Source organism: Bos indicus x Bos taurus, chromosome 2 (genome assembly GCF_003369695.1).
Source record: "Bos indicus x Bos taurus breed Angus x Brahman F1 hybrid chromosome 2, Bos_hybrid_MaternalHap_v2.0, whole genome shotgun sequence".
Classification (NCBI taxonomy): Eukaryota; Metazoa; Chordata; class Mammalia; order Artiodactyla; family Bovidae; genus Bos; species Bos indicus x Bos taurus.
This window is the reverse complement of record NC_040077.1, coordinates 112,360,928-112,604,720: the sequence shown is the minus strand read 5'-3', so window position 1 is coordinate 112,604,720 and position 243,793 is coordinate 112,360,928. Positions and strand designations below refer to the sequence as shown.

Genomic DNA, 243,793 nt, shown 5'->3' with positions numbered 1-243,793 from the left:
ATAATCCTTCCCCATTCCTACGAATGGTCACTTGTTACATTAGTTCAAATGGTAGATGTGTAAATGCACCAAAAATTGATGGTGAATAAGTTGATCAAACGAGAGTCTTGTGGACCATTTCTATTACTTCTAAAAGTCTGGACACAATTATGGAAAGAACTGCCTACTTATCAATAGATATAAAAATACTTTAGATTTTAATATAGCATCATGCTGCTGCTGCTGCTGCTAAGTTGCTTCAGTCGTGTCCGACCCTGTGCGACCCCATAGACGGCAGCCCACCAGGCTCCCCCGTCCCTGGGATTCTCCAGGCAAGAACACTGGAGTGGGTTGCCATTTCCTTCTCCAATGCATGAAAGTGAAAAGTGAAAGTGAAGTCGCTCAGCCATGCCCGACTCCTAGCGACCCCATGGACTGCAGCCCACCAGCCCCCTCCGTCCATGGGATTTTCCAGGCAAGAGTACTGGAGTGGGGTGCCATTGTCTTCTCCGATATAGCATCATACTTTCAATCAAAACCTTAAGGACGAAGTTGTTACCTGAGATTAAATCAATGCAAGAGTGTCAAGGGGAGTTTTCTATCCACTCCTTTTAAACTGAGGTTTCCCAGGTGGCTCGGTAGTAGAGAATCCTCCTGCCAATGCAGGAGATGTGGGTTTGAGCCCTGTGCTGGGAAGATCCCCTGGAGAAGGAAATAGCAACCCACTCTAGTATTCTTACCTGGGAAATCCCACGGATAGAGGAGCCTGTCAGGCTACAGTACACACAGTCACAGAGTTGGACACGACTGAGCGACTAAGCATGCACGCCTTTTAAATTTGCATTCTGTTAATATTATTGGCAAGTATTAGGATTAAATGAAATTTTAAAAACATGTGCTGAAATATAATAAAGGTGAAAAGTGATGAGAACACAAAAAGCTTAAGGATTAATTTAATTTGTCATGTACTTAACACTGACATGAGACATAATTTTTCAGTTGTCAGGATGTCGGTTCGAGCCTTGCTGCTCTCTTGTGCACAGCAAAAGTGACATGGCAGTGGAGAGAGAAAAGCAGAAGTGCAAATGATGATGAATTGCACCACGTGTAATGTATATGCCCAAGGTTTGTGCTTTGTATGCTTTGGAAGGTAAGAACACAGCATAAGACAGACCATGACAAGGGACAGTAGGGTTATATTGCTTTGTGTGTTTATTTTTCCAAGTCAATTTTCAGCCCTTAAAATAAGCATAGTAGATTTACAGTTTTAATCCTAGAATTGTGGTAAAGTCAAATCTTAAACTACAGAAAGGATATCCTAATAGTATAAAAGTTAGTGAAGATTTTGACATGACTGGAAAGTCAAAGCAAAATTCCCATCATTGTTTCTCCTTTTCAGTCGTTTTAGAAGACTTGCTGCTCCTGGGTCTCCCTGGGAAGACAGATACCGCGGGAGCAATGTTCATAGGTAAGAGACAGCTAGGAAATAGGCCTAGAGAAGCGAAAGTTGCAGGGAAAATGAAAGCTGATTGGAAAGTGATATGATTGACAGGATGATGGTAGTATAGGTAACCAGATACAGATGACAGAAAGGCTACTGTGTAAGTGCTGATGGTACTGGTGCCACCAAGGAAAGGATCAAGCAAACCGGATACTGGTGGCTGCAGGAATGAAAGTCAAAACACAGGGTTAGAAATTAACCATGGAACAATTCTTGTCGGTGTTGTGTCAAATACTTTACCTCCATTGTTTGTCTTAATCCTCATGTTAGCCTTGTCAAGCTGGTATTATTATTAACCTGATTTCACTGATGAAAATAAATGGTACATTTACAACAGACATGAACTTGGGCACACTTCAGGAGATGGTGAGGGACAAAGAAGCCTGGCACGCGGCAGTCCATGGGGTCTCGAAGAGTCAGACACAACTAGGTGACTGAACAACAACGAAAATTGATACACTGCAGAATTTGGTTTAGAATCCAGGTGCTCTGATTCCAGCATGGGCATGCTTAAGCACGGTGCTATTTTCTTTCATAGTTTAAAACTTTAGTGTATAGGTAATGCAATCACTGTTTGTCTACATGATAGGTTTTCAAAATAATTTTATTTCGTTGTGCTGCGTGGGCTTCTCGCTGTGGTGGCTCCTCTTGTTTCAGAGCACAGGCTCTGGGACTCACCGAGTTGTGGCTCCCGGGCTCTAGAGCACAAGCTCAAGAGTTGTGGCACGTGGACTTAGTTCCTCTGTGGCACGTGGGATCTTCCCGGACCAGGAATCAAATCTGCATCTCCTGCATTGGCAGGTGGATTCTTTACCACCGAGGCACCAGGAAACCCTATATGATAGTTTTAATACAAATTAGAAAAGACCAAAGGGTCCTGCCCACCACCGAGGGAAACACAGACTCACAGCTGCATAGTTTTGAGGGCAATTGGCACTTCTGATCAAGGAAATAGGTTTCCTTCCTTCAAGTAATGACAGCCCTTGCAAGCACACCTGCTTTGGATATCACTTCTATTGACCTCCTCAGCGAGGCATCTCCTTATTGTGCACAGACTTTACAACTACATGAAGGGGTTTAAAAAAATGTGTATTTTATTTTTATCAGTTAAGTCTTATTCACAAGAACTCTACACAGATATTCCCTGTTCCCTTCTCCATTCTGCTCTGTGTTCAGGAAGGCTAACCTTTATGGGATCCATTAATGAGCTTCCTTGCCTTCTGGCTTCCAGTTAGCTTCATCCAATGGAGGTTACCAGCCAGAAATCTGGAGGAAGGAGAAGAGTAAGGCTCGGGTATTTTCTCCCATCTGCCTCCCTACTGAGCCAGCAGCTTGGGTCCTCTCCTAAGGTCTCAGCTTCTCAGACAGCCCTGTTCCAAGGCTTCAGAGAGAATTCTGCCTCCAGGTTCTGGTTGCCATTTCTCATAGCCCTTCTAGTCTGGAAGGGATGCAAACCTCCCTTCTGTTGTTAGTCTTGAGATGCTTCATCATCCTGTGGTCACTCCCTAAATCTGCCCACACTTCTGTAAATAGTCGCCTGAATTAAACTTCTGAATTAAACTCGCCTCAATTTCCCTGTATGAGTGAGCCATCTGTTTCTTGCCAGGACCCTGACTGATACACAGTGGAAACAAACTTTAACTATTTTAAGTGAAAATGGAAATTGGGGAAAGCATGTTAGGAGTCACAGAAAGGCCAGGGAGGTGGGAAGATCAGGGTTGGAGAATAAGCAGGAACCCAGGGATCTCTGGAAAGCTGAAGAGCAGAAATGACACTGAAGTCATTCAGTGGGAGGCACCTAGGCCACCCACTGCCACTGCCCGTATGCCCACCAAATGTCCCTGTGTCCTTCAGCCACCAACTCAAGGAGAAGGCCCACTCGCCTGAGTCTACATAATACATCCCCATGTTGAGCTGGGCAGTGGAAAGTGGGCATCAGGCCCCCTTGGCTATTGCGATAGGAAATGGACACCACTACCCACCAAGACCACACTCAACAGTTGAATCCTTTAAAACAAGAAATCAGGAGATGCTAATAGGAAGTACCACCCCCCAAACAAGCACAAACATAACTATAAAAATTAATAAAATAGCGTGAAACTGCCTTAACAATATGAGCATCTAAAGCAACTTTCCCCAAAAAATGAAGGTTCATGCAGAGATAAGCACTTCTCAACAAAGTCCCTTAGCAGAGAAGGACAATATCTAAAGTTCTTACACATGAAAAATTTTTACAAGGTTTTAACCTGGGTGAGATATAAAGTTGCCTGTTTCATCTTAACAGGGTGTCCACATTGTCCGTTTCTTAGAACCATCCATTCAGTGGATTGTCTGCCCCAAAACTAGCCATTCAAGAACCAGGAGGTTCAGATACCAGTAACTAACTTCAAATCAACTTATTGGTGGGAATTAATTGATTATATCAACTTGGGGCTAGAAATCGGCCCCAACAATTTAAAACAATAATCTGTAAGTTTCTTAACGGTAATTCTTCATCTCTACCAGCACTATTGAAAATGTAACAATAAAGAATATAGGTTTACTGTGAACTCAAAACAGTTTATTGAAGAAATTGAAAGATAATACTATTTTATTTGTTGACTGTTGTATTTATAGTTCACACAATTACTAAATGTAGCATAAAATTTAGACTATTTACATTTATAGTCCTTTGGAACTGCATTTTATCTCATCTTCAAAATTAACTTACTTCACAAAGACAGAGCTGAAGAGTTATAAATTTCAACATGCGTTTTACTCATCACGAAAGAAAGAGCAATACATATCCATAATTGTCCCCCAGAGGATTCTTGATATAGTTACTGTTATCAGTAAGAGGAAATTATTTGTCTTCAAAATAAAATTACATTGACACGATGCCTATAATTTTTAATTGAGAATATGTATTCTGTTAAATTAGGTTTGTCGGTTGTATATATAGACATTTTTATTTTCAAAATATTAATTTACTGGATAAATGTGGAGTAAACAGAACACTGTCCAGGCTAACTAGAAGATTTCCAGAGCTTCCAGTGAGATGATTTTGTTTAGCATGACATGTGATAAAAAATTGAGATGGGTTTTTATGATACAACGGGCATTTAAGATTTTAATTCAAGATGTAACTTGTTTCCTATGCTCATAGGTCTTACATGCTCTTGTATAGATGATATACATATAAAAAAACAGTAAAAAGTAGAAAAGATCTACAGTTTTTATGTCTGTGATTATGTTGTCAATCCAATACTCCTATGACATGTCATCTTATAAAGCAAACATGAATGCTACTGCTCTAAACATGTACAAATTTAATGGCCTACAATACTTACTAGTTGCCTGGTGGAGACAAGGAAGAAAGTAGGTTGAGCCCTTCTTTTCAAGGACGTGATAATATCTACAGATCTTTCCCTTCCAATTTGAAGAATGTGCATCTTCCCCTAACACAGCCTTTGCTGTTTAAAGCCAATGAGCAGATCTTTCCAAATAAATTGGTAGGCTGTCAGCTGTTTTAATAAGCAATATCTGCAGAATCAAATCACTAGGTATGATGCAGTGATTAATGTGGCTTGGTATCCTGGATACCTGGAAATTCATGGCCAAGAAGAAGCTATTGCCTTTCACTGGCTTCTCACAGTCTGTACTGCCCATCTCTAGACTGGGATGTAGAAAAGAGGCTGGTCCACTCAGCCTCCTGGCTTCTCTGACTGCACGTGCTCCCTGCAAATAAATGGAAATGGGGCCACAATTCTCCTGTGTCAGGACACGGTCAGCATAAGTGGGAATACCAACTGGCAGGCATGTAACATCTAGTTGGTTCCTAGTCCCGCGCTCCTTTCTTTGCTGGATCAGGTGGCAGTTGACAGAAAAAGGAATATCCTGAAAGTTCATTTGCTATTTGCAGGGCAGGGAACACGACTGGACTAGGGGCCTACTGCTGCTTTAGAGGGTATTTCATAGGCATTTTGAGGATGTTTATTTTCTAGGAAGGAAAAGCTCTGATTTCTGGACTACAGTGTATAAAAAAGTTATTGCCAAATCCAGCGTGGACCTGTCGTTTCCAAGTTTTGGGGATGGCGGAGGGAGGAAGGACTATATATTATGTGATGGTAGGTCTCATCTGTCTTATTTACCTTACCGCCCGATATATGGCAGCCATTAAATAAATATTTCTTAAATAAATGAGCAGTAGAATTTTCTATGGCAGTGGCAGACAAATTCATTTTTAAGAATTTTTCTGGGTCTTTGTGGTTAACAACCTAAAGGGAGACAGTAGAGAGTGATTCTTTTAAATGCAGCTAAATTTTGCTTAAGTAAAACCATAATATGAAAATCTGAGTTCACAAAACAAAAGGACATTATACGATTCACAATTACATGGATATATGCTTTAATGCAGGGGGGTTTCCTAAATGCTGGCTTTTAGTGTGGTGTTAATGCTGGTGTTTTCTCAGGTTCACACTGAAAGAAGAAAAATCACCTCAATGTATTGTTCTAAAGAACTGTTCTTCATTCACAAACTGATCTTCCTCCATTTCTGTGGTTAAAATACATAAAAAAGCAAAATAAAATAATGAAGCTAGTCTATACTTCCGGTTACTTATTTTCTTTTAATGCTCTTTGTTGTTGCTGTTTTACTGGCTAAGTTGCGCTCAACTCTTTTGCCACACGATGGATTGTAGCCTGCCAGGCTCCTCTGTCCTTGGGATTTCCTGGGCAAGAATACTGAAGTGGATTGCCACGTCCTTCTCTGGGGGATTTTCCCAGCCCAAGGATCAAACTGGCATCTCCTGTGACTCCTGCGTTGGCAGGGGGATTCTTCACCACTGAGCCACCTGGGAAGCCCTTTAATACTCTTACTTGCCAAATAACACTGGTTCTCTAATGTTTGAAAAAACTACTTTATTGGTTTCTGAAATCCAAGTAAGATTCATTTTGTAAAAGCATACAGCATTCTTAAAGAAACCTACATATTGAATAAAGGAAGACAGTATAAGCTGGGCCTTAATTACCAAAGATAATAGCAGCCAACAGGTTTTGAGTGACTACTCTGTGCTGAACACTGCTTTCAGGGTTTTAAAAAATGTATTTATCATCTAAATTTGAGTAGCCCAAGGAAGAAACATTCTTTTTATCTCCATTTCACAGATAAGGAACTCTAGACAAACAGCCTAGCCCTTGCCCCTAAAGACACAGAATACATCCAGTGAAAGAGTAGAAGGGCTTCCCAGGTGGTTCAGTGAAAAAAGAATCCTCCTGCAATGCAGAAGTGGGTTTGATCCCTGGGTCAGGAAGATCCCCTGGAGGAGGGCATGGCAACCTACTCCAGGATTTTCGCCTGGATGATCCCTTGGTCAGAGCAGTCTTCTTACATTAGAAAGAAACTGAGCCACCTGACCCTGCAACCAATACAAAAACATTGGTTGTTAGTATCATCTAATGATTATGGAAATGAAGTTTCAATCAGCACATAGATTATAAACTTCTATCCAAGACTCATGTGAAGTGAAGTGAAAGTGGCTCAGTCGTGTCCGACTCTTTGCGACCCCATGGACTTTCCATGGAATTCTCTAGGCCAGAATACTGGAGTGGGTAGCCTTTCCCTTCTCCAGGGGATCTTCCTGACCCAGGAATCGAACCGGGGTCTCCTGCACTGCAGGCAGATTCTCTACCAACTGAGCTTTAGTACGGTGAAGTCACTCAGTCTTGTCCGACTCTTTGCGACCCCATGGACTGTAGCCTACCAGGCTCTTCCATCCATGGGATTTTCCAGACAAGAGTACTGGAGTGGGTTGCCATTATTTAAATCAGAGTCCCTCCCATTGTTAGCTTATCAACAAAATTCTTGACATATTTTTAGCTTCAGTATTTACATAGATATTGCTTCAAGCAATATCCTTGTTTCTTAAGCTCTGTTTTATTAGCAAATACCAGAAAACAAAACAAGAAAATGTTTTCAATGGGGCATTTCAACCAAGTAAGGGGTGAAAGCACAACACTGGTGAATCTAGTTATCAGGATTAAGTTAATTTAGGGAAAATCCAACCTTACAGTGAACAAATCAAAAAGGTATATTCCAGTTCATTTATTAAAAAAAATAATATAAAAACCCCCAGAGTCCAAATGCTTAAAAAGATTTAAACTTCATCTTAAAAAAGGCATTAAAAATAAAATTTAAAAGTATTAATATTCTATTAATATTCATTCCAACAACAGGTTCTTACTTAAAATGATATCGTAAACTTTAGTGGGAACTCACATATTCCTCTGCAGTCAGAAATCCAAATATAACAATACAAAGAAGTAAATTAGGATGTAAAATTCATAATGAAAAGCAAAACTGATGAATCAAACTAGACTTTTTGAACGCAATGCCAAACTTTTATTCCCCCAAATTATCAGCAAACTGAAATGAAAGACAAAAATTTTGGCTTTCAAAATGTATCATACTCTTGAAATGGTAAAAATGATTTGGCAGGTTAAGGTTAGGTTTCTATCATTCTATTTTATATTTAACACCATTTACCAAAATATTGCACTGCGTTAAGGGAGCTGTTATTTCAATGGCAAAGAAATACAAATTTTAATACTAGTAAGTTCTAGGTCTCTCAGACAATAGTGAATCAAGAGCTTGTGCAGTTTAAGGAAATTTTATGGATTTCCACCCCTCAATCCTGACAGCTGGAGTGTGCACATCCAATCCGAATACCTTGTTAGGCATAGAGGACTCTACTTTCTGACACTGCATATATTAATAACTCCTGCACAAACTCTTCTTTCAACTTTCTGGCTTCTGGTCAAGTATCCATCCCTAGTCCACATGCCCTAGAAAAACACAGGAACCAGTTTCAGGACGTGGTTATCCACCTAGCACCCTACGCTCCACCCCGAGACTACCCTCCTCCCGCTCTAGCCCAGCCCATCCAGGTCGGCCCAGCTAAGCAGAGCCGAACACTGCCTACTACAGTCCGGCTCCGGCTCTCGGAACTTCCCCCGCCCACTCGGTCCACGTGAACAGGACCCCGCCCCCTCGCCGGCGCTCCACCAATCAGCAGCCCCTTCACCCAGGATCCGGTCTCCAACGCTCCCCTTTCAAAAAGTAAGCTCACTCCTCCCTCCTCAGTCCCGCCCCTTTCCTACCTCTCCTCCCCGCTGGCCCCTCCCACCTCCCCAAATCCCCGTTCCCTTCCTCCTCTCCCGTTGCCCCCTCCCACTCGCAGGCTTCGCCCCGCCCCGCCCGGGAAAGCGCGCTCGCCCTCTTCTCGCGAGACTTGAGTGTCCCCCTCCTCCTGCCGCGGCCGCCCGCCTCCCCCTCCTGTCCTCCCACCCCCCCTCCCCCCAATCTCTCCACTCTCCGGCTCTCCTCCCTCCCTCCTCCCCTCTCCACCCTCTGGGCCGGATCTCGTCTCGCTGAGGCGGAGGAGGAGAAGGAGGAGGAGGAGGACGTTCGGCCTGCGCAGTGAGATGTTTGTCCGTCGCCGCCGCCGCCGCCATCGCGGAGGAGCGCGATAAAGGGAGCCGAGCCGGGCGTGAGGGGGACCCCGTGGAGCCGCCGCGCCAGCGCAGTCCCCCAGCCGAGCCCGAGCCGCCGGATACCGAGCCGCCGCTGCCCCCGCCGCGGCCGCCCAGGGGCCGGCCAGCTCCCCAGCCCAGCCCGGGGGTCGCGCCGCCGCCGCCGCCCCCAGCGTCGCCCCTCGCCTGCCCGCCCGCCTTAAATGTGACACCGGCGCCTCGGAGTGCGACCCGAAGCCGCCGCCGGGGAGGGGACGAGCACCATGTCGAATCTGAGCAAAGGCACGGGCAGCCGGAAGGACACCAAGATGCGGATCCGGGCCTTTCCGGTGAGTCTCTTCTCGGCGCTTGGGACCCGGGGTCTGGGGGCCCGGCCGACAGCCGCACGCGAGGCCCGGGCTGAACTCCCCCCAACAGGCCGCAGGCCCGGCCTCCCATCCCCCACGCCGCCGGCCGCGGGGCGCGAGCCTTCCCGGCAACGGGGCGGCGCGGGGCCCCGGCACGGCCGCCTTCCCGGGCCGTTCCCCGCGCCCCCGGCGTCCGAGGCCGGCGCCGCGCTCCCGCCCCAGAGCTGCGCCTCCGGTCGCCCCGCGGGCGTCGGCTGCGGCCGGGGCCCCTCTGCCGGTCCCGGCACCTCGCCGCGCTCTTGGGGTGTAGGCCCAACCCCTAGCACCCCGCTCCTGCTCGGTCCCCGGGGCTCTCAGCCCTGCAGGGACGGGGACCGTCTACGTCCTCCCGGTGTGGGGCGTGTGTGTAACTTTTCACGTGAGGTTTCGCAGCAGTTGAAAAAAAATCACCATGCCTAAAGGATGGCCTGCTAAAAGATGCCGAGGTCGGACCTCTCCCGCTCTTCCCCTCCCCAGGAAGGGCTCTGCCGTTCACCTACCCTCGACGCGTTGACAGACGTTCCGCGTAATGCTCTGTAGTAATACACTAACAACGTCGGTGTGTTTACAGAATCTTTCATCCGCAACCTTCCAATGCACTTTACAAACTCTCCTGTGCAGGAATGGCCTAGCCACTCAAGGGGAAGTAAGAGAAAACAAATGGGACGATTGGTTCTTCATTTCTTAGCCATGGAAGCCCAAAAGAATAAGTAGTCACCACCGTGAGTTGCTTTACTCTAGGTTTTAGTGACAGCAAAAGTGTTTTTGTTTAGAAACTTTTTTGGCCTTAAATTAAGTCATACCCCTGCGGTGTTTAGTATTACAGGGTATAACTTTGGATGTCATATCTGAATCAGATAGCCAATGGCAAGCAATTAGAGTGTACTCTTGGGACAGAGAAACTGGACATACTTGCTCATGGCCGCTTCTGTAACAAGTAGACGTCAAGGTGGACAAACTAGCAATTGAATAGAAGATTTTAAACCAGGAAAACTAGAGAAGAAGCTGTGGTTTCCTGTCTTAGAATCACAAGCACATTATATTGTGTGGTGGGGGGCATTGAAGAGAGGGTTTGTATTCACTTCTTAAAGCATGCTTTTTCTAAAGTGTAGTTCGCACTTTAGTGGAGAGATTAATATAATTGTCCTAGTTGAGTAAGAAACTGACTTAGAAAACTTGAGGACCTCCCTGAATTCTTTCGAAAAAATACACCTGATGCAGAATTCCCAGATGGTAATAAGAAAAATGTTAATGCCTATGTGAAAACTCTTGGGACTTTACGTAAATAAAGGTAGGATATAATCAGGAGAATTAGATGTTTTAATGCACATTAAAGGGATTTTTAATTTCTGAAGTTTTTTTCCTTAAGTAATCGTGAGAAAGTACAAAGAAAGTAAGAAATGTTGACAGAAGAGCACTAATGAAGTTCACTTGCACGTTTTCCTTTATAATGATAAACAATGAACTGGGTTTATGAATTCGTGAGTAGGGATAGTTTTCCTACTGAATCAGTTCCTACTAAGTGAGCAGAATCTAGAATTATTCAGAATTTAAAATAATTTTATACATTTTTAAGAAAAGTTTGCTATTCTTGAAGTCTGACTTCTAATACAGATTATTGTTAAAAGGTGAAATAGCTCACACTTGACATCAACTCACTGTTGTGGATATTCTGATTAATCAGCTCTGTCTTTATCTATGTGTAATCAACTCTTTGATCTCTTGGTTTGCCTGTCCCTACCTGTTCTTCCACTCCATTCATTTAGGAAATACTGAGGACTGTGTGCCAGGTACTGTTCTGGGGTCTTGGGATGTATCAGTATAGCTTCAGAAAACAATATCCCTCTTTTCTGGATCTTGTACTGTTGGGAAGAAGCTGTGGGAGAGAATTTTGTTCTTCTTTTAGCTAAAGAGTATCAGAGTATGTGACAGGTTACCATACAGCACTGAAACTGACTTTTTTTTCAGGAGCATTATGGTCATGAGCTAATGTAGGCCTTTTCTTATCTGTAATTTGTTGCCCTCTTAAGTTTGTCTAAAATCCTTAAATGAAGTTTGCAAGTAGCTAGTGTTTGATATTCAGTACTTAGTATCTGCTAATTTTTAAAAGTGTCTAAGAGTTTTAAATTTTCTCATGGGTATTAACATTACTCATAAGTAGTTCCTACAATGAGAACCATTGCATTTCTTTAATACATAAATTTAAAAATCATAGTTCTTTCAACTTTCATTAAGAATGGCTACATAAAACCTCAGTGGTGTGATATTTCACTGATTATTTGGTAAATGAATACTTACAGACTTTCAGAATTTTTTTTTCCTTCCAGGTTAGCAGTCATTTACCTAACTGTAGTCTGCATGGATTGCAAGTCAGAAGTAATAAATGCATGTTATTCCATAAAGAAAATATGGAATTGTGTATTCATGTGTGCAAAACTACTATATTTTACCATTTGAGATAAACAGCTACTCTAAGGGAAATTGTAGTGTAAGCAGAGGCCTCAAATACTCCTTTCAAAGTGTTTTATAAAACTGATCGGTGAAACAGTGTAAAAATATGTTTGAAGATTGTTTTGTTATCTTTACAAAATAGTAAGTGATGGTACAGGATATTTTGTAAATGTGTAAACCTACCCCAGCTGTAGTCTCATCAATAAAATCAGGTTCTGAGAAGTTGGTTCTTTTTAAGATGGAAAACAATGCAGAACTTTCTGTATGTAACAGATTGACGATGGAGGAAATATTTTATTCCAGTTTGTAAACTTTGCTGCAGTGGACAAAATATATAGCATCTCATATCTTTCGGAGTTTTTTGGTACCCAAAATGACAGCAAGTGACACAACACTTTTTTAAGAAAGGAAGCTGTAGTTGTGAAACTCCTGGAAACTCTGTGGCTTTGGACCAAAGAATGCTGTCCCAAGAAGTTCCTGCCCTTATTTCCTTGCTGTTGCCATGTGTTTCACTCTGTAGGATTAGTTGCTGTCAGGTGAACTTTTTGTTCTTATCTTTATAATAGTCATTCCTCACCGTCTGTACTGTAGTTGGGTTGTTTGTCCACATGGGCTTGAAAAGCTTGATTGTATTGGAGGGGATATGGTTGAATGGGAATACTGGTCTCCTCTGATTTGCCTTTTTTGACTTAGACTTCAGAGTTTAGGAGACAAATTGTGAAAGTGATTTTCATTAGAATGTGATCTGAAAATGGTTTCACTTACTGGTTTATAGAAGCATCGTCAATCATGATAAGGAATCTCTGTCTGTGATGTGCATGCAGTAATTCTAGATGAGCACCACCTGTGTGGCATGGACAATAAGAGAAGTTATTGTTAAATGGAACCCACAGAATGACTGATACTCATTTGTTATGTTCTTAAATACTTAAGAGCACAAGAATTTAAGGACAAGAGGGAAAGTTAATGTTTTTGTTTCTTCTAGCTGTAGTGATATTTGTTAGATTTAAGGGAACAGCTTTAATGTTCAAAATAGGTTTCTTTTATTTACCACCTGGACTGTACATACAGAGAGATTGAATAAGAGTTTTGCAAATCACACAGGGTGCGGAATTAACCTCTCAAGTTTGGTTTGTTTTTTATTCTTTAATATTTTCTTATAGGGATGTTATGGAGATATAGCATTCATTAAAGTATTGCTTTCACTTAGACTGATTTTTTTTTTTCTATAATGGTTTTAGGACAGCCAGCTGTTATAGTTAGTACCTCACAGGCTTTAGAAGCTTAAAAATAAAAAGTAGTTACAAAGTGTCTATTTTGTATTATCTTAGAAAGCAGTTCTGAGGAGCCAAGAAAATTATTACTACCAAATTATTAGTACTAAAGTTACTGAATTTGAAACAGTTTTAATAGTATAGAGTATAATGTGTGAATTTGACTTGTTAAATAATACAGTAGTCACACAATAAGTTCATTCAAACAAAATAGAGAAAGTTTCATTCATTAAATGCAGCTAGGTAATAATAGTGTTTTCTCTATTTCAACAAGATTATATAATTAAGGCTAGAAAAAATAGTGTATCTTCTCATTGTGTTATAAATTGGGAGACCTCAGAGATAATTTTTTGCTGTTATTCGAAAAAAAATTATCTGTTAATCTTAACAGCAAAACAAAATTTTGAAGTTTTGCTAGATTTTTATAAAAGTTCTGAATTTGAATGATGCGGTTGAAAGGCAGAGTCCAGGTCTTATGCAGTGTTATCATAGGTACTTTACAGGTGAGGACGATAACACACAGAAACTGTGAGCCACCGAACCACAGTTAACAGAGATGAAGTGTCATTTGAAGCCATTGGAAACTAATGAGCAATTAGGAGGCAAATTGTGATTCAATATAATAGTTACGACTTGTCTAACTACCAAAGTTTCATAACAACAGGCACCTCAGTGGGGTTCTGAATCCCCTGTGCCCAGGAACACCCAGGAAAAGAAGTAATAATACAATAACATCTTTGGTTTACATCCACTTTATGATTTCCAAGGTGCTTTATAGGGAGCTTCCCTTTCTTTTGGACTTGATGGCCCTACTGCTTGTTTCCCACCTACTCTGGTCAAGGACTTCAAACCGCAAGCAGATTATCTTGCCCTGCCCACTAATATCCACTGTCACTGACACTTGAGCTGGTTTCAAATGGTCGCAAAAGTTTTTTGACAACTGAGCAGCATTTGAGGAACCATTAAGCTGTATTTGTGCATATGTGCTCTTCATTTATCCATCTGCTCATTCAACTAGTGGTTATTGAACATCCATGATGTGCCAAGCGCTGCCTGGGTGCTAAGGATACAGCAAGGAAGAAGGCACAGCCTATGTAGCCACAGTTGTCCACAGCCCACTCATAGTCTACCCATCCTGGAGGTCACCTCCAGACAGGTCACATCCAGGCCAATGGCTTTCAGCCACTCTGTGCCTCAGGGTTTTCTCTGGTCCTGGCATCCTTGGCCACTGCAGAGGAGCATCCCTCAGCCCAGGGGAGGAGGAAGCTAGTGGATATGTGCCCCAGCTTCCTTGCCCTTAGGTGGGACAAGGTGATGTATGCCCTTTATAGACTATTCACACCTCGCCCCCAACAGAACTGAGCCCTAGTTCTAGAACCCAAATCTGAAATGTCATTCATGCTCCGTCCATTGTCTCTCCTTCATTTCCTATCTCACTTCCTCACTTGCTCACTGTGCTTCTTAGGATCATTTCCTAAATAAACTAATTACACCCCCCCCCAAAAAAAAAAGTTATTGGACAATTTATAGCTTTAAATAACGGAACTTTCATAATAGTTCTTGTTTATCATTATAAAGTCAACAAAAAAGGTGCTACTAGTAAGTAATCACTGAGCTGAAACATGAATTACAGTTAATGTCTGTAAGTATATTGTGAAAATTATTCAGTTGTAGTCTAGCAAAGCTATGAATTCATTTTAGTAGGTTTTCTAGTTGTAAAAGTGATGCATATTCATGATAGAAAACTTAATAAGTATCTGAACTTCTAAGTAAAGTAATAGATAATCACCTGTAACCCTGCCACTTGGAAGTAAGCTGTATTAACCTTTTGATGTGTTTCCTTATAATCTTTCATACATGTGTAAGCACACAGTAAAATTGAGGTACCATCTTTTTATATACTGCCTTTTAAATACAGTATCTTACTATATTTATTTTATTTCCATTAATTTTATTTCTGTACTATATATATTTATTTCCATGTTAAATATATCAAAAACATGATTTTGAATCTGCAGTACTTTGGCTTATCCATTTCCTTGCTGACAGGTTTGATTGATTCCAGTGAATACATGCTTTCTCTATTACAAAGAATGCTTCCCCTGGTGGCTCAGACAGTAAAGAATCTGCCTGCAATGCAGGAGACCTGGGTTGAATCCCTGGGTAGGGAAGATCCCTGGAGAAGGGAATGGCTCTCTACTCCAGTATTCCTAGCCTGGAGAATTCCATGCACAAAGGAGCCTGGCAGGTTATACAGTCCATGGGGTTGCAAAGAGTTGGACATGACTGAGGGACTAAACAGTTTCACTTTTTCACTTATGATTATGGAATTACTGGACTCAACATAACTGATACATTGACCAACCACATTGACCTCCAGAAAGGTAGGAATAATAATAGTTCCACTTGCTGAATGCTTATAATGTGCCACACACTGCTCTCTCTGCTTTGCATGTGTAAACTAATTTAATTTGCATAACTCTATAGGGTTCTATTATCATCTTTTTTACAAAAGAGGTCTTGAGATGTTAAGTAATTTGCTTAAGGTCACTTTGCTTGGAAGTACGAGAACCTAAGGTTCTTTTTAACCTAGGCAGTCTGGCTCTAAAGTGAAGGCTGTAGGAATTAATTATATCTCTCAAGGTTGTACTTCTACCCTGTAACAGTGTCTTAGATAAGATATCTTTAATTTCATAGGTGAAAAAATAGTACTTGAATGTTTTAATTTTTATTTCTTTGCCTACATATAAAACCGTGGATAGTCTGTAGGGAATTTTCATTTAGTTTCACATTTGAGTATTCAGCATAGGTTTAGAAACCTGACTAAAAAGTAAAAAGACTAGAGAGCATGAGTGAGGGCTCATACACTATCAGAGTTTAAATGTCAGCTGTGCCTCTTTCTAGTTGTGTGACCTTTAACACGTTACTTAACCACTTCTAACCTCAGTTTTCTCCTCTGTAAAATGAGGTTGTAGGGCCTGTCTTACATGGCTGTTGTGAGATAAAGAGAGTCAGGCATTAGAACTGGACCTAACATACAGTGAACAATTGTTATACCAGTATTTAGTCATGATTCTGCCACAGTTTTGGAGAAGGGCATGGCACCGCACTTCGGTATTCTTGCCTGGAAAATTCCATGGACTGCGGAGCCTGGTGGGCTACACAGTCCATGGGATCGCCAGGGTTGGACACAACTAAGTGAGCACTCATGCCACAATTTATGTTAAAATTGAAGGTTATTTTTGCAAGTAATTTTATTTATACAGTTATTTTAGTGATGCTGCCAGTTTTGGGTACTTAAATTTTTAGAACTTAGGTTTTGAGAAGCTTATAGATTCAATTTGTGGACCACATTAAGAAATCAGTCTCAAAGTATATGGGTTTGGTTACTGCTGGGGTGTTTGAAAAGAATGCCACTGGCTCTTGTGGGGTGGGGGTAGATTGAAAAGAGAAAATACGATAGTGATGGTTACTCATTGGGGTAAGTGTATAACCTTTCTGGGATAACTTTATTGAAGGAGTAAACACTCACTTGGTGTGTACATTCTAATATGTACATTAAAGGAAGTGTTAGTCGCTCAGTCATGTCCCAACTCTTTGTGACCCCTTAGACTGTAGCCCGCCGGCTCCTCTGTCCATGGGATTCTCCAGGCAAGCGGGCTGCCATTTCCTACTCCAGATATGTACATTAAGTGTTTATCTAAAAGTACATTTTGTTTTTATTTCCTTCCTTCTTTTCTTCCACCCTCTTTTTTTTTTTTTTTTCACTCATGAACTAGGTTATGGTTCCTGCCCAAAGTTTATACCAGATCCCCTTTTCAATCTTGAAGTGTTAGACACAGTGTGGATGGTTAGTGAAATGATTGATTAAATGAGAAACTAGTCCTTGAAGCCAAACCACAGTAATCAATGACTTAGCTAAGTCGATTCTGGGAGTATTCCAAAATATTTGAACTCTTTCAGCTGTAAGTGAAGCCTTAATTTGTAGGTCATTACTGATCATGTGGCACTTTTCCTTAAAGGTTAGTTAGCCTAGTCTCCTAAAACAGTGACTTGAAAGAAAAGATGTAGGTATGTATTAGCAGTTACTTTGGATTGCGTGTCGGAAGACTTACTTGCTAGCCTAGTCTTTTCTGTTCACGAGCTTTCTCTACATTTTACTCCCTCCACCATGACTTCTTCCTCCCAGCCAGTTAACCATAGCTGGTAAGGCCCTTCTTTCACGGCAGATTGACTACCATCTGTCATCTCTACCTGTTCTGGGAATTCTTCACCCTCTTTTCATCTGTAATTTACCTTTGACCTGAGGATACAGGCTTATCTTCTTGAATTGAGGTGTCCTCTTTCCTTATAATCCATGAATCATTGGGCCCAGATGCTAATGATTGCAACATCTATCACTCTTGCGGCTTGGCCCTTCTGTACCGTTCTTTGAGTGATTCCTGTGACTGTCTCCTAACTTCTTCCACATGCTCCCTCAGTCATTGAAGACTTGCATGCATTCTTCACAGATATTCTCTCTAGTTTAAACTAACTTTATCCAGTGTGTGTGGGCAGGCATTCATTTATTTATTTTAATACATGTTTATTACGTGTTCCTACTGGCACTAAATGGTAACGATGGGACAGATCTGGCCTCTTCTCTATTACTGTGGTCTTCACTCTGTCTTGAAACTTGTTATCTGCTACTTTAGAAATCTTAAAACTTCATACTACAGTCTGTCCTAGCTCCTTCATTTATTAGGTATAGGACTTGAGCAAATCACTTAACCTCTGTCTGTTTTCTCTTTTGTAAAAGAGAAGAAAACAGTAGTACCTACCTCGTAAGGCAGTTGTAAGGATAGGGTTAATACATACAAAGTTCTTACAAGTGGCACATAATAAACACTATAAATAAATCCAACCTGTTATTATTGAATTATTCTATCCTACGTGTTGCTTGTTTTCTTCTCACATTAAATGTGCTGTGGGATCTCAAGAAGACCCTTTTCATTCTCCCAGGATGTGGGGCCTGATACCATTTGCCACTTCTTTCCTGTTGTCTCCCAGGGTAAGGCCAGAAATATCAGCAAAAAGCATCTTGAACCATTCCATTCATCTGTCTTCACTGCTCATATTTTTTAAGACTATTGGGTACTCCTGGAGAAAATTACAAGATTGTGGTCTCTAACCTTGCTGGACTTTTCAGTGCCTCTGGGCAATTTTTTGTGTCCCTGTGAGCTTTGGCTCCCTTTTTCCTGCTTGAACTATTTCAAACTTTAGTCATTGTCCTCAAGCTCTTTATTGAGAATTCTCTTATCTCTCTTCTTCAGGAAATGTAACTACCAAAGTTATCTTGTGTAAGTACCTTCAGCTTTGATCTCTTGCAGTTTCATTCATTAACCTGTATCTTTACTTATTCTCAACTCCTTCCCTTGGGTCTCAGAGAAGTAGGATGTTCCTTTTTCTGTCTTCTCTACCATGGTAACTACCATTCCATCTCCTTTCATAGCCCCATCTTCAGAGAATAGTCAGTATCTCCTGTATTAGAATATGATTTTCTTTACAGAAGGCAGCAGATCTCTTTGTATTGATCTTTGTCAGTGCTTTACAGTAGCAACCAACAATGTTGAGTGAATGAGCTGACAGACTCTTTATAGTTCGTTTTCCCATCTTTTAGATGGGCACTATAGCAATCTTTCTCACAGATTAATTGTGAGGAATAAAAATAATATTAGAAAGTGCTTGCTAATAAACAGTAACATCACTGAGACTGCTAAAATCATTTTCTAATCATAAAGTTAGTATTTTCAAGCATAAGAGTAGTGTGTTAATGTAGAACAGTTATTGTCAAACTCTTACAGGGTCTCTGCTTAGTTCCTCAGTTGTGTCCGACTCTTTGCCACCCCGTGGACAGTAGCCCGCCAGGCTCCTCTGTCCATGGGGATTCTCCAGGCAAGAAGACTGGAGTGGGTTGCCATTCCCTCCTCCAGGGGATCTTCCCAACCGAGGGATCAAACCCAGGTCTCCTGCATTGCAGGCTGATTCTTTACCATCCGAGCCACCAGGGAAGCCCTAGGACTCAGGAAGCCTAAGAGGGGTGGAGTAGGTATCTTCAGAAATCTCCCTCTCTAGCCATTTAGAGCCATTTTTGTATTGTTCTTTGTATAGAAGACTTCATTTTAAAAAGTTCTCTGTTGTTTTAGAATCAGTGACCAATCCAGTGTTTTTAAAGTTGAGAGTCCTACTTTCCTAAGTTGCTGCCATTAATGAGAAATTGAGAACAGTCTAAAGTTGCTTTAACCACTAGTCCAGAGCCTTTTGCTACAAGAAAACATTCCTTCTTTCTTTTTTAAAAGTTGAAAATATAATTAAAATTTATTAATTTGACTTCCGTTTATTTAAGTGAACTTTGAGTAGGGCTTGGAGCTGAGTTTGCTCTTTAGATGAGAAAGGTTACAGCTAAGCAAATGAATAAAGACTTCAAAGAGATATCTTTTACCTACTTTAAGAAAATACAAGATTCCTTAGAGATGCTTTTCTGTAAAAGCAAGCCATCATTTCTAAGAGGAATGCTTTAACATCCTGATTGCAAGTCATTCTTATCTAAAGCAGCTCTTAACTGAGCAATACTTAGCCTCTTCTCTTCTCCCTATCCTCTTGAAAGTAATAATGAAAAACTCTTCCTCCTCTCCTTTTCAGTTTAATAGTATGAGAAATTGCTTTATAAGATTAATAACTGCATTGTGTTGAATGTCTACTTTGTGCTAGGCTCTGATTTAGGCTGTTTGAACTATAATCTCAAATCCTCACAACAATCTTTAGATGTTACTTCTGAAGGACTGATGTTGAAGCTGAAACTCCACTGCTTTGGCCACCTGATACAAAGAGCTGACTCATTAGAAAAGACCCTGATGCTGGGAAAGATTGAGGGCAGGAGGAGGAGGGAACGACAGAGGATGAGATGGCTGGATGGCATCACCAACTCAATGGACATGAGTTTGGGTAAACTCCAGGAGTTGGTGACAGACAGGGAGGGCTGGTGTGCTGCTGTCTGTGGGGTCGCAAAGAGTTGGACATGACTGAGCAGCTGAACTGAACTGTTTTAAATCTGTCCTGTGGCTCAGAGTGAAGTCAAAGTCGCATAGTCGTGTCCGACTCTTTGCGACCCCATGGACTGTAGCCCGCCAGGCTTCTATGTATATGGGATTCTTAAGGCAAGCATACTGGACTGGGTTGCCATTTCCAGTAAAATAATGTGTATTACATATACACCTACGGAAGGGCAGAGCTGGGATTCAGATCCCAGGTGTATCTGACTCAGAAAATCATGTTCTTTCCATTACATCACACTGCCTTAATTATATTCAGTCAAAAACTTGCTGGATTCTGAAGAAGGAAATGGCAACCCACTCCAGTATATTTGTCTGGTAAATCCCACGGACAGAGGAGCCTGGCAGGCCACAGTCCATGGGGTCGCATGGAGTCAGACACAACTTAGCGACTAAACCGCCTTGCAATATATAATAAAAGTACTGGTTTTAAAAAAAAATTTACTAGTTTCTGATATTTACTTTCCTAATAGGAATATATTGGGAAGTTAATTCTAAGCTTGCCATTTAAATGATTACCCAGGGGTTAATCCAGGGCCCCTGAAGCTTATACACTTCAGTACTCTCTTTATAAAAAGAACTTAAAATTAGTTTCCAAGTCTTGGAAGGAGCTTTTGCAAGTTTAAACCTCACTAGATTCAAAGTGTGTGTACCTCTCACATACAAGTTATAAGAACTTTGACTCAATGGAATCCTATGTTGTTCAGTAAAATTTGACTGTATATATTGATTAAGGGGGTCCTAGTGTGTATTGACTTTAATAAAGCAGTCAAAATAATAGCCTATAAGAAAGATACATTAGTTGATGTATTTCTAAGTTAACACTTTTCTTTTTAAGTTGAAGATTCATAGTACACATTTTTAAACTTTTTTCAGTTATTAGAAATTTATCTTGTTAAACATTTTAAAAAGTGATTCCTTGAAGTTAATGTATTTAAGTGAAGGTGAAGTCCCTCAGTCATGTCCTACTCTTTGCAACCCCATGAACTGTAGCCCACCAGGCTCCTCCATCCATGGAATTTTCCAGGCAAGAATACTGGAGTGGGTTGCCATTTCCTTCTCCCGGGAATCTTCCCGACCTAGGGATCAAACCTGGGTCTCCCGCATTGGAGGCAGATGCTTTACCATCTGCTGCTACTGCTGCTAAGTCACTTCAGTCGTGTCCGACTCTGTGTGACCCCATAGACGGCAGCTCACCAGGCTTCCCTGTCCCTGGGATTCTCCAGGCAAGAACACTGGAGTGGGTTGCCATTTCCTTCTCCAGTGCATGAAAATGAAAAGTGAAAGTGAAGTCGCTCAGTCGTGTCCGACTCTTAGGGACCCATGGATTGCAGCCTACCAGGCTCCTCTGTCCATGGGGTTTTCCAGGCAAGAGTACTGGAATGTGTTTAAATACCTTTATATATAATTTTTTGTGTCTCAGAATATACTAAGAAGTAGGTTAAAGAGTGTATGAATTTTGGAGTACAAGGATCAGATACTTAAAATAGTTTGCTTTTCTTCATGCCATATGCAAATGAGATATGAAAGAAGTGTATTTTGATGAGCAGTGTTCAGTTGCTAAGTCATGTCCAACTCTTTGTAGAGGACATGGCTTCCCTGTCCTTCAGTGTCCCAGAGTTTGCTCAAACATATCCATTGTGTGGGTGATGCCATCCAACCATCTCATCCTCTCTTGCCTCTTCTCCTTCCCTCAGTTTTTTCCAGAATCAAGGTCTTTTCCAGTGAGTTGGCTCTTCACATCCAGTGGCCAAAGTATTGGAGCTTCAACCTCAGTCCTTCCAATGACTATTCAAGACTGATTTCCTTTAGGATTGACAGCTTCAGGAGACTCTCAAGAGTTCTCTTCAGCACCACCATTCGAAAACATCAATTCTTGGACTCTCAATCTTCTTTATGGTCCACCTCTCACATCCATCCATGACTACTGGAAAAACCATAGCTTTGACTCCATAAACCTTTGTCAGCAAAGAGATGTCTGCTTTTTTTAGTATGTGTCGTTTGTCATAGTTTTTCTTTCCAGGAGCAAGCGTCTTTTAATTTTATGGCTGCAATCACTGTCTGCGGTAATTTTGGAGCCCAAGAAAATGAAATCTGTCATTGTTTCCACTTTTTCCCCATCTGTTTGCCATGAAGTGATGGGACTGGATACCATGATCTTAGTTTTTTGAATGTTTGTTTTAAGCCAGCCTTTTCACTCTTTGACCCTCATCAAGAGACTCTTTAGTTCCTCTTTGTTTTCTGCCATTAGAATGGTATTATCTGCATGTCTGAGGTTGTTGAGATTTCTCCTGGCAATCTTGATTCCAGTTTGGGATTCATCCAGTCCAGCAATCCACATGGTGTACTCTGCAGATAAATAAGCAGTGTGACGGTAGACAGCCTTGATGTACTCCTTTTCCAATTTTGAACTAGTCCATTGTTCCATGTCCGGTTCTAATTGTTGCTTCTTGACCAGGTTTCTCAGGAGGCAGGTTAGGTGGTCTGATATTCCCATCTCTTGAAGAATTTTTCAGTTTGTTCTCATCCACACAAAGTCTTTCGCATAGTCAATGAAGCAGATGTTTTTCTCGAATTCCCTTGCTTTTTCTATGAGCCAAGAGATGTTGGCAATTTGATCTCTGGATCCTCTGGCTTTTCTAAATCCAGCTTGAACATCTGGAAGTTCTTGGTTCATGTACTATTGAAGCCCAGCTTGAAGGATTTTGAGCATTACCTTGCTATCACATGAAATGAAAGTTTGAACATTTTTTGGAATTGCCTTTTTTGGGGATTAGAATGAAAACTGACCTTTTCCGACCTGTGGTCAGTGCTGAGTTTTCCCTATTTGCTGGCATATTGAGTGCAGCAGCACTTTAACAGCATCTTTTAGGATTTGAAATACCTCAACTGGAATTCCATCACCTCCACTAGGTTTGTTTGTCGTAATGCTTCCTAAGACCCATTTGACTTCACATTCCAAGATGTCTGGCTCTAGTGAGTGAGTGCACCATTGTGGTTATCTGGGTCCTTAAGACCTTTTTTTGTCCAGTTCTTCTCTTTATTCTTGCCACCTCTTGGAAGCAGATCTCTTCTGCCTCTGTTAGATCCTTGCCGTTTCTGTCCTTTATTGTTCCCATCTTTGTATGAAATATATCTCCAGTTTTCTTGAAAAGATCTCTGGTCTTAATAATTAATTTGATCCTATTGTTTTCATATTTAATTTTAGTCTTTAAAAGCTAAAAAGACTTCAGAGAGAATCTGTTCTAGATCTTACATAATAGATGGGGAAGTGGAGAACTGGAGAAGGTGATTTACCCAGAGGATACTCATGTCTTGAATTTACGGAAGAACCATGACTTAAAAGCCTGGTTTCTGGTTAAAAACTTTTTTCTCTAGGCCAAACTAAAAAAAAGCATATAGCCTTGATAATTCGGTGTTAATATTAGCCTATTAATTATTAATTGATTTTGTAGTATCAGACACTCAGGTGATTTGGGTTAACATGGTTTAACAGAAGACTCTTGAGAGTCCCTTGGACTGCAAGGAGATCCAACCAGTCCATTCTGAAGGAGATCAGCCCTGGGATTTCTTTGGAAGGAATGATGCTGAAGCTGAAACTCAGGTACTTTGGCCACCTCATGCGAAGAGTTGACTCATTGGAAAATTGCTGAGAGGGATTGGGGGCAGAAGGAGAAGGGGACGACAGAGGATGAGATAGCTGGATGGCATCACTGACTCGATGGACGTGAGTCTGAGTGAACTCCGGGAATTGGTGATGGACAGGGAGGCCTGGCATGCTGCGATTCATGGGGTCGCAAAGAGTCAGACATGACTGACTGAACTGAACTGAACTGAACAGAAGGATTCTTAGCTTAGGACACATGGATTCCTTCATTGCTTTAACTAACTGAATAATTTTGGATAAACTCCCTAGCTTCAGTTTCTTCATTTGTAAAATTAAGAGATTTTAAATTGGGGTTTCCTTAGGCTCATTTCTGTTTTTAAAATTTCAGTCTAGAAACTGAATGCTGGTGTGTTCTCCTGTGCCCTAGAACATTTTGTGATGTTGCAAATGTCACTTGTCTTTTCAGCTTTAGAATTTCTTTAGAATAAGAATGGTATGTTTCAGTGATGATGATTAAATGCTAATATGAAGGAGTGGAAAAGTTGATTATGTTCTTATATACTTCTTTTTGTGTCAGTTTTAGAGAAATTTTGAGATGTGTTGTCAGATTTTTGTAATAATTTTATGAGCTAGGCCTTTTGCATTATCACATGTGGTTTATAATTAGAGTCATTCAAAGACAAAGCTAAGTAACTGTGGCAGCTTATACTGTTTTACTTTTTTTTTTTTTCCCTCTTTGGATCATGTGTAGCTTATAATGGTGTAAACTAATTTGTTATTGTCTAACAGTTTATACAGCTGTACGCATTATTTCCCAACCCAGGGATCAAACCCAGGTCTCTGGCATTGCAGGTGGATTCTTTACCAGCTGAGACACAAGGGAAGCCCACACGTTATCATAGTTTTAGAAAAACTGGGTTTACCCACTAAAAAAAAGAGAAACTTTAGAGATGAAGCTACAGAGAACAAAGGATTATCATTTTTAAATTAAAATTCATAGTTTTAGATTGTAGGGTAGAAATAGGAAACTCAGATATGCATTTAGACATGAAGTATTTCTGTCTGAAGCATTGCTACTACTACTTTGAGATTCCATCCAAAATATATGATTCTTGCTTTTCTCTTATTTTTGTTTTCCAGATAGATGTTTAAAGAGCTAGTTTATACTCATGACCTCTTATTGTTAATGATTGGGATTTAATGGTATATTAAGAAAATAGGAAATGTTTTTATTTTAAATTGTTGATCTTATAGGTGTAATAACTAATTTTCTCAACAAGGAGAGTCTTTGAAGAGTTCTAGTGAATATAAATATTGTATTCTCGGGATAAAAGATGTTTTAGGATGCCAAGTAACATATCTTTATCAGAGAAGTAGCACCAATAGGATAGTGACAGACTTCTTGACTCAATGAGAATACGTAACAATTGCATCTTGTGGTCATTATCAGACTATGAAATGTTAGATATACATTTTTTCACATAAAATCACTGACAGATAACAGTTGAAAGAATACTGTTCATACTCGTCAGTTGTGACTTAACTGAACTTTACAGGCTAATCTGAAAACTTAACCTATGCCTTTGAAAGAAATTACTTCAAAATCTTAAATTGATTTTTGAACAGCCTACTCATGTTGAGAACTGAAATGCGGATTATAATAATTGAACCTTCTGTTGATGATTTAGCTTTCTCATTATAAATGTTACTGTTCTGTAATTTAGTGATGTTAGATGCCAGTTGAGTGTAGGTCAGACTTAATTTGTAATTTCATAGTATTGTTTCAGGCTACTGTGCTTTTCTAATTGATAATCTTTCTTTCCATCCTTGACATCAGTCATTACTTTTGGCAGCACAATTCCAGCACAGAAGGCTGTGTGTTGTTTCTTTGTAGGAAAGAAAGAAATTTATTGAGCAAGGGTTATATGTCAGATGCTTTCACAAACTTTGTTAATTGCTACACAATATACCACCTTTTCCCATTTCTCTTGTTACAAGCAGATGAGGAAAGTAAAGTTGGAAAGTTTAAATAACTTGCCCAAAGTCTGAGTGTGTCCCACTGCGCTGTTTTCCTCAAAGCTTGGATCTTTGACTATCTTTTTTGTGGTTGAGGATACTTAAAGATTAAGTGATGAGCAAATGGGATTATTTTAGACATCGTAAGTCGTTGTGTGAGCTATGGGTCATTAAATAAGATTCATCATTATTACTAACTCTTAACGGGACTGCCTTCAAATTATCTAGGCGTCATGACATGTTTTAAAAAGGATACGGTAAAATAAGAGAACAGGCTTGATATTACTTTGAGATGCTTATAATCTGGGAGGGAATGTCCTTACAAAATTTATAGTTTTAGTTGTATTTGTCTAGAATATTGCCATTCCTCAGATATTTGTACCAAAACAACATTTTTTTTTTGAAGCTGAAGCTCAAAATTAAAATCAAGCATTTTTCCTTGTTTATTTTTTTCTAGCTGTGTCATTCTGAATTGCCTGGAATTTGAAATTCTCACCCTTTCCCCCCACCCACCCTGTTCTAAATTTCTTGTTGAAAATTATTCACAGGGGACTAAAGACTTCTTGTCCTCTGTGTGTAGTGAATGTGAAGAATACAGTTTTCTTCGTTTTAGTTTTAATTGGCTCATGCTGCAGTTCTCCAGCTCTCAGTAATTACAGAATCTTCAAGATGTGTAAGTATATAATAGACTGACATCCTTTTAAATGTAGCATTTTGAAGGTTATGCTTTTATATCTTTTAATGTAGATGAAAAGGCAGAGATGTTTGTGAAAGAAAAGAGACTGTTAGTGTTATTTTTCTTATTTATGCTTACTAGCGGGGACATTATAATCCTGGATTGGGTACAGTAAGGGGGTGAAGTTCACTATTTTATTTCTTTTCTCTTTTTATTACTCTTTAAAGGTCACTTAAAAAAATTTATTTATGGCTACACGGCATGTGAAATCTTAGTTCCCCAACCAGGGATTGAAGCCATGCCCTGTGCATTGGGAGCTCTAGTGTTAACCACTGGACAATCAGGGAAGTCCGTTTTTTCTTTTTCTTTTCTTTTTTAATATTTTATTTGTTTGAAGGTTACTTTTAAAAAGTAGTGTTAATTTGGTTTCTAAGAGGTCTCACTAAACCTTTCTTTACTTGCTAAATGAATTTATTTTGCTGACCACTTTGTAACGTGAGCTTGTTGGGGAAGCATGCAGTGTCTTCCTGCAATTGTGTGCGCTTAGTTGTGTCCAACTCTGTGACCCCATGGACTGTAGCCTGTCAGGCTCCTCTGTTCATGGCATTCTCCAGGCAAGAATACCGGAGTGGGTTGCCATTTCCTACTCCAGGGGATCTTCCCGACACAGGGATTGAACCTATGTCTCTTCCATTGGCAGGCAGGTTCTTTACCACTGAGCCACCTGGGAAGCTCCATATACCTAAAATTAGCAAACATTAAATGTGTATATAGGCGTGTGTGTGTGTGTGTGTGTGTGCATTTTATTGTTTTGCTGAAGCATTGTTAGCACATTCCTTCCTGAATGTATTTGCAGTTACTGCAACCTGAGTGAGTCGGTTTCTCCAATGGGATAAATTCTACTCAAATAATTTGGAAAATTACTTTAAAGTATTAGGGCTTTTAAATGATTCTGGTGTTTTTTAATGGTTAATATTGATGACTTCAGAGTTTAACATTTAGTTCTTTTAACTTTTGCTGACAGTTAAAGTTGTGTTCTCTATCAAAGATGGGTGAGACATTCATGCATCAATTCATCACCAGTGCAGTTATCTAGCTGCTGTTGTTGACATGTTCACTGATGCCAAGACCAAAGCATGTAGGAACCTGCACTTGAAGCATATTTCCTTGGGTGTGTGGTTTTTGGACTTAGTTGATTTAGAGGAAGATTGTAGTTGTGGACTCCTCCTGAAGAGCTTTTTTATCCACTATTTTTCTCCTGCTGCTGCTTCTGCTGCTGAGTCGCTTCAGTTGTTCTGACTCTGTGCGACCCCATAGACGGCAGCCCACCAGGCTCCCCCGTCCCTGGGATTCTCCAGGCAAGAACACTGGAGTGGGTTGCCATTTCCTTCTCCAATGCATGAAAATGAAAAGTGAAAGGGAAGTCGCTCAGTTGTGTCGATTCTTAGCGACTGCATGGACTGCAGCCTACCAGGCTCCTCCGTCCATGGGATTTTCCAGGCAAGAGTACTGGAGTGGGGTGCCATTGCCTTCTCTGATTCTTCTCCTAGTTAACGTTAATTAATAAAATTAATGATTAAACATCCTTCTGAGGCATTTAGTTAGGTGAATGGGAAAATATGAAAATACTTGATATATGAAATTTGAGAATCCTTTGCTTGTACATTATTTGAAAAAAGATAGTTGATTATTTTAAAATTAAAATTACACTATTACATAAGCACATCAAAATATTTCTGTTTCATTGTGCTTAGTAAATTCAAATGTTTGTGTTTTCAAAATTGCGTTGGTATAACATAGATAAAACAGCATTCCCCAGACATTTGTTTATGGCCTTCTAAGTGACATTGAAGAAAAATGCTGCACAGTCCGTTAAGTATCTCATAGTCTAATGGAGGAAAAAGATTCGCAAATGGATAATTATGGAGTAGTATGAGTGTAGTGATAGATATAACCTGAGTGTTGTGAAAAAGTTAAGAGTTGTTAGCTTTGCTTGAGGATTTCAGGGAGGGATTTTTGGAGGATGTGACACTTGAACTGTGTTCAGAAGCTATGTAAGATATCAAGAGGCAGAAGAGGGGTGTATCAAGAATGAGAGGGTGGTGTGTGGAAGGGAGGTGTGACAGTGCAGGAAGTGAATGTAAGATAGGTTGCAGTGAGTGACAGATGAAGTTCCAGAAGGAGGCATAGACTGGATCATCAAGTGTTGTGTTCGCTTTTAAAAGGGCCACTGCCTCCCCCCACCCATGCTAATAGGAGCTGGGTTTTGAACAGGGCCATGATGCTCAAGTGTTTTATTTTAAAGGGTGGATTTTGAGGAAAATAGATTCTAAAAGGTTATTAGAGTTCATTTCATGATGCCTGGAAGACTGTTGCAGTGATTTAGAAGAAAGTTTTAGGGCAGCAGTATTCAGATTGAAAGATTGGAAGCATGTTTGAGAAATCTCTTGAGCCTGACGTTGGTAGCCCTTGATGATTGGATGAGAGAGAGGAAAGAAGACAAGTTAAGGCTTATGCTTCCAGCTTGTATAACTAGGTGGTTTGTGTTGGCCACTACTGAACTAGAGAATATAGAAAGAAGACTTGGGTGGGTTTGAAGAGTGAGTTTACCAGAAAGTTTGGACATGATAAATTTGATTTGTGTCTGGAGGATTTTGTTGGGCATGTCCAGCAGGTAGTTGAATACCATAGTTTAGACTTTGGGGTTACTGCCGGGCTGGCAGTATAGATTTGGGAGCAATTAACACGTAAGCCACTAATTTATCTTCTTTGAGATACGGACCAAATTTCTTCAGAAATCTGGTAAGAGCTATTGACTCACCATCCAGAAAAGAAGTATACACACAAAATTTTGCAAAATTTTCTATGTGGTTTTAGGGGACTTCAGAATCCCTTGCTGGTCTAAAACTTTGTACATTTTAGAATCCTGAAAGTGTTCATAGTAGTTGTAACCATTATAATAAATGGAAATGCATGCAGACCCAGTGTAGAGTGAAAAGAAGAACCAAGGACAGAGCTCTGGGGATTAAAATCATGTAAATGACACTGGAAGAATAGGAGATATGAAGTAGGGGGATACTGTTTTTGAAAGAAGGCTACATTTTATTGACTTGCATTTAGCATAGTTGTGCTCTTGTTCAGTCCCTTAAGTTGTGTCTGACTTTTTTGCTACCTCATGGACTAAAGCCCACTGGAAATAGTGGCAGACTTTATTTTCTTGGGCTTCAGAATCACAGTTGTGTTCTTAAGGTACTTCTGTTTTAGCTGTTTATTTGCTAAGCTTGAAAAACTGTTTTTTCCCTGACATTTGATTTCCATAGATGAGAGTTCAAGAGATCCTGTCACTGATGGTCAGCATGTGAGGGATTATATAGTAGTCCCTCAGTATCCTTAGGGGACTGGTTATAGGACCCCTGCAGATACCAGGATCTGCGGGTGCTCAGTGAAGTGCAAGTCGCTCAATCCTGTCCGACTCTTTGCAACCCCATGGATTATACTATACAGTCCATGGAATTCTCCACGCCGAAATAGTGAAGTGGATGACCTTTCCTTTCTCCAGGGGATTTTCCTAACCCAGGGATTGAACCCAGGTCTTCTGCATTGCAGGTGGATTCTTTACCAGCTGAGCCACCAGGGAAGCCCAAGAATACTGGAGTGGGTAGCCTATCCCTTCTGCAGCAGATCTTCCCAACCTAGAGATCAGACTGTGGCCTCCTGCATTGCAGGCGGATTCTTTACCAGCGGAGGTATCAGGGAAGCCCTTGAGGGTTCTCTGGTCCCTTGTATAAGATGCCAGAGTACAGTCTGCTCTGTATCTGTGAGGTCCGTGGATACGGAGGGCTGGCTATACTGTGCCTTGGCCTGGGCAGAATTTACCAACATTTGCGTTTAATCCTCATGATAGTCTTTTGAGATAGATGTTGTTATAAAAAAGTGAGGAAATAAAGGTTTGTTGTTATTTAGTCAGTCATATTCAACTCTTCTGCTACTCTGTGTACTATAGCTATAGCCTGTTAGGCTCCTCTGTCTAAAGGATTCTCCAATACTGGATTGCCATTTCTTCCTCCAGGGGATCGTCCCAACTCAGGGATCGAACCCACATGTCCTGCATTAGCAGGCAGATTCCTTACCAGTGAGCCACTAGGGAAACCTCTTAATAAAGATTTGGAGGAGTTATGTAATTTTGCCCAAGGTTGTGTGGCTTATGCATTTAGCAAAGCCATGACAAATCTAGGCATCAGGTCAGTCACTCAGTCGTGTCCGACTCTTTGCAACTCCATGAACCGCAGCACACCAGGCCTCCCTGTCCATCACCAACTCCGGGAGTCCACCCACTCATCTCCATTGAGTCGGTGATGCCATCCAACCATCTTATCCTCTGTCATCTCCTTCTCCTCCTGCCCTCAATCTTTCCCAGCATCACGGTCTTTTCAAATGAGTCAGCTCTTCACATCAGGTGGCCAAAGTATTGGAGTTTCAGTCCTTCCAATGAACACCCAGGACTGATCTCCTTTAGGATGGACTGATTGGATCTCCTTGCAGTCCAAGGAACTCTCAAGAGTCTTCTCTAGCACCACAGTTCAAAAGCATCAAATCCTTGATGCTCAGCTTTCCTCACAGTCCAACTCTCACATCCATACGTGACCACAGGAAAAACCATAGCCTTGACTAGATGGACCTTTTTGGCAAAGTAATGTCTGTGCTTTTTATTGTGTTGTCTAGGTTGGTCATAACTTTCTTTCCAAGGAGTAAGCGTCTTTTTAATTTCATGGCTGCAGTCACCATCTGCAGTGATTTTGGAGCCCAGAAAAATAAAGTCAGCCACTGTTTCCACTGCATGGTGGGCAGCAAAATCTGTGTTCTCTGCTATGAATAATATACTGTACCGTGTTTACCAGGATTGTCAGTGATTACTGATACTGCTGCTTTACTTAGTTAGCACAGAGGAATGGTAGGTGAGTCCAGTGGTTTGGACTAGATTTGAAAATATGGATTCTGATTCCAGCTCTGTGATTTTTGGGTAAGTCATTTAACTTCTCTGGGTCTATTTTCGTCTTTGAGCATTTTTATGCTTCAGCAATCATGAGAAGAAACATTTTGTCCTGTGTCTTCCACTTGTACCTATAATGCACAAATACTGAGGAAAATAAACATAACATCTTGGATTTTAAAATAATTTATATGTGTGAGAAATGATTCTTTAAGAGTATTTGTACAATATTTGAAACTTGTTTATATTTTAGTTTATATTTGTAACTTCTATATTTTATACTAAAAATATGTTAAAAATACTTTACTTTCTAATAGAAAATTTAGTAATTCATGCTGAGTAGAGACCCTCGTGTATGTTTTTTTTAGCTTCCATGGGGTCTTCGTTACAGAGCCTGAAAAGATCATTTAAGGTTTTGCTGAACTTTTATTTAGCAGTATAATTATCTCTGGCATTTTCAGTCCACAGTTAACTTTTCTTTCTTTGAAAGTGTTTTCAACATTCTTTATATGTTCAGGATTTAACCTCAGGAATGGTGTCTTAGTCTGCTTTATTGTAACCTCTATATATACTGTCGGCAAACTGTTAAGAAAACCACATTGCACATGTATGGACTGTTCGAGGCCATCATTCTCACATTGTCTTGTGGCCTTTATTTGTGCAAAGTTGTAAAAAGTCACATCTTATTTATATTTCACATGGATGGCATTCTCTGTATAAGGGTTCGGTTCAGTGCAGTTCAGTCGCTCAGTCGTGTCCGACAATTTGCAACCCCATAAGTCGCAGCACACCAGGCCTCCCTGTCCATCACCAGCTCCCGGAGTTTACTCAGACTCACGTCCATCGAGTCAGTGATGCCATCCAGCCATCTCATCATCCTCTGTCATCCCCTTCTCCTCCTGCCCCCAATCCCTCCCAGTATCAGAGTCTTTTCCAGTGAGTCAATTCTTCACATGAGGTGGCCAAACTACTGGAGTTTCAGCTTCAGCATCATTCCCTCCAAAGAAATCCCAGGGCTAATCTCCTTCAGAATGGACTGGTTGGATCTCCTTGCAGTCCAAGGGACTCTCAAGAGTCTTCTCCAACACCACAGTTCAAAAGCATCAATTCTTCAGTGCTCAGCCTTCTTCACAGTCCAACTCTCACATCCATACATGACCACAGGAAAAAACCATAGCCTTGACTAGACAGACCTTTGTTGGCAAAGTAGTCTCTGCTCTTCAATATGCTATCTAGGTTGGTCATAACTTTCCTTCCAAGGAGTACGCGTCTTTTAATTTCATGGCTGCAGTCACCATCTGCAGTGATTTTGGAGCCCAGAAAAATAAAGTCTGACACCGTTTCCACTGTTTCCCCATCTATTTCCCATGAAGTGATGGGACTGGATGCCATGATCTTCGTTTCCTGAATGTTGAGCTTTAAGCCAACTTTTTCACTCTCCTCTTTCATTTTCATCAAGAGCCTTTTTAGTTCCTCTTCACTTTCTGCCATAAGGGTGGTGTCATCTGCATATCTGAGGTTATTGATATTTCTCCCGGCAATCGATGCCAGCTTGTGTTTCCTCCAGTCCAGCATTTCTCATGATGTACTCTGCATATAAGTTAAATAAGCAGGGTGATAATAAACAGCCTTGACGTACTCCTTTTCCTGTTTGGAACCAGTCTGTTCCATGTCCAGTTCTAACTGTTGCTTCCTGACCTGCATACAGATTTCTCAAGAGGCAGGTCAGGTGGTCTGGTATTCCCATCTCTTTCAGAATTTTCCACAGTTTATTGTGATCCACACAGTCAAAGGCTCTGGCATAGTCAGTAAAGCAGAAATAGATGTTTTTCTGGAACTCTCTTGCTTTTTCCATGATCCAGAGGATGTTGGCAATTTGATCTCTAGTTCCTCTGCCTTTTCTAAAACCATCTTGAACATCAGGAAGTTCACAGTTCACGTACTGCTGAAGCCTGGCTTGGAGAATTTTAGGCATTACTTTACTAGCATGTGAGATGAGTGCAATTGTGTGGTAGTTTGAGCGTTCTTTGGCATTGCCTTACTTTGGGATTGGACTGAAAACTGACCTTTTCCAGTCCTGTGGCCACTGCTGAGTTTTCCAAATTTGCTGGCATATTGAGTGCAGCACTTTCACAGCATCATCTTTCAGGATTTGAAATAGCTCAACTGGAATTCCATCACCTCCACTAGCTTTGTTCGTAGTGATGCTTTCTAAGGCCCACTTGACTTCACATTCCAGGATGTGTGGCTTTAGATGAGTGATCACACCATCGTAATTATCTGGGTCATGAAGATCTTTTTTGTACAGTTCTTCTGTGTATTCTTGCCACCTCTTCTTAATATCTTCTGTTTCTGTTAGGTCCATACCATTTCTGTCCTTTATCGAGCCCATCTTTGCATGAAATGTCCCCTTGGTATCTCTAATTTCTTTGAAGAGATCTCTAGTCTTTCCCATTCTTTTGTTTTCCTCTATTTCTTTGCATTGATCACTGAAGAAGGCTTTCTTATCTCTTCTTGCTATTCTTTGGAACTCTGCATTCAGATGCTTATATCCTTCCTTTTTTCCTTTGCTTTTCCCTTCTCTTCTTTTCACAGCTATTTGTAAGGCCTCCCCAGACAGCCATTTTGCTTTTTTGCATTTCTTTTCCATGAGGATGGTCTTGATCCCTGTCTCCTGTACAGTGTCACGGACCTCATTCCATAGTTCATCAGACACTGTATCTATCAGACTAGGCCCTTAAATCTATTTCTCACTTCCACTGTATAATCATAAGGGATTTGATTTAGGTCATACCTGAATGGTCTAGTGGTTTTCCTTTTCTTCAATTTCAGTCTGAATTTGGCAATAAGGAGTTCATGATCTGAGCCACAGTCAGGTCCTGGTCTTGTTTTGGTTGACTGTATAGAGCTTCTCCATCTTTGGCTGCAAAGAATATAATCAATCTGATTTCGGTGTTGACCATCTGGTGATGTCCATGTGTAGAGTCTTCTCTTGTGTTGTTGAAAGAGGGTGTTTGCTATGACCAGTTCATTTTCTTGGCAAAACTCTGTTAGTCTTTGCCCTGCTTCATTCCGTATTCCAAGGCCAAATTTGCCTGTTATTCCAGGTGATTCTTGACTTCCTACTTTTGCATTCCAGTCCCCTATAATGAAAAGGACATCTTTTTGGGGCGTTAGTTCTTAAAGGTCTTGTAGGTCTTCATAGAACCATTCAACTTCAGGTTCTTCAGCGTTACTGGTTGGGGCATAGACTTGGATTACTGTGATAATTAATGGTTTGCCTTGTAAACGAACAGAGATCATTCTGTCATTTTTGCGATTGCATCCAACTACTGCATTTCAGACTCTTTTGTTGACCATGATGGCTGCTCCATTTCTTCTGAGGGATTCCTGCCTGCAGTAGTAGATATAATGGTCATCTGAGTTAAATACACCCATTCCAGTCCATTTTAGTTTGCTGTTTCCTATAATGTCGACATTCACTGTTGCCATCTCTTGTTTGACCGCTTCCAATGTGCCTTGAACCATGGACCTCACATTCTAGGTTCGTATGCAATATTGCTCTTTACAGCATCGGATCTTGCTTCTATCACCAGTCACGTCCACAACTGGGTATTGTTTTTGCTTTGGCTCCATCCCTTCATTCTTTCTGGAGTTATTTCTCCACTGATCTCCAGTAGCATATTGGGCCCCTACCATTCAGGTATGACCTAAATCAAATCCCTTATGATTACACAGTGGAAGTGAGAAATAGATTTAAGGGCCTAGATCTGATAGAGTGAGTGCCCGATGAACTATGGAATGAGGTTCGTGACATTATACAGGAGACAGGGATCAAGACTATCCCCAAGGAAAAGAAATGCAAAAAAGCAAAATGGCTGTCTGGGGAGGCCTTACAAATAGCTGTGAAAAGAAGAGAAGTGAAAAGCAAAGGAGAAAAGGAAAGATATAAGCATCTGAATGCAGAGTTCCAAAGAATAGCAAGAAGAGATAAGAAAGCCTTTCTTCAGCGATCAATGCAAAGAAATAGAGGAAAACAAAAGAATGGGAAAGACTAGAGATCTCTTCAAGAAAATTAGGGATACCAAGGGGACATTTCATGCAAAGATGGGCTCGATAAAGGACAGAAATGGTATGGACCTAAAATAAGCAGAAGATATTAAGAAGAGGTGACGAGAATACACAGAAGAACTGTACAAAAAAGATCTTCATGACCCAGATAATTACGATGGTGTGATCACTCATCTAAAGCCACACATCCTGGAATGTGAAGTCAAGTGGGCCTTAGAAAGCATCACTACGAACAAAGCTAGTGGAGGTGATGGAATTCCAGTTGAGCTATTTCAAATCCTGAAAGATGATGCTGTGAAAGTGCTGCACTCAATATGCCAGCAAATTTGGAAAACTCAGTAGTGGCCACAGGACTGGAAAAGGTCAGTTTTCAGTCCAATCCCAAAGTAAGGCAATGCCAAAGAACGCTCAAACTACCACACAATTGCACTCATCTCACATGCTAGTAAAGTAATGCCTAAAATTCTCCAAGCCAGGCTTCAGCAATACGTGAACTGTGAACTTCCTGATGTTCAAGATGGTTTTAGAAAAGGCAGAGGAACTAGAGATCAAATTGCCAACATCCTCTGGATCATGGAAAAAGCAAGAGAGTTCCAGAAAAACATCTATTTCTGCTTTACTGACTATGCCAGAGCCTTTGACTGTGTGGATCACAATAAACTGTGGAAAATTCTGAAAGAGATGGGAATACCAGACCACCTGACCTGCCTCTTGAGAAATCTGTATGCAGGTCAGGAAGCAACAGTTAGAACTGGACATGGAACAACAGACTGGTTCCAAACAGGAAAAGGAGTACGTCAAGGCTGTTTATTATCACCTTGCTTATTTAACTTATATGCAGAGTACATCATGAGAAACGCTGGACTGGAGGAAACACAAGCTGGAATCAAGATTGCCGGGAGAAATATCAATAACCTCAGATATGCAGATGACACCACCCTTATGGCAGAAAGTGAAGAGGAACTGAAAAGGCTCTTGATGAAAGAGGAGAGTGAAAAAGTTGGCTTAAAGCTCAACATTCAGGAAACGAAGATCATGGCATCCAGTCCCATCACTTCATGGGAAATAGATGGGGAAACAGTGGAAACGGTGTCAGACTTTATTTTTCTGGGCTCCAAAATCACTGCAGATGGTGACTGCAGCCATGAAATTAAAAGACGCGTACTCCTTGGAAGGAAGGTTATGACCAACCTAGATAGCATATTGAAGAGCAGAGACATTACTTTGCCAACAAAGGTCTGTCTAGTCAAGGCTATGGTTATTCCTATGGTCACGTATGTATGTGAGATTTGGACTGTGAAGAAGGCCGAACGCTGAAGAATTGATGCTTTTGAACTGTGGTGTTGGAGAAGACTCTTGAGAGTCCCTTGGACTGCAAGGAGATCCAACCAGTCCATTCTAAAGGAGATCAGCCCTGGGATTTCTTTGGAAGGAATGATGCCGAATCTGAAACTCCAGTACTTTGGCCACCTCATGTGAAGAGTTGACTCATTGGAAAAGACTGATGCTGGGAGGCACTGGGAGCAGGCGAAGGGGATGACAGAGGATGATGAGATGGCTGGATGGCATCACTGACTCAATGGACGTGAGTCTAAGTGAACTCCGGGAGTTGGTGATGGACACGGAAGCCTGGCATGCTGCGATTCATGGGGTCGCAAAGAGTAGGAGATGACTGAGCGACTGAAGTGAACTGAACTGACTGACCTGGGGAGTTCCTCTTTCAGTATCCTATCATTTTGCCTTTTCATACTATTTATGGGATTATCATGGAGAAGGCAGTGGCACCCCACTCCCATACTTTTGCCTGGAAAATCCCATGGACGGAGGAGCCTGGTAGGCTGCAGTCCATGGGGTCGCTAGGAGACGGACACGGCTCAGCAAATTCACTTTGACTTTTCACTTTCATGCATTGGAGAAGGAAATGTTAACCCACTCCAATGTTCTTGCCTGGAGAATCCAATGGACAGAGGAGCCTGGTGGGCTGCCGTCTATGGGGTCGCAGAGAGTCGGACACAACTGAAGTGACTTAGCAGCAGTAGCAGCAGCATGGGGTTATCAAGGCAAGAATACTGAAGTGGTTTGCCATTCCTTTCTCCAGTGGACCCCATTCTGTCAGATGTCTCCACCGTGACCCGCCCGTCTTGAGTTGCCCTACAGGCATGGCTTAATTTCATTGAGTTAGACAAGGCTGTGGTCCTAGTGTGATTAGATTGACTAGTTTCTGTGAGTATGGTTTCAATGTGTCTGCCCTCTGATGCCCTCTTGCTACACCTACCGTCTTACTTCGGTTTCTCTTACCTTGGGCGTGGGGTATCTCTTCATGGCTGCTCAAGCAAAGCACAGCTGCCGCTCCTTCCCTTGGACGAGGGGTATCTCCTCACCGCCGCCCTTCCTGACCTTCAGCGTGGGATAGTTCCTCAAGGCCCTCCTGTGCCTGCGCAGCCACAGCTCCTTGGAGGTTCTGTTGGTCCTCCTGGCCACCGCCCCTGGCCTCAGGCGTAGGGCAGCTCCTCCCGGCCGCCACCCCTGGCCTCAGGCGTTGGGGCGTGGGGTAGCTCCTCCCGGCCGCCGCCCCTGACCTCGTTAGCAGGGTAGCTCCTCTTGGCAGTTCGCAGGGTAGCTCCTCTCGGCTGCTGCCCTTGACCTTGGACGTGGGGTAGCTCCTCCCGGCTGCTGCCCCTGACCTCGGAGTTGGGTAGCTCTTCTAGGCCATTCCTGCGCCGACGCAGCCTGGCGTTCTCGGCTGCTGCCCCTGACCTCGGATGTCGGGTAACTCCTCTTGGCCGCCGCCCTTCGGGCATGGGGTCCTCCTGGCTTCTGCCCCTGACCTCGGACGTGGGGTAGCTTCTCTCGGCCGCGCTTAGTGTGCCGGTAGCAGCCGCCGCCGCCCTTAGGTTGTACTTTAGATACAACGGTAAAGTCTCTTAAGGCTGTTTCAGAGAAGTCTCTGATAGACCTGGATTTGAATAAGGTTTGAGAAACAAGAAAGTTGTTGTTTTCTAAAGAGTTCCTTTTTAAACTCTCCAGAAAAGATTAGAATAATAAGACTTAGTTTGAGTTATCTGCCTAAGAATCCTCTTGACTGAGAGTTGAAATTGTTTGACTGAAAAAACTGTTTTGCCTACCTACCTACTTCTTCCTCTTTTCACGTTCATACCCTTTGGACAGGACTTGAAGAGGATTCTTTTTTCTTTTTTTGTTTAATGTCTTTTTAAAAATCTCTTTATTGAGATAAGTTGTACATATTAAATGTATGCAATTTGATGAGCTTGGAGGTAAGTATTCATTTGTGAAGAGATCGCAGTATATGCAGTAAATATATCCATCACCTCCAAATTTTCTTACAGCTCTCTTTGGAGAGGATTTTATTCGTTCAGTATCTTATTCATTTCAAGTCAGAAGTAGACATGAGTCAGATGAGTAATTGATGTAGTGTTTCCCTGGTTGTGAACAGAGAACTTGTAGGTTTTATATGGCATGAAAAGGGCTGCTTAAGTCAGAGATAAGTAGAAAATTTATCAACAAGTGCTTGTTAAATGCCAGGTATTATTTTAATGGCTGAGTTTATTCAGTAGTGAGGAAAATCCCTGCTTTCATGGAACTGATATTTGACTGGAAAGAGAGAGACCAGGAAAAGAGATAATGTGAAGTTGGCATTTGATGGTCACTAGTAGGAGGGAGGGGCCTCCCTGGTGGCTCAGTGGTAAAGAATCTGCCTGCCAATCAATGCAGGAGACACGGGTTCCATCCCTGGGTCAGGAAGGATCCCCTGGAGAAGGAAATGGCAAATCACTCCAGTATTCTTGCCTGGAAAATCCAGTGACAGGAGCGTGATGGACTGCAGTCCATGGGGTTGCATGTTGTTGTGGGAGACAACAGCAGCAAGTAGGAGGAGGCTGTTGCTTTAGAGTAGACAGTTAAAACTTCATTTTAAGGTGACTTCATTAAAGGTTGAGCAGTGTTTGTGTTTGATAGGGGGATGAGACATGCAGATATCTGGGGGAAGACCATTTCCAGACAGAGAGAATAGCAAAAACCACCTTGAAGTGAACTTGTTTATCATGTTCCAAGGAATAACAAGGAGGCTTATAGGGCTGGAGCAGAGAAAGCAAGGGGGAAGGATAGATGAAGTCACAGAGACTGTCAGGTCGAGTAGGAGTTTGTAGGATAGTGTTTAGGACTCTTATCTCCAAGAGAAGTCACCCACTGAGAGTTGTGAGCAACCAAGTGACATGATTTGGCTTGTTTTTCAGAAGGGTCACTCTGATTGCTTTATGATAGTGGGCCAAGAGCAGAAGCAGACCAGTTAGGACACTGTTGTAGTAATCTGAGAGATAATGGTGGTTTGGATTAGGCTAGTAACAGGGGAAGAAGTGAGGACTTAGTTTTGGATGCATTCTGAAGATCAGTTCAGTTGCTCAGTTGTGTCCGACTCTTTGTGATGCCATAGACTGCAGCATGCCAGGCTTCCCTGTCCGTAGTCAATTTTCAGAGCTTGGTCAAACTCGTGTCCATAAAGTCGGTAATGCCATCCAACCATCTCGTTCTCTGTCATCCCCTTCTCCTCCTGCCTTCAGTCTTTCCCCGCATCAGGGTCTTTTCCAGTGAGGTATTTTTTCCCATCAGGTGGCCAAAGCACTGGAGCGTCAGCATCATTCCTTCCAATGACTATTCAGGACTGATTTCCTTTGTGGATGGACTGTTTGATCTTGCAGTTCAAGGGACTGTTAAGAGTTTTCTCCAACACCACAGTTCAAAAAGTATCAATTCTTCGGCACTCAGCTTTTTTTATAGTCCAACTCTCACATCCATACATGACTACTGGAGAAACCATAGCTTTGACTAGATGGACCTTTGTTGGCAAAGTAATGTCCCTGCTTTTTAATATGCTGTCTAGGTTTGTCACAGCTTTTATTCCAAGGAGCAAGTGTCTTTTAATTTCATGGCTGCAGTCACCATCTGCAGTAATTATGGAGCCCAAGAAAATAGTCTGTCACTGTTTCCATTGTTTCCCCATCTATTTGCCATGAAGTGATGGGACCAGATGCCATGGTCTTAGTTTTCTGCATATGGAGTTTTAAGCCAGTTTTTTCACTCTGCTCTTTCTCTTTCACTAAAGAGAAACTCTTTAGTTCCTCTTCACTTTCTGCCATTAAGGGTGGTGTCATTTGCATATATGAGGTTATTGATACTTCTCTGGCAATCTTGATTCCAGCTTGAGCTTCACCCAGCTGGCATTTCACATGATGTACTTTGCATAGAGGTTGAAAAAACAGGAAATGGGGACAATACACAGCCTTGACGTACTCCTTTTCCAATTTGGAACCAGTCAGTTGTTCCATGTCTGGTTCTTATTGTTGCTTCTTGACTTGCATACAGGTTTCTCAGGAGGCAGGTCAGGTGGTCTGGTATTCCCATCTCTTTCAGAATTTTCCACAGTTTATTGTGATCCACACAGTCAAAGGCTTTGGTGTATTTATTAAAGCAGAAGTAGATGTTTTTCTAGAACTTTGTTGCTTTTACGATGATGCAAAGGATGTTGGCAATTGATCTCTGGTTCCTCTGCCTTTTCTAAATCCAGCCTGAACATCTGGAAGTTCTTGGTTTACGTACTGTTGAAGTCTCGCTTGGAGAATTTTGAGTATTACTTTGCTAGCATGTGAGATGAATGCAATTGTGCACTAGTTTGAACATTCTTTGGCATTGCCTGTCTTTGGGATTGGAATGAAAACTGACCTTTTCCAGTCCTGTGGCCACTGCTGTGAAGTCATCTAGTCGTGTCCATCTGTGCGACCCCATGGACTGCAGACCACCAGACTCCTCCATCCGTGGAATTTTCTAGGGAAGAGTACTGGAGTGGGTTGCCATTTCCTTCTCCAGGGGATCTTCCCGACCCAGGGATAGAACCCAGGTCTCTCACATTGCAGGTAAATGCTTTACTGTGTCTGAGCCACTAGGGACACTGCTGAATTTTCAAAATTTGCTGGCATATTGAGTGCTGCATTTTCACAGCATCACCTTTTAGGATTTGAAAGAGCTCAACTGGAATTCCATCACCTCCACTAGCTTTGTTTGTAGTGATGCTTCCTAAGGCCCACTTGACTTGGCACTCTAGGATGTCTGGCTCTAGGTGAGTGATCACACCTTCGTGGTTATCTGGGTCATGAATATCTCTTTTGTATAGTTCTTCTGTGTATTCTTACCACCTCTTCTTAATATCTTCTACTTCTTTTAGGTCCATACTGTTTCTGTCCTTTATTGTGCCTATCTTTACATGAAATGTTTTCTTGGTATCTGAATTTTCTTGAAGAGATCTCTAGTCTTTCCCATTCTGTTGTTTTCCTCCATTTACATTGATCACTGAGGAATGCTTTCTTATCTCTCCTTGCGTTGTTTGGAACTCTGCGTTCAGATGGGTATGTATATCTTTCCTTTTCTCCTTGCCTTTTGTTCTCGTCTTTTCTTGGCTATTTGTAAGGCCTCCTCAGACAACCATTTTGCCTTTCTTTTTCTTGGGGGTAGTCTTGATCACTGTTGCCTTCCTATACAGTGTCATGAACCTCCATCCATAGTTCTTCAGCCACTCTTATTAGATTTAATCCCTTGAATTCATTTCTCATTTCCACTGTATAGTCATAAAGGATTTGATTTAGATCATACCTGAATGGCCTTGTGGTTTTCCCTACTTTCTTCAATTTTAAGTCTGAATTTGGTAATAAGGAGTTCATGATCTGAGCCACAGTCAGCTCCCGGTCTTGTTTTTGCTGACTGTGTAGAGCTTCTCCATCTTTGGCTACAAAGAATATAATCAGTCTGATTTTGTATTGACCATCTGGTGATGTCCATGTGTAAAGTTATCTCTTGTGTTGTTGGAAGAGGATGTTTGCTATGACCAGCATTCTCTTGGTAAAACTCTGTTAGCCTTTGCCCTGCTTTATTTTGTACTCTGAGGCCAAACTTGCCTGTTAACTCCATGTGACTCTTGACTTCTTACTTTTGCATTCCAGTCCCCTGTGATGAAAAGGGCATCTTCTTTTCATGTTAGTTCTAGAAGGTCTTGTAGGTCTTCATAGAACCTTTCAACTTCAGCTTCTTCAGTGTTACTGATCGGGGCATAGACTTGGATTACTGTGAGATTGAATGGTTGGTTTGCCTTGGAAATGAACAGAGATCATTGTGTCGTTTTTGAGATTGCATCCAAGTACTGCATTTCGGACTCTTTTGTTGACTCTGAGGGCTACTCTTTTTCTTCTAAGGGATTCTTGCCCACAGAAGTAGATAAAATGGTCATTCGAATTAATTCACCCATTCCAGTCCGTTTTAGTCACTGATTCCTAAAATGTCAATGTTCACTCTTTCTGTCTCCTGTTTGACCACTTCCAATTTACCTTGAGTCATGGACCTAACATTCCAGGTTCCTATGCTATGTTGTTCTTTACAGCATGGAACTTTACTTCCATCACCAGTTACATCCACAACTGGGCATTGTTTCCATTTTGGCTCTGTCTTGTCATTCTTTCTGGAGTTATTTCTCCACTGATCTCCAGTAGCATATTGGGCACCTACTGACCTGGGGAGTTCATCTTTCATTGCTCCATCTTTTTGCCTTTTTGTACTGTCCATGGGGTTCTCAAGGCAAGAATACTGGAGTGGTTTGCCATTCCCTTCGCGAGCGAACCACATTTTGTCAGAACTCTCCAAGATGACCCATCTCTCTTGGGTGGTCTTAAATGGCATGGCTCATAGTTTCGTTGAGTTAGACAGGTCTGTGGTCCATGTGATCAGTTTGGTTATTTTTTTGTGATTGTGGTGTCTGTCTTTCATTCTGTCTTACCTCATGGATAAGGATAAGAGGCTTGTGGGAGCTTCCTGTTGGGAGAGACTGACTGTGGGAGAAGGTATTGGTGAGGGGCTATGCTCAGTAAATCTTTAATCCAATTGTCTGTTGATGGGCTGGGCTGTGTTCCCTCTCTGTTGTTTTTAGCCTGAGGCCAAACTATGGTAGGGGCAATTACAGTCTTGGTGACCTCCTTCAAAAGGACTTGTGTATGCACTGTTGTATTCAGTGTCCCTGACCCTGCAACAGTCCACTGTTGACCCACGGTTCCACCAGAGACTCGTGGACTCTCATAGGCAATTCTGGCTTAGTCTTTTGTGGGGATACTGCTCCTTTCTCCTGGCGTGCACAGAGTTTTGTTTGTGCCTTCCAGGAGTCTGTTTCCCTGGTCCTTTGGAAGTTCTATAATCAAATCCCACTGGCCTCCAAAGTCAAATTCCCCGAGCGTTCTCAGTCCCTTAGCCAGATCCCCAGATTAGGGAGTCTGTTGTGGGTCCTAGAACTTTCTTAACATTGCTAGAATTTCTTTGGTACAATTGTTCTGCAGTTTGTGGGTCATCTGCTTGGCGGCTCTGTGATGGGGTTAATGGCGCCCTCCTCCGAGAGGGGTTAACATCACACTCTGCATGACCCAGGTCTGCTGCAGCCAGAGCCCCTGTCCCTGTGGCAGGCCATTGCTGACCCAAATCTCCTCAGAAGACACTCAAACACTCAAAGGCAGGTCTGGCTCGGTCTCTGGGGTCTCTGGGTCCTGATGCACACGAGATTTTGTTTGAGCCCTCTGAGCGTCTCTGGCAGGTATGGGGTTTGATTCTGAATCTGATTTTGCCCCTCCTACTGCAGCCATGAAATTAAAAGATGCCTACTCCTTGGAAGGAAAGTTATGACCAACCTAGATAGCATATTGAAAAGCAGAGACATTACTTTGCCAACAAAGGTCCGTCTAGTCAAGGCTATGGTTTTTCCTGTGGTCATGTATGGATGTGAGAGTTGGACTGTGAAGAAAGCTGAGCACCAAAGAATTGATGCTTTTGAACTGTGGTGTTGGAGAAGACTCTTGAGAGTCCCTTGGACTGCAAGGAGATCCAACCAATCCATTCTGAAGGAGATCAGCCCTGGGATTTCTTTGGAAGGAATGATACTAAAGCTGAAACTCCAGTACTTTGGCCACCTCATGTGAAGAGTTGAGTCATTGGAAAAGACTCTGATGCTGGGAGGGACTGGGGGCAGGAGAAGGGGACGTCAGAGGATGAGATGGTTGGACGGCATCACTGACTTGATGGACGTGAGTCTGAGTGAACTCCGGAAGTTGGTGATGGACAGGGAGGCCTGGCGTGCTGCAATTCATGGGGTCGCAAAGAGTCGGACATGACTGAGCGACTGAACTGAACTGTCTTGTTGGAGCTTTTCCTTTGCCCTTGAATGTGGGGGGTATCTTTTCTTGGTGGGATTCAACATTATCCTGTCGATGATTGTTCTTCAGCAAGTTGCAATTTTGGAGTTCTTGCAGCAGAAGATGAGTGCACATCGTTTTACTCTGCCATCTTGAAGACTGAAGATAGAGACAACAGAAATTCCTCTTGGATTAGTAGTGAGGTGATAGACTAAAGGGGACTGACTGCAAACTTTTTGGCCTTAGCACCAGGAAAGATGGAGTGGATGTCTTCTCGCTGGAGAAGACTGTAGGGATGCCAACTTAGGGGGAAAGATTAGCCATTCTGTTCTAGATGTGATTGAGACCCTTAGTAGATTTTCAAGTATCAGTATTGAGTTAGAGGGCTGGATATGGGAACCTGGTATTAAGTGGTTGGTGGGAGAGGGTGGCTCCCAACAGGATATGTAAATTTTGAGGTTGACTTAAAGCCAGGAGACCAGATGAGTTAACTTCACCTGAAAACTGAGTTTGGATAGATAAGAGGTTCTGACAAGAGTTGGAGGTTGTGGTGATGTGTAAGAATCAGTAAGCAGGCTGGCAAAATAGGAGCGAGTGGAATAGAAAGAAAAACAAGAGATGGTAGTGCTTGAAAGGCAAGGGAGGAATCTGTATCAATCTGAATAATTGGGCCTTTGAATTGCTACCAGAGTGGTCAAGTAAGATGAGAAGTGAGACTTTGTTAGAAATAGCAGTGTGGAAGGTCACTGGTGACCTTCTGTAGAGTAGTTTCTGTGAAATGGTGGAGTGTGCGTGTGTGCTAAATCGCTTCAGTTGTGTCCAGCTCTTTGCGAACCTGTGGACTGTGGCCCATCAGGCTCCTCTGCCCAAGGGATTCTCTAGGCAAGAATACTGGAGTGTGTTGCTGTTTCCTTCTCCATGGAGTCTTCCCGACCCAGGGATCGAACCTGCATCTCTTACGTCTACTGCATTGGCAGGAGAGTTCTTTACCACTAGCTCCACCTGGGCTGGTGAAACGGTAGATATGAAAGCCTTATTAGAATGGATTCAAGATACAGTGGGCAAAATGTGACCTGGGGATAATAGATATAGAAGTCCTCTCCCTAGCTCTGTGATTGTGTTGTAAATGAAAAAAGGTTTTCTGATGGTGCTGGAGAAATATGTGGGATTGTGAGGATTTGTTTTTAAGGTGGGAAACTGAGGATATAAATTGCAGATGGAAATTACTTAGCACAGAGGAAAATTTTGATGATGCTGGAAAGGTAGATTGCTATAGGGAGGTCCATGAATAGGTGACTTGGGATGGACCTAGAGTAGTACTTGTTAAACTTTGTTCTGTACAGGTATCACCTGGGGTGCTTGTTAAACTGCAGATACAGTTCCATTGGTCTGGGATGGGGCCTGAAATTCTGCATTTCTAAGTCCCTTGATGATGTCTGTTTCTGGTACCTGTGCTGTAATTTGAGTATAAGAACTTGGCACTTCAAGCACAAGAGCTAGCAGGTTATGTTGGTGTACAGTCATATAGGTTAGTGGATATGACGCTCTCTTCAGGTTGTTTCTGTTTTCTCAGTGGAACAGGAAGCAAGTCATTATCCTAGGGTTGAGGATGGAGGAGACAGCATAAAATCATCTAGGAAAGTAGAGTTAGACTAGAAAAGTAGAACCGTGGGATTGTATTAAGGGCCCACATATGGTTTGTGGTTATGAATTTAAATTGAGATGGATTGAATACGGTTGTATATATGTATGTTTGTAGTTACATTCAGCTTTGTGAGTGCCTGTGAGGGTAGGTGGGCAGTTGGGGTGTAGAATGGCAAGTATTTTGAAGTGGGGGAAAGAGACGAGTTATTTATGGGTGTATGCAACAGGGCTCAGAAATGACAGACCATGGAATCTAAACTGGGAAAGGTGGAAAATGAGAGAATACTAGGTTAAACAAAGAAAATGTGTGGATTTATTGTTGTTTTGTTTTTTAATTGCAGATCTCCTCATCTTTAATTTGCTAAGGAGCTCTGCAGATCTTCAGGAGAGGAAAATAGTGTTCATGTCCCCAATGTTTTTTCATCAAGGAACATATGAGCTTGTATCTACTAAATAAACTTAGGGAAAAGACGTCCTATATTTTTGGCTAAAACAAGTATTAACATCTGGAATTACGATTTTATTTAAAGTGGAGGGTTGTGCTGCAGATAAGGAAGGAGGGAGGTCTTAAAATGATATTTTAAAATTGCTTCTTTCAGCTCTAAAAACTATTTTAAATGTATTTTAAATTTAATTATTTCTGTTAAAATAGATTGTTAGCATCCTTGTAAGTCATAGAGATATGTAATCATAATCATAATAAAATATTTACTATGTGGACAAATCATAATCATATAATAAAATATTTACTATATGGACAAATACAGAAAGATTTTCAACCATTGGTTTTTTCTTTTTTTTTGTCTCTTTCTCTCTTTTGGATATTACAGATGACCATGGATGAAAAATATGTAAACAGCATTTGGGACCTTCTGAAAAATGCAATTCAAGAAATCCAGCGTAAGAATAACAGTGGTCTTAGTTTTGAGGAGCTCTATAGAAATGCATATACAATGGTTTTGCATAAACATGGAGAAAAGCTCTACACTGGACTAAGAGAAGTTGTTACCGAACATCTCATAAATAAGGTATCCAACTTTTAAAGGACTATTGCTAACTGTATTGAACCTAGAAGAATTATTTTTAAAGGTTCCAGGAAGCCTATAGAAATAATAGTAGCAATGTTGTAAAACCTCACTTAAAAACTTATATTCAGCTAAATTAGAATTTTTGATAATTAAGGGAAGGTGGAATTTGTGATCTTTGATAAGTATAATTTCAGAAATAAATTTAATATACATATGGTTGTTTATGAATAAGTTAATTATAGATTATCATTTTCTTTAAAATGCTTATCTGCCCATTTTAGTTTTGTCGTCTTTGTATATTTGAAAGTAAGATGACTACATTGTTTAAAAAATGATGTCTAAGACTTTTTACAAATGAAATTGGCCTTATTCATTTTAACTGAGTTTTATTACAACGAATAGGAATTTTTTAAGATAAATTAGTGTTGGAGTGTTAACATTATAAAATGGTTCTTTGGTTCCAAAAAGATGTATTTGTTTTTTTTTTTTAGAACAAATGTTTTTTATAAAGCAGACTCTTCCACTATAAGTATGTCCTGCTTTAAGATTGTCAGATAAGATGTAAAATACCACAGATAAATAAAAACGTCTCAGAGTTTTTGCGTGGTATTAGGGTATTTGTTTTTTAAATTTTGTTCTGAAAAAAAAATGGAAAAGTTGCATCAGTAGTACAATAATTTCTTTATATTGTAGATTTACCAGTTGTCAAGATTTTGCCACATTTTAGCCAATTTTCTATTGGTATTTGTTATTACTATTATTGGTATTATTATTATTGCCAGACAGAGAATTAGTTTTGGATTCGTTTACACTCAAATGCTTTGGAATATTTCTCCTAAGAACAAGGAAATTCTCTCACTTAACCAAAGAACAATATTTAAAACCAGGCAGCTTAACATGAACATAAAACTATTACCTAATATGATCCACATTCAGATTCACCGGTGTCCTTTGTGGCAGTGATGTCCTTTATCGCAGTATGTTTCCTGATCCAGGATCTTCATCCAGGATCACTCACTCAATTTCTCAGCCTGCTTTTGTCTTTGAGCACACTGACATTTTTGAGAGTATAGGTCAGTTGTTTTGTAGATTGTCCCTCGGTTTTTGGTTTGTCTGATTGTTTCCTCATGACTAGTTTCAGGTTGTGCGTTTTTGGCAGGAATTATACATAAGTGATGTTGTGTCCTCAGTGCAGCACATCAGGAGGCACATGATGTCAGTTTATCCCATTATTGGTGATGTTAACTTTGATCACTTGGTGTCCGCCAGATTTCTCCACTGTGAAGGTACCTTTTTTCCCTTTGTAATTCATAAGTAATTTGTTCAGATATATTTTGAGACTGTGTAAATATCCTGTTCCCCAAGAAACTTTTCATGTGATGGTTTTAGCATCCATTGATGATTCTTGCATGAATCATTATTTCTACAATGGTTACAAAATAATCACTTTATATTTCTACTCTTCTGTAATTCTTTTCTCTTAAATGGAATTACATGAGCAGGTAGCTAGTGTCTCATGAAGCAAGGGGATTAAGTTCTTCATTCATTCAGTAGTTTTTTTTGTTGTTGTTGTTAAGTGCCTAACTGTACAACTTTCTAAGAAAATGTAGTAGATGCAAACAGATATGATGCTGTCCCTTTCCAGGTTTGTTTTTGTTTTTATTCTGATGTGAGAGATGATATACATATTTAGATAACAGTGTGTGGCATTACATAATTAAAGGGCAAATGAGTTGTATAGGCAATAAATGGCTTAGTTATTCAAATGAGGGAGATACTACCGTGGGCTGTAACATTTCATAGGAAAGGATGAAATTGAACTGAACCATGAAAAATTTCGAATATAAGTGAACGATGCAGCAGGTGTTTCCAGGATGTCAGATGTCTCATGATTATACAGAAATAAACTTGGTGGTAAGTAGAGTTGGATTGAGGTGTGTAACAATTCATGGGGATTAGTGGAGTGTAGTGTTGCAGAGTTGATTTGGGAATAGATTGGAGAAAAACTTGAATGCCAAGCTAAGGAATTTGAACTTTACAATGAAGGTTTATTGGAGGTTTTTAAGTGGATGATAATATGACAGAATATTTTAAGATTAAGATGAGAGTGATATAAAGTAGAATTGAGGGAATGTGTGTGCTAGAAACAGAGGAAGACCTGGAAAAAGCTAATTAAGATGATAGTCTAAAAATGTGATGTCAACAATTCTGAAATAAGATAAAATTTAGTTACTGGGAGAGAATTACGGTGCTACCAAAAGAATTATTGTGAACTTCGGTGGAAAACGGATTTAGAATGGGTAGAGGAGATGAAAAATTTTGCTTTAGGTTAATATTGGAAACTTTTATAGTTAGAAGTCAACTTAGAAACCATTTTACATGTGAGGAAATTTGTGTGAGAGATTATAATAAGGTGTCCAAGTAGAGATATGGTGGGTTTGGAGCTTGGCAGGAACTCAGAACTGGAGAGTGAGATCTGACATTTGGTAGCTTGCACTGAGGAATATGTGTTGGGAGTTCAAAAACGAAAATCCCAGAGCTGAGGGATGAATCTTCAAAAGCAAACTATGGTAAACAGGTGTGAGAAATGAAGACTAATTTAAGAATCTTGGCATCAAAAAAACAAAAGTAGAGTGGAAGAGGTTTGTTTAAAGCTGTAGAAGAGAAGTTTGGAGCAGCTGAAGTTTGGATATGAAGGGAATGTGAAATGGAACAGTGGAGAAGTAAAGGTAGAAGGGGAGCAGATTCTCACAGGGCATGATGATAATGATCCCAGCTAAGTCTTATTTAGCATTTACTATGTGCTAGGTCCACTTTTAGTGCTTTTGGATGTGTTCACTTAGTTAATGGTCACAACACAAGGAGCCAGATACTACTATTATTACCTCTGTTTAAAAATGAAGAAACCCAGGCACACAGTGTTGGTTATTTGTCCAGATACACGAAGTTAGGGACTTCCCGGTAGCTCAGATTCTAAAGAATCCGCCTGCGATAGAGGAGACCCATGTTCGATCCCTGGATCAGGAAGATCCTCTGGAGAAGGGATTGGCAACCCACTCCAGTATTCTTGCCTGGAGAATTCCATGGAAAGAGGAGCCTGGCAGGCTACAGCCCATGGGTTTACTAAGAGTTGGACACAACTGAGCGACTAACATTTCACTTTCACAAAGTTAGTAAGTATCCTAGCTGAAAACAGTATTCAAGCAGTGTGGCTTCAGGCTGAATCCCTAACTTTTCTATAAATCTGCTCCTGAGGCATAATGAATGGATGAAGATGCTGAAATTGAGGGTGCATGTGGAGTTTCATGAATATTGCCTCAGTGTTTATAAAACTGTAGTCCTTTAAATTTTAGTTTTTGGTTTATTTATGGTTAAAATCAAGGAGTTGGCAGGAGTATCTTTGAGATGCTTTAGTTCTAAAACTACTGCAAATCTAATAATTAAGCAGTGTATCTTCTGAAAATGAGATGAAGAGGCTTGGAGTAGCTCCTGTGGGGAATATACTAAGGAATTGGCAAGTGAGGGAAAAGATATCTCTGTGGGAGTTGGCCTGAATGTATGATTTATCTTTCTTCCTTTTTTTTTTTTTCCTTTTTTTTAAGAAGTGCTTTGCAGCTTGGGCACAGATGCAGGGAAAAAACCTCTATATTTATGTGCTTTGATTCAAAAAGTGAGGAGAGGAGGGAAGGTCAGAGTGAGAGGTCAGTGTTAATGTGACAGATTTTTGGACTCTGAAACATGGTTAGGTGGAAATTGGAGTCATGTGAACAATAACTCTGTGGTAATTGTTAAGAGCTTCATATAGTCTCTTAAAGTGGTCCCATATCTAAGATTAACTGTTATTTCAAAATATAGCCAGTTCTCTACATTATATTCCAGAGAACATGTATTCAAGTTGATTATGCTAAAGAATTAAAAAGTGAATCTGCTGAACTTTTATTTCTCCTATAAGTATTAATGAAATAGCAGCAGCATCTGAAGATGTTCTTTAATTTTTTTTTTCTTTCACAAATACTCATTTGACCACGTTAAGCTAGTTAATTTCTGACTAGGAAATGTGCCAGTATCGGCATATCTGATGATTTCTTTGTTTCAGTTGAATTAAGTTTTTGAACCTCTGGTGATATCTGTGCTTTCATTTTTCTGTTTCCTGTTGATCTTATTTCATTTTTAGTTTGATTTTATAAGACACTTGAAAAAAATCATACAGTACTGTCTACAGGGGACACTATTACCGAAGTCTTAACTGACAGAGCCATCATACAGTAGTGTAAAATGTTTGTCCTCTGATATAGGAAGTCCATTTGTTCTCCCAAATAGGACTTAGGGATGTTACTGATATAATGTGCAGAGAGAGAGTTTGCATGTAAATCAATAGTGCCTGTTTCTACATTGCACCTTCTGCCTGGAAGGTAAGAGAATGGTTTAGGGTTCTGTGGTATCAAAGTTCATAGAAAGTCTCTACAGAGGACTTAGCTTTTCTTCTATACACTGCTAAGAACTCCGTAATAATAAATAATAATAGTTTAATAATAAATAATTTAGAAGTAGATGCAGTGAAAAAAAGTACTGGATAGAAAGTAGGGAGAATGAGGCATTAGACCTGATTCTACCACTAAATATTGAATCAAATTACTAAATTTTTCTGAACTTAAGATTATTAATGTATAAAATGATTGGAATTAGTTAGCCTGAATGAGCACTAAATTTATATAATGATTATGTACCTTGATAATTTTGGTTCCTTAGGAAAATGATAGTTTTTGAGTTTACTGTTGTCCTTTCATGTGCCATAATACATGTTTAGAATAAAAGTTTTTCCATTTTTAATTGTTTCTTAAGGTCAGGAGAAACTCTTTGGTTTTAATATAGAAAAAACTTTATTATCCTAATCTTGTTATGAATAACAAGTTTCTTAGATTTGCCTTAAGGTTAATTTCCTCCTTTTTCCCCAAATTTCTACTTTTTAGTAATAATAGTAAGATAGCCTCATAAGTGAGTTTATAAAAACTAATTTCTGTACTGTAAAAGTTAGTTCTTTTAGGAAAATAGCTGAACAGAAAAGATGTTGACTTTTCAACTCTACTAGAAAGTTTATTATTGCTAAAAGAAATATTTATTCCAGTGGTTTTCAAAGTCCTATCTTGTTCTTCAAATAATGTCTTACTTTGATGGAATCAGTGTGAGGAAGGCAGAGTAAGAGGAGCTTCATCCTCTTCACTTTTCATTCATTCAGAAAACTGCCTATTGAGGACCTGTTAATGCCAGGCACTGGGCTATGCATTTGTGTTAAATCAAAGGTCTCCATCTTTCTGAAACTTAGGTTACAGACTTATATACTTGAATCTGTGCCTTGTAATCCTGATGAGTTCTAAGCACTCTGTTTTTCAGGTAGGAAAAATGATGCTTCGAAGGAGAATAATTTCAATTTTTAAGTGACTTCCTGTTGATTTTGTGTGTGTGTGTGTGTGTAAATTCTCTTTGTAGAATAACATATGCTACTGCTTTTATTTTGCTGAAAATGATGTTTCTATGTAAACTACTTGCTCAGTTTATTAATGTTTCTCCTCATCTTTAGAGAGAGAATGGGAAGAACTGGAGTTTTAAATACTATGTTTATTCATAGGTAAATTTAAATGTTTATATAGTGGTACTAATTGAGAGAATGAAGTTGGTAATTTTATGGTAAGCTCTAGACTGTTTTGTAGGCCACTTACTTAAGTAGACTTAGCTTTTATAATAAAGTTCTTTTGGTGCTTTTCCTTTCTAGGGAAATATAAATGGATGTAGAAGCACCTTTTAAATAGCATTGTATGCACAAAATATATCGTAAATATAGTGATTGCTGTGAATTAAAAAGGACATTGATAGAAACACTAGGGAATAAGATTTTCATTAGCAAAGTTCAGAGGTCCCATAGATACTGAGTCTCTCCTGTGGCTTACCCACCAGAAAAGAATTAAGACACAGTGCCTATCAGCAGGAAACCTCACCTCCCAGTTTTAGTGAGGTAATCAGATTTGAAGGGGAATTATTTTGCCTGAAGAATTCAGGGCAAAGTAGAAAGAGGAGGTCATGTTTGATGAGCCTAAAGTATTATAGAAGATTCATCATGTTAAACATAGGCAAAAGATAATCTCAGTAAGGGAAATGGCATGAATAAATAAAAAGGTAGGTAGGTAGGAGCATAGTATGGTGGACCAGTATAAGTTTAAAGGGAACATAAAGGACTTCACTTGGATTTGTAGGAAATGAGAATGATAAAGTTAGCTGGCCTAACTTTGTAGGGGATTTGGCTTTTATTCTGTGGGTGCTAGGAGCTATTGGGTTTTAATCTTCAAAAAGCCTGAAGTGGAAAAGATGGAGTAAAATGTTTAAATAGAAGTTCCATTTTCAGTCCTTCATTGCTACTTATCTTTCATTCTCGTGCCATCTTGTCCTTTTTTCTAAATTTAAAGTTGTTGGAAGAAACTTAAGAACCCACTGAATGTTAGAGTCACTTAGGGTGACACTGACAGTCAGAAAGAAGAGGAAGGCTCTCAGCTAGGTGTACAAACCCTTAAGGAATAGGAGTGGAAAGAATGACTTGAATATAAATAGGATGATAGAGATTATTAAGGATAGGGATAGGGTGAGGAGTAGGAATTAATGGAGAATCAGAAAGACAGCAGTCAGAATATGAGGCGGGTAGGAAATTGAGTAGTTTCTACTTTAAAAGGATTGAAAGAGAAATGCTGGGGAAGAGCGAAGTTTAGAGTGTTATTTAGTTAAGTTCACCCATGTTAAACACCAGCTATTCCTACTTAAATTGTGGAGTAGACTATAAATTCTGTGAGCTCAGTGCTCATAATCTTGATTGTATTTTCTAGTGATGTTCTTTTAATATTTATTAAGCTAGGGCCTGTTTCATTCATCTTTGTGTCTTCTGCTCTCCATATACTTGGCATCAATAATTGTCTATTGAAATGAATCTCTAAGAACACTAGTAGTCAAATGGAAGCCATTATGGTTTATATCTATGAACCGTATGAACCGCTGACATCTGTTTTGTCTTCTGTATATGAAGTAATACTTCTGCTTACCCAAGTTCGTTACTGAATCTTAACTACTATAAAGCAGTGTTTCACCATTTTAAAGTGCAGTTTAGTTTTGGGGCTGACTACCTTTGATTTCTTGAAGCAGGAGTCTGTCAGTTTGGTGGGAACTCTAGATTGTGTGATCTTGCAGAACTGTGTTTTTTCTCTTCATGATACCTAGGAGAGGGTAGTTGCTTTATTGCCATACTTTGTATATGTTTTACTATTTGTTTTGTCAGTGTCCCTGTTGTTCAGAGTTGAACTATGGCATTAATGCTATAATGTACTGGTGCTTTTAATGTATTTAATGTAATGTATTTAATGTATTTCTTAAACATTGGGAATGAAGTACTTGACAAATGATAATCATATTGTCCTGTGGTATACTGCTTTGTTCTTTGTTTTCCTTTCCATCCATTAGGTAAAAAGCTACCATTTTTCAGGGCATGACTTCATCCTTAAATCCTGGTTTTCCAAGTTGTGTTATTTTAAAGTTTTTAAGAAGAATGTTTTTGAAGTAAGAATGTATTTTTTTTTTTTAATCCCAGATTTAGGTGTTTTTTTAAAATCTTCTTTAACATGTAGCAGATTTTCTTTATGAAACTATGAAAACCTGTTGTCCTAATAGGCATCATGTGCCCCTGCTTTGACTTCTTTAGTACTGTTCATTGAATTCTACTTTGTATTGAGGTCATATGAATGCTAATATTAAGCTCCTCCCTTCTACCCTCCTTTGTAGAGATTGTTAAGTGAGTGCATTTTATATTCCCCATGGTGCCTAACATCCTGCTTGCTTGTTGAAACTAATCTTTAAATATTAGAATTGTCAGCTCGGGGGAAAAAATTTTATGTATCCATTTAAATTAAGACCTTCATTTTGGACACTTTGTGAAATTCTTAAACTTAGTTAATAACTATGTATACATTAGTAAACTTACAGAAGAATCTTTTGACAGTGGTCAAAAAAACGTTTCCCTGAAATGGCTGTCTTTAGTTTTGATGATACTGGTTTAAATCCTCTGATAAAGGTGGCCAACTTTTATCCTAAAAATAAGTGAAGATAATGAGAACAGTACTGTGAATCTAGAAGATATCAAAAGGGCAGTGGATTTTATTCCATTCAGGAATCTCTTGTCATTAGTGAATTCTTAAAGTATCTACAAAAGTAAAAATTAATTCTCCTAATCTTTAGTAGGACAAACCTACTAGACAGTGTATTGAAAAACACAGACATTACTCTGCTGCCAGAGGTCTATATAGTCAAGGCTATGGTCTTCCCTGTGGTCACATGTGGTTGTGAGAGCTGCACTGTAAAGAGGACAGAACGCCAAAGAATTGATGCCTCTGAACTGTGGTGCTGGAGAAGACTCCTGAAAAGTGCCTTGGACAGCAAGATCAAACCAGTCAGTTTTAAGGAAAATCAACCCTGAATACTTGTTGAAAGAACTGACACTAAAACTGAAGCTCCACTATTTTGGTCATCTGATGCAAGCAGCCGGCTCATTGGAAAAGTCCCTGATGCTGGAAAAGATTGAGGGCAGATGGAGAAGAGGGCATCAGAGGATGAGATGGCTGGAAGGCATCACCGACGCAATGGACATGAACTTGGGCAAACTCTGGGAGATGGTGAGGGATAGGGAGGCCTGGCATACTGCAGACTATGGGGTTGCAAAGAGTTGGACACGATTGGTCGACTAAACAAAGCAACCATTAGTAGAAGTTTGCTTTGAAATACAAGTCTTAAGCTTGTTATATGTATTTTTAATTAGCTATATCTATTCATCAGATTTAATGGAGGTTGGCTGCATTATGAACTCCTCAAAATATGAAGTAAAGTAATTCCTTCTAGTTATGGAGAGATTTTGTTCTTTAAAAGAAGAGAAAGAAAGCAGTAATCAAGTGGAAATGGAGAGTTGAGAATCAACAGTGTATAAAATATGTGAATGTATATGTATGGGTGTTTGTGTTTCAGAAAATTTTATGAGCATGTTGTTAAAATGCAGATTATGATTCAGTGGGTCAAGCTTACAGATGATGAATGTGGTAATGAGGATATTGACCATGATTCTACCCTGTGCAGACGACACTCTCAGCAAGATTCCAATAATTTTATAAATAATGTAACACAAGTAATATTGTAATGGAAGCAAATGCTTATGTAGCATTTAATGTGGGCTAGGCACTGTTCTAAGTATTTTGTGCATGTTGACTCATTTTATCCACACAATAACTCCTTGAAATAAGTGCTGTTTTATAAAAACTGATACACAAATGAAGGCTTCGCTGGTAGTTCAGTTGGTAAAGGATCAACCTGCAATGCAGGAAACCTCAGTTTGATTCCTGGGTTGGGAAGATCCACTGGAGAAGGGATGGGCTATACACTGCAGTGTTCTTGGGCTTCCCTGGTGGCTTGGTAAAGAATCCGCCTGCAGTGTGGGAGACCTGGGTTTGATTCTTGGGTTGGAAGGATCTCTTGGAGAAGGGAACAGGTACCCATTCGAGTAGTCTGGCCTGGAGAATCCCACGGACAGAGGAGCCTGGCTGGCTACAGTCCATGGGGTCGCAAAGAGTCGAGCATGACTGAGTGACTAACACACACTATCATTTTCACACAAATGAAGTCTCAGGGTCACACATCTACCTGATGTCAGCTCTATGATTTGAATCAGGCAGATGGGCTTTTTAAAAAGCATCTGTATTCCTGTGTTGCCTTTATTTACCATGTAATCTTTTAGATCAAGAATCTTTGCATAAGGGGAAAAGCTGTGGAGCATTTTTTCAAAGGATGCATCAGATTAGGAGAGATATCTTCTACACTTTATGGCTTGGCTTCTGTTGAGATTCACTTATATATTAAGCCATGTTTATTGATAGGTTTATATCACATCACTTCATATTTTGAGATCTTCAGGAATTATTTTTTAATGACGTTTTTAGGAAATCCCTGCCTGCTTGCTTAGTTGTGTCTGACTGTGACCGTTTGGACTGTAGCCCACCAGGCTCCTCTGTCTATAGAATTCTCCAGGCAAGAATACTGGAGTGGGTTTCCATTTCCTTCTCCAGGGAATGTTCCCGACCCAGGGATCGAACCTGTGTATCCTGTGACTCCTGCGTTGCAGGCGAATTCTTCACCTACTGAGCCACCAGGGTAGTCCATTTTTAGGAAAAACAGGATTTATATAACTGGTAAAATCTGTAAAACGATAAGTTCCCAGATTATATACGCAGGGCTCTGAAAAATTCAAATGTTGTGAGAACTTAAATGCTATTTTTGATCATGGTAAATGTTTCATATTTTTGTAAATACTTGGTTTCATCAAGTGAAACAAGCAGTGTGCTTTGAAATTTAGAGTCAAGAAAAAGGTACTTAGCGCGTATCCAGTGGCTCTGTCAGTCTCAGGCACACCTTGTTTTATTGTGCTTTTGCTTTACTGCACTTAGCAGATGACAGCATTTTTTACAAATTGAAGGTTTATGGCAACCCTCTTCAGCGTGTTTCTGATGAACATTCCTGATGGGTGGGAAGAGGTCAAAATACCAATATTGACACAAGTTTGGAAGAGGTTAATTCCTTGGATTACTTTGAAGGGCTCACAAGTAACTTCAGATGTGGTGCAAGTAGCAGAAAAACTAGAATTACAATTGGAACCTTAAAGTGTGTTAGTGGTTCAGTTGTGTGCAACTCTTTGTGACCCCAAGGACTGTAACCTGCCAAGCTTCTTTGTCCATGGCGTTCTCCAGGCAAGAATACTGGAGTGGGTTGTCATTCCTTCTCCAGGGGAATCTTCCCGACCCAGGGATTGAACCCACGTCTCCTGCATCGCCAGCATCACAGGCAGATTCTTTACTGGCTGAGCTACCAGGGACGCCTATGGGTGGACAAAGAAAATGGTTTCTTAAGATGAAATGTACTTCTGGTACAGATACTGTGAAGGCTGTTGACATGACAACAAAGGATTTGTTACATAAACTTAGTTAATGAAGCAGGTTTGAAAGGACTGACTCCACTTCTTACTGTTGGTAAAATGCTGTGAAACAGCGTTGCATGCTACAGAGAAATCATTCCTGACAGGAAGAGTTTATTCACGTGACACACTTCATTGTCATCTTATTTGAAGAAATTGCCACAGCCATCCCAGCATTCACCAGTCACCCCTGATCAGTCAGCAGCCATCAACACCTTGGCAAGATCTTCACCAGCAACAAGATTATAACACCTTGAAGACTCAGATAATGTTAGCATTTATTTGCAACAAAGTATTTTTAAATTAAGATATGCATTGTTTATTATAGACATAATGCTATTGCCCACTTAATAGCCTACTGTATAATGTAAACATAAGTTTTATATGCAATAGGAAACCAAAAAATTCATGAGACTTGCTTTAACAAAAACTGTCTGTGTGACTTGTTTTGTTGGCAATGCTTAGTTTATTGCAGTGGTTTGGAATCAGAACCATGGTATCTTCAAGGTATGCCTATATTTTTAAAACAGTGGAAAACCCTACTTTTAAAATCACACAAAACTGGTATCAGTTCATTTCAGTTCAGTTCAGTTGCTCAGTCATGTCCGACTCTTTGCAACCCCATGAATCGCAGCACGTGGGGCCTCTCTGTCTATCACCAACTCCCGGAGTTCACTCAGACTCACGTCCATCGAGTCAGTGATGCCATCCAGCCATCTCATCCTCTGTCGTCCCCTTCTCCTCCTGCCCCCAGTCCCTCCCAGCATCAGAGTCCTTTCCAATGAGTCATCTCTTTGCATGAGGTAGCCAAAGTACTGGAGTTTTAGCTTTAGTATCATTCCTTCCAAAGAACACCCAGGGCTGATCTCCTTTAGGATGCAGTCCAAGGGACTCTCAAGAGTCTTCTCCATCACCACAGTTCAAAAGCATCAATTCTTCGGCGCTCACCTTTCTTCACAGTCCAACTCTCACATCCATACATGACCACTGGAAAAACCATAGCCTTGACTAGACGGACCTTTGTTGGCAAAGTAATGTCTCTGCTTTTGAATATGCTATCTAGGTTGGTTATAACTTTCCTTCCAAGGAGTAAGCGTCTTTTAATTTCATGGTTGCAGTCACCATCTGCAGTGATTTTGGAGCCCCCAAAAATAAAGTCTGACACTGTTTCCCCATCTATTTCCCATGAAGTGATGGGACCAGATGCCATGATCTTCATTTTCTGAATGTTGAGCTTTAAGCCAACTTTTCCACTCTCCTCTTTCACTTTCATCAAGAGGCCTTTTAGTTTCTGCCTTTTCACTTTCTGCCATAAGGGTGGTGTCATCTGCATATCTGAGGTGATTGATGTTTCTCCCGGCAATCTTGATTCCAGCTTGTGCTTCTTCCAGCTCAGTGTTCCTCATGATGTACTCTACATAGAAGTTAAATAAGCAGGGTGACAATATACAGCCTTGACGTACTCCTTTTCCTATTTGGAACCAGTCTGTTGTTCCATGTCCAGTTCTAACTGTTGCTTCCTGACCTGCATATAGGTTTCTCAAGAGGCAGGTCAGGTGGTCTGGTATTCCCATCTCTTTCAGAATTTTCCACAGTTTATTGTGATCCACACAGTCAAAGGCTTCGGCATAGTCACTGGTATAAATGATATTAATTAGGGGAAACAGCCCACCCTGGAATGGTTCTAAGGCATTGCATGAGTGCCATTGATCTGATCAACCTGTCATATTACAGGAAGAGGAACTACAGAATGTATAGGTTAAGTAACTTGATCAAAGTCCTTGTAACTGCCCTGGGTAACTGTCTGCAAATACAAATTTGATTCTTTAGTTCCTGAGTGAACACTGAAATGCTACAGATTTCTAAGAAGTCACATGATAGTCTCTCTGTGGTATCATTAAATGTTTTCTTTCTTTTTTTTTTTTTTAAGCACATGAACCATATTAGTCATGTACCTTTTGATGTTTTAATACATGGTGTATGTTTCAGTGGAAAATAATGTCAAATACAAATGTCCATATTTTTCATAGGTTTATCTATATTGGAATTAAGTTTTGTCCTGAGTTTGAAGATTTTTTAAAGAAGAAAGTCCTTCTCAGTATTCCATATCATCATTAATTATATGGCTTAGTTCTCGTTTCAGTAAAGTTGAGAATTAAAATCTTAGTTATTACTTTTAGTTGATAAAATTTCTTGGTGTTACCTAGATATTAGGATGGGCTTGCTGGGATTTGCCCCAGGCATTTAAACTTTAGAGCATGAAAAAGTTTTAATTAATGATTAAGAATAAATATGTGTGTGTGTGTTAGAGGGTGGGGAGTTAATGTATAGATTATTAATAATCCTTCAACTCTCTAGCCATGAGCTGCTGGCCCAAGGGCAGCCTCCTTGTCCTTTGAGCTCCCACTCATGCTCCTACCTGCTGCCCTCTCCTGTCATTACCCTTTCCACCTTCTTCCCTTCGCCAGTAATTTGATTGATGTGAGAATGTATTTCTTACAACTTGGATGTCAGTTTATCATTGAACACAGTGAACTTACGTTATTATGGCATTGAAAAATAAAGGTTTTGTTTTGATTTACTAATCCACTTTAATCTTTGCTGAGGGTGTAATAAAAAGGACAGGGAAAGCTGTGTTCACAGAAATGGAGGATGTAGTATGTCCATTTGAATTATTGCAGAGGCCTCTGTAAAGGTTGGTGTACTCAAAATAATGATTCTTCATTGTTTGGCATTCAGGTTGCTTTTATGAATAATAATTGTGGCATCATAGCTTATACAATAAGGAAACAAGACCCAATTTGAGAACATAAACGTTGCAATTTAAAAAAATCAATATACAATAAAATTAGCCTTTTAATTTTTATGTACGATTCTGTGAATTTTAACCCATGTATCAGATCAGATCAGAAAAGTCGCTCAGTCGTGTCCGACTCTTTGCGACCCCATGAATTGCAGCACGCCAGGCCTCCCTGTCCATCACCAACTCCCGGAGTTCACCCACACTCACGTCGATCGAGTCAGTGATGCCATCCAGCCATCTCATCCTCTGTCGTTCCCTTCTCCTCTTGCCCCCAATCCCTCCCAGCATCAGAGTCTTTTCCAATGAGTCAACTCTTCGCATGAGGTGGCCAAAGTACTGGAGTTTCAGCTTTAGCATCATTCCTTCCAAAGAAATCCCAGGGCTGATCTTCAGAATGGACTGGTTGGATCTCCTTGCAGTCCAAGGGACTCTCAAGAGTCTTCTCCAACACCACAGTTCAAAAGCATCAATTCTTTGGCGCTCAGCCTTCTTCACAGTCCAACTCTCACATCCATACATGACCACAGGAAAAACCATAGCCTTGACTAGACGAACCTTTGTTGGCAAAGTAATGTCTCTGCTTTTCAATATGCTTTGTAGGTTGGTTATAACTTTCCTGCCAAGGAGTAAGCGTCTTTTAATTTCATGGCTGCAGTCACCATCTGTCGTGATTTTGGAGCCCAGGAAAATAAAGTCTGACACTGTTTCCACTGTTTCTCCATCTATTTCCCATGTATAGGTTTATGTAATTGCTATCACAGTCAGTATGGAATATCCTTCAGCCCCAGAAAATTTGTTTTTCCTTTGTTGTCACGTCCTTCTTCCACCGTTAATACTTGGCAACCACTGATCTGTCTGTGTAGTTTTGTTTTGTCAACAATGTTGTATAAATGGAATCATACAGACTAACTTCTTTCATTCACATAATTATTTTGCAATTGAACCAGTCTGTTGTGTGTATCAATAGTTTGTTCCTTGTTATTTCTGGGTGATACTCTTGTTATCAGTGTATCAGTTTGCTTATCCTTTTACTTATTTATTTATTGCAAGACATTTGGGTTGTATAGTTTCTTCTGGTTGTGAATAGAGTTGCTGTGAACATTTTTGTGCAAGTTTTTGTGTGGATACATGTTTTCCTTTCTCTAGGATAAATTCCCAGGAGTGGGATTGCTGGGTCTTGTGGTAAGTGTATATTTAACTTCATAAGATAACTGCCTGACTGCTTGTGGGATTGTGCCATTTTGTATTCCCACTAGCGATGTATGAAAGTTAGCTATTCAGAATCTTTGCCAGCACTTGGTAATGTCAATATTGTAGCCATTGTAATGGATGTGTGTAGTGGTATCTCATCATGCTTTTAATTTGCCTTTCCTTCCTTCCTAATGTTGGTGAACATCTTTTCATGTGCCAGATTGCCTTTTTATATCTTACTTGGTTGAGTGTCTGTTCAAGTCTTTTCCCCATTTAAAAATTCTGTTTGCTTTCTTTATTGATTTATAAGAGTTTTGGGGTTTTTTGTTTTTATTTTTGGTACAAGTCATTTAATACTTCTTCCCTGTCAATAGTTTGTCTTTTTATTGTTTTAACAGTACTTGCAGAACAAAAGATTTCAATTTTGATGGAGCCCATTTTATCATTTTTGTCTTTTATAGCTCATGATTTTGGTGTTAGGTTGAAAACTGTTTAAATCTCAGATAATATTTTTTTCCTTACATTTCATTCTGCTATACCCTTTTTCTTTGAATTATTGTGCTTTGTAAATGATAAAGCAAGAAACTTGTCTCCTAAAGTAAAGGTTAATGTTGAATTTTAACAGTGGCTTAAGAAAATCAGGACTTAGAACCACATATAGGTATTATAACTATATAAAAACATTCATACTGAGGAACTTGTGCAAAGGGAAGGAACAAAAATAGCTGGTGTGGCTCTTTAAGTCAGTGGTCCCTTAATCCTGGCTGTTATATCAGAATCACCTGGGTAGCTCTTTAAAAACAAGAATACCCAGATTCTCTTTCTCTTAGATTCTGTGTGGGCCCCCGACTTTGTGTGTGTGTCCCCGACTTTTTGTGTGTGTGTTAGTCCCTCAGTTGTATTCAACTCTGTGGCCCCATCAAACTGTGGCCAGCCAGGCTCTTCTGTGCATGGAGTTCTCCAGACAAGAATGCTGGAGAGGGTTGCTATTTCCTTCTTAAGGGGATATTCCTGACTCAGGTCTCCTGCATTGCAGGTGGATTCTTTACCATCTGAGCTACCAGAGAAGCTTTTTAAGATAGACTCTTATTTTTTATAGCAGTTTTTGATTCACAGCAAAATTGAGCAAAAGGTAATAGAGATTTCCTATATGTCCACTGACACATGTACAGTCTCCCTCACCACAAGCATCCCTGCCAGAGTGGTGCGAACAGTATTGAACTTACACTGACTTATCATTATCACCTACAGTCCATCATCTACATGATGTTTATTCTTGGTGGTGTTTATGCGTTTTGGCAACTGTATAATGAAATACCATTACAATAGCATACAGAATATTTTCACTGCCCTAAAAATCCTCCTTCCAAGGAGTAAGTGTCTTTTAATTTCATGGCTGCAGTCACCATCTGCAGTGATTTTGGAGCCCAGAAAAATAAAGTCTGACACTGTTTCCACTGTTTCCCCATCTATTGACCAACCTAGATAGCATATTAAAAAGCAGAGACATTACTTTGCCAACAAAGATCTGTCTAGTCAAGGCTATGGTTTTTTCCAGTGGTCGTGTATGGCTGTGAGAGTTGGACTATAAAGAAAGCTGAGTGCCGAAGAATTGATGCTTTTGAACTGTGGTGTTGGAGAAGACTCTTGAGAGTCCCTTGGACTGCAAGGAGATCCAACCAGTCCATTCTAAAGGAGATCAGTCCTGGGTGTTCTTTGAAAGGAATGATGCTAAAGCTGAAACTCCAATACTTTGGCCACCTCATGCGAAGAGCTGACTCATTTGAAAAGACCCTGATGCTGGGAAAGATTGAAGGCAGGAGGAGAAGGGGATGACAGAGGATGAGATGGTTGGATGGCATCACCGACTCAATGAACATGGGTTTGGCTGGACTCCGGAAGTTGGTGATGGACAGGGAGGCCTGATGTGCTTCGGTTCACGGGGTTGCAAAGAGTAGGACTTGACTGAGTGACTGAATTGAATCGAATCAGGTGTATGTGTCTTTTGTAAATATTTTCTTCCAGTCTGTCTTATCTTTTCATTTTCTTGATTGAAATCTCTTAGTCTCTATGGGATTCTGTCTCTTTGCCAGGCTTATGATTTATTGTTTTAAATTACTGTGTCTTGCTTTCTCCTTTGCAAGGCTAGATGCTTTGCAAAGTCATCAGTTTTCAGCTACTACTTTAGGCTCTTGTGACAGCTGGTGCATCATCCTGCTCTCAGCTTCCATGATCTTATTAAACTTGTTCATCATCTCATTCTTCACATTACAGCTTTTCATCTGCATAATGTTCATATAGATTTTTTAAGTAATGGATCGGGTCACAATATGATTGGTAGGACCCTTTGGTTCTGGTACCACCTTTATTTCAGGGTTCTTCTTCCCCTTTGCCTTTGCTAGTGCAAAAACTAACTATGGTTTTGGTAGGGTGTGAGATTGATAATGTTACATATCCCCCACTTTCTGTTTTAAACTTTCTGTATTGTTATGTTAATAATTTGTAAGATAAAGGTTAAATCTTTTGTCACTTTATGTGTATTTTGCTTTATATGCCAGCTTAGTCTTGAAAAAGCCTGTTTTGATCTTCATAAACATTAAATTTTCATCTCCTTCTACCATTTTATTGTAAGTTTGGACAAATAATCTTTCACTTTTCATGTATCAGTACAAAGATCCTTTTCTGAAACAGTTTTAAAGGAACAATTTCTTGATCATAGAGTGATCTGAATAAGAGATGATTGCAGCAAGTATATTTAAGGGCATTTATCTTTCATCTTTTAGTCATCTCTGTGTGTGATCATTCAAAAATAAGTATTAACAAAATTAACTCTTAATAGCAACTTCCTTTCTGCTAAGTAGAATTCACTATTACTGATTTGTCAGGATAATTTTTTGAAGTATAATGCAAATAAAGCAGTGTTATTATTTCTGACACACTGTGCTAGTTGGTTACATTTTAATATTGTTGAAAGGCAGTATCTTATACTTGCTGATAATATTTTTAGTGTATAAATTAGTGGTTTTAGAAAACATGCCTTATTTTATAACTTTTAATAGGTAAAATTTTCATTTATTCAGCAAATATACCAAACATGTTTTTGCATTCCAAAATCAGAATGACTTTATAAATAGAGTTAACATATAACTTGATTTTATAAGAAAGGGAATATTTTCACTTAAATCCTTTCAAATGATTAATTTCTAGATTTTCCAGTGTTTAGAATGTCTAATACAGTTTCTCTAGTATTGTCATGATTTTAATTTAATTGCTACTCAGAGTTTAGAGGGTCAGTGAAAGAATATGAAGCTTGATGAAGAATTTTGTAAATAGGTACATTTTCAGCTTGCTGGGTTTTTTAATTTGTTTAGCATATGGGAGCTTGCATATGATGTGTGGTAGACTTAATTACTTGAAATATGATGTTTTACCACTTTGCATGAAAATGTTTAACATAGTACTGTCAACTGACATGGGTGTTTATCACTTTTAATATTGTCAACATATTTATAGAGTAATCTCTTAGTGATATGTTTAAAGTCAAGTAGCTGAGTCTTGTGAACAAGAGTATATAATGAAATTTTGAATTATGTGGTATAGACTAGTGGTTTTCATATTGTATGTTTGGTAGAAGAGATTAATTGTCCCACCAGTAAAAATCTCCCACTATTTTTCCTCTACATGTAAGAAAAAATAAATTACAGTTTTCTCAGATTCAGCTTTCTCTCCCATGTATTCAGAATAACGTGTGTGTGTTTTAATCTTTGGCACTTAAAATCACTTTATTCTAGTTCTAATACACAATGACATTTGATTTACATGTGTTTATAATTTGGGTTTTAGGTGTCAGAAAGTACTGTGCCTTCAGATTCTTCCAGCCTGAAAAAGTTAAACCATTGCTGTAGATTATCTGTGGTGAAGAATGTTTAGAGATTAAAAAAAAAAAATATGTCTCTTTAGGCTGGAGTTACTGAGAGTTGAGGTGGACCGTGGAAGATTGGTTGGATTTGAAAAACTGGCATTAATAGTCCCAAAGTGTCATAGGAACTTAGAGGACAGATGCAGTACTTCATGACGAAGCCAAAACCAGAGTCTAGATTCTGTTTCCTAGTCAAAGAATTTTTCCATTGAACTGATAACATAGCAGGAAGAAGTAATGGGCAGTAACCTGTTACTGGAGAAGGTGTGAATATACTTGTGGATTGTGGAAAAAAATTCCTGAATTCTTATCAGAATTGCCTTTAAAGGGTATTTCAGACTGGAAGGAACTTTATGCAAAGGCGGAAATGGTGAAAGAACATACCTTGTTGGAGGTGAATCATGGTATTGGAGGGTGGGTATGAAATAAAGGGTCTTTTATATGCCAGGCACTGTTGTAGATGTGGGAGGTACACACGGAGAAGAGAAAATCCCTGCTGCAATGGAGCAATAGTAAAGAAATAAATATGTAATATACTGGTAATTAGTGACAAATACTGTGAGGAAAAATAAAGTGCAGGGTGAAGAAGTAGAGGTATTGTTATTAAAATAGGATAGTCAGGAAAGACCTTTTTGTGGAGGTTAAACTTCAGTAGAAGAAAAGGAGGGGAGTGAGCTGTGTGAACTAAGCAGAGGAGATGGCAGAGCACATTTGCAGTATGCAGCTTTGTGGTAGCTGGAGTACATTAAGTTAATGTATTTTATGCTTGTTGAGTGTTTGCTGAGTGTTAGGCACTGTCTTATGTGTATTTCAAGTGGTAATTCAGTCCTTAAAACAGTCCTATAAAATGGATACTGTTTTAGATATGAGGCAGCTGAAGCACGGAGATGAAATAATTTACCCAAGGTTGCACTCCTAATCAACTGGGATTCAAGCCCAGGTAGTTTGACTCCAAAGTCAGTATTATTGACCATTTTTCAAAGATGGGGGAGGGGTAGTGTAGTAGAAGGTTTAACTGGAGCGATAGAGCCTGGGACCAGTTCTGTGGCACCTTTGTAGTTCTTTTGTAAGTCTTTAGGATTTTATGCTGACAAGTTACATCATTGGAGGGTTGAGAAATGCCCAGGAGATTGCTTTATGATTCTGGAGGTCAAGAGACCTGTCTGGACTGTACAAAACATGTTTTGTTAGTTATCTGTATATAGGTTATATTATAGCTTAAAATATTTCTACTGGTCTGTAACATGTTTCTTTGATTTAAAATCGAAGATTTCACTTCATTATTTTGTTGAACAGATAATGTGCACGTATACATATGAGTGTGCGTTAGGTGTATAAACAAACTGTAATGAACCCTTCTGTTAATAGGTGCGAGAAGATGTACTAAATTCATTGAATAACAACTTTCTTCAAACGCTAAATCAAGCTTGGAATGATCATCAGACAGCTATGGTGATGATTAGAGACATACTAATGTATATGGTAAGTAGAGCTTTGTTGTTTTTAAGTTAAGCATTTCAAAACACATTGTCTTTATTTCTGTCACATTTAGTTAGATTGTGCAACTCGGTGTGGGAAACTTTTCTTCTTTTTTTTAATACCATTTATGTCATAAGGGCCAACTTTAGCTTATATAAATAAAATCTTAGTTCGTATACTTAAGGATTAGAAAGGAAAAGATGTAATCAAGCACTTACGCTTCAATATGGGAAATACTGAAAAGCCCATCTCTGAGTAAGGGGAGTTGAGTGACAACATGAGAGATGAAAGCTAAATATTCTCTTGCAGATTTTTAAACCCTAATGTCCTTATGTTTTCAGTTACCGTATTAATGCAACTTTTTTTGTAATAACTGTACTCTTAATAGTTGCCATCTGTCTCTCCCAGTGGTATGTGTGTGTGCTCAGTTGTGTCCTACCCTTTGTGACCCCATGGACTGTAGCCCTCCCAGGCTCCTCTGTCCATGGAATTGCCCAGGCAAGAATACTAGAGTGAGTTGCCATTTTCTCCTCTAGGGATGTGTGTGTATATGTGTACATGTACACACACACACACACACATATGTGTATATATATTCTTCAGATATGTATTCCCTTTTTCACGTATAACTTTTTTGTTTTTATCATTCAAAAAAAAATACCTTGTTGATCAGAACAATTAGGAAAACATTGACTTGAGCTAGACTGTTTAATAGCTTTCAAGGAGATTAAAAACTGTCAGGTTTTTTTTTTAATACAATTATTAAAGATTCGTCAAGCTTAATTATTGTGTCTGCAGAGTCACCAAGCCCAATAACTTGTTTCTTCAGTGTTTGTGCTTGGGAATTGAACTTATGTTTGGGAATTGTACTTAATGATTTTCTTCTAAGATTTTACTCTCTGCTTTGGAATTTTTATTTTCAGTTTCTTTAGTTTTTGATTATTAGTTGTAATGGTGAGAGTGTATCCTAGTTTCTTTACTTGGTAGAATGAGGCAGTCTTTGAAAAGAATTTCCAGTGAGATCAAAGAACTATAAAGTTTTTTGTTCTGCTGAGTGAATTCAATCAGTCCTATTACCCCAGGATTTGTGATGCTGGGAAAGATTGAATGCGGGAGGAGAAGGGGTGGCAGAGGATGAGGTGGTTGGATGGCATCACTGATGCTATGGACGTGAGTTTGAGTAAGCTCTGGGGGTTGGTGATGGACAGGGAGGCCTGGAGTGCTGCAGTCCATGGGGTCACAAAGAGTGGGGACATGACTGAGTGACTGAACTGAACTGATTGGCAAGAGCATCAAAGAGGGGCTACTTCATTTTTCAGGGTTTTGGGAAAAGGTTTAGCAGATTATTTAGCCTTTCTGAGCCTCATTTTCCTTTTCACAATAGTGATCGCAGTGTAGACATTTTGAGGTAAATGAGGTAGCCTGTGAAAACATATTATAATGTTTAGGATTTAAATGTGAAATGACTTCGCTTACTACTGTCTTTTTTAAGTTCCAGTTTGTTGAGTCTTTGAGTTTCAACACAGACACTGAGATAGAAAATCACTTGTGATTTTATAGTCCATTGCTCTATTGATGAGTATTTTGAAATAATATATACTTACCCTTTATACTCTGTGATTTTTTAGAATTTCTATTTTACTTCAGCACACACACCACATTTTTTGTTGGTGGGGGCACAAAAGAAATCTCACACTTTGAATCCTAGCTGTTACGTGACTGTAGTCAGGGAGCTAATTATGATAATCAGGGAACTAATTATTATTCCTTGGCTTCATTTATAAAATGAAAATAATATTGTACTCATGGGTAGAGTAGCCGTGAGGCTTAAAGGAGCCCTTCATGTGAAGCATTTATATGGCCTGGACTGCAGTATTGTGTTCAGTAAAAATTGGTAGTAATATTTCCCTTCATCTTTTCATCGAATCCATCTAGTAGTGTAACAGCCCTGGATAAACCCAGCCACTTGCCTTCCCTGGGCTTCTGCTGGTATAAACCCCACTTGGGAAACCTCATACTATGTGTCCATTTTCGTGAACGTCCTCTATCAACCTTCCACACTGCCCAGAAGTCTCTAGTCAGCTCATTCTACCATTTTGAAACAATTCTTTCTCTTCAAGCCTCCTGCTATCCTGCTGGTCCCCTTACTCTTAATAAACAATCTCATCTGCCTTTTAGAGAAAGAGAAAGCATCAGGTAGAAGCTGTATTCATCTCTTGCCTCTGAGTCTGCAAGTTTCCCTCTATTTTCTCCCCCTTCTCAGAATAGTATCCCACTAAATTTTCTCTTGGACCCCCTCCACTGCCACCCAGGATCTCCCATTGCTATTCACAGCTAAATGTCTCATAGGAAGTGTTGACACTTGCTTCTCTCTTTTCTCATCGGTTTGAATCCGCCTGCAAGGTAGGAGACCCAGATTTGATCCCTGAGTCGAAAAGATCCCCTGGAACAAGAAATGGCAAACCACTCCAGTATTCTTCCCTGGGAAATCCCATGCACAGGGGAGCCTAGTGGGCAAGTCCATGAGGTCGCAAGAGTCAGATACGACTTAGCGACTAAACCACCACCATTCATTTTGAGTATGTTTCAGTCACGCTTCTACCTCAGCTCTTCTGTTCTGTCTTGCTCCTACTAGGATCACCATGTTTGCACATCTCTGAAAACAAAGCGCACTGCTAATCCTCACTTGCCTTGATTTCCCAGCAGCATTGGCACGCTTGAGTACTATTATTCTGGCATGGTTGAGTGCTTATTTTCTGTCATCAAGTACTCCCTTGGTATACCTCTGGCCTTTCTGACTGTTTCTTCTCAGTCACTCTTCTCTCTCTTCTTGCCCCTTAAAATAGAGCCTTTCTTGGGGCTTACCCTAGGCTTCCCTCTCCTGGTACATGGTTTTTACTTACCTTGACTCTCTGTAGTGCCTTTGTGTAAATGATTCTCACCTTATCTCTCCAGTCTCATGCTCTGAGATTCAGACTCATAAATTCATTGATCTAGCTGGTGGCTCCCTTCACTGTCTAGAGATAGTTCAAACTTGGCATTTCCAAGTGAGCTCATAATCAGTGTTATTCCATTTGGTCATGACAGGAACCTGGGAATTATTTTGTCAGTTTCTTCTCCCTTTTTTCCCACATCATATATTTCTAGAATGTGTAATTTCTCTATTTTCATATCTGCCACTCAAGACCAGAGCACTTTGATTTCTCAGTAGCTAGTCATAGAACATTAACCATGCTCTCCTCTCTTCTTTTTCACATGGTTCCTAGAATTATTACTTTAAAGTGCATGATTCTCTCTTATCCTTCTCTCTCATCTTGGAATTTTCATACCTGTGTTGTCGGGAAGTGTTTGCAGAATGTTTCCTCTCTTTTGTCATGTGTTTCTTCTTATCCTTTAAGACTTTGCTTAGATTTCTGGTAAGCTTTCCTTGCTCCATGCTTTGTACTGCCCGTGGCCCCAGCTGCTCTCATTGTACCTAGCGCTACTCCCTTTGTAGTATTTATCATTACTAACAAGTGCTTAAAGCCTCAGTTCCTCACTAGACTGGACTGGGAGGGGTGGGGACGGGACAGTGTTTGTATCACGGCTCTGTCTCCAACACCTAGCACAGCCTCCTGCACAACCTAGGCACTCACTACATCTTAGAATTACTATACACGTTGTGTTTTAATAGATGGTGCATTTTTTTCAAAATGCTTATTAAAAAATGCAAAATTTTAGATTTAGAAAGAGGTTAAAGTGTTGATAATGTATTTTCATATTCCACAGGTATAATTCTTTCATCTTTCATTCTCTTCGTTTTGCCTTTTTATGTGTAGTATTCTGGGCTTAACTAAATAAGTTTTTTTAAAATTAAAGTATAATTAATTTCAGTTAACATTGAAATGTGCAGAACTAAAGTGTACAAAGTTATTTTTGACACATGTATGCACATGTGTAACCAGAGCTTCAGTCAAGATAAATTCTTCTAATTTTCCCAAAACTCCTCTCCTCCCCCCCAATTTTTTTATATTGACATCCCCGTTATTTTCTATGAAGCTTTTTACCCTCATTCCAAACTTATCAGATCACTTTACCTGCTAGATAAGACATATACCTAGGCAGATTTCTTCTTCCTGTGAAGACTGGCTCTGACTGTTGGAATATTAGAACTTAGGCTCATGGGAGAAGAGAAGATGCTGCACTGTCTTCCACCTTCCTCCTCCTCAGCTAGCTGACTTTTACTCTGACAGGGAGATGTCTGTATCTAAAATGCCCTGCACCAGCCTCAGTGTATAGATAACGTGGGAAGCACTGGCTCTTGAAAGTGAAAATGGAATCACAGGTTACATGGAGGCAGCTATTGGTCAAAATTTGTCCCTGAACACTTTGTTGGCAGGTTCAGCGTTCTGGAAAGAAAAGTGTACACATATCTCAAAATGGAACATGTGATTCTGCCACTATACTTTTTCTAACATTTGAGACTTAATTTACCTGTTTTGTCCCTGAAAGCATTGGAGTTTGTAATCTGCTTTATTTTTAATTCATCCTTTTCTTTAAGAAAAGTTAACATGTTAAACTTCTAAGATTGGTTTGGGGCTACTTAGTATGTTATCTTTTAAGTTTTGTAATTTTATGAAGAAAATTTGTTATAGGTTATATAATAGCTTTAATTATCAAAATAATCCACAGATATATTAATATTCATGCATTTCTCCCCCTGTAAACTATAAAATAGCTATTATATGGATGGCATTCTGTAGGTTGCTTTGGAGCAATTAGAATTCATTTCAAAAGAAATAGAAAAGCATTTCCTATTGTGTGGAAGGTTAATAGAATTTTCTGCATAAAACTTTGTGATGATTTTCCAAGATACTTTCATATTTTTACTTATTTATCTATATTCCCAGTCATTTTTACAAATAATAAAGATACAGTTCTGTTGAGGTTATCCTTAAAGACTAGAAGCTATAAATTCAAAGTCATGGGGGGAGAGTTGACCCAGGTTAAAAATGGATCACTGCTTCTTTGAGCTATTAGGAAAGTCATTAGGATGGGTAAAGAGGTGAAGTAGAATGTAGGAAGAACTTTGTGAAGAGGAGAGAAGCGAGGATGGTCTCCTTAATAAAGTAGAGCATGCGACAGTCGTTACTGGTCGCAGAATCATGTGAGGTGCTGAGGAATGTGGTAGGCTGAGTAATGGACTCCCAGATACGCCCACGACTAATCTCTGGAACGTAGAGGTTGTCACCATATTCGGCAGAAGGAACTTTGCAGAGGTGGTGAGGTTGAGGATCATGAGATGATAGTTGTCTTAGGTTATCCTGCTGCAGGGTCTTTATAAGAGAGTTGCAGGAGGGTCAGAGTAAGAGAAGGCAGTATGGCAGACACAGAGATTGGAGTCATGCGCTTTGAAGATAGAGGGGCTATAGTCCAGGAATACAGGTGACCACTAGAGATTGAAAGAGACAGGGAAGTGAAACTCCTCAGAGCTTCCAGAAAGAACCAGTGCTACTAACATCATAATCTCTTCTAGTGAAACTGTTTTCAGTCTTGTCAACTCTGGAACTGTTACAGAGTAAACGAGGTACTGAAGCTGGTCATTTGTTCTGCAACAATAGGAAACTAACACACAGGGAGGTTTGGAATATCCCCTGTGCTGGGTCAGCCACCTAAGTGGGTCATCTGTAATTGTGAGGGGATAATTTAAGTAAGTTGGCACAAAGTTTGTATAGTGACGGCAGTCAGTAGCCTTCATACTTTCTTTGGAGGGACTTAGCAATCTCAGAGAAGAATATTCAAAAGCTAAGGAAAACCTACGAATTCAATTTGGCTTATTGGGTACGGGGAATAATTCTAAGATCGTAGCATTGTTAAAATTGTTGGTTGTCAATCTGTGCTATTTTAAGAAGCGGGCAATTGAATCACAAGTTCCCAGGAAACAAGTGTTCCATGTTAGAGATCAGTAGACATGAAGTTCTAGTTGAAGTGAGGAGCTGTTGAAATGTACACAGGGAGAGGTGGGAGGAAAAAGAGGACCTTTAATACAAGAGATATTTGAGGTCTTATAATGATGAAGCTGAAAGTCTGTCCATCTCAATATGTGGGTGAAGGGATTCCTGATAAGATGGGAGATGAAAATTTAGGCATCTGTAAGGAGTGTGTCAAATTGGTCATTATTATGAAAATTACAGTTATCAGAGGTGATATCAAGGAACCAAGTTGAGAGATAATATAAGCTGTTTGCTAAAGCTACCAAGGATTTGTATGTCCTTGGATACCAGAAGATAGGATGAGAACATGGAGATCACAGAATTTGAGAGTCTGCCTTTTCTTTTGTAGATTTTGGTACTTTTTAGATCCAAAAAAATATTTCTTCTTTACTGTATTCTAGATTGAGCACTGAGAAAAGTTTGAAAACAGCTGTATTCTAGAGGAGCACAGATAGGTTGTTTAAAGTCTTCTTGGTACTTTCTCTGCTTTCAAAATGATATCTTAGAGGAAAATAGGATGTGGCTTTTGGGCTGTTAAGCTTCACACTTTTTAATTTTTTTTTTTTCTTTAACTTACTCCTTTTGCAAGAAGGGCCTGTACAAGACGGGCTCCCCATATGTGCTCTAGTTTTTGCATTTGTGACTGATAGTATAATACCTTGGTGTCTTTTTATGGTTAGTTCAGAAGCCGAGTACTGGGCATTTATGTAAAATAAAACCAGGGCAACATCATAAGTACTGTAAAGGTTAAGCATATTGGGCTTGATAGTTTGGATTTCCTTCCTTGCCATCCATTTAAGTTCCCCTTTCAGCAAATTAACAGAACCATAAACACTTTTGATTACTTATGCCCTGTGAACTGTTTTTTTGTGTGTGCAGTGATGATGTAGCAATCCATGACATTGAGTTTAGGGAGGGAGGCTGCTGCTGTTGCTACGTCACTGCATTCGTGTCCGACTCTCTGCAACCCCATAGACGGCAGCCCACCAGGCTTGCCTGTCCCTGGGATTCTCCAGGCAAGAACACAGGAGTGGGTTGCAAGCAGGTTAATCCATCATGGGTAGGTCCTGTGGAGGTGCACTCATAGAGCACAGATACCTTGGTGTAGGAAAGGAAGATGAAACTTTGTCAATAAAGGAGACTTCACACTCACACACACTGACACATACACACACACTTATATGTTTATGATAATTTATTTACACAGAGTTGAGCTAACATTTATTCACCTTTGTTGCTTATGTGGATAAATTCACTCAGCAGGTATGCTGTGAATGTGTATTATATGTCAAACACTATTCTAAACAACTGGGTTTCTTTTTCCAATTTCTTCTGTCATTGGGCAGTTTTATGATGTGGACGTCGCATTTGGGTAGATAATCCTGTTTTCCCAAGCCTATAATTTAAGAAAAGTGATTTTTATCAATGATCCAAGTGTAAGCTAAGAAAGCATATTAGAAATTTTAGCACTGTTTTCTCATTTTTAAATTTTGAATCTGATGGTAAAATTCTCATTAAAGAAGTGATTTTTCTAAAGATTTAGACAAAAATTGTCATCAGAAGTTATTTAAAACCATTATTATTAGAATACTTAGAAACTCAGCAAAAATATTAGATACTGTAGCAGTTACAGCAGTTATTCTAACCACTAATTCAAAAGTCCCCTTTTAATTTTTTTAAAAACAATTTATAACAGGGAGAAGGAAATGGCAACCCACTCCAGTATCCTTGCCTGGAGAATCCCATGGACAGAGGAGCCTGGCGGGCTACAGTCCATAGGGTCACAAAGAGTCGGAGATGACTGAATGATGAACACTTGTGTATAACAAATTAAACTACACATTTGCCCATTTTTTTTTAATGTGGGTTTTCTGATTTTTTAAAAAATTTGAGAGAGTTCTTTGTATGTTCTGGATAAAAATACTTCATCAAATAATAAATGTATTGTGAGATATTGTCTTTCATTCTAGATATCTTTTTTCCTAATGGTGTCTTTGAAGAGAAGTTTTTAATTTCAGTTGGTTTCAGTTTTTCAATCTGCAGTTGTTGGAGAAAGTGTTGTGTATATATCAATTGGTCAGATTTACTAATCAAGTTCAGATCTTACCCATCTTTACTAATTTTTTTGTCTGCCTGTTCTATCAACTACCAAGAAATATTAAAATCTTCAGATTTGATTTGGGTCTTATTTCTCCTTTTAGGTTATATATTTTTAAGTTTTGTTATACAGTGAATATAAATTTAGGATTATATCCTTCTTTATCTTTAGTAATACTTCCTGCTAAAAGACTACTTTGTCTAGTATTAGTATGAGCTTTCTTATAATTAATGTTTTCATAGCAAACTTCATCCAACTGTTTGCTTTTCACCTTTTTGTCTGCTTATATTTAAGGTGTGTCACTTGTAAGTACCAAATAGTAACATGCTTTTTAACCCCATCTGATTATCTTTGTTTTTAAAATGAAGCATGTAGTTCTTTTATGTTTAATGTGATTACTGACACATTGGGGTTTATGTTTGCCATCCTGCTGTGGTTTTCTTTTTTCTGTTTGTCTCATCTGTTCTTTATTGATTTTTTTTCTTTCAGTTTTCTTTACTTCTTTTAGGTGAGTCAAGTATGTTTTATTACTATACCCCCTTCCCCCATTAACTGTTATTTATATATGCTTTTATTATTATCATTTTAGGGATTTAGAGATTACAACACAGACCCTTGATTTACAGTTTACTTAAATTTGTTTGTCGTTGGTTTGTTCTTAAACACTTCTGGATAGTTTGAGTATAGAATATTTTTGACTTCCGGGGGCCTTTTCGTCTTAGTTTTTAGACATTGGATCCTGGGGTGTTTGTTTTGTTGTGCCTGGTAACTTTTCCAACATTGTATATGAAAATTTGTGGAGGCCCTGAGTGATGATAACCTTCCTTCTTAGGAAATGCAGTTTTCTTCTGGCAGACAGGCACAGTATGGGCAGATCACCATAATCTATATGAAACTGGCTTTTAGGCTTTGTTAAGGTTGATCTGTTTTTAGTTTGCCTTTTTGTTTTCTTCAGACCATCCCTTCTGGGGTCTCAGTCAGAAGCCTGAGTTGTTTACGGTTTGGTCTCCACATTAGTGCGCCTTAAGATAACACTGACTTGACCTCACTGCAGGGCTTCTGGCAGTCTCTGTTCAGCTCTTAGTCTCCCTGCGCTGCTTTCTGTTTGGAGTTTTGGTGTCTCATCCATGCTTAGATGATGTGTCAGTAAACGTCTCAGTGAAGTTTGCTTGCACAACTTTGGTTCTTTTCTTTAGACTTTTGCCTCAGAAGCCTTGGCTACTTGATAGCCATTCCACCTGTGACTTTCTGCTTGGCCTCCAAGTATTGTGAGAACAACAGATGACCCAAGGGAATGAGTGAAGGCAAATGTAGGACTCTTCTCAGTATACTTGCCTTTTTCCCAGAACATTGGTCCCGCAAATCCAGATGGCTTTTGGTGCTCTTTGATGCTTTTAAACAGTATTTGTTTGTTTGTTTTATTTTAAAATACATATGATGTTAAATACATTCATACTGTTACACAGCTATCATTGCCTCCATTCATCTCTAGAATTTCACCTTGCAAAACTGATACCCATTAAACGGTAACTCCCCATCCCCCCCACCCTATTCCTCAGTCCCCTGGTCTCCACCACTGTACTTTCTGACTGTATGAATTAGTCCACTCTAGCTACCTCTTAAAAGTGGAATCATAGAATATTTGTCCTTTTGCAACTGAAGTTTCATCCATGTTGTAATCTGAGTCTGAGTTTCTTTCCTTAACAGATTAGTGGTTAACAGAGGGAAAGGGGAGTGAGGGCAAGGCAAGATGGTGAAACTGAACTTGTGGTGAGCACGTTGTAGTGTATACAGAAGTCATAATGTTTTACACGTGAAATGTGTTACGTCAGTTTTTAAAATTGTCTTTCTTTTTAAGGCTGAGTAATACTCAGTCATATGGATATGCTACAGTTGCTTTTCCATTCGCAAGTCAATGGTCTCTTGGATTTTTTTCCCACCCTTTGCCTATTTTGAATAACACTGCTATGGATAGGAGTGTAAGAATATTTCTTTAAGACCCATCTTTTGAGTATAAACCCAGACAGTAGAATTGCTGGATTACATGATAATTCTATTCTTAATTTTTAAGTAACTACCATCTTATTTTTCGATAGCAGCTGAACAATTTTACATTCCCAGCAATATTCAAAAATTCCGATTTCTCCGTATTCTCACTATGTGCTTGTTGTTTTTCCTTTCTTTACCTTTTATTTTAAAGTTGCAGTATAACTGGTTTACAATATTGTGTTAATTTCTGCTGTACAGCAGTGTGAATCCGCTGTATGTATACATAGTATATTTCCTCCTGGGCTGAACTCTGCTATATAATGACTTCTTGCTAGCTATCTGTTTTACACATGGTAATGTACATGTGTCAGTGCTACTCTCATTATCCCACCCTCTCCTTTACCTGCTATGTCTATAAGTTCATGCTCTACATGCAGATAGGTTCATCAGTGTCGTTATTCTAGATTCTATATATGTGTGTGAATATACAGTATTTGTTGTTCTCTTTCTGACTTCTTCACTCTGTATGACAGCCGCTAGGTTCTTCCACATCCCTTCAGATGGCTCGATTTCAGTCCGGTTTATGGCTGAACAATGTTCTTTTGTATATATGTACCACGTCTTCTTTATCCATTCATCTGTCAGTGGACATCTAGGTTGCTTCCGTGTAGTGCTGCAGTGAACATTAGGGTACATGCATCTTTTTGAATAATTATTCCTTTTTAATAGTAACTATCTTGATGGCTGTGAGGTGGTAATATTGTAGCTTACTTTTATAGTTATTGTGAAAGGAGTTTGTTTTATAAATGGTATTCTTTCAAGACAAAGAGTGAAAGTACGTGATAATAGCTTTTTGAGATAGGTGTTATTTTATATTGAAGAAACAAACACAGATGTTAAGGTCACACCTAGTAAATGGTAGAGATAGGATCAAGACAGCCTGTCTGGCTCATAAATCTGTGCTTATGAACACTGAATGATATCGCTTCTCTGATACAGGTCTTCTTTTCTAAAAATCTTATAATCACATTATTAAAATTGGTATGGTTCTAATAGGGACAGTATTCTAGCGTTGTTGCTTTATTCCCCACCATTACATTGGTGAAATTTTGCAGTAGGAAACAGTGCTTTTATTTTGTGATTTGGTGCAAGTTATATAGCTTTAGAGAAACATGACTAGGGGTTTGTTTTGTCACATATCCTAAGATAAAGTTCTTGAGATGAACGGGAATTATTGTAAAGTAGAATTTCTTGGGGACCTCCCTGGTCGTTCCAGTGGTTAAGACTTCATTTTCCAATGCAGGACCTGTGGGTTCCATCCCTCCTCAGGGGGCTAAGATCCTACACTCCTCATGGCCAAAAAACCAAAACATAAAACAGAAGTAATATTGTAACATTCAGTAAAAAGACTTTTTTAAATAATAGAATTTCTTGGAGCTGCACAGCCTTAAACGGCCTTCATGTTCCCAAGAGGGAGATTGGGGCCCATTTTATATTGGTGGAAATTATGACTTTGAACTTTAGTTATGCAGCTAAGTTTTCAAGCCAGGTTTTTGGACACTGTATCCTGTGCTTTTTCATTCACTTTATCCAGAATTAACCAGTAACATTTCTGTTAAATTCAGAAGTATTAATCTGGGCAGTTTACTATTTCATATCTTATGGATGCCTTTTCAGCAATGTAGTCAGACACTAGCATTCTGTAAAAATATCGGGACACTTCTTCAACCGTTGCTCTGATTAGACTGTTTTACCCCTACTGTAAACTCTGCCATAGAACCTTTTTGTTGCTTTTCTGGGGTTTTGTTTTGTTTTTAAATTTTCTATTTCTGTCTTCATTGTGTTAATCCATCTTAACTTGTGGTTAGAAAGTGAACCCTGTTTTTGAAAACACTTAAATTTATAACTTGTTGGTAAAAGATTGCCTGGTGATTAAATTTGGGAAAGTAGGTTCAAACCTACAGTAGCTACTTATTATAGCGGTATTTTCTTGTGTGTGTCTTTTCTTTTAAATGAGTCTAATTTTTCAGGATTTATCTCTAGTTTATGAGTAGGATAAATATTTAGTATTGATAAAGATTTTTAACCTGATTTACATTCCTATTTTTCTGTTCTCTTGTAAAAAAAATAAATGAAAGCAGTTATAGGTCATCTTGCCTTGAGATGTGGGAAAGAAAAATGAGTGAAAGTGAGAGAAGAATTAAGTTTTATTAACCATCTTGGCAATGTACTTGATAGACCAACTTTCAGAGCTATACACTTAGATTCAAAAAGTGCTCTTTGCCTAAAGAGCTGCCATTGGTCATAAGTGGGATCAAGCAGGAAGTGTAGACAAACGAGTACTAAACCATAACTGCTCCTAGTTCCTTAGTGTTGTTACCGAAAGTACTGAACTACTGGAATTTGAAGCAAAAAAATGATGAAGATCTGCCCTAAATTTTATAATTGAGGCAAAGGAATGTTGTATATATATTTATAGTGCTAAGTTTTCAGACTTGAATATTACCCAAAGGTTAGAATTTGCTCCCTGAGTACCCATTTAATCTTACAAGAAAACATTGTTCGGTGAGACTAGATATGAATGATACTGAAAGAGCTTATAATTTGTTCTTTCCTTGGCTGTTTCATGACATGATGACTGTTGATTGAAAATATTTCCCAAACCATTTATTGTGGGTAAATTAAATAGTATGAGTTACTTTTTGAACTTCATTACCAAATTTTTGTTACTGTTTTTATTTATCCCTGACTCCATGAAACTATTTAGCCCACTTACACAGTCATTTCTTGACTTTGCATAGATTTAGCTTTCCTAAAAAATTTTCTTTTTGCATAGTGTGTCTTGGACCATCTGAGAATACTTTTGCATTCTGAGTTTGACCTCTTATATATTAGTTAGGTATTTAGGTATCGAGGTGAATTAGGTGTCTCGGTGAAGCTGTCAGTTAAGGGGAAAAGGTTTGCTTAGCCTAGGAATAGCAGTTCCCGAGAGGGAACCATAGAGATTTTAAATGTAGTTTTATCTCCGTAGTGATGAAACATGGATTTTTCAGAACATTTTTGAATTCAAAATGCCTTAAAAAGGAATTTATTTTGGCTTTAAAAAGTCAAATAGAAGCAACCACCAACTTTCTACCTGTGCTTATCTCTCTAGTAGATAACTGACTGAAGTTGAACTCATACAAATTACATTTTGGTCAAATTAAATATCACATAGACACATATACAAAATAAAAAGTCCTGCAGTGATTTAAATGATTACAGCTAAATAGATACTGTATTAACATAAAGTTAGCCATTTATTTTTTTAACAAAGATTCCTATTAGAATCTGTTATGAAATGCTCTTGTGTACCCACAGGCTGAAGTCCTTCTGATAGTGCTTAATAAACAGTAAAAAGATTTAGCATGTTCATTCAGCAAATATTTTAATATTTATCATGTTCAGATCACAAGTTTATTGTGAATGTGTGCCTGCGTTATTGTTCATACACATGTAAACACCTAAATGTGTGCATGTGTAGCTTTTACTTTGCTTGATGGCTATCAATCACATGTACCAAACAATATAAATGACCATTTGGTATTACTCATTTTAAGTAGCCACACTCAAGGTTGCAGGTTTTCCTTCTCTATTTGTTAGTTCTCTGGTATCCATAGTCAAATTTCAGGGTTAACAGGTTTTCTTAATATTATGTCATTTAATTATGATCATTATATACACCTTGACAGTCTCACATTGAAAGACAGGGTTTAGCATCAGTATTTCCCATGTCCTCAGTTATTTTCCATGGATGTAAATTTTGTGTGATTTCCTTGAATACCCTAGCCATGTGGTCCCATTATACCTGGCTTCTCCTACTCTGAAGCATTGTTTGTCTCTGTATGCAGTATACCTGAAGAGCTTATTAGCTGCACCAGGCTCCCTTTCTGTCTTTTTGCCAGAAGACTTAAGATAGCAGTTTCTATAGGCCATATGCGGAGAGGGCAATGGCACCCCACTCCAGTACTCTTGCTTGGAAAATCCCATGGATGGAGGAGCCTGTTAGGCTGCAATCCATGGGGTCGCTAAGAGTCAGACACGACTGAGTGACTTCACTTTCACTTTTCACTTTCCTGCATTTGGAGAAGGAAATGGCAACCCATTCCAGTGTTCTTGCCTGGAGAATCCCAGGGACGGGGGAGCCTGGTGGGCTGCCGTCTATGGGGTCGCACAGAGTCGGACACGACTGAAGTGACTTAGCATAGCATAGCATAGGCCATATGGTTATAGAATGATAGCATCACTGTGTTTAGGATTGAGAGGGGAAAAACCCAGGCCAGAGGAGACTGATAACAGAAGGAAAGAAGTAATAGTGATACATGTCTTGATCCCTAGTATATGCTAAGTCTTGATCAGAGAGTTAAGCTTCAAAGGAAATCAGAGTTTTAGAGAGTATTTTTACCAGCCCTTTGTGTTACCCAGGACCAGAGTGGATAAATGATTTACTCAGAATCAAACCAGCAGTTAATGGTAGGGCCAGACATCTTAAGAAGAATTCTGTAACTGACATGTCCACTTTAGAAAGCAATTTGGCTATTTCCATGTGGCCAATACTTCTGCTCATAGAAATCTATCCAAAAAAAAAAAAAGAAGGCATACATCCTACAAGAAGATTGTACCCAAGTGTGCATAGCAGCATTACCTGTAGGAGACTGGAAACAACTGGTAAACTGAAACAGCCCTAGATATCCATTAGCTGATAAATGGGTAAACTAAATGTGGCATATCCATGCAGTGGAATACTATTCAGCACTGAACAGGAAAGAAATACTAATATGTGTTACATTAATGAACCTTAGCAATCTTAACGCTTAGTAAAAAATGAGACTCAAAAAGATTACATATTATATGATTCCACTTCTATGAAATGTCCAGGAAAGGAAATTATAGAAAAAGCAGAGGTGCTGATAGTGACAATTAATGTCAGAAGGGCTGGAGGGATTTTTTGAGTGACGGAACTATATTCTATAACTGGATTATTGCAGTGATTACACAGTATAGAAATGGACTGTGAATTATTGAACCATACTCTTAACAATGAGTGAATTTTTTATGGCATATAAATTAACTACAATAAAGCCAAAAGGGGGAACATTAAAAATTTTCACTTTAACACTTTTAATTTACTCTGAAGGTTACATTGCTGCATCTTTTGTTCTGTAATTCTTAAAGGTAATTGCCTTTCACCAAAACCAATAAAATCCGATCTAGTTCTTTGACATTTCTCTTATCCTAAATTAGAAACATTTGGTTTCTTAAGAAAGAGGTATTTTAGAAGGCATATGTTAACTTTGCTAATATGTATTATGTATATGTATGTTATATATCTCCTACAAGATGTGCTGACGGTTACAGAGGCATGTAATACATTGAAGCTTGACAGTACTTGCTGGAATTGACAGTACTTTCTGCTCTAGCCGTGAAAAGCCTGATTGGTAGACATTCTCTCAGTGCTATCCCACTACTTTTCAGTATATCTTTGTCTTGTTCTTTTCAGTTGAGCTTTCCTTACTGAGAGTCAGTTGTATTTGTTTTCAAATTATGCTAATTGTACTTCCTGTTTCTACATAATTTTATATTGTGTCAATCAGTAGAATAGTGTGTAAAACAATACAGTTTGTTATTTGGCAGACTAGATTGAATGTTTTGGAAAGACTTGACAAAGGCAAATCGCTAAATATTGGGTTATTTGGTAATTTAAAAGTCTAGGGTGGAAACTAAAAATTTAGAAGGCCTTTTACAGTTAGATTGCCTCACGATTATCTCTGGTCACGATCCATCTTAATAAAACTGAAAGTGGAAATGCTAGACAATTTACATTGAATGAGTATATTTGAGAAAGACAGCATTGACCTCTAATAACAGGACGCATGTTCAAATAAAAAGTATTTTAGTGAACACGCACATGTTTTAAAGTAAAATGTTTAAGGTGCAAGTGTGGTGTGTGTATGTATGTAATGGTTTTCCTGTTTCACCACTTTAATTAATCAGTTAACTGGTTTTGGTGGCATTGGGTAAGAGTGATTCTATATTTGGTCCAGATTCTGTGCCATAGATATTTATGTTCAAAATTGAAAAAAATTTATAAATAATTTATGCTTTAATTGGAGTGACTATTTTTATAATAAAAATAATTCTCATTGCTTTATGAATTACTGGGTTTTTGTCAGTTTTCATTGAATACGTTTTGTTTTATGCTGAAAAGTAAGCCAGAATCAGGATGATACTGGAGGGTGGGGGAGAGTTGGACCTTGAAGTTCATGAGTAAGCTTCAGTAAAAGTGAGTCCGTTAAAAAAAGAGGGATGTGCACAGGGTGAAACTTAGAATTTAAGATCTCAAGGAAAGAAGTGTGAAATTCAGGAATTTATTGAAGTCACCGGTGAAAATTTTGAACTTAACTGAAGTTGCTACCACAGTTTGAAAAATGTGGTATAAAATGTAGAAAGTAAGCACCAAAGATTAACAAAAGAGCAGCTTTCCTTGTAGCGTAGGAATGGACCATTGTTTGAGATGAATGAAAGTTGGAGGAATAGTGTCTGAAGAGAGGCTATACTACTCTCAAAAAATTAGATAAAAATTGGTTAGAAAGGTCATGAGTACATGTATATTTTATGTACAACTATAATTTTATATGTTTGCATTTTGTATATTTGTATTTTTACATAAAAACAGAAATGTCATTTCCTGCCATTGGAAAAAAAAAGATGAGTGCCATTTAATGCCTATTATGATATGATGTTCATGTTTACTTAGCTTGTACTTTATTTGGTATTGCTTTTAGTACAGTGTTCCTTTGAAAGTTCAGAGATACAGTTTAGTGGATCTTGTTTGGGGATTACAGATTCCTTTAAGAATCTGGTGAAAGCTATGGACTCTTCCCAAAATACTTACGTATTAATATGAACAAACACAAAATAATTTTTAAAACTTCCGAAGTTTGCGGGCCCACCAAAGCCCAGAGACATCCTGGTTAAGAACAGAATGGAATTCTGTTACTAATCCTTTTGTGAATGAAAAAGAGTAGTTTTATTTCAGTGTATCTTGATGTAAATACAGATTTCTAAGTATTTCACAAAATGAGCCTTCCATGACCAATAATTTTGGATTATCTGTGCTATATTAAGTGAAACACTGGTAACATGCTGGTAAGAACTTGAAAGTAAGATGACTGACTACTAGTAAATAATCCGAAATGGCATTAGCCAGGGGTGTTTTAATTATGTAATACTGAATGCTGCTCTGTTATAAGCATTTAGGAACTTTTAACATTTAACGGCACCCCGCTCCAGTACTTTTGCCTAGAAAATTCCATGGACGGAGGAGCCTGGTAGGCTGCAGTCCATGGGGTCGCTAGAGTCAGACACGACTGAGCGACTTCCCTTTCACTTTTCACTTTCATGCATTGTAGAAGGAAATGGCAACCCACTCCAGTGTTCTTGCCTGGAGAATCCCAGGGACGGGAAGCCTGGTGGGCTGCCGTCTATGGGTCGCACAGTCGGACACGACTGAAACGACTTAGCAGCAACATTTACCAATAAGCAGCCAGCTTAAGTCACATGTATCTCTATTTCATTTAGCTCTCGATTTTATTTAAAGAATATCACCTTCAGGTACAGTATTTAGGAAAATAAGAACCATGTTCATGCAGGGTATGGCTTTGGGGAAAAGGGAAGACCTGCCTGCCTGCTGTCTACCTTTCTCCTGTCTCCTTTCTGCTGACTTGTCTCTCTCCCTGGGTGGAGTGCTTTTTTTTCCTCCCTTTTACTTATGGTAAATGGGTCATCTTCACCTATCACCATTGTTTCAGTAGCCATTGTAAATAGTAAATACTTAACTATGTATAACTTTTATATAACTTGGGAGGTACTAGAAAATTCCATGCTGCCTGAAGTGTTTCTCACCTGAAAAATTGACCACTTTTGAAATTGTATTTCCTTTGCTTTTGTAACACAAAATGATTATTTTTCTGTACGCAAGAGTTTACTAATGTTTATATTATGATTTTCTTTTAACTGCAGGACCGTGTATATGTACAACAAAATAATGTGGAGAATGTCTACAATTTGGGATTAATTATTTTCCGAGATCAAGTTGTACGCTATGGGTGTATTAGGGATCATCTCCGGCAGACGCTATTGGATATGATTGCCAGGGAGCGGAAAGGAGAGGTTGTAGACCGGTATGACAGTCTTTCTAAACTCTTTGGGTTTAGGTTTTTAGTGGTTATATCTTGAGAATTGATTCACTGTCTTAATTTTAAGTTTGTCTAGCAGCAGCATGTTATAAAAATACTCAAAAACGTTATGTCACAGTTAGCAAAGTTAGCTAGATTTTAACTGAAAAGCAGACATTTATTTTTAGAAGAAACCATCCTAAAGCTTTTGTTTAATATATCTTTAAGAAGCAAATCAACCATTAATCTTTTTTATTTTTTGTGTATTTTTTAATGCTGACATTTTGTTCTTTTTTCTGTTTGATAACATGTTTGTCTGTCTTTTTTTGAAGGGGCTTTTGGTTAGCATTTATTTTTAATGTATGTGAAGAAAAAAATGTCGAACATAGTCTAAAATGACTGAGAACTTGTACCCGTTTTGTTAAGTCATATTCTAAGTTACAACAGCATGAGGACAACTCGAGATAAATAACTGTACAGTGTGCTTTCCAATTAAAATTGTTCTAAATCCTCATGTTATAAATCGGTTGCTTATGGGAAATTGAGCACTTTCGTTAAAGTTGTTCTGAAAGTCTTTCTCGCTACTTCTGTTGCATGTTTCACGTGAATCTTTAATGTGTTTTTACTATCAAGTGGTTTAACTTCTTTTGACAGAGGCGCAATAAGAAATGCTTGCCAGATGTTAATGATATTAGGTCTCGAAGGACGATCAGTCTATGAAGAAGATTTTGAGGCTCCTTTTTTGGAAATGTCTGCAGAGTTTTTTCAGGTAATCAGTTATAAGATACAAATATCTTATGTATTTATTTGTATAAGATATAAATACATACTTTTAAGATGTTCTTAAGATTACCAAATATAGTTACTAATTTAAACACTTTGACCTTTATGTCCTGAGGCCCATTGGGGAAAAGAATGCAAATTTTATACCCTTCAGCACACCAACCCTACATGCTCACATTCCAGTGAAGGAGCTTATTGGAAATAAATCGAAGAGGTTGGACTTAGACATATGATTTTTTTAAATTTATTTTTAAATTGAAGGATAATTGCTTTATAGGATTTCATTGTTTTATGATTTTTTGAAATTATATGCATTTTCCTAATGGTCCAGTGGTTGGGACTTTGCCTTCCAGTGCAGGGATGTGGGTTCAGTCACTGGTCAGGCAGCTGATATCCCACGTGCCTCTCTGCCAAAAAACAAAATGTAAAACAGAAACAGTGTTGTAACGAATTTAATTAAATCTTTAAAAATGGTCTCCATCAAAAAGAAAAATCTTTAACAAATTTTATGTTTATATGTTTCTAAAACATAGAAACTAAGGAATAACCTTAAGTTTTATAATATTTATATGTTACTGTAATTTGCCATAAATTCACAGGCAGTACATCACCAATGAAGTCTCATTATTCAGGCTTTTGGTAATTTACTAGTAAATATAGATAAGATAATAGGTATGATCCCGTAGTGCATCTATATGTCTTAAAAGCTATTGATGAGGAAATTATAAGATACAAATTTGCAGCTGTATCTACAACCCCAAACCAACTGAATGGCCAAAAGTAAGGATAAACTAGTACTGATTTGTAATGAAATAACAATGACTGAGTACTGTGACAGACAAGACAGTCTTTATAGAGTCATGGTAATTGGGCATTCTTCCTGAAAGCCTCAACCATCTGAGCAGTTTATAGTAGGAGCTTTGTAGTACTGCTAAAGTAGACTCAGTTAAAACTTTACTATTCAATTTCAGTAATAAACTTTTTAAAAATAAGCAGAAAGTTACAATTACTCTACAGTAGGTCATTTTTAAGAGCCGTTCAGATCAGTTGCTCAGTCGTGTCCGACTCTGCGACCTCATGAACCGTAGCACACTAGGCTTCCCTGTCCGTCACCAACTCCCGGAGTTACCCCAACTCATGTGCATCGAGTCGGTGATGCCATCCAGCCATCTCATCCTCAGTCGTCCCCTTCTCCTGCTGCTGCCGCCAAGTCACTTCAGTCGTGTCTGACTCTGTGTGACCCCAGAGACAGCAGCCCACCAGGCTCCCCCTCCCTGGGATTCTCCAGGCATTGCTACTGCTAAGTCACTTCAGTCATGTCCGACTCTGTGCGACCCCATAGACAGCAGCCTACCAGGCTCCCCTGTCCCTGGGATTCTCCAGGCAAGAATGCTGGAGTGGGTTGCCATTTCCTTCTCCAATGCATGAAAGTGAAAAGTGAAAGTGAAGTCACTCAGTCGTGTCCGACTCTTTGCAACCCCATGGATTGCAGCCCACCAGGCTCCTCTGTCCATGGGATTTTCCAGGCAAGAGTACTGGAGTGGGGTGCCATTGCCTTCTCCATCTCCAGGCATTGGGTGTATATAAATGTGGGACTCCTGAAATTTTGCTGTCACTTACCAGTAAAGAAACAAACGAACGTACTTGCACACTGCCGCCCACATCACCCTACCACCACCCCCGCCACGGTTTTTAAAAATCAGTTTGTAACCTATCAGGAAGATTTTTATGGCCTGTACTGGTAAGCCTGAACCATGCTTTATGAAATGCTAATTTTATGATGTAGGAAACTATTTTCTAATAACGCAACAACTAGTTCTGGATATTTTTTACAGTGTTTTTACATTTGCGTTTGTTTTAATTTCTTTCATTACAGTGTAGAAATAAAGTAGAAAATTGTCAGGTTTCCAAAATATATTACAGTGATATATATATTAATGTAATAGTGAAGTGGTTGTCTCACCATGATTTTTGTTTGGTGTGATAATGTGTATCACACCATTATCACACACACCTAAAAACTTAAATTATTTCAAACTACTTTTTATTAAGAGAATGGAAAATACTATTACATTTGTATATCATTTATATTAATATGTCTAACATTATATAATTTTTAGATATATTTGTTAATTTTATTATGAGGTTAAAGTCAGGGTCAGCATTTAAAACTTACTGAGATTTCTCTGTAAGACTGGTGTTAGCAGACAAGATTGATAGTTATTGAAAAGCTCTTTCTCAGACTTTATATATATTCCTTTGAGAGTGGGAGTAGGGTGGCAGGAGGACTTTAGTAACTACCAGTATGGCAGCAAAACTATGATAAATCGGATGAATCTTTTTAGGCATAATTTTACATTAAAACAAATAATTTTTCACTCTCACTTGAAGTCAGATGCTTCATTGTGTAGTTTCAACTTTTACTGGCATATGCTTACTTTTTCTGCTATTCGGAATACACTGGCAAAGTTTGAAAAATGCTGCTTAAGGATAATGTATTAATTTAGTTGTATGTAATGCTTTAAAGGATATGCTGATGCTAGGAGTATTTATAGACAGTATATAAAATGTTAATAGCGCTTGGGATATTTAGTTTGGTTTATGAGAAACACTGTAGAAACCGAGTTGAAAGCAGAAGCACATTTTGCTGCTTTGTTTAAAAAAGAAAAAAATCATGCTTTTTGTTTGCAGATGGAAAGCCAGAAATTTCTAGCAGAAAACAGTGCTTCAGTATATATAAAGAAAGTAGAAGCTAGAATTAATGAAGAAATAGAACGAGTGATGCACTGCCTTGACAAATCAACTGAAGAGCCGATTGTAAAGGTGGTTGAGAGGGAACTCATTTCCAAGCACATGAAAACTATAGTAGAAATGGAGAATTCGGGACTAGTACATATGTTGAAAAATGGCAAGACAGAAGGTAAGTGTTAGCAATTGAAAAACAATTAAATTCTTGTAGGTCTGCCAGGTTCTCGTTTTTTTTTTTTTTTCTATTGAAGATTATGAATATCAGTTTTCAAGAAGTCATGATGTTTGATCACTTTATCACTGTTGGTACTTTGATAGGATTTTACAGTAAAGCTTTACACTTAATAAGGTTTCTAGATGTTGCTAGTGAATTGAATAGCTGATTTTTTCTTTCATCTTCAGTCTCCTCACTTTGTGTTTTTCTTAACCCAGAAGATAAAGCCTAATGATGTTGATGAGGCTGGTGAGCTCCTGACCTGCTCCTGTACTTTATTTTTTTATGCCAGGGCATTTAGAGTCTTTTTTTCATCCACACTCTCCACAGTCTGAAGTTCCAGTCTTAAATTTTTGTATGCATTCCTTTGGGGAGTTGGTTGTGATAAGGGTACCAAAAATGCAAAAATTTGTGTGTCTTCCATGTTGACATGTTTAGATGAACTCTTAAGTTATAGACTGAACAAGGAGAAAGGAGTATTGCTTACAAGTAAACATTTTGGAGATAACTAACATTTACTCTTTTTTTGACTATTTACCTTATTTTCCTGAAGTGATAGGGAATACCCTGGGACAAATTACAAAGAACAGTTATGTTGTCCTCATTCTTAATTTCTGAAGCTTCGCATTAAAACTGGAACTTGCTAAGTCACTGATACAGTAATAAAAGGGTAGTGCTAATGATCAAGAATCTGCCTGCCAGTGCAGGGGACACAAGAGATGTGGGTTCAGTCCCTGCGTCAGGGAAGATCCCATGGACAGAGGAGCCTTGTGGACTGTCTGTGGGGTTGCAAAGAGTCGGGCATGACTGAGCAGACGAGCACATAGAGCACATGGTATTAAAAAGTAAATCTGGTGCTGGGTGAAGTCTTAGCAACATTATAGCCACGTACTTATAAAAGAAATACATACTGCCTATGACCTATGACCCTACCTTGACTTCCTAGGTAGGGAGTGAAACAATTTTTTAAGTTAATAATTTAAAAGACAGGAAGACGTAAGAGAAGGGAAAAGAAAGATAGTAGGAAGAGAGGTTGTTCCATTCTTCTTCTAGTGGAATCTTTGCCTTGTATTTTCAGATGATTATGTTTCTATATATGTTTTAACTTCCAGAAAAGTTGCATGTAAATTTGTTGTCTTTATTAAGCTAGAGAAAGTTACTTTTTAAAAACACTCCGATAAAGCTTTTTTGTAAAAGCAAAACAAAAATCATTTTTAAGGATATTTTCCAAAATAAGCTACTCCTGGATGCCCATTGTCTTAAGTCAGGGATTGGCAAAATTTTTTTCTAAAAGGAGAGAGAATAAATAGTTTAGGGGTGTGGACCATACAGTAAACTACCCATCTCTGCTATAATAGAAAGTAGGTATAGACAATAACATAAATGAATAAACTTGTATTCTTATAAAATTTTGATTTTTATTTTTCAACCATTTAAAATGTGAAAAGCATTCTTATTTTGTGAACTGTTTAGTAACAAGCAGTGGCCTATACTTGTTCCATGGGCTATAGTTTGATGACCCCAATCTTAATGATCTCTGGCAGATGAGGACTTTATGAAAAGCAATTTTCCTTACTTAAACAGAATGAGAATCAATTTTCTAATGTATTGTTTAGTTACTGAGTTAATGCTTTCTTATTCATGTTTGGTGGGGGTGGCTAAGAGTTGGGAGATTAAATGTGCTTGAAGATTAAGAGGCTAGGAAATGTTTGATGGAGAGATGATTGAGCACACCTGAATTATAGTATCTGTAGCCTGCATGGAGACTTGTGTTAAAGGCATTAAGTATATCTAACACGTGGCAACTGCTTAATAAGCACCTAAATGGTGGAGTATCAGAATAGCCACTTACCATAGTTTCTGTTTAGTGCTTAATGTTCTCAGCAAGTAAGCAGCTTTCTGTGATGCTAAATTAAATTTAAAAATCATGGCTTCAGTTTTCCTGGCTTTCCACTAGAAACCTAATTGCAAAATGTCTTAATTATGCTAGGACCTGCTCTTGAACAATATGTCAAGAATATGTCAGAGATGCAACTTCACCATTATGAAGCCAAATGTCTTATAGATCAGAAAGTGAAAGTGTTTTCCCACCATGAGTAGAGGATTAGTTGGATTGATCATGAAATGCATATGGCACTATGAAATTAAGTTCACATAGTATCATTTTATTGTTTCAGTGTAAACAAATAATATTTAATTGCTTGCCAAATAATTTTTCTTCTCTTTCACTTTCTCCACTATGCCATCCATTTATTTACAGTGGATTACATATAATGAAATTTTATTAGTTTATATACAGTTAAATATACAACATATAAACAGAACTATAATAGCATAGGAATAAAGAATACAAAATTGGAAACTGTTTTGTTAGAGGTATTTGATAACAAAAGCTTACTGTAGTACATATCCATAAATTTCTGTTGCATTTGTAATATTTATTTTTAACATGGGCCAACTTGGTTATAATTTATACCAAATGTGAGATACTATAAGATTTGCTCTGTGTGGATTATTTTGGACATACATTGTTGATGAGAATACTTTGTCCAAAAACTTTTGAAAGTCATTTTGAAAGTCATTTCAAAAAAAGTTTGTCCAAAAACTTTTGAAAGTCATTGAAACAAATTTTGAAGCCCTTTTTATAAAAGTTGCATCCATGTATTTTTAGGATCTAAATTGCTCTTATAAATACAGACAAGGTGGGCAAATTACAGCCTGTCAGATCTGGCCCACTACCAGTTAGGCTGGAAAAAAAGTCAAAAGAGTAATATTTCATTACATATGAAAATTATATAAGTTTTAGATCTCAGTGTCTATAAATCAAGTTTCATTGAAGTACAGTCATGACCATTCATTTATGTATTAGCCATGGCTTCTTTCTGGCTACAATGGCAACATTGAGTAGTTGGAACAAAAACCATATGATCCATGGTTTAAAACATTTACTGTCTGATGCTTTACAGAAAACAGCCCCTGATCTAGAAGGTGCTGTTCTAACTCCATTTTTAAAAGTTCTCAGTTATAAAACCTTTTTTTATATCATTGTAAAGTTTTGACATTGTATTCTTCCAGTAAGTTCTTATTTCAGAGATACATTAGACATACAGGAAAGCAGTATCTCAACTCCACCTTTTATTTCTGTAAAAGGCAGTCTAGAATTTTCATTCTAAATAAAAACAATGTAGTGAGATACGCCAGTTTTTCAAATACAGATATTGGCTTAGATCACCTCCTAAAAAATACCAGGGATTGCTCCGAGGAAAATACTAAAACATAGGAGTTTATACTGTAAGTTTCACATGAATTTTACCATGATGTGTAATGAAATTTATTTCTTGCCACTATTGGCATTGAACTTTTGAGATAGACATGCTTCAAAAATACCTGTAAGACTTTTCTTGGTTTTTAAAGTTCCTTTTTTTACATTAACTGTCAGTTAAACCACATTTATTTTTTTAATTGGACATACCAAATTTAAAGTTATTCTTTTGATAGTTGTTTTGTTGTATTACTAGTTTCTAAATTAGAATTATATTGGATAAATTACATAGGAACCCAAAAGTTCAGTTTTCCTTTTTTGTGACTTTGTTTCTTATGCTATTTGGACATCTCTTCCATGCAAACCAAAACTTGCCACAACCGTTTATTGATGCTTAGTATCTCATCTGTATGATGTATTTTGTAAGTTGCAATAATAATCATTAACTAGTTTTCCCCCATCCCAGCCCCATTTTGCTGCAATTTTGTTTTTTAGTAGTTTTTTTATGGGGTCATCAAATTATCATAATGGAGCTTCTTTAAATATCACAAATCAGCATGAACAGATATTCAGTTTTTTTTTTCTTAATCTTTAATGTAGCCAATTTGTGTGTTCATTCTGATTGCAGACCTTGCTTGCATGTACAAGTTATTTAGTCGTGTGCCAAATGGTTTGAAAACGATGTGTGAGTGTATGAGTTCCTATTTAAGGGAACAAGGTAAAGCCCTTGTTTCTGAGGAAGGAGAAGGAAAGAATCCGGTAGACTATATCCAGGTAAGTAAATACAGAAGATTCTCTTTATCATAAAGTAATTTTGTCGTGCTAAAAAGATCACTTTTACAAAGTGATGTAGTATGTATTTTGACTGAATTGTTCCAGTGGTAGGTTAATATGTGTAATTATCGTAAATATTTCAGGAATTTTGGAAAGTACGTATGTTTATATCAGGGAGCCAAACTCAGCCACTTCTTTTTATGTATTAGCTTATCTGATGAAGACCTTATTTAAATAGTGTCAAGAATGAAAGTTTGTTCTTCTTTGTATGCCTTAGTGTTTATATACCCTCATGTGTTAGAAAAAATAACTGTTTTAGTGACTTTTTGTTTCAAGATATTTTGCTTTCAAACAGTATTATGAATATATTATGCTCTCAAATTTTTCATGTTTTAGTATCAACAGTCAGCTTTCTCTGTGTGTATTTTTAAAGCTGATTTTCTTAGGCTCACCCATTCAGTCAAGATAGAGGAAGGTAGGGAGAAACGGTGAAACGGATCTTTGTTTCACCTTCAGTAGAGTAATACATAAATGGAAGATAGAATACTTCTCTCACCACTGATGTTTTTAATACAGGCTTTTAGATACAGGCTCGAAAATAACAACGTAGAATCTGTAAATTTAACACTGAGTGCACACATTTATTACTAGCGAAGTCAAAGGTAAATGTGTAGTTACACATGTGGTGTTTATCGAACATATATTAACATGTATCCTAAATTTCTTTCTTCTTTTTTTATTTGGAAGGGCTTGTTGGATCTGAAGAGTAGGTTTGATCGCTTCCTCCAGGAATCGTTCAATAACGACAGGCTCTTTAAACAGACTATTGCGGGTGACTTTGAGTATTTTCTCAACCTCAACTCCAGGTCCCCTGAATACCTCTCATTATTTATTGATGATAAGCTGAAAAAGGGAGTCAAAGGGGTAAGTGTTAAAGCATTTGAAAGTACATTGTTTTATTTGTAGATGTAACATTAGGAAATAAAACATAATTTAGACAATTTTGTATATATAAAGTCTTTTGCTATGCTTGGGCTTCCTTGATGGCTCAGAAAGTAAAGAATCTGCCTCCAATGTGGAATACCCGGGCTCGATTCCTGGGTTGGGAAGATCCTCTGGAGAAGGGAATGGCAGTCTACTCTAGTGTTCTTGTATGGAGAATTCCATGGACAGAGGAACCTGGCAGGCTACAGTCCATGGTATTGCAAAGAGTTGGACAGCACTGAGCGACTGACACTTTGACTTTTCACTTTTGCTATGCTTAAATGTGCACTGTGATATTTGAAAGGCTTGTTTTAAGTGCTTGAAGTGGTCAGAAGTGCTTTGACATTTCACTTAATGTGTCATTGGCGTCAGAAACAACCACACAGCCATAAACTTTTAGATTGTGAGGGTTATATATAAGTGATAATAAGAAACTAGAAAACAGGTATACATTGCACATAGAATATTGCTTACTCTTATCTGGTTCTGGAGGTTATCTATCCAGTAGTACTTGAGTGTCAAGAATTTGAAGACCTAGTCTAGAATAAGTATCAGAAAATACTTTGATAGCATATATGGCAGCTCAATTTCAAGTGTTTATAATGTATCTGGGATCTTGGAAGTGCACTATAGCACAGAAAATCAAAATAAACAGATTGGGATTATGTGTAAATTGGTCTTGCTGACTTCATCTTGGGATTTGTGAGACATAAGGGCAAAGCAGCAAGTAGGTAGTAATAACAGAAACGAGGAATATTACCATGGACACCGAATAGAAGAGACACATCTAAATAGTCTTCCGTAATTTTTAATATAAACTGAATACAACCTGCCACAGTATCATCTTGCCCTTGTTTAAAAGATTAGGGGCAAGAGGCCTTTTTGCTTTGGGAAATATAACATATTGTTATGCTTCTGTTTGAACAATTTAGATTTTGAATGAGCTCATATAAAAATAACTGTCTTTTGGCCAATATGTTTTACAGTACAAGGGCACTGTAAAATTCTCTTATGTGATTAAAATTTCATTTCAGCTATTCTCAGTCATCCTCCAGCCATGTATCAGCCTCTCCCTTTCAGAGTTAGCCCACTGGGGAGTGGAGTGCCATTCCAACTTCTGATTCGTGTTGCACTGGTTCAGAATGTAAGAACCGAGCTGTAGGAAGTGGGCCATATTGTCTCATGTTAGATCTCTTTTCTGACATGGTCAACCAGATATTTATGTTTGTTATTAATGTTGTTTTAAAACTGAACTGTGATACTGTTTTTGTAGAATTAAAGCTATGTAATTGTTAATTGTCTTCTAATTGATTTGCAGCTAACAGAACAAGAAGTAGAAACAATATTGGATAAGGCAATGGTCCTTTTTAGGTTTATGCAAGAAAAAGATGTATTTGAACGTTATTATAAGCAACACTTGGCAAGGAGACTTCTTACAAATAAAAGTGTTTCTGATGACTCTGAAAAAAATATGATTTCTAAGTTAAAGGTAAGGTGTATTTAGGATGGAATGGAGTGCCCTTAACTAATGTTTATCACATAATTGAGCACCAACAAACAAGTAATTGGGAAATAATTGATTTAAAATATTTGTTTCTGTAAATGAACAAAGCTAGATTTTGAGGGACCTGTGGTTTTTTTGTTTTGTTTTTTAAAGAGAAAGTTGTATTGCGATTTGTTCAAGTTCTGGGACGTTCACAGTGTACTGAAATTTCTCTTGGTGAGGCAGATACATTTATGGCGATCTGGGGGAGGATCAGTACAAGGAAAGCAGTAAGTGGAATATGACATACACTTCTGTTTCACACAGTGTGATCCACAGGCCACCTGTACACATATCACCTGATATGGGTGTTTCTTGTTAAAAACACAGAGTTCTGGGCCCTACCTTCAGTTGGCTTTATGAAAATCTCAGAGTCTGGAAATTTGCGTTTTAAAATAAAATTCTTAGGTTATTAATCCCACTAAAGTTGGTGCCTACAGGCATAGAACAACTATTATTAGAAAGATTCAGAAAGGATGACAGTAACATGGAAGAGGTTGTATGTTTCCTTATAACAGAATCCATCATTTGTTTGTGTATGTTTGTGTTTTTCTTCTAGACTGAATGTGGATGTCAATTCACATCAAAACTGGAAGGAATGTTTAGGGATATGAGCATCTCAAACACAACTATGGATGAGTTCAGGCAACATCTACAGGCTACTGGGGTGAGACTCTTCATTAATTTCTACTTATGTAAATGTTTTTTATATATAGTCTTTTGTAATAGGCATTTTCATCCATTTAGATAACTGAATTGCTGGTGTCATTTCTTTAAATGTCATTAGAGACAACATATGTATTTGTGAGTGCTTTAAAAATTATTTCACCCATACAACCTGTTTTTCTAACTTTTCTATTCTTAAAATATATTCTCTTATTCTTAAACAACTTAGTTTATCCTCCCTACTTGAAGGAATGCACTGAATATTTAATAAATAGAGTTATGTTATAACCATTTACAGATTATGGAAACAATACCAGGCTTAGGCAAACTTCTTGTTGCTTAATCGCTCAGTCGTGTCTGACTCTTTGTGACCCTGTGGATTCTAGCCAGCCAGGCTCCTCTGTCCACGGGATTTTCTCAGGCAAGAATACTGGCTGCTAAGTCACTTAAGTTGTGTCCGACTCTGTGCGACCCCATAGACGGCAGCCCACCAGGCTCCCCCGTCCCTGGGATTCTCCAGGCAAGAACACTGGAGTGGGTTGCCATTTCCTTCTCCAATGCATGAAAGTGAAAAGTGAAAGTGAAGTCGCTCAGTTGTGTCCGACTCTTAGCGACCCCATGGACTGCAGCCCACCAGGCTCCTCCGTCCATGGGATTTTCCAGGCAAGAGTGCTGGAGGGGGCTGCCATTGCCTTCTCCAAAGAATACTGGGGTGGGTTGCTATTTCCTTCTCCCGGGGATCTTCCTGACCCAGAGATTGAACCTGCATCTCCTGCATTGGCAGGCGGATTCTTTACTGCTGAGCCTCCAAGGAAGCTCCCTAGGCAAGCTTATTGAGTTTTAATACTTTTTCTTTACCCTAGGATGGTATTGTCTTATAATTGTTACCTGAGCTTCTTGTACCTCATTATTCTTATTCATGTGAAAGATTAGGATAAATGGGCCTGACATCCTCAGAGTTGGTAAAGGGTGAGCTGAGAATAGCAATGCTGATGCTGGTGTGTTGTAAGTGTGCTTTTGTATTGTGATTGCCAGAAGTTCAGTGAGCTGCAACTTACAGTAAGACTTTGGAGTCCAGTGAAGTTTTTGAGAAGATTTCAGTAGGGTATGATGAAGTTCAGAATTTTCTCTTTTTTGTTAAACTGTTTTTCAACTCTGCATTCACCTTAAGGTTTTGTTTTTTTGTTTGTTTGTTTGTTTTATTTTGTTTTGTTTGTTTTAAGTGTCCAAGTACCTTTTCTATGATAGTTGAAGGTCTTTTGATTGAAAAATTGCCATCTTTATTTACTGTTGACCATTCTTTGGAGATCAGTTCTGGGTGTTCATTGAAAGGACTGATGTTGAAGCTGAAACTCCAATACTTCGGCCACCTGATGCAAAGAGCTGACTCATTTGAAAAGACCCTGATGCTGGGAAAGATTGAGGGCAGGAGGAGAAGGGGATAACAGAGGATGAGACGGTTGGTGGCATCACTGACTCAGTGGACATGGGTTTGGGTAGACTCCAGGAGTTGGTGATGGACAGGGAGGCCTCGTGTGCTGCAGTCCATGGGGTCACAAAGAGTCTGACATGACTGAGCGACTGAACTGAACTGATTCTTTTGCACTGGGATTGTTCAACACGATCATTTCATCAGATTCTGTTTTCTGTTTTCTTTCTGTGAAGTTTGTGCATTTTCTCTTCTTTCATTTTGACTGTTCAGATACATCCTGCACTTTATGGTGGAATATTTTTTTTATAATTGTTAACCCATTAAGTAGAGTACTTGTCGAGATGCTCAGAGTTATATATCTGCTGATCTTGTTGCATCTTCCACTTTGTAGAGCCATTATTTGCGTACAATTCCTGGCTATTTTGTAATTGTTTATACAATAAGCATCTTAAGCTTTAAGTCTCCTAAACCTTTATTTTCATTAGAAAGATTTGATGAAAAGTGACAGAGAAAAACAAATCTTGAACTTTGTGAAATCTTGGAGCCCTTTTAAAACATCACCAATCCTCAGATATTTCTGTTACTATCTTAAAGGTTCCTGACTTGTTGAAATAGAATGACTCTTCTGTTTACTTTCAGAAGTCATATAACAAGTACTTTCTTAAAATTCTGAATACTTGTAGTATACTTTATTTAGACAAGTCATATTTATTATGCTGAAGGAAATTTAAGTATTTGTGCATTATTTCCTGTGTTTTACTTTTTTCATGGGGATAAGGACGGGAAAACCACCTTGCTGTCATATTTCTGTTCATTTATATCAACAAATTGTATCCAGACAGACTTTTCTAGTACCTTGTCTTTGTGTACTTGTCTCTGTCATGTAGTGTCTTTGAAAATAAGCTGAATGGCTTAAAAATACTACTACAATAGCTAGAAATAAATGTCCAAACCATTAGAGCAATAGTTCTTGAGGTTCTTTCTCTTTTTAATTTAACAAATAATTCACTGTTTCTATGCCAGGCATTGTTCTAGGCACCGGGTATACAGCAGAGAATAGGCAAGAATCCCTACCTTGATGGAGCTTTCTTTCTAATTACAGAACACTTCAGCTGGTGATAGGAGATGTAGAGGAACACTGTAGCCAGGAAGAGTGGTCAGAGAAGGCCTCCTTTAAAAAATGACATTTTGAAGAAAGACTTGGAAGATTAGGGAGCAAGATATCTGGGGATATGAGAAAAGAGATAAAAGACACTGTTATTTGGGTGCCCCTTCCCTGCTTGCAAATGTGTAAACAGTTCTCAGGCCTCTTCGATTCATCATCTAAGCATCTTTGCTGTGATCTTTCCTATGTGTCATCTAAGGTTTCTGGGTTCAATTCTTTAAAATGGAGTAACCCATTTAAGAGATAATTATGAAGAAATCTAAATGTGGAATACATCTTGATATTTATAAACTTGTTCTTCTTTTTTTAAAATTTCACTGAATCATTCAGGATACATAAAAATGGAACAAGCTGTGAATCTTAATGATAAAGCTGAACAGTGATTGTTGTTCAGCTGACTATTTGCGACCTCATGGAGTGTAGCATTCCAGGCTCCTCTGTCCTCCACTATCTTCTGGAATTTGCTTAAACTCATGTCCGTTGAGTTAGTGATGTTATCCACCATCTCATCCTCTGTTGCCCCTTTTCCTTTTGCCCTTAATCTTTCCCAGCATCAGGATCTTTTCCAATGAGTCAGCTGTTCACATCAGGTGGCCCAGAGTATTGGAGCTTTTCCCCTTAATAATGTCTGTTGATATGCTTTGTTACTGTTTTCTTAAAAAATTATCTTGTTAAGAGATCTGTTTAAAGGGAAAAAATAACCTCATTGTGACAGTAATGCTAGCATGTATTTTATAGAGGTAGTCAAACATGCAAATAGTTACAGAGCACCGACTGTGTAGAACTGGGCCTAGCGTCCTATGCAGAGATTGATAGAATGTGAGCTACATGTGAAAACCTGAAAGTTTTGGTCAGTTTAGTTGAAATGTGATTGGGATGTTAGAAATATTTTGTTTCTGTGTTAAGATGGCAGGAGTACTTAAAAACTGAGATGAAAGGTATTATTCTGGAGTTTTCTCTAAAATGATACTGATATGACCCCTTGGCATTTTATCTGGAAAAAATCTTAAAGGCCTCAAACTTTGTACATTTCAGTGACACCAGTAAGACTAAGCAAACATCTTAAGCAATAAAATTTACCATAGTTAAAATTAGGAAAACATTGGATGAGTCTAACTTTTAAGAAGATGTGTTTTATTTGCTGGCTGTTGGACCTGGAGATAACTACTTTGATAACTCTGATAACTCTCACAGTGGCTTGGCAACAGATAGCACATCCTAGCTAACTTGGCGCGGGGACAATTTCTTCTTTTTGCCGCAGGTATCTTTAGGTGGTGTTGATCTCACAGTCCGGGTGCTCACAACAGGATACTGGCCCACTCAGTCAGCCACACCAAAGTGCAACATCCCACCAGCACCAAGACATGCTTTTGAGATATTCAGAAGGTAAATGTAGATCGAACTTTGTATTTCTAAGTACAAATTGTCCAGAATTGAGATGAATCGGAACAGTTAGTGTCCCTGATTGAAGAGGAATATACTCCATTTTTAATCTTATTACCCTTTATGCTTTCAATATGTAAGGATGAATTGCATAATCTCTTTTCAGAGGAATACTAATACCCTTCTTCAGCATTAGTGCATAGTTAGGAGTATATTTTGTATTGATGTTTTCCACTAGGTGGGGGTGAATTGTTTTGGGGTTAATTATGGAGAAAGGTTGTCTTAAGAACTGCGGTGGCTGAGCAGCAGCCAGGACAAATAAATATACAAGTAGAAAGTATTTAGTGTACTACTTTTATCACTTACTGTCTAGCTAAGTTTCTTAGGTCTGTCTTTTTCTGTCTCTTTTCCCCCACCCCTTAATTTATAGTTTCTTTTCTATAAAAAATTGGAACTGAACTTGATTCCTGAGATTTTTTTTTTGCTTTTGAAGTCTCCCTTACATAAATGTTTGTTAAAGATTGGAAGTTTATAATTTCAAATAAATAAGTTGTGTAATTCTCAAAAACCTGGTTTGATTTGCTGAAGGTTTTACTTAGCCAAACACAGTGGTCGACAGCTCACACTCCAGCATCACATGGGTTCTGCAGATCTCAATGCCACCTTCTATGGACCAGTTAAAAAGGTAAATATTAATAGTTTGAGCATATTTTTATTTAATAACTTAGAACTGATTAGTGAGTTTTGTTGATTTGGGTAAATTATTTATTTCTTTTATTTCCCTGCCTGTTTCAAATATTTAGAAGAAGGAAACATCAGCTTTGATTCTTTACTTCTATTCCTTCAGTTACTAACTTCCTTTGACATTACGAAGACTATGCCAGTAGCCTTCCTTATGGAATAAGTAATATAATTACATTATTTATGAGATTAGACTTGAGATAGTATTGCTTAAGATAATAAAATGCAAATTGATTTGAGAGCATACAAAACCCATCAGTCCTTTCTCAGAATTCTCAGTCTCCTATAATCCTTATTTCCAATAAATTGAAATCAGGAAAGCTAACAAGATTTGTGAAATGTGCAAAATGTTACCAAAGTGATTATTTAAAAATTAGCAATACACTAGTAAATTGCCTTCATTTTTAAAAAAGTAACTTCTTTTTTGTATGTAAAATTGTGAGCTTTAATTTACTTCCATTGCTCAGTATAAATAAAATCAGTCATTTGCCTTAAAATGGCAAAATAATAAAAAGCTTTTAAAAAAATTATTGAAGAAAAAAATACCCAAGTTGTTATCTAGGCAGCAAGTAAGTTTCATTAAACATTTTAATTAAAATCTTAACTTTTTTTATATGTCACTGTAACACCAAAGGTTTTTTTTTTTAATATTGTTGAAAATGCCTATAGTTACAAAACTACATATTGTAGTTTTTTATATTTAATTGAAGTGGGAAATATTCCTTAGAATTCATTTAGTTGAATTAGGTTTAAGACTGTTACATGTTTAGTTGTAAGTGGGAAGGTCAAGGATATTAAAGAACTCACTCAGCTTTTTTTTTTTTAATTTAATTTTATTTTTAAACTTTACAATATTGTATTAGTTTTGCCAAATATCGAAATGAATCTGCCACAGGTATACCTGTGTTCCCCATCCTGAACCCTCCTCCCTCCCCATACCCTCCCTCTGGGTCGTCCCAGTGCACCAGCCCCAAGCATCCAATATTGTGCATCGAACCTGGACTGGAGACTCGTTTCATACATGATATTATACATGTTTCAATGCTATTCTCCCAAATCTCCCCACCCTCTCCCTCTCCCACAGAGTCCATAAGACTGATCTATACATCAGTGTCTCTTTTGCTGTCTCGTACACAGGGTTATTGTTACCATCTTTCTAAATTCCATATATATGCATTAGTATACTGTATTGGTGTTTTTCTTTCTGGCTTACTTCACTCTGTATAATAGGCTCCAGTTTCATCCACCTCATTAGAACTGATTCAAATGTATTCTTTTTAATGGCTGAGTAATAACTCCATTGTGTATATGTACCATAGCTTTCTTATCCATTCGTCTGCTGATGGACATCTAGGTTGCTTCCATGTCCTGGCTATTATAAACAGTGCTTCGATGAACATTGGGGTACATGTGTCTCTTTCAATTCTGGTTTCCTCGGTGTGTATGCCCAGCAGTGGGATTGCTGGATCATAAGGCAGTTCTATTTCCAGTTTTTTAAGGAATCTCCACACTGTTCTCCATAGTGGCTGTACTAGTTTGCATTCCCACCAACAGTGTAAGACGGTTCCCTTTTCTCCACACCCTCTCCAGCATTTATTGCTTGTAGACTTTTGGATCGCAGCCATTCTGACTGGCGTGAAATGGTACCTCATAGTGGTTTTGATTTACATTTCTCTGATAATGAGTGATGTTGAGCATCTTTTCATGTGTTTGTTAGCCATCTGTATGTCTTCTTTGGAGAAATGTCTATTTAGTTCTTTGGCCCATTTTTTGATTGGGTCATTTATTTTTCTGGAGTTGAGCTGTAGGAGTTGCTTGTATATTTTTGAGATTAGTTGTTTGTCAGTTGCTTCATTTGCTATTATTTTCTCCCATCCTGAAGGCTGTCTTTTCACCTTGCTAATAGTTTCCTTTGTTGTGCAGAAGCTTTTAAGTTTAATTAGATCCCATTTGTTTATTTTTGCTTTTATTTCTAATATTCAGGGGGGTGGGTCATAGAGGATCCTGCTGTGAGGTATGTTGGAGAGTGTTTTGCCTATGTTCTCCTCTAGGAGTTTTATAGTTTCTGGTCTTACGTTGAGATCTTTAATCCATTTTGAGTTTATTTTTGTGTATGGTGTTAGAAAGTGCTCTAGTTTCATTCTTTTACAAGTGGTTGACGAGTTTTCCCAGCACCACTTGTTAAAGAGATTGTCTTTAACCCATTGTATATTCTTGCCTCCTTTGTCAAAGATAAGGTGTCCATATGTGCGTGGATTTATCTCTCGGCTTTCTATTTTGTTCCATTGATAAATATTTCTGTCTTTGTGCCAGTACCATACTGTCTTGATAACTGTGGCTTTGTAGTAGAGCCTGAAGTCAGGTAGGTTGATTCCTCCAGTTCCATTCTTCTTTCTCAAGACAGCTTTGGCTGTTCGAGGTTTTTTGTATTTCCATACAAATTGTGAAATTATTTGTTCTAGCTCTGTGAAGAATACTGTTGGTAGCTTGATAGGGACTGCATTGAATCTATAAATTGCTTTGGGTAGTATACTCATTTTCACTATATTGATTCCTCCAATCCATGAACATGGTATATTTCTCCATCTATTAGTGTCCTCTTTGATTTCTTTCACCAGTGTTTTATAGTTTTCTATATATAGGTCTTTAGTTTCTTTAGGTAGATCTATTCATAAGTATTTTATTCTTTCCATTACAATGGTGAATGGAATTGTTCCCTTAATTTCTCTTTCTGTTTTCTCATTATTAGTGTATAGGAATGCAAGGGATTTCTGTGTGTTGATTTTATATCCTGCAACTTTACTATAATCATTGATTAGTTCTAGTAATTTTCTGGTGGAGTCTTTAGGGTTTTCTATGTAGAGGATCATGTCATCTGCAAATAGTGAGAGTTTTACTTCTTTTCCAATTTGGATTCCTTTTATTTCTTTTTCTGCTCTGATTGCTGTGGCCAAAACTTCCAAAACTATGTTGAATAGTAATGGTGAAAGTGGGCACCCTTGTCTTGTTCCTGACTTTAGAGGAAATGCTTTCAATTTTTCACCATTGAGGATAATGTTTGCTGTGGGTTTGTCATGTATAGCTTTTATTATGTTGAGGTATGTTCCTTCTATTCCTGCTTTCTGGAGAGTTTTTATCATAAATGGATGTTGAATTTTGTCAAAGGCTTTCTCTGCATCTATTGAGATAATCATATGGTTTTTATTTTTCAATTTGTTAATGTGGTGTATTACATTGATTTGCGGATATTGAAGAATCCTTGCATCCCTGGGATAAAGCCCACTTGGTCATGGTGTATGATCTTTTTAATGTGTTGTTGGATTCTGATTGCTAGAATTTTGTTAAGGATTTTTGCATCTATGTTCATCAGTGATATTGGCCTGTAGTTTTCTTTTTTTGTGGGATCTTTGTCAGGTTTTGATATTAGGGTGATGGTGGCCTCATAGAATGAGTTTGGAAGTTTACCTTCCTCTGCAATTTTCTGGAAGAGTTTGAGCAGGACAGGTGTTAGCTCTTCTCTAAATTTTTGGTAGAATTCAGCTGTGAAGCCGTCTGGACCTGGGCTTTTGTTTGCTGGAAGATTTTTGATTACAGTTTCAATTTCCGTGCTTGTGATGGGTCTGTTAAGATTTTCTATTTCTTCCTGGTCTAGTTTTGGAAAGTTGTACTTTTCTAAGAATTTGTCCATTTCTTCCACGTTGTCCATTTTATTGGCATATAATTGTTGATAGTAGTCTCTTATGATCCTTTGTATTTCTGTGTTGTCTGTTGTGATCTCTCCATTTTCATTTCTAATTTTATTGATTTGATTTTTCTCCCTTTGTTTCTTGATGAGTCTGGCTAATGGTTTGTCAATTTTATGTATCCTTTCAAAGAACCAGCTTTTGGCTTTGTTGATTTTTGCTATGGTCTCTTTTGTTTCTTTTGCATTTATTTCTGCCCTAATTTTAAAGATTTCTTTCCTTCTACTAACCCTGGGGTTCTTCATTTCTTCCTTTTCTAGTTGCTTTAGGTGTAGGGTTAGGTTATTTATTTGACTTTTTTCTTGTTTCTTGAGGTATGCCTATATTGCTATGAACTTTCCCCTTAGGACTGCTTTTAAAGTGTCCCATAGGTTTTGGGTTGTTGTGTTTTCATTTTCATTAGTTTCTATGCAAATTTTGATTTCTTTTTTTGATTTCTTCTGTGATTTGTTGGTTGTTCAGCAGCGTGTTGTTCAGCCTCCATATGTTGGAATTTTTAATAGTTTTTCTCCTGTAATTAAGATCTAATCTTACTGCATTGTGGTCAGAAAAGATGCTTGGAATGATTTCTATTTTTTTGAATTTACCGAGGCTCACTCAGCTTTTAATTCTTCTTGCTTGATTGCTTCTTTTTAAGGAAAAGGTTTTTTCTTAAATAATCATGTTAGCTTCTGCAGTTTTATTAAACAGATGAGTAGGTTTTGAAAAGATAATTCATATGTTAATTATTGAGGACTAAATTTGTACTTTTAAATCATAGAGCAGCAATAGGCTTTAAGGATGACAGATTCCCCCCTCTCCACCCTATGCTATTATTTAATCTCTTACAATGATCAGATCATGCAAAAAGAAACCTAACCCTATTACTTAGGGTGGCAGTATAATGGCAGTGATATCTTAAAAGTCCAGTTTTATCCTTGTATGTCCTATTACCATAAATTTTAGCTATAAATAAAAGGAATTATTGATTCATTACTTGTTCAGATACATTAGCGTGTTCATAATGGGAAAAAATGAGACAGTCCCAAATAAAGACTGTGTGTGTGTGTGTGTTTACACACACATATATATACATATACACTTTTAAAATAACATTTCTTTTTTATGTAGGAATGAGTCCTGTCATTTTGTTAAGGCGGGTTTGGGCAATGCAGAGCTTATTTCACAAGCATACTGGTAAACTTATCAGAAGATAATTATATCTTGGTTCTATTTTTATGTTTAAAAATTAAACAGGAAGATGGATCTGAAGTTGGCGTTGGAGGCGCACAAGTAACTGGCTCTAATACACGGAAGCATATATTGCAAGTCTCCACTTTCCAGATGACCATATTAATGCTTTTCAATAATAGAGAAAAATACACATTTGAGGTATGGGTTGGTTTGTGGATTTTACCTTGTTGTGTTGTTACTTGAGTCTTTTTCTTGTTTGAATAACCTAATGCAGAATTATTATTGAAAAGGATCTGAGTAATAACCTTTCAGAATATAATCGGAGAAATATGTATAGCATAAAATTGGACCATGGAACCATGAAACTATGAACGTTATACGCTTCTTGGGTCATGTTTCATTTGGTTTTTTAAGTCAACTTTGTTGAAATAGTACGTTTTATATAGTAAAACATAACTCCATCTAAGTTCACAGTTTGATGAGTTTTAACAGATATATGCACCTCTGTAACAAACACTGAACTCAAGATACAGAATATTATTTGGTTGTTCAGTCACTAAGTTGTATCTAACTCTTTTGTGACCCTGTGTACTGTAGCCTGCCGGGCTCCTCTGTCCATGGAAATTTTCAGACAAGAGTACTGAAATGGTTTGCCCTTTGCTTCTCCAGGGCATATTCCCCACCCAGGGATGGAACCCACATTTCCTACATTGGCGGTTGGATTCTTTACCACCTAGCCACCAGGGAAGCCCCCATAGAATATCTTCCCCAATTTTTATACTCTGTTGCAGTCATTTCCCTCACAGTATCTCCAGACTCAGGCAGCCAGTTGTCTGCTTTGTATCAATGTAAATTAGGTTTGGGTTTCTAGAATTTCTTATAATTGGAACCAAATGATACATATCACTTTTTTCCAGCTTCTTTTACATAGTCTAGTATTTTTAAGATTAATCTATGTTGTTGAGTATATAGTTCAGTAGTTTATTTTTATTGCTGAGTGATAACTCTGCTACATGGATCTGTTATGGTTTCTTTATCCACTCACCTCTTGATAGGCATTTCGATTGTTGGGTTGAATTTAGATCGTAGTGAATAGAGCTGTATGTTTAAATTTTTTTTGCACTTTGCACTACTGTGCTTTGCAAATCCAATTTTTGAAAACGATTATTTTTCTAATTGAGGAGTATAATTGCTTTACAGTGTTGTATTGTTTCTGGGGCATAGCATGAATCAAGCTGTATGTATACATAGATCCTCTACCCCTTGATTAAGCCTCTCTCCCACGCCCATCCCACCCTTCTAGGTCATCACAGACCACTGAGCTACCAGGCTGCATCCTGGAGTGATTTTACTTTTTCCATTTCTACCAGCAATGTAGGAGAGTTCTGCTTGCCCCACATATTCTCCAAAATCTAATATTCTCAGTCTTTTAAATTTTAGCCATTTTAGCTAGTGTGCAATTATACCTATTCGTTGTGAATTTAATTTCTTACTTTGATTGCTAATGGTGATGACCATTTTTTTGTTAATTCATGTGCCACTTAATGTGTCTTGTTTGATGAGTTCTTTGTTCATATAACTTTATTGGGTTGTTTAAAAATTCTTTATAAGGTTTGGATACAGATCCTTTGTCACCTCTATGTACTATGAATATTTTCTCACAGTCTGTTATTTGCCCTTTTATTTTCTTAATTTTACTAAGAGCAGAACTTTTTAATATTGACAAAGTCCAGTAGCTGCTGTTTTATGGTTTGTACTTTTGATAGTCTAAGAAATTATTGGCTGTTGTGTGGTTTCAAAGATTTTCTTCTACATTTTCTTCTAAGTGATTTATAGTTTTAGCTTTTTGCATTTAGATATATGATCAATTTCAAGTTAATTTTTTTGGTATGATTATAGGAAGGATTAAGAATTATTTCCTCTGCCCACATATATTCACTTGTTCATTCAACATCATCTGTCAAAAGCACTAACTATTCTTTTCTCATTGAATTACCTTAGCCCCTTTATTTAGAAAAAATAAAATCAGTTGACCATATGTATGTATTTTTACACACTCTGATCTCTGTTTCATTAGTTTCTGTCTGTCCTTTTGGTAATTTTACACTATCTTGATAGTGTCAACTTTCTTCTTTTAGAGTAACTATAAAAATATACTTCTTATTACTTTTTTCCCCCATTAAGTCATGATTTGATTGAATTATATTCAGTTAGTCTTTTCCCATATGTTTAATGAGTAGGTTGGAGTTGAAATGAGGATCATGTGATATTTTTAAATTAAGTTTAAATGAAAGATAATGAATATTTTAAAAGCTGTAGAGTTACTGCCATTTTTACACTTAATTGAAAAAGAATTTTCAGATACAGGTGAACATTGGAAGTTTTAAATTTGAAATGAACAATTAAATTCTAGGCCTATTTTAATACTCATATTCTCTTTATGTGATGATAATATAGTTCAGAGATGACTATTTTTACATGATAATGCTTCAGAGAAATATTTTGAAACCTTAGTGTTTTAAGTCAGTGGCTAAGCCAAGAGATTTTGCTCTTGTAAATTTCCGGGTGTGTATTAACTTCGGGAATAACTTAATTTCCAAACACAAAATTATATGTGATTGAATCCTAAGATTATTGATTTCAAGTAAGTATTGAGTACCTTACCCAAACATTGTAAAGCTTTTCAGGCAGGTAGAACTGAATTATCTATAACAGCTTGGATGTTTTAGTCTGGAGCTATCATGGATAATATATTTTAAACAAATAAGCTGCTTAATAAATACTAGATTTGGTTTTCAGAGTCCTACTTTATAAAGAGCTGGTAAAAATAATAGGATAAACAAAATCATGAATGCATTTTCTTAAACCATTATTGGAATTGCTAGTAATTTTAGTGGTTCAGGCTTTTCTCCTTCCCTGTCTGGTTGGGATCGTTGAGGCTTAACAAGAAGTGACTTAGGTAGAAGGAAAAATTAAGTAGAAAATTGCTCTAATATTTTAAATTTTAGCTGTGTCAAACCAGAATCCTGAGCATAAGTGGCATATGTAAAATGCCATTCCTGTGGCTCCAAAACCTCTGCTTGCATCTCGAACCAGGCAATGGTGAAAAGGCTCATGACACACATTCACACTGTGTGCTTAGAGTCTGCTGCATAAGTTTTATTAGACAGCTATTTTGCAAAAATCTTCACATATTAGAAAAGATAGTTAAAAGTATTTAATAATTATTAAAGGAAGCTGATCTCTTCAAATATTCTTTATGAGTTCCATAAAATAGAGTATTTTTTATTTAATGCTACATAACAAATCTCAGCTTCATGTTGTAAAACAGCTACTAACAATTTATTATCTTTTGTGGTTTCTTTGGGTTGGGGATTCAGGAGCGGCTTGATTGACTTGTGGCTTGGAATCTTTAATGAGGTTATGTTAATATGTCAGCTGGGGCTTCAGTCATCTAATGTTGTCAGGATTGGAAAATACTATTGGTATGCACCTTTTTCCACATGACTGGAAAGTTTGTTTTGGCTGTTAACCAAACTTAGGGGGTGTTAGATTCTCTCCATGTGGTCTTTACCAGACATGGCTGTTCGATTGTCCTTGTATCTTGGTGGCTAACTTTCCCTAGAGTGAGTGATCCAAGAGACCCAGGCAGAACCTGCAGTGCCTTTATGATCCAGCCTTGAAAATCACATATTATCACTTCTTTATTTTGTTGGTCACTAACATCACCCCAGTAAAGTGAGGGGACCACACAAGATTAAAACGTACCAAGGTCACTGTGGGCCATCTTGAGAACTGCCTTCAAAAGGTAGCATTTATTATAGTGTCACATTTAATCCATAGTAGTCAGGCTGCAGAGACTTTTTCCTCTTTTTATGTATTTTTTGGAATGTAGTCCATATTGTGATGTAGAACAGCTAAAATACCAAAATATATGTTTAATGGTAGTCTGTACCTTAGATTTTAGTAACTAGCATTTAATTTTTGAAAGAGGTATGGATATTAATACATGTTTTTCTGAATGTTCTTTATTAATACTTTTGAAAAATTTCTGAGTATGAGACTAAAAGCTAATTATTGACAGTAGCAGAATTAATGTCAGACAGAATTTACATAGACAATCATTAAACGCCAGTGGTATTTCACCGAGAAATTATATCATTATTGTGACATAACAATGCATAAAGGAAAATGATTGGAAGTACAAGGAGAAATAGGTTAACTCCATTGTTACAGAAAGCCCTCACATATGTACTGACTATACAATAAAAAAGGATATTAAAGATCTGAATTAACACAGCAAATTAAAATTGAAAGTTATACTGGGAACTTTGAACCAGAAAACAAAATACACAAATTGTTCTTGAGAAATACCTTAGGCTACATAACCTTATTACTAAAACTGAACTAGGAAAATACAAAAAAGATAAGGAAGCTATAGGTTATTCAAAATAAATATACAAATCTTAAATAAAATATTATTAGCAGGTTATATTCAGCAGTGTATTGAAATAATAATCCACCCTGTCCAAGTGGGGTTTCTTCCTGGAATACAGAGAAGGAGTTTGTCAACAGAGAGCTATTGAGATTTTATAATAATAATACAATTAACTGAGCAGACATCAGTTCAAGGAGAAAAATCAATGATGTCTATGGATGTACGCAAAGCATATGAGAAAGGTCAGTCCTGATTTCTTAATTCCAGATGGGGCACTCTTAGCCACCTAAGAATAGAAAAAGTACCTTAATGGCATAAAGGTGTACCTAATGAGAGATCTAGTAAGGAAGCAGTAATTAGTATTAAAATATTAGACACCTTCCCCTTAAGGTTAGGAACAATTTATACCTGCCTTTACTCCTACTGTCCAGCCTTGTTCTGCAGGTCCTAATGAACACACTAAAAAAGAAAAAGGAATGAAATTTACCAATATCAAGAGTTGACAAAGTTTATAGACAGTATGACTGTCAAGTATAATAACTAAGAAATTATTTTTTGAGGAGAATTTGGGGTTGAAAAATCTTTCTATAAATCAGACTTACTGTTAGTAAGTCCCTTCTCTCTGCATCAGAATTAATTGGAAAATAACATGAGGAAAGAGATATTTTAATAATTATAATCTTTCTGGGAATCATTCTAAACACAGAAAGTACAAGACTTAAACCAAAAAGGCAATAAGAGAAAAGAATACGGAAGGGTACATGTATCTGAATGAGAAAGCTATGTGTTATAAAGGAATTTGTTTGTTTTTTTTTAAGTCACCTATAAATTCAGTGTCTCAATCCAAACCTGTAGATTTATTTTCTATGAAATTTGACAACTGATCCCAAAATTCGTCTGGTCAAGAGAATGCACAAGAATAGGCAAGGAGGGGCAGGGGTTTGGAGATGGGAAAGCCCAGTGAGAGGAAAAGGAATATGTCTTAATATCCAAACATAACTCGAAGTTAAAATTGTTTTTAACATGTGTGAACAAATAACTCAATTTGAACAAAACAGAGTCCAGAAACAGAGTGTTAAATACAGAAGTGTTTGGGATGTGATAAATTTGCCATTTCTAATAAATGGAATTGAAATAACTGCTAATTCATTTGTGAGAATGGAAAGAGAGTAGTTCCATATGTCATATCAAATGCAAAATCATAATCAAATTCCACTGATCTATTGAGATAATAGAGATTTGACACTGTCCAATTTATTGATGGAACATGAATTTCTACCTAAAAAGGCATTTCTGGTTCTTTGACTCTGGTTAAACAATAATATAAATAAGCCACTTTTAGCATGTACATAATAATTAAAATTAACATTGTTTATTAAGAGCACGTATTTAATTTGCTAGGATTGACATTGATGTGTCTAAAGTTTGTAGACATACTGAGATCATTGGAAGCTAAGGGATGTGCATCATCACCACTAAAACTGACATGTCTCTCAGTCCTCACCTACCTGTAGTGCTCTGAAAAAGCCTAAAACTCTTCCTCAGGATCTTGTGAAAGGACGACGACTTGCTCCAGATCGGTTACACAGTCTAAATAACACCGTCTTTATGCCCATTCTTCCTGTGCTCCATTTGAGGGAAAAAAACAGCCTTATACAGTGAATCAAAATGATACATCCCAATGTGAAGACTTGAGCCATGCAGTACCTGTCGATGTATATCATATACATGTACAATTCTCTTCCTGTCCCACTGACATAAAAAAGTATACAATGAATTTACTGCTTTTCATGTTTAATATAAATTACCAAGTATTTAAATTTTTTTTCATTTGGTTATACAGGCAGTAAATATGGTCAACTTGGATTGTAAATTTTTGATGGTATACTTTGGTTATTTCTAGGAAAAAGTTGCTAAGCAAAGAGTAGTATGGATAAACTTGGGAGGAAGATTGTAGACTATTTCTAAAGTTAGCATTAGTATGTTGGTTAACACTTTATTTTTACCTAAATTTTAAAGTAGGCCCCTACTAATCTCTGTTGGATGACATTCTTAGACTGGGCTTTATATCCCTGCAGGAAAAAACATAGCTTTTCGATGTTCAGTGACTTGAACCACCTTTTTCTCTAGTGTGTTCAAATAAGTGAGATTTTAGTGAAGTGTCATAATAGAAAGATTTTTGTTGTGAATTATTTCTTAAATGGAATTAACTCTCTTAACTATTGCCTGGTCAATTTTACTTACTAATTAACTATTTTAATCTTTCACACTGTTAATCTGGCCTGTTAAACTCTGTTAATCTGGTGAAATTTCAGGAAATTCAACAGGAGACAGATATCCCTGAACGAGAACTTGTTAGAGCCCTGCAATCCCTCGCCTGTGGTAAACCAACACAGCGGGTCCTCACCAAGGAGCCCAAGTCAAAGGAGATAGAAAATGGTCACATATTTACAGTTAATGATCAGTTCACATCCAAACTACACAGAGTCAAGATTCAAACAGGTATCTGAAATTATCTTTTTCTCTTAAAAATTACATACATATTTTTTCTTAGAAGTTCTTAATGTTGGATTTCTATTTTTTAAAAAGTAATGTTTTTCTGTGTGCTGCATGATACATAGACTTACAAGATAAAGTGACTTTTATCATTGTATGTTCCTGTCAAAATGCAGTTGAATCCAAGTTCAGTAAACATTTGAAAAAGTAATTCATAGTGTGAACAAGTATTGTTTTCATATGGTTTTCAGCAAGTGAAATACAATTTTATGAATGTTTTCTTATAAAAAAATTGTTTTTAACTGGTTAACAAATAGTGAAGTCTGTTTTTAAAACTGATGTACAAATTTTTCAAAATTGTGAGTTATCTATTTAAAATTTAATCTTTAGATGCAGCTGTTTATATTCTGATAAATATTTGTTAAATTTCAAAACTTTAAAAACCCATATGATTTCTCTAATTTAAAAACAGAGATAACCCTGTTGTGAACAGTTTTTGCTTCAGCTTTTTTTAGGATGACAGTAAACGTCCTATCTATTGTATATTTAACAGTGTAAGGTGTATATTTTCTATGTATTTAAGAAGGCAAAAAGGTACTTCACCTTTGCTGAATATTTAAAAGTCTTAGTGTTGCTTGCTACCTGGTTTTTAGGTGAGCTTCCCAGTGATAATTTATCCAATACATGTAATGTATCTGTGTAATAAAACCGTATTTTAAAATAAGTTAAGCATTTAAAATGACTTCACTTTTCTGATTTTTATATATTAATAATAAAAGATAGTGTTAAAATTTTTTTAATATTAAGTATACAGTTGATTGCCAGAATACACTGATTTAAGAACTTTGTATATACACTTTAGTTTTTCTTTTTGACTCTAAATAGGATATTTTTTTCACAGCAAAGTGGTATCTTTTTACAGCCATGACTACTTTGTTTATTCATTGTAAACCATATCATTGATCCCTATGTTTGGGACACAGATGTATGTTAAAAAATAGAACAGTGCTAAAGGGTGGTTGTGGAATAAAATATCTTTTTCACTAGTGTAAGACATAAGACTGCAGTTTTGGGCAGAGGTAGGTTTTGGATTTCAGAAGTTACTTGTATCTCAGATTTGAAGGATGTGTGGTGATACAGATCTGAATTACCTAGCCTCAGCCTGCTTAATCCTAAATAAATGTCTTTGTAATTCAAGATTCTATCATGCCCAGCTAATATTGTCAGGTAGTATTATGATTATTTTTAAAAGTCTTCTTCTTAGATTTTTAATTTTTGGTGTTAAGTATATAGTATGAAATACAGTTAAATGTGATGAAAAATTTGACTAGATGACCCTTTTTACAATTCTTTTCAGCTATCAAATTCCATAAAGAAAAATGTTTTATTTTTGAAATGGTACTTAGATTATCTTGGCTCTTACTGATTTTTGTGGAAGTTCAAATTTTCTCTCTGGTGCTAAGTATATTTCTCCTGATACATCTAGATACTTACGTACCCAGTTACGCAGCAAATATCCTTGTTATGCTTCTCTTAAACACATAATATCATGCCAGGGTCTGGGAGTGAGCTCTGTCCTCACGTTTTTAAAAACATAATCCACAGTCTTGGAGTATATTTATTTAGGTGACCAAATTTAGATGAACTAAGTGAGTTGTTAAAAAATTTTTTCCCTCCACTGTTTTATCTATTTTCACATCAGCAGAAAAAGTGAAAAATGCTGTAATAGATACTCAATTAAATTTTGCCACATTTGTTTAAGCACCTTTATTTCTACCTTCCCATTCTCCCTCTCCGTTCATATATGTTTATAGTTCCTACAGCGTTTGGACTTAATTTGCAAACATCATAACATAATTTGCAAACATCATAGCACTTATCCCTTAAATACTTGAGAATATACTTATCTCAGAATTAAGATTTTACCACAAAATTGTTGTACTATATCAGACCTAGAAATTAATTATTAATTAGAAATTCCAAACATCTATATGCATTACCCATATTTGCATGTCCACGGTTGTCTAATTTTCATGATCTTATTTTTTGGGTCCAGGATTCACTCAAGAGCTCCACATTACAGTGATTTTAATGTTTCTTTAGTTCTATTTAAACCAGTGTCTTTATCTTTGTTTTTCCCCTTATGGTATGGAATTATTGAAGAAAAGCATTTTTCTTCTTTAGTTGAGCATTTTAATCTAATTTTTTTTTTTTCTTGTTAGTTTGTGGATAACTTGGGAGAAGACCCTGAAAGTAGAATTCTTAACCAAGGAATTCTAATTAGAAATAACTGAATGGGCACACCAGAATGATCTTCTGAATTATAGTCTGCTGTCTCATGGGTGTGCCCAGGCCTAAGTCAGCAATATTTTATGTGGTTCTTTGTAATATTTCAGTTTTTACTCCAGAAACTTCACATCTGTCTACTGTTGGTAACCAAATAAACTGCATCAGTTACCACTTTGTTTCTCTGCTACTTCAATTAGAGCAAATTATAAGAGAAAGAACTTGTATACTTAATTCTTGAGAAGTTGGCTTGAAGACTGGGGAATAACACAGTAAGACAAGACTACTCTGCAAGAGTGGAATGTAGTTTACATTGTTGTTCAGTTGCTCAGTCAGGTCCGACTCTGTGACCCCACGGACTGCAGCATGCCAGGCTTCCCTGTTTTTCACTATCTCCCGGAGTTTGCTCAAACTCATGTCCATTGAGTCAGTGATGCCATCCAACCATTTCACCCTCTGTCGCCCCCTTCTCCTCCTGCCCTCAGTCTTTCCTAGCATCAGGGTCTTTTCCAGTGAGTCGGATCATCACATCAGGCGGCCAGAGTATTGGAGCTTCAGGTTCAGCATCAGTCCTTCCAGTAAAAATATTCAGGGTTGATTCCTTTAGGATTGACTGGTTTGATCTCCTTGCATTCCAAGGGACTCAAGAGTCTTCTCCAACACCACAGTTAAAGCATCAATTCTTCGGTACTCAGCCTTTTTTATTGTCCAGCTCTCATTTCTCTGTGATTACTTGGAAGAACCATAGCTTTGACTATATGGATTTTGTAGGCAAAGAATGTCTCTGCTTTTTAATGTGCTGTCTAGGTTTGTCATTACTTGTATTCCAAGGAGCAAGTGTCTTTTAATTTCATGTCTGTGGTCACCCTCCCCAGTGATTCTGGAGCCAAATTAGTGATATTGTGACATTTAGGAATTACTAAGATAAATAACAAGAAATTGTTAAATAATTGATGAGGTGTCCAAATGGAGTTTTGTTAAGAGACATTCTGGTGATACTTGAAAATTTTTTAATTTAGCTAGCTAAATCTTGGCAATACGTGCTCTTTTGTCCTCTTAAAGTCCCCACGTTTCTCCCATTTGAGGTGGTTTTGGTGAGACTTAACTTGAAGTCATATTGGTAAGATACTACTTAACTTCTGGAAGTCACAAGCAGTGAAAATTCTTTACTGATAATTTTACTGCTAACTAAATGTGGCTTCCATTTTTCTTCTAGGAAAGGAATCATTCTAGTCTATAAAAATAAAATTGGTTTTATTATCTCTATAAATTTAAGCTCCTAATATTTAAAAAGAAAAATCCAGAATTAAATTTAATCAGTAAACTTTGAATTAGGTACTTTTTGTATGTTTATTTGAATAGAAGTATGTGTGTAGTGTATATTCAGAGGTTGAAATTGATTTTTTTAGGTTAAGGTTGTTTATAAATAATTTTTCATTGTGTGTGAAATTTGCATGATAATCACATGGTAAATGTCTTTATTTCTCTTTTAGTTGCTGCCAAGCAAGGTGAATCCGACCCAGAAAGGAAAGAAACAAGGCAGAAAGTAGACGACGACAGAAAACATGAGATAGAAGCTGCTATAGTGCGGATAATGAAATCTAGGAAGAAGATGCAGCACAATGTGTTAGTAGCAGAGGTGAGGACTCTTCCAGACAGCACTGATGTGGAAAAGGCAAAATTACTTGAACAGCTTAAATTTAGGAAAGTACTGTTGTATTTTAAAATACAGTCTTCAAATTTGAAAACTGTAGTCAATTCACACAGTATTAAACATCTGGCACTTTCTTGATAGCTAAACATAGCTGAGCATCAAATTATGTGCACACCTTAAAAACAAACATGCTTGTAGTAAAGATGTAAGATCTATGTGAAGCCATTGAAATAGTGAGGAAAGAGGTGATTAGGGTTGAATAAAGTATTGGGTGAAGATAGAGAACCGAATGAAGACAAATGGGAAGAGAAATTGACAGCATGGGAAATGAAAAAGAGGAGTGGAGGTGACTCTTAGGCCCCTAGCTTGATTGTCTAGATAGAGGTTGGTTTCTTTAACTGAAAAGGGAGTGGGTATGTACTGCTGTGTTCCACAGGTCAGTTAAAATCTTTTTTATAAGTTGACTTTGTATTTATGTTGACAAAGGAAGAGAATTATGGGTGAGTGGTCAGTTAGTAATTTCGAAAATCATTTAAAAACCAAATCAAGTAAACATTTAATATGTGTTGGCAATTAGGTGACTGATTAGTTTTCCCATTTTCATTGGACTGGTAAGAGTGAGCATTTGGTGGCAGTGCCTTGAGAATAAATGGAGCTGAAACCACCAAGTGAGTGGCTTGTCCTTTGGGATGCTGTCTTGTGGGAAAGGGCACGAAGAAGAACATCTAGAGGATTATGTGTTGAGATGAGGGCATCTGAACAGTTTTTTTTCAAATGGGAACACGGAACACCTTGTGTTGCATTTATAGTCTAAGGATAAAGAAAGGATGCTTAAAAACAAAAGGAAAGAACAGGGATGAGGGATAATTGATGTACTAAAGTCTAGAAAAAGAAAGACAAGAGAATTGTGTAGAGAACGCACAGGCAGTCAATGTTAATGAATGCTACTGAATACCTCTTCCTGAAACCCAGGGCAGGAGGCAGGGGTGGTTCTAATGAAAGGTGGATACATGCTTGGATAAACTGGTTAAGTGCAATGTGGTGGGAGTTAGAGGAGTTTCAAATGAAAATGACTTTTTTTCTTATGTAAAACAGGATGTGAGTTTATGGTGCTTGGAAACTTGCTATACTTGAATACTATAAATTTGTGTTATCAGTCTGTAGCAGAGATTGGCAGCCTTTTTTAAATGGCCAGTTGTAGCATGAAAGCACCCATAGATAACAAATGAGGGTGGCTGTTCCAGGAAAAATTGACAACAGGCAGTGGGCTGTATTTGCCTGTAGGGTGCAATTTGTTGACTCCAGGTCTACACAAAAGGTATAAAAACTACAACTTAGTAAAGGACTGAATAGTGGCTTTTGGAGTGTTCTAGAATGGGTGCTTATGGAATAGAACCAAAGGAATCAGGGGGTTGAAGGTACTGTTGCAAGTGTAGCTAAAGTGATCTTACATGAAAGAAGGAGGCAAGATCAGAAAGATTTAGATTCTCATCTCTTCTGGTTCTGTTTGCTACTTACAACTTATCATTTGTCTTCTCTGGCTTATTTTCCACTTTCGTAAAATGAGACAGCCAACTTTGCAGGGTTAAGAGTATCAAATAAATATATATAAAACTGACATATATATAGAGTGTATACTCAGGTTGCAGCTACTGTGCTGGAGTTACTGTTTGGTTATTACTGATGTAACAAGACCTGAAATCCTGACAGCTGTTGAAGAAAAGAATACTAACAGTAGCACTTAACTGTGGGACAACGCATTATTCTGCATCACATCTATTAACTCATTTAATACACACAACTTAATGAGGTTAATAATTTCCCAAGGACCCAGAGCTAGTGAGAGAGCTGGAATTTGAATCTCTGAATTAGGATAGTAACTTAGAAGGCATTAAATTATAGCTTCAAAGTGGATCAACTATAAGGTTGTATAAATTGATATGAATATATTCCAATTCATCTACTAATCCATTTGAGCATTCACATCCTCATATGAGGAGATATGTTCTAGCCAGCCACACAGGACGTTTTCAGTAGTATCATTTTTAATTTTCATAATCAAATTACTGAAGTTTGATCTGAGTCTTAAAATGGTGCAATTTCTTTTCAAAGATAATTGTGTGTTTATATGGAAATATTTTTTGTTTCCGATTTTCTGGTAGAAATTAGTTTATTTTTTAACCTTCTCTTTTAGGTAACTCAGCAGTTGAAGGCTCGATTCTTACCAAGTCCAGTTGTTATTAAAAAACGTATTGAAGGACTTATTGAGAGAGAATATTTGGCACGAACACCTGAGGATCGCAAAGTATACACATATGTAGCATAAAATGCGTTCAGAAACTTGATTTATTATTGGACTGTACTCTTCGCATGGACTGGGAAGTTCTTTTAAATCATTAAATATTAAGACGACCATCTCTTCTATTAAATTACAGTACATGTTCTAGACCATTCAGATCAAGCCTTTACTCCCTTTGAGAGTTTTCAACATCAGTTGATTGAGCTTCAGGCTTTACAGCGTTTATCCCTGTAGAGATCATCTTTACAGTTCCTCGGGAAAATGTGAATGTGCTGAGTTTTGTTTTCAATACTGTATGAAAACAGGAAAAAATAAAACAAAATTTAGAAAATACAGCTCATTAAAATAAAAATTGTTGGATTTCATTTCCCCAGGTCTTCAGTGTTCATATAATTGTGTTTTTGTAGCGTTGCTTAGCACTTTGCACATTGTATAAGTTGGGTAACAATAATGGTAAAAGCAGTGACACGATTCCCAGTTATCTCGCTCTGCTTAAGGCATTTCTTTAGCTCGTCTTGTTTAATTTAAAGGTTTGATTATATACAGAGACCCAAGCATAAAATTTGAGCATGCTTTATTCTACCACTTGCACTTACTAATCTAATAGCCTTATGACCAGGAACCTTTGTTTTGGGCTCAGTACACACCCTGATTTGATTTTTCCCTACTGTAATTTGAGATGTCCCAAATTCTTAACAATGATTAGGTTTTGTTCTGCATTATTTCTAGAGAAAGAAAATATTTTAGTATGTATAAATTGTACAATAATTTTTTGCTGTTGTACTCACTGCTAATAGTGGATTGTATAGGGCAGTGTTTTATTTCATTTATTGTAGGCAAACATAAATGAGTTTAGTATACATATACTCACTAATTCAAGTATGTCAGAGCACAAAGTTGGCAGCTGGTTATATTTAATTCAGCCCTTCTGAAAAGCACATGTGGTCTACACTTTGTTTCTGAATATCTTAGGTTCCCCCTCTCAAATATATATATTTTGGTGAAGCTGGGATGCACTGTTAATTTTCTGCTTCAGAATGCATTCTAAAGATGCAATAAATATGATTACCTTAATATTTTTTAATAAGATCTTCAGTTCTTACAGCTGCAATTTGGAAAGTGATTAAGCAATATTTTTCAAACATGATGATTCTTGGATATTTAGCTCTTATAATCCAAAGAGTCATCATTTTATGTTTTCAAAGATGTGCTCTGTGCTGAAGATTCACGTCAGTTATCCTGTGCTTCCAACTTTCACCAATATTTTTTACCTGACTGATCTGCCAAGGATTATAGTTTGCTTTATTTTAACTTCAGAGTATTTTTATCTTCAATTTTATTTAATTTTGTTTCATTCTGTTTTCATAAGACAATGTTTCAGATATGTAATTGGGGCAAACCACTATAGATTTCTGTTGATAGAAAGATGAAATGTTACTAATAAGTTTGAGTAACCAACTGACCCTTGGTTGACTATGGTAAACTGTTGATACATTTATTAGAATGTATGTCTCAGAAGATGATATCTGTTTAAATTTATGGTCAAGTTAAAACTGAATTCTAATATGGATTAAAAACTCCACGTCAATATTTTTTCCCCATGCGTCTTGGGTTATAATTTTCCTTTCAGACTTGGAAATATGCTCTTATTGCATTTAATTTCGTCTCCATTTGTGTTGTAGAAATACAGGCCGCCTGCTCTTCTCAGTGCTTTCCAGTTTTGCATGATAGAGTTAAAATACAAGTGAAAGCTATCATGAACATTATTCTCAGGATGCTTTGACCATACTTGAGCGGTAGTCAGTCAGGTGTGACATGGGAAGATGAAAGGTTTCCCTTTCAGACTACACAATTGGAATTTCTATAATGATAGGGTGTTTATCTACAAGAAAATACTGGTATTGCACATTTCATTATTTTTTTTTATTGGTCTCAGTTTCCAATTAAATGATTGATATATATATATATATAAAACTTTAGGGAATAGAATACTGTCAAGTTAATATGAAAGATGTAAAAACTTCCATTTGAAGTCTAAATGAGACATTAAAACAAAAATTTAGGTTGTGGTTTGAATTAAAAATCAGTCAAGTTAAATTTGTGTCATTGTCTCAAGTATGGATATACAAATCACATGTAGAATTCAGAGACACACTTGTTAGTTTTGGAGAACAGGTTTGATATCTATGCTTCTAAATGCTTATAAATTCATTAAAACATTTCTCAATTGCAGTTGAACAGTCAGCGAATGCAGCCATTTTGCATTCAGTTGCATTTCAGTCAATTGCAGTTGAGTTGAATGGTCAGAAAATGATGCTGTACTGAAAAACAAAATTGGATCACCCAACATGTTTTAAATGTTTTAGTGCATTAGCTTTATTTTAGTTCATAAAGCTCATAGTGATACATTTTGACGTTGCTTTCTTTTCAGGAGAGGTCATTCATGCTGTTTTTCTTCTTTGTTTTTTAATGTCTTAATCTCAAACAATGATCCTAACCATTCATTTAATCCTGTTGATGTGAATAGATATTGGTGACTTACTTGAAGAATTTTAAGGAGGATGGATACATAGTTTTTCAACTGCAAAAATGATGTACTCTTTGTTCACTTGTTTAATTGTAATTCTCTGCTATCATTTTTGAATCCAGGACAGTGTTTATTTTGAATTGTTATATAGTTATATTATTTAAAGGTTGAAAACTCATTGCAATTAGGGAACACACAGCCTCACAAAATAAACTGTGGTTGTGATTGTAAGGTTCTTATGTCAGTGAATTTTAAAAGGGGGCGGGAGAGGGATGTATTTCTTGCTAAAGAATATACTAAAATCACCCATGTAGCACTGTAAACATAGACCGGTATCACCACCACCCCCAAAGACGCTGGTGTATTCTCTTGGCAAAAATCTTGTCAGCAAAACACTGATGATGCTCCACCCGCCAGAATGTACATTGGGTAGCAGGAAAGGCTTAGGTGACAGGCAGTGATCTTACAATTACGTCTGCATCCCTAGGAGACTAGTTTGCATGATCTCAGCTTTCTAAGTATTTAGTTCCCAGTTCTAGAAAATAATTGTATGTTCATTCCAAATAATGCTGTTTTTGTTTGCAGTTTTAAGTACATATTTTGAATAAGCATTACAGGGTTTTATCTTTGCCTGCCTTATAGCCTTGATTATCACCTGGTATCTCATGAATGCTATTTTTGTCCAAGTCTAGGGAGGAGAGCAGTTAACGTACCACAGTTGTAGATCATGTATTCAGTATGATGCATATAGTCAGGCAATAAGTATTTTGTACACTATCAGTAAGAACATTAAACCATTTCAGGTTAGCAAAATCAGTTCAGTTCAGTCGCTCAGTTGTGTCCGACTCTTGCGACCCCATGAATCACAACACGCCAGGCCTCCCTGTCCATCACCAACTCCCGGAGTTCACTCAAACTCATGCATGTCCATCAAGTCAGTGATGCTTACAATGGACTGGTTGGATCTCCTTGCAGTCCAAGGGACTCTCAAGAGTCTTCTCCAACACCACAATTCAAAAGCATCAATTCTTCGGCACTCAGCTTTCTTCACAGTCCAACTCTCACATCCATACATGACCACCGGGAAAATCATAGCCTTGACTAGACAGACCTTTGTTGGCAAAGTACTGTCTCTGCTTTTCAATATGCTGTCTAGGTTGGTTGTAACTTTCCTTCCAAGGAGTAAGCATCTTTTAATTTCATGGCTGCAATCACCACCATTTGCAGTGATTTTGGAGCCCCCAAAAATAAAGTCTGACACTGTTTCCACTGTTTCCCCATCTATTTGCCATGAAGTGATGGGACCAGATGCCATGATCTTCGTTTTCTAAATGTTGATCTTTAAGCCAACTTTTTCACTCTCCTCTTTCACTTTCATCAAGAGGCTTTTTAGTTCCTCTTCACTTTCTGCCGTAAGGGTGGTGTCATCTGCATTTCTGACGTTATGTTCTCCCGGCAATCTTGATTCCAGCTTGTCCTTCCAGCCCAGCGTTTCCCATGATGTACTCTGTATATAAGTTAAATAAGCAGGGTGTCAATATACAGCCTTGACGCACTCCTTTTCCTATTTGGAAGCAGTCTGTTGTTCCATATCCAGTTCTAACTGTTGCTTCCTGACCTGCATATAGGTTTCTCAAGAGGCAGGTCAGGTATAGTTTAAATCATTTCTGTTCCCCAAAGCAGAAACAAATATATAGGTGTTAAACAGTGATGTAATAACTTATCACCATGTGCCAGACACTATTCTGAGTGCTTTGTGTATGTTATTTAACGTAGTTGAAACATGATCTCCATGAGATGAGAACTGTTGATTATACTAGTGTTGCCCAAGCTTAATACTGTGTGTTCAGTCACTTGTGTCTGTTTCTTTGCAATCCCATGGACTGCAGCACACCATGCTCCTCTGTTTTCCCCTGTCTTCTGGAGTTTGCTCAGGTTCATGTCCGTTGAGGTGGTGATCTAACCATTTCATCCTTTTTCCCAGCATCAGTGGGCAAAAGAGTTGGCTCTTCCATCAGGTGGCCAAAGTATTGGAATTTCAGCAACAATCCTTGCAATGAATATTCAGAGTTGATTTCCTTTAGGATTGACTGATTTGATCTTAGAGCCCTAGAAACTCAAGAGTCTGCTCCAGCACCACAGTTCAAAAGCATCAATTATTGGGCATTCAGCCTTCTTCATGGCCCAGCTCTCTCACCCATTCATGACTGCTGGAAAACCATAGCTTTTACTATATGGACCATTGCTGGCAAAGTGGTGTTAAGACGTTGTCTAGGTTTGTCATGTCTTTGCTTCCAAGGAGCAAGCATCATTTAAGTTCATGGCTGCAGTCACCATCTGCAGTGATTATGGAGACCAAGAAGAGAAAATCTTTCTGCTTGTACTTTTTCCCCTTCTGTTTGCCATGAACCGATGGGACCAGATGCTATAATTTTAGTTTTCTGAATGTTGAGTTTTAAGCCAGCTTTTTTCACTTTCTTTTACTTTGATCAAGAGGCTCTTTGCTTTGCTTTCTGTCATTAGGGTGGTGGCATCTGCATATCTAAGGTTATTGGTATTTCTCCTGACAGTCTTAATTCCAGCTTTAGCTTCATCTGGCTTGGCATTTTGGATGATGTACTCTGCATATAAGTTCAATAAGCAGGGTGACGATATACAGGCACCTTGTACTCCTTCCCCAGTTTTGAACCAGTCTGTTTTTCCACGTTTGATTGTAATGTTGGATTTTGACCTGCATACAGGTTTTTCAGGAGACAGGTAAGCTGGTATTCCCATCTCTTTTAAGAATTTTCCAGTTTGCTGTGATCCACACAAAGGCTTTAGCATAGTCAATGAAGTAGATGTTTTCCTGGAATTCCTTTGCTTTCTGCGTGATCCAGTGAATGTTGGCAATTTGATCGTTTACTCCTCTGCCTCTTTGCAACCCAGCTAGTACATCTGGAAGTTACTGATTCATACACTGCTGAAGTCTAGCTTGAGGGATTTTGAGCATACCTTGGTAGCATGTGAAATGAGCACAATTGTATAATAATTAGAACATTCTTTGGCATTGGAATGAAAACTCCCTTTCCCATCCTCTGGCCACTGCTGAGTTTTCAAAATTTGCTGACGTATTGAATACAGCATGTAACAGCATCATTTGAAATAGCTGACATTCTGTTACCTCCACTAGCTTTGTTCATTGTAATGCTTCCTAAGGCCCACTTGACTTCACACTCCAGGATGTCTGGCTGTAGGTGAGTGACCACACCATCATGTTTATCTGGGTCTTAAAGATCTTTCTTGTATAGTTCTTACTTCTTCTGTTAGGTCTTCACTCTGTCGTTTATTGTGCCCATCATTTTATGAAATGTTCTCTCAATATCTCCAATTTTCTTGAAAAGATCTTGTCTTTTCAATTCTATTGTTTTTCATTGCAATGTTCAATTAAGGCCTTCTTCTTGGCTATTCTATGAAACTCTACATTGAATTGAGTGTATCTTTCCCTTTTACCCTTGCCTTTCACTTCTCAGCTATTTGTAAGGCCTCCTAAGACAATCACTTTGCATTCTTGCATTTATTTTTCTTTGGGATGGTTTTGGTCATTAACTACTGTACAGTATTTTGAACCTCTGTCCATAGTTCAGGCACTCGTAGATTTAATCCCTTGAATCTACCCATCACCTCAACTGTATAGTCATAAGGGATTTGACATAGATCGTATTTAAGTGGCCTAGTGACTTTCCCTACTTCCTTCAATTTAAGCCTGAATTTTGCAATAAGGAGCTCACGATCTGAGCCATAGTTGGCTCCATGTCTTGTTTTTGCTGACTGTATAGACCTTCTCCATCTTTGGCTGCAAAGAACATAACCTGATTTCAGTATTGATCATCTGATGATGTCCATGTATAGAGTCATCTCTCTGGTTATTGGAAAAGTGTTCTTAACGAACACTCAGCATGTTCTCTTGACAAAACTCTGTTAGCCTTTGCCCTGCTTCATTTAGTACTCAAAAGGCCAAACTTGCTGCTGTTCTGGGTATCCGTTGACTTCTTACTTTTGCATTCCAATCACCTACGATGAAAAGGACATTTTGTGTGTGTGCACGTGTTCTAGTTCTTCAACTGCTTAACTTCAGCTTCTTTGTCATCAGTGATTGGGGCATAGACTTGGATTACTGGGATGTTGAATGGTTTGCCTTGGAAATGAACCAAGGTCATTGTGTTGTTTTTGAGGTTGCACCCACATACTCCATTTTGGACTCTTGTTGACTATGAGGGCTACTCCGTTTCTTGGGATTCTCGCCCACAGTAGTAGATACAGTGGTTATCTAAATTAAATTGGCTCATTCCTGTCCATGTTAGTTCACTGATTCCTAAGATGTCGATGTTCACTCTTACCACTGCCCGCTTGACAATGTCCAAATTACCTTGATTCCTGGACCTAATATTCCAGATTCCTATGCAATATTATTTTTTGCAGCATTGGACTTTACTTTCACCATCAGACACATTCACAACTGAGAGTCATTTCTGCTTTGGCCCAGGTACTTCATTCTTTCTGGAGTTACAAGTAATCACCCTGCCTTCTTCCCCAGTTGGAGGAGGAAATGGCAACCCACTCCAGTATTCTTGCCTGGAGAACCCCATTGACAGAGGAGCCTGGCAGGCTACAGTCCACAGGGTCAAAAGAGTTGGACACGACTTCGCGACTAAACCACCACCTTTCCCAATAGCGTGTTGGACACCTTCCGACCTGGAGGGGCTCACCTTCCAGTGTTACATCTTTTTACCTTTTCATACTGTCCATGGGGTTCTCACGGCAAGAATACTGGAGTGGTTTGCCGTTTCCTCCTCCAGTGGACCATGATTTGTCAGAATTCACTAGACTGGTCTGTCTTGAGTGGCCCTGCCCAGCATGGCTCATAGCTTCATGAGTTGCACCAACCCCTTCATCAGGACAAGGCTGTTACCCATGAGCATGGAACTTAAAAGACTTTTTTATTGTCTATATTATTTGTTGATAGAGTTGGAAATGGCAACCCACTCTGTATTCTTGGCTGGAAAAAATCCCATGGGCCGAGGAGCCAGCAGGCTACAGTCCATGGGGTCACAGATAGACTAAGCGACTGAACATTATTTGTTGGTCACAGTTTTTAGTAGGAAGGGTGATAGGGAAGGTAATGGCTGCTATTCTGGAGTCTCAGTGAATTTCTTATATATTATAGTGGGCAACATGGATAGATGCTTTATTTAAAATTAAATCTTGGATTTAAAGAAACACTTTACTTTTTGTATGCCTGTCCTGTACCAAATCATTTAGCCAGAAGTAAAAGGAGACCTAAAAATTAACAAGTAATAATGGTCATGAAGCTAACTTGGAGAAACATGAGCAGTTACAACAACTTAAAACCCCATTCATTTAATAATTTTTAGATATAGCCAGTTTGTTTGTGAATGAGTCATCTGAGTGATTTGATCCTCAGTATTGGGGTCTAAAGTGAACCTCCAGTAAGCCACACCAAAATAACTCTGTATGTGAAGAGCTCAGAGTAATCTTAACGTTTTAGTCACAGTGAAATTGTCAAATTTCAATATTCAGGTAAAGTACAGTTCAAATAATACATAAAACTGTAGGAATTTTTACAGTGTGGGAAAATTAAAATTTTAAGCCTTAAAATTCTTTCTGTAGTTGTGATTCTTGAGGAAATGCCTCAGCATAATGTCTGGCATGTGGTGGGTGTAGGCACTCAGTAAATCTCAGATGAATGTGCACAATAATCACGAAATGATTTGAAAGAAAGTCTTAGAAGAATTGAGCTTTATGAAATTCATACTTCATACTAGGGAGAGATGACAATATGGTATAAGGGTTATGTATATTTTATACTTTTATAAATGAAATCACTTGACCTTTGATTTTTAACTAGGTAAAAAGTGGGAAATGCAGATCAACTGCTGGGTTGCTCCAGACGGTATTAAATACTTATTTTTGTCCTCTTGACTCAACATCCTATGGGAAAAAACTCAGAACTAGTGATCTAAAAACTCACGAGCCCACTTAGAGCTAATGAGGTGCAGGAGTTCAGGCCCGAGTTTCTGAGTCCAAACCCCGTGCTTCCAGTGAGTGTTGGTGTGTCCTCGGTGGTTTCGGCAGGCAGTGGACAGAACTTGACGGATTTGGATCCGAAAGGTGATTGTTCTGGTGAGTATTTTGGTGAAAGTTTGTGTTGGCTTCTTCTGAAAGTGTTCTGTGGAGAATCTGATGTTGTGAAACTTCTATAGATCCTGCACAAGAGAAAAATTGGCAATTATCAGCTGTGCATATCACTATGTGGTATATGTGACTTCTTTTTGTCTATAATAAGTTCATAGAACTGATGTATCAATATCTCTAGAATTAATCTTTTATTTCCTGCCTGATGTGATATCCTCTGTATTAAAAAAAGATAGCCACTGGACTGATTTTATTTAATTTAATGGAATAGAATTGTAAGTGGAGGGAGAAAACTTACCTAAAGGGCGTGGAATTGAGTGAGGAATAGGACTGCAGTGTAGTTCTAGCAGTCAGCAGCCAGTGTATGTCACTAGAGATTGTCAAAAGCTTATTGCAACTTCTGAGTGAGGGGGGAGGTGGAAGGAGAAGGCCCTTAAGAAAGTCTATAAATACTATGTTTATAGTATCACTTTAAAAAAAATTCGCCCTTAGGCATTTTACAGTACTCATAAGAAGAGCATTCTTACTATTCTTTGACCGAAATTAGTATTATTGAAATTTGTAATAAGACATCTAATTCACCAAACTGACTTGAGCTGATTAAAAAATAATTCAATCCATTCTCAGAAGAGTGAAAGGTTGCAGTAGCTTTTAAAAGCGGTTCCAGAAGAGGAATGACAACTGCTTCAATGTTTAAAGCCTGACTGCACACTATAGTTTCTTAAGGGAGCTTTAAACAAAACAAAAACATAATGCCTCTTGTAGATTATGATTGGTAAGTCTGAGGTGATTCTTCAATGCAGCTAAATTTGGGAACCATTGCTTTAGATTACATGTGTTACAATAAAGCATATAATCTACCAGTTTTACTAATTGGAGAAAACATTCCCTTGATATGCAAGTTATGAGATGTTCTTACACATCTTTCGTGAATTTATTGAGCCTCAGTTGATTATGGCAACATATTGGTCAAGTCAAAAGATTTGATTAGTGAACCAGTTCATTTCAAGCTCTGCATGCTCACAGATCACAGTATTAGTTGCAACCAATCAGTTGTTAGTGAATCCTCATAATTGCAGGGGGGTGGGACATGGGGATGCATCACTAATAGTGTCCTCATAGTCAAAGGGAAGGCTGTGGTCTTTAAAAAAATTTAGTTAGGCCTTTCCACTGGGAGAAATTAAATTTAGAAACCAAGTGTTCAAAGCCCAATGACCTCTGTCCCCTTAGTATGAGTTTAGATAGTAACTTAAAAGAGTGATTCTAAGAAAAAAGTCAGTGCCCACTGAACCTGAGTTTTTTCTCCCATAAAGATTGATTGGTTATGAATCAGTTTAATGAGATCTGGGTGACAAAGAATTGGTATGTTTTTGTTGTCAGCCTTGTAAGATCACATGCAAGGCTAAACCACAGTTTGGCCATCGTCAGCATAATCCCAGTGGTGCCAAGTATTTCCAGGGAGAGTTACTCTTTGGTTTAAGGAGCATCCACTTAGTCTGATTGAGGTGCCTCCCTTAAGGCCGCAGGAATTGCTCCTTCAACCCCAGCATGGATACACAGCCTGTTAATGTTTATTAATATTTATAATGTTTACTTCTCCACTGGCCTCAACCGTGAATCCAGTGGTAGGATAGGGTGCCAAATGGTGTTATTTCTCCTGAGGGAGATTTTCCCCTCTTTAGCTTCACTTAGAGTATTTGGAGCTTGAATTTATCAAAGGCATGCTTGCTCTCACTGTAATACCTCATAGCATGCATGATACCTGCCACTTAGTTCTCAAATTCTAACTTCATTCCACCCCTTAATAGCAGCATTCAGTTATGAGGCAATGGGCTTCCCAAGTGGCGCTCGTGGTAAAGAATCCTTCTGCCAATTCAGGAGATGCAGGAGACTCAGGTTCAATCCCTGGGTCAGGAAAATCCCCTGAAGGAGGGTATAGCAACCCACTACAGTATTCTTGCCTGAGAATCCCATGGACAGAGGAGCCTAGCTGGCCACACTCCATGGGGTCGCAAAGAGTCAGACATGACTATGTGAGTAACACACACACAACTTCTTTCTTCGGTAAAAAAAAAAAAAAAAAGTACATACTAGAAAAGCATAAACATAAAAATAGTCTACATATATACAGAAATGCTGCTTCAATCCCGAACAGCCAAAGATTTACAAGATTTGTATTTTCATAATTTCTGGTGTCAGTTTTCTGTAACTGTGTTACACTCATGTCTATACCTTTCTGAGAAGTGAGTGTATACATAATCTGACCTGTCTCTGATGATTCTGGGTCAATGGACAGCTGTAGTAAAGTTTTGTGCCTTTTGTCTGGGGCTTTTTTATGGCCTCCTTCCAACTCTGGCTGAGTCTGCCTGCAAGTTGCTTCCTTGTTCAGTGGGCTTGCCTGTTAACAGCTTCCTTGCTTCTCCTGTGCTAGAGATGGGGAAAAAAATAACTGCCATGGCATGATTGCTGTTCAGAAGTGAGGCTGAGACACCAGGAGGGAAGGAATCAAGAGCCTGGCTTTGCTAGAGTTTGCCAGGCAATTTGGATTTGGACTCCTGTTGGTTCAGACGGTAAAGAATCTGCCTGCAATGCAGGAGACATGAGTTCAATCCCTGGCTTGGGAAGATCCCCTGGAGAAGGGAATGGCAACCCACTCCGGTATTCTTGCCTGGAGAATCCCCATGGACAGAGGAGCCTGGCGGGGTACAGTCCATGGGGTCACAAAGAGCTTGGACACAACTGAGTGACTTAACACTTTCACTTCTAAAGTGAGGAAATCTAACTTCCATGATGTATATGTGTGCCTGTGCTCACTCAGTCGTGTCTGACTCTGCGGGCCCACGGACTGTAGCCCTCCAGGCTCCTCTGTACATGGAATTCCCCAGGCAAGAAAACTGGAGTGGGTTGCCATTTCCTACTCCAAGGGATCTTCCCGACCCAGGGATCCCCGTCTCCTGCATTGCAGGCATCCCAGATAGTGCAGGGGTAAAGAGTTTCCTGCCATAATAATGGTGTGTAATTGCATAATATGAAATTGCCTCTATATTGACTTCTAATTCTTTAAAAGTTTGTCGGTCCAGGTTTACTAAAAATAAACAAAAACCTTTAAAAAGTAGTGAAGGAGTTAAAAGGGGACTGTGGAAGATAGGGTAACAATAGCAAATCTCAGAAAGAGATTCATTATTGAATTTATTCAAGACAGGGTATATGCAGGCAATTTATAAGATGTGCATATTTTCAGAAGTTCCCAATATTGGCAATGAGAACTCCCCTTCATCCACAGGTGGAATTTGGTATTATGAACATTCCCAATGTGTTACCTAGTTTGTATATCACATAACTTACTAAATTTAATAATCTCAATGTAATGAAATATATTTAAATTAATTGAATAATATTTTGTTTTGCACAGAATTAATTTTGTTATATTATGTGTCTATACCTAGTTAACCATATTTAATATGTATCTTCATTCACATTTAGGTATATATCTTCTATATGCCAGGTAGAGTTTTCTTTATGCCCTTGAGACTCAGAAGTGAACAAAATAGACAAGCCTTGCCCTCAAGAAAAGTACACCTGGGACTTGCCGGCAGTCCAGAGGTTAGGGTTCCACACTTCCACTGCAGGGAGCGCGGGTTCAGTCCCTGATTGGAGAACTAAGATGCTGCATACGGCACGACATGGCCAAAAAAAACGGAGTACACTGAGGAGAATTGTCACATACAATTATATAACATGCATAATGTGATAAGCACTGTGAGGAAAAATAAAGGCGGCTCGAGGGCATGAAGAGGGCATAATGGAAGAGAGTTCTAATTCTGAACAGAATGATCAGTGTAGGTCTGTCTTACTGAGAAGCTCGCATTTGAGCTAGATATGATTTGGAAGAAGTGAAGGAGCAAGCACACCATGCCACTATTAAGAAAGAATGATCCAGGCGGAGAAATAAGACAGTTCACAGACTGGATTAAAGGGTCAAAGCAACAGACATGGGGCTGACTTCACTGTGCAGAGTCTCTGGGAGGGAAAGAGAGAAACAAGAATGGGCCAGAGGGTGGAGGGCTTTGCAGGCCTCAAAAACACTGGCTTTTACTTCAAGTGGCATGGAGAACCATTGTAGGGGACTAAGCAGAGGAATGACACCCTCACTCATCCTTTAGAAAGATCACTCTAGCTGCTATATTCTCTGGCTACTCCAGTACTCTGATGGATTTACAAGTAGCATCTGATGGATAGGATGTGGGCAGAGAGAGAGAGATGACACCAAGGCTTTTGGTCTGAGGAACTGAAAACATAGACTTGCCATTCGCACTAGAGGTCAAAAAAACAAAAAAACCCACCTGCCAATGCAGGAGATCTGATCCCTGGGTCAGGAAGATCTCCCAGAGGAGGGCATGGTAACCCACTTTTGCCTGGAGAATTTCATGGATGGAGGAGCCTGGCAGGCAACAGTCCATGGGGTTGCAAAGACTCAGACACAACTGAAGCAAGTTAGCAGGCAATAGGGGGAGAAGGTGAGTAGGGTAGTTTTCTTTTTTCATTTTGTTAGACTTTTTTACATTACCTTTTTTTTTTAATTTATTTTTCAGAGCAGTTTTAGGTTCACAGCAAAGTGGATCATTTTACTTTCAGGGAGGGGTGAGTTGAGTTCAGTTCAGAACCTGTTCAATTTCAGTGTCTAGCACACAACCAAATGTACACAGTGAGTTGGATATGCACATTTGTGGTTTAGGGCAAGGCTGTTGGGTGGCAATAATGAATTTCAAAGTTGTCAGTGCATGTTAAGTCACTTCAATTGTGCCCGACTCACTGAGACCCTATTACCATAGCCTGCCAGGCTCCTCTGTCCATGGGATTCTCCAGTCGAGAATACTGGAGTGGGTTGCCATGCCCTTCTCCAGGGGATCTTCCTGACCCAGGGATCGAACCCTCGTCTCTTGTGTCTCCTGCATTGGCAGACAGGTTCTTTACCACTAGTGCCACCTGGGAAGCCCAAAGTTGTCAGTGGGTGCTGCTACTGCTAAGTCGCTTCAGTCGTGTCCAACTCTGTGCGACCCTGTAGACGGCAGCCCACCAGGGTCCCCGGTCCCTGGGATTCTCCAGGCAAGAACACTGGAGTAGGTTGCCATTTCCTTCTCCAATGCAGAAAAGTGAAAGTGAAGTCGCTCAGTCGTGTCTGACTCTTAGTGTCCCCATGAACTGCAGCCTATCAGGCTCCTCTGTCCATGGGATTTTCCAGGCAAGAGTACTGGAGTGGGGTGCCACTGTCAGTGGGTAGATGGTGTTTAAACCCTTGAGACTGTAAGGAGGCACCAAAGATGTGTGTCAGTTTTCCACATGTTGCCTCTCAGCTCCAAATACACACTTCATCTGTGCCAATAGACCTGCATCCTGCATCCTTTCTCCTTTGCTTGCCGACACGGTGTTGAGCTCTGCAAGTAGAAGGTACTAAAGGGACTTTGCAGAGAGGAGAGGTTTATTGTCCTGGGTCTGCTGGTTCTCTTTTCCTCCGTCTACCGCTCGGCTTGCACCGTTTTCCCAGTGCCAGGTGCCCCCAGGTGTAGCCCTCTCCAGCATCTGGCCACTTCCCCCAGTGCCTTCTTAAGCCCCTGACTCAGGCTTAGCAGCTTGACTGGGCCCCGAGACAGGGTGGACCTGCGGTCTAGCTGAGACCACTGCCCCCTCACCCTCTCCTTAGTGAACGAGCCCCCTGACTTTCCTGCCACGCAGCATTCTAGCCATCTGGGCCCAGCCATGCACAGACAGTGACTAGGGCTTTCAGCCCCTGGATCCACTGGTCTCTACGGTGGTCCCCCAGCCCCCTCTGCACAGACCATCGCCTCTGTGCACCAACCCCCGCTGTTAACCCAGTGAAGCGTCTGCTCAGCCGCACCCGTGAGCTTGTTTCCCACGGCCTTCCTGACACGGACACTGTACATTCCAATCCTGTGCCTCCACTGACACGACTCCCTCTGCACACCTGCCTGTCAGTGGTGGCTTGCCTGCACCCTGGAGGGTTGTTCCTGCTTTGCTAGGTGATAAAGGGCCAGGAGATTTCTCCTCCTTGCAGTGGGCTGCAGCCATGCCTGCTTCACTAGGTCTGAACCCCCTTCCACAACTGTCCTTTGAGCATGCTTCCTTAGCTCCAAGGTGCCCTTTAGGGTTCTCTAGCAATCTTCACAGTTACCTTCCCCAAATGGCTTAATAACTCCTCATTTTAAACTTGCCCTGTTTAAGTTACTGTGTGGTGTCTGTCACCTTATTGGACCTGGATTAATACCAGAGTTGAGAGGAAAGAGAGAAGAAGTTTAAGGATTTGAGCTCTGAGTCACCTCACCAGTAAGAGGCTGAGAAGAGAGGCTCAAGAGTGATAGTGTAAGCAAGTGGCCAGGAGAGGAGAAAAGCAGAAGCATGTGGCATCACATCATAGAAGCGAAGAGCATATCTATAAAGAAGGAAGTAATCATGTCATGTATATACAAAGGAATAATATTCAGTCCTTTGAGAAAGAATAGAATTTTGCTGTCTCCAGCAACATGGATGGACTTGGAGGTTATTATGCTAAGGAACTAAGTCAGAGAAAGATAAACACTGTATCACTTACACGAGGAATCTAAAAGATAAAACAAACTAGTGTAACAAAAAGGAAGCAGACTCACAGGTGTAGAAACCAAACTAATGGTTACCAATGGAGAGAGGGGAGATGGGAGGGCTTTAGAGCAGTAGGGGGTTAAGAGGTATAAACTACTATGTATAAAATAAGCCATAAGCATGTATCGTACAACATGGAGAATATAGTTAATATAATAACTATGAATGATGTATAATGTATAAAATTGTGGATCGCTATATTGTACACCTGTAACATATATAATATTGTACAGAAAGGTCTCTGAATAAAAAAATTTTAAAAAGAAGGAAGTAATCAACTATATTAAAAGCAGCTGGTTAGTCATGTGTGCAGAGAATGGAGAATAAAACACCGGATGTAGCATTGTGGAGATTATGAGTAAACTTCACAAGAAGCAGAAAACTTAGAGCATACAGTTCATCTACCAACCTCCTGCCCAAAACATCCTTGACAGATCATTTATCCATGTATAACTTCCCAAGTTCGCTTCAAATATCATTATTTATTAGTTGTGCCATTGTATTTGTGAACTTTTAGGGCTTCATAGTATTTTTTAAAAAATTAGAAGCATCAGTTATTGTAAGCATAGAATATTGAGATAATTCTTTTTATAATTCTCTTTATGTATTAATTTCATAATATTTATTGAGCGCCTATTGTGTGGCAGGTATTGGTCTAGGAACTGGGACATGGCATTGAAATAGGGAAGCAAATTGCACTACATCATGAAGCTTACATTTCGGTGGGAGAAACAGGTAATAAACTAGTAAACAAACACCTAAACTGGTGTGTATTCAGACCCATATGTGCAGTCAAAAAAGCAGAGTGACAGGAATAGTAGGGAGTTGCATTAGAATTACACCAGTGGGTTAGAAAAGTTCTCTCCGAAGAAAAAGCATTTGAGATGAGACCCAAAGATGGAGAGAGATGAACAATGATCTGGCCAAAAAGTAGTTTAGGTGAAGTGCGTGGCAAATAAAAAGGACCAGGGAGTGAAAGCTTTATGGATTCAGAAGATAAGAGGGGAGCAAATAACTGAAGCACAGAGTGAAATTTGAGAGAGAAGTGGAAGACAAGGGGAAAGATAGGCAAAGGCACTTCCAGTTCAGCCATGATGCAGTAACAGGGATAAGATTTACACTCTAACCCTAAATCCAGAACTGTGATCCCTGAGAAAAGGGAAAAAAGCCAAGTGAACCCTAAAATTGCAGTAGGTTCTTATGGGGAGATAGTTTCCAGGCTGAACTATGAGGAAAGAGCAACTCAAACAGAGCCTGGCAACCTTTCTAAGTTAGCGAGTCCAAGATCAGAGTTTCAGGAGGTCAAAGATAACCTAGAATTGGTGGGAGAGGAGACAACTTCACCAAGAGAGCCCTGGACACCTGCACACGTCCTCTCAAGTCTTTGGTTGAATATTGAGCCGAGCATTCATGAGAGCAAAGACCCAGGGCTGGGGAAAGGCCCATCGGAAAGGGGAAGGCTGAACAGTTCTGATGCCCACACACGACTGGGAATGCTTTGTGCCCCCATTAGCCAAGGGGAAGAGTCTCCCAAATTCAGGGCACTGGGTCAAGTCCTCAGAAGTGTACCAATGTACTAGTGAAGCACAGTGAGCTGTAGACAAAGACCTACACCAACAAAGATCAAAAGCAAACTTCAAAAAAATCCAGCGGAGTCCAAGTATCTTAACTGTGAACCAGTATTTAAAGGAACGCAACAGTATTCGCTGTTGTTCAGTCGCTCAGTCGTGTTCAATTCTTTGTGAGCCCATGGACTATAGCAAGCCAGGTTTTCCTGTCCTTCTCCCAGAACTTGCTCAAACTCATGTCCATTGAGTCAGTGATGCCATCCAACCATCTCGATCTCTGTTGTCCCCTCCTCCCGCCTTCCATCTTTCCCAGCATCAGGGTCTTTTCCAGTGAGTTGGCTCTTTGCATCAGTTGGTCAAAGTATTGGAGCTTCGGCTTCAGCATCGGTCCTTCCAATGAATATTCAGGACTGATTTCCTTTAGGATGGACTGGTTTGATCTCCTTGCAATCCAAGGGACTCTCAAGAGTCTTCTCCAGCATGACAATTCAAAAGCATCAATTCTTTGGTTCAACAATATTTAAACAAATACAGCAAAATCCTTTGATCAATGAATTCACAGTATCTGACATGCAATAAAAAGATTATTAGACAGGCAAGGAGTGTAAAATGATCTATAAATGGTAGAAAAATAAACAGACCCACAAAGCAGTGATGATGAAACCAGCAAACAAGGTCTCTAAAACAGCCATTGTGAATATATCCCATGTATTCAAGAAGGAGAGAAAAACAAGATTGTAGAAGAGAAGAGAATTAGAAGATGTAAAAAAAATATGTCAATGGAACTTTTAGAGATGCAAAATACAACATTTGAAATAAAAATATGCTGGATGCGATTAAAGCAGATTAGACAGCAACTTGACACAGCAATAGAAACTATCCAAAAAGAACAGAAAAATGAAAAGCAAATACCAACAACAAAACACCAACAACTTGTGGGACAATATTAAGTCGTCTAACATATCTGTAATTGAAATCCCAGTGGGAAAAGAAGAGGAGAGGGAAAATATTTGAACAAACAATGAACAATTAACATTCTCATAATTTTAGGAAGATTACAGTGGTTGGAAATCAGTGGTTGGAAAACTATAACTTGAGGATGAATTATTTCCTGAAGCCTATTTTTCTTAAGTTAGAAAATTCATAAACGTACATTTATTCAGGAAATACAATTACTAGAGTCCTTGATATTTCAATGATCATTCCACATAATGAAATATTCACAACACATAGTCTTGTAAGTCTACCCAAACTCATGCTGACATTCTTTTCAGATAAGCCATAGCCATTTCTTCTATTAAATACTGTAGTATCCACTTCTATTGTAAACAAAGTACTTGAGTCAAACTATTTAAGTACTTGAGCAAAATAACTTCCAAAAATTTAGAAGAGGAAGACAATGATTTAAAAAAAAAAACACACATCTGGATTATCAAACCCCAAAAATGAGGCCACTATAACCTAGTGTTATACTAATGGATAAAATGGCCATATGAAGACAGTTCATAATTATCCATGAAATATCATTAAATATCATCTGCAATTTTTAAACGTGCTTTCTCAAATAATAGACATTTATTTTGAACGTTTTAAAGGCAAAGGGGACAGGCATTAAAAGCTTACATTTAAACTACTGGTAGATTTTATTTAAAAAAGACAGAAAAAGTTAAGCTGTAGTTACTTCCCCAATAAAGAATGCCAAGTACCTTTTATTCCTAAAGAAATTACTAAGAAATATAACCGACCCTTACATTTGTAGCTATTTAGTAGTAGCCGTAAACTGAATTATTCTGACGCTTCCAAACAGAGTCCTGGAGCCTATTTTTGTGAATATAAAGTTTTCCTGGAACAGAGCTCTGCTCATTTTTGTGTTGTTTATGTATTATGGCTGTCTTTGAGTAGTTGTGATGGAAATTATGGGGTGGAAAGCTTCAAGTATTTATTTACTATCTAGCCCTTTACAGGAAAAAAGCCAGGAAATTGAGAGCGAAAATTAACTTTACAGGACCTGGAGGAAATTTTGGAGGTGAATGGTATTGTTTTATATCATGAGTGGTCATTACATGATTTGTCAAAACTCTGTCAAATTCATTGTCAAAACTCATTGAACTGGGCTTCCCTGGAGGTCCAGTGATTAAGAATCCACCTTGCAATGCAGGGGAGACTGCTTTCATCCCTGGGCTGGGAAGATCCCGCATGCTGAGGAGCAGCTATGCCCGTGTACAATTACTGAGCCCACGTGCTGCAACTCCTGAAGCCCACGTGCCCTGGAGCCTGTGCTCTGCAACAAGAGAAGCCACCACAGTGAGAAGCCCGCGTGCCGCAACAATGAGTAGCCTTGGCTCGCCTCAACTAGAGAAAAGCCTGCATGCAGCAATGAAGACCTAGCACAGGCATAAAAAATAAAGCTTTGAAAAATGTTTAAAATGAATTATTATACTGAAGGTAGATGCTCAAATCCCTCCCACCCCAATTGGTAATTATTAGGTGCATGGGACAAAAGTGTAGCCTAGGAACATACTAGGCTACATTTCATTTTCATCCTTTGCCTAGTTTCTCACTCTAGTGCCTCAGCTAATGTGGAAAAAAAATACTTTCTCACCACGGACAGCTACAGGAGGGTCCCATCTGCAACTCTGGTGCCATAGGTATTAACTGAAATAATACAGATGAGACTGGCAAATTTGCCATCAGTTATCTTGCTGTGAGAAACTCACCTACCAAGTGAATTCCCTCTGGTCATTATGAGAAAACAACAAGCCCCACTGGCTTCCTAAGCTCAGGAGGATCACTTTTTAGCTTCCAAGAGATAAAACCACCCCAACATCCTCCTGCAGTGAGACCAACATGGATACTAACAGAGTCCCTGGTCTCCAGCCATACAATCAGGCTCCACCATCCTAGGTGAACATGGAGACAGACAGTAACATGACACTTGAGCAGCATCCGTCACTTGAAAACATGATGCCAAATCACAGAGTTGATAAATGGTCCCAGTAGATGGTTAGATGGCACCAGCGACTCAATGGTGATGAGTCTGAGCAAGCTCTGGGAGATAGTGAAGGACAGGGAAGCCTGGTGTGCTGCAGTTCATGGGGTCCCAAAGAGCTAGACATGACTTAGCAACTGAACAACAGCAAGATAGAATTAACACAGAAAGCAGAAGAGAATTTAACAGTATTTCATCGTGTATTTTTGTGTTGATTTCCGGGCTACTGCAACAATAGATCAATCTTGTCATAAGAAGGACTAACTACGAAAATAAGAAAGACTTCTTTCACATGAAAAGATGGAACTGTCAAAAAATTTTAACTTATTAGAAATGCTGATGGAAAGAACATTCCCCAAAATGAAAATAGTGATTTATATTTATAACTCACTAAATGAATTATTTACCCTTATAAATAATGACTGAACAACAACAAACTCTGTTTCAGAGTGCAGAGCAGAAAGACCAAGAAAAAGAATGCATAAAAGGAAAGATGAGACATAAAAACAGAGCAAAGAGACCCCATATTCATGAAATAGGAATGCTAGGAAACAATGAAGCAGATGGAAAATAAGCCCCCAAAAGAACAACAAAAGCAAAACAGAACAGATACCCAAAGGAAATTCCCCCAAGTCTAAGAGTCATATGAATTCCAATTCAAAACGCCTCACAAATGTTTGGCGGGATTATTGAAAAAATTGAAAAATACATTTTATTTCCAAGGATAAAATAAGCATTTTCCAAAATAAATACAAAATATAGTTTGACTACAAAGAGAAGAGAATCATGCTGACATCAGAATTCTTATTTGCAATACCAAACGCCAAATGCCAAATGCAACATGCCATGTGATGGGCAAATTTCTGAGGACCAAACACTTTCTGAGAGTTCCATGTCAGACCAGGAGTCATCTCTGAGGGCAAAAGAAAGACACTTTTTAGATCAGACATGTAACTTTCTGGAAAGAATTATTTTGAGATTCTCCAGCTAAAGGTAAACGTGAATCTGAATTAGAAAAACAAGTGCTCAGTCGTGTCCAACTCTTTGTAACCCCATGAACTGTAGCCCACCAGGCTCCTCTGTCCATGGGATTCTCCAGGCAAGAATACTGGAGTGGTTTGTCATTTCCTCCTCCAAGGGATCTTCCTGACCCAGGGATCAAACTCCTGTCTCGCACGTCTGCTGCATCGACAGGAGGATTTTTTACCACTAGTACCACCTGGGCAGCCCTTGAAAAACACAGGGAAATGAAAACATGTTATCCAACAAACTAGTGTTCAGCAATGAAACTCAGGCTCCACACCAGACCTAGTGAATCAGAATTTTCAGTCTGGCAAGAAGCTGTGCTCTTAAGATAATTCTGAACTCCCTTACAACCACCAGCTGCTGAGGAGTGAGTGGGAAAAGTTTTAGATTTTAGTTCAATTTAATTTGATCCCAGTTTGCTTAAAACATTAATGTATACAGTCTCTAGATTTAAGTCAGTTTACTAAGGAGAAGGAGGGGCTAATGCCAGTCCTGTTTCTTACCGCCCACTCCGCCTTGTTTTTTTCTAACATGATATCTGGAACGTGGGGTGGGGCCAACAGGGTCTCATGTTATTTGAAGGTAAAAGGAACCCCCCTGATCTCATCAGTCCTAGGTTGTGCACTTGGGTCTTCTGAGAGGTGCCTGGTCCCGTCCCACCCTGGGCTTCCTGCTGGTGTCCGGCCTCTGGAAGTGATGAATTCACAGTGTTCGTAGGATCTGTCAGCGTCCAGCTGCCCCTCCCTCTTGTCTTATCAGCCTCCCTTCAGTTTTCACTGAAGCTGAGACCCTCATGCACACCCTCTATCCCAGTTTCAGCTCAAGCAATCCATCGTGGCCTTTATCTGCTGGTCATCAGCTCAGCGTCCCTTACCTCAAAGGATGCGAATGCAGACTGGAGCCACAGGTTTAGATCTTTGGGTGTATAACTACACTGTCCTCCCTTGTTAGACCAGGGCTGCCCTGCCCCTCAGCCTCCTTCCACAGTCCCGGGTGATGTAGAAGAAGCCTTGCCATCCTGTTAGCACCAGTTTCCCTCAACAAGCCAAGGCTGTAGGAGAGACGGGGACACACATGTGACTCCTTCCTCCCAGGGCACAACCTCCCCTGACCTATATGTCTTGGTTTCCATCCACCTCCCCAGCACCAGCAGGGACTAATTCCTTTTACTCCCTCTGTTTAATATCCTCAACCTTCTGATTCCAAATTCTTGGCTAATCTCTAGTGACAGACCAAATTATTTTCTATGAACTTTGGGAGAAATACTGCTTTATGGCTCAAGCCTAGCATTTGATCTATTAAATAGAAGCAAAGGAATTTAGACATTTCTTTGTTTTCAACTGACTTTCAAGCATATTTGCCTATTGTCTTCCTGCAAAATGCCATTTAAATGTCAGAAACTGAACACTCTTTGTATATCATTACATTTCTTCTCTACAAATGAATCTTAATAATTTTCACCAACATCTCTTGTTGGCAGATGAACACCTTGGTTTTATATACATAGGAAAAACATTTTTTGAGAAGAGTTGGACACGACTTAGTGACTAAACAACAATGAAAATAATTTTTAAAATAGAAGGGCATAATATAAAAAATAAGCTAAAAATTTAGTAAAATGTTTTGAGTTCTGCTTTTTCTGATGGCCAGTGAAGCAAGATAGAACATTAATAAATAAAAAGATAACAAGATTAATCTCTTTTGGAAACTTTACATTACTCTTCTAAGTAATTCCTTTCAAGAAATCAAAATTGAAAGTATAAGCTCTTTAGGACTGAATGACAGTGGGAATATTGAATACAAATAACTATGAAATTCAGCTACAGTCATACTCTGGAGAAAATTCAGAATTTAATGCCTTTGTTATTACACAAGAGACTAAGCATTCAACTCACTCACATAATAAAAATAACACCATAAGAAATCTAAAGAAAGGAAAAGGATATAATAAATATAAAACTAGAAATCAATTGATAAGCAAGCAAAAGTAGAAAAATAATGGATAAAACTAAGAATCTGACCTCTGGTGGGAGTGAAGGGATTAATAACAGATACATTTTTAGAAAAACAAATTGGTTACCAAGTTCACCTGAAAGAACAAATAAAGACCATTGGTTAAAAATGCAAGACTGAAAACATGCATTTAACCTTCACTCTCTCCTGAAATCCTACAAAAATGAGAATAAAGGTATTTTTCTCTTTGATTTTTGTGTAAATTCTCAAGGCTGGAGAGGGGAGATGAAAGCAATAACCAGTGTTAGGATCTGCAAAGCAGATGGATCATGGCAGCAGACTTAGCAGCTCCTAAAAGCTGAATCCTAAACCTGGCAGGAGAGAAAAATCAAGAAGCAATCTGACTTACATTGTGTGTATGCGCGTGTGCGCTCAGTCATGTCCGACTCTTGCGACCCCATGGGCTGTAGGGTGCCAGACTCCTCCTCTATTCATGAGATTCTCCAGGCAAAAATAATGGAGTGGGTTGTCATTCCCTTCTCCAGGACATCTTCCCGACCCAGAGATCAAGCCTGCATCTCTTGTGTCTCCTGTACTGGCAGACAGATTCTTTATCAGCTGAGCACAGATCTTTCAGTCTTGGGAACTGAATATATTTGGAACCTATGAAAGTGGATGAGAGGTGAAGCAAAAAACTGGAGAGAATGGATTCTTTATCTCTTTAAGAAGTTAGAATTTTGATACGATCTCCGCCATCTCCAAAGTCTTTTTACTGGCTCTCTCCCACTCCCAAAATTGGACTGGAATTTTTTTGCTTTCGTGGAGAGAGCAAACAGAAGGTACCAGAACAAGTCGAGGGTGGGAATATTGTGCTTGAAAACAGGAGAGTAAATAAATAGAAGCTGAGACAACGAAGACTAGACTTGCAAACTTCCTCCGGGGCAGACCCCCTGGAATGCTGGCAGCTAGGCAGACATCCTCCATGCAGGTTGGACTGACTTCCTCCAGGCAGAAATAAAATATGCAAAGTGAAGGAAGAGATAAACAGGTATTGATGTCAGGGGTGACTGGAAGAACTAGCCCAGTCAGAGCTTCTTAAAGTGAAAGCCACGCTAGACAAGAAACCAAGACCAACAGGGAAGAGTTACTTGAAAGTCACAGAGAGACTCTCCAGGAAGAAAAAAATTTCACAAGAACTGTCAGATCATCAGAGGGCTAAGAGAAGATAAAGTGCATGCATGCATGGGTGCTCGGTTCCCTCAGTCATGTCCTACTCTTCGCGGTGCTATGGACTGCAGCCCACCAGGCTCCTGTTCCATGGAATTCTTCAAGCAAGAATACTGGAGTGGGTTGCCATGCTCTCCTCCAGGGGATCTTTCCAACCCAGGGATCGAACCGATGTCTCCTGCATCTCCTGAAGACTCATTTACCCACTGAGCCACCTGGAAAGCCCGACGATACAGTATTAACAGATGCTGTTAGAACAGGATGCTCTAAGAGAAAGAGCATGGAGAGAGCAAAGAAAGACCATTAGAAATCAAAAATATCACAGAAGTGAAAGACTTGATAGAAAAATGGGAAGATTCAGTTGAGGAAATATACTGGAGAGCAGGGAGGAAATAGGAGAGAAAAGATGATTGGAAGACTGGTCCAGGAGGTGGGATATCCAAAATAAGAGAAGCTCCAGAATGAGAGGGCAGAAACGAAAAAAAACAAAAATGGAGGGGAACACCATCAGAGGAAAAAGTCAAAGAAATCTTCCTGGGATTGGATGAACTTTTCAAGAATGGGCTAATTGCTCAAAATAGATCCAACCCAAAGTATATCATCATATAATTTGAATACTGATCACTAAAAGTGAAATCAGTCAGTTCAGTCGCTCAGTCGTGTCTGACTCTTTGCGACCCCATGAACTGCAGCACGCCAGGCCTCCCTGTCCATCACCAACTCCCAGAGTTCACTCAGACTCACGTCCATCCAGTCGGTGATGCCATCCAGCCATCTCATCCTCTGTCGTCCCTCTTTCCTCCTGCCCCAATCCCTCCCAGCATCAGAGTCTTTTCCAATGAGTCAACTCTTCGCATGAGGTGGCCAAAGTATTGGAATTTCCGCTTTAGCATCAGTCCTTCCAAAGAACACCCAGGGCTGATCTCCTTTAGAATGGACTGGTTGGATCTCCTTGCAGTCCAAGGGATTGTCAAGAGTCTTCTCCAACACCACAGTTCAAAAGCATCAATTCTTCAGCGCTCAGCTTTCTTCACAGTCCAACTCTTACATCCATACATGACCACTGGAAAAACCATAGCCTTGACTAGACGGACCTTTGTTGGCAAAGTAACGTCTCTGCTTTTCAATATGCTATCTAGGTTGGTCATAACTTTCCTTCCAAGGAGTAAGTGTCTTTTAATTTCATGGCTGCAATCACCATCCGCAGTGATTTTGGAGCCCCAAAAAATAAATTCTGACACTGTTTCCCCATCTATTTCCCATGGGACCAGATGCCATGATCTTTGTTTTCTGAATGTTGAGCTTTACCAACTTTTTCACTCTCCTCTTTCACTTTCATCAAGAAGCTTTTTAGTTCCTTTTCACTTTCTGCCATAAGGGTGGTGTCATCGCATATCTGAGGTTATTGATATTTCTCCCGGCAATCTTGATTCCAGCTTGTGCTTCTTCCAGCCCAGCGTTTCTTATGATGCACTCTTCATAGAAGTTAAGTAATCAGGGTGACAGTATACAGCCTTGACACACTCCTTTTCCTATTTGGAACCAGTCTGTTGTTCCACAACAGTTCTTACTGTTGTTTCCTGACCTGCAAATAGGTTTCTCAAGAGGCAGGTCAGGTAATCTGGTATTCCCATCTCTTTCAGAATTTTCCACAGTTGATTGTGATCCACACAGTCAAAGGCTTTGGCATAGTCAATAAAGCAGAAATAGATGTTTTTCTGGAACTCTCTTGCTTTTTCGATGATCCAGCGGATGTTGGCAATTTGATCTCTGGTTCCTCTGCCTTTTCTAAAACCAGCTTGAACATCTGGAAGTTCACGGTTCATGTATTGCTGAAGCCTGGCTTGGAGAATTCTGAACATTACTTTACTAGCATGTGAGATGAGTGCAATTGTGCGGTAGTTTGAGCATTCTTTAGCATTGCCTCTCTTTGAGATTGGAATGAAAACTGACCTTTTCCAGTCCTGTGGCCACTGCTGAGTTTTCCACATTTGCTGGCACATTGAGTGCAGCACTTTCACAGCATCATCCCTCAGGATTTGAAATAGCTCAACTAGAATTCCATCACCTCCACTAGCTTTGTTCATAGTGATGCTTCTTAAGGCCCACTTGACTTTGCATTCCAGGATGTCTGGCTCTAGGTGAGTGATCACACCATCGTGGTTATCTAGGTCATGAAGATCTTTTTTGTATAGTTCTTCTGTGTATTCTTGCCACCTGTTCTTAATATCTTCTGCTTCTGTTAGGTCCATACCATTTCTGTCCTTTATCAAGCCCATCTTTGCAAGAAATGTTCCCTTGGTATCTTTAATTTTCTTGAAGAGATCTCTAGTCTTTCCCATTCTGTTGTTTTCCTCTATTTCTTTGCATTGATCACTGAGGAAGGCTTTCTTATCTCTTCTTGCTATTCTTTAGAACTCTGCATTCAGATGCTTATATCTTTCCTTTTCTCCTTTGCTTTTCACTTCTCTTCTTTTCACAGCTATTTGTAAGGCCTCCTCAGACAGCCATTTTGTTTTTTTGCATTTCTTTTCCATGGGGATGGTCTTGATCCCTGTCTCCTGTACAGTGTCACAGACCTCATTCCATAGTTCATCAGGCACTCTATCTATCAGATGTAGTCCCTTAAATCCATTTCTCACTTCCACTGTGTAATCATAAGGGATTTGATTTAGGTCATACCTGAATAGTCTAGTGGTTTTCCCTACTTTCTTCAATTTTTTTCTGAATTTGGCAATAAGGAGCTCATGATCTGAGCCACAGTCAGCTCCCGGTCTTGTTTTTGCTGACTGTATAGAGCTTCTCCATCTTTGGATGCAAAGAATATAATCAATTGATTTCAGTGTTGACCATCTGGTGATGTCCATGTGTAGAGTCTTCTCTTGTGTTGTTGGAAGAGGCTGTTTGCTATGACCAGTGCGTTCTCTTGGCAAAACTCTATTAGTTTTTGCCCTGCTTCATTTCATATTCCAAGGCCAAATTTGCCTGTAACTCCAGGCGTTTCTTGACTTCCTACTTTTGCATTCCAGTCCCCTATAATGAAAAGGACATCTTTTTTGGGTGTTAGTTCTAGAAGGTCTTGTAGGTCTTCATAGAACCATTCAACTTCAGTTTCTCCAGCATTACTGATTGGGGCATAGACTTGGATTACTGTGATAATAAATGGTTTGCCTTAGAAAAAAACAGAGATCATTCTGTCGTCTTTGAGATCGCATCCAAGTACTGCATTTCAGACTCTTTTGTTGACCATGATGGCTACTCCATTTCTTCTGAGGGATTCCTGCCCACAGTACTAGATATAAGGGTCATCTGAGTTAAATTCACCCATTCCAGTCCATTTTAGTTCTCTGATTCCTAGAATGTTGACATTCACTCTTGCTATCTCCTGTTTGACCATTTCCAATTTGCCTTGATTCATGGACCTGACATTCCAGGTTCCTATGCAATATTGCTCTTTATAACATCGGACCTTGCTTCTACCACCAGTCACATCCACAACTAGGTATTGTTTTTGCTTTGGCTCCATCCCTTCATTCTTTCTGGAGTTATTCCTTCACTGATCTCCAGTAGCATATTGGGCACCTACTGACCTGGGGAGTTCCTCTTTTAGTATCCTATCATTTTGCCTTTTCATACTGTTCATGGGATTCTCAAGGTAAGAATACTGAAGTGGTTTGCCATTCCCTTCTCCAGTGGACCACTTTCTGTCAGACCTCTCCACCATGACCCGCCTGTTTTGGGTGCCCCCACATGGCATGGCTTAGTTTCATTGAGTTAGACAAGGCTGTGGTCCTAGTGTGATTAGATTGACTAGTTTTCTGTGGTTATGGTTTCAGAGTGTCTGCCCTCTGACGCCCTCTTGCAACACCTACCGTCTTACTTGGGTTTCTCTTACCTTGGACGTGGGGTATCTCTTCACGGCTGCTCCAGCAAAGCACAGTCGCTGCTCCTTACCTTGGACAAGGGATATCTCCTCACCACTGCCCCTCCTGACCTTGAAAGTGGAGTAGCTCCTCTAGGCCCTCCTACGCCCGGGCAGCCACCGCTCCTTGGACATAGGGTTGCTCCTCCTGGCCACCGCCCCTGACCTCGGACATGGGGTAGCTCCTCTTGGCTGCCACCCCTTGGACATGGGGTCCTCCCAGCTTCTACCCCTGACCTTGGACGTGGGGTAGCTCCTCTCTGCTGCGCTCGTGCGCCATCGCAACTGCCCCACGCTTGTGTGCCAAATAGAATCTATTAAAAAAACAAAAACAAAAAAATCTCCCTACAAATAGAAGTCCAGGACCGTATGGTTTCATAGGTGAATTCTACCAAGCATACAAGGAAGAACTTAAACCAATCCCACTGAAACTCTTCCAAAAGACTGAAAAGGGAGAGAACACTCCCAAAGATAGTCTGTGAAGCCACCATCACCCTGATACCGAAACCAGATAAAGACACCACCAAAAAAGAAATGTACAGGCCAATATCTTTGACGAATATAGATGCAAAAGCTCTCAACAAAATATTAGTAAAGCAAATCCAACAACACATGAGAAACATCATACACTGCGACTGAGTGGGATTCATCACAGTGTCACAGGATGGTTCAACAGAGCAAATCCATCAGTCTGATGCTTCACATCCACAAAAGAAATGACAAAAACCAAGCCACTATCTCAATAGCTGCAGAAAAAGCAATTGATAAATATTCCAAGTATATCATGAAATGGCAGAATACTAGAAATAGAGAAAAGAGCCCATAAGTTTCCAGAGAGAAAAACATTTTTTACCCAAATGAAAGTGAAAGTCGATCAGTCATGTCCCTAACTCTTTGCCACCCATGGACTGTATAGTCCATGGAACTCTCCAGGTCAGAATACTGGAGTGAGTAGCCTTTCCCTTCTCAAGGGTGTTTTCCCAACCCAGGGATTGAACCCAGGTCTCCCACATTACAGGTGGAATCTTTACCAGCTGAGCCACAAGGGAAGCCCAAATAGCAGAACGAATTTTATTTCTTGACGGCAACACTGGAAGTTAGAAGACAATAAAGAGGTGTATTCCAAATTCACGAAAGACAATTTTCCCAATAAACGTGAGAAAAACTACATAATATCAGCAATAAAAAAGGAAAATTTAAATATCAATGCCTATTTTCCTCTTGTTCCATGTCCAGTTCTAACTGTTGCTTCCTGACCTGCGTATAGGTTTCTCAAGAGGCAGGTCAGGTGGTCTGGTATTCCCATCTCTTTCAGAATTTTCCACAGTTGATTGTGATCCACACAGTTAAAGGCTTTGGCATGGTCAATAAAGCAGAAATAAATGTTTTTCTTGGGCTCTCTTGCTTTTTCGATGATCCAGCAGATATTGGCAATTTGATCTCTGCTCCCTCTGCCTTTTCTAAAACCAGCTTGAACATCTGGAGGTTCACGGTTCACGTTTTGCTCACCAGACCACCTGACCTGCCTCTTGAGAAACCTATATGCAGGTCAGGAAGCAGCAGTTAGAACTGGACATGGAACAACAGACTGCTTCCAAATAGGAAAAGGAGTACATCAAGGCTGTATATTGTTACCCTGATATGCAGAGTACATCATGAGAAACACTGGGCTGAAGAAGCACAAGCTGGAATCAAGATTGCTGGGAGAAATATCAATAACCTCAGATGACACCACCCTCATGGCAGAAAGTGAAGAGGAACTAAAAAGCCTCTTGATGAAAGTGAAAGAGGAGAGTGAAAAAGTTGCCTTAAAGCTCAACATTCAGAAAACGAAGATCATGGCGTCTGGTCCCATCACTTCATGGGAAATAGATGGGGAAACAGTGTCAGACTTTATTTTGGGGGGCTCCAAAATCACTGCAGATGGTGATTGCAGCCATGAAATTAAAAGACACTTACTCCTTGGAGAAAAGTTATGACCAACCTAGACAGTGTATTGAAAAGCAGAGACATTACTTTGCCAACAAAGGTCCGTTTAGTCAAGGCTATGGTTTTTCCAGTGGTCATGTATGGATGTGAAAGTTGGACTGTGAAGAAAGCTGAGCGCTGAAGAATTGATGCTTTTGAACTGTGGTGTTGGAGAAGACTCTTGACAGTCCCTTGGACTGCAAGGAGATCCAACCAGTGCATTCTAAAGGAGATCGGTCCTGGGTGTTCTTTGGAAGGACTGATGCTTCCATGCGAAGAGTTGACTCATTGGAAAAGACTCTGATGCTGGGAGGGATTGGGAGCAGGAGGTGAAAGGGATGACAGAGGATGAGATGGCTGGATGGCATCACCAATTCGATGGACATGAGTTTGAGTGAACTCTGGGAGTTGGTGATGGACAGGGAGGCCTGGTGTGCTGCGATTCATGGGGTCGCAAAGAGTCGGACATGATTGAGCAACTGAACTGAACTGAGCTTACTTTCCATTTGTATAATGAAAAAAGTAAAACATGTTGATACTATTCAGTGTTGGTAAAAATAATAGGAAAACAGGGACTTCTCAGGTGTTCCATCGAGTCATTAAGACTTGATGCTTCCACTGCAAAGGAATCAATCCCTGGTTGGGGAACTAAGATCCCCCATATTGTGTGGCATGGGTTTTTAAAAAAATAAACAGCTCACTGTGCAGTTTTTTGATGAGATCAGGCATGTTCAGGGCGGTATGGCCATAGGCCAATGAGCTGTTTTTTGTTAATAACTGAAATACACCGTGGTCCACGCTTACCTGATGGAAGTACCAAAGGTCATGCTGGTGTCAAACTTATTCTGGGTCTGATAGGGGACATAGGAGCTAGAAAATACAGCAGTTACGTAATTCATTCATTATCCATGCACCAAACCTGATGTGTTTTATTGTACTAGGAGTGACCTAATATAAAAAATAAACAAAACCTTTTGGAAGGATTATGCACAGGCTTGGGGAGATGAGTCAATCTTTCCCTCAAAGAGGTCCTGAGATTATTATGAGTTTGGGCTTCATTTATCCCATCTGTAAAATGAAGGTGTTGGATGATTCAGCGTCTAAAGTCTTCCAGCCCTATAATGTTATATTCTTCAATAGCTAAAGTATGTTTTATAAGTGCTATACACCAATCCAGCCTTTATATCACTATGGCATAAAGAAACCATGTACGTGTCTGACTCATAGTCAGTCAGGCTCTAGGTGGTACAGTGGAGTCCAAATGATTCACATTTCAGTTGTCTGATGAGAAGGTAAGTTTATGTAAAAGTTCCGACATCCATTGCTTAAGAGATAAAGACACTTCTCCCCACCTCCCCAGGAATTCCCTAAAGTCCATATGACACCAAACTTCTCCAAACAACAGGGCATACCCAATTCACATTCCAGAATCAAGGCAATTCCAGTATTTGATTACCTATTCTAAGTCGAATGGAAACATACCAAGGAAAATGAATAGCAAACTTTTTTTAAATAAGTTCAGGAGTGTTCCTTGTTGGCACATTTTAAAAGAGGGCTCTAACATGAAACTAAAATATTTCTGAGAATTAAGTAAATGTGTTTAATGGAGGAAGAAAACCTCCTAGGCATTTTAATAAATGATGAAACTATACTGTAAATAAAAGCTTATTGAAGAGAATTTCAAGTTGCATCTAAAATAAACAAAATTAAATGCAAACATTAAAAAATCTAAAAACTAGCAAGACTGAAGTTTTTTAAATTTTTTTTTAAATTGAAGGATAATTGCTTTACAGAATTTTGTTGTTTTCTATCAAACCTCAAGGACCGAAGTTTTTGAAATTTACATTTTATATGTTCAGAATTTTGGTTACAGAACCAGCACATGATTTCATAAATATAGAAACAAGAACGAGATTGCTTTATTTGGGGAAAAAATTATTCCTTCCAACATTGTATTTCAGAGTCTCATCTGTTAGCTACCTCTCTCAGAATTTCTTGTGATGTTTGCTGAAAAAAAGAAAACAAGCCCTACTTTTCTGTACTTGCCCTGATACCACTAAAGCAGAATTTCTGAAGAGTGGACCTGGGAATTTTCAAATTTAACAATATCCACAAAGTTTTCTATCAGACATTAACATTTGAAAATACAGTCTTACAAAGCTTTTCGAGTTTGTATGTAAATGTCCTGGGCAGCTGTATTATTTTTCTAGATTCCCCATACATGCATTAATGTACTATATTTGCTTTTCTCTTTCTGACTCACTTCACTCTGTACGACAGACTCTAGGTCCATCCATGTCTCTACAAATAGTACAAACAAAGTTATTTCCGGGGTAGGAATGGAGACCCAGTCATAGAGAGCGGACATGTGAACACAGAGGGGAAAGGGGTGGTTGTTGTTGTTGGTCAGTCTCTCAGTCATGTCTGACTCTTTGCAACCCCATGGACTGCAGCAAGCCAGGCTTCCCTTTCTCTACCTCCTAGAACTTGCTCAAACTCATGTCCATTGAGTCAGTGATGCCATCCAACATTTTCATCCTCTGTCATCCCCTTCTCCTCTTGCTTTCTATCTTTCCCAGCATCAGGGTCTTTTCTAATGAGTCTACTCTTCATATCAGGTGGCCAAAGTATTGGAGCTTCAGCTTCAGCATCAGTCCTTCCAATGAATATTCAGGACTGATTTCCTTTAGGATTGACTGGTTTGATCTCCTTGCAGTCCAAGGGATTCTCGAGAGTCTTCTCCAGCACCATGGTTCAAAAACATCAATTCTTTGGTGCTCAGCCTTCTTTATGATCCAACTCTCAAATCCATATATGACTACTGGGAAAACCATAGCTTGACAATATGGTCCTTTGTTGGCGAAGTAATGTCTCTGTTTTTTAATATGCTGTCTAGGTTCGTCATAGCTTTTATTCCAAGGAGCAAGCATCCTTTAATTTCATGGCTGCAGTCACCATCTGCAGTGATTTTGGAGCCCCTCAAAAAATAAAATCTGTCACTGTTTCTATTGTTTCCCCATCTGTTACATGCCATGAAATGATGGGATTGGATGCCACGATCTCAGTTTTTTTGAATATTGAGTTTTAAGCCAGCTTTTTCACTCTCCTCTTTCACCTTTGTCAAGAAGCTCTTCAGTTCCTCTTCGCTTTCTGCCATAAGGGTGGCATCATCTGCATATCTGAGGTTATTGGTATTTCTCCCGGCAATCTTGATTGCTGCTTGTGCTTCATCCAGCCTTGCATTTCTCATGATGTACTCTGCATATAAGTTAAATAAGCAGGGTGACAATATATAGCCTTGGCGTACTCCGTTCCCAATTTGGAACCAGTCTGTTGTTCCATGTCTGGTTCTAACTGCAGCTTCTTGACCTGAATACAGGCTTCTCAGGAGGCAGGTAAGATGGTCTGGTATCCTACCTCTTTGAGAATTTTCCACAGTTTGTTGTGATGCACACAGTCAAAAGCTTTAGCATAGTCAGTGAAGCAGAAGTAAATATTTTTTCCTGGAATTCTCTTGCTTTTGCTATGATCCAGTTGGCGGGTGGGATAAGTTGTGCAATTAGGATCGACATATAAACACTACCATGTGTAAAATAGATTGCTGGTGGGAACCTGCTATAAAGCACAGAAAACTCAGCTTGGTGCTCTATGATGACCTAGAGGGGCAATAAGGGTGGGGGGAGTAGGAGGGAAGTCTAATAGGGAGGGGGATGTATGTGTACATATAGCTGACTCACTTTGTGGTATAGTAGAAACTAACACAATATTGTAAAGCAACTATATTCTAATAAAAAATAAAAATTAAAGAAGTAATGAGCAGCTGGCATTTGTACATATTAGAGTTTGTATGTACATATCATTTTAAATATAGAGATACTTTTGAGTCATAATCCTACATAAAAATTTGTATTTTATATTTAATAACCTCTCAGACCATTATTTCAACCTATCAAAGATATGTATATATCTGTGTCCATGTGTGTATATATTTGAGTTTGTGTGAATGTATAAATACGTAAGTACACACAGAGGAACTATTCACCAAGTTTCTTATGCTGCCATAATGTTTTGTCAGGAGCTTGAGTGGCTGTGCTTGAGTCTGTCTAGTAGAGAACAAGGCATATCAAGGGAAGAGAATGTGAGGGAAGAACAGGAACCAAGAACCCCATCTCGGCTGCCATAAAAGGCTGAGCTGAAGATTTGCCTTGGGGATACCACAGGCTATTTCTTCACATTCATGTGAAACCTGGGGCAGGCTGGGGCGAGAATATGCTGCCCTTCACCTGAAAGCCACAGGCAGATTTACTTGAATTCCGGAAATACGGTGGTTAAAGCAGAGGAAAGGATGGAGGGACTGGTAGACTGAAAACTCTTGATTCAACATGGTAGGTAACCGGAAGACACTGCAGTTTCCAAGAGAAACATCAGACAGATGCTGGAAGAAAACCACGTAAGTTTAAATTAATAAGAAAAAAAAAAAAAGAGTAAATGCCCTTTAATGATTACCATTAAAATCAAGTAAAATTTCCTTTGTAGAAATGCTATTTGGATTTTTCAAAACATTTTGGTTCTAGAATATCACAGCTCTCACCGCTGTTACATGATTCACTCTTATTCTCTGTCATTATGCTCTCCAGTTAAAAATATGGCATATTGGGACAAGTGTCTGATTTTAAACTCTAAGTTGACTCCATAAAAAGTAGGAAAAAAATTTAAATTTGTGTGACATTTAATGTTTTAATTAATGAATTTCTCTGTATAACGTCTCAAATAATGTATAACACAAACAGTTTTCTGCTTAAAACACAGAAATAATACATGAATTCACTTGAAGATTAATGTTTTCCACCACTGAGTCTTGTCAACATAGGTTTAATCCTAATTTAAAATTAAATATAGCTCCTTATAGCACTGTGGAATGTTTGCTACATTTTTGGAAAGTAAGAGTGAATTATGGAAGGAGTGTTATACTTACAAGCCATGTTTTAGTGTGACCTCAGGCCAGATAGAGGGGTAACCTATTTGTTCCGGGCATGCGTGCCAAGTTTCAGTCACATCCAGCTCTTTGCAACCCCATGGACTGTAGCCCACCAGGCTCCTCTGTCCATAGGATTCTCTGGGCAACAATGCTCAAGAGGGTACCCATTTCCTCTTCTAGGGTATCTTCCTGACCCTGGGATCAAGTCCGTGTTTCCTTCATCGCAAATGGATTCTTTACTATCTGAGCCACCAGGGAAGCCCAACACATCTGTTAAGTCTTATATATGGAAGGTTGACCCAAACTGATGAACCCAATCAAGCCCCTGCTCTGGGTTTTGCGTGTGCGCGCATGCGCTCACGTGCACGTGTGTGTGTGTGCGTGCGCACGCGAGCGTGTGTGTGTGTGTGTGTTTTGCCAACACCGAGTTCATATGCCTTTGGTGGAGTCTGCCTTCTCCAGTTTCACCACACTTGGCATCATGATCTACTGTCAGACACAGAGTTACTTGGCACATTTACACAACCTGTCTGGCTTCTGAAGGCAACTGACTCTGTATCTCCTGATAAAATCTATTCCAACTCCAAAATCTGTAATAAATAGGCACTTTCTGAATCCACCAGGGGTCAGCACACCAAGCCTTATCACTCCAGTATCAGTACGAATTGAACCAAGAAAAAAATTATAAAGAGTGGAAAAGCCAAATACCTTTTGAAACTTGCATATGCCCATAATTTTATTTTTCCCCTTTCAGGCAGGTTGCCACACTTGCTGGCTTTGTGCTGCTTTGATCCTTTCCTCTGAGGACTAGGAACTTAATAGCCATAAATTCTAAGTTCCAGTCAAGCAAGAGGACTCTATAAGTTAACCTTTCAATTCATCCCCCTTGCTCCAAACCCAAAGCAATGACAGCTAGGTCATAAAAAGGAAAAGCCATTAATATGGATTTGGGATCAAAGACAAGACAAATTATTTCTGGATCAAAAAAGTGGATCAGAAATGCAATGCTGTGAAGGCCAATGCCACACAAAGTTCTTTATTAAAATAATTATCGGGACTTCCCTGGCAGTCCAAATTAAACTCCACACTGTGGGTAAAACTCCACACTGTCAATGCAGGGGGGCCTGGGTTTGATCCCTGGTGGGGGAACTAGATCCCACTTGCTGCACCTAAAAATTCCATGTGCTGCAACTAAGACCCAACACAGCCAAAATAAATAAATAAAAATAAATATCTTAAAAAATTATTGAAATATATACTTTATTGGAAGAAAAATGAGCTTAGAGAAAAGGTATGGAATACAACGGAGAAGGCAATGGCACCCCACTCCAGTACTCTTGCCTGGAAAATCCCATGGACGGAGGAGCCTGGTAGGCTGCAGTCCATGGGGTCGCGAAGAGTCAGACACGACTGAGCAACTTCACTTTCACTTTTCACTTTCATGCATTGGAGAAGGAAATGGCAACCCACTCCAGCATTCTTGCCTGGAGAATCCCACGGATGGAGGAGCCTGGTGGGCTGCTGTCTATGGGGTCGCACGGAGTTGGACACGACTGAAGCGACTTAGCAGCAGCAGCAGCAGCAGCAGCAGCAGCATGGAATACAAAAAAGCAAAAGAAAACCCAGGAGAAGCAAAGAAACTGATAAAATGTAAGCAAATGTTTATAAACTATTAACTGTAAAAAAATTCTAATTTTTTTTCTTTCTTTTTTTTCAAGAAGTACAAAACCAAACTCTAGAACAATAAACTGAAGAAGTAATGTCAATGGCCAGATAAAGTATGCTAAAGGCTTCTTTGCTATTATTGTTCAGGACAAAAGCCAAATATTGAACATTTTGGATTATATAGAAAAATGTGTGGTCTAATGTGTATGTTAAACAACAAAAGGGAAAAAAACCCTAAACACAAATAGTCAAAATATAAAAACACTATTAATAGCTTCCTACCATAAATGGGGGAAATACAGAAATGTATTAGTTCAATAAAACTCAAAGAAAAGGGAAGAAAAAGATAAATGAAGATGAACAGGAAATTAAAACTAACAGAGTAGAAATAATTCTTAAATCAATCAATAATTAAAAATGGAAAATAGAATAAAATATAAACAATAAAATTATATGATTAAATTAAAATTTAAAAGCTAAGTATAAGCAGATAATCACTTAGTCATGTCCCACTCTTGTGACTCCATAGACTGTAGTCCACCAGGCTACTCTGTCCATGGAATTCTCCAGGCAAGAATACTGGAGTGGGTTGCCATGCACTCCTCCAGCAGGTTTTCCCGACCCAGGGATTAAACCTGGGTCTCCTGCATTGCAGATGGATTCCTTACCATATAGTCTTTCTTTAAAAGATATAAATAAAATAAAACCACACATATAAACTTTTCAGCTAAAGGAATGGGAAAACTTTTCAGTTCAGTTCAGTCGCTCAGTCATGTCTGACTCTTTGTGACCCCGTGGACTGCAGTACGCCAGTCTTCCCTGTCCATCACCAACTCCCGAAGCTTACTCATGTCCAGAGAGTCGATGATGCCATCCAACCATCTCATCCTCTGTTGTCCCTTTCTCCTCCTGCCTTCAATCTCTCCCAGCATCACGGTCTTTTCAAATGAGTCAGTTCTTCACATCAGGTGGCCAAAGTTTTGGAGATTCAGCTTCAGCATCAGTCCTTCCAATGAATATTCAGGACTGATTTCCTATAGGATGGACTTGTTGGATCTCCATGCAGTCCAAGGCACTCTCAAGAGTCTTCTCCAGCACAATAGTTTGAAAACATCAATTCTTTTGTGCACAGCCTTCTTTATGATCCAACTCTCACATCCATATATGACTACTGGAAAAACCATAGCTTTGACTAGACGGACCTTTGTTGGTAAAGTAATGTCTCTGCTTTTTAATATGCTGTCTAGGTTTGTTATAGTTTTGCTTCCAAGGAGCAAGGGTCTTTTAATATCATGGCTGCAGTCACTGTCCACAGTGATTTTGGAGCCCAAGAAAATAAAGCCTGTTACTGTTTCCATTGTTTCCCCATCAATTTGCCATGAAGTGATGGGACTAGATGCCATGATTTTAGTTTTCTGAATGCTGAGTCTTGAGCCAACTTTTTCACTCTCCTCTTGCACCTTCACCAAGAGGCTCTTTAGTTCCTCTTTGCTTTCTGCCATAAGGGTGGTGTCATCTGCATATCTGAGGTTATTGATATTTCTCCTGGCGGTCTTGATTCCAGCTTATACTTCAGCCAGCCGGGCATTTCTCATGATGTACTCTGCATATAAGTTAAATAAGCAGGGTGACGATATAAGCCTTGACGTACTCCTTTTCCTATTTGGAACCAGTCTGTTGTTCCACAACAGTTCTTACTGTTGTTTCTGACCTGCATACAGATTTCTCAAGAGGCAGGTCAGGTGGTCTGGTATTCCCATCTCTTTCAGAATTTTCCACAGTTTGTTGTGATCCACACAGTCAAAGGCTTTGACATAGTCAATAAAGCAGGAGTAGATGTTTTTCTGGAACTCTCTTCTTTTTTGATGATCCAGCGGATGTTGGCAATTTGATCTCTAGTTCCTCTGCCTTTTCTAAAACCATCTTGAACATCTGGAAGTTCACAGTTCACGTATTGCTGAAGCCTGGCTTGGAGAATTTTAAGCATTACTTTACTAGCGTGTGAGATGAGTGCAATTGTGGAGTAGTTTGAGCATTCTTTGGCATTGCTTTTCTCTGGGATTGGAATGAAAACTACCTTCTTCAGTCCTGTGGCCACTGCTGAGTTTTCCAAATTTGCTGGCATATTGAGTACAGCACTTTCACAGCATCATCTTTCAGGATTTGAAATAGCTCAACTGGAATTCCACCACCTCCACTAGCTTTGTTCATAGTGATGCTTCCTAAGGCCCACTTGACTTCGCATTCCAGGATGTCTGGCTCTAGGTGAGTGATCACACCATAGTGGTTATCTGGGTCATGAAGATGTTTTTTGTATAGTTCTTCTGTGTATTCTTGCCACCTCTTCTTAATATCTTTTGCTTCTGTTAGGCCCGTACCATTTCTGTCCTTTATCGAGCCCATCTTTGTGTGAAATGTTCCCTTGGAATCTCTAATTTTCTCGAAGAGATCTCTAGTCTTTCCCATTCTATTGTTTTCCTCTATTTCTTTGTATTGATCACTGAGGAAGGCTTTCTTATCTCTCCTTGCTATTCTTTGGAACTCTGCATTCAAATGGGTATATCTTTCCTTTTCTCCTTTGCCTTTAGCTTCTCTTCCTTTCACAGCTATTTGTAAGGCCTCCTCAGACAACCATTTTGCTTTTTTTTTGCATTTCTTTTTCTTGGGAATGGTCTTGATCACTGCCTCCTGTACAATGTCATGAACCTCCATCCATAGTTCTTCAGGCACTTTGTCTTTTAGATCTAAGCCCTTGAATCTATTTCTCACTTCCACTGTATAATTGTAGGGGTTTTGATTTAGATCAAACCTGAATGGTCTCATGGTTTTCCCTACTTTCTTCAATTTAAGTCTGAATTTGGCAATAAAGAATTCATGATCTGAGCCACAGTCAGCTCCCGGTCTTGTTTTTGCTGACTTTATAGAGCTTCTCCATCTTTGGATTCAAAGAATATAATCAATCTGATTTCAGTATTGACCATCTGGTGATGCCCATGTGTAGAGTCTTCTCTTGTGTTATTGGAAGAGGGTGTTTGCTATGATCAGTGCGTTCTGTTGGCAAAACTCTATAAGCCTTTGCCCTGCTTCATTCTGTACTCCAAGGCCAAATTTGCCCATTACTCCAGGTATTTCTTGACTTCCTATTTTTGCATTCCAGTCCCCTATAATGAAAAAGACATCTTTTTCTGGTGTTCGTTCTAGAAGGTCTTGTAGGTCTTCATAGAACCGTTCAACTTCAGCTTCTTCAGCATTACTGGTTGGGGCATAGACTTGAATTACTGTGATATTGAGTGGTTTGCCTTGGAAACAAACAGAGATCATTCTGTCGTTTTTGATTGCATCCAATCCAAGTACTGCATTTCAGACTCTTATGTTGATTACAACCAGCTACTGCACTTCTTCTAAGGGATTCTTGCTCACAGTAGTAAATATAATGGTCATCTGAGTTACATTCACCATTCCAGTCCATTTTAGTTCGCTGATTCCTAAGATGTCTATTTTCACTCTTCCCATCTCCTGTTTGATCACTTCCAATATGCCTTGATTCATGGACCTGACATTCCAGCTTCCCATGTAATATTGCTCTTTACAGCATCGGACTTTACTTCCATCACCAGTCACATCCACAATTGGGTATTGTTTTTGCTTTGCCTCCTCCTCTTCATTCTCTCTGGAGTTATTTCTCTACTGATCTCCAGTAGCATATTGGGCACCTACCGACCTGAGGAGTTCATCTTTCAGTATCCTATCTTTCTGCCTTTGCATACTGTTCATGGGCTTCTCAAGGCAAGAATACTGAAGTGGTTTGCCATTCCCTTCTCCAGTGGACGACATTTTGTCAGAACTCTCCACCATGACCCATTGTCTTAGGTGGCCCTACATGGCATGGCTCATAGTTACATTGAGTTGGACAAGGCTGTGGTCCATATGATAAGATTGGTTAGTTTTCTGTGACTGTGGTTTTTATTCTGTCTGTCCTCTGATGGAGAAGGATAAGAGGCTTATGGAAGCTTCCTGATGGAAGAGAGGGGGAAGCTGGGTCTTGTTCTGATAGGCGGGGCCATGCTAAAGTAAATCTTTAATTCAATTTTTTGTTGATGGGCGGGGCTGTGTTCCCTCCCTGTTATTTGACCTGAAGCCAAACTATGGTGGAGGTAATGCAAATAATGGGGACCTCCTTCAAAAGGTCCCATGCAGCAGTGCCCCCAACCCTTCAGCAGTTCACTGCTGACCCACACCTTTGCTGGAGACTCCTGGACACTCATGGGCAAGTCTGGGTCAGTCTCTTGTGGAATCACGGCTTCTTTCTCCTGGGTCCTGATGTGCACAAGGTTTTGCTTGTGTCCTCCAAGAGTCTGTTTCCCTGTCTCGTATAAGTTCTTGTGGCTCTATGGTGGGTTTAATGGTGACTTCCTCCAAGAGGGCTTAGAGCATGTCCAGGTCTGCTGCACCGAGAGCCCCTGCCCCTTCGGCAGTCCACTGCTGACCTGCACCCACTCAGGGGACACTCACACACAGTTCTGTCTCAGTCTCTGTGGGGTCTCTGGGTCCTGGTTCTCACAAGATTTGTTTGAGCCCTCTGAGCATCTCTGGTGGGTATGGGGTTTGATTCTAATCATGATTTTGTCCCTCCTACCGTCTTGCTGAGGCTTCTCCTTTGCCCTTGGACATGGGGTATCTCCTCAAAGTCATTCCAGCGCCACATAGCCACTGCTCCAGTGGTGGCTTATCTTATATATAGACCAGATCAGATCAGATCAGTTGCTCAGTCATGTCTGACTGTTTGCGACCCCATGAATTGCAGCAGGCCAGGCCTCCCTGTCCATCACCAACTCCCAGAGTTCACTGACACTCACGTCCATCGAGTCAGTGATGCCATCCAGCCATCTCATCCTCTGTCGTCCCCTTCTCCTCCTGCCCCCAATCCCTCCCAGCATCAGAGTCTTTTCCAATGAGTCAACTCTTCACATGAGGTGGCCAAAGTACTGGAGTTTCAGCTTCAGCATCAGTCCTTCCAATGAACACCCAGGACTGGTCTCGTTTAGGATGGACTGGTTGGATCTCCTTGCAGTCCAAGGGACTCTCAAGAGTCTTCTCCAACACCACAGTTCAAAAGCATCAATTCTTCGGCACTCAGCCTTCTTCACAGAAACAGTTACCCTAAGAATAGCAATATCAGTTGCAAACAAAAAACAATTTATGGCAAAAACATTGATAAAGCAAAAAAGAACTCAGTAATAAGACGACTGTATAGTGCTCATGAGTTCCTATGCACTTTAAAAAATGCCTTAAAATCTAGAAGATAAAATGAATCTGCATAAAGAAAATAGACAAACCTTTAATTATATTGAGGTGTTTTAACACATCTCTATAAGATAGTGATTGCGCACAAAATAATAAAAAGTGTGAGGTCATGGAAATGAAAAAATAAAAATAACAAGTTTGATGTAATGAATTATTTTCAAAAATATCTTTAAAAATTGACCATATAACAGGTAATAAGGTATAAACAAATTAAAACACATAGAACACAGACCACATTCAAATAATTAGAAGTGAAGTGAAGTGAAAGTTGCTCAGTCATTTTGCAATCCCAAGGACTGTACAGTCCATGGAATTCTCCAGGCCTGAAGACTGGAGTGGGTAGCCTTTTCCTTCTCCAGGGGATCTTCCCAACCTAGGGATTGAACCCAGGTCTCCCGCATTGCAGGCAGATTCTTTACCATCTGAGCCACAGTGGAAGCCCAAGAATACTGGAATGGGTAGCAGAGAACTCAAGAATAAAACAGTAGTAAAATAAATAAATAAACAATAAATATATGTATGAATAAATAATATACATACACTTCTAGAAATTCTTCAATGCATTTCTGAATAATTTCTGAATTAACTTAAAAAGAGATCACAATGGAAACTGTAGCATATTTAAGACCAGAATGATAATACATTTGTTACATATAAAAATTAATGGATTGCAGCAAAAAGAATTAGAAACGTATTTTATAGACTTAAATTTATCTTTTAATGAAATTTTGAAAACAAATGAGTAAAAAAGCATTTAATTAAATAGAAAAAAAAAAAACCAAATCCAGTAAATATAAACAGAGTAAAAAGAAGAAATTTTAAAGAACAGGAGCAGAAATAAATAACATATTAGAGAAAGAAACAGTATCAACAAAATCAAAAGCTAGTTTTTTGGTTAAACCAACAAAATGGAAAACAATAGAAGAGTAACACAAACAATCAATATTAGGAATTTTAAAACAGGACACAGCTATAGATTTAATTGAAAATTTAACAGCATACATGAACATTAAAACCTTTGATAAACTGAAAAAACTTTAATAAAATACTTTTCCAAAAAAAAAAATGTCAAAAACTGACCCCAAAAGACAAAGAAATTCTGAATAAACCAGTAAAAAATCACAGATATTAAATTACTAATCAAAAAGTTAGTAATCAAAATCTGTATGCAGGTCAAGAAGCAACAGTTAGAACCCAGCATAGAACATGGTTCCAAATTGGGAAAGGAGTATGTCAAGGCTGTATATTGTCACCCTGCTTATTTAACTTTTATGCAGAGTACATCAGGCGAAATGCCAGGCTGGATGAAGTACAAACTGGAATCAAGATTGCTGGGAGAAATATCAATAATCTCAGATATGCAGATGATGCCACCCTTATGACAGAAAATGAAGAGGAACTAAAAAGCCTCTTGATGAAAGTGAAAGGGGAGAGTGAAAAAGTTGGCTTAAAACTCAACATTCAGAAACCTAAGATCACGGCATCTGCTCCCATCACTTCATGGCAAATAGATGGGGAAACAATGGAAACAGTGAAAGACTTTATTTTGGGAGGCTCCAAAATCACTGCAGATGGTGACTGCAGCCATGAAATTAAAAGACTTGCTCCTTGGAAGAAAAGCTATGACCAACTTGAAAAGCATATTAAAAAGCAGAGATATTACTTTGCCAACAATGGTCTGTCTAGTCAAAGCTATGGTTTTTCCAGTAGTCACATATGGATGTGAGAGTTGGACTATAAAGAAAGCTGCTGCTGCTGCTGCTAAGTCACTTCAGTCATGTCCAACTCTGTGTGACCCCGTAGATGGCAGCCCACCAGGCTCCCGAATCCCTGGGATTCTCCAGGCAAGAATACTGGAGTGGGATGCCATTTTCTTCTCCAATGCATGAAGTGAAAAAATGAAAGTGAAGTCGCCCAGTCGTGTCTGACTGTTAGTGACCCCATGGACTTCAGCTTACCAGGCTCCTCCGTCCATGGGATTTTCCAGGCAAGAGTACCGGAGTGGGTAAAGAAAGCTGAGTGCCAAAAGAATTGAAGATTTTGAACTGTGGTGTTGGAGAAGACTCTTGGGAGTCCCTTGACTATAAGGAGATCCAACCAGTCCATCCTATTGGAAGGACTGATGCTGAAGCTGAATCTCCAATACTTTGGCCACCTGGCAAGAACTGACTCCTTGGAAAAGACTTTGATGCTGGGAATGATTGAAGGCGGGAGAAGGAGATGACAGAGGATGAGATGGTTGGATGGCATCACCGACTCAATGGACATGAATTTGAGTAAGCTCCAGGAGTTGGTGATGGACAGGGAAGACTGGTGTGCTGCAGTCCATGGGGTTGCAAAGAGTTGGACACGAGTGAGTGACGGAAATCAAAAAGTTCTCCTGGCATTCTCCTTCTCTTCCTCAAAGCAACACCAGGCCAGTTGATTGTTCTGGGGCTGAGATGGGAGGGTGGTTTTACTAAACTTTAAGGAGCATTTATTCTATCTTAAACTATTTCAGGGGGAACAGAAGGAAATTATCTAGCTAATTTTATGAGGCTAACAGAATCTTGGTATCAAGACAGGATGAGAACAGTATAAGCAAAAATCCCACAGGCAAAGTATATGTATGGTTTAAATGAAAAAATCCTAATTAAAATGCTAGTAAATTGAATTCAGAATTAGGTCCCATCACTTCAGTAGAAACAGTGTCAGACTTTATTTTTTGGGGCTCCAAAATCACTGCAGATGGTGATTGCAGCCATGAAATTAAAGATGCTTACTCCTTGGAAGGAAAGTTATTACCAACCAGATAGCATATTGGAGAAGGCAACGGCACCCCACTCCAGTACTCTTGCCTGGAAAATCCCATGGACGCAGGAGCCTGGTAGGCTGCAGTCCATGGGGTCGCTAAGAGTCGGACACGACTGAGTGACTTCACTTTCACTTTTCACTTTCATGCATTGGAGAAGGAAATGGCAACCCACTCCAGTGTTCTTGCCTGGAGAATCCCAGGGGCGGGGGAGCCTGGTGGGCTGCCATCTATGGGGTCGCACAGAGTTGGACACGACTGAAGCGACTTAGCAGCAGCAGCAGCAGATAGCATATTAAAAAGCAGAGACATTACTTTGCCTACAAAGGTCCGCCTAGTCAAGGCTATGGTTTTTCCAGTGGTCATGTATGGATGTGAGAGTTGGACTGTGAAGAAAGCTGAGCGCTGAAGAATTGATGCTTTTGAACTGTGGTGTTGGAGAAGACTCTTGAGAGTCCCTTGGACTGCAAGGAGATCCAACCAGTCCATCCTAAACGAGACCAGTCCTGGGTGTTCATTGGAAGGACTGATGCTGAAGCTGAAACTCCAGTACTTTGGCCACCTCATGTGAAGAGTTGACTCATTGGAAAAGACCCTGAGGCTGGGAGGGATTGGGGACAGGAGGAGAAGGGGACGACAGAGGATGAGATGGCTGGATGGCATCACCAACTCAATGATCATGAGTTTGTGTGAACTCCGGAAGTTGGTGATGGACAGGGAGGCCTGGCATGCTGAGATTCATGGGGTTGCAAAGAGTTGGACATGACTGAGCAACTGAACTGACTGAACTGAGGAGGATAAAATGGAAACTAAAAAATGCCTTTTTTCAAACTTTCCTGGAGGTCTAGTGGTTAAGACTCTGGGCTTCTGCAGGGGGCATGGATTTGATTCCCTGATCAGGAAACTAAGATCCCAGGATTCCACATGCTGCATGATGCAGCCAAATGCACAATAAAGAAAAAAATTTTAATGCTCTTTTTGATATGAGCTCAGATGTTACACCCCAGTTTTCTCCTGGTCATGGCACCAGCCCTGATTCAGTGCCTCCGTCACCTACACCAGGGGCATTATAGCAGAAGGTGAGGATCCCTGGGGGCCACCTTGGGGCTGGCTACCACCTCCAAGTGCCCTTTTGGAAATTAAAGAACTACATAGGGTATCAGTTTCTCTAGGAAGTGCTGCTGCAGTACAATTTTTAAAAGTCCACTATTTGTTCAATCCATATCTGATCACTGTTGCTGTTGTTGAGTCGCTCGACTCTTTGTGACCCCATGGACTGCAGCACGCCAGGCTTCCCTGTCCATCGCTATTTCCCGAGTTTGCTCAAACTCACGTCCATTGAGTCAGTGATGCCATCCAACCATCTCATCCTCTCTTGACCCCTTCTCCTCCTGCCTTCAATCTTTCCCAGCATCAGAGTCTTTTCCAATGAGTTGGCTCTTTGCATCAGATGGCCAAAGTATTGGACCTTCAGCTTCAGCATCAGTCCTTTCACAGAATATTCAGGGTTTATTTCCTTTAGGATTGACTGGTTTGATCTCCTTGTTGTCCAATGGACTCTCTAAAAGTCTTCTCCAACTCTTTTATTCATCGAATACCTACTGATTGCTCCATACCACACATTGGGAAATCTGCTTTCAGTTGTTTAGTTGAAGGGAGTATTAAGGAACCCAGTGTTCATAGCACCTTAGAAATTGGACCACATTTTGTAAAATAGCTTCCTTTTGAACTTTTTTGAGTGTTTGGGATGTAATGGAACATGTGATTCATTTATTGAGGCTAGTCAGTGAAAGCCCAGTATGAAGAGGTCCTTTCTGTTCAAGTGTTGGTGGCTCATCTCTTTAGACTCAAGATTGGATATGGTTTCCTAGCCTCCAGGTGTAGGTACAGGTCTGAAGGGAGCCCTGGGGGATGCCATCCTGGGGAAAGAGCAGAAGGTAGAGTCAGAAACTCCTAAGTCTCCTTCAGCTCCTGTTGCTGCTGCTAAGTCGCTTCAGTCGTGACGGACTCTGTGCGACCCCATAGACAGCAGCCCACCAGGCTCCCCTGTCCCTGGGATTCTCCAGGCAAGAATACTGGAGTGGGTTGCCATTTCCTCCTCCAATGCATTAAAGTGGAAAATGAAAGTGAAGTCGCTCAGTCCTGTCCGACTCTTAGTGACCCCATGGACTGCAGCCCACCAGGCTCCTCCGTCCATGGGATTTTCCAGGCAAGAGTACTGGAGTGGGGTGCCATTGCCTTCTCTGCCTTCAGCTCCTAAAATTCCCTTATTCCGACTTAAGTTAATGCCTTTGGGCTTCTCCCTTTAAACTCCTGGCCTCTTGCTTGTTCTTCAAAAGGTATCAATCAGCACTTTGAAAGAAACACTGGGTGGTCCTTTACAGTACTAAAATAAATTAATAACGCTAAAATAAATTAATAACCCCCATTAAGCCTGGATCTTCCCTGGTGGCTCAGTGGTAAAGAGTACCCCTGCAATGCAGGAGACTTGGGCTCGATCCCTGGGTCGGGAAGATCCCCTGCTGTAGGAAATGGCAACCCACTCTAGTATTCTAGGAGAATCTCATGGACATAGGAACCTGGCGGGCTACAGTCCATGGGGTGGCAGAGTCGGACTGGGTTTAGCGACTAAACAACAACAACTAAGCCGCGGGTTTTATATGTGGAAAACTTCCACGACTTCTCATGAAACAGGTAGTTCTAGGGTAGAGGATGTCAGAGCCAAATTGGCATGAAAAAGTAGAGAGGTAGTACATCCGGCGAATCGGGAAATAATCGGTTTGAAAATGAAAAAGGCGGGCCAAAAGAAAAAATACTAGGCTCTGTTTAGAGTGAGGGTTTTAACTTTTTCGGCTCTCGCCTCCAGGAAGCCTTCCGGGAGAGCGCCGCCTCTCCGCGGCCCCATCAGAGCCTGGATGGACCAGGTCCCTGGTGGCCTGGCCATAGGTCTCGCTCTAAGCCAGGGCGCAGGCCCGGGGGGCGGGGGGTGAGGGTGGGGGTGGGGGGCTTGGTGCCCGCGGTAGGGCCCTGGTCCGGGCTGAGGCAGAAGGGTGACCGCGAACGCGCGCAGGACCTGGGCGCAGCAGAGCGGCGGAACATCCAGTCCGGTGGTGATCGGGTGGAACAGCTCGAGAGGGACGGAGGGGAGCGCAAAGCCACGGCGGCGGCTGCCCCAGCAGATTCGGCGGAGTGGCACATCCCGCAAGGCCTTTTGTGCCAGGGGTTTGTGGGGGGCTTCCACATGGCCGGGGCCGGGATGGTGGGTCGGGGAGGGGCGGGCAGGGCGGGGTCGTGGCGGGACGCGGCCGGAGCCTAGACGGGGCGGGGCCAGAGTCTGGGAGGGACGGGGCCGGAGCCTGGGTGGAGCGGAAAGCCGGAGTCCTCGTGGAGCCTACAGGGAGACTCGCCTAGCACCCATGGGACCTGAGTCCCTGGACTCAGCCCGCGAGGGAGGCGGGCTAGAGGCGGGATGCAGGTGGGCTGGGGGGACCTGGCGTGGCTTCTTTTCTGAATGCGGCCTGCGAGACTCCCTGGACGTCGGCTTCTATTTCTTTCCTCTCTGTCATTGACTATGGGTCCCGGGTCTCTGAATGGACTCTCTGATTGCCCTGTTATTCTGCTTCCTGAATCCTTAGTGCCCTGTCTTTGGCTTCCCATTTTTGGATTCTCCTGATACCGTCTCCATGAACTGAACTCCCTCCTCACCCCACCCCCATCTTTAATAGAGCACAGAGGTCAAGTGGTGCCTTACACAGAGTCCCACTCAGCATCCTCCCCCATCCCCTCCCTATGTCCATCATGAAAAGATTCAGAAGCGGGGTTAGAGACCAGGTCCTCCAACGAGGTTCTCAAACCGGGCCCCAACGATCACCCGAGCCCCATCCATCTTTGGACGGTAGTTTATGGAAATACACCCTTTGGCCCAGCTCTATCTTGCCCTCCTTCTGTTATGACTTTTCTTCTGGATACTTAAAAGCTATTTACTTATGTCTTCCCTTTGTACTAAAAGGTGAGTGGTGATACCAGCACTGTTGATGGAGAAGAAGTTAAAGAGGAACGAGGGTGGTGACTGGGGATGAGGGGTGGGGTTGTGGAGGAGACAAGAGGGATCTGAATGAAAGGCCAGCAGTGCAGGCGCACCTCCTGGGCTTGAAGAGAACGTGCAGCTTCAAGTAACTGAAGTATCCAGGGTGCTGTTTCTCCTCTCCTTTCTAACTTGGGGTGATCACATTTTGCTCCATAAAGACCACCTTCTTATGTGTTACTTATGTAATGCTGAGCCAATGAAAAGAAAAATTCAATGGTGATTTTTGGGAAAGGAGTACGTCAAAGCTGTATATTGTCACCCTGCTTATTTAACTTACATGCGGAGTACATCATGAGAAATGCTGGGCTGGAGGAAGCACAAGCTGGAATCAAGATTGCCGGGAGAAATATCAATATCCTCAGATATGCAGATGACACCACCCGTATGGCAGAAAGCGAAGAACTAAAGAACCTCTTAATGAAAGTGAGAGAGTGAAAAAGTTGGCTTAAAACTTGACATTCAGAAATCTAAGATCACTTCACTAAGATCTCATCACTTCATGGCAAATAGATGGGGAAACAATTGAAACAGTGACAGACTCTATTTTCTTGGGCTCCAAAATCACTGCAGATGGTGATTGCAGCCATGAAATTAAAAGACACTTACTCCTTGGAAGAAAAATAATGACCAACCTAGACAGCATATTAGAAGGCAATGGCAACCCACTCCAGTGCTCTTGCCTGGAATATCCCATGGACGGAGGAGCCTGGTGGGCTGTGGTCCATGAGGTCGCTAAGAGTCGTACACGACTGAGCGACTTCATTTTCACTTTTCACTTTCATGCATTGGAGAAGGAAATGGCAACCCACTCCAGTGTTCTTGCCTGGAGAATCCCAGGGACGGGGGAGCCTGGTGGGCTGCCGTGTCTGGGGTCGCACAGAGTCGGACACGACTGAAGCGACTTAGCAGCAGCAGACAGCATATTAAAAGGCAGAGTCATTACTTTGCTGACCAAGGTCTGTCTAGTCAAAGCTATGGTTTTTCCAGTAGTCATGTATGTATGTGACAGTTGGACTATAAAGAAAGCTGAGCACAGAAGAATTGATGCTTTTAAACTGTGGTGTTGGAGAAGACTCTTGAGAGTCCCTTGGACTGCAAGGAGATCCAACCAGTCCATCCTAAAGGAGACCAGTCCTGGGTGTTCATTGAAACTCTAATACTTTGGCCACCTGATGTGAAGAACTGACTCACTGGAAAATACTTTGATGCTGGGGAAGATTGAAGGTGGGAGGAGAAGGGGATGACAGAGGATGAGATGGTTGGATGGCATCACCGACTCTCTGGACATGAGTTTGAGTAAGCTCTGGGAGTTGGTGATGGACAGGGAAGGTTGCATGGGGTCACAAAGAGTCAGACACGACTGAACGACTGAATTGAACTGAACTGAATGGTGATTTTTTCCATCTGCTTGGCAAATTAATACCTGGGAGGATAAAGGCTCAAGTTTCAGGGGACCTTCCCCCCGATTAGCTCAGTAACTGTGTGTGGAGATAAGAAGTAACTCTAAGAGTTAGAAATCGCTTAGCTGTTTGAATCTTGACACTAATCAACAAGATTCAAATGAGTGTCAGTAGACCAGAACCCTGTGCAAGAAAGCAAACTGCACAAGGGTCTTTATGTCACAGCTTTAAGCTGAAGAGGATTGGGCAAAAGAAAAAAAAGCAAAAACAAAAACCCAAAGCATCAACTGAGGAGTGAAGAAAGGCAATTGTGGGTAAACCCAGTTCAAGAATGATCACTTTGATGAGCTGCATAGTTGCAAGCTGAAGATGGGAAATGCTTGTCGTTTTAATAATGAATCATACAAAATATTTTTGGACTGAGGATATTTTAATCCCACTGCTCTCTTCTTTGTAATATGACTTGATAGGGGAACATGGCAAGGTCAAAATCTATCAATTTGAATCCTAACTCAGGCTTTCCCAGGCTGCATTACCCCTGGGGTAGAAGGAGGGGAGGAGGGGGAGCTACCAACCTCTCAGAGTCTCTGTTGGTTTATTAGCTAAATAGGATTCTGTGTGAATTAGATAATAAACAGAGCCTCTGGTAGCTGCTATTAACAAATATAATTGTCATTACTAAAATCACTAGTCATATTAATAAACTACTTTGTTAGAAATCATGCCATGGCTTTAATGGGCACTCAGTATATATTTTAATTTTTTGTTTAGTACATATTTTCTTGTCTGGAGAATCCCTTGGACAGTGGAGCTTGGTGGGCTACAGTCCATCGGGTCTCACAGAGTCAGATGTGACTGAAGTGACTTAGCATGCACATATTTTTAAAGAATAAACAAATTCTCGTTAATACTGTCTCTGTCTTGTTTAGTCACAGACTTCCTGTTTTATCCTAAAGGCAGTATTATACAAACTAAAATACTGGCATTTACTTAGTTTTGATTTGTTCTATTTAAGAATAATAGAAAAATTTACAGACTGTGGCAAAAGAAGCTGGTACAACTCTGTAATCTTATGAAAGATAAAAGAGTGAGGAAGGGAAACACGGGACTGCCCGGAGTCACCGCTTGTCACTCATAAGTCTTTGTTGATTTGGGGGGTTTCCCAGTTTGTCATTCTCAAGGTCAAAATCTAGCTTTCCCAGGATGCCAAAGCACTTTGGAATGTTAGTGGAAGATTCTCTTCTTGGCCCTGGAATCCTTACATCATCCCAGGGGCTGTTGGAGAGAGGAGAATAATTAAACAGTAAGTAAATTAATATTGCTCTCCTTCTCCTGGCAGGGGCCATACAATGGGATTTGCATTACAAAGGTGGAATTTACATGATAAAGAAGTCCCTTAAATGTTTTATAACTCAATCCTTTTAGGCAAAGTCTGCTACAGACTTGCCTTGACTAACTACATGTTCTTTATAAAGCATTCCAATTCCACAGAAAACTAAGTGAACAGTGATACGATGAATGCTTTTTGGAGTAAATCTTAACGGACTTGATAAGTGGAAGGGCGTGGTGGGGGGGGGGGCCAGCGGCGGCGGGGGCAGGGGGATGTATGAACAAAAGCCTTTGGAGAAAGGTGTACGGTGGTTAGGAGTCTCTTATCTAGTGCTGGTGTAGAAGTGAAGTGTATACTCAGTCACTTCAGTCGTGTCCGGCTCTTTGCGACCCCATGGACTGTAGGCTCCTCTGTCCATGGGATTCTCCAGGCAAGAATATTGGAGTGGGTTGCCATGCCCTCCTCCAGGAAATCTTTCTGACCCAGGGATCAAACCTGCATTTCTTATGTCTCCTGCATTGGCCAGCAGGTTCTTTACCACTAGCAGTAGAGGGGGGAGATTGGAGAATTTGCTCTGGCGATAGGAATTTACTCACAAATGAAAAGGGGGAAGGGAGAGCGGGATGGGTTGCTGGGAATAAACCTTACAGCCCTGGACCAGAAGTTTAGCATGATCAGGAGCACATGGGGGAAAATGACAGCATTCAAAAGGAGGTCATTGTGTTGTCGACTTGAAAAAATATTCACAACCTAAAAGTTGAGAGTTAGCTTTTTAGGAATTCAAAATTCCTAGGAGGCAGGAGGAATATCTCAGGAGGCAACATCTCAAGTGACCTTGAGAGAACTGTTGTGAGGAGGTGAGGGGAGGAGCCAGGTTATACAGAAGTGTTGCAACAAAAGGCAGGTGGTCTGAGCATCAAAAGATGACTGTAAATTAAAGAAAACCGGATATCCTAAATTAAGGAATTTATCGATTTTCTGGGAAGATGCAAAAGTCTGGATTCACTGAAATCATCCCTTTCATATGCATCAAGCCATCAAACTTGGGGTCCGTGTCCTATGTTTTTCACGTCCTGAGCTTCCATGGGGCTCACCTTAGGGAGAGGCTGCAATCTGATGGTCTGTGTGTGCTTAGCTGCTCAGTCATGTCCAACTGTTTGTGACCCCATGGACTGTATCCTGCCAGGTCCTTCTGTCCATGGAATTTTCCAGGCAAGAATCCCAAAAGTTGAACCTGTGTCTCTTGAGTCTCCTGCACTGGCAGGCAGATTCTTTACCACTGTACCATCAGGGAGGCCCAAAGATATTTTTCTCCTTCCTGAGTGCCCTTACGGTTCAGCAGCTCACATTGGAGGGCTGCAAACCCTGATGACTGTGCCATCCTTGCTTGCTGATATGGCAGGAAATACTCCATTTCTCAGTGTCTTCAGTGGCCACTCCAGAATTTCCAGTGTGGGAGGTGATGAGTGACAGCCACCTCTTTCCAGATACCTCAGAATATTTGTCTGGAAGTTCTCTGCGGGGCAAATGCTGCTTTTACTTAGATTACATCTTTATTCGGAGTGGCTCACTGTAGATTAAAGAGATAGGAGTGACTAATTTGCTACCTCTCCCTACCACCGCTTTATTATTTAGATTGCTTTGATTAAAAAAAATGCTAATTGCCAAAAAATTAGATTTTGTTATAAAGGTATTAAGGAAATTAGAGTCCTAGTTACCTCCCACAGAAACATGGCCGCCCTCACAGAGACTGTAAAAGAATCACAGTTGGTGGCAGACCAGAAAAGGACGGTGGACCCAGGTTCCCACAGGAATCCTCTATTATCTTCCTTGGGGACTTGGGGGTCTTTGTGTTCTGTTCCTACTGCTACTGCTTGTCCAGGCGATCTTGCTTCCTTCCAGGGTCCCTCTAATATCAGCTGTCTGTCTCTGTGATGCTGTCATACCTTTCATACCTGCATACCTTTCCCCCTGGAAAGAATGTAGTCTTAGTCTCCATGAGGCCAGAAGAGGCCTTTTTCTCCTCCAAGGTTGCAGGGGAGGGAGTCACCCTGGAAGACTGCTTTTTAGAACCATCTAGGGCTGTTTCTCAAAGCAGGGTGTGTAGGAGATGTTGGTAATGCCTAACGCGGCTCGTGAGCCACGTTAGGCATTACTGACAAAGAGGCACCTTTGGAGAAGGGGCCTTGGCCTCGCCAGGAAATCTGCTGCTCTCCACTCTGAGAATGTGCTCAGATTCACAGTTTAAGGACTGGGGAACTGGGCCAGCTCCCCTCAGTCTCAGAGCCTATTGAATATGTGAGAAAAGGGCCTCAGAGGGTTTGAGAAATAATATCATCTTAAAGAACAATCACCCTTCATACCATTGCTGGTGGGACATTCAGCCTACCTTGCAAAATGACAAAATGACAACACAACAGCAGTTCCCTCTGATGGAGATTTCCTACCTGCAGGAACTTCCCCTGCTCTTGGCATCACATGTATGTCCTTTTCTTCCCTGTGATGAGGGAAGTGCTTCTAATATTACTGGTCACACTTTACAGATGAATCATTTATTTCTATGGAACAAACCACCTTGAAACTTAGCAGACAATGACTATTTGTTCAGGTCGGGAGGGGTGGGTGGCAGTCAGGGATTTAGGTAGGGCTCAGCAGGTCAACACTTCTCTGCTCTGAGATGTTAGGGGCCTTAGTGGATCTGTATGTCTGAGACTGGCTGGGAAACTTTAAAAAAAAATAATATTAGCATCACTAAGCTGGAAAATTCAAGATGGCCTCAGTCACATGACTGGGGTCCAGGTGCTTGCTGCTGGCTGGGGGGTCTTGGGTGTCTCCCTGAGTGGTCCCCGTCTGTCTTTCTCCATGGTCCTTCATCCTTTGGTAGTCTAGCCTCAGTTTCTTCACATAGTGGCTGGTGTCTGAAAGTGCAAATATGGAAGCTGCAGAGCCTCCTAAGGGAGAAGCCTGAAAGTCACAGAGCATCACTTCTGCTGCATTCTCTTGGGCAAAACAAGGCACAGAGACAGCCTAGGTTGCAGGAGAGAGGAGATGGAGCTGCTTGTGCACACAGGGAGGCGAGGACCAACTACTGTAGGATGTGAGCTTATTGAAAATGGCAGAGCCACTTCTGAATTGAGGCTGACCCTCAAGTTTATGTTTGCTATTGCCTCAGATGTCTCAGTAACAGAGAGGTCAGCACTGGAGTTTTGCTTTGATTAGAAATGTTTTCTGTTGAGATGAAATCTGCTCCCGGTTCTAGAGTGGTGATCTGCACTCGACTCTTTAAACCTTCCTACTGTTATGAAATACACTATTTTTCCTTCTCCTTGTCTCTCTATCTCTCTGTTTGTTTGTTTTTTGGTCACAGCTCATGGTATGTGGGATCCTAGTTTCCCAATGAAGGACCAAATCCGCAGCCCTTGCACTGGGAACTTAACCCCTAGACCCCAGGGGAAGTCTCCTATTTTTCTGTTTCAAGGATTGACTAATAATGATTCAGACAGAAGACCTCAGTGGTCAAGGACACATTCACCTTTCTGCTGTAAAATGTTTGTGCCCTGGGACAGGACAAAGGAGAACGTTGCAAAGATTCAGAGCGAAGGCCCTTAGAATAAATACCCTCTCTCCATGGACCTGTCTCCCATAAAATGATGATGCTCACAGCACCAAACGATAGTTTTTCTTCTTACCTCTCGCCCTTTCAAACATGCGTCATTCCAACTATTTATCCTTTTTCTACCTGGATTCAGTTCAATCCTATAAAAGACATTTTATAGGATTACACCTTTATCATTTTCAAAAAATAGAAACAGTACTGAGAAACTTTTCAGAGAAGCTTGAGCCATCAGAAGCTTAGTGATGGGCTCCTGGACCCTGTCTGTTTCTGGTTAACTGAATATTGCGCTTTCATCATTTCATCTCCTGTTGGAAAATAGTGCTTGTTGTTCAGTTGCTAAGTTGTGTCCGATTCTGTGACCCCATGGACTCTAGCCCACTAGGCTCCTCTGTCCATGGGATTTCCCAGGCAAGAATACTGGGGTACATTGCCATTTCCTTCTCTAGGAGATCTTCCCAATCCAGGGATTGAGGCTGCATCTCCTGCACTGGCAGATGGATTCTTTACTGCTGAGCCACCAGGGAAGTCCACTGGAAAATATTAGAGAATGTATTAATTTAATTGACTGCCTTTGCAATTATAGTATATGAAACACATCTGAATTTTGGCTCCCGAATGAACATTTCTATATTCAGTGTCAAGTTTATGAACACTTTCTTCAGAGGGAGCTGTAACATGACCAAGTGCATGAGCTAAATATGGAGTTCCCAGAAAGTGACTTGTTGACAGAGTCTGAGTTTTAGTGTAACTTTCCTCTTCTGGATAAAATTAAATGCAGCCCCTCTTTTCAAAGAATGCTGCCTACTTGGAGATTTTACTATCTACAGAAACAAATACTTTCAACCAAAATAAAGGGAAATTATTTTGCCATTGAATCATGGAGAATTTTGCTCTTGCTTCATCTGACTCTTCAAGAGGAAATCAGTAATTAGTATGAGGTTGGTATGCAATAACACGGAACCCCACTTCTTCCTGAAAGGAAGTCCTGAACAATAGGGGATATGAACTTTTACTGGGCTATTATTATAATGCATAGGCATACCTGTCCAGACACATTCTTCCTGGAACTTCCATTTCTGTTAAACTTTTTATCTTTCACACATTTCCCTGTCAGAGTCTGAATGCCCTCTGAAAGATAAGATTTGCACTTATAACTATAAAAGTAGTTCCAGGACTAGGTGATATTTGTATTTGATTGGACAAAGTTGAACTTTAAAGAAGACTTATTTGATTAGTATTTTAAAAAGAAAACCCTTCCGATACAGTGTCATTATTTATCCAATCAAGTATGGTTTATAGACTAAAAATTCCATGTGCATTTTCCAACTTACCTGTAAAATCAGGAAGTGTGATAAGCAGAGATATTCTGCAGTTATAAAATTTGGAGCTCTTTCTATAGTTAAAAAAATGTTTGCATATATATTTTGGACGTTACATCAAATCATTCCACAGCTGTCTCTGTTGTTTCCTCTGTGTTTGGCTTTTATAAGTTCCTTTGTCTGTCTGTTCATTTATTTATTTATTCACCAAGCTTGGAAAAACCTGGTATCTGTTGGGCATTGGAGATCTAAGGATGAATACAGCTGTAGTCCTTCCCCTCTGGAGACAGACACTGAAGGATAGTTAGCAATAAGTATTATCACATCAGTATGAATGTGGGGAGCTTTAGGGAAGTCAGGGAGGACTTCTTAGAGGAAGAAGTTCTTATGCTGTATTCCTAAGAAAGAGCAGGAATTCACCAGATACAAAGTAGGGGCGAGGTGGGAATGCTTGGGTTCACATGTGGATGAGGCCTAGGGATTTGGATTTGGAACTCACCGTGGCATAGGGGGCAGGAGAAGCCATACATGGTAACATACATGCCATTTATATATCCATTTATATATACCTCTTCTGACACAGGTCACATGTTCAGAAGAGAAAAGGAGGAAAGACAAAGACTTGGGCAGGACTCACTGGAAATCTGGGTCTGGAGGACTCTGGGCCTTTCCCTCTGGAGAGATGACAATATTCTATTGAGCTTGAAGTTGTCCTACTTGTGTTTGAACTATCTGTTAGGAGGCCAGCACATCCGAGGAGGCAGTGGTTCCTGGGGACAGGAAGAAAGAGCCACTCCTGAAGGGTGGTTGGGGATGAAAGTCAATTTTGAGAAATTCGCAGAGGAAAGTGTTCCAAGGCAGAGGAGCACTATGGCAAGGTCAGTGTCAGATGGACGCTGTGAATAGCATGGACTATGGGAATGCAAGCTAGATCTGGGTTGAAAAGCAGCTGCTTCTAAAAATAGCTGCTGTTAATTGAGCATTTACCGTGGGCCTCATCCCGCTAAGCCTCTCAGATGGATGTATAATCCTCACTGCAACCTCGAAAGTGGGTACTGTCATCTGCACCTCCCCAGTTGCAAAGCATCTTAAAGAGATGACATTACTTGCCTCACATCACATAGTAGTGAATGGCAGTGAAGACTGATGATTCTGTGATGAGTGCCTGCCTCCTGGGGCTGCAGTTGTTATTATGAGCATACGGGTTAGGTTTCATCAGGAAACAGATGGGACCTTTAAACTGGGTAATTTGGGAGTGAATCTAAAACAGTGGGGCTTCCCTGGTGGCTCAGATGGTAAAGAATCTGCCTGCAGTGCAGAAGACCTGGGTTCGTTCCCTGGGTCAGGAAGATCCACTGGAGAAGGGTATGTCTACCCACTGCAGTATTCTTGCCTGGAGAATTCCATGGACAGAGGAGCCTGATGGGCTACAGGCCATGGGGTCGCAGAGAGTCGGACATGACTGAACAACTAACACTTTCAAGACACTGTATTAGTAATAAAGAAACTAAATAGGAAGGTTTAAGGAAGGCACCAGGAGCAGCGCAAGACCTCCAGGCAAGGAGTCGGTGTGCCAGGAGGGGAGAGGACAGCAGGGGATCTTGGAAAGGGCCGTGGATAGGTGCTGTGACCTTCAGAGGTGGCTTGAAGATGACCTGAGATGACCCTGTAGGAAGGGAGCCAGAGGAATGATATCCTGCCCTCATCGTCCCGCAGCTCTCAGATCCCATCATTGCCCAAACAACCAGACGCTAAGGGCAGGAGGTCAGTCTCAGGACACAGAGCAGGGTGGAGAAGGGTGGAGGATGGAGCAGGGGGACAGTGAAAGCTTCCCGCACAGTCAGGCCAAGGGAGGTGGACCGACAAAAGCTGAGCAGCAAAGCCAGGTAGAGTTCACGGTCCAACAAGCCTGATGCTATCCTCAGGGCAGACGACTGGAACCTGTGGTGCTGGGCCAACCCAGGAAATCTGTCCCAGGGCATCTTTGTGGCCCCTTTTGGGCCACAACCCCCTCAGGCATCTCTTCTCAATTCTAAGATTCAGAGGGTCGACAGTGAAACAAACCCTACACTTGGCAGGGCAATGGGCTCCCAGTTCCCAGGACCTCAGGCTCTACCATGGGACTTCCTGACGCCTGTTAAAAACTGTCAGATTCCTCCAGCTGTTCCCAGCGGTCAAGTACATGTGGACAAAGAGATACTGCGTTATGACCTGGAGACCATTTAGAAAGGCTCTCGTCTTCATCCTTCAGAGAAGAGAGAGATGCATGTGTGTGTGTGTGTGTGTGTGTCTGTGTCAGCGTGTGTGAATGAGTGAGTGAAAGAGAGAGAGAGAGAATGAATGAATGAATGGGCTGGATCCCATAGGATAAAACTGATGTCAGAGCTGGGATTAGAGCCTTTTTTGGGTGCCCCCTGCACAGTTTTATTATGCATGCTTCCTACTGCCCTGGACCCAGGGGACCTGGACCCTGACCAGGACCCATACCTAGAATTGTCCAATTCTAATTTGGGTAGCTCTGAATTCCATTCATTCATTTGTGAAAATTAACAGAACAGGATTATTTATTCATATCTTGCAATGAGCAGGAAGCTAAATCAGATGAAAGTGGGAAATGATCACTGCAGATATTTTTTGAGGCGGGTGAAACTGTGGTGAACAGTTTCCATTGCCTGAGCATCAGCCATGTCCCTGCCAACCTGCACAGATCACCAGGGATGCCTGTGCCCCCCAGTGGGTTCTGGGCTGGTAAGCTGAGTTTCCAGTTCCCCTGGGTTTTGCTTAAGAACAATTCTTATGTTAGTTCTTCCACCTGGAATATGTCTTTCCCTTTTCATAATACTGGATTCTCCTTTTACTTAAAAATTGCTATCATTTCAGTTTATGCCTTTTATAGTAAGGATATTCCAAACCTGTATGGATGGGACACACAAGTGGGAAGATATATAAATATAAGTAGAAGCCCTCCAGGCCCCTCTGTCCATAGAATTCTCCAGGCCAGAATACTGAAGCCGGTAGCTGTTCCCTTCTCCAGGGGATCTTCTCAACCCAGGATTGAACCCAGGTCTTCCACATTGCAGGAGGATGCTTTACCATCTGAGCTACCAGGGAAGCCCAAGAATACTGGAGTGGATAGCCTCTCTCTTCTCCAGTGGATCCTCCTGACCCAGGAATTGAACTGGAGTCTCCTGCAGTGCAGGCAGATTATTTATCCTCTAAGCTACCAGGGAAGCCCTTGAATCTTACATACTAGAAGTGTTTTTATGGAAGTTGAAATATTTGACTAATTTACAAGCTGTCCTTCCATGATCATTTAGGAATTTACATAACGAAAGAAACTGTATTTAACAGTTTGCAAAATTTCTCAAATCTATTGGATTGACCAAGAAGTTTCCACAGCATCTTATGGAAAAACCTGAATGAGTTTCTTGGCCAAATCAATATTTCATAAACAATTTTTATTTTGGCATATGATAATTCAAAGCAATTCATAGCCTTTAAAAAATCCCCTGGTGGGCTAATGGTAAAGAATCTGCCTGCCAATGCAGGAGATGCAAAAAATGCAGGTTCAATCCCTGGTCCAAGAAGATCCCCTGGAGAAGGAAATGGCAACCCACTCCAATATTCTTGCCAGGAGAACCCCATGGACAGAGGAGCCTGATGGGCTACAGTCCATGGGGCTGCAAGGAGTTGGACATGACTGAATGATTGAGCACTACACTACAAAAAATTATTAGAGGTGGCTAGTACCAAATATTGAGAAGAAAAACAGGAAACCCTTGTCCTAAATTGGCATCTTCTTTTGTTCAATCAAATCAGCGTCAAAGCTTGTGGGATTTACTACTCAAGAGGAAAATGTCTCTTCTGACTCCATTGATTTCATCATTTTAATGCAGGTGGAACTTTGATTCTGTTGAGCCAGTTAAGCTGTGTTCTTGGTCTTCCAGTGCTTTATCTTAATACCAGGCAAATCCCTCATGGCTAGCAAATGTTTACTGAACAGAACCAAATTTATTGAGCATTCCTAGGTGCATGCAACCATGCCAGGCATTGTGCAGAGCAGAACAGGCTGGTAAGGCAGCATCTCCACCGCATGTAGGTTTAGAGTCTCTTGAAGGAGATATCACTATCAGTGAAATGACTGGGAAATGGTTAAGTAGAATGAACACGTGCCGACTACTTATGGTGTTGAGTTGCTTAGTGCTCTGCTCTGGACTGTCTCTCTATACTCACTTCCTTGGTGATCTTAGTCAAGGCTTCTTATTTTAAGTAAAATTATTTTATTATGATAAGGAAGATTATATTGTACAGTGTTGTGACTTAAAAAAACAGTCAAATTTCACTTATGGCTTTTAATGGCTTTAAATACCACTGATATGCTTCTGACTCTCAAATGTGTGTCTTCCACTCCAAGTTGTCCCACTTGCATCTCAAACTCATAGCCCAGACCCAACGTACTCCATGACCAGGCACTGTCCTCCTGGGAAATGACATCACCGTCCACCTGGCTGTTCAAGCCAGAAACCTGGACTGTCTAATTTCTCTCCTTCCCTAACCCTCCTTATCCAGTTTCCTCCAAGCCTGGCTGGCCCCACCTCCTCTACCTCCCAAATAATTCCATGGGTTTTTCACATCTTTGCTGCTTCCTTCAGTGCCTTGTAGTAGGAGCCTCCTAACTGGTCTCCTGACCCAACCCACTCTCCTTTGTGGTTACTGCCAAAAACATAAATCAGAGTCTGTCACTTATTTGAAATTCTTCACTAGAGTCTATACGTGGGTTAAAATTGGATAGAACCATGCATGTGTACAAATGAATAAACACATATAAAAAATCTGTAAAGCTGAATAGGATCTGTAGTCTAGTTAACGATGTTGTATTGATGTCAGTCTCCTGGTTTTGATATTAGTCTCTTGTAAGATCCTGCTCTTGGGGGAAGCTGGGTGAAGGGTACATGGGAATCTACACAACTTCTTATGCGTTTATAATTAGTTAAAAAATCAGATTTAAAAAATTTGCTCAAGAATGAAGAAAACCATTGGCTTTGTACTTCAGCAAATCCAGCTCCTTACCATGGCCTGTGGAAATCACTGACTGCTATGGTTCCTGCCAACCCTTTTCCAACTCCTCCCAATGTCATTGTTCCATCAGTTACACTTTCTCAGGTACAAGGGATTCCTGGCAGTTCCTAAGACATAGTGAACACCTTTCTGCTGTAGGACATTTGCATATGCTGTTTCACGTGCCTACAAATGGTATCCCCATGGCTGGTTCTTCTTCATCCCTTGGAAATGTCTTTCCTGGCACCTGACACCTATATCGGACCCCACTTGGCTCTTTTCCTTAACAGAACTCTTTGTGTTCTGTAAGGAGAGCTTGCCTAGTATTCATTGGAACATAGAGCCTAGTGAGAAAATATCACTGATCACATTTGTTTTACTTACTACTGTATCCTTGGTCCCCAGCATGGTGTGTGGCCAATCAGTTCAGTTCAGTCACTCAGTTGTGCTTGCCTCTTTGCGACCCCATGGACTGCAGCACGCCAGGCCTCCCTGTCCATCACCAACTCCCGGAGTTGACTCAAACTCACGTCCATTGATTCAGTGATGCCATCGAACCATCTCATCCTCTGTCATCTCCTTCTCCTGCCTTCAATCTTTCCCAGCATCAGGGTCTTTTCCAATGAGTCAGTTCTTCACATCAGGTGGCCAAAGTATTGGAGTTTTAGCTTCAACATCAGTCCTTCCAATGAACATTCAGGACTGATTTCCTTTCAGATGGGCTGGTTGGATCACCTTGCAGTCTAAGGGACTCTCAAGAGTCTTCTCTAACACTACAGTTCAAAAGCATCAATTCTGTATTCAATACATATTGACTGATAAAAAGAGCAAACAAACATGTTTAGGGTCCCAGAAAATGAAGATGTCAGTGTTGAAAGGAGCTTGAGGAAAACATTTTATAGAGCTTGCTAAAATTTGAATTAATAATGAGTATCTGGTGTAAATGTTGTATTCTATGGACTACTACTCAGCCATGAAGAATGAAACAACTGTAAAGAATGAAACAATATCACTGACAACAACATGGATCTACTTATAAATTATCATACTAAGTGAAGTAAGTCAGAAAGAGACAAATATCATATGATATCACTTATATGTGGAATCTAAAATATGACACACATGAACTTATCCACAAAACAGAAACAAACACACAGACATAGAGACCAGGCTTGTGGTTGCTGAGGGGGAGAGAGTAGGGGAGGGATGCATTGGGAGTTTGGGATTAACAGATGCAAACTATTATATTATACATGTATACACACACACACACACATATAACTGATGATTGTACACCAGAAACTAATACAGCATTGTAAATCAACTATTCTTCAATAACATAAATTAAAATTTTAAAATTCTATCTTCAAAATATAAATGGATAAGTTCAATTCCATTTTATGTTTTATCTGTTTTGAAATTTTATCTGCAACCTATTTTAAAACCAATTGCAGGAACTACTGCAATGTCTAATATTTTAAGTCTTCCCCATAACATCTGAATTTATTTAAACTCATTTTTTCTGATATTTTTGTGTGGGTAAAAGGAGGGAGATGATGCATATAAGTTACTTTATTTAAATATATGTTCCTCCTTATTGAAGCTCAATATGCACATTTCAGATAATTTAGAAAATACAGAAAGATAAAAATAAAAAGAAATGTCAGTTATCCTATTCTCCAGAGATCATCACTGTTCACACTTATATTTTCTTACTGCTCTATGAATATTTCTCTACCCAAATTAGAAACATACTATATATCAAATATCATACCTTGGCTTTAAAATTTTAACACTAACGTAAGCAGTTTTACATCAGTAGATACTTTTTGAAAAAAGCTTTTCAAATGATAATGCCATAGTTTATAAAGTGAGGTGCACTTCAGTTTATTATTATCCAATTAGAAATTTAGGTTGTGTTTTTTCCCCTTTCACAGATTTACAATGGGATGAATATCTCTGTCCACAAATATTTGTCAAAGTTTCTAATATTGGCTTAGAATAACTTTTTAGAAAGAGGATTATTGAGAAAGTTTTAAAGTTCTTGATAATATATATATATTTTTAAATATTTGGCCCAATTGTTTTCCAAAGGAAAAAAGAAAACAAAGACACAAATCAAAATCTGCATTCCCCTAGCTATTCCTTTATTACAGAGCCACTATGGCATTTTACTTTATTCTAAACCCAAACTGATATGACCCAGCCCATGTGAGAGCCCTTCCAAGAGATATATTATGTAGGTACCAGAAGGCCTCACACTGGGGTGACCCTGCATAAGAAATGATCTCAATGCATGGATAACCCAGCCAGTATTATCCTGTCTTCTGCATGTTTACTTCCTTATTATTCTAGGGAGAAGTGTTAGTATTCAGGTCTGGTTTCCTGAACCTTCAGTTGGCAAGAAAAGTGAAGGAAGTGGGTTAGTTTAAATTCCCAGGGTATTCCTTTGCATCAGTAAAAGTAACAATGTTTGAATAGATACCTGTATTTCAGCCGGGCCCCAGGGTGCCTGAAGAATTTAGGGCATGATTAAAAGAGTTGAAAGGAAGCGGTGTCAAAAGACCTAGAAAATCTAGTGTGTCGAGAATGAAAACAGGATTTCAAGCCTTTGAACTTCACATGCCATTCACAGCTGTGCATCCTGGCAGATTTGGGCCACTGGGTAAACATCTTTGGAAAAGAAGCGTTTGACCTTTGAAAACCTTTTTGCACCTGAAGGAAGATGAACAACTGCAGTGACAATGGGCTGACGAGTTTTCTGGAAATCAGTTATTTTTATTTTTAATGAGGTAGGACATTACTGCACGAGTAAAATGAGTATTTTTGGCTCTTCCATCTGTGTCTCAAGGACTAAGTTTCAAAATTGTGTTGGCTGAACACAGTGAGAGTTTTTCACAGTTTTGATTGTGGTGATTACCAACAAGTAAACAATGTCTGCGTGTGTGTGTGTACACAGTGGCAAGGATGTTAGAATTATATATTCTGTAGACCAGGGAATCCAATATATCCAGGTAGGTTGAACGTTTCTGCTCAGAGCTCTTAAGAGCTTCAGTGGTGACGAAAGAGGAGTCACTCAGTAACCTCAGAACAGCAAAGCTTGGCATAAATATCCCTGTCTTCAAAGCAGCAGTTTTAGTGGAGTTCTGTTCCTTTACCTCTGTATTTCCTGTTGTTCCAGAGCTTATGTGGCTAACAGAGATACAAATCACCGTGCATGTGGCATGCTTTCCTTTGAAGGAATGCTAGGGTGTAACTAATTACTAAGCAAATGGACAATTATTTTTTGAGAGTTTTTATTCAGCATGTTTGTTGATACAGTGATTAGGCTATTTATAGTAATCTTTTCAAGCAGTTTCTGCATCTTTCCTTGGGCCAGCAAACAGATAAAATTCGTAGAGATTTGACGACGGGGTGTAAGAGTGGTAGCTCTTTTGGTAAGAATGTGGTGCTAATGAGGGCATGATCCCCTGAAGATCAGAACAGCAGTTCCATTGGTACTGACGGAGAATTCTCATCATCACCAGCTATCTCAGCTTGGGGTTATTCATCATCAGAGGAGCTGTATCAGTGGGAGAGGATGGTCCAGGGCAACCTTTTCACCATCTGTGGTTCACCTCCTAGTGATGAGTTGTCTCCGTTACCATCCTAGAACCTGAGGATTCTCTTCTTAGAGAAGAAAGAGAATTAACAGAGAAAATATGCCTCATGGTGCACCTCTGGATTTTCCTTGAAATGCCAGGTATCAACTGGCAAAGCTAACACTTCAGGGAACACAAGTCATTCCCTGTGGTCACAGGAGGGAGGAAGTGACCTGAGTGGTACAGGAAGTGGTGTGGGAAGCCCTGGCAGTGCTAGTTTTAAACACACCTCCCATCTGACAGTCAGGGGCTTGCTCTGGGCACAGCTATCACCATACAACAAGCACTTGGTCAGTATTCACTGCTGAGATCAAGAAAGATTGAAGCTGCCCTTGCAAAACCTCATCAGACCACCCATCACCTTCCCTCCCACCCAGGGGAAAATCTGTAGCTGGCCTAACCAATTTATGATGGAGTACAGGAAGCTAACAAAGGGATTTTCTGATCATGTCTTTAACTCTTTAAAAAACGTGCTTTCTAATTTAAGAGCAGAACTTGGCTTTTTCCTCTAAAGCCCTTTCCCATCATATGTATTATTATTGCTCAGAACTCTATTGTCCTAGACCTTCACACATCCAAAACTGAGGGCTGTTGAAGACATTTTTATTTATAGTTTTGGCCATGCCATGAGACATGTGGGATCTTAGTTCCCTGACCAAGGATCGAACCCAGATCCCCTGCATTGGGAATTCAGAGTCTTAACCACTGGACTGGGAATATATTTTTACAGTTAAAGGTAATACCATAAACTATGTTTATAAAATTAGCCATCTTCCCTTTCAGGGGATACTAATACCTAAATGTAAAATGTTTCATTTCTTTTAAGGAATATAGAAGAAATATAGCTTCCACCGTATAAGATAAATAGACATGATAAACCAATTCAAGGGATGTCTGAAGGATGGTTGTTCTTTCCCTTATGGGAATCTCAAGGTCTCTTTGTTTGGGGGGCCAATGAGTACAGCAGAAAGTAGCTAATTTATTTCACTTATTACTTTTACTTAAATATTTTAAAGTTCTTATAACATGACACTTCTCCCTTAAATATGGGTTACACATCTCTAAAAAGTCAGGACTTCTCCCTATCTTACCAAAAGATCTAACAACAGTAATTCCTCAGTTGTATCTAAGGGGCTTCCCAGGTGGCTCAGTGGTAAAGAATCTGCCTGCCAAAGCAGGAGATGTGGGTTTGATCCCTGGGTCGGGAAGATCCCCTGGAGGAGGAATTGGCAACCCACTCCAGTATTCTTGCCTGGAAAATCCCATGGACAGAGGAGCCTGGCAGGCTACATTCCATAGGGTCCCAAAAAGTCAGACATGACTGAACACGCACACACAGTTGTAGCTAATACTCATCTTCTTCCCCTGTCCAAATGTGCCCACTTGTCCCTAAATGTCACTTCAGCCGGTTCAGTTGCTCAGTTGTGTCCAACTCTTTGCACCACATGGACTGCAGCATGCCAGGCTTCCCTGTCCATCGTCAACTCCACTTACTCTTGGTTTATTTGAATCAATCGAGTCTGCACACTGCATTTGTTTATGTCTCTTCATCATTCTCTTTTAATCCAGAACCATCCCCTCCCTCTTTCTTCACTCCATTGATGTAACGAAGAAACATCCAGCGATTTCATAACAATTAGTTTCATTTTATTAATTGCTAAACAAGAAGCAACCACAAAGGGCAAATTAGTTTTGCCAACTTAATGAAACCAGATGTCTTCATTCCATGACTGGTATTTTTGGTCTGGGGTTTACTGATATTCAGCCTCAAGAGCAAAGGAAACAAAAACAAACCCTGACTTTGACTTGAATGTGACTAGCAGTTGTATGGCAGAATCCCTGTGATTTGGTTCATGAGTCTCTGAATCCTTGACTGCTTGTCACTAACTGGTACCCAGTTACTATGAATGCCCACTGTAGTTTTCATCTACCCTTCATGATATTCAGGTCACTTTTCAGACAGCCAACATCCTTTACCTGTGGGTCGCTTTTCAGAAGGTATGCAAGCCCCTACCAGCACTATGAAGTATCTCCGTGGAGCCTGTATGACTTAGAAAGATGTTTACTGATTTTCCCTTTTACTTGGTTGCAACTTACATTCTTTGGTACCCTTTTCTCATATGGAAAAGAAAGCCCCCGTGACAGAATGGTAGCTGGTACTAGTATTCCCTCCAGTAACTGGTAATCTTAAATCTTAGAGTGCACATGTATTAGGGATATGGGGAAAGGGTCCTTTATTCCAGTAGTCTCCAACTTTTATGGCACCAGGGACTGGTTTCATGAAGGACAATTTTTCCATGGATAGGAGGGTGGGAAGGGCTTCCCGTGTAGCTCAGTAAAGCATCTGCCTGCAGTGCAGGAGTTCGTGTCCAACTCTTTGTGAGCCCATGGACTGCAGCATGCCAGGCTTCCCTGTCCATCACCAGCTCCCAGAGTATACCCAAACTCATGTCCATTGAGTCGGTGATGCCATTCAACTATCTCATTCTCTGTTGTCCCTTTCTCCTCCTGCCTTCAATCTCTCCCAGCATCAAGATCTTTTCCAGTGAGTTAGTTCTTCACATCAGGTGGCCAAAGTATTAGAGTTTCAGCTTCAGCATCAGTCTTTCCAATGAATATTCAGGACTGATTTCCTTTAGGATGGACTGGTTGGATCTCCTTGCTGTCCAAGGGACTCTCAACAAAGAGTCTTCTCCAGCATCACAGTTCAAAAGCATTAATTCTTCTGCGCTCAGCTTTCTTTATAGTCCAACTCTCATATCCATACAGGACTATTGAAAAAACCATAACTTTAACTAGATGGACCTTTGTTGGCAAAGTAATGTCTCTGCTTTTTAATATGCTATCTAGGTTGGTCATAGTTTTTCTTCCAAGGAGCAAGTGTATTTCATTTCATGGCTGCGGTCACCATCTGCAGTGATTTTGGAGGGCCCCCCCCCCCCCACCGCCGCCGCCAATAAAGCCTGTTACTGTTTCCATTGTTTCCCCATCTATTTGCCATGAAGTGATGGGACCGGATACCATGGCCTTAGTTTTCTGAATGTTGAGTTTTAAGCCAGCTTTCTCACTCTCCTCTTTCAGTTTCACCAAGAGGCTCTTTAGTTCTTCACTTTCTGCCATTAGGGTGGTGTCATCTGCATATCTGAGGTTATTGATATTTCTCTCGGCAATCTTGATTCCAACTCGGCATTTCACCTGATGTACTCTGTATATAAGTTAAATAAGCAGGGTGACAATATACAGCCTTGATGCACTCCTTTCCCGATTTGGAAACAATCTGTTGTTCCATGTCCAGTTTTAACTGTTGTTTCCTGACCTGCATACAGATTTCTCAAGACACAGGTCAGGTGGTCTGGTATTCCCATCTCTTGAAGAATTTTTCACAGTTTGTTGAGATCCACACAGTCAAAGGCTTTGGCATAGTCAATAAGGCAGAAGTAGATGTTTTTCTGGAACTCTCTTGCTTTTTCGATGATCCAGCGGATGTTGGCAATTTGATCTCTGGTTCCTTTGTCTTTTCTAAATCCAGCTTGAACATCTGGAAGTTCACAGTTCATGTACTGTTGAAGCCTGGCTTGGAGAATTTTGAGCATTACTTTGCTAAAGTAATTAGATGTGTGAGATTAGTACAATTGTGCAGTAGTTTGAACATTCCTTGGCATTGCCTTTCTTTGGGATTGGAATGAAAACTGACCTTTTCCAGTCCTGTGGCCACTGCTGAGTTTTCCAAATTTGCTGGCACATTAAGTGCAGCACTATAACAGCATCATCTTTTAGGATTTGAAATAGCTCAACTGGAATTCCATCACCTCCACTAGCTTTGTTCATAGTGATGCTTCCTAAGGCCCACTCGACTTCACATTCCAGCATGTCTGACTCTGGGTGAGTGATCACACCATCGTGGTTACCTGGGTCATGAAGATCTTTTTTGTATAGTTCTTCTGTGTATTCTTGCCACCTCTTCTTAATATCTTCTGCTTCTGTTAGGTCCATACCATTTCTGTCCTTTATTGTGCCCATCTTTGCATGAAATGTTCTCTTTGTATCTCTAATTTTTTTTTAAGAGATCTCTAGACTTTCCCACTCTATTGTTTTCCTCTATTTCTTTGCATTGATCACTGAGGAAGGCTTTCTTATCTCTCCTTGCTGTTCTTTGGAGAGATAAGAGCTTCCATAAGCCTCTTATCCTTATCCATCAGAGGGCAGACAGACTGAAAACCACAATCACAGAAAACTAACCAAACTGATCACATGGACCACAGCCTTGTCTAACTCAATGAAACTATGAGCCATGCCATGCAGGGCTACCCAAGATGGATGGATCATGGTGGAGAGTTCTGACAAAACGTGGTCCACTGGAGAAGGGAATGGCAAACCACTTCAGTATCCTTGCCTTGAGAAGCCCATGAACAGTATGAAAAGGCAGAAAGATAGGATACTGAAAGATGAACTCCCCAGGTCGGTAGGTGTCCAATACACTACTGGAGATCAGTGGAGAAATAACTCCAGAAAGAATGAAGAGACAGAGCCAAAGCAAAAACAACACCCAGTTGTGGATGTGACTGGTGATGGAAGTAAAATCTAATGCTGTAAAGAGCAATATTGCATGGGAACCTGGAATGTTAGGTCCATGAAAGCAAATTGGAAGTGATCAAACAGGAGATGGCAAGAGTGAACATCAACATTCTAGGAATCAGCGAACTAATCAGCGGACTGGAATGGGTAAATTTAACTCAGATGACCCTTATATCTACTACTGTGGGCAAGAATCCCTTAGAAGAAATGGCATAGCCATCACAGTCAACAAAAAAGTCTGAAATGCAGTACTTGGATACAATCTCAAAAATGACAGAATGATCTCTGTTCATTTCCAAGGCAAACCATTCAATATCACAGTAATCCAAGCCCCAACCAGTAACGCTGAAGAAGCTGAAGTTGAACCATTCTATGAAGACCTACAAAACCTTCTAGAACTAACACCCAAAAAAGATGTCCTTTTCATTATAGGGGACTAGAATGTAAAAGTAGGAAGTCAAGAGATACCTGGAGTAAGAGGCAAATTTGGCTTTGGAGTACAAAAGGAAGCAGGTCAAAGACTAACAGAGTTTTGCCAAGCAAACACACTGGTCATAGCACACACCCTCTTCCAACAACACAAGAGAAGACTCTACACATGGACGTCACCAGATGGTCAATACTGAAATCAGATTGATTATATTCTTTGTATCCAAAGATGGAGAAGCTCTATACAGTCAGCAAAAATGAGACCAGGAGCTGACTGTGGCTCAGATCATGAACTCCTTATTGCCAAATTCAGACTTAAATTGAATAAATTAAGGAAAACCACCAGACCATTTAGGTATGACCTAAATCAAACCCCTTATGATTATACAGTGAAAGTGAGAAATAGACTCAAGAGACAGATCTGATAGACAGAGTGCATGAAGAACTACGAACAGAGGTTCATGATATTGTACAGGATGCAGTGATCAAGACCATCCCCAAGAGAAAGAAATGCAAAAAGCCAAAATGGTTTTCTGAGGAGGCCTTACAAATAGCTGAGAGAAGAAAAGTGAAAGGGAAAGGAGAAAAGCAAAGATAAACCCATTTGAATGCAGAAATCCAAAGAATAGTATGGAGAGATAAGAAAGCAGTGCGTGAGACCTGGGTTCAATGTTGGGAAGTTGCCCTGGAGAAGGAAATGGCAACCCACTCCAGTATTCTTGCCTGGAGAATCCCATGGACAGAGGAGCCTGGCAGGCTACAGTGCATGGGATCGCAAGAGTCCGATGCGATTTAGTGCTATCTTTCCTATCTTTCTAGGAGGGTGGGAAGCTGGTGTCAGGCGGTAATGCAAGCAAAGAAGAGCGATGCGGAGAGGCAGATGAAGCTTGGCTCACCCGCCACTCACCTCTTGCTGTGCGGCCTGCTTCCTAACTAGCTGAGAACTGGTACTGGTGCACGGCCTGGGTGTTGAGGATCCCTGCTTTATTTGCAATGAAGGGAAATTGCCACTTAAAAAAAAAATAGGACTCCTATTTAGGAAGTATTTATTAAATGGTACTCACTGTTTTGCCAGTTAAGGTTAGAGGTTATCCTTTCTTGCACCCGTGGACCAAAGTGCATGCATTGGCTTGTGTTCTAGTTCCAGTTAAACCATATTAAACTGGGAGACCCGAGGCAATCCACCCATTTTCCTTAGCCTTATATTCTCAATCTAAAAAATCAGGAGGGACTTCCGTGGTGGTCTAGTGGTTAAGAATCTGCCTTTCCGCACAGGGGATTCAGGTTCGATACCTGGCCGGGGAAATGAGACTCACATGCCTCGAGGCAATTAAGCCGGGATGCCACAACTGCTGAGCATGCGCTCTAGCTTCCATGTGCCGCAGCTAAGACCCGATGCGGCCAATTAAGTAAATTAAGAAAAAAAAGTCAGGGGATCCAACTAGACTTCTAAGCTCCCATCTAGCTGTTGAGCTTGATGACCTCATGACGTTAATAGTAACTTTAATTTTCCCATAGTGTCTCTCGCCTCCTCCCATAAATAACCTCTTCCAACAGGCGCTTGCCTCTGAATGTGTTGGAAGCCTCTGTAATGGTTTGGGAGCCATGAGTCAAGATGTCCTAGTTCTTACCCTTCAAGTATGACTTTGCTAAACAGGTAATTTCTTGTCTAGTTTTACCCACAGTAAGTTTCCCACATATGGTAACTACTCATCTTTTTAATTGAAACCAGTGAACCTAAATATATTTATGTTAAAATGTGGGTTATCAGAGGGTTGCCTAGAATTGATTACACTAAAAAATATGTGGACCAAGCAAACAAGCTGGGACTGAAGAGTACCAGCTGAAAATGCAGCATACACAGTGTCTGAGCTAAAAAAAAAAAAATCAACCCTGCGCTAGCGCACACGTAGGTTCTTTTCCTCACTAATCCCCACAGCGACCAAGGGTAGAGCCAGCCCATTTGGAGAAGGAGCTGCTGCTGCTGCTGCTGCTGCTAAGTCGTTTCAGTCGTGTCTGACTCTCTGCGACCCCACAGACGGCAGGCCACCAGGCTCCCCCGTCCCTGCGATTCTCCAGGCAAGAACACTGGAGTGGGTTGCCATTTCCTTCTCCAATGCATGAAAGTGAAAAGTGAAAGGGAAGTCGCTCAGTCGTGTGTCCGACTCCTAGCGACCCCATGGACTGCAGCCCAGCAGGCTCCTCCATCCATGGGATTTTCCAGGCAAGAGTACTGGAGTGGGGTGCCATTGCCTTCTCCGGGGGAAGGAGCAAAGAAACTTAATTCTGAGCATAAAAGAGCAACGATTCCAAAACAGGTCTTCCCCATCCTCAGACCAGTTTTCTTCCCTGTGTTGCAACTCAGCCTTTTAAATTGTGTATTTGAGCAGTATTATTGTTTATACTTAGATTGTGTGTGATTCAAGATCTGTTCTCATTTTTCTCCTGCGTTATGCTACAGAATAGATACCACAGACACATTTAGAAACCTTTTCAGAATGATTCATATTGGGAGAAAAATCCAGCCACATGATATTTGTATCAGGTAGCCATAGAAACTGCAACTTCAATCAGTCTCTCATAAAAGTTCTTTTGTGAAGTTGAATAGACACAAATTCCTGCTTCGTGGTTTAAAAACCCATCGGTTATTAATGTGTACGGTTATTTCCCCATCTCTTCTATTTTTGCTGTGTGGTTGGCACAGCCGTGGCCTTTGGCAGCAGCTGGGATATAAATATAAAGTGGGAATTGAGGCCCATTGGGAGTGGAAGAACAGCTGACGGAGCAGAGCAAAGCCCCAAGCCCTGCGGGGCCGACCAACCAGCCCAGGCTTGCTGGTTTCGGTCTGATTGACTTGTCGGCTTTGTGCTGAGTGAGGGAGCTTTCACGGTTTAAATGTTGGCATGGGAAGCGGTGTTTCTTGCCCTGAGAATATCCATCTCTATTTGTAATCTACATGGTAATTAAGGTCAGACTTTTTGATGGAGCATCGTCTGTGGCAGAATTTGAGGTGTGGTGTTCTATTATATCCCTCTTTCTAGAATATTTTAAAAGCTGCACGTTATATGTTAGGAAAATGTTTAACAATTGTTTATGGTTCCCAGTCAGCTGGCGTCATCCTTACTAATTCATAGATGTGTCACTTCATGAATGCAAGTACTTAAGTTGGCTGTGTACCTGTCTAACACACAGATGAGAGTTCATAACGCTTATGATCCCTTTTGCAAAGGCTGGCAGGATTTTTTGTCATTGTTTTGTTTTATTTCTTTGGGATTGTTTCTTAAGCTTCTAGTAAGAAAATATTGCTATAGCTTATTAATTCTAGTTTACCTGTAACCCAAATTATTGACAAATAGCTAACATTTTTCCACTAGGGGAACAGAAATCAAGTGCATTGTGTGGAAAATTTGCCACATATATTCAGCTAACAGTGAACAACTTTCTGTAGCAAACGTTTTTGAAATGCTCAGGTTTCAGTACATAGTCCCCAGTTTGGAGAACCTCAAATTTTCTGTAAAATTATTACTATTGTAACAGAAAATGAAAACATCAAATAATTAAAAGTTATTTTGCCTTTACATATTCAGGTATCATATGACCAAAACTTCTGTGCTTTTATGTTTTTCCATCTGTTTCTCGATGTTCTCATCTATAAAATGGAAATAAGCATAGTACCTACCTCATAAAGTTGTTGTGATGTTTAAGTTAGTTAATAGATCCAATATTTAGAACAGTGCCTGGCACACAGTAAATATTCAATAAGTATTAGCGTTATTATTATTTGTCTGATACTGTCAGGACTTTCTTCTTTCCTGGGTTGCTAATAACATTCTGTATCATATGACGTCTTCTGAAACTCATATATGAAAACTTCCTGGCCACATCCAGCTAAACCTGCTCTTCCTGCAGAATTTCCTGTCTTAGCACATGGCACCAGCAGCTACATGAACAAACCCTTCATTCCACCATGGCCCTGCATACCACAGGGCCTTTGCATGTGCTGGTCCTTGTCTTAGAAGGTCCTTCCTGCTTCTCCCAGGTAAATTCTGCTTCTTTTCAAGATCACAGCTTCCTTATTCTGAGATGGCCTGTTTGACCTTCCTGAACAGGGCAAATATTCTACCCTGCTGTCTGTAATGTAACATGGGTACCACTTTACATTTCACTGAGTGATGATTTGACCAATATTTTTCTCTGCCACTGAAATATAAACTCCATGAAGACTAAGCCAGCATTAATTTTTGTTAGTTATGGTGTCCTCAGCATCTAACCCTGTGCCTGAATTACATGATAGGTACTTAGAAACATTTGTTGAAAGAATGGATTAGAAGACTGATGTTCATATATTACTTGAATTTGTGCACATATTATTATTGAATTCTAAAAATAATACATGGTATTTGTAATAAATATGAGTAACATAGAGATACATGAAGAAACAAAGAAAAGAAATATTCTTTTATCTTGTAATCCCATCTCTCTGAAGTATCCTCTATTGTCACTCTTGTTCAGACTTGGTTTATATCCTTTAGACTTCCCTCCTGTATTTATCAATAATACACATACATACATATATATGAAATCAGAATCTTATGAGGTATACAAAGGCTTTCATTTCATTTAATACTATCTGGGGCTATCTTTCTAGGTTGATACATAGGAATATTTTTTTTATATGGGCCATTTTTAAAGTCTTTATTGAATCTGTTACAGTATTGCTTCATTTTATGTTTTGTTTTTTTGGCCTTGAGACATGTGGGATCTTAGTTTCCTGACCAGGGATCAAACTTGCATCCCTGCATTGGAAGATGAAGTCTTAACCACTGGGCCACCAGGGAAGTCCTGAGGTTGGTATGTAATATGTCTCCCCCATTAAAATGATAATGAAATACTTTAGAAAGGTCTAGAAACAATATAATGAGCACACCTGTACCCACCACCCAGCTTGATAAATAAAGATGATCAATACATTGATCATATCCCCCTGCAACATCTTGAATTTAGTGCTTCTTGTCCCCATGAATTTCTTTATTCTTTGCCCAGAAGTTGAAAACTGCTCAGTCATGTCTGACTCTTTGTGACCCCATGGACTGTAACCCACCAGGATCCTTTGTCCATAGGATTCTCCAGACAAGAGTACTGGAGTGGGTTGCCATTCCCTTCTCCAGAGGATCTTCCGGACCCAGGGATCAAACCTGGTTCTCTCATGTTGCAGGCAAGTTCTTTACCATCTGAGCCACCAGGGAGGCCCATTCTTTGGCTACCTAGGTTTATACCCATCACCATGCGAGAGTTCTTGCATGTTTCTAAATTTTAAAACAATGGTATCATTCTATATGTATGTTCTGAAACTTGCTTTTTTCACTCAAATTTATGTTTATGAAATTCATTCAAACTGAAGTGGGTAGTTCAGGCTCATTCATTTCCCTTGATTCTAATGCAAGAATGTGATATAAATAGTTATCTATTCTTCTTTTGGTGCATTCCGATGGTTCCCTCTCCCCCCACTCCTTTTTTTAGTGTTTCAATCAATGCAGTTATAAAACATTCTTGAATTTCCCTTCTTTTGTGTGTATGTGAGAGAATTTCTCCAGAGTCTATACTTGGGAGGGGAAATGCTGAGCGTAGGGTATGGAGCTCTTCAGCCTTACTGGGTGGTGTCAGTTTGCTTCTCCCAAGTCTCCTCATTGTTTCTTACAGTTGCATAGTATTCCGTGAAAGTAGTGTACACTAATTTATCCATCATTCCTTTTGCTAGATACCCATTTGTGATACCCAGTAGTACCCATTTACTGGATATTATTTGGGGAGTTAAAACCCATATTAAACATAAAAATCTTTCATAAAGCGATGACTACACTAGCAGAACACTTGAGAGCTTGGATGGCCCGCTAGGGTATTTTAGTTTATTTGATTCACTCCATGTAGAGAGGCGGGTCAATTATTATTATTAATAATTTTATTTTTATTTATTTATTTAATTTATTTTTGGCTGTTCTGAGCCTTTGTTGCTGTGTGCAGCCTTGCTCTACTTGGGGTGAGTAGAGCCTACTCTCTAGCTGTAGTTTGTGGGCTTCTCGCTGCGGTGGCTTCTCTTGTTGCGGAGCATGGGGCTGTAGGGTGCTCAGGCTTTTGTAGCTACTGCTCCCAAGCTCTAGAGAACAGGCTCCGTAGCTGTGGCTCAGGGGCTTAGTTGCTCTGCTACATATGGGCTCTTCCTGGACCAGGGATCGAGTCTGTGTCTCCTGTATTGGCAGGCGGTTTCTTTACCACTGAGTCATCAGGGAAGCCCAAGGCAGACCAATTATTATTATTGCTACTTTTTATCTTTAATGAATGATGAAACCAAACCTGAAGGATTAGAAATTCCAGGTCCTCGCTGTGTGGGCAGCAGAGCTCAGTAGAGTGGCTCGCATCCCTGGCTCATAGCTTGTTCCCTTCTCCTCTCCTTCTTACACAGTGCAGAGAAAAAATGTTGCCTACCATTCCAGTTCTACAAGGGTCAAGCCTTTAGGCACTTCAGGCATTGCACCCTGAGGGGAATTCAAGATGGAGAAAACAGGAAGCATCCTGTGCTTTGGATATACTGGCCCCTAGGTAGTTAAGATGCATGTCTATGGAAAATTTGCAAAGACCCCAGATTCTTTCATCTTCCAGTACGTAGAAAAGCACTAAAATCAAAAACTTGAGATGTCTGTTTTTTGTGACTGGCAGTAATCTTATTAGGCTTGACTACATGTTTTTCCCAGGAAAAAGGTTCATGTATATCTGGCTCCTGCCTCACCTCTTTTTAGTAGCTCCTCAAAGCTATTTGAGAGGCTGTCTTCCGGGCTGTCGTCCTCAGTAAGATCTTGGATGAAATCTAACTCACAACTTTTATGTTGTGCGATTTTAGTTCAGTCAACAACAGCTACTGAGGGGTTCAGTCAGGAACAATAACTGGTCAGAGCCTTAGAAATGGTGTCAGAGCCGAAGACTACCACAAAGTTGATGGAGGAAATGCACCTTCTTTGTCGCACCTGTGAAAACGCTGGGTATCTGCTCACAGGCTCTGTGACTGGACTGCATTGTCCTGGGAAAGGGGAAACAGATGGCAATTTAATAGGAAGCCTGATAGCATTGTTTGGGGTTGGGCAGGGGTGATCCTCTGGGGAGCCAGGAGAGAAGCGTCAGCTAAGAGCCACGCCAGCCTGGAGAAGAAGCTTGCCACGGCCACTTTTTCCCTCCCCTTCTCTGCCTGGAGGAGCCCAGAGTGGGGTGGGAATCGTAGAGGTTTCCATTATCTGCCTGCCACTGGTTCTAACTCCTAGAGGAGCCAGAAGTTCTGACCACAGGGTACAGGATGTGGGTGTGTGTGTGTGTGTGTGTGTTAACAGAAGGTCTGGGATGGTGAATGCGGAGTATATAAAGAGTATCGGAGCAGGAATGCTAAGGATGGAGAAACACATGAACCAGAGGTGTCCAGGGCATGGGACCCAGTGTGTATAATGCCCAACCCTCATACCTTCCTTTTTCCTTTTTATGAGTCTTGAACTTGAATGGCTCTCACCTGACTGTATATATGCAGCTGCTGTGCATGGCTTTCCTTGGGAGTGGTGGGGAAGCATGTTTCAAAAACCAGAAACCCAGGCTCTGCCACTAACCAGCTACGTGAGGCTGGGAAAGCCCTTTCACTTCCCCACAGCTCTTATATTTTAGAAGATGCCAAGATTCCTTCTTCCCTGCAGATTCCTTCTATCTTGTGCCTGCTCTGCAGATACAGGGTTGTAGGCTGCTGTGAAGGGTTTAAAAGTGAGCACACCACAATCCCATCCCAGCACCTTTTCTCCAGCTCCCACCTCAAGTTCTGAATTTCTAGCTCCTGGCTAGCAAATGAGTATCAGACAAAGAGTCAGAGTTCAGGTTGTCTGGGGAGCGAGGAAAAGAGGCTTGAATGACTCAAAGTCTGCTCAGTGCTTTCTTTGAGTTTGCTCCATTGAGGAGGTAGACTGAGTCACAAGTGTTATTCTGTAATACTGAGTCTTGTGGTCTTTCCGGCCAACACTATCTCCTGAAACCCTCACAACCCAAGACACAAACACCCACGCAGGTTTTGTACAGTGAGGCCACTCTTCAGTTCTCTCTGGGTGCCACTCACATGCCCCATGTCCCTTATTCTGTTCCAGGGTCCCGTCTGCTTGTTGCCTTGCCTGTTCTCGTTGTAGATTCTCCACCTACATCATCATGTGAATTCCCACAGTTGCCCAGAAATCAATGGTTCCCCACCCACCTTCTCTGATCTGTGGCTCCCCTCTAGATTCCATGTTAAATGGCCACCAGACATCTCAACTTGGGTGACCCACAAGCATCTACACTCATTGTCCAGAACACACCCCTCAACTTAACTCCCAGCTGCTGCCTTTCTCCAACCATCCCTCTTTGATGGCCTTGTGGTATTTACAGCCTCAACTGTAAATACCACACTGGGAGGTCCCTTGGTCCCGTCACTGCAACTTTCTACCCACATCCAATAAGCCTGTCCATTCACTTTGACTTTCCATATCTCACTCCTATCCAGGTTTTCCTTAAAACATGATTTCCTTTTCAAGCCAGTTCTCAGCTTGAAACTTTCTGTGGTTCTGCTCCCAGTAGAAGAAATTCCAAAGTCTTTATGATGACTTTTGAAGCCTGGCTGCCTTTCCAGCTTCTTACCCCTATCTGTGTTCCCACCCGGCAGCCACCTTGAGTTCAGTCCATGTATCACAGGCTCCTTGCTCTTCTGCAGGTGTATATAGCTTGTCCCCAGCAGTTTCCTCTTCCTGGAATTCCTCCTTCTTCCCCACACCCAGTCTCCTCACCTGCCTGGCTCCTTTTCTTCCCACCTTCTGGGACTTCAAATAGTATCTTCTCTTTTTTTTTTTTTTTAAAGATTTTCTTCTTAACTTTTTGTTTTGAAATCATTTTCAACCTATAGAAAAACTGAAAAAGTAGTACAGAGAATTCCATCTATGCTTCTCCTAAGTCCTCCTAAGATTAACAACTTTCATGAGTATGTATGGTTACCAAAACCAGGAAAAAAACATTGGTATGATATTCCTAACTAAACTAAGCACTTATTCCAATTTCACTCATTTCCCCCATTATCTCTCTCTATTCCAGGATCCAATCCAGAATCCACATCCCATTCGTTTGCTGTGTCTCCTTCGTCTCCTCCAATCTGTAACATTTCCAATTTTATTCTTCATAACCTTCAGACTTTTGAAGAGCACTCATCATTTATTAAGTAGAATGTCTCTCAGTGTCAGCTTGTCTGATGTTTTCTCAGGGTTTGACCAAGGTTATGAACTTCTGGCAAGACTTCCATAGAAGTTGTTTGTCTTATTACTGGTATTGTTAACCTCAGTCACTTGATTTCCCTGATGTCTGTCACAATGATGTCTCCCCTGTGGAGTTACTGTTTTGATCTTTTTTCCTAAAAGATCAAAACAAAACAGGGATGGCACTGAAGGATTTTAAGCAAGGGACATGATGTGTTTAGTGACGTGTGTTTCAAAAATGCCCTCTTTGTTGCAGCATGAAGAACAGGTTAGAAGAGGCTAGAATGTACCTGTAGGGGATTGCTTCAGGGTATATAATACAGTCCCATATGTGATGATAAAAATGGGGAGAAGTGGGCAGATTTTAGAGATATTCAGAGGGTAATATCATAATGCAGGTTAATGAGATCAGGCAGGTTCTGATAGAATTGGCTTGCAACTGGGCTTGGGCAAAATCTCTTGAAAAGCACCCAGATGATTGTAATGTTCAGGCACACTGAGGTCCATGGCCAGCCCACAGCTTGCTCCAGATGGGCTTCAAGTTAATGCCACTCAGAGTGATCAAAGTCAAGATGCTCGGTATCTCTCTGGATACATGTGGAGAAAGATGGAAGGGGGGGGCGGTCCCCTGCCAGCATCTCCTCTTCCTTGGGCTTCCTTGTCCCTCTTGTCTAGGTTGGTGTCCCTCGTAGGAGTTTCCATGCATCCTGCAGTGACCTTGATCCCTGATGACAATAATTGAAGTTGCTTTTCCAAAGCAAGACTTGGTGATTATCTGTTCTCTGTTGTGGGCAAGTGGCTGACTGTCAACATGTGGGATAAATAGACAAACTTTATAATATGTCTTCCCTGGTGGCTCAGACAGTAAAGCGTCTTGCTTACAATGCGGGAGACCTGGGTTCAATCCCTGGGTCAGGAAGATCCTCTGGAGAAGGAAATGGCAACCCACTCCAGTACTTTTGCCTGGAAAATCCCATGGACAGAGGAGCATGGTGGGCTACAGACCACTGGGTCACAAAGAGTCGGACATGACTGAATGACTTCACTTTCACTTATAAAGAGAGAAAGAAGCTCAAAGTTTTCTTGGGATGCGGGTGGGATTTCAGGATTTGAATGTCTCCTGGTGTATTTACGAGATTTGCCGTAGGGACAAATCTCAGAGGCCGTCCGTGGGTTCCAACAAACCCTCCTAACTAGCTGATTTCTTAGAGTTCCTGGCAGTGCCTGTCACCAGCTTCTCCACTTTGTTGTGAAGAGTTGACCAGCTGGCTGCCGTCCAGAAGCTGGTGATTGACAGATACCTGGGCATCTTTCCCAAGTTTCAGGGGAAAAAACGTAGTGAATAGAGTGTCAGCTGTCCAGGTACTGGGAGGCAAAGCTGATGACTTCCCCTAATATTTCCACCTGTGCTTTCAACAGAGGCAGTGTGCACAAATGAAGAGTACCGTGGAGCCCAGCTGAATCTGGCCACTGTGATGAGTGGAGGGGGCTATGAGGAATGGAGGCTATTACTGGGCATGAGGGATGGGAAGGCGTCAATATTTTAGGTTGTTCTTGGAGAAATAATAACCACAGAGGCAGCCAGTCAGAAAGGAGGTTGGTGGCCCCCTCCCCCATCCACCTGTTTCTTGGCAGTTAGGCAGCCATTAAATTAAAGAAATCTTTTCATTCCTGACAGATATGACAACCTCATGAGGAAAAAATAATGTTTTAACGCTAGATGGAAGATTAAAACAACATCAAGGAGGAAAACCTTTTCTATATAAGGGCTTAAACACTTGCCTTCTACAAAATGTTGTGAGTTAATATCTTTGTCTCAGGGGTATAATTTTTCTTCTTGAATCTTTAGAGTTATTTGTAGAATGGCAAACACTTTTCCAAAAACTGTCTAAAGTCTTGAATGCCTGCATCAGCTCTGTGAGTGAAGGACTGCAGAAAGGAAAGGGTAATTGTACTGAGGAATGAGAAAGTTACTGTCTTCACATGCCAGTGTGGAATCTAAATTAAGAGTTTTTTTTTTTTTTTAAAGCTTCAGAACTATAATGCCTTTAAAAAGTCTAATGATTTTTGGAAAGTTGGAGCAAAATGAATTCAATTACTGAATCACAGATGGTAATTAAAAATCAATGTATCCGTAATAAACTGTATTTATAGATTTTTCCATTGCAAAATGTATAGGATTTACAAAACTCAAATGATTAGAAGTATAGGTTAGATTTAGGAAGGAAAGCTGAGGGGCTTCCCTGGTGGCTCAGTGGTGGAGAGCCCTGCCAATGCAGGGGACATGGGTTTGTCCCTGGTCTGGGAGAATTCCATGTGTCACAGAATAACTAAACCCATGCACCACAACTGCAGAGCAAACGTGGCGCAGCTACTGAGAACCATGCACCCTAGAACCCATGCTCTGAAACAAGAGAAGCCACCGCAGTGAGAAGCCCACACACCGCAACTAGAGAGTAGTTCCTGCTCACCACGACTAGAGGAAGGAAGACCTAGTGCAGCCAAAAATAAATACATACACAAAACTTAAAAAAGGAAAAAAACTGAATAGAAATGATTCCCTTCTGCAGATAACAGTGCCGTGCTTAGTTGCTCAGTCGTGTCCAACTCTTTTTGACCCCACGGATTGTAGTCCGCCACCGCCAGGTTCCTCTGTCCCTGGGGATTTTCCAGGCAAGAATACTGGAGTGGGTTGCCATGCTCTCCCCCAGGGTATCTTCCCAACCCAGGGATCGAACCCAGGTCTCCTGCACTGCAGGCAGATTCTTTACCATCTGAGCTACCAGGGAAGCCCACAGATAACAATCAGTTCAGTTCACTTCAGTTGCTGTCATGTCCGACTCTTTGCGACCCCATGGACTGCAGCACGCTAGGCCTCCCTGTCCATCACCAACTCCCGGAGTTTACTCAAACTCATGTCCATTGAGTCAGTGATGCCATCCAAACATCTCATCCTCCGTCGTTCCCTTCTCCTCCCACTGTCAATCTTTCCCAGAATCAGAGTCTTTTCAAATGAGTTAGTTCTTCTCATCAGGTGCACAAAGTACTGGAGTTTCAGCTTCAGCCATCAGTCCTTCCAATGAACACCCAGGGCTGATTTCCTTTAGGATGGACTGGTTGGATCTCCTTGCAATCCAAGGGACTCTCAAGAGTCTTTTCCAACACCACAGTTCAAAAGTATCAATTCTTTGGCGCTCAGCTTTCTTTATGGTCCAACTCTCACATCCATACATGACTACTGGAAAAACCATAGCCTTGACTAGACGGACCTTTGTTGGCAAAGTAATATCTCTGCTTTTTAATATGCTATCTAGGTTGGTCATAACTTTTCTCCAAGGAGTAAGCGTCTTTTAATTTCATGGCTGCAGTCACCATCTGCAGTGATTTTGGAGCCCCCCAAAATAAAGTCTGTCACTGTTTCCACTGTTTCCCCATCTATTTTCCATGAAGTGATGGGACCAGATGCCATGATCTTATATCTGAAGTTATTCTGCCCCAGATAAGTAGCAGGGAGGGAACACAGCTCCACCCATTAACAGAAAATTGGATTAAAGATTTACTGAGTATGGCCCTTCCTATCAGAACAAGACCCAGTTTCCCCTTCAGTCAGTTTCTCCTATCAGGGCAGACAGACTGAAAACCACAATCACAGAAATCTAACCAATCTGATCACAGGGATCACAGCCTTGTCTAACTCATTGAAACTATGAGCCATGCCATGTAGGGCCACCCAAGACAGAACTCTTTGTGACCCCAAGGACTGTAGCCTACCAGGCTCCTCCATCCATGGGATTTCCCAGGCAAGAAAACTGGAGTGAGTTGCCGCTTCCTTCTCCAGGGGACCTTCTCAACCCAGGAATCAAAGCCAGGTCTCCCGAGTTGCAGGCAGACGCTTTACCACCTGAGCCATCAGGGAAGCCCTACAGATAACAATACGTGATGTTAAATTTGGTTCTTGTACTGTTAAAGCAATCAACATATATAAAATGAAGCTAGAGTAAGTTATACCTTAACTTTATTGTGTTTTGTTTTTCACCACAGAAGTGCTTTTTAACTTGTGATTTATCAAGTCACATGATGTTCCGTTATGTGAGTATGAAATTTGCTCAGTCATGTCCGACTCTTTGGACCCCATGGACTATACAGTCTATGGAATTCTCCAGGCCAGAATACTGGAGTGGGTACCTTTTTCCTTCTCCAGGGGATCTTCCCAACCCAGGGATCAAACCCAGGTCTCCCACATTGCAGACAGATTCTTTACCAACTGAGCCACAAGGGAAGCCTGAGAATACTGGAGTGGGTAGCCTATCCCTTCTCCAGCAGATCTTCCCAACCCAGGAATTGAACTGGGGTCTCCTGAATTGCACTAAAAGTGTTAATAAATTTCTCATTAAAAAAATTACAGTTAGAAAAATGTGCTTGTCCACATTTTTAGTAGCACAGCTATCAGAATTCCAAATGATTTTTAAATGGATATTTAGAACACATTAGGGTAGGTGTTATGTTTAGAGCTTGGGTGTTATTGAGTATTAGCCATGCCCTCCTCCAAGGGATCTTCCCAACCCAGGAATCGAACCCAGGTCTCCTACATTGCAGATTCTTTACCATCTGAGCCATCAGGGAAGTTTATATATTTAGAGCTTGGATGTTCTTATTGAGGATTATTCATTTTGAGATTCAACAGCAATGAGAACTTGCTTGGGCAGCCTTTCCTTATATTCAGGGAGAAAGTCCAGTCTGGGACATCTGGGTCCCAGAGAGGTACCTTCTCCCTGACTCACAGGGGGGCCACTCACTCAGTTTCTGGATTCAAATGTTCCCTCAGCCACTTTTAGCTCTGACACCTTGAGCAAGTTACGTGACTTTTCTGTGCCTTAGTTTCCTTTTCAGTAATTTGGGGACAATGGTCTCTTCGTAGGTTTGCTGGAGGATTAAACCAATTTACGTAAAGTTCTAAAACAGTTTATGACCGGTATGTAGTAAATCCTCAACAGAGTGAACAAGGATTATTATTGACCTTAGAAAGCTCTCATTCTTTCTAAAGAATGGGCTTGAGTAAATATCTTTTGAATATACTTAGCAGCAGAGAGAATCATTTTCAGTGAACAGTTAAAATTATTTGGATATAATAACTTCTCTTCAAAGCCCAGGCATCCATTGTTCAAGAAGAAAATAAAAAGACAAAGGGGGAAAATTCCTGGCCAAGGGACAAGTTGGGAGGATTGTTTTAAAGCAATCATTGTGTTCAGGTGGCCTGGCAGCTACTGTAAACAGGGAGGGAGGGAAGGAGGAAACCAGAACCCATTGTGGGTCCAGAAAATGGATGTCTTTTCAACTAAACAGATTGCTATCAGCCTCTCACAGCCGACTCTTATTCCTTTTTGCCTGGTCATTTCCTTTACTGAGTGTCTGTAAGAACCACCCACTCGAGTGTTTCTCAGGATTATAGGTTTTTAGGTCAAACAGAAACCCAGGGAGCGCCTGACACAGCCCTGTACCCGCAGTTACATTATACACCGGCTGGATGACATGGACCCCGCTGCTGGTGTGTGTTGCATGGAGGCTGTTGTCCCCGAATCTGTGGAGATTCGTTTACAGTGTGGCCAGCAGCAACCAGGCATACAGGGTAAGAGCATGGCTCTGAAGTCCTGAAGCTTTCCTGTTGGGCTGAAGGCTGAGTGTAGGAAGCTCCCGCCCCTCCAATTCATTTCAGAAGCTGGACCTGCGGGCCCCGTTCGCCAGCATCCTTTGTCATCCTCAGCACCCACGATGGATGAGACACCGGAGCCCCCGGCCATGACTGTCCACCTGCTGGCCAACGCGGGGCAGGGCTTGCTTTTGCAGCAAACCCTGGATCGGCTCCTAGACTGCATTTGCCCAGATATCCGTCTCTTTCTTGTGTCCGAGCGGGCCAGTCCAGTGAAATACTATGACAAGTGCCACTCCAAGCGGTCACGCTTCCCGGGGATGTCTGTTCTGCTTTTCTTGAAGGAGAACCTAGGTGAGGAGAGGCTATTCCACGTGCTGGACTCCTTACAGCATTGGCCATGGCAGTGCTACCCCACTCAGAACGCCCAGGGAAGACCCTGCCCCTACATTCTTGCCAATCAGGAATTCTACAGCCTGGACAGCCAGATGCCCATCTGGGGTGTGAGGCAGGTGCACTGTGGCACCGAGATCCTGAGAGTGACACTCTACTGCAGTTTTGATAACTACGAAGACGCCATCCGGCTCTACGCAATGATCCTGCAGAGAGAAGCCACCTTGCAAAAGAGCAACTTCTGTTTCTTCGTGCTCTACTCCACTGAGACCTTTGCCCTGCAGCTCTCCCTGAAGCAGCTGCCCCTTGGAACATCGGTGGACCCCAAAGAGGCTTCAGTGTTGCAGTTCAAGGTCCAGGAGATTGGCCAGTTAGTGCCTCTTCTACCCCATCCCTGTGTCCCCATCAGCCGCACCCGGTGGCAAACACAGGACTATGACGGCAACAAGATTCTGCTTCAGGTATGTCTGTTTGGTCTCTGTGATCTCTAGATGCCCATGTAGCCGTGTGATTTGACAGCCAAGAGATGAAGTAATGTCGTGGTTCTCAACCTTGTTTGAATACCAGGATCTCTGGGGAGCTTTCAAACCTCCTCATGTCATGACTTCACCCCAGATCAGTTAGACTGGAATCTTTGGGGGCACCCAGGCTTGGGTAGTTTTTGAAAGCTCCTTGGATAATGCTAATATGTAACTTATAGCACAGTTGAGAGTCACTGATTTAATCAAATCCCCTCATCTGACAGAAGAGGAAGTTCAGCTGCTGTGACCTGGTAGCTTACAGCATGTAGTTTGCAGTAGACTCAGACAATGTCCCATTTTTCAGATTTTTCTTTAACCATGTTCCTCAACTAGACACAAATATTTTGCCCATCTTCCGGTTCAGAAATTTCATTAGTTCTTTCCATGTGAACCTAAGAAAGCTGAAGTTATAATTAAAGTTGGGAATGTTAATTATGTTGGGCTTCCCTAGTGGCTCAGTTATAAAGAATCTGCCAATCTCCTGCCAATGTAGGAGACGTGGGTTCGAGCCCTGGCTTGGGACAATCTCATGGAGAAGGAAATGGCAACCCACTCCAGTATTCTTGCCTGGAGAATCCCATGGACAGAGAAGCATGGTGGGCTACAGTCCATGGGATCACAGAGAGTCAGACATGACTTAGTGACTAAAACAGAAACAACAACAAATGTTAAATATGCCGTCCTATGGACTTAACTTTAAAGTATCTTGCATCACTGTCAAAATTTACCCCAAATCAAGTTAGATGGTTAGAACCCTTCAAAATTGAGAAAAGCTTGAATTAAAAGATCTTCTGGTAAGCATCCTACTGAAAGCAAGCATAATTACAGTTACCACGTGTCATGTCTTATACTACATTATGTGGCAGTTGAACCTTGCCACTTAGTAGCACCATGATTTTTGAACCTTGGTTCCTTTGTTAGCACAATGAGGGTAGTATAACATCTTCCTAGAGGACAGGTTGTTATTTACACTAAGTGACCTGACATTTATAAAGAGCTTAAGATAGTGCCCAGAAAGCAATTTTAGCTCTTATTGTTTATATTATGCCCTAGACTAAGTATTTCACTTTGATTATTTTATTTAGTCCTTCTTACAACCTAGGAAGTTTTACAAAAGGCAAAACCAAGGAGTAGAGGTACCAGCTACTTGCTCAAGACACAAGATTAAGTGTTTACCTGGCTCAGAAACCAGGCAGTTAACCACTGCAGTCCAGTACTCTGTGTAAGTGTGTGTAGGCAGGGAGGTGTACGTGATATTCACAGCAAAGTTTCTGTCCTTGAGAAATGGTCAGGAAGTGCTTTAAGACCTACTGGATAAGGTAAAAACAGGCTAGAAGATGAATTATCCTTCCCTTTGATTAATTTTGTTCTCATCAGCTTTGAGTTATTAATAAAATATGAGTCATACTTATTCTATATGAAACGATCTCTAAATCCTTTACCTTCTCATTCACATAAGGCAGATAGACACTGTTTCTGTTAGTTGCTTATTATATAATTCACTAATTTGCAAGGCATCTAAAAATTTTCCTTCAGTCTTAATCTCCAGAATTCAAATCTCGCTGTCGAGCAAAAATATAATAAGTGCGTGCAGCAGGAGAGACATTTGTGTTCTAAAGGCTACCTGACATTTTTACTTCTGAATCATGGCTTATACAGCTTAGCTCCATTGGAAAGTTAGGTTGAATTTGGGGAGTGCAGAATAGTTTTTTGGATAAATGTCAATGAGGTTAGGCTTTTGCAAACGAAATGGGGAATTATCTTCTGGGAACTTCTATTTCTGGTGTCATATAAAAGTCCCTGAAGAATTCATGTACAAAGGATCGGATATAATACACTATATAAGATAACACGTTATAGCTACTTCACTCCTATAATGGGGTGAATTTTTCAGGATATGAAACCCATTGCAAACTTCCTTGTGGGGAGAGAGAATGAGGGGTAAATGCATTGGTTTTGTGTGAGCGTGTGTGTGTGTGCGCGTGCGTGTGTGTGCGTGCATGTGTGTGCAAGCCTTAATTTTATTTCTTTTTTAAAATTAAAATTTTTTATCTTTTTAAATAAATTTATTTATCTTTTAATTAAGGATAATTGCTTTACAGAATTTTGTTGCTTTCTGTCAAACATCAAGATGAATCAGCCATAGGTATACATATGTCCCCTTCTCTTGAACCTTCCTCCCCATCCCACCCCTCTAAATTGTTACAGAGCCCCGGTCTGAGTTCCCTGAGTTATACAGCAAATTCCCATTGGCTATCTATTTTACATATGTTAGTGCATATGCTTCCATGTTACTCTCTCCATATATCCCACCTTCTCCTTCCTTCCCTGCCCCGTGACCATAAGTCTGTTCTTAAATTGTTTTTTGTGCATAAGTAGCCTGGGTCTTAAGAAGGAGGCCGTGGAGCTGACTCTGAGCTCTGTTACTTCCCCAAATAGGCCACTGTGGTCAGCAGCTGGCTGCCAGCAACTCTGAAGATGATCCATTTGAGTTCTTCACCCCACAAGGGTCCCCTAAAATTTCTGGACTTCACGTCAGTTGTACCAACTTGGATCAGACTCTCTTCTCTGTCAAATGCACTCAGTCACTCACTCAAGGGAATGGGGTTCTGTGGATAGCTTAGTTCTGAGGCAGAGGCACTCCTCTCCTGCATCCTTAGGTTTTTTTCTGGACTCAGACTCTCTTGGGACTCCTGGGGGAGGGGGAACAAGAATTCCCAGGGAAGATCAGTGAGGGGACAAATTATGGGTAGCACAAATGACTGATGTCCACCACGGAAAAAAATAATACAATGCAGGAGACCCGAGTTTGATCCCTGGGTCAGGAAGATCGCTTGGAGAAGGGAATGGCAACCCACTCCAGTATTCTTGCCTGGAGAACTCCATGGGCAGAGGAGCCTGTTGGGCTACAGTCTATGAGGTCACAAAGAGACAGACATGGCTGAGGGACTGAGCATGCATGAATGCATTTACAGGAGAGTCATAATCACAAGTTCACTTCTCCACATGTAACCCTTCCTCAGGGCCGGGATGGACGTGTGTTGAGGGGGTTGCAGGGGGTGGTTTGCTAGATCCAGTGAGGGTGGTGGGCAAAGCTTCCCCGAGGGGTGAGACCTGGCCCTGCCTGAACTGGAGAGCCCAGAAGGAAGTAGCCAGATGGAGACGAGAGGAAAGTGTTCTGAATGGAGGAGATGATGGGTGAGAACGTGTAGAATAGCATTTTCTTAGCCATTATGTTCAGAAAGCACCCTATAGCCCCATGTGGCTGGAGAGAAGGGAGGGGGTTAGGGGAAGAGGATGGGGAGGTGGGCAGAGGCCACATCCTCAGGCACGTGGCCAGCCACTGGGGGTAAGCACCATGGGGACAGGGACCATTTTTGGTCCACTCCTGTATTCCCAGTACTTACAACAATGTCTGGCACATGGTAGGCAAAACCATTCTTGGGTGAATGAGCAAAAGCCTTGCCAAGTAGCTTCTATTTTATCCTGACTATAATCAGCAGTCACTGATAGAGCCTCTGAATGGTAGTGACATGTACAATTTGCATTATGAGATCAAAACGGGGGATATACATGGAGATGCTTTGTAAAGTGGAAACTGTAGTGTAGTTATTGTCTGCGTAAGAAGGATGCTGTGTCTCTCTCCATGTCTTTTCCTATATGACCTCTTGTCAGTGCAGACCGTCTGATGCTTCTCAGAGCCTGGGATATGTGTTTTTGAGAGATTGATATTAGGGTACATAGTAGATGCTCGGTAATGAATGCATGTCTGAATACGTGATCAGGAATGTCAGTGTTTATTCATTCACCAAATACTTATTGAATGCATACCTTGGGCTACCCTCTTCTCCACTTGGCAGTTTTCATCCTACAGTCTCACTCCTTAGTGGATGTAACTGTTGTTGGGTGTTTGACATAAATTAGGGGGGCTTCCCTGGTAGCTCAGCTGGTAAAGAATCTGCCTGCAATGCAGAAGACCCCAGTTCAATTCCTGGGTTGGGAAGATCCTCTGGAGAAGGGATAGGCTATCCACTCCTTGAGCTTCCCTGGTGGCTCAGCTGGTAAAGAATCTGCCTGCAATGAGGGAGACCTAGATTTGATCCCTAGGTTGGGGAGATCCCCTGGAGAAGGGAAGGGCTACCAGCTCCAGTATTCTGGCCTGGTGAATTCCATGGACTGTATAGTTCATGGGGTTGCAAAGAGTTGGACATGACTGAGTGACTTTCATAAATGTGGGGAAATTCTCAGTCATTATTGTTTCAAATATTTCTAGTATTTCATTCTCTCTTCTTCTGGTATTTCCATTGTATGTCAATTACTCCTTTTGTAGTTGTCCCAGTTTTTAGGTTGTCCATTCTGATTTGTAGGTTTTGTTTCAGCCTGTGTTTTCCTCTCTGTTTTTCTTTTTCAAGGATTTTATTGGTATGTCCTCTAGCTCAGAGATCGTTTCCTCAGCTGTGTTTGGTCTACTAAGAAGCCCATTAAAGTCATTCTTTATTTCTGTTACAGTGTTTTTTTGTTTTTGTTTTTTAATCTTTTTGGTTCTTCTTTTAGGACTTCCATCTCTCTTTTCAGATTGCCATCTGTTCTTGCATGCTATTTACTTTATCCATTAGAGTCTTTAGTATATTAATCAGAATTATTTTAAATTACTGGCCTGATAATTCCAACATCCCTGCCACATCTTGCCGGGAGCCGGCATATTGCATATTGAGTGCATATTGCATATTGAGTGCAGCACTTTTCAGGATCTGGAATAGCTCAACTGGAATTCTGTCACTGCCGGTAGCCAGCGTGAGGAACTCCGCCCATGACAAAGGTCATGAGGAAGGAGGCTTGGCATACGCAAAGGCGGGATCAAGCCTCAGGAGTCTCCCTGGAAATTCTCGAGCAATCTACCCCCAAAACCAGAGTCTGCCTACTTTCTGCTTTGTGCTTTCACCTACACCTCTGACTTTACGGGGGGCTGTCCCCCACTACCTCTCTGAAAAAAGTTAGCTTACAGCTCCAGTTAATAATTCCTGGGTGTGACAGTGTTTAACCTACAAACTCCTTTGGAAATCCTCTAGCCTGCCTGAATAGGTTTTTCCGGCCACATGTGATTGTTCAGAGCCTCCCAACTGTGAGAGGCAGGAGATGTTCTAAACTGTCTAAACACAGATTCTTTTGAGTAGTTAAAAGATTGATTAGAAATTGTATTAGTGAAGGGATTTTCACTTGTTGGGCCAATGTTTGCTGCTAAGTTTCCATATCCCTTACCTGCTGTGTCCCTGGCAGTGTATTGGTTAATATAATTGGTGTAAATAGTAGCTTTAATGTTTGTAACCTGGGACCCTTGAGTTAATTCTTTTTGTAGCCCACCACACCTTTGCGCTGTACGAATGCAACTTTATCTAATGCTTTTGGAGGGTGGCTCCTGACCAATCACCTTTAGAGAAAAATAAGTTTTCTGAAGAAAAGGTCTTAAAATGTTAACAGGCCTCCGGGCCAGAAGATGATGCAAATCACCTAAGCTTTTGCATATGATAAGTTTGCAGGAAGAAAGCCTGGTTTGCTGCAAGACTCTACCCCTTCCCCCATTATCCTCTGTGCATAACTTAAGGTATAAAAACTACTTTGAAAAATAAAGTGCGGGCCTTGTTCACCGAAACTTGGTCTCACCATGTCGTTCTTTCTCTTACCTTCTGGCTGAATTATTCAGCCTCTTTTCTCCACTGAATTTCCTCACTGAGCTATCCTTATTTCAGCCTCTTTTCTTCACTGAATTTTCCTACTGAGCTATCCTCATTCTATTACTCTTTATATCCTTAATTAACATTTAATTAAGCAATTGTTTCCTGATCTTCGCCTACGCCGTCTCTCCTTCGAATACCCTGGTTCAGCCGGGGCTGGTCCCCGGCAACATCTGATTCTGATACTTGCTCTGTCTTTTCACTGTGCCTTTTTACCTTTTGTAATGTCTTGTAATTTTTTTTTCCCCTGATAGCCAGGATGATGTAGGAGACATAGGAACAGCTGTAAATAATGCTTTACTAATGTGGTGGCAAGGAGTTGGGGGAAGGGAGTCATTATAAGATTAGGTCTCAGTCTTAATGAGTCTATGCCTTGAACTTCACAAGCGTTTACACGTTTTTTCTCTCTTAGGTGGAAGAGAATGGCTAGAGTGGGCTAGAGTTGAATACTTCACTTCTCTCACATGAAAGGCTAGATGAAGCTGGAGTTGGGTATTCCTCTTCCACGGGTCAGTTCACTTCAGTCACTCAATCATGTCCAACTCTTTGCGACCCCATGGACTGCAGCATGCCAGGCTTCCCTGTCCATCACCAACTCCCAGAGTTTATCCAAACTCATGTCCATTGGTCAGTGATGCCATCCAAACACCTCATCCTTTATCATTCCCTTCTCCTCCTGCCCTCAATCTTTCCCAGAATTGGGATCTTTTCAAATGAGTCAGCTCTTCGCATTAGGTGGCCAAAGTATTAGAGTTTCAGCTTCTGTAGGTCAGTTAGGCTATGATGATACACCAGCATGTTAGACTTGGGTTGACTAGTTTCCCTGGAAAGAAGGCCTTTTTTCTTTTTGGCCACACATGTGGGAACCATGCAGTCTTTTTTTTTTTTCCTCAATGTAGGAGAAATCTTCTTGCTATTTCTTAGAATCACTTTTAGTAAGAGACAATATTTTTTTCCCTGCGTGATGTCAGATTTTCCTTAACAGCTTGATCATGTTTCAGTGATGCAGTCTCTTATTTCTCAAGTGTTTGGAGCCAAATGTGTGACAAATAATCTTCCTGTTCATCAAGGTATTTGCTAATGTTCCCTGAAACTCGAAAACACCTAGCTCTCAATCTGTAACATTTTACAAATATTTCTTAGAAAGATGTGCTCTAAATAAACAGAATCTCTACAAATGCATTTCAATTGCTTATTTGGCAAGAGAAGCTTCATTTTCTCTTGAGATTTATCTCAATCACTCAGCATTATGTTTCTCCTGAAAATTCTTCACTCCAACTGTACAACCTGCATTTCTATAGTAAAAATTTTGTACTTTCTTCTACCATATGGTCTAAGGACTTCTCTTAAAAAAAGGAAAAGTTGATGTTCTCTCTCTTAAAGATTGCAGAAATGACCATCCATAGGATGGATGTCCTTCTGCAGTTTCTTGAAAAGACTTTGTATCCACTTAATGGCCAATAATTAGGGGACATACATTTCTACACACAAACAATTTGATAGGCATTAAGCTTTATTTATTTATCCAACAGACATCTAGTGATTACTTACCACATGTTGGGCATTGTGCTAAGTACTGGAGATATAGTGATCAAGATGGTGTATAAAGTCCTAACTCTTCCAGTTGGCAAAGTCTAGAAGAAGATCTAGAGAATTTGAGCACACAACTGCAGAATAGCATGGTGACTACTAGGATACGGAAAGTACAGGCTGCCAGGACAGCAAGTAGTATGATTAATGATGATGAGAGTAGCCAACTGATGTTTAGGAACACTGTGTCCTGGGCACTGTTACAGTTTAAACTTCTCAGCAACTCTCTGACATTGGTACTTATTATCATCTCCTTCTATGTATGAGGAAACCAAGGTACAGAAAAATTAGGTAACTTGTTTCAAGTCCCACAACTAATAAGTGACAGAACCAATATTTAGGGGCACCTCTGATGGCTTCCCTGGTGGCTCATGGTAGAGAATTGACTTGCAATGCAGGACACACCAGTTTGATCCCCGGGTCAGGAAGATCCCTTGGAGGAGGAAATGTCAACCCACTCCAGTATTCTTGCTTGGAGAATTCCATGGACAGAGGAGCTTGGCAGGCTACATGGGATCGCAAAGAGTCAGATGCCACTGAGCGGCTTTCACTTTCACTTTCACTTTCTTTTCTGGTCGTTCAGTGGTAAAGAATCTGCCTGCCAATGCAGGAGACACAGGTTCAATCCCTGGTCCAGGAAGATCTCTGGAGAAGGAAATGGAACCCACACCAGTATTCTTGTCTGAAAAATCATGAACAAAGGATCTTGGCTGGTTATAGTCCAAAGGGTCACAAGGAGTCAGACGTGACTTAGCGATTGAACAACAACCCAGATTCAGTAACACGGAGAAGGCTTCTAGGAGGAAATGATGTGTAAGCTTGGAGTTGACGAAAGGTAGGAGTTTTCAGGAAAAAGAGTCAGAGGTGACATATCCCAGACAGAGGAAATAATATACACAAACACTGGCATTAGGAAAGAACAAATAATGTTCCAAGAATTGAAAAAGGCTCAATTTTGACAAGAGGAAGAAGGGGTGAATTAAGCTGGAGTAAGAAAGGCCAGACTGTGAAGGGTATTCGTTGTTGTTCAGTTTATCAGGCATGTCTGACTCATTGTGACCCCATGGACTGCAGCATGCCAGGGTTCCCTGTCCTTCACTATCTCCTGGAGTTTGCTCAAACTCATGTCCATTGAGTTGATGATGCCACCCAACCATCTCATCCTCTGTTGCCCTGTTCTTCTCCTGCCTTCAATCTTTCCCAGCATCAGGGTCTTTTCCAATGAGATGGCTCTTCACATCAGGTGGCCAAAATACTGGAGCTTCAGCTTCAGCATAAGTCCTTCCAATGGATATTCAGGGTTGATTTCCTGTAGGATTATCTGGTTTGATCTCTTTGCTGTCCAAGGGACTCTCAAGAGTCTTCTCCAGCACCACAATTTGAAAGCATCAATTCTTTGGTGCTCAGTCTTCTTTATGGTCCAACTCGGAAAAACCATAGCTTTGACTATATGGACTTTTGTCGGCAAAGTGATATTTCTGTTTTTTAATACTCTGTCTAGGTTTGTTATAGCTTTTATTCCAAGGAGAAAGCATCTTTTAATTTCATGGCTGCAGTCACTGTCCACAATGATTTTGGAGCCCGAGAAAATAGTCTGTCGTTGTTTCCATTGTTTCCCCATCTATTTGCTGTGAAGGGTATGAAAAATAAAGAAAGTGTTAGTTGTTTAGTTGTGTCCGACTCTATGAGGCCCCATGGACTATTGCTCACCAAGCTCCTCTGTCCATGGAGTTCTCCAGGCAAGAATACTGGAGTGGGTTACCATGTCCTTCTCCAGGGGATCTTCCCGACCCAGGGATTGAACCTGGGTTCCTATATTGCAGGCAGATTTTTTACCATCTGAGCCACCAGGGAAGCCCTGAAGGGTATGGTGGTCTATTTAAGGGATTTGATTTTATCTTAAGAAGAGCAGGGAGCCACTTGAAGCAGGAGGGTGACATGATAAAACTGTTTTCAAAGCTCCTCTGGTTGTAGAGTGGAGAATGGATTAGAGGGAGGCCAGGAGCACCCATGAGGTGTCCCGACAGATGGCTGTTGCAGTATTTCAACGAGTGATGCTGACATCTGCCCTAGGGTTAATGGCAGTGGACATGGAGGGACAGGAAGACCCGAGAAGTCTTTGGAAGACAGAGTCCATGGGAATGGGTGACATGGAGGATGAGGAGGGGAAAATGAAGCTCTTGCTTGGCTAGCATGAAGCAAATGATGCCAGGTTCTATGAGAGGGAGAAGAGTTAGCAGAATAGATTTAGTGAGAGGAGGGCGATGAGTTCACCTTTGGACATGTTGAGTTTTAGGAGCTTGTGCCTGGATGACGGTTGGATAGATAAGTCTGAAGCTTAAGAGATGGATCTGAACTATAATGACTTTCCGATGCCTTCATCAGTTAGATAATAGTTGAAGGCATGGGATTTAATGAGATTTTCTTGACAGAGTGTGCAGACTGAGAAGAGAAGATGGCCCAGGTTAGCACTGAAGAACTATGTCCTGTGATGAAACTGAGAGGGGTGGATGGAAAAAGAAAATCCAGAAGAATGTGTGGACATAGAAATTTAAGGAGAAATCTTCAAATGTAAAGGAGAAGGGTCAGCCTTGTAAAATTCCAATAGAGTTCAGGTAAAAATTAGTGACACGGAGGCTCCTCTAGATTGCATAGTCTAATATCAATCCTGAACAATTTCTGAATGTGTAAATAGCCAGATTCCAGTTCCAGAAGAGAAAAACTTTATTAGATTAAAGAAAAAGGTAGAACATAATGTCCAGGAAGCAAAGGTGGCAGCTCATCCTGTTGAAGGACTGTACCTCTTACTTCTATTCAGTTCAACTGACTTTATTGAAAGTCTGCATGAGCACAGCATGGCAGAAGCCTGAGTATGATGTAATCTGTTCTTTGAAAGTGAAGTGAAGTCACTCAGTCGTGTCCGACTCTTTGCGACCCCATGGACTGTAGTCCACCAGGCTCCTCCATCCATGGGATTCTCCAGGCAAGAAAACTGGATTGAGTTGCCATTTCCTTCTCCAGGGGATCTTCCCAACCCAGGGATCGAACCCAGGTCTCCTTCATTGCAGGCAGACGCTTTAACCTCTGAGCCACCAGGGAAGCTGTTCTTGGCACTTACTTAATGGAAAACATTAACTCTTCTCCTTGTCCCGTAGGTCCAGTTGAATCCAGGACTTGGTGTGAGGAATGGTGAGCCTCCTTTTCTGAATGGCACCTTGGGAGCTGACACTCTTCCCCATGGCTCCAGGCTGACCCCTGTCTCTGCAATCAGGACCCTAGAGTTGAGGAGTCGAAGGATTCGGGGCAGGAGGTTCAAGGTGAGCTCCGTGGAGCTGCCTGAGCCTGGTGGGCGGCCAGTGTCAGACGGTTCCAGTAACACTTGGTGGAAAAGCGCTGGTGGCTCAGCTCAGCCCAGCAGCCCAGCCACGGAATCCCAACCGCAACTGTCTTCTCTTCACCTCGAACCCGGGGCCAGAATGAAGGTCCTCGGCCGGGAAAACAGCTTCGAGAAGCTGGAGGCAGAGACAAATGTTGACACCGGATTCACCATGGTCAGTTCTGAACCCAGGCCATCTTTTGCAAGCAGATTTCCAAGGAATCTTCAGACCCACCAGCCACCATCATGCTTGTCAACCTCTTTCTCAGGGTCAGCTGCTTCCAAAAACAACAGGATCTTTAAGGAAAGGGTTCACCCCCTGCCACTTGCTGGCCAAAGGGACCTTGGTGCTAAGAAGATACTCTCAAAATGTCCCCTTCCTCTGCCAGTCCAAGGTGAAGCAAAAGAAGCAGAAGAAGAATTCTTTATATAGCATAAGATGACTATGGTTTTCTAAAACTCGAGATCAAATAGGATGTTCTAGAAATGGAGCACTGACCTAGAATCAGCCTGTTTCTTGTTCATCTGAGGGGGCCTGAACGTGAGCCATGCATCGATCTGCATCACTTTTATTTCAAATGTTCCAAGTCTAGTGGTGCTGTGTGGTGTTGATGAGTGGTTTTTATTTGCTGTCGTGGTCATGAGGGAATTCAGCCAACGAACAGGGAAAAAGACCAATGGCTCACATCCTTGGGGACACTCTAACCCAGCTGGGTGTGTTGAGTTCAGCCTCTATCAGGATAATTGCATTGTATGCAAATGAGTCAGATGTGTTATGCAATGCTGATTAGTGACTGTAATTTGGTTTTAATTTTTACTTGGGCTGCATAGCTCATGCCCCCGGGACAGAATTGGACTATTTATTCTTTAGTGTTTTTTTAATTTTTATGTGACCTCATTTGGTAACTAGGCCCTGTTCACCACGAACCCTCCAGTGATTTTTGCCTTGGAAGTTGTTTGCATCTGGAATGAGTTAACATGCAAAATGTTTTGAAAATTGCAAACATTTTTTTTTTTCCTGTTTAATGAGCAGCAACCCTGGAAGCCAAAAAAAATCAGGTTAAAAGTGAAAGCTAGGCTCCAGGGTTTTCTCGCTCCTCCATTTCTTGTTTGTTTCTGTACTACTCTAGTGGGGCCGGTGGTTCATATAATTAAGCAGAGTGGAGTGGGATGTGACTGGATGATTCAAAATCTCCACCGAGTGTGGCAGGAAGATTGCATTGGTTTCGTCACTAGAGCAGGACTTGGGTTCTTTTGGCCATGTACAAATTGCTAAATTCCTTTGTAATTCTCATTCATTCATTTATACATTCACTGATGCAGCAAATTGTATCAAACACCTCCCTTTGAATAAGACATTGACATGGTGCACATAGGTTCTGTGGCCATCAAACCCAAAACTTGTTTATGGTTTTGCCTTATGATAAATCCATTCTATCAGCTTTTAAGAACATGTTGGAGTGCAAACATTTCCCTGGGGAACGTTTCCACAATTGATACCACACTTGCTGCATCAGACTGTATGAAGAACCCGTGGCTGAAGATTGGGCATACTGTGAACTGCAATTCTAATCATAATGGGCAAATACTTAATTGCTCACATGGTGTCTTGTTTGATTGGGTTGATACTCACATGTTCAAAAACACCTGAGGTCTGTGTGTTTCAGTTAATTTATTAAGGTTATTTTATTCCAAGAACTTCATTTTCCAAAACAGATGATAAGTGACTATAAATGCTGACTTAATCGCTGGATCTTTTGAAGACCCTAACACTTACCACACCAATTGCAGAGAAGGGTGAGTTCAGACTTAAGGCTGAATTTCATGGTAGCGAGACTGGACTGGATTTATGTGCTCTGTCTGTCTAAAAGAGTAGTAATGGAAGACAGCTGCAAATGGACAAAGACAAGACTTATAAATGGATTTTTGTCCTTACACTATCAATATATTCTCATCCCCATCTTTTTCTTTCCCTCAGATTAGAGTTAGATCTTAGAATGTGGAATGAAGAACTTTTAGTATAGTTTTCTATAATAGGTGTTTAAAAAAAATTAAAGTATTATTTAAACTGAACTATTGAGCTGCCTTGAAAAGCACAGCAGGAAGTTTTCAGGTTTCTTTCTGGCTTTTTTGAGGTTATCTAATTCCTTTAGCATAATACATGGGTAAGAATAGAAGTACATGGAAATCATGAAGAATATTGAGGAATTTGAATGATAACTTACAAAATTGACTTGTAAAATAAGAGTGTGCTTATAAAGTATCACCTTCTCTATCCTCCTGCTCATGACAGGAATTCAGTTTACCATGTGATAGGAGAGAAATACCAGTGGGTGGATGAGAAAGGCCCAAATTTGGGTCTTAGTTTTAAAATTTGCTATTTATATGTAACCTTAAACCTTTGATCTTCTGTTGCCTTATCTTCTGCACCAAGGTTGTTAGAAAAATCAACATTTGCATATGCAAGCATTTGGATATTGTTAAACACTGTAAATATGTAAGATATTATAATTTCAAATGATGCTTCATACCCATATTTTTAAATGTATTAACAATAAAGGATTTTTTAAAAACAACCTTTAGTAAAAGCAATGATAAAAGAAAAAAAAGAAAATCCAGTTCTCATATTTTTGCAATATGTGTCATTTTTGTTTATATATCTGGAGGAAAATTATAGGATCAAATATATCCTAAAAGTTCAAAAGAAATTACATATAACAAGAGATAAACTATGAACTAGTCTAATCCAATTTAACAAATTATCCAGATTCTTTACTTACTTGTACTGTATTTCTTGAAATGTAAAATGTATCATGAGGGACTTCTGATGATCAGATAATTGTATATTTTTTATAGGTATATTAAAACTCAGTTGCATTTCAGTTGTTTGGCTCTTTTTAACCTGCATAGTATTCACATTTTTTTGCAAGCATTATTTGGATATTGCTAAACAATAGAAACGGTAACATTTGGAAGCTTGCAAATGTGTTTGTTACAGGAAGTTGTCGTTTAGTTACTGAGTCCATGGACTGTAGCCCGCCAAGCTCCTCTGTCCATGGACTTCTCCAGGCAAGAATACTGGAGTAGGGTGCCATTGTCTTCTTCAGGCAATATTCCCAACCCAGGAATTGAACCTGCATCTTCTGCACTGCAGGTGGATTCTTTACCACTTTACCTAACAGGGAAGCCTGTTAGGGGGAGTAGAGAGGGAAGGAGAGGGACACACCTTGATTGACGAAAGTAAGTGAGCAAGGGTCTCAGCTGCACCCCATCTGTCCTTGGCTCTGACAGTGTCACAGAATCCAAGCTTGTACTGCTGGCCACATGACAGACCAATAAATCCAGAGACAAATTATTGACGCAAGGAATAGTGATATTATTCAGAAGCTGAGATGATGGTGGACAAGTGTCCCAAAGAACCATCTTACCTGGGTTTTGGATGCTAGTTTCTTTTACAGAACAAAGGTGGGGGCAGAGGTGAGGATGTAAAGTAAAAAGGGTGATCAGATCAGATCAGTCTCTCAGTTGTGTCCGACTCTTTGCAGCCCCATGAACTGCAGCACGCCAGGCCTCCCTGTCCATCACCAACTCCCGGAGTTCACTGAGACTCACGTCCATCGAGTCAGTGATGCCATATGTTGTTGCAAACATTTCCTGGTTCTGGGGACTAGAGGGGATGTATTCATTTCTTTCTTCCTGCAGTCATTCTTACGTGGGCTTGGTCAGGAGGTTTCCTGTGAACTGAGCAAAGATGTTTTAGTTTAACATTAAGGCACAGGAGATGGGGTTCCCAGAGATGGGCCATTATGTATACTTTAAGCTATAGGCAACATTCCTTTGTAGCAATTAACTTGTAGAAAAAGCGATACAAAGGTTAGAATAAAAGAAACAAATCCAATATGGAGTCAGATTTGTTCTTCTTTATTACAGCGGGGCTTTGTGGAACTGACCTTGGTCCTTTCACCACTGACAACAACCCAATTACACATAGGAGGTGCTGGAGGCAGGGGTGGGAGGAGGTGAAAATCCCTTCCTTCCCTCCCAGGTAGAGATTCAGAAAGGGGAGGGAAAGGGGAGAGAAAAGAATGGGTACAGACCCACTGTCTGTTAATTGGAAACTCCTAACTTTCATTTCCTTGTTATAAAACCTAGTCAGAAATTCCTGGGATAACTTAACCTTAACCCTGGATGCCTTTCTTTTTTTGACTGCCCAGGGGCTTCTCTAGTTGCAGAACCTGGGCTCAGTTGTCCCACGGAATGTGAGATCTTAGTTCAGCGGCCAAGGATCAAACCCGCATTCCCGCCACTGGACTGCGTACCTCCTGGCTTGGTGGCTCAGATGGTGAAGAATCTACCTGCAATGCATAGGTCTTAAGTTCAATCTCTGGATCGGGAAGATCCCCTAGAGAAGGGAATGGCTACCTACTCCAGTTTTCATGTCTGGAGAATTCCATGCATAGAGGAGCCTGGCGGGCTACAGTCCATGGGTCACAAAGAGTTGGACACGACTGAGCGACTAACAATGCATTGGAAGGCAGATTTTTTTTTTTTTAGAGTTTTGGCTTTTTATTTTAAAATTTTTATTATTATTATTATTTTTTACTTTACAATATTGTATTGGTTTTGCCATACATCAACATGCATTCGCCATGGGTGGAAGGCAGATTCTTAACCACTGGACCACCAGGGCAGTCCTCCCCGCCCCCCGCCCCCGGCTATCTTTCTTGTCTTATCTAAGCCACAGCGTGCGGATTTTTCCCCTCCCTTTGCTTTTCCTTCTTTCTCCGTACCCCTCCCTTTTCATTCCTTTGTCTTTCTTTTCCTTCTTTTCTCTTCCTTCTGTCTTTTCCTCCCTCTGTGTTTCTGTGGGGGTGTGAATTTGATACTCTCTTCATTCTTCACTCTGTTTAAAATACTTCGTCTTTGCAGCATTTCCCAAGATTCCTCAGGGATTGACCTGTAACTAGAACTTCTGACAGCTTGCCTTGGCTCAGCTCGGAGAGGATTAGATGGAAGGTTTACTTTTTCTCTGAGGACATTCTCTCCACTTCGCATTCATTGCTGGGATCCTGCTCCGTGGCTGTTCCACCTGCATCACTTAGAAATGAGCCTGTCTCTCCTCCCATGGCTCGCTCCTTCCTTTCACATCTCTCCAACCTTTCTCTGAGGTCTGAAGATATTTCCTGAGCATTTCTCACAATTAGCATTTTAAAATATTGTCCATCATTTGTGACAGGAAAACAAAAGGTGCTTATGGCTCCAGAGAGCACATAATGAGGATTTATGAAAAGTTGAGAAGTCTAGTTATTCCAGAGAATCTATCTGACACAATAAGGTCTCTGCTTAGCATGAACAAGGTATCCTATTTGAAGATTGCATTTGCCAGAGGTGATTCTGAGGTTTTTAAGAACAATAATTGTAAAGAAGAGCAACAATACTAAATCTTGAATTGACGATGACTGACTTAAGAACTTCCTTCCTAGGTGGGAGTTTCTCGCCTATGTATTTCCTGCTTTACACCAAGCCTGTAAGGTAGGTGCTACAATGATTCCCATTTCACAGATGAGAAAACCAAAGTACAGAGAGGTCAAGAGCCTAATCAGGAAGGGAGATCTCTGTTTCCATGTGATGCCTCCCTGCCTCCACACCTTGTGTCCTGACAACTGGCATGCCGCCCTGGTTTCCTCTTTACACGCCCCAGACCTGCCCTGGTGGGCTCCATCTTGTCCTGTAGGTCTTAGGGTACACACCCTGTCAGGACAGGCCTGACTAGATGATACCCTATTAAACCATCCTGGGCACCAGACGCTGCTGCGGTCCTAGGATTGTGGTTGATGCATGCTAATGTCTATTATAAATCATAATCCTTTTTATATCCATTTTCATGGGACAGCATTTGCATCTTGCAATTTTCTCTTGCTTTATGCAATGGTCTAAATTACGAAACCAAGTGTGACTGAATCTTAGCAGGACTGGACTTTTTAGTGGGGTGTGTGAACGCTTCCCTTGTTTTCCACTAGAGCATTAATCTGTCAGTAGAGGGCACTGTTGTTATACAATCGAATGACTGCAGGGGGCCTCTCCAAGCTTTTCCCCTCTGCTTCAATGCAAGAGAGTACAACATAGATATTTTTAAATTAATTTATATTCAGGAAATTTCCCCATAGGCGTCTCAGCAGGAGGTAGAGCCCACCTGAAACACTTTCCATCCTTGCATCCCTCCAGGTAGTCACGACGCCAATCTGGTGCTCTCCCCTGGAGGTTTGATGTGGGAAAACTCCTTTAGGCTCGGGGGTGACGGGCAGAAGTCCCAGGGAGAAGTGATGTCAGCCTTTGGCTTTCGGGCTTGTACCCCACACTGGTCCAGAGGCCTGATTTTGGTTGTGATTCATCCTCCTTTTGTTCTTTTGCATTTTTGGAGTCAGTTCTCCCAGCCTTCTGATAAATCTGTTTTCAGCTTGAATCAGTTACAATCAGTTCTGTTCTTGCACCAAATAACAGAGTGAAATCGAGTGAGACAGAGTGAGATCGGGGTTTGGGTCAAGCACAAAATTGGGGCACATCGTTAGGGAATTGTGTTTTCAAAGGGATAAACAAAGCTGGTTAAAACCGGTCGTTTGGGGGTTCAGTGTCTCTTTGAAGTTCTCTTGGCTTTGATTCTTTTGATTCTTTTCGTTTGGGATTGCTTCTTTCTTCTCCCTCACGGCTGGGACAGTAAGAAGACCCACCCCTGCCCCTTTAGCAGGCTAAGAAGGAAGCAGCAGGGGACTCACTGGGGGAGCAGAGTCCCTTCTGAGACTCAGGTCTGCTCTAGACTTGTCTAGGGACGGTGAAATGAACCCTATGTGCTACATGTGGTCTGGCTTAGGTCACCAGGAGGACAGGGCCTCCAGTTAGTTAGAGCTGTTTGGCTTATAAGCAAGAGAGACTGAGAACTTAGTTAAACAAAAAAAGAGAAAGAAGGAAAGCTACTGGATCAAAGCTACTGGATCCTTTAACTCAAAGTTTGCCTCAGAGAACCTTAGCCCCAGGGTCACATTCCACCAGCGAAGCCTCCTAGTGGAGAGACCAAGTCTTTTCTCGGAGTTCCAGAGAAGATTCTCTGATTGGTCTGGCCTGAGTCACATGTCCATACTTGGATCAATCACTGCACCCAGATGATGGGATTCTCTGATTGGTGAGGCTGTGGCTCCATATCTATTTCTGTGAATGAGATTTGGGGGGATACAAGAGGAGGAGTTAGCCCCACTGGAAGAAAATTTTCAAGTTTATTGACTATGCCAAAGCCTTTGACTGTGTGGATCACAACAAACTCTGGGAAATTCTTCAAGAGATGGGAATACCAGACCACCTGACTTGCCTCTTGAAAAATCTGTATGCAGGTCAGGAGGCAACAGTTAGAACTGGACATGAAACAACAGACCGGTTCCGAATAGGAAAAGGAGTATGTCAAGGCTGTATATTGTCACCCTGCTTATTTAACTTAGATGCAGAGTGCATCATGAGAAACGCTGGGCTGGGTGAAGCACAAGCTGGAATCAAGATTGCCAGGGGAAATATCAATAACCTCAGATATGCAGATGACACCACCTTTATGGCAGAAAGTGAAGAAGAACTAAAGAGCCTCTTGATGAAAGTGAAAGAGGGGAGTGAAAAGGTTGACTTAAAACTCAACATTCTGAAAACTAAGATTAGAGCATCTGGTCCTATCACTTCATGGGAAATAGATGGGGAAACAATGGAAACAGTGAAAGACTTTATTTTGGGGGGGGCTCCAAAAATCACTACAGATGGTGATTGCAGCCATGAAATTAAAAGATGCTTACTCCTTGGAAGAAAAGTTATGACCAACCTAGACAGCATATTAAAAAGCAGAGACATTACTTTGCAACAAAGGTCCGTCTAGTCAAGGCTATGGTTTTTCCAGTGGTCATGCATGGATGTGAGAGTTGGACTATAAAGAAAGCTGAGCACCAAAGAATTGATGCTTTTGAACTGTGGTGTTGGAAAAGACCCTTGAGAGTCCCTTGGACTGCAAGGAGATCCAACCAGTCCATTCTAAAGGAAATCAGTCCTGAATATTCATTGGAAGGACTGATGTTGAAGCTGAAACTCCAATACTTTGGTCACCTGATGGGAAGAACTGAGTCATTGGAAAAGACCCTGATGCTGAGAAAGATTGAAGGTGGGAGGAAAAGAAGATGACAGAGGATGAGATGGCTGGATGGCATCACTGACTCAATGGACATGAGTTTGAGTGGACTCCGGGAGTTGGTGATGGACAGGGAGGCCTGGCATGCTGCAGTCCGTGGGGTCTCAGAGTCAGACACGACTGAGTGACTGAACAGAAAATGTGGGTTCCCGTAGGAAAGGGACTTTTTATTTATCAGAAGTATTGAGAAGAGATGTTGGCAGACAATAGAAGCAGATGTCCTCTGCTGACTGCAACTCTAGCTGGTAAGGAAGGAACACCTTCTGTGTGGTCTCTGTGAGTAGAAATCTGGATGTAGCTCCTAGATGCCTTTTCCTTGCCACGAACCTAGTTTTTTTATTTTTTTAATAAAATCAATCTGGGGATAATTTTTTTTAATTAATTTATTTTATTTGATTGTGTTGAATCTTAGGTGCAGCCCACAGGCTCTTTGTTGCAGCATTGGTTGGGGGCTGGTGGTGGGTGGGGGTGGGGGCTTCTCTAGTTGTGGTGTGTGGGCCTTGTTACCCCATACATGTGGGATCTTAGTTCCCTGCATTGGAAGGCAGATTCTTAATCGCTGGACCACCAAGGAAGTCCCAAAAAACATAGTTTTGACAGCGTGAGACCTTTTAGCATCTGGCTTCCATCAGCCCCTTTTGTTTTCTTTTAAAACCTGTATTACTTTCCTAGAGTTGTTTAACAAATGACCATAAACATCATGGTGTAAAACAACAGAAAGTTATTCTATCACAGCTCCAGAAGCAGTTGTCAGAAATCAAGGTCAGACACGGGGCTGCTCTGCATCCAGGGACACATTGGAGAATCCCTCTCTGCCCTGTCCAGCGTCTCCAGATGTTCCTTGGCTGTGGTTGCAAAACTCTCATCTCTGCCTTCATGTCCACGTTACCTTCTTCTCTTCTTTATGTCTCCCTATGTCTCTTATCGGAGAAGGCAATGGCAACCCACTCCAGTACTCTTGCCTGGAAAATCCCATGGATGGAGGAGCCTGGTAGGCTGCAGTCCATGGGGTCCCTAGGAGTCGGACACGACTGAGCGACTTCACTTTCACTTTTCACTTTCATGCATTGGAGAAGGAAATGGCAACCCACTCCAGTGTTCTTGCCTGGAGAATCCCAGGGACGGGGGAGCCTGGTGGGCTGCCGTCTATGGGGTCGCACAGAGTTGGACACGACTGAAGTGACTTAGCAGCAACAGCATGTCTCTTATAGTGACACTTGACATTGGATTTCAGCACCCTTTCACCCTATACATAATTCAGGATGATCTCCTCTCAAGTTCTTTAACTTAATTACATTTGTAAAGACCCTTTTCCCAAAGCAGGTCACGTTTAAAGGTGCTGGGAGTTAGGAGATGGACACGACTTTTGGGTGGACCACCGTTTGATCCACTGTAGAGCCCCTACAATGACATGGTTTACTTTGTTCTGGTTTAGTTATCTATTTGTACTGTCTGTCACTCTACTTTAGCTCACATTTCTCTCTCTGTCTCTCTCTCTCACACACACAGGCACTCATATACACACACAAATATAACCTCTGTCAGAGTTAGGACCTGTCATCTTTGTGACTGTAGTCATAAGACCTAAAACAGTACCTGAACCAGAGTGGACAGTGAGTGTTAGTTGATTGAATACAAGGATGAAAGAGTTGCTTTTCTTGGATTGTGTCCTGTTACCATGGGGGCAGGAGGAAAAGGGGACGACAGAGGATGAGATGGCTGGATGGCATCACCAACTTGATGGACATGAGTCTGAGTGAACTCCGGGAGTTGGTGATGGACAGGGAGGCCTGGCATGCTGCGATTCATGGGGTCGCAAAGAGCTGGACACGACTGAGCGACTGAACTGAACTGGAACTGGACCATGCCATCCATGTATTTAGTGAGCCCCTAACCCACTGCATTCATGCTGGCAGGTATCGATCTCCGTCTTCCATTTTAAAATTATTTATTTATTTATTTTTGGCTGCACTGTGTCTTCTCTTTTGCGTGGCCTTTTTCTAATTGTGCCGAGTGGGGGCTCCTCTTCCTTGCACTGCATGGGCTTCTCGTTGCATTGGCGTCTCTTGTGGAGCATGGGCTCCAGGCACTCGGGTTTCAGTAGTTGTGGCTCCCCAGATCTAAAGCACAGGCTCAGTAGTGGTGGCGCACAGGCTCAGTTGCTCCGGGGCACACGGGATCTTCCCAGACCAGGGATTGAACCAGTGTCCCCTGCATAGGCAGGTAGATTCTTATCCACTGTGCCACCAGGGAAGTCCCTTCAATTTTCATATGTACTCTCTGAGGACTGTTTTTGTTTTTTGTTTTTTTTTAATAATTCTGGGTGAATGCTTCTGCCCTTTAATTCAGAGCAACAGAATTTATGTGCCAAGTGATGAGCTAGATGCCGCCCTAGGAGTTAATAGTAGATAAAGACATGTAGAAATACATATTGCCTAGATTTAGCCTTATTATAATTACCAGTCCAGCTGTAAACAATATTGACTTTCCCCCCTCCTCTCAATATTTGTCTCATCTCAAATTATAGATTAAGCTAGCAGTCCTTGGGCCATGTGTGCTCAGAGTCTTTAAGTATTTTTTTGATCTAACTCTCCTTTTTCAAGTCAGTCACCTCCCTCAATTTTTATTTCCTTAACTCAGCACTGAACAACTGAGACATGAAAAAGAGGCTTTAGCTGGACTCCAAATTGCTTCTAATAGATTGAAAAGTAGGAGGCTAAATCTTATTTTTGACTGCCTTAGTCTATTTTTTTTTTTTAATTATAATTAACATGCTTTGCCACCCAAGCAGTTCCCAGCACCTACTGGGAAGAAGTATGAATGGAGTAATTTCTCTTGAGAAACTTTCCAGACACAGAGATAATTGAGTGACAGCAGCGATGCCCCCACAGCTTTGCAGGTTGGTGTGTGAGCACCGTACGCACACGGAGGGTTTTGAAACGTCTTCTCAATAAATCTCCTTTGAGCCCCTACCTCCAAGCAGCACAGGGCTAGACACTTAGGAAACATTTGCCTGGTTTGGGACTGGAGGGATTAGAATTGATTCTTGCAGTTTTCTCATGAGAGAAAAGTTCTCACATTTTTGAAGAAAGTAGTCAGTGTACACTAGAGAACCAGGCTTCAATTAAATACGTTGCACATTGCTGTGCTAAGTGAGCAAGCTTTAGGAGGGCCCTGCAGACACCACAAAAATGTTCCCCAAGTGCAAAAGCATAAAAACATAACTGCCTTGCTTAGATGTTGCCCTGCAAAACTTAACACAGGACTCCTAAGGAAAGAAGAGCAGATTGAGTCGATCCAGGAGATTCATAATTAGTGAACAAATCACTGCCTTAAATGGTTACTCAGTGGTTTTCCCCGCACGGAGGAGGGGCAGAGTTTGCTTTCAGTCACACCCGTGAAAGTCTTGCTGAGGCCGAGTAATTTAGTGTAAAATCTGACTTTGGGACTATTTGCAGTTTGCCTAGGAAAATGAGGAATTCCAATGAGGCCACTGAGGCCTGCTTCATAAGGAACTTCTTTTTCCTTTTGTTGTGAGCATAATTTAGCAAATAAGCAAAACTTTAGCTCTGTCCTGGGAAGTCTGTATTAAATCTGAAGTGTTCCCTCATCACCTCTTGAATTCAATATGTTGGACACCATTCAGTTATACTGCAGACTGACATTTTTCTGTCCTATATGGTGCTCAAATGAAGATGATTAATTTCTGCGCCTATGTTAGGTTTTTGTAAGGACACTTCTGCTGAAAACTTAGGAGCTAGATGAGGAGGAAATGTACATAATGGAAACAAGCCAAGATGCTCTTGGCTGTGACTTGTGGCTGTGACCGGTTCCCTTGCTCCAAGAGGAGTGAGGGAGAATGTGCCTGGGAAAAAGGCAATGAGGAAAGATATTTTTAAATGTATTAAGAAAGAGATGCCAGAATCTCAGAAGTTTTTACAGAAAGGCAAAGGCTTTGTTTCTTTGAGTTGATAGCTCTGTAGTTTCTGCTCAATTATCCCTGGGTCAGACTTCCCCGGTGGTGCTAGTGGTAAAGCATCTGCCTACCAATGCAGGAGACGCAAGAGACTCAGGTTCGATCCCTGGACTGGGAAGATGCCCTGGAGGAGTACCTGGCAGCCCACTCCAGGATTCTTGCCTGGAGAACCCATGAAAAGAGGAGCCTGGTGGGCTACAGTCCATAGGGTTGCAAAGGGTTGGACATGACTGAAGTGACTTAGCCTGCATCTCTGGGTCGTAGTCACACAAAGATTCAGTGAGGTCAACGTCCACAGGGTAAATGAGTGACTTAGGGGGTGGGAGTGACTGGGAGGTGCAGTTCTGCCCCATGAGAGACTGAAGGCAGAAAGGAGGGCTATGTCCCTGGTTGGTCATTTTATTTTGCAGACAAGGGGCAGTTGGGGGAGAAGGAAGGAATGAGTCTCCTCAGATAGAAGCCAACCACAGGAGCAGGAACAGGAACAGAAATCAGGCCAGGATCTGCTCTCAGCTGCCAGTGGCCAAGGCAGCAGGATCTTTTGTTTAAAGTGACAGGAGCTGAACCAAATTTCCTGATGCTCTGTGGATGTGTTGCCAGGGGGACAAGTGAAGGATGCGGAGCATCCTAGACACGGTGGCTTAGTCAACGTGGGCTCAGAGCCAAAGTCCACTGGCTTCAGGCCTGGAACTAAGATAAATCCCTGGAGACAAGAGAAAGTGACACTGAGGTGTCTGTGTGTGTATGTGTGTGTTTTGTCCACCTGCCAAGGGGATGCACAGGTCTTTAGTAGGATAATAATCATCACTCAAGCATAATGAACACTCAATATGTCCAAGGTGATGTTCCTTTTTTAAAAAATATTTCTTTATTTGGCTGCACGGGCTCTTAGTTGTGGCATGCAGGGTCTTTGATCTTCATGGCAACATACAGGATCTTTAGTTGTGACATGAGAACTCTTGGTTGTGGCATGTGGGACTAGTTCCCTGATCAGGGATCAAACCCAGGCCCTCTGCATTGGGACCACAGAGTTGTAGCTATTGGATCTCCAGGGAAGTCCCTGAGGCCTTGTTCTAAGACTTTTTCAGTGTACAACTCAAAGTCTAAGATTTTTACTTATATGTGGCTCAGTTCAGTTCAGTTTAGTCGCTCCATCATGTCCGACTCTGCGACCCCATGAATCACAGCACGCCAGGCCTCCCTGTCCATCACCAACTCCCAGAGTTCACTCAAACTCATGTCTATCCAGTCAGTGATGCCATCCAGCCATCTCATCCTCTGTCGTCCCCTTCTCCTCCTGTCCCCAATCCCTCCCAGTATCAGGGTCTTTTCCAATGAGTCAACTCTTCGCATCAGGTGGCCAAAGTATTGGAGTTTCAGCTTCAGCATCAGTCCTTCCAATGAACACCCAGGACTGATCTCCTTTAGGATGGACTGGTTGGATCTCCTTGCAGTCCAAGGGACTCTCAAGAGTCTTCTCCAACACCACAGTACAAAAGCATCAATTCTTCTGCTGCTGCTGCTAAGTCACTTCAGTTGTGTCTGACTCCGTGTGACCCCATAGACGGCAGCCCACCAGGCTCCCCCATCCCTGGGATTCTCTAGGCAAGAACACTGGAGTGGGTTGCCATTTCCTTCTCCAATGCATAAAAGTGGAAAGTGAAAGTGAAGTCGCTCAGTCGTGTCCGATTCTTAGCGACCCCATGGACTGCAGCCTACCAGGCTCCTCCGTCCATAAGATTTTCCAGGCAAGAGTACTGGAGTGGGGTGCCATCGCCTTCTCTGCTTCTTCAGCACTCAGCTTTCTTCACAGTCCAATTCTCACATCCATACGTGACCACTGGAAAAACCATAGCCTTGACTAGACGAAACTTTGTTGGCAAAATAATATCTCTGCTTTTCAATATGCTATCTAGGTTGGTCATAACTTTCCTTCCAAGGAGTAAGCGTCTTTTAATTTCATGGCTGCAATCACCATCTGCAGTGATTTTGGAGCCCCCAAAAATGAAGTCTGACACTGTTTCCACTGTTTCCCATCTATTTCCCATGAAGTGATGGGACCAGATGCCATGATATTAGTTTTCTGAATGTTGAGCTTTAAGCCAACTTTTTCACTCTCCTCTTTCACTTTCATCGAGAGGCTTTTTAGTTCCTCTTCACTTTCTGCCATAAGGATGGTGTCATCTGCATATCTGAGGTTATTGATGTTTCTCCTGGCAATCTTGATTCCAGCTTGTGCTTCTTCCAGCCCAGTGTTTCTCATGATGTACTCTGCATCTAAGTTAAATAAGCAGGGTGACAATATACAGCCTTGACATACTCCTTTTCCTATTTGGAACCAGTCTGTTGTTCCATGTCCAGTTCTAACTGTTGCTTCCTGACCTGCATATAGGTTTCTCAAGACGCAGATCAGGTGGTCTGGTATTCCCATCTCTTTCAGAATTTTCCACAGTTTATTGTGATCCACACAGTCAAAGGCTTTGGCATAGTTAATAAAGCAGAAATAGATGTTTTTCTGGAACTCTCTTGCTTTTTCCATGATCCAGTGCATGTTGGCAATTTGATCTCTGGTTTCTCTGCCTTTTCTAAAACCAGCTTGAACATCTGGAAGTTCGCGGTTCACGTATTGTTGAAGCCTGGCTTGGAGAATTTTGAGCATTACTTTACTAGCGTGTGAGGTGAGTGCAATTGTGCAGTAGTTTGAGCATTCTTTGGCATTGCCTTTCTTTGGGATTGGAATGAAAGCTGATCTTTTCCAGTCCTGTGGCACTGCTGAGTTTTCCGAATTTGCTGGCATATTGAGTACAGCACTTTCACAACATCATCTTTCAGGATTTGAAAGATATGTGGCTCAGTGGTAAAAAAAAAAAAAAAATCCACCTGCCAATGCAGGAGATACAGGAGACATGGGTTCAGTCCCTGGGTCGAGAAGATTCCCTGCAGGAGAAAATGGCAATCCACTCTAGTATTCTTGCCTAGAAAATTCCATGAACAGAGGAGCCTGATGAGCTACAGTCTATGGGGTCTCAAAGAGTCGGACCCTACTCAGCCAGTGAGCGATTACATATGTTAACTCATTTAATCCTCACAACGACTCTGCAAGGGAGGTACTATTATTATCCTTATTTAACAAATGAGGAAACTGAGACAGAATATAAGCACAAGTGTCTACTTGTGCAACAATATAGAGCCCAGGCTGAAAAATCTGTAATTCCCAAACCTATGTTGTCTCACTATATGTGAATATATGACTGAATAACGGTCCCCAAAGACATCCACTTCCTAGTCTCTAGAATCTATGGATATTACTTGATGTGAAGAAAGAGACTTTGCAACTGTGGTTAGGAATGTTGAAATGGGGAGATTATTCTGGATTATTATCCCGTGGTGTCTAAATATAATCACAAGTTTTCTTACAAGAGGGAGATTTGACTACAGAAGAGGCAGAAGGTGCAGTGATGATGAAAACAGGGGGAAGAAGGTGATGTGATGGGAGGAAGGAGTCATGAGCAGGTGGCTTCTAGAAGGTGGAAAAGGCAAGAAAACGAAGTCTTCTTTAGAGCCTCCAGAAGAGCCAGCTTTGCCAACATCTTGGTTTTCGTCCTGCCAAACCCATTTCAAACATAATAAATTTGTGTTGGTTTAAGTCACCAGGCTCATGATAATGTGTTACAGCAGCTGTAGGAAATGAATGGACCATGATTCTCAACTCTTTTCATGCTGCTGCTGCTGCTGCTAAGTTGCTTCAGTTGTGTCCGACTCTGTGCGACCCCATAGACGGCAGCCCACCAGGCTCCCTCATCCCTGGGATTCTCCAGGCAAGAATACTGGAGTGGGTTGCCATTTCTTTCTCCAGTGGAGGAAAGGGAAAAGTGAAAGTGAAGTCACTCAGTCATGTCTGACTCTCAGTGACCCCATGAACTGCAGCCTACCAGGCTCCTCCGTCCATGGGATTTTCCAGGCAAGAGTACTGGAGTGGGGTGCCATTGCCTTCTCCAACTCTTTTCATAGAAAAGCATAAAGGTGATGCCTGTCCTCAAGGCATATACTCACATTTTGATACCCTTGACTCCCACCAAATTAAATAGTGTATGTATCAATATATGTTGATATGTTTATCTGTGTATGTACATGTACATGTTTGTTTGTTCAGTCATCTGTGTTATTTATATTACACATGTATCTGATTCCTCTAAGAGGTGGTAAGACCTGGAAAAGTACAGCTTGTCTTAAATTATCATATTTCCCAAGTCATACCATAGGGTATTTAGCTCATAATAGATGTTAGATAGTTATTGCCTGCATTATATTGACAATCATGTCTATGGGTAAAATTTTATTCTATAACATTAACAACGTCACTATTTAAAGAGTATCTTCAGGGGCTTCCCTGATGTCCAGTGATTAACAATCCACCTTGCAATGCAAGGGTTACGGGTTCCATCCCTGGTTGGAGAACTAAGATCTTGGACGCCGTGGAGCAACCCCTGAGTCTGCAGGTACCAGTTAAAGAGTCCGAGTAATGCAATGAAGACCCCTTGTGCCACAACTAGGACCAGATGCAGCAAAAAAAAAAAAAAACCAAACAAAAAAACAACTGGTCTGCCTTCTTTAAAATAAAAACTATCTTCGATCTAAAATACAGGTTTTATTAGTATTCATGGATTGGGGGGCCAACACAAGATTAGTTTCACGCACAGATGGTTTATTACTCTCCCTTCCCAAGAAGAGGGGGCAGCATGCCATGCTATGCAGGGTCACATGGATCCAGGGTCGGTCAGAAGAGGAGGGAGAAAACATGCCCAAAAGCCTTTATTGTGGTGTCCAGAGAAGGAACAGGTGAGACAAGTCTTCAGGTTTAGGACTGGCTAGTTTGATTTCCGGCTTCCCTGGTGGCTCAGGTGGTAAAGAATCCACCTGCAATGTGGGAGACCTGGGTTCAGTCCCTGGGTTGGAAAGATTCCCTGGAGGAGGGCATGACAACCCACTGCAGTATTCTTGCCTGGAGAATCCCCATGGACAGAGGAATCTGGTGGGCTATCATTCATGGGGTCGCAGAGTCAGACACGACTGAGCGAGTAAGCATGCCGGGTGTAGGGGCCGGATCTAGTCAGCTGGTACCTGGCCCTGGAGTGAGTAGGATCAGGCAGATTGGTCCAGTGTGAAGAATTCAGGGAGAGCCAGATTAAGGTGATTGAGATGTGGACTCTGGATTGACTGTTTTGTCAGTGAAAGGCTTGCTCTCAGGTAAGTCTTTTAATTATCTCAGGAAGTGGCTAGTCCTGAGAGGGGCAGTCTCTCCAGGCTCAGCAAGGCTCCAGATGTCAAAGCATCAGAATAAAAAGACACACTTAATCCAAATGAAGAGACCACTTCCGGACGTATGGAACAGGGAGAGTATGATGGTGACGGTTTTCCCGAGAACTTACTTGTTTTGCGCGTGGCCTCATGCCGTGTGTTTTGCGTGTGTGAACTCAGAACCTTCTGAGCCGGTGATATTCTAGCTAGGTTAAGTAACTTGCCCAAAGCCAGTCTGCTGGTAAATGCCTAAATTAGGATTACCATCCTAGACAGTCTGGCTCCCGAGAACCTCAAAGGGGCCCAGTACTTTTGATGAAGGTGGCACGTGGTGTAATTGCTCAGTCATGTCTGACTCTGTGACTGCATGGACTGTAGCCCACCAGGCCCCTCTGTACATGAGATTCTCTAGGCAAGAAGACTGGAGTGGGTTGCCATTTCTTTCTCCAGGGGATCTTCCTGACCCAGGACTCAAACCTGGATCTCCTACATTGCAGGTAGATTCTTTACTGACTGAGCCATCAGGGAAGCCCTGAAGGTGGCATGGGGCAGTTCAAAAAACACAGCAGAGGTAGAAAATGGACTTGGTGAGAAGGTGGGTGCGAGTTGACTATACATTCTTCTCAGTGGGGAGAAGAATGAAATATTATGTCTATTTTAAAATTCTTCTTTTTTTATTTTAGTTTAATTGCTTTACAATGTTGTATTATTTTCTGCTGTACAGCAAAGTGAATCAGCTGTATGTAAACATATATACTCCCTTGTGGAACTTCCTCCCACCTGCCACCCCATCCCACCCCTCCAGGTCATCACAGAGCACAGAGCTGAGCTCCCCGTGCTGTACAGCGGATTCCCACTAGCTACCTGTTTTACATAGGGTACTGTACATATGTCAGTCCTCATCTCCCAACCCTCCCTTCTTCACTGTGTCCACATGTCCCTTCTTTATGTCTACGTCTCCATTTCTGCCCTGAAAATAGGTTCATCTGTACCGTCTTTCCAGATTCCACATATATGTTTTATTTATTTTTTTATTATTTTTCTTTGTTATTTTTTAAATTATGAAATCATGATAACTCATTTACAGAAGACTTGGAAAATGCAGAACAAAGTTACATATAGTTCCACTATGTGGAAGTCACTCAGTCGTGTCTGACTCTTTGCAAACCCATGGACTATACAGTCCAGGGAACTCTCCAGGCCAGAATACTGGAGTGGGTAGCCTTTCCCTTCTCCAGGGCATCTTCCCAACCCAGGGATCATACCCAGGTCTTCTGCAGTGCAGGCAGATTCTTTTAGCAGCTGAGCCACAACAGCTATTTTTTAAAGTAGATAAACTAAGATTTTCAGTTGGAATTTCAATATCAACTAAAAATCAATAGAATTCATAGACTGAACATACAGAATAGTAGAAGGATATAGTAGTCCTGGAAATCACCGTGAACCCATTCAACATAGTTAAGATTTATACAGTTTCACACAATTGTAGAATGCAAATTCTATTCATGTTCTCATAGATTATAAACTAGGAGACACTAGAATATAACCAGGGACATAAAAACAAGGTGCAAGTTTTCAAGGTCTAAAGGTATTGAAATCATAGAGAGTCTGTTCTCTTATCACTGTGGAATTATGTTAGAAATCAATATCAAAAGATATTTGAAAATAACTCACATATTTTCAAGGGCAGTGTGACATTTACCAAGAGAGATCTTTGACTTAGCCATTGAAAGCCTAAATAAAGTTAGAAGCCTGAAAAAACACAGAGGGTGATTGCAGAGGAGAAAATATTTAAGTGAGAAATTAGTATCAAAATGAGAAATTATGTGTTTTAAATGAGTGAAAAATACCTGCACACAAAATTTCATCAAGCTTGAAGAAATAAATCCTCTGTATGATACTATAGTCTGGTATGTGTTCAAATGGACCTGAGTTAGTTGTCTTACATTAGAAGGCACTCTTTAAAGAAAAATGGTATTAAGGCTTGGCTTTAGTAAGTGGGTGGGCTTCCAGTGGGTGGGCCGTGCCAGCATCTCCATCCCAATAACCAGGCTGGGAGCAGAAAGAGCCTGTCCAGGGAAGAGGTAGGGGAGATGGATCCAGAAGGTGTAGGGCTGGCAGACTCACACCATATCTCAAAGTGTCGTAGTCACTTGCCAGGAGGGAGAACAGCATTTCTGAAGGGTCAGAGTGGGGTGTTCGTGGAGGGAGGTCAGATTCTAGCCAGGCAGTTTAGAAGAACAGAAGAGAATAAAGCTGGCCTTGAAGAACCCCTGCTGCCGGTGGTAATGTATTACAAGGAGCCAATTTTAGACCCTTCTTATCTGGAAGCTTCCGAGACCATGCCTTACTGGAGCTCTCCAAGTCAATACAATGTTAGACAGTGCCCAAGATCCACTCAAGTTTCTGTCTTGTTCTGGAAGCCTAGACTTTGTGTTAAAGTGAGCCTGGTAGGACTGTATCACAACCAAGGAACTGTGGGCCTCCCTCAGAAGAGCATTCAGAAATAGTTATACAGTTCTGTTCCATTGAAAAAATCGACCCAAACGGGGAAAGCTGTCACACATCTGCAATACGCACTGTCACCGTTTTTTGTTTCTTAAGCTTTTTATTGGAGTAGAGTTGATTTACCATATTGTTAGTTTCAGGTGTACAGCACAGTGAATCAGCTATACATATACAAATATCCACTCGTTTTTAGATTCTTATCCCATACAGTTCATTACAGAGTATTGAATAGTTTCCTGTGCTATACAGTAGGTTCTTTTTGGTTATCAAGTGTGTATGTGTCAATCTCAATCTCCCAATTTATCCTTATCCCCCTTCCCATACCCCCCCCACCCCCCGCCACTGGTAACCATAAGCTTGTTTTCTACATCTGTGACTCATTTATAAAACAGAAATAGAGTCACAGATGTACATTCTCTCTGTTTTATTAAGTATCCGCAATTCTCAGAGCATCAGTCTTCTATATTATATGAGTAGGGCACTATTGCCACCTTGTGATCAGAGATAGAAGTGTTTTTATTCTGGGAGTTGATTATGTCATATTAATATTCATTTCAATATGCATTAGCTGCTTCATCTGCTTTTGAACAATACTTTTTCTTGTTTTGTTGCTTCGCATATATTTACGAGAATTTGTACTAAAGTAAAAACTAAAACAAAACTCTGCATTAACCCAAAGTGGGCAAAAAACCACCCCAAACCATTAGGAGCAAGGGAGGGGCCGCCGTCACCAAGTGCTTCTGTGCCATGCTGCGCGTTCTCAGTCGTGTCCGACTCTTTGTGACCCATGGACTGTAACCCACCAGGCTCCTCTGTCCACGGGACTCTCCAGGCAAGAATACTGGAGTGGGGTGCCATTTCCTTCTCCAAGGGATCCTCCTGACCCAGGGATCAAACTGGCGCAATCCGCATCTCCTGCAGTGGCAGACCGAGTCTATCACTGAGCCACCTGGGAAACCCAAGTGCTTCTAATCCACACCTATTTTTCTCAGATGAGGTGAATCTAGTAAATTTGGAGCCAAACACTGAAAACAGCCAGACACTTGTTAGATTAAATTCTAGCCACTCTACACACCCTTTCAGGTAAATATTAAAAAGCTCTCTGAATTTAATTTTGAAAGACGCTTGGAGCTGCCTCCGAGTTTGATTTAGTACATTTAGCAAAGGGGATGAAAGGGTTATTACAAAATCGGTTTAAAGATTTTATAAACTTTATTATTATTATTAGGGCTTCCCATGGCTCTGGTGGTAAAGAAGTCACCTGCCAATGCAAGAGACCTAAGACACATGGGTTCGATCCCTGGATCGGGAAGATCGTTTTTTGGCCATGCTGCACAGCTTGTAGGATCTTAGTTCCCTGACCAGGGATTGAACCTGGGCCATGGCAACGAAAGAACCGAGTCCTAACTGACAGGCCACCAGGGAATTCCCCTATAAACCTTAACTTAGAAAGAATATTCCCAACCACTACAAATTAAAAAAATATATATTACTGACAGGAAAACTTCACATTGATTCTACGGTAACATAAACCTTTTTTATGCTTCAGAAAAGAGAACCCCTATCCCTGTCATGGGAAGACTATGGATTTTAAATGTCATCTGCCTCCTATGCAATTTTCACCCATTTCTTTCTCATCAGGAGCCACTGCAATTTGTCCCTTCCTGAAGGCCACCCGTGGGTGGCTATGAACTATTTTCATGAGAAGTTGTCCTTATAATATTTCTTTCTGACCTTTTATTATTTCTCATTGGACTCTTTCATCATTCTCTTCCTCCTTCATCTCAGCACACATCACTTTTTTCCTGGTCTCTATTGTTTTTAACCTTTTAAAAGTTGAAGTATACTTAATTTACATTGTTGTGTTAGTTTCAAGTGTACAGCAAGGTACAGTCTTTTCAGATTCTTTCCCATTATAGGTTATCTATATGCAAGATATGGAGTATAGAGTATAGTTTCCTGTGCTATATAATAGGTCCTTGACATTGACATTGACATTGAAGTCGCTCAGTCATGTCTGACTCTTTGCGACCCCATGGACTGTAGCTTACCAGGCTCCTCCATCCATGGAGTTTTCCAGGCAAGAGTACTGAAGTGGGTTGCTATTTCCTTCTCCAGGAGATCTTCCCGACCCAGGGATCGAACCCGGGTCTCCTGCATTGTAGGCAGACGCTTTACAGTCTGAGCCACCAGGGAAGTCTCAGTCCCACTAATAGGTCCTTAGTGGCTATCTAATGGCACCCCACTCCAGTACTCTTGCCTGGAAAATCCTATGGACGGAGGAGCCCAGTAGGCTGCAGTACGTGGGGTCGCTAGGAGTCGGACACGACTGAGCAACTTCACTTTCACTTTTCACTTTCATGCATTGGAGAAGGAAATGGCAACCCACTCCAGTGTTCTTGCCTGGAGAATCCCAGGGACAGGGGAGCCTGGTGGGCTGCCATCCGTGGGGTCACACAGAGTCGGACACGACTGAAGTGACAGCTTAGTATGTATCTGTTAATCCCAAACTCCTAATTTATCTCTTCCTCCATCCCCTTCAGGGCTTCCCTGGTGGCTCAGTGGTAAAGAATCTGCCTGAAAGTCAGGAGACATGGGTTTTATCCCTGAGTTGGGAAGATCCCCTGGAGAAAAAAATGGCTACTCACTCCAGTATTCTTGCCTGGGAAATCCCATAGACAGAGGAGCCTGGTGGGGTCACAAAAGAGTGAGGCACTTCTTAGCAACTAAACAACAATCATTCCCTTTGATAACCATGTTTGTTTTCTATGTCTGTGGTCTCTTTCTGTTTTATAAATAAATAAGTTTATTTGCATTTTTAAAGATTCTACATATAAGTGACATAATATTATATTTGACTTTGTCTGACTTACTTCATTTAGTATGAGAATCTCTAGGTCAATCCCTGTTGCTGAAGATAGCATTATTTCATTCTTTTTTTTTAATGTCTAAGTAATACTCCATTGTGCATACACACACACACACACGCACACACACACACACACACACATATATCCCATATCTTCTTTATTCATTTGTCATTGGACACTTAGTTTGCTTCCATGTCTTGGCTATTGTGAATAGTGCTACAATGAATATAGGGGCAATGCTCATAACTTTGAATATTATTATATACCCTGGAGAAGGGAAAGGCTACCCACTCCAGTATTCTGGCCTGGGGAATTCCATGGACTGTATAGTCCATGGGGTCACAAAGAATTGGACATGATTGAGCGACTTTCACTGAACAGGAAAGTTCTTTGCTGAGCATGGAAGGAGTATGTGTTTGTAGAGGGAAAATACAGGTCTTATTGTTTCTGTTGGTTAAAAATAAGAATCTAGGCCTTATTCAGATATGCTTAGCAATAACTCAGACAAATAAAGAACAGATCAGGATGCTAAAAGATAAGGTACCTAGTATTTAGAAGAAGTAGCCTGATCGGACAACTGAAGTGTTAGTTTGAAACACATCCTGAACAGTGATATCATTCTAACTTTCCAGGAAAAACCCCAGGGAACTCAGACAAGAAATGACTAATGTTAAAACTACTCCCTGTTTTAATATGGCTCATGGGAGCCTGTGTGGATCCAAGACTAAGAAGAGAAGAATCCTTTAGCTGCTCTGGTGTAATACTCAGATAGCAAATTTACTAGGGTTTCCTGAGGACATGATATCCCAGCTCCTTGTTATCCTGCATAGCTTTCCATCAGAGTCAGGCTGATTTCTTGGGTGGAGTTATGGATTTCTGGGTCAGTGCCAAGACAGCATGTCTGAGGCCCTTCCTAAACCCATACCCTCTTGATCCTTATAATTACAGCATTCTTTTTAGTTTCCAGCTCTGAAAAATGTTAGCAATTTTGTGCTCAAGGGTGCAGGATTCTTGTATCACTAATAGCTTCCATTACCAGCTGAACTTCTGATCTTTCTCACTGACTGTTCAATCTTCCTGAAGCCCTGGACTGGGTTCCTGTCTAGTTAGGAGGTGCTGAGTGGACAAGGGTCTCCAGGTCTGTCCAAGTAGGCTCTGGATGCCCCAAGATTCAGGCATCACCACTCCCACGTGATACTTGTCACACACGTTGCTCTTAGAACTTTTCATGTAGTTCTTATTCTCCCAACTAAACTGGAAACTCTTTCAGGGGCGAGGAACCTATCAATTGCCTTCAGCTCTCAAGGAAGCCCTGGAAACTTATAGGAACTCTGTAGTGTTTGCAGCTGATAATCAGGTAATGAAGAATGAGGAGGAGGAGCAAGAGAAGTCAGTAAGGGACAGATATACACAGAACCAGGGGAATCTGAAGGGCGACACGAAGACTCAAGGTTCAAAAGCCCCGGATTCAAGCAGGATGGTCACATCTAGTGCAATCCTGGGCTGATGATGCTTTGATTGGCATCTTGTCATTTCTGTTTAGAGTTTGGGGGTATCTAGCAGGAGACAACTGGAGAAAGCAATGGCAACACCACTCCAGTACTGTTGCCTGGAAAATCCCATGGACGGAGGAGCCTGGTAGGCTGCAGTCCATGGGGTCGCTGGGAGTCGGACGCGACTGAGCGACTTCAGTTTCACTTTTCACTTTCATGCACTGGAGAAGGAAATGGCAACCCACTGCAGTGTTCTTGCCTGGAGAATCCCGGGGACGGGGGGAGCCTGGTGGGCTGCCGTCTATGGGGTCGCACAGAGTTGGGCACGACTGAAGCGACTTAGCAGTAGCAGCAGGAGACGACAGAGAGGAAGGTTGTTCACAGGGAAGGAAAGAAGCCAAGGAAACTTGTCAGCAGAAGGCAATGAAGATGCTTCCCTCCACTTGCTGTTCTCACCTGGGTGCTGCTCTCATGGGCTCCGGTAACCCGAGGATCCACAGACCAGAGGTCTCCTCCCTGGCAGAACCAGCTGGAGGCCACTACCAGGCAACTTTGGCTCTTGCTGGTGGTAAAGTTCTAGAGATCACCCTCTCCTGCATTTAGACGCTTTTTTTTTTTTACTATAATGTCCCTTGTGTCACAGGGTGGTGGTTAGAGGCATCTTAAATCGCTGACGTCAGGTAGATCCAGGGGCCAAGGACAAAGTGCCAACGTCTGGGGGACCCGTATCAGGGCAGTAGATGGAGCAGCCAGACCAGCCCTGTGCCCAGAGTGGGACAACTGGGACTGAGCTTTGGGGTGGCTGCTGTCCCAGCTGCTGCTGCTTTTCTGTTCTTCTGCCCAGAGTTTCCTCCACAGACGGATGGGTCTGTTCTCCCATCCACTGAGAAGGACGAAAAGGACCAGCGGCTCCAGCAAAAGTTTGAGCATTTAAGCTATGGTAGTGGGTAAGTCCGGAGAAGGCAATGGCACCCCGCTCCAGTACTCTTGCCTGGAAAGTCCCATGAACGGAGGAGCATGGTGGGCTGCAGTCCATGGGGTCGCAAAGAGTCAGACACGACTGATCGACTTCCCTTTCACTTTTCACTTTCATGCATCAGAGAAGGAAATGGCAACCCATTTCAGTGTTCTTGCCTGGAGAATCCCAGAGACGGGGGAGCCTGGTAGGCTGCCATCTCTGGGGTTGCAGAGTCGGACACGACTGAACCAACTTAGCAGCAGCAGCAGCAGCAGTGGGTAAGTCTGGCAACAGGTATAAAGCCATAAGCAGGGCAGATTGGTGACAGGGGGGTACGTCGTAAGCCTGAGGCCTCACGGCAGGTGCCGCAATGGTTAGGGAGGCACAGAAGCAGATGGGGAAGGGAACCAAAGTTTTCTGCAAACCTCCTCAGGCAAAGTCCTGAGCTAGCATTTTGCATCTTATCTCACTGATTTGCTCTTACTTTTAATTATGAAACATTTCAAACATGCAAAAGAGTACAGAAAATAATGTCATGGATACTCCCATAGCTGCACCTAACAGATGTCAATGCGTGGAATTTCTCCCCATCTCTTCTGAGGTCTTTTTCAGCATCTAGGCCTTCGGTCCTTGAAGGCGTTGCCTGGGGTATGCGGTAGAAGACCACCATTTTACTATAATTTTAAAAACAAATGAAGAAGCCAGAATAAATATTTGACTTCCAAGGAGGCCGGTTGTAATGCGGTTCTTGTCCTTGAGATTTATTTGTATATTCTGTTATTATCTTCTCTTCTTTTCTGAAATTGGGATTTTAATTTTTAAAAATTTAATCAGAATATGATTGATTTACAATATTGTTACCTTCTGCTATACAACCAAGTGAATCAATTACACGTGTTCATATATCCACTCTCTTTTAGATTCTTTTCCCATTTCGGTCATTAAAAGAGCACTGAGTAGAGTTCCCTGTGCTATAGAGTAGACTCTTATTTCTAAAACTATTTTAATGTTTTTTTATTACAGGAATTTTAATCATAATTCTCCTTCCTTATATAACTGTTTCTGTTTCCCTGTGCTCTCATGATTTTTTTCCTTTTGTGTAGTTGCAATCACGTAATTCTGAATTCTATTTCTCCTCTGCCGCAGCCACAAAATATTCTTTCATAAACTTATTCTATGGCTAACATCCATGGAAAATTGCTGTGCTTACCTGCCATTCTGTTGAGCTTGTGTGCCCACATTTCCTTTGGGGGAAAATATTAAATGATTTCTTTTGGCTTTTGGTTTGTTCCTCTTTCAATTCCAAGTTATGATCATGAAGATTTTTTGGATGCATAGAATTGAGCAGATCACACTCCTAATTTCATAGCATATAGTCCCCATTATTTTATGTTGCAATCTCTCTCTCAGCATTTTATTTTCCTCTTTCTTCAGTCCTAGTTCCTAAGCTTATTTCCCTCCTTATGTCTGGTGTATTTACTATATGCCTTTCCAAATGACTTTATAAGTTTCTTTATACATGTGTTCATAAGAAACATGTACTACTTTCTGTTTTAGAAAACGGACTTAAATGGTGCGTGCGTGCATACTCAGTTGCTAAGTTGTGTCTGACACCTTTTGCAACCCCTTGAACTGTAGTCTGCCAGGCTCCTCTTTCCATGGGATTCTCCAGGCAAGAAAACTGGAGTGAGTTACCATTTCCTTCTGCAGGGGATTTTCCTGACCCAGGGATTGAATCTGTGTCTTCTGCATTGGT

The 243,793-nt window shown here is 40.4% G+C and overlaps 2 protein-coding genes and 1 long non-coding RNA gene across 4 annotated transcripts; 2 read left to right on the top strand and 1 right to left on the bottom strand.

The window, feature by feature from the left end:
• The first annotated feature begins 8,826 nt into the window (after nucleotides 1-8,826).
• CUL3 (cullin 3) lies at nucleotides 8,827-121,540 on the top strand. Of its 2 annotated transcripts, XM_027514801.1 has the most exons (16): nucleotides 8,827-9,318; nucleotides 47,256-47,453; nucleotides 67,776-67,889; nucleotides 86,007-86,167; nucleotides 86,816-86,930; nucleotides 89,636-89,864; nucleotides 93,797-93,942; nucleotides 94,690-94,866; nucleotides 96,245-96,415; nucleotides 97,029-97,136; nucleotides 100,994-101,118; nucleotides 101,704-101,800; nucleotides 106,836-106,970; nucleotides 113,526-113,712; nucleotides 117,486-117,631; nucleotides 119,841-121,540. In XM_027514801.1, exons 1-16 carry the CDS (start codon nucleotides 9,253-9,255, stop codon nucleotides 119,970-119,972), a joined length of 2,307 nt encoding a protein of 768 aa, XP_027370602.1. In that variant the 5' UTR covers nucleotides 8,827-9,252; the 3' UTR covers nucleotides 119,973-121,540. The 2 variants fall into 2 exon arrangements, with proteins under 2 accessions (XP_027370602.1, XP_027370611.1); XM_027514810.1 differs by lacking the exons at nucleotides 8,827-9,318; nucleotides 47,256-47,453 and adding an exon at nucleotides 48,649-48,739.
• An 18,752-nt stretch (nucleotides 121,541-140,292) lies between these two features.
• LOC113881162 lies at nucleotides 140,293-143,303 on the bottom strand. The gene is made up of 3 exons (XR_003507961.1): nucleotides 143,267-143,303; nucleotides 141,779-141,955; nucleotides 140,293-140,791 (listed from the first exon to the last, which is right to left on the bottom strand). It is a non-coding gene; the product is annotated as an uncharacterized LOC113881162 (long non-coding RNA).
• A 60,541-nt stretch (nucleotides 143,304-203,844) lies between these two features.
• FAM124B (family with sequence similarity 124 member B) lies at nucleotides 203,845-219,604 on the top strand. Its single transcript, XM_027514789.1, has 2 exons — nucleotides 203,845-205,964; nucleotides 216,502-219,604. Exons 1-2 carry the CDS (start codon nucleotides 205,233-205,235, stop codon nucleotides 217,153-217,155), a joined length of 1,386 nt encoding a protein of 461 aa, XP_027370590.1. The 5' UTR covers nucleotides 203,845-205,232; the 3' UTR covers nucleotides 217,156-219,604.
• The last annotated feature ends 24,189 nt before the right edge of the window (nucleotides 219,605-243,793 follow it).

What these genes read in the sequence shown, in the direction of transcription:
- CUL3 (XM_027514801.1), top strand. Translation starts at nt 9,253, where the DNA reads ATGTCGAATCTGAGCAAAGGCACGGGCAGCCGGAAGGACACCAAGATG. An exon ending in TGAAAAAGGGAGTCAAAGGG is followed by an intron (nt 94,867 to 96,244) that starts GTAAGTGTTAAA and finishes ATTGATTTGCAG; the next exon opens with CTAACAGAACAAGAAGTAGA. An exon ending in TCTATGGACCAGTTAAAAAG is followed by an intron (nt 101,801 to 106,835) that starts GTAAATATTAAT and finishes AAAATTAAACAG; the next exon opens with GAAGATGGATCTGAAGTTGG.
- FAM124B (XM_027514789.1), top strand. Translation starts at nt 205,233, where the DNA reads ATGGATGAGACACCGGAGCCCCCGGCCATGACTGTCCACCTGCTGGCC. An exon ending in GCAACAAGATTCTGCTTCAG is followed by an intron (nt 205,965 to 216,501) that starts GTATGTCTGTTT and finishes CTTGTCCCGTAG; the next exon opens with GTCCAGTTGAATCCAGGACT.